Source organism: Fundulus heteroclitus, chromosome 7 (assembly GCF_011125445.2).
Source record: "Fundulus heteroclitus isolate FHET01 chromosome 7, MU-UCD_Fhet_4.1, whole genome shotgun sequence".
Lineage (NCBI taxonomy): Eukaryota > Metazoa > Chordata > Actinopteri > Cyprinodontiformes > Fundulidae > Fundulus > Fundulus heteroclitus.
Genome location: NC_046367.1, coordinates 37,496,644 through 37,779,608, shown reverse-complemented (window position 1 = coordinate 37,779,608; position 282,965 = coordinate 37,496,644). Strand labels below are relative to the sequence as shown.

The following is a 282,965-nucleotide window of genomic DNA, read 5'->3' as shown; positions in this document are numbered from 1 at the left end:
TTGTAGCCAAAGACTGTACGCAGCTTACATGGCAGTGTCATTTGTAGTCAAATTTGCCTTTTTGCAAAAAATGGATCCAGAAGCAAATATGTTGTAATGCAAATTTTATTTATTCTTCATTCTTTTTTCCAGATAAACAAATGAAATATTCCAAAAAATGAAAGATTCCAACAGAAAATACTAGGGCTGTTTGTTCCTTCTAGTCCATTCTGTCCTGACGAATAGGCCACATGGCCTCATCTTCATCACACTCAATATTTTCCCTTGCGATGCACCTAGGGAAAAACCTTCTTGCATGCCTGATCCATCCTTGACATGCTCTGCATCTACATCTTGAGCAGCAGCAGTCATTGCATTGAACAAGGGCATCTGCTCATAGGGGCAGTGATCATATACCTTCCATCTCCATGCACCGAAGAATTCCTCTATAGGAATAGATAGAGATGTATATACTGTATAGCAGCAATACCTGCTGTCCTGTCGAAAAACTCTTACCATGGATGCAACCTTGTTTCTATTGCGAAAAGTTTGGACTCTTTGTCCTGCCCCTCTAAGTGAAAGGCCATGATTTACCACATGATTACTGTAATCATAGTTGCCCAAATTTCATCTGTAACTTCAGCCCTTCCAGCTACACCTTCACCTCACACATGGATTCCTCTTCCTCATAATCTTCTTCCCCTGATTCATCTACCTCTTACTCTGACTCTCATCTGCCTTAGACCATCCATGCTTGCAAAGAACAACACACAACATGGCATCTTTTACGTAAAGCCTGCAAACTGACTGCAAATTGAAAAATTGTGTAAAGAAGTGTCAATCAGGTGCTTCAGTGATTTCATTCCGATCAAGAAGTTTCTAAGAGCTTGGAACATATGGTTTCTGTTTTGCTACCACAGCTAAAGCAATGGAGTTTGGACTGCATGAATGACATCTGCGTTAACTGTTTTGCAAAAGGGTGGGGAAAATGTGTCAAACCAATGAAAATGGGTTAACTCATTTGCAAGAAGTGTCTTTTGCTCTGCAGAGATGGTGATGCTGAAAACTGAGAGGTTGCCAGTTTCTTCAAACAGGTCAAAGCAACCAATAAAAACTGTAAAAGCATTTGGGTTTTGATAAAAAAAGAGATTTCAACTTTTATATACTGGTATGCACCACGCAGTGCAAAACTACCCATACCCTTTAAAGCTCATTAAACCTCATGGTTTTGTAAAGTTTTTGCAAATAGAAAAGTTAAATTTGTCGCATTCATTTGTGTTGAGCCACAGTGGGCGAGTAGTTTGAAGATCCACCGTTTGCTGCCGTTACAGCTGAAGATCTTCAGGCGAATATCTCTACTGTCATTGCCTCTACACTAATATACTAAAATCTAAACCAGGCGTTTCCAAAGTGCGGCCCGGGGGCCATTTGCGGCCCCTGTGCTGATTTTTATTTGTGGCCCTCCAACTGCATTTCAAGAAACATTTGACCCACCAGCACTTTTTACTTTTAATTAGTGCAAAATTACTACAGAAAAGCTAAGATGTTACAATTGAATGTTAAGTACAACACATTTATGTCTTAATAATCACACACATTACATGCTCTTTAATTTCATAGTAAACAGGGCTACATCTTACCAATTGCTTTTGCTTAAATGCAGATTTTGGTGCATTAAAATCTGATTGGACATTTATTAAAATTGGAAAAGTACAGATAATCAAATTTGTTTATTTCAATTTATCATATTCTGAAGAGCAGGTAAAACAACAGAATCATAGCAATTGTTTGTTTGTTTTTTTATTATTAATTTTTTGGCCCTTGAGTGCTTTTGATTTGAACATTTCGGCCCACGAGCCAAAGAATCTGGACACCCCTGATCTAAACATTTGGACCATTGCTCTAGCTGCATGTTTACGATCCTTGTCCTGCTGGAAGATGCAACTCTGACCCAACCTCAAGTCTTTTGCAGCCTCTAGGGGTTATTCCAGGATTGCCTTGTGTATATATCTCCATCCATCCTCCTCCCTTATAAACCCTAACAACACTTTTTTTTCCCTGCTTAAGAAAGTTATGTCCACAGATTCATGCTGCTAAGATCATGTTTCACATCAGGGTCGGTATGCTCAGGGTGAAGTGCATTGCAGCTACATTAAGCAGCAAAGCCATTGGTTTCTTTGCTAAGGAAGGTTTTTGAAATTCATTCACAGCTTAAATAATTTTATGAATTTTAAAAATAGAATGCCTAATTGTACAGTTTATGACTTCCAAATGTGGGTAATTAACATACAAATTTAACATGTTTTAAAAATGAATGATTAATTGGTACCAATTGCAGACATTTAGTACAAATTAGTCCTTTTTTTTCTAATTCTGTCCTGATCCATAGGAGTTTGAGTGTTGTGTCTCTAGAGCAGTGGTCCCTACCCTGGTCCTCATGGAGCCCTATTCTGCATGTTTAGGTGTCTCCCAGCTGCCATGCACCTCCCTTTAAATGAATGGATGATTAAAAGGCTTCTGCAGGACTTGATGGCTGCAGAGGAGGTCATGCAATCATTTGAATCAGGTGAGCTGGGACAGAGATGTGTCTAAAAGATGCAGGACAGGGGTTCCCTGAGGACCGCTGCTCTTGTGGTTGGCATTATGATTAATTTGTTTGTAGATTAGGCTCTCGGTTCACGTGTTTAATTTGTGTTATCTCTGTTAGATTTCCACCCTGTATTAATCTGTCTGCTCCTGTTCACTGCTCTCCTTCCCTACGTATCCTCTGCCATCATTGATCTCAGCTGTTCCTCGTTTTCCACCTGATTACTCCCACCCATTTTTGCCATGCCTTTCTCCACTCTTCCTTCTGTACTGTACATAAGCTGTCTGGTTTGCATTGTTATTTATTTTTTGCTGGTTCTTTCCATTATTCTGCCTCATAGTCCCGGACTCAGTCCTGTTTGTTGTTTTGCTCCTTTTGCAAACTGTGTAAGTTTGCTTTTTTTGATTTCTTTCATTGAATCCTTGTATTAATTGTGCAGTTTCCAACAGAGGTGGTTCTAGGGAGGGGCCAGTTTGGCCCAGTGCCCCCTTAGAAATGGTCCTGGCCCCTGTTACAAACCCTGTACAAAAGACATAACATTAAATACACTTCTTATTATCATTTGCACTGGCAAAGAAACCATAACTGATTGGTCACTTTCACCAATTTTATTTTATACCTATATAGTTCCACTCTAACAACGATTTAAAAATTAAAGTGTCTCGCATTTAGCTTCAGCCGTATTGAACTGGGATCACAGTTTTTATATGATAGATCAGGAGTCTGAAACCTGCACTTCCAGAGCCACAAGTGGCTGACTTAATATTATTAAACAATTAAATATTTCCTTTTTTATTGTTTTATTCTTCTGTTCTGTGGCCCTATGAAAACACACTGGCCCCACCTTTGGCCCCCCAGTAAATTTGTTCTAAAACCGCCACTGGCATCCAAGTTCCTGTCTACACTTTGTTCTTAAAGCCTCACAAAATATGACAAGTTCATTGCCTTCCCTTTACTTTTTTTTGTCTCCTATAGCCTGTCTTCAGCGAATTTGCAGCGCATACTTGGGACCGATGTGGTCATTGTACAAAATCCTTTGTGCTTATCTTTAAATGCAGCCAGATAGCTTTGGGTCCACGTCTTGGGGCACTTTTCATGATACTGTGAAACACTGCCCAATCTCTGTGCCTGAATCTAATCAGCAAATAAATCCTCGGCCACCTCAGGAGTAATCCAGCTGCTTCGGTCTATAAAAACTTGTGACCCAGTGCCACTGGGCATAATGAGTGTCCATGCCATCACTGTGCCTCGTGTGTTTTTGACACTTCAGATCATGAGCTGTGTTAAGCCTTCATTATGTCTTTTTTTCCTCATTCCAGCACAAGATTGTCTTGGTTTCACTCTTGAAGTACTGTTTCAGGACAAATGTTGTGTTCTGCTGTTTTTGTCTCCGCTCTTGTTCTTTTGGTAGGCAAAGTCTGATTTGTCTCTTGTGTTATCAGATTTCATTACTGGTTAAGACTGTTAATTTGGCCTCTCCTGATGTTTCACATAGATGCACATGTTTCTCTTGCAAAGAGAGCTTTGTTTGCCTCGTGTTGTGGGTTTTACAGCAACAGCTTCCAAATGCAAATGTGACTTTTTGAATCATCCAGATTTGTAGGCTGCTTACAAAAAATACAAAAACATCAACAGATAGGCTCCCAGCTGACTGCAAAACATCTTCTCACTTCAGCCGTCTGTTTCTCCCTTTTTTTTCCCTAGCTTTGCATAATAAAGATTGGCTCCACTTTGTATGTTAAATCTTCAATTTGGATTTTAAAATCCCCAGCTTACAGTTAAGAGTCAGAAGCTCCAAGTCCAGATATTTTAGTGAATCAAAGCCTCCAGACTCGCTGGCAAAACTCTGTTAAACTACTTTATGGAGTTGAACAATGGAAATAAAATGTCCTCCCTTGCACTCTGCTCATTGCACCATCGTATAATAGTCTCAGATTGCCCACTTGCATATGTGTTTTGTATACTGCTGACTGAGTTTGGCTTTTATTGCTACACAATATTCTTTTTGTACTTTTGTATAAGTAAGCAACATCGTGAGTATTATACAATCCAGAGTCCAATTCCTCCTACAATTACACACCGGGAAAATAAAGCTGGTTTTGATTTATCCTTTATGTTCAGTTGTTTAAAAAGCAGTAAATTGCTTTAGTTTCCAAGTTGGTTCTACACTAGTGCCCAATGTTTTTTTTGTTGTTTTTTTTTTTCCGGTTTTCTTTTTGCAGGAAACTGTTTCCTTGTTGTGACATAACAGGTGACCCAGAAAAACAGAACCACTGCAGGACAGACAACCAGACAACTGGCAGATGCACAAAGCTAAGTTGTCAAGAGCTCCAGAAAGTTATCCCATAACAACACCCTCAATGAGAAATGAATATAACTCAACAGTGTTAGTTGAAATTATATTATTAGACATGGATCAACCTCTAAAGTATGAGAAATTAAGGAGTTCATTCAGAAACAAGACATGAAATAAATTCGTGTAACTCTGGTAAGATGTGTGCAAAGAATAATCATAGCCACAAATGGCATACTAATATAGGGAGTTTGATTTTTGTGTGGGAGTGGGAGGCGGTCTTATTCCTTTTCCAGAGTGGAATAATCATACAGCATGGCACAACTGCAAAGATATTAAAAAGCAGAACAGGGTGTGAACATTTTAACTTATTAAGGATTTTCTCTAATCCACAAAAGGTCAGATTCATCCATAAAGGTCCAAATTTACATACATGTTTTAATAAGGGATGTTGAAGGTACTGAAAGACCAAGGCGTATAAACTTCTTATTAGTAAAAACAGGTAGTTTCTTTTTGTATGCATAAAATTATCTGTTTCACAGCACTCGGTTGATTGACTAATACTAAGAACAAAGAGAAACTCTAAGAGACTCAAGTGAATATCTAGGATTGAGAAGTGTAGATATACTCAGGTTGGGCAAATCTTCTGGAGCCATTCCTAAACAACTACATGATTAGGCTGGTGTCGATTTTCAGTCATCCAGGACATGACTATCCTAACTGGTTAAGTAGAAGGCAACTGGACTTCTTCTGTTGTTTTTTGAAGATCTAAAACGAGGATGTGAGGCAAAACATCTTCAGGAAACAAGGGAAGCAGTCCTTCATCCTTTTAATCACTTAGAACAGCATTAATACGAGACATGATGATGACTCAAAATGTGTGTTTGGAAACTGATTCAGATTGAACAGGAAACTGCTGGAACACCAGTGTCCATATTAGAGAGGGTTTTACATCACCAATGTCCTGAGAGGAATTCTGGCCAAAAGCAAATCCCATGCCCAAAAGCGTTTGCTTTCAAGGTCTGCTGGAGTGTCCTGCACTTAAACAATCCAAAAGCATTAAATGTTTCATTTACATGTAGATGAAACAAAGATTGCCAAAAACAGTGATCTGTTGACCATTAATTTGAAGTAATCAGCATTGTGTAGCGTTTAAACCTATAAACACCAACTATCAAGCATTGCGATAGTAACTGCATCATGGGCACCTGTTGATATAATTGGCTGGTCCTGCAAGAGTTTGGTCTCTGACACACACTGGAGTTGGTTCAGGAAAGGATGATGCTTCTGATGTCATTCCTTTTAAAATGTATGTGTTGACAATACAAACTGGGTTCTGTGCCAGGAAACCATGTAATTCATATAAACTCTACCAATAGGGGGTTTTCAGCTGACGTCACGCTCACGTGACTACTCAGCGCGTCCGCCATATTGGGTGGCAGTCGTTTCGCACCGTTGACCTGCGTTGTATGACGCCTTAGGCAGTATTGGAAGTGAACAATGGGGAAAACGTGTTTAATGGTTGGTTGCACGGCCCGTGGAGGTGGAGATCAACGCTTTCTATCGCCTACCAGCCGTAATAGTGAATCAGTGTGAAAAAAAAAAAACAGCTGTCTGAACAACGCAGTCACCTATGGCTGACACGGATATCCAGGTCCGATTTGGACGGTGTTAAGCTGGAATACGCCAGAGTCTGCGGTGCTCACTTTGTCACAGGTAATTAACTGTTAAGTATTTAAAACATATAAGAAGAATATATTAATAATAGGGCTTGGGCGTTATGACTTATTACTTTCCGCGGCTGTCGTGTTGACTGCCTCCGCCGCCTCTACTGCCTACTACTACCGCGTACTGTACTCCCTCTCTCAGCCGTGTTTTAATTTGATTAATTTCACCTTAACTTGATTTCAACCATGGTAAACCGTTGCTGTATTGTGGGCTGTAACAGCGCAACACATGATCGCCATGGGAAAAACATAGAAACAGATTAATTTTCCACCGCTTTCCTGCCTGGAGGCGCAACCACGGAGAACAACTGTTAGCGATAACAAAGAGTCGGCTCGCTTGGATCGCGGCTGTAAGACCGAACATAAATTTCCACAGTATCCCGATGTCAATGAGAGTGTGTTCTAAACGTTTGAAACACATAGCAGCAAGTTAAAAGTACATTACATGCGCGAGTGGTTGTTAGCGCTAACGGTTAGCATGTGCTAACCCGGCTGAGCGCAGCTTACCTTTGAACGAGTTACAGAGATAAAGAGATCGTCGGCTCGCTTGGATCGCGGCTGTAAGACCGAACATAACTTTCCACAGTATCCCGATGTCAATGAGAGTGTGTTCTAAACACTGAGCTATATAATACACTGGAGTGCTAACCACCGTCTGTTTGAACGAGTCGCTTTGAAGCCACCAGCCGCCATATTGGTACTCCCTATTTCCCCCCAGTAACTAGGGAATATGTGCGCTACAGCATCGAATAACGAGGATTTTCTCATGTTCAGGGGAGGCTTAAGACTTTTAAAATGTCAAATGCCATATACTTTTATGTTATGTTCTAAAACTATCAAGTACTGAGCAAGTCATGTGCTGAAATATTTAGCATTTTATTCATTTAAATATATATGTTTAACATTTATAAATATTTAAATAACAATGTACAAAAACATATATTTACATATGTGTATACATATATATACATATATACATATACACATACTTATATATACATATATATATATTTAATATGAATAACATGTAAAATATTTCAGCAAATAATTTCCTAGTAGTTGATAGTGTTAGTACATCCACTGACTGTAGAATTACCTATGAAACGTTTTCACTCAGCCAGAAAACTGCTTGTTGTTGCAACCAAATCCTGTGGGATTCTGTGAGAGTAGGGAGTAGCAAGATGGCGGCCAGTGACTTCAGTTTTTTGGCAAAATCAGCACTCCAGTGTATTATATAGCTCAGTGGTTCTAAACGTTTGAAACACATAGCAGCAAGTTAAAAGTACATTACATGCGCGAGTGGTTGTTAGCACTGGCGGTTAGCAGCTACTAAACTAGCATGGGCCAGAGCCCGTCTGATCGCAGCTTACCTTTGAACGAGTTGCTGTGTTCCCACTGTTTGCTGGCTTTATGATCTGCAGCTCCTACCGGCGCCAATACGGTAAATACAACTTAATTTTGCACTGGTCATTGTTCTGCTTAAATAATTAAAGCCGCGAGCGGCGTCGATCGGCCTTGCAGCCAAGCGCCTTCGCGCACACATTTGCAACACATTTGCGCCGGATTGTTTACATTTTTACCATCTTATTAAAACTCACCCGTCCACGTATGATTTCCTTGATGTACATAACCAGATGTGAACTGGTTGTGAGCCTCTAGATCCTTGTAAGCTCTCATTTCCTCAAGAGTGTGCAGAGGGTTTTCACTGAACACCAGGTAATGCACTATGTCGCCGTGCTCTACATTTGGCCAATCATCTGGATTACGGCTAAACAAGGCACCGTGGAGGGCATACGGGTCCATATGGTCGATCACGGAACATTTCCTCAGATATACGTCCTTATCTGGTCGCTCTAGCGTGCTGGCGTACTTATCCATTCGCGCTACGATAATACGTGTAAGACAACTAGAGATAAGGAAGTGTGCCACCCAATATGGCGGACCGGAAGTTGGCCAGTGACGTCAGTGAAAACACCCTATTCTGCTGAGAAGAGTTGACAGATTTTGACCCAAAGTCATGTCCGAAGCTTGTTGGTGGCTGCAAAAAGCGTGTGTTCATGGTAAAGCTTGAAATGAATTTTCTATTAAGCCTCTATGCAAATTAGAGTAAATCTACCGTAAATTTGGATTAAAATGTATTGGATATTTTCCATCTATCCATCCATTCATTGTCTTCTGGTTAGCTAACATTGGGTCACAGGGGCAGCAGGTCCAGGAAGAGAACCGAAGAAAACATTCAAAGGCAGGTTTTCTGGACCCATGGTATACTGGGCCCTGATCAAGATCAGCCCAAACCACCTTGACTGAGTCCTTCTGATGTGGGGAAGCAGCAACCCTGCTTTGCCCTCCTCCTAGATAACAAAGCTTGTCACCTTATCTCTAAGGCTATGCCTACCCGCCCTCCAGAGGAAGCTCATTTCACCTGCTAGTATCCGGGATCTCGTTCTTTCGGTCATGATCCACACCTCATGACCCCAGGTTAGGGTTGGAGAGCTTTGCCTCAGCTCGGAGCAGCGCCCACATTACTGCAGATACAGCCCCAATCAATCTGTCCATCTCCAGTTCCATCCTACCATCACTCGAAACCAAGATGAGACACCAAGATGCTAAAACGCCTCCACTTTGAGGCAGAGCCTGACCCCCAACCCAGCAGGGGGGTAATACAGAAGATTGATTGCATGTTGGAAAAAAAATAGCAGCCTGAAAAAAGACCAATTTAACTCAATAATTTAAAAGCTCTAATTACAAGGCTTTGTATTTAATAATTCACACAAAACAATTGACATAAAAATGATGAGAAGGCACAAGTATATTTGCTAGATGCTGGTGAAGATTCTCAGTCATCATTCCAAAAAAAGTTAAAAAACAAAACTGGATTTTTTTTTCTGAAGTTTGAAGACGTTTCACTTCCCATCCAGAAAGCTTTCTCAGTTCAAATATCTGGAGTAAATGACCCTAACGACTCCCCATTACAAAGGGGTGGACCTGTTTCAGTTTAATTTGTATGTTATCTAAGCCATAAGAAGGCCTTTTTGGGCAAAAATATAAAGCTTGGAACTCCACACTACTCCAGACATTTGAATTGAGAAAGCTTTCTGGATGGGAAGTGAAACGTCTTCAAACTTCGGGGGAAAAAAGTCCAGTTGTTTTGTTCTTTTACCTTTTTTTGGAATATTTGCTATTTACCTTCTGAGGTGACTCACAATGTTTATCACAGTGTCGCCCATCCTGCTACTTTTTAAGAGGCCACAGAGCTGAAGGAGCTGTCCGTGGTGCTAGAAAACAGTCCAGTCTTATATACTGTAAGTAAAGAAAGGACGAAACATGCATTCTTTTTTTTCTGTCACCATTTCACCGCTGTTATTCTGCTGTAAACAAGCTCTAATTTAAAAAAGAATGAGGATGTATTTCTTTACACACATTGCCATGCAGTGCCAGCGGTAAACGAAGCCAATGTGAACAGCTACTGTTTAAAAAAGGACTTGAAATCGTCTTTAAAGCGCTTCAGTCTCGGACCAGGACTAAGCACTCAGTGCACATGTGAGCAAAGCCTGAATAGTGATTCATTAATGAGCCAGCGGCAGAACATCACGCCGTGAACCGCGTTCCGCTCAGATTGTAACCACTGATGGCACGCAGCTGTCAAATTGTGATCTGCAGGCCAACATTACCCTGGAATGGTTTGTCAGTTAAATAAACCACTTTACAACATTATCCCTGCAGCTTAACAAAGGAGAGGAGGAATGGAGAGAGGTAGAAAGTGAAAATAAACAGGAATAAATGTGTGTTTTAACAGAAAGCAGAGAGAAATCCTGCATCGATGTTCCCTGTCTCATACAAACAGGTTGAAAGGCTGTGATTATGGTCTGACCTTGCAGCCAAGCGTCCATTTTATCCCCTGCTCTGTTAGAGGAAAAAGGACGTAACATTGTTTAGTTTTTCTCCATGCCTGCTCCCATGTCTAGGCAGATTCAGATCATCTAATATTACATGTTATGATCTTCAAAATAGCTTTTGAGATCTAAAGTCTGTTAAAACTAGTGTTTCTTGCACAGAGGGGAGATAATTTCAGCTAGAAATGAAGATGGGAATTTTTCTCTTAAGTTTGTGCTGTGACGAATGTGTTCCGCTTCTTAGCTTTGTACTTTGATTTTTTTTTTTTTACACCAGCAACAATGATCTTTTTAAAAGTAATTTGTTTTTATCAATGATGAAACCCGTGGTGCCAAATTCATGTCCCCTCGCCTACAGATTTCTGCACATTCATGTCCTGCTCCTATCTAAAGAAGAGGATGAAAGCTCTGCGAGATGAAAAAGAACATTTTCTGCAATTTTCTTTGCAGCACCGATTCTTATCTTTTCCCCAAGTCCTCATTTATCAGAATTTCATAGAACTGAATATGATATTAAATATAGTCTTTTAGTTAATTTGCGTCAGAAGCACACCCTTTCCAGCTGTTCTGCTCTTGCTTAGTTGTTAAATTACTCTTTTCAGGCCATATTTCTTCAGTAAACTTTATTTTCTGTGTCAACATTAATGATGGTTCTCTGGATTATAGGAGTAAGTCTACATGAGTATATTTTTTCCTGTGCTTGTGTGCAGAAACCTGGGTGCCTGAAGTTTTTCAAACCCAGCGATAGAAGAAGTTCAGAATTGCAGGAAAAAAAGCCTCTTGATCTCTTTTTTTAAGTTTTAATATAAAACGATTCTCTGTTACTGTACCTCTGAACAAAGTCTGTCAATTCTTTCAGTGACGTTCAGCAGCAATGACTGAAGTTAGAATGGAAAAACGAAAGTTATGATTCATTAATTTGAAGCAGTAACATCCATATTCAATAAATTAGAAGATGTGAAAAGTTAATTTATTTCAGTAACTCACTTCACTAAGGGAACACAATATATAGATTAACACAGACTGATGCTGTTTTAAAGCCTATATTATTGTTAATTATGGATTTTATTTTGAACCTCCAACTAATAAAAACACAGTATTTAAGATAGGAATATTGCATCTGACCAATGAAAAAGCGAAAAGTATGTTTAATACAGACTAAAGGGTGTTTTTTCAAATGATACTTTTAATATGACAAACAATGCGTATTATAATGTATTGAATATGGCTGTAAATTAAATATGTGTAACATTGGCATCTAAAAACTAAAAAGATGTTTTTAAAAAATATATATATAAGATATTAAGATAAGAGCATTTTGTGTCTAAGATTCTTGCTCAGGGACCCAGAGTGGCAGTCTGGGATTTGAACCAGGGAACTTGCACCCTCCTCCAATGCCCAATGTGTTGAAATGACCAACTAATGCAGGTTAATGCACCAGCCGTACTCCAGATGTGTGTTTCCCTTGAGGATGGCCATGGGATGTGCTTGGTTTTGTTTTTAGGTCATTTCAGTGCTTTGGATCACCGTCCTTCAGAAGGAAGCAGTGAAGACCTCTTTACTGTGTCATGGCAGAGAGGCCAGCACGGTTTTATTCAAAATGTGGGATTGCAAGGAGTTCTTGATAAAGTTGAAGACAGTGGACACAAGGGGCTGTTTGATGTATTCATCTTTTGTTTTGCACCAAACTCATTTTGTGTGTATGTGTGTTTGTGTCCTGTCTGGCAATGTGGCAATAAGAATTGTTGTCCTAATGCCATAAAGAGGCCAACAGATTTTACAATCACAAGTGGAGCTTTACGGTTTTTACCGTAGTGCTCCTCTTGATTTATATATGCAAAAAGCTTTATTAGATTTTATGCTGCGACTATTTCATGTTAAATGGACAATGTAACGGAAAGGTAGAGAAGGGGGGGAAAAAGGAGAGAAACAGATTAGACGAAATGCCTAAAATGGAGAAAAGGTGAAAAAGAGAGTGAAAAAGGAGAGAGCAATATAACATCCTCTTTGCTTCTTCATCTGCAAAGAGATATAAAAAGAACAGCAACGCCAGCTGATAAAATATTACAGGTACAAACAACCAACACCTTAATACCTTCACTGAAGAATATACAGTGTTATTTAATACGTAATGTATAAAGTGACAGCTGAAGATAATAATAGGGGTTTATCTGTATAGAAGTGAATCTGTAAGCACCTGAATCCAAGCACCTGTGAGTGTTTGTGAGAGTGTGCTTGTGTATATAAGATTTGTCCATGAGAAAAATGCTCAATAGTGGTTGTGAGGAGCCAAAGGTCCGCCAGGGGAACCAGAACCTCAGATGCCCGAAGGGATCCCCTGAGCAAAGGTGCCCAAAAAGCGACAACACAGGGAATGCTGCCTCCTACCTGCCAGGGAAGAGGAGAGACAAACTCATTTGTGATGCACGTTGCCATAAAGCTCATCTAAATCCATGTTGGCCAAAATACGCAGCACCAGTTTCAAGTCTCAGTCACATTCAGCAAACTCCACACGCTTACATTGGTGATGATAGATAATAAAATGTCATTTTTTTCGGCCAGACTCCCAAGGTGAGAAGTGGCTGGCATTTAATGGTTGACATGGAGATGCCACTCTTATCTGTAGTTCTCCAAAAGTGATTTTTAAACCCTGCTCTACACCACCAGTTTTCCACCAGGACAACCCTGAGCTCCAGCTGTCCCTGACCGCGGTCACAGCTGGACCAGATGTCAGGGAGAACAGCGACCAATAAAAACACTGCGGGCGTCACGCCTTAGCTGTGGATTGATGAAATATAAAACACAAAAACCTTGAAAGATTAAAATAACCTTCGTTAAGATTGTTGTAGCAGGACAACACAAACTGACTGTCCTTTATCTTCCTGCATTTTATTTTGCCTTTAACGAGGCCAATGAACTGCGTACAGGTGCGTTCACAGCTGATTAGTTTCTCCTTAAATCCATAAAGGTTATTTCCACCTCGGTTCTTTATCACTGATGGTCTTTTAATATTACCGGCTGGTGTTAATAAATCTTGCTTTAACAAATGAGAAATCAGCTGGTAAGGATCGTGAAGCGTTCACAAGCACAGTCGGTTGTGTAACACAGCGTTAATAAATTAAGGGCGTGATAATAGGGCATATGTTTGCAAAGACACTGGGATGAAGAATACTATTTTCATGGTTAAATTCTCTCCACGCAATACAATCCTTCAATTTTATGTGAGACCTCAGACCAATTAATCAAGCTTTGGGGCACAAAAACAAAAAATACTTATAATGCAAACAGTGTGCAGAAAGGTTTACGGGTAATCTGTATTATTTCAACTACCTCCAAAATCATACGACCTTCAACACACAGAGGAGGAATAGAGGTAAGTGGCATAATAGTCACATCATTTGCAAAGAAAGTAGCACTAAAACAGGCTGCATGTGCGAGCCACGGAGCTGTAATCCCTCTTTACCCAACCATTTTCATCAAATCTCACTCAAACATTGGAAAAGTGTGTCATCATGTGAAAGAAAAAGCCTAATCGATGCCCTGCACTTGCTTTAAAGTCTAAGATAAACTCACTTTGTGTGACATACTGTCTCTTGCTCCTCACTTGCTCACAGCCTTAATCAGTTTACATCATTCTTCGTGTCTAAAGCCCGTATAGCTCAAAGCGAACCCTGTCGTGCTTATTTTGGACAGTTCTTTCATATTTTAAAGGTGAAATACACGGGGCTGTTCTTCGACTCTTTGTAAAAAGACACTCGTGACTCAAACAGGGGAAAATATTAAATTTAATCGTCTTTACTTGTCATTATTTCATACATTTAAATAAATTTTGTCCTCAGCAGTGGGCTGCCGCTGTGCAGCGTCTGGGCAGCATTCTGGGCCCGAGGGTTTTGCTCGGGGATATTTTAACCAGGGCGCTAGCGTCCTTTCCAGGATGCTAGCGCCCTCTTCAAGCCACCAGCTCATCGCTCTGCCAAAATGTAAAAGGATTTTTGATGTCAAAAAATGACACAATAATTTCTGTTATTGTCCCCTTTTGCATGCAGGGTAATGGCCCCTAACGAAATCTGCTCTTAGTTCAGTGGCTCGTTTTGTTGTCACCCCCATGAATCTACTTCTTTTATATTTCAGGTCCAGGTCCTGTGGAGACCATTATAATTGTAGAATCTGTTTGAAAGACTCACAACAGGCATCTTAGTTGTTGGTTTTCCTTATTTCCAACACGATAAAATGATATTTCAAGCAAAAATTGGCTTTTCACTTAATTCAGAATGCTGTTATTTATTCTATGCGTACATCCATGAGATAAAGTGTAAGAAATAATTAGCCATTTTTGCACATCTGATTCAAGCATCCTAAGGTTTTGCATGTGGGTGAGCAGGTAATCTAAAATTAAATTAAAATACATATTGCTATCGTGAGGTCCTTTTTTTTTTATCTCATAACTGGATGTCTTACAAAAATACTCACACCCCTTGAACTCTTCCACTCTCGTCATGTTACAACCGCAAACCTCAGTGTATTTTTTTTGTAATTTATTTGATAGACCAATAAGAAGTTGACCAATTTTTTTACTAGTAAAAGCCTGAAAGGTTGGCAGTGCATGTTTATTTAGCCCTTTTGCTCTGAAAACCTAAACAAAACCCAGAGAGATTCTTCCCACCTCATCAACATTATGTGTTTTAATTCAGTTAAATCTAATCCTAAACAGGAGGAGCTGTGGGGGAATGACTCAAGTCAAGGAAACTAACCAAACATGCAAAATGCGGTGAACATTATTAAACTATAAGATGAAAAATTAATACAGGGATGGCACAAAACTGAAAAACCAAATTAACTAAATTCAAAGACCCGAGGGTTATGACAGCAAAGATATAACTGAAATATTGCGACTGTAATTCAAGTTAAAAGTTGGTTTGACTCAGGGGGGCTGAAAATAAATCAATGACAACATTTATTGGAAAAGACCTTGAAATCCATGCATCATCGTCCTCCCGCCTCATAGATATGCTCTCTTTTGTATTGGTGTGTCTTGTGTAAATCCCAATAAAACACAATAAACTTTGTGGATTTTAATGTGACAAAATATGAAAAATGTTAACCTCTGTCTATATGTTTGTTAGAAGATGTTTACCCCGCATCGCTGGTGTTGCAGAGATAAGGTGGCGCCTTGGCCCGGCTTGTCTTTACCCCTTCCTCATTATCTCCAAGAAAAAGACATACATTAGGACCGCAGAGCCCTTTTTTCCACTCCTCCACAAATTACTGCTGGGAGAAATCAAAGCTGCACCTGTAGAGATGTTTGGTCTGGCAATAAATCAAACGTCACAGCTGCACAAAGCCTTCGCTCGCCGCCCTGCAACAGAAAACGGCACAGACAAGAAGGGCGTAGCTGTTATCAAAAAAGTTTTGCTCCAAACTCTTGTTCAAGCCACTGATGGTTTACAAACCTGACAGTCACCCAGAGACCGTGTGTGCTCAGTGATGAGAGGAGCTGAAGTGGAGAACAGGGTTTGAGATACAATTATAAATCAGCCCTCAGTCAACCTGCCATCCCCTTAGACTTCCTTCTTTTGATCAAACACCAGCAAGACGTTTATATTGTGTGAAAAAAAAAGTCGAAACAACTTGCTTTTTTAAGTCCACAAAATTTTCTACTGGGTTGATAAGAGTTGCCTTTTGGAAAGCCGACCCACGAGTTCCATCTGTTGAGCTCAAAAACCAGTTTAGGTGTTTGGAAACGGTGTCTGACTGCAACGCTCCAAATGGCTAGCTGTTCATTAAAAATGAAGTTAGAGAGTTTGGATGTGCGTAGCCCTCCTCCATTGTTCTCTCCACCTTGTGCAATGCTGTGGAAAGAAAAAGTGTTGCACAGCATGATGCCGCCGCCGCCACCACCCAGTGATGTCCAGGTTTCAGCAATCTAGCTGCTGATTTGAAGCGATGTTAAAGAATTCATCAGTTCATCCGCTTGGTAGCCAGCGTCTCTGTGCACCGGTGCTCCTGGCATTGAAAGAGCCCCGCTGCATGGTGCTGCCGCCTCCATCTTTCACTGTAGTGGTGGTGCGTTTAGGGAGATGTCCGTTGTTGGTTTTCCTCCCCGCTTAACGATTTACATGCAGGCAAAAACACATTTTTGGTCTCTCCTGACCAGAGCACCTTATTCCACATGTTTCCTATCCCACATCTGGATAGTTTCAAACAGAGCTTCTAATGTTTGCTCTTAAAACTTTCTTCTTCCTACTACTCCACATATGCAGATTTGTGAAGTGAATAGCTTACAGCTGTCTTGCTGAGGCGTGGATCTCTGCAGCTTCATCTAAGCACCAACAGGTAAGAAACACAAAGCATGGAACAATGGTTACCACAGTAAACCTGCTTTAAATTCACACAAAACTTTATTCTTTGGAATCAATCGGTCGCTTTAGTCGCTTTAAAATGCTTTAAAGAAATGTATGCCATCCAATCCATAACTACTTTTTGTTGTTTTATCTTAAAAATCCCAATAAAATAAACCAGTCTGCAGTTGTTACATGACAAAATAGGAAAAACCTCAAGGGGTATGAATATTTGTTTTCTAGGCACTAAAATATTTTGCAACGTGGTAAGGAAAAAATATACATTATCCTATTTGTCTCATTTCTCAGTGGAGACAATATAAATGTTTTCACAGCCTTTTAAAGTTGTAATCTAATTTTTGAGTTTACAGGATTCAGTATCTAGCCTAAAGTATTTCTCTGTCTGAATAAAATGTATTTATGGAGAACAGGAAAAATACTTTTCTACAATGAAATTGCAATTAAATTGTGCTTTTTGGAAGTATGTGAAATTTTTTTACATCAAACTTTTATTTATTTGGAAGTTATTTACAATAAGGACCACAAAGGTCTGTGGTCCATTACCAAAACCGTTTCATGCATAACTACATAAAGGCAAAGTAATCAACATAAACATTTTAATTAGTATAGTATAACTAAGCCTTTTACACTGCAAGACTTTATATTTAAGCTGTAATTCTTCCTGGTTTCAGTTTATCTTGCAACATAGATTTTCCATGAAAAATACATGACAGCAGCTCAGGGACTTACTGCATATGTCTCCATGGTAAAGACCTGTGGACTTACATAATGCAGTTATTATGCTGATTTTTTTGGAAAATTTTTGTTCTTTTAATTTTTTTCCGTCTACTGCAGAGAAGATACTAACTACTGATCACAACTCCAGAGAAACCCATTTGAAAACGAAAGCAAGTCAGTTGAATAACCTCGGTGTGTGTGTGTGTGTGTGTGTGTGTGTGTGTGTGTGTGTGTGTGTGTGTGTGTGTGTGTGTGTGCGTGTGTGTGTGTGTGTTACGATGTGAACCAATTCTCACAGCTGCAAGGATATAAATGGATCCTGCTGCAGCATAAATCCAAATATAACAGAAGGCAAGAAGAGGAGAGGGACTCTGCAGTGTGAAAATCTTACAACAAACATAAAGTGTGGAAAAATGCGTTTCGTACACCTGAATAACACCTGATAAATAACCTTAGCCAACATCCCTGCGAGTTTCTGGTAGCCCCATTAGGAGCCATGGGTGGGAGACTGATCGAGAACCCTTATCATCTGTCTGAGCCGTCAGCAACTTGGAGAACAAAATTACTGCGTCTCTATATAAAGAAATATACTAACACAAAAACATTGCAAATATTAAATATCAGAAACTTCTACATTTAATTTAGAAACTTTGTAAAAAAGACAATGCAAACATTAAAAGAAGTTAACATAAAATTCCAAGCAGGCTTGACAGAAACGGGATAAGGCTAAAGTGCCAGGAGCAGCTGTTTAGCAAACAAACTGTGTCTTGAAAATAATGAAGCATCCTCATGACGCATGAAGCTTGGAAATCATAAGCCTGCTTGAGCTGGTTCAAATCTAAATGAGTTAACGGAGCCAGCAGATGACAGAGCCTTACTTCAGAAATACTTCAGCGCTGGATCAGAACACGCCGCCAGGCCGGCGTAAATATCCCATCCTCTTACAATCTTAGCACGCGACATGCGTGAGAAATTTACATTTAACGCCAACGTTCAGTCGCAGCGTGGGAAGTAAAGACCGAGACACGGAGGACTGCTTCCTGATTGGCACAAGTGTTTTATAAATGCAGCACAACACCTTCCTAAAGCCAGTTACATGGGTGAGTTAATGTGTGAAGGAAATGTCATTATTGTGCATTTGGCTGAAGTTTCTCTCCTTAGCAGGCAGGCGGGCACAGAGAGGTCAACACTGAACCCTGCCAGTTCAATGTTTATTGCAAGGTGTCAACTTCTGTGTTAAACTGAGAATGCAGTTCCTTTTATTATTGTTCAGTTCCTGAAACTTTGGTAAATTCTCAGGGGAAGATCAGACCCAATGTTTAGAGCCATCTTTTGCAGGCAAGGCTTCCTTTTTGGTGCCACAATGGCAAAAACAGCAGGAAACGTCGACCATTGATGCCTCTCATGCTTTGCAGACTTATTAACCTGCACACTTTTCACCTGCACGATAGTTAGCATCAACTTTTAATTAAGCTAAGCAGACATGGATAAAATTATTGGCCACCCTTATTAAAAATAAATCCATACCTTATTGCAGAAACATATTATCATGCTGAAAGGCTGGGTTTCTGAGTCGACGTACGTTTTTTTTTTTCCTGAACTTCCTTGAGGCCAACCAAAAGTCTCTTTCCAATTTGGTAGCCTAGCTAGCAGTGGCTGAAAAATTACCTCTAGGTCATATTTATACAAGAGGGAACCAAGTCATTGTTAATGTTTAAATTGAATTAAAGCACATCTACATTTATTTTAAAGAGGTTTTGCCACTGGTGATTTGTTAAAAAAATTAAAAAAAAAACACTGAATACTGCAAGTTTACTCAAATGAATGGTTGGATTATTCCTAATTAAGATATTTTACACGTTTACCAGGGATGCAAACAACGTTGTCTATTTCTGTATATATTTTTCATAGTGTCTTGTGCAAATCTATCAAAAAGAACCACCTCCCTTAGAGTTAAAAACACTGTATTTGTACAAATCGGAATGACCAAAGATGACTAAGTGGAAGCCCAGTGAGAAAATAACCATTTGGTGGCATTCAAAATCCAAAAGTTAAGATAAAAGAGCGCACACTGTGCCACAGTCCTTGGACAAGGCGCTGAACTTGAAGCTGCTCCCAATAACAGGCCTTATCTGGTAATTGGCTTGGGAGTGGGAGGACAAGGCAACGTCACTGTGGAGCTTTTACCATCTGCTAAGGTTACAAAAGCGCTCTGAAAGAAGAGCCTATTTATCATTCAACAAATTCTGCAAAGGGCTGTAATTTGCCAGCATTGTTGATGTGTGTATCTTTTGCAACTTCCATAGAAACAGCCTTTTGTGTCCCTCCTTTGCTGTGATATTGGTGAGGCCATTTAGGACTTCTATGATTTCACGAGAAACGGCTTTACACATTGGATTATAATTTAAATTCATTAGCGAAGCTCCTTTTTTATGTCATTGGTGCTTAAACTCTGCAGTGTGTAATTTAAACATAGGCACATCTTGTAAACGTGTTCTGGGAAAAGGTGACCCGGTTGTGTATAACGTGGTGAAACTAATCCCACTTTCCGCAGTCCTGAATTTGAACGGCTGGTCATTGAGTCTGAGTGGGACTTCATTTTGTTTATTTCATTTTTAAATTCTTAAATGAGTTGTTGAAATGAGCGTGTCTCACAGAACAACTCATACTACTGAATACAATCACATAGTTATAATTACAGAGACTCGTGCAGGCCGGTACCGCCTCCGTGTTTCCATGGCTGCAGAAAGTGTCCAGTTTAAGGGCTTCCTGATCCCACTTAATGGTCTAGCTTGGCCACAGCTAGCCTTTGTATTTTGGACCAACGTGTGACGATGATGAGGCCTATTCAGAAATCTAATGAGTCAAATCGGGTGGATGATTGCCGCTATTTACTATCAGCCACCGATTCTCATCACGCAGCATCATTACCATATTACGCCAGCAAGTGTTATAGATGGAAGACATTAAAAGTTAATCACATTGCTTGTTAGCAAATCCATTCTTTAAAGAGAAGACTGTTTTATGAAGGGAGCGCTCGTGTTTTCTAGCTACTGGGGTGTCCTTAAAAAGAACGACGTGGGACCAAAGATGTCCAAGCACCATAATCTCTGTAGGAAAAATCAATATCTAATCAGAGCTGATCAACAAGAGCAGAAGATTTTCTCCTCCTGCTTGCAGTCTATGACACATACACATTTAGCCAGGAAAAGATTGCACTTTAAATGATTTATCAACACTGAGCTGAACATTAGTCAAAAGCTGATGTGAAAGTGATGAAACAGAAGAGAACGTTCGCACCTCTGGTTGCCGCTACGCAATGTGACGACAATACGTGACGAATGCGTGCACAACCCTATGTCTTTGTCCTTTTACTCATATTTATAACCATCCAATATGCTTGTTTTTCCTGTGTAATGGTGAAGTGGAGAGGATCAAAGCGAACGTTAAACAACAGGCTGAGCTGCGCCTGGAGACATCCTCCGCCTGTTCCATGGCCACATTCAACCACGTCTTTAAAAATTACCAATCATCCCAGCAGGCTGCCAGCTTGTTGAGCAACATCTGCTTTAAAAAAAAAAAAGGAGTTGGACAATGTGAGAATATCAGAAAGGTCTGGAACAAAATTTAAAACCAACAAGCAGAATTAAGAAGTCATGTTTTTAAAGAGGCTGGGAGGGAAAACAAGGAGGACCTGAAAGTTTCACCATCCTTCAATTATTCATCTACTCCAACAAAGAGGTGTGTGGGATTAGGGTTCCCAGTCAAGGTTTTGTCATATTATCAGTTTCAGAATCCAGTGCTAAACTTAATTGTCAATCAATATCTTTGAGCTCACAGCAGTAGCAGGTTAAATAGCAAGCCAACAGGACGTGATTAGCTGGACCCGTTTTTTAAAGGTATACTATGCAACCGGGGTTGATTTTCCAGCGAGGCTCCCCCCAGAGGGCGAAAGTAAAAGTGCACTGTCGTAAAGATGCTCAGCTGTTCTCCTGGTTTGTCCGTCAAGCCAGGCGCGGTTGTTTTGAGCTTAGCAGACAGGCGAACACAACGAATACAAAAGTGGAAAAAATGGCAGTACAAACAATGACTAACACAGTGAAAGTATGAACACAGAGAGAGAGAAACCATTCCAATGCAGTGTTTCCCCTAGGAATTTGGGACAACCGGCGGAGCGGGGGGAGACAAGCTTTGCGCCGCTGTGCGGAGCGGGGGGGGAGACAAAGTTTGCACCGCGGAGCGGAGCGGGGGGCAGAGCGGAGCGGAGCGGGGGGGGGGGGAGAAACAAACTTTGCACCGCTGACCGGCGGAGCGGAGCGGCGCACATATCGAGTTAGTTTTATTTTTTTATTATTATTTTTTTTGAATGTCAGCGAGGCGGTAGCGTGAGGGAAACCCTACAATGTTACTTACAATCGCATCAGCAGAAACGCGAGGTCCGCGTCAGCCTTGCTGCCTTCTATGTTCACCCGTGTACGACTCCTCTCTCTGTCCAGAGCCCTTTTCCTCTTTCTTGCCTGCTCCAACATGGGCTTTCGCTGTTTTCTCGCTGGTTCCGCCATGATAACTGCACAAATATCGCCACTGCGCTACCAACGAGCACACCTTTCACTGCGGGCGTGTAGCAGTTCTCGCCGTAAAGCAAGACCGACTCTCACGATGCACACGAGACTACTGAGCCTGTGACTGCGGGCCGACTGCTCCTGCATTGCAAGTGCGGTATTTCCCCCACAGACCACCAGGGCGGCCGAGAAAACCTTAGTTCAACCTGAAATGACTCATTTAATCATCCAAAACGGTATGGAACATATTAATTAACTGAAAAATGTTGCATAGTATGCCTTTAAAATCATGGAGGATTTTAGTTATTAAATCTTGCAACGTTCAGGGGAAACAAGTTTACAGAGTGGGAGAAACACTTCTCTGTCAGCTAGGAGCCAAATTATCAATAAGTCGTATCAAAATAAAGAGATTAAACATGCTAGTTTTAGCCAAACACTCAAGCTAACAGCTATGCATAAAACATAGTCAGCCTGAGCAAAACAAGAGTTTTGCAAAGACTAGATGTATATGAAGCATGAAATAATATGTAAAAAAAAAAAAAAAAAAAAAAGTTGAGACAATCCATAGCTAAAAAAGGTTAAAACATGAAAATGTGTGAAAAGAAATCCACATACGCTGCAAAAACGGAACTAAAAATAAGAAACATTTTCTTGAAATAATTTTATTTATCCTTGCTTTGAGCAGGTAAAGATGACTTGCTAATGGAATACGATTTTTTTAACTTAAAATAGGAACAACTTATCTCCATCTTATTTCAAGTGCAGTATTTCTAATTATCTTATTTTATGGATAAAATAGTCATTCCAGTGGCAGATAATCTTATTTACCTGCTCAAATCAAGGTCAAACGCATTAATTTCAAGAATCTTTTACTTATTTTTAGTTCTGTTTTTGCAGAGTGAACACGTCTACTGATGTTTAAATGTGGTAATTGGTCTAATAAAGCTGCCCGTTATATGTTTTTATTTAGACAAGAATCTTAACTGAACCTCTGGGCTGTGATGGACCAAAAAAGACCAGAACTGGCCAACAATAAACAATAAAGCTATGTGTGGAGGGAAATCTAGTCATGTTTAAGGAGAAGCAATGTCAGAACATCACAGCAGCTTAAGCTCATCAACCATTTTGAGGCTCTCCTGCAGAAATCCCTGTCAGGAGAAAATATCTGACTCTGTGAAGCAAACTGAACATCCCCGGTTGCAAAGTGGGAATCAAAACACGAATATAGACCATCTGATATGGAGAAAATGGAGTCTGTTATCTCGCTGCACTTTAAAGCCACTGAGCTTTCAAGCAGAGATGTGCGAGCCAGCTTATTCATTTTCCTGCAGCACTGGACTGGGACTCGGTGTTAGCATGTGTCCGTTCTTAAATGAGTTGAATAGGCGTCAGGAACAGATCTTAATCAGGACTTTCCTAGCTTTTCAGAAATCAGCTTCAGCATTTCATGACATTATTTTGATAACAATGTTGTGTTATTGCAAGATTAAACCAAATAAAATAGAAATAATTGTAGTGAAGCAACCCTTTTAGAACAAGGGTCTCAGGTTCCAGTCCTGCATCTGTCCTGCAGCTTTTAAACGTATCGCTTCTTTAACCTGACCTAGAAATTCAAAAAGGTGGACTGGAAATTTACACAAAAGCAGCCAATTTCTAGGGAAAAGAAACAACTTTAGAAAGCAAATATTGATCGAGATCACTTTAAAGGCTTGCAAGACAGTCTGGCTCTTTGGCTCATTTCTTTAGTACTGCATATGTATTGAAACATTAGGATAAAAAACAATGAATCAGGAAGAAACATGCACCATAGCCAGGACAGCAATCCCCCCCAAACATCACAAATCACCCGATGCAGAAGAAAAAAGGTCATACTTTCAGTGAGGAAATAATATGTACACAGAATATGGCTGCCATGTAAACAATCACCCTCTTTGAGAAGAGAAGAACTGCTGTGAGATTAGTTTTCTAAAGCTGTGTACCAGAGAACAACAAGGAGAACTTAAACTACTTCCTGCATTATTGATATTCCCTTAATTCTCAACGGGAGGAGGCCTGTCAAGAATCTCTGTCGATCCAGTGGCAGCGCTGAGGAATAATATCCACTGCAATGTTTTTGGGCCTTGAGGCACTGCATTGTTAGCTGCTATTCTGCATATATTTGCACAATTAAAATTTTAACCAATCACAATGAGGATTTTTTTTTCTGTTATGTTCAGTCAGATTATTATAAGTATTTATTGTAAATAAAAGGGGGATTATGTGCTCCTATTGCTTTCCAGACGTCTCTTTTGCTGTAACCAATAATGTGTTTTAATGGCTTTGTGTAAAATTATGCAACTGAACCAACGTCATACAGTTTTATTCTAGTCTTTGATGATTTTTTTATTTTTTTTTTTGTCATGCCAGAGGAGTTAGGTTTTGTAAATCCATGTCAAGCTTCTTTTAAACCTTTGGTGATTTGGTTTCTGTCGGTCTCACAAACCCAAAGCCATTAGTGTAACATTGTGCGGGGGTCTTGCATGCAGTTATATGAGTTTTGCATGAATGCCAGCTTCAAAGTAAGCGAAAGAGACATTTGTTGCTTGGAGTGTTTTCGTTTTTACTGCAAGCAATTAGCTTCTGAGCCTACATCTCAATTGTACAGAACAGAAAGTAATTTTCAATATTGTGCAAGACAGATGGCTGGTCAAGGTTCAAGCCTGATTTTCTGTACGAGAGCAAAAAGTGGCAAATTGAAAGACAATTTGTACAACAAACATGTAGGAGGAGGAAGTAGGATCAGTGCCTCAGTATGAATGTTCTCATCTTATTAGCAGGCAAGGCCGCTTGCCTGCAGTCTGGGGCTCTCTTTGCATGACTCATGAAAGCGTGGCTTCCCAAAGCTACTGTAATGACGTACATCGTGAGGCACGAAATTTACTTCGGGTCCAGAAATTGCTGTAAAGGTCTATCCACAAAATCACCACTGTGAGAAGAAAAAAACTACAAGATCTTTCCCTGTTTCAATAAATCTACACAGTAGCTTGCAAAATGTGTTTATATCCCTTTAATTCAATATTCAATTCAATTAAATTTTATTTATATAGCACCAATTTATGAAACATGTCATGTCAAGGCACTTTCCAAAGTCAAATTCAATCAGATTATACAGATTGGTCAAAAAGTTTTCTATCTAAGGAAACCCAGCAGATTGCATCATGTCTCTCCAAGCAGCATTCACTCCTCCTAAAAGAGCGTAGAGCCACAGTGGACAGTTGTCTGCATTGTTGATGGCTTTGCAGCAATCCCTCATATTGAGCATGCATGAAGTGACAGTGGAGAGGAAAACTCCCCTTTAACAGGGAGGAAAACCTCCAGCAGAACCAGACTCGGTATGAATGATCATCTCAACCGACTGGGGGATAGAGAAGACAGAGCAGAGACACAGAAAGAGAGACAAAAAAGCACAGAAGCACACATTTCTCCAGTAATCTGTTCTACATTAGATGGTAATAGCGGGTGATCTGTCTTCCCTGGATGATGTCACAGAACGAAAAGTTAAAAGCTAAAATGACGACAAGCAATACAAAACTGGAGAACAGTAGGAGAACTCAGCAGAGTGAGAAAAATAGACCCTGATGTCCCCCAGCAGCCTAAGCCTATAGCAGCATAACTATAGAGGTAGCTCAGGGTAACATGAGCCCCTCTAACTAGAAGCTTTTAAAAATGAAAGTTTTAAACCTAGTCTTAAAAGTAGACAGGGTGTCAGCCTGATGGGCATCTTCAGATTTTGGTTTGTTTAAAAATTTTCTTGCCAATTTTATCCGATAGATCAAGACAAATGATTGGTTACTTGTGAAATGGAATAAAATTATAGATGACTTTCAGAACGTGTTGTCCTGCTTGAAGGCGAACTTCACCCCTGCAGCTTCTAGCATGTTTTCATCAAGTAGTTCATCAAGGGTCACCCTGTACTCAGCCTCATCCATCTTCCTATTAACTCTCCACTCGCCGTGTTTCTCAGTAGGGTTGCCGTGTTTGCAGCGGTAGCTTTCCTCCACAGACAGGGATGCACACCAGAACATTCAGTTTTTGGTCTCATCTGATCAGGATACATTCTCCCACACGTCTGCTGTGTCTCCTGCACGGCTTGTTGTATGCACCATTAAAAGAAAGCATCTATCTTTTAATAATGGCTTTCTGCTAGCAACACTTCCAAAAGGGCTGGATGCGTGGTTTAGCAGACTAATTAGTAGTCCTGTCAACAGATAACCCCACCTCGCTGTTGTGCCATTTTCTGATGCTGGATGAGACGTTCACATCTTGGGATATTATTACAACCATAGCCCTCCTTCCAACTGTCTCCCTGACCTGCTGTCTGCCCTGTTTCTTATTCTTCAAGATGTTGTTTTTTACTAATGTTCTCCAACAAACTCCTGCAGCCTTCACAGAACAGCTGTTCCTATACCAGAATTTATATTAAGGTGGAATTAAACACAGGGGGACTTCACTTGGTTTTATTCACAGGTTCTAGAGTAAAGAGGCCGCACACAAATACACACATTTGTTATGTTGCTCTTTATCCGTTTAAAAGAAATCTCTTTAAAATGGATGGAAGATTTTGGCTGTAATGTGAGAAAAATGCGAAAACATTTAAACTGTACGTATTATTTTGTTTGACATGTCTAGTGGAGATTACGTTTTGAGCGGGAGCCCATGATGAGACCCCTCCACCATGTTCACTTTGCCATTCTGCTCAAATGATTTCTAAAAAACTGTAAAACTACATGATGAATAAGTTTTTTGAGGGAATTGTTTTTTTGGGCCAACTTTGGGCCAACTTCCTATATGTCATCGGGTTTACAACGTTTCACTTCCTCTTCCTCTCCCTCCACTGTGGCTGTAAGGACCTTTTGGCAGCCAAACAATCACAAACTCTGATAAACTCTGCATTTACAACAATATTTCTGCGGCCAGGTTTGTTTTTTCCATGGACTAAAACAATTCAAGATGGTCAGCTACGCTGTACTACCTGAGCGGTAGTTTCAGAACCTGTTGGTATTTTTTTCTCCCGAGTCTTGGAGGATGATTTGCATTTTTTTTTTTTTTTTTGGGGGGGGGGGGGACTATGTTTATTTTTCCTTGTATTTGAACAGCTTCCATCAAATTGATCTTGGACAATTTTCCCCTTTTCCTCCTTCCCGTTAAATGGATTGCAATTGTTTTTTGTTGTTGTTGGGGGGTTTTTTTGGAGTGGAGAAATTTTCCGAATCGAATTTAAGAAAAGAACGCAAGTCTACAATAATCCTCTAAATTGTCTTTATTTTGTTATGTTTTTCCCCTTATGTTGATAGTTAAGCTTTAATATATTTTGAATTGAAATCTTACATTTTTCATTTACACACCAGGCTCCTTAAAGAACCGTTCTCTGGTGCTGCTAAATGGTAATCTTTTGTAACATAAGGAAGCCGTAGTCAGTCTGTAGTCCAGGCGAGTTACATACATGTTCTCAGCATTATGTAAGAATAGCTCTGCTGAATAAAGCAACATTGGTTTTATGATCTACATGGTGAAAATTGTTTCATTCTTCATTCCCTCATTTCAGTGACTTGCTTATAAAAGCTTTGTTTTTAAATTTCTTGGCAAACCAGACTTGCCTTGATGTTGACTGATTTGCATCTAAAACATTGAAGCTATTCATCTGTCAAAGGCTACATTCAGCCACTTCCATCATAGGTTTTCTGTCTGAATTACACCCCCTTACATGCCATAGATAACATTCAGGTGTTATAAGCTACTGTAGCCCAAAGATGCCTCAGAAACCTTTCAGTCTGACAGAGGAATCACGAAGGTTAGCTTCTTCTCCCTGCGACTGACTCTATGATCTAAGTGCTTGTCTAGGCTGCCAGGATTAGAAAAAAGATTAATCATAAATGTCTGTAAGACCCTTGAAGATCATCTTATTTCTTTTAACAGAAATACAACTGAAATATCCTTCATTCTCTTGCGTTTCGGAAATTCAGGTGCACCAGCGGTACTGTGAAAGGCAAACGTAGCACGCAGGTACACACAAAGATGAAATCTAAAAATGAGAATAAGAGATCATACAGTACGGACACATTTGCAAAATCAGAAAAAAAAATGGCAAACAGTTATCAGGTATAGCGTACTCAGAGTAGTCATTTTGAAATGTACATTTATGTATGAAAAAATACAAAAAAATATTTACAAGAATGAAAAAAAACTGTGCAAAAACTGCTGGAATGTAAAACAACCTGTTGAATTTGTTGGAAGTGGTGATGGTTTTTCAGCCTGACAGCTGCTAGGAGGACAGATCTACGATAACGCTTCTTAATGCATTTAGGAGGCAGCAGTCTTTTGCTGAAGGAGCTCTCCATCTCTGCAGCAGCGTCGCACATGCTGGGTGGGAGACACTTGTCCAGCCGTGATGTTGTTTCTGCCACAGTCTCTCCGTCTCCTACCACCTGCACTGGTTCGGGGGTGCGTCTGAGGACAGAGCTGGCCCTCCTGATTAACTCATTAATGATTGATGGGATGGAGTCTCCATCTACAGTCTCTGCTTGAAATATTCCGCTCATGCACCGGAGAACTGGAGATAAGCATGCTTTTGTAAGAACATTATACATTTTAAATAAGTCTGTGTCCTTTCAAAGCACCTGGAAGTCAAATATTGAAAGATATTAGAAAGAAAAAAAAGTGTTTTCTCGTGTATCAAATAAAAATGAAGCTGAGAATAAAAGCAAGATTTGTTTTTACTGAACCTTTGGTAATCAAAGCATTCTGAGAGGCTCTCTGGAACTGGTTTTTAAAACTAATTGGACACTGGTACAATTTAAAGACATCAAACTATTTTAATCCAAAATGCAACTAAAATACCTATAATATTAAAAACAATCATTAGCTGGTCCTAGACCAGATTACCTCAGTTAACTATTACAGTCCCAGACTGTGGATCTCTGCAGAGAGGAGAAAAGCGTCAAATAACCAGTCTTTGCAGAATGCAGGTCTTTCTCTGTTATGAAAAGGAGTAACAGGGTTTATGTAACGAGACATTATACCCCTGAATCACTTAGAGGCGGTTTCTAAGATCGGTTAGCACTCACGGTCATTCATTTGCAGGAAAACTCTGCATTATATTATCAAGCAATAGAGCCTTAAACAGCAGGGTAGCCAGAGGAACATCAGCGGTGAAACTCAGCTCCTCCTCCCGAGCCAAGCATGTCTCACAACAACAAGCTATAAAACTGGAAAAATACGTTTTCCTATACTCCAATAAAGTATATCATTCATACTTTAAAAGTGTATCTTTATCTTTTTTTTATTTCACCCGTGTCTACTTATGTCAAATTGATGCTTAGACTGTGAAGAGAGTCGCTTCTACTACAAATAAAGATTTATTTCTTTTGCAGTTTTCTTGTACGGCTCTGAAAAAAAAAAAACAATAAAACAAAATTTCCCTGAAGTGTGCAGCAACAACGCAATGCCGGGTCTCAGTGCCGGGCAAAAGTATTAGTACCCCTTGAACATCTCCACATTCTCTCATGTTTAGGTCCTCAGACTTAAATATATATATTAGTAAGACTTGATTTGACAGACCAACACAGCATCATTGGGAAGCTGTGGGGAAAATGACAAATGGTTTTCAAGTTAATTTGCAATTAGATTTTAAAAAAGGTGTGACATTTCACAAGCAATGTCGTCATTAAAACATTAATATTTCAAAGGAGTAATAGGAACGCAATGATTGGCTAGAAGAGACCCGAGTTTCCACCCTGCAAGCCGCTGTCATATTTGGTCTGTTGAAGGAAGTCTCAAGACATCAGATGCTCACACCTGACTCAGATATTCAAAAAGCAAAATGACACAGAGAGCTGAAGCAGAGGTGAAAATTGGAAAACGTGGATTTGACTCGACTGATGTTGTCATGAGAATGTTAGCCTGTTTCATCCTTGCATAATTCTCTATTACTTTGCAGCCTGATATGACATTAGCATGGCTTTTGAAGGTTTGGCTAATAAACAGAAAAGAACCGATAGACAGAAGCTACTTAAATTAACCTGGGCCATAATAATAGTAAATTATCTGTTGATCCTCTAAATTTAAGTCCACAAATATTCACTCACTTTTTAGCTGGTTTGTGATTAACAAGACGGGGAAGAATAACTCATGTTCTTCCATTAAAAACCAAATGTTCATGTTTATTTATTGCTTTTCCCAACAAAAACAAGTATTTTCTATTCCTCCTCACCCCGAACCCACATGATTTTGCACTAGTTTGCCATTTTCATTGATCGTAATTAGTAGCAAAACACAAACAGGACTTTTTCCTTATTTCTTTGCATCTTCTTTCCTGTTTGCAGCTGGATCGGAGCAGGAGAAATTTTTTAGAAAGAGCTAAAATAAGGCTGTACATGAGCAAAGATTTGTAGTTTTTTTCACTCTCCAGGGTTACATTTACAGCAATTTGTGAGAGCAGAAAGGTTCTTTGAATGTAGCACCCTTAATTCTCTCTGTGTGAGCGCAGGTCTACTCTGCAGAAATAGCTGTGAGCAGACAGGTTCAACTTTATTCTGCTGTTCCACAAAAAGGCTAAGTGGTGAGAGAGTTTTTAAATATTTTTATATGCTTTTCTTACCTTAGAGAGTGGACCTAAGTTTTATCTTTTATCAGCAATTGAATCAAATTTTACTGCCATGCTTTACAGACAAAAAAGCCTAGATATCTACGTAATTGAGCAGGATCACTCTGGATCGGGCATTCAGGAAACATTTAAAAAAGTAGATTGACAGGCGTCAAAATGGTGCAGAAGTTAGACAGCATCAAATCTTTCAAACAACCCAAAGAATATATACTGAAACTCTGAGCTCAAAGTGACAATCAGGTGATTTTTTGTGTTTGTTTGTTTCTTTTTTTGGTAATTTCATGACTTCTATCAGTCATAATCAGAGCTCTGATTACCCCGTATGTTCCTAACAGAGCACTTCGCTCTCAGACTGCAGGTCTGCTGGTGGTTCCTAGAGTCTCTAAAACCAGAATGGGAGGCAGATCCTTTAGCTATCAGGCTCCTCTCCTGTGGAACCAACTCCCAGTTTTGGTCTGAGATAGACACCCTGTCTACTTTTAAGACTAATCTTAAAACTTTCCTTTTTGACAAAGCTTATACTTAGATTGGCTCAGGTTACCCTGAGCTACCTCTATAGTTATGCTGCTATAGGTTTAGGCTGCTGGAGGACATCAGGGCCTATTTCTCTCACTCTACTGACTTCTACTGTTCCTGAGTTTTGCATTGCTTGTCGTTATTTCAGCTTTTAACTTTTTGCTCTCTCTCTTTTTTTCTTCATAGTAGGTACACCTGGTCTGGCGTTCTGTGACATCATCCAGGGAAGACAGATCACCCGCTACTACCATCTAATCTAGAACAGATTACTAGATCAATGTGTGCTTCTGTGCTTTTTTGTCTCTCTTGTTGTGTCTCTGCTCTGTCTTCTGTAACCCCAGTCGGTCGAGGCAGATGACCGTTCATACTGAGCCTGGTTCTGCTGAAGGTTTTCCTTCCCGTTAATGGTGAGTTTTTCTTCCCACTGTCGCTTCATGCTTGCTTAGTATGAGGGATTGCTGCAAAGCCATCAACAATGGAGATGACTCTCCCTGTGGCTCTACGCTTCTCCAGAAATGAATGCTGCTTGTCGGGACTTTGATGCAATCTGCAGGGTTTCCTTGGAGAGGAAACTTTTTGACCAATCTGTACAATATGATGCTTTAGATAATATTTTTTTACATATGAAAAAAGATGAGAATATACTCAATATTATCATGATTTCAGATCTGCCGTTTATAAGCTCAAATATAAAACGGCATACATGCTTCAAATATATCAACATTAGTTCTACTCTGACAGCATGGTGGGAGTTCCTCAAAATGACAAAGTCATCCCTTATCCCATGCAGTCGTACACCTATCTGGAATAACCCTGATATCCTACAAAATAATAAAATGATAAACTTTACATACTGGAAGAATAAAGGTATTAAATATCTGGAACATCTACTTGACGGAACCGAGTTCATCAATTTTGCTAAACTAAATATGCAATATGGCATTAGTAAAAATAAATTCTTGGAATATGAACAACTTAAATCTATAATTAAAAATAAATATAAGCATATTAATGGTGGTTTACAAGTCCCAACTAATATAATAGAGTTCTTAGATTTAACCCCCCCCCCCAAACTACTGTCTAAATCATACAGGACACTGACTAAAATAGATGATTCGATATCTCTTCCTATAATGAAGTGGGAAAAAGATTTATCAGGCACCTTTGAACAAAATTTCTGGGCTCAGACATGTCTAAGAACTTTCAAATTGACTAGAAACACCAACTTACAACTAATACAATACAAAATCCTTCACAGAGTGCATTACACAGGACAAAGATTATTCAAGATGGGTCTGGCACAATCTAATATCTGCCCACACTGCATAGGCAATCATCCTGATAATTATTTTCATGCGTTATGGTTATGCACACCAGTCCAGAGGTTCTGGACACAGATATGTAATGACTTATCAAGGTGCTTGAGCTGTAAAATTACACCATCCCCATCAGTTTGCCTGCTCGGTAATTTTGAGGAAAGTCCTCTGAAAAAAGAAATAGTTTACATGGTTTTTACTGCTTTATGCATCGCAAAGAAAACTATCCTCATGAATTGGAAAAGTAAACAAAATCTCAGTATCAATCAGTATAGAGATCTTTTGTTGGATCATATTAATCTAGAGACAGCATCTGCTTCCACATCTGATTGGTCTTTTTGGGCTCCTCTGATCAACACCATCACTTAGTGGAATAGGGGGCGGTGGGTTGCTTCCTGCAGGGCGCAGTGGCTGGATGGAGGGGTTCCTGGGGCCCTGGGGGCACTTGGAGTAGGGCGCCTGGTGGATCCGGCTCCGGGGTCTGTTGCCCCCATCTGGGAGGAGTTTGGGAGGCCTACGGGTGGCCTACAGCAGCCGCTTGCGGCGCTCTTTGGGAGCTGCGTGTTGACGGACGTGGGTTACTGACCTGGTAGCTGTGCTGCCGCTGGGTGGGGCCGGGGTGGGTCTGGGGTCTGGGGTCCCTGGGGCGCGCCGCCCTCGGGCGCAGGCCCCGGCGGGGCCTCGGGGGTTCCGGTTCCGAGGGGTGTGCCGCTTTTGGTGTGGGCCGGCGCGCGCCCGGGTGTCCGCCCCTGCACGGGGCCTCTGGTGCGCTGGGGGGCCTCGGGGCCCGTTGGGCTGGTAGGGGGGCATGGTCATTAACACCTCTGGGCAGATGCTCTTCTCCTTTATTGGAAAGGCACTCTGCCAGTGGGGGGAGGGGGAAAGGAGGGGGAGTAGGGATCTACCCAGCCTGGATGTCTACTGTCGAATGTATGGTGAGTTGTTTGAACGTTAGTGTTGGGGAGGGATTAAATCCACGGGTGGGGGGGGGGGGGGGTTGGGGGGGGTTGACGTTCTGGTGGGCTTGTGTCCGGCCCCCTGTCCCGGTCCTGGTCCGTGTCGTCTTCCGGTGCGGGTTTCACCTGGGGGGTGGGGTTGGGGTGGCTCGTGCGGGCCGGCTGGCCAGGGTCCCCCCCTCTTATTATTATTATTATTATTATTATTATTATTATTATTATTATTATTATTATTATTTATTTATTTATTTATTTATTTATTTATTTAGTTTAAGTAGGCTTGGTGGGCGGGCTGGGGGAGGTAGAGGTGTTGGTCCTGGTGGGTGGTTGGCTGGCGGGCCCTGCGGCCTCTCCCTGGCCCCCGGGCTACGGTGGTGCCGCTGGCGAGGCCCCCTTCTCTGGGTGGGGCTTTCGGGGAGCGGGGGTGCCTATTGGAGTCAGTAGGGGAGCTGGCTCCCTGGGTTGGCTTCCCAGTCATTTGCTCCCCATCCCCGGACTCCTCCCTCTGCCTGCTCCATCACGCCGCCACACATGCAGGTCATGAGGGAGGGGGCGTTACTGGAGGTTGCCACTTTCTGGTGACGCCCCTCTCCCCAATTTTATCATGCATCTTAGACACTTTCACTTCAAACATTTTTCACATCGCACACTCATATAGGCCATGGTAGGGGGGGGGGGGGGGGGGGAAGACGTCTGGGGGGGGGCTTATGTTGTGTGGGCCTCACCTCGGACGGCTCCCTTCACCTCCTCTCCCACTTAGACATTGAGGGTTCTGGGCAGTCACACGGAGGGGGTGCGCTGGCAACAGCTACCTTCCGAAAGGGGGGTGGGCTGTGCCGTGCACCCCCTTCGGCGCTCCCAGTTTTTAAACGCACTTGAGAACAACATGCAACAACACAACATTTGAGCAGGCGTAGGGAGGGTCGGGGTCTTCTGCACACCCCCGTTCTCCGATGGAGGCAAGGAGTCTGGGGCCTGGAGGAGGTGCGGGCCACTGTGTCCGGGGTCTTGGCGGGGGGCTGCGGTGTGCAGTCAGCGGCCTACCAGGTCTGGGGCTGATGCCTCCGCTCCCCCCAGGGGGCGGGGGGCAGGGATGGCAAGGGTAAGGTGGGGGGAGGGAGTGGGTTTATTAGGTATTTAGGGGGAGGGGGGGGGCTCTGGCCGGGTGGCTCGTGCGGGTCGTGTTGGCCCGCCCTCTTGGGGGGGCCCGGTCCGGGGGGCGTCTGGTCGGGGGCCGGGGCCGGGGGTCGGGCACAAGCAATCGTATAGTCGATTTGGGGTGACCCCCCCCCCCCCCCCTTTGGTCAGTGTTGGATGTGAGTGTTATGTGGGAATGTGTGTACAGCGTCTTTTTTTTTTTTTCTGTGTGTGGCGAGTGGGGCACAAGGGAGGGATGGGGTGAATGAGTTTTTTTGTTTTTTTTTTTTTTTTCAGGTATGGGTGTGGTCCGCTCCCTCTCCCAAGAACATCTCAAGTCTCCGATAGGTGCGGAGCCCATCCCCCCACGTCCTGCCCTCCTCCACTTCGTTGACGGGCGCCTTGGCCCCCTGGCGCATTGGTTGGCTTCGGGTTTGGGGCGGGTTCCCGGGCGTGCGCCGGCCCACTCCTGGCGGCCTCTTCGCGGGGCCTGGCCCCCCGGGGGGCGGCCGGGGCCCTCGTCGCGGGGGCGGGGCGCCCCTGGGGCCTCTGGCCCTCAGGGCCCATGGCCGGGACCACTTCAGCGGGGCTGGCTGCCGGCGGAGCCCACGGGCTCGTCTCCGCGGCTCTTGAGGGCGTCGACATTGCGGTGGCTGGGGGATTTCCTCGGGGTCGTCTCTGCTCCTTCCTTGGGGGGGGGGGGTTGCAGATATCCTGTGTCGGCCCCTCCTGGGCGACCTGCTTTAGGGACCCCTTTGGGAGTCCGGGGTTACGGGTCCCCTGATGCCTGCCTCTGTGCTCGGGGAAGGTGGGTCTTTGGTTCTCCACAATCACTATCAAGCTATTTCTGGATAATCTTCACCTAAACTAGTGCACTTTCACATCTCCCACAGGTGCTGGGTCCCAGGTATTAAGTGTTCACTTATATACAGTAATCTTATAATTTATTTATTTATTTATTTATTTATTTATGTTGTGTCACTTTCTTTTTTCAAATATCACATTACACATGTCAGCTTACATAATAATATATATGATTTAGCAATGGCATCTAGGTGTTATTCGAGTGTATCTGTTGCTTTATGTCTGTTGGTTGTGCTGTTCTTTTTGTGTCTCTTTCCAGGTGATGGAGCAGACAGAGGACGTTTTATCATTCTCTTCCTTTTATCTCCTCTTTCTTTCACCTCTACTCTTTTTTTTCTTTTCTTTCACTTTTTGTAAAAAAAAAAAAAAAAAGAGAATATACTCAATATTGACCCTTCAACTGAAATTGAATGATTATAGTGGATCTAGTCATTCATTGAATCGATAACAATCTTACCAGCAATCAAATCATATTTCAGTGACCAAAATATGAGCAAACATGAAACCTAACACCTTAAAGAGGGATTCTGAGGTTCAAACAGAGCTTAAAGCCAAAAACAGCGTTAATCACCCTCTGCTGGGTCAGACGGCCGTTTACCTTCTTACAGCTAACTTCGATTTCTGCTCCAGGTTCAGTCTGGCTCTTGGCTCTCTCTCCGCTAGAGGAAATGTCAGGCTTGGCTTCACAGCTGCTCTGTCTGCCCAGGAAGGGCCTCCAGAGGCTGGGAGGCCGCTGGATGTTTGGCAGTTCCTCATTTTGTGAATCAGAACTGAACTGTGAGCAATTAAAATAAAAATAACTATTTTTTCTGGGTCATGTTTGCACCAGTTTCATTAAAGCACAAACAAACCAAGCGTACTGCACATTTTAAAGAATGGGAAGGTGAACAAAAATCAAACCACCTATTAATGGCTTGTCTTCTTTGACGTCGCTGTGTCTCTCGGCCCGATCTCTCTCCCCCTCTCTCCTCTTCTCTTTGCGTCCCATCGTGGCGTCGCCAGTGTTGTCTGGCATGTATGTGAATAGACAATTCATCGTAATATCTCATTCACATTTTAAATGAGCTCAAAAAAGGCAAAACTGTGGAGGTGAGATCCCATTATCTGAGAATGAAATGTGCAAAAAGTGCAATAACGTGTTTTATTTAGCCCATAGACCTATCCTAAATGTTTAAAAGGAAGCATAATAGGTAACCTTTAATATTTTGTTGCATTATAATCTGCTAGAGTGAAATAAAATGAATCGCTGTCAGCACAACTCCAACAGGGCAAAACTGATCAGAGTTTCGAGGATGTTTTAGTCGGTAATCCGCATCCTAACATCTCCCTGGAGTAAATGTGACACTGCGGTGCCCTCAGTCACACATTAATAATATAAATTCACTTTCCCACCATAGTTCCACTCAGGTAGTTTTCCTCTTTGTTATCAGAAATTGTGTGTCTCAGGGCTTAAGTTATAAACTTATGTTTAGTTTCTTAAAGATGAATTAATACAATACTATTATTAGTACTGGTCATCAACTGTATCATCCATTTAACATGTGAGGATAATAATTAGGTTGCAAAAGGGCTTGCAAGAGTTTGCATGTTCTCCCTGTGCATGTGTGGGTTCTCTCTGGGTACTCCGGCTTCCTCCCACAGTCCAAAAACAGGACTCTTAGGTTAGCTGGTCTCTCTAAATAGTCGTCGTGGCAGTGTGTGTGCATGGTTGTGTGTCTGTGGTGGACTGGTGACCTGTCCAGGTTGTCCTGGGTGGGCCACTGTAGATTGGCATGGATAAGTGATACTGGCACTAGATGTTGCTTCTCTTAAACTCTCATATTTATTTTAATTGCACACAGCTTTTGCAGCACAATGCAAGTTTTTAAAGGAAATCTCTTTAATCCCTTTTTAACTCGCACACAGTGTACCTGAAGCAACGTTGCTCATTTCCAGGGCCCTCTGGTACCATTTTCGATGAAAACAGAACAGGTTTTAAGGCGATTGTGCCTCAGAACAGTCTTATGTGCCGGTTTGCCACCTGTCTGAAATAAAAAGAGGAGTTCTTTAATGTTTCCACCTTTTTGATCTGTCTCTTTTGTGTTAGCACTTGTGCCTCCTCCTACGTGCATGCCATTTTCTTACTGTCAACGCTGCTGGCCTTTAATCTCTGAAAAGTCAGAGAGAGTAAAGGACTGATGACATCCGGTGTCTGAGGGACACTTAGAAAATCTCACTTCAGCTTCAGTCTTCCATGGTGGTTCTGACTCACGCTGATCATTACCCCCCCAAAAAAAGAAATATGATACGATTTAGTTTCACTGTTACTGAGGTTGATAATCCAATGAAGATATTTAATGTCTGTCTTCTTTCTCTGCAATGAGCAGGTCAGATAGTGCAGACTGTGGTTTAAAAACTGGCTCCTTGATGAGTAATATCCTCGGACAACCTCGGCTTCATCGAAGCCTGAGGTTTTGACTTTTAAGTCCAAATCTTTTGCATTGTGCTTTTCACCTGGAGACATAAGATGTTATTTTCCTCCACAAAAATATCTGCCAGACAGATTCGTCTGACTGCGAAATGCGTGATGATGCAGTCCAGATGCCTAAGAGAAGTTATGTCTTCCTGTGGCCTGTAGTGCTTTTGTCGAGTCACTCCTTTACCACAGAGGATCAGGGGATTTGTTTTTTAATCTGCAGATTTCCCTGTTCTCCTTTCAACACTTATGGACTTTACGAGGATAAATATGCAAACTACAGATAATCCTTTCATTGTTTGTTTCACAAAGATTTAAGCTTTTGTTGATATATATCTCTTTCCTGGAGTAAGCCAATAATCACAGATAGCTGCACTTACCTTGGCCCATTCTTTGTTTTCTTTGTCACAAACATTACTCCTTGTTCTAAGCAACTTTGTTTAGCCATTTCTTATTTTATAACAAAGCCATGACAACGCTATTGCTGCTATTAACTCTGAGTTCTCTTGAATTTAGTTTTTCTTTCCCAAAGAAAGTACTCCTCGCTCACTGTGTCTGTGTTTAGCTGTGTCTCTTTCCCGGAGGTGGGTAGTTACTAGTTGCATTTACCTAAGTAACTTTTTGAGAAAAATATACTTTTAGGAGGACTGTACGTTTTACTTTTAGTTGAGTAATATTATTACTGAAGTATCACTACTCTTACTTTAATTTTGGGCTACTCTACCTACTGCAAGTAGCTTCATGAATAAAAAGCATACTTGTTTTAACCAAAAATGGAGTAGCGACAAAAACCTCCAGTTCTTATTTGTACATGACATTTGTTACTTTTAATGTTATTTTCTATCTTCTGAGCTCACTGAGCCATTTGGAGGTCAAATGAAAGTACGGTAAACAGTAGATATTGTCACTGGAAGTACTTTGCACTGTTCTGACATACTTTATATACATTAACTGTTGTAAGTATTGCTTTCAAGTTTAATGTTGAACAAAAACATTTAAATAAGTGTTTCTTTCATCTTTAATGTCTTAAAATACCAGAATGTGCCCATAACTTTACATTTTTGTCTGTCTGATTATATAATTTTAAAATATTAAATCATCAGCTGGTATGATTAGTTACTCAGTACTTGAGTGGCCTTCTTACTGAATACTTTTTTACTCTTAGTTGCGTAATTTATTGGCTGACAGCTTTTACTTTTATGTGAGTAAAAATATATTGAAGTAGTGCTACCTCTTTCTTTCACCTCTACTCTTTTTTTTCTTTTCTTTCTCTTTCACTTCTTGTTCTTCCTTTACTCTCCCATTGTAATGTCCATATAATTTGAAATTCTCCTTGCAGGAATCACAATAAAGCTATTTACAAGCATAAATCAAGTGGAGCACTATGGCGAAAGCTGTTCGCTCCACTTGTAAAAGCAAAATCTGTCGAGCTCTATTTGGCATTGAGACATCAATTCCTATTGCCACATTGCTAGACAGGACACTGGGGAAAAAAAAAAAAAAAAAATGAAGTAGTGCTACTCTTACTTGAGTACAATTGTTGGCTACTCTATCCACCTTTGCTCTCTCCTGAACTGAAACAACCTCAGCAAATGAACCATTAAACTTCTTCTATCCCATGAGAAATATTCCTCAGTTATTCTGTATTTAGCTGTGTCTCTTCACTTATAATGGCCCCCTGGCCATAACATTTTAGGTCTTTTTTTTTTTTTACTTTCCCATAGAAAGTATTCCTGGCTCCATACTGGGGGGACTCTTAGACGTCACCTTCAGTTGTTGTTGTTTTTTTTTCACAGATGGCGGATTCTTGTTGTTGCAAAGTCAACAGGTGAGCTTTCTTATTAAGTTATAATTTTTCCAACTGCCATTGTATCATCAGCTGGATTTGAATGTATTTTATTCTAACTTAGATGAATCCTGACCAACCTACTACTACATGATTGGTTTAATGAGAGTGATTTGAATTAATTTGGGACTAAGTTGCAAGACCAACAGGTTGCTATAAAAAAATTATTCAAAGTGCCCCTAGACAATTTTTTGCTATGCACTCCTCATAGTTTCATTGTTGAATTATCTGTATTATTTTGCATTTCTTCTTCCCACATCTATGAATATTGTCTTGTCCTTTAAAATATTTTATTATGTTTCAAACTGGGACATTTTGTAATAGCACAAAAGCAAAAAAAACAAACACTGTTTTTGTAATTGATATTTTTGATTGCTTAACTTAAAATTTTAAACATCTCAACATTGCGACTCAAACACATTTACACTGCACTTTATTTCATTTTCATTACTCATTTAAATGTTAATGGTTTCTAACCACCACCTTTTTTTTTGGATTAACATAAACCTTCATCTCCTCAAACATTTTAGCATAAATACAATTCAGTCCACTCTTTGCAGCACATAAATCATTAACTTTAGGTTTGACATGTGTGTGACACCTCCACTGCAAAAGCACCATTTACATCAAAATCCAGCTTAAAGGATAATGCCAGGAAGGGGGGGGGGGGTGAAGAATTGCAGCTGTGCCCGGCGATGAGCTCGGTGTCCAGTAGAAAGCAGATGTATGCAGATTGCTGTTGTCCATCAAACTCAGGCAACAAGTTCAGACAAAGGATCTGACAAGTACATCATCAAGAAGAGGACTGTGATGTGTATAGTAAATTGAAAACAACTCTGTACGTAAAAGAAATCCCCTGTGGGAGTTGTTTGGATGACGGAGACTGGCACTGAATTACTAGAAATGTTAAAATTAATTAATGTTAAAGGTTGACGCATATAACATCCATGAATGCAGAGAAAAGCAGAATTTACAACGCTGCCCTTTTACCTAAAAACATCGACTGAGATTTTTATGCACATAGTTTTGCCGTGAAATAAAGACTCAGGCAGTTGTGGAAAAAGAGTAAGTTTTAATAAAATAAAAAATTCTGAATGTAATTTCTCCATCAATTACAGCCATGTCTCCTCTTTTATTATAATCAGCGGGATTTCCATCCACTCAATAATAGTCCTTCTTCCACATTGCTGCTATTTCCATTTAAATTACCTGTTCATATGGGAAGGGAATTAGCTGCAAACCATTTCGTTTAGCTGCAGAAAGCATGTTCGCTTATCCGCATTTAGGCTTGGGTGCGTGGAAATATCTTTTCACATTTAAAGAGCATTTATGTAAAACTATCATCTCCCAGTTCAGCAAAGTTATGAGCAAAAATGGTAAAATGCTGCCCTCTGGTGGTAGCTGGAGGCTTTGCTTCACGTGGTGATCATCCTTATCTCTCAAACTGGGGTTCATTTCTGTGTATTAGGTGCTTAATATGAAAAACATAATTTATTTTTTTCTAAACAGCACTTGTGGAAAGAAAATGTTGCCACTTTCTTAATGGACCAGAAAGTCCTCTTGTACCCTTAACTCACGTCAGCTCTTTACCAATTTCTCCCTGACAAGAACATGAATGTAAATCGATCGCAGCGGTGCTGGTCCTGTGAAAAGGCCGGGCCTCACTTCCTCCAGGGTTTGAAATCAATGAAGCAAAAATTGAGCTTTTAGCATCCTCAAGGAGCTGAACTCAACAGACCCTGACGGCTCAGAAGATTAACGAGGGGAGCTTCTGCTGAACAAGCGAGCTGTCTCTCAAAAGACACACGTGGTCGAGATCGCCGTGGCTGAGGAGCACGAGTGCGATCCCAGGATATCCAGCAAAGCCTGTCCCGAAGACATGTTTACCCTTCTCCGCCAGGCCACAGAAGATAGAGGAGTCAGTGTACTTTGGTTTATTTTATTTAAAACACCACTTGAACCCAGAGGTTAGATATATAAAAGCCAAACGTCTGCTAGAACCTGGTTTAGCTCCTTAGTTTGACACAGTGTTGTAGGAAACCAAAAGCAAACAACAGATTTTTTCTACAATCAACAAACAAATTCATCGTATGACTCAGAATCAGCTTTCTTTTGCCAAGTTTTGGGGTACAAACAAGGAATTTCACTTTGGATTTCGATGCTCGCACCGTGTAAAGAAACAGGCCGAGTAGTAACAGAAACAGGAAACTGTAACAGAAAAGGCATTTTCAGGGGGCAAAGGTAAGAACAGCAGCACTATGTACAGGGGTTTTACCCCCCTCGCCAGAGTAGCTGGCTACCCTGACTGTCAAGTGTTCATCAGAGTCACTGGGGGTAGAAACTGGCTCTGTGTTGGCTCATCTTAGCCATCAGCGCTCCGTAGCGCCGAACTGAAGGTATAGTCTGAATAACCTGTCACCAGGAGGAGTTGGATGCTCCCCAGGCTCACCTGCTGTTGGCGGTCAGACAGGAAGCTGCTGATCCATTGGGAGGTCTGCCTCTCTCCCCTGTTCAGGTCTTGCAAGCTTCTGTGTTACATTAACGCACTGTTTACTGAGTGTATATAGCTTCTGTATGTATATCCATTTTATTTTATTTTATTTTTATTTCATTTTTATGTCTGCACCATCAACACCAAGTCAAATTCCTTGTAAGTGCAAACCTACTTGGCAATAAACTTGATTGTGATTCTGATTTTGAATGGGGCCTCGCCACCTCAGAATGGTACAAATGTCAGCACAGCAGATATACAGTATATTAGAGGTTTTTAATTAAAATGGAAGATATTAGGTACAACGCAAAGAACTTGTCCTTTGCCAACAATTTATTTGCTTTCATTTTCATTTCACAGGAAACAGGACCTCGAACATAGAGGGATATGTAATTAAATCTCATGAACCTGTTCTTAACCTAGAGAATGACCCACATGCAGCTCCTGCTGCCGATAATAAGGCATGACTCAGATCTAAAATGATTTACCCAACCCTTTATTTCTACTTATACTTAAATATTTGGTTTAGTCTGCTGTTGATAAAAAACATCATCTCAAAATTTAATTGTTTTTGCAATTTTTATGAAAAAAAAGTCTTCAACTTGATAATTTTGACCCTCTTGGCAAAAGTTTCACATGTTAGACATAAATTTAGACGAGAATATGTGGCAAAACCAAAAATTAACGTTCCTTTCAATCCAATCTAAATGAGATTTAGCTATTTTGCAAAGAAGAATAGGCAAAATTGTATTGTCTAGATGTGCAAAGCTGGTGAAAACAATCCAAGGACTGGCAGATCTAATTGCAGCAGAAGGTGGTTTCTATTCAGTGTTGATTCAGGGGAGCTGAAAAGCAAATATAGACCAGACTTTTCAGATGTAATGAGTTAAAATTGATCAAAAATGTGCTTATCCACATAACAGCTGTTCATCTGCAGCCACATAGGTGTGAACGCATCACTACAGCTAGCAGCTGCTCACATGAGAAGTGTTTTCGGCATGTGTCCACACTGAAACACTGTTTCGGAAATTTTACAGAAGAAAAGCGCCAGGTTTTGACAATGATGACGTTACCGCCCGACCACACAACCTTTATGGCAGTGGTGACCAAACTTTTTGAAAGTACTCAACTGCCATATTTTTAAAAAGTTAAAACACAAAATTATTTTATTGGGATTTTTTTACCTGATAGGCAACAAATTCAACATGCAAAATATGAATTACAGCAAACAAAATAGTCTATTTTTTGTATATAATTTAATTTGCCATAAATAAAGGTGCAAAATGTCCTAACTTTTTGTATTTATTTTTTTTCTGTTTTGTCGGTCTTGAAAATCTTAAATTACCACCAATGAAAATTAAAACCTTCTTCCAGAAAAACTAAAAATCTTGCTCCATTTAGCCAAGTTTAATGAAAGGCTGTGCCCTTGTCTGTTTTGGGTTAAAGTTGCTGTAGGTTTATGGCCACTAATAAGAGAAAAATGCTTGGTGTCAAACACTTTTCATTTAAGAATTAAATGTCATTATTCAAAGATTTCCATGGGTGCAATACAGCGCCACCTACAGGTAATACAGCATTTTGGGTCATTTTCCATTTTCAGATTAACAGTTTCTCTTTTTGTGAACTTATTAGAAATAAAAAAAAAAAGATTTTGGGGGTAACAAACATTTCTTGTGGTCTAAATTTAGTAAAGTAGGGCACCATTGTTTGGTCTTAGAGCATGAGGTGGACATGGAAGTTCTGGGCTGGTTGCTGCAGGTGGGCTTTAAATCTGTTTAAATCAGTTATTTGTCATGTTCTGACTATGCTATGCTTACTGATATGCCTTGCAGTTCCTAGACACCTCAAATGTACAATAAATGTGTTTTTGTTGGGCTTAGAAATTGAAAGAAATGAACTGGTGAGTGTTTGTTTTATTGTTTGGAGCATGCTAATGCTAACATTAGCATGCTATACTAAGGCTAATACTCTTTGGTTGTTGACCTGGTACCATTGAGGTGATATTGATCAGTATTTGATGAAAGATGTTTGTATATTGTCTGATGGTGCACTATTTAGTGTTTTAGAATCGGATATTGATGCAAAAGAGTACTCTATTTGAATCATGTACATGTATATTTTTTCTTATTAATTCCATTTACTTATAAAAGGAAGTGTTTGATATAAATAATGACTTAATATTGCATATTAAGAGGAAATTAACTCAGTGTTGGACCTTTTTATACAGGCCAGGTCCCCATTTGATGGCGAGCTACCCACTGGGCATTTGGCCCAAGGAACCTGGATGTTAAACTGCTAGATCTCCATCTATGTGGTAGGAGGCATTGTGGCCTGTCCCAACATCCAAAGGACTCTAGTCAACATTTAAATTTTCCAAAGACTGGCTCAGTTCTTTGGATTTTTGGACTGGTTATTTGTTCTACAAGTTGGACTAATACTGCATGTGCAGGATCTCTGTTTGACAAAGTTTGTCTGTATATATTGTAAAACGTTTGTCTTAACGATGGTATAAATCACTTTCTGCACAATCTTCGGTGTGTTAAATACAACCCTGATCCTCCCTGAGTCGAATCTTTAAGTCTTCTGGTAAATAGGGCTTACTGTAAATATTTATTGCCTCATTGTAACATGATTTCAGCATCATAAATGCTACACTTGCATTTGTATTTATTTATTTTTTCGTGAAATATTCCACGTAGACTCCAGTAAAGCAGAGATTTTCATCCCAGGACCAGAATCTGTCCTTTTTTTTTATTTCCATCTTGGTCCACAATATACAGTACACATACTCAAAAGGCAAAAGGAAAAAAAATAAAAATAGACTTTTTTTTTGTCCAGGTCTGGGACACAGTGAGGTAACAGACAGAAATAAATTATTCAGTTGCTTAAAAACACTTTCCAATAATCATATCAATAATACAAAAATGGTATCAAACACACATGATGCAATAACTTCATTTAACACATTCAGTATAATTTTGCTCCCCTTCCATCCAGTCTGTTTGCTCAGAAGTCTGTAAGTTTATCTTCTTGTTGATTATTTTGAGTCCTTGTCTGGAAAAATGTCCCTTTTTAGCAGTAGCTGCTGAGAAATGCGGAGTTTCCCCTTCCAGGCGTCGGTCATCCAGTACAACATCAAAAATTAAGCACCTTAATTTAAAACTGGGTAATAATGCAAGTTTTGATACAATTTTAATGATTACATCTCAAATTAGTTGATCTGTTTTACAATCATGGCCAAGGCAACAGGCATACACAGGCACACGAGGCTACAAATCCAATCAGCTGTTTGAATGCTTTATCATTTCACATTCAGATATACACTTTTTTTTTTTTAACCGTGCCTTTCAGCTCACTTACAGGTTTAAAAAAACAAAACAAAAAAACTAACAACATGCCAATAGGAAAGAGTCAGAGATTGTTTTCAAAGTGCAAAAAACTTATTCCTTCAAGAGTTGGTGCACATCCTGAAGAGAAAGCCGCCCACCAACGCTTTAGTCTAATAACAGTACGAGCCATTTTCATAGATTAATCTGCACGTTCCAGCTCCCCCGTGGCGCCGGTCGGGTCTGCGGCTACCGTGGGACGACATGGCTTTGTGCCCGAAAGAGCGCGACGCCGCGCAAACCTCCAGGCGGGTTTCCTAACACTGACCGATCCCTTAAGCTACAGGATTCATCCTCTGCCTTCGCTGAGGGCCGATCTTCGTCTATCCTGGTCCTGAAGTCAATGGGGGGGGGCGGGGGGGCCGGAAAAGCCCCTGGATTGAGATAAAGTGACATCACATTATTTTGGTTTGTGGCCAGTGCAAATCAGCTCCCCCCCCCCTCCCTCCCCCTCAGCCCACTGTCTGCTCATTTATCCCTCAGCTGTTCTATTTTACAAGCAAAATTCATCGACTTTCTGTGACACAGCAGTGAATTTATCAACATTGCCACATATAATTACATAATTACTTGAAATAAGATTAAAAAAAAAAAAGAATGAGAGGAAACAATTTGTATCGCTCATACAGTATTGATCAAAGGTCACGCCACGTACAAGCACATGAGAGGGAACCAAGCCCACGTTTCTTTTTAAAACGGGAATAACGAAGCGGAAATAAAATCCTTTAAAAGTATCTGTAAACATGGCTCTTGATACATAATTTTTTTTTTTTTATATATTTTTTTTAATCATAACTGTAAAGTACTCCACAGCTTGACACGGCCAGAGTCTGTACAACACATTTCTTCTTAACGTTTCCCTCGTGGTGCACGTTGTGCCCTCGCCACACCAAATCAACCGCAACGCAGGCAAAAAAATAAACCCATCTGCACTTCCACATCCAGTCAGACCATCGCTTGGGACGCTCACCCTCACATGGGTCTTCACCCCCCCCCCCCTCCAAGCTGTTGTACTGAGATAATATTTAATTAAAATAGGTAGAGGCGCCACTTTGTGCCAGTGATTCCCTTAATCCTTTGCTCTCTGTAAAAGGTTTAAGAAAAAAAAAAAGTCGTATCTCCATATTTCCCCTTCCCACAAAAGGTTTGAAATCTTGTGCCGTAGGTAATTGCTCTCCGCAGCGAAGCAGTCGGCTGTTGCCCTGTTTCAGTGTTCGTTACAAAAAGAGGAGCGAGGCTGGGAAAGAACCTTTGAAAGCTAGAAGAGGGTAAAGCGGTCGCTGCGCTGCACCCGTCAGCTCAGCCGTCGTCTCTCTGGATCCACCGAGCTGTTCGGTGACACGTCTATCCCCCCCACCCCACCCTTCTGGCTTTTTGTGCTCCAGTAGTTAAAACACTGCTGTGGAGTTCCCTGACATCCAAAGGTGTGTTTTGTTGTTTTTTTTGTGTGTCCGTTCGTGTGGGTTTATGCGATGAATGGCGCCCGAGGAGAAAGGCGGTCACAATATGGCGCAGTGGAACCTGTGGGAGCCGGTGGAGCGTTCTGCTCGCCACTTCATCTTCTTTTTCTTCTTCTGGTTTCGCTCTGGGACCTGTTGTCTGCGGGTGGCAAGAAAAAGGGAACATTTTAGCAATTCTCACATTAAGGGATCAATATTTAAAAAAAAAAAAATATGTGAGAGGCCTGTTTTACAAAACCAATTGTTTTTGTTCTAAATAAATGTGTAATCTGTCTGAAAGCTCACCAGCATTGTGTACATATGATTTTAAATTAAATCTGAGCTGCCTCCTACTCATTTTGACAGCAGATGTCTGATCTGTGGTCTGATCCAAGATGGCCACCCTGTAGGCACGTCAGCCCAGCAGCCGGCAGCATACAATGGGGCGTCTACGTATATGATGTCTATGTCAGTGGTCACTACCTGATAGGACCCCTAAGCTGTCTACAAGACTGCCTGACTGTAATGTCTAATCTAGAAGTGCATTCATGTACAATTTTTATGACTTCTCAGAGGGAAGAAGTCTTTACATCAAACTGTTTTATATGTAACACCGAGCTTTACACACTGCGGTCTCCAGGACACAGCATCACATTCCCTCTCTGTTCTCACTGACAGGTGGGAACCCACTGGTAAAGAAACGGCTCTAGGTGTTCCGATAGCTAATCACACATTTTCCCATCCGTTTGGCCGCTTTGTCCCACTGGCAGAAAGTTTGGGAATTGTAGAAATTTGCCACAACAAATGTAGGCAACAGTACGCTCGACTATGATGGGTAAAACGTCCACAGAGAGTCAGAGTGGAGTCCATCAAGCTCACAGTACGTCTGAATATGTGGAAGCCTTAAGGCAGCCCACGCCTGGAATTACGCGCTAGCAACAAAAAACCTAGAAAGTTAATTAAATATAAAAGTTACATTTATTTTGTCCTTATGTTAGAAACAGGGCAGTGTAGTCCAACTACTCTGTCCTCCTGACAGAGATGGATAGAGAGCTGTGGACGTGGAGAGGAGGAGTGATATTATACACTTGGGAAGAATATTTAGTGTACCTTATGTTTATGGTCTGAAAAATACTGTATGTGTGAATTTCTGAGGTTGCTGCCAATGTAGGGAGCGACATTTTAATGTCAACTGCCCCGTCAGAAATAGTTATACCGAGAAAAACATTAACATGTTCATTAGTTTCTCTCCTTTTTTTTATTTTTTACAGTCTTGCTTCCAAACTTTTGGCCTGTAGCCTGTCATTCCCTCCCAGCACAGAATGACAACAATTGGATTATTGCTTTTGTAAAAGTAGATATTGAGGTGTTTAATATCTAAGGGGTTTTACCTGTAAGATCAACAGAAATGGGAGATTAGCCTCAGACTAACTTATAGAAGAAAAGACAGACAGCACTGCTCTGGATTGTGTCTGTACGTTATGGCACTACAATACTACACTCTTGCCTCAAGATGGCGATGTTGATTCATCCAGCTGTTCTCCATGAGCTCCACCATTCCTGCAGCATCTCCCTTCAGTACTGAAAGCCTGCAGTTATTGGACCGAAACCCTCTGACTACGAGCGTGGCCAAATATTTCCTGACTGAGAGAAAAGGTCTTTTCCAAAAGCAAACGTATGGAAAGCAAATTTGATTGAAAACAATGGCAAACAACTCATGTCAACCCTGCCACAGATGTTTTTTTTATTTTTATTAGTGGTTCTAGGGGCCTTTATTGAACCTTTGATCAGGCGCGCTGAGGCCTCCAAACATGGGTTACATGCTCCAGCCTTATCACCACCTCGCCTGGTTCTCTTTTAGACAGCTCAGGTAAAAGAGTCCATCAGCACAGAGCAGCAGATAGCAATCAGAGCAGCACAATGGCTGTGTTAAAGGGAGGAGTTCATGAAGGCATTCTTTAGTCAGCAATGGTTACCTCAAAGATAAAAAAAACGCCGTTCTCATCACTTTGCATCAAACAAAGTGACGAACAGCTTGCTGCACGGAAGATTGTATCCAAAACCAACAACCAACCAAGTGCCAGGAATGTCTTTGTAAGGGGATTCATCTAAGGGACTGGGTTGCCACCGGTGCAGAGCTTGCTCAGGAATTACAGAAAGCAGTGAGGTGGAAACCTTCATGCGCTGGCCTGGTGTCAAGTGGGGAACCAAGGAAGTCACTTCTCTCCAGTGCGTTAGAAGAAGAGAAGGTATGCGCCAATACGCAGTACCGATACTTCAAGATTTTACCCCACAGCGTACCGGGACTTTTTTCTAGAGTGATTACAACCTGCATCTCGCCGTCCCCTCCAACCTCTCCACAGCTTACAGCTTGTAGCCTATTTGTTGATTTAAAAAAACACGTAGCCCATTGCCTTGCCGTACAATGGTTGCCGTACATTCAAATGGATGTAGACGGTTCACATGTGAGAGGAAAAGTGGAGGAAAATGATCACGACTGTAATGTTTAGCTGCCTCCAAATACTCAGAGAGGAGCTGAACTAGAGCAGAGTTGAATGATAACTCAGAACTGTCCTTCACTTCAGACCAGAGGCGGTGATAGGCATTTTGGGGGCCCTGAGCACAAATACTGTGTGATGCCTCCCCACGTGGAAATAAATAATAATAATGGATTTGTCTGCGTGTTTCTCTTTATTGTACAAAATAACTTCTCAATATTAATGTTTTGAAAAACAGTTAAGAGGAGGAATTTAAATCCTGAAAATACATTAAATTAACATATACTTCTACACAAGATAACTCTGTTTACCTATCAAGGAGATAAATGAACAAAGACAATAGATTTTAAGTGAGATTATAATGAGAAAACAAATACAATACAATGAATACAATGCAACAGTGCGCAGTATAGTATCAAACTAAGACTCATCGTATAAAGTTTTCTTAGAATAAGACTGTGTATTTGTTTGATGAAAACCTCTAAAAACATAAATGTCTGACTTTCCAGAGGAAACTGAACAATGTGATCATGACGAGTTTTGTTTTCCTGAGGAATATTTATTAGGAGAAGCTCATTAAAACCAAAGATTCTCAAAGTCTGCAGAACCTCTGCTAATTATTTTAGATGAACAGACTTTAACACTGCGGTTCTGAGTAAATATTTTTTTTAATAGGGCAGACGTGACAGGCTGAACGTGGGAACAATTCTCAAGTGCAAGGAGAAGAAAACAAACAGTCCCGGCCAAAGACACAGATCGTGTTGGAAAAGATGGCGCAACCATCTGCAAAAAAAATGCTAAAATGCATTTCTTATATGTCCCCAGAGTCTTTAGGGTAAAAGCATAGACATAATATAAGAGTAGACGCGTCATTGGGCGGGTTCTGCCTATGCTGCGATGCGTCAGAGCGTCCGCCATCTTAAATGTGGCAAATCTGCAGTTACTCAGTCACTTAAACAGTATCAGAGGGACTTTAATCTCTAAATATACTTTGTATTCGTAGTATTTTTTTTGTAATATTACAAGTTTATTTTCGTATCCCTTTAGCTTCATTCTCCTGAATTTATTCTCCTGAAGAATAAAAATATTTAAAATAATCTAACCTGGCCCTATTACTCCAGGAGTGAAATAATTCTGCAAACTGTGATTATTCTGGAAATGTTTCCCCTTAATTCTCATAATATGATGTTTTTATCATAACATTATCACTTTTGTGTTTGTTTGTTTATTTTTACGTTATTGACCTAAGACTTTTTTTCCTCATATTATTAATTTTACCTCTTTAATACTCACCTAAAAAGTCTGTTCCTAAAGGTTCACATGTGACACGGTTTTTATGAAATAATGAAGACCACAATTTTAAGATTTAACAAATTGATGCTTATATTCATAACACATACACACACAATATACAATATATACGTATATCTCTATATATATATATATATATATATATATATGTGGGTGGTGTGGGTATAATATATATCTATATATATAAGATCTATAAAATATATATATATCGATATATATAATAATACTTATGACTGATAGTATATCTATATGGAGAGAGATATATAGGTTCTCTCTCTTTTATATATATATGAGTAATTATGATATTATATTATCTAATCCTCTATCTGTCTATATATCTGTCTATATCTATATATAGATATATGTGTGTGTGTGGTGTCTATATATATATATATCTCTCTCTCTATATATCTATATATATATATCTATATATATCTATATGTGTGGTGTGTGTATGTATATATATATATATCTATGTGTGTGTGTGGTGTCTGTATATATATATATATATCTCTATATATATATATATAATATATCTATATATATATATATATATCTGTATATGTCTATATATATATATATGTATATATATATATATATATATGTATATGTATGTGTGTGAGTGTGTGTGTATTTATTGCAGCACAGGAATGAGGCATCTTCTCTGATCCACGTTCACAATAACAGAACTCAACTTTTTCTGCCACATACAATATGGTGGTGACGTTGACGTGCGAACCTGCGCCCTATGACGCGTCTACGTATATATGTCTGTGGGTAAAAGCCCTCACTCTCCTGTGAATAGCAGCCATAACTTTCTTACTCCATATCCTAATAACAGCCTAAGTGCTTCAGGTCCCACTCCTTGGCGGTTAGCGCGTGCAACCCACAGATATTCAACCCATAGAGAACCTTCAGGTCAAGTTAGAGAGGCAAGAGCTACTAATGATGCTTTATTGTCATTATGTGTAACCATAATTACATTTTTTTTGTAAAACAGGTTAATTGCACTGGCCAACTTATGCTTACTTATAGTCTTTAGTAGCTAATGGGTTCATTTCCAAGTCATGAAATTGTACAGCAGTCTATAGACCATCCTGAAAATCTCTCTCTCTCACGAAAATATTTTACCATGTTAACACATGCTGAAAATACTCTTATCCCATGATTGTCTCACCCCTTTCTAAGACTGCAATATCAGTCTGTTACCACATGAGGGCAGTAATGATTCATCCATCTACCCTTCCATCATCAACCTTCCTGTCCAGAGCCTTCTACACATTAGCTACCCTCAGCACTGACACACTAAAGCAGGTATGGCCACTTCTCGTAACCAGGCTCCTGCAGAACCTGAAGACAGGCAGAGAAAATAAACCAGGTGTTTACCCAACTGAGCTATATTATACACTGGAGTGCTGATTTTGCCGAAAAACTGAAGTCACTGGCCGCCATCTTGCTACTCCCTACTCTCACAGAATCCCATAGGATTTGGTTGCAACAACAAGCAGTTTTATGTGCTGAAAATCCAAAATATTGGATTTTGCACATGACTTTCTCAGTACTTAATAGTTTTAGAACATAACATAAAAGTATATGGCATTTGACATTTTAAAAGTTTTAAGCCTCCCCCCCCCCCCCCCCCCCCCCCCCCCCCCCCGAACATGAGAAAATCCTCGTTATTCGATGCTGTACCGCACATATTCCCTCGTTACTGGGGGAAAATAGGGAGTACCAATATGGCGGCTGGTGGCTTCAAAGCTACTCATTCTAACAGCGGGCTAATAGCACTCCAGTGTATAATATAGCTCAGTGGTTTACCCCAGGTGTGTTGGAGCAGAGGCATGTCCAAAGTGCAGCCCGGGGGCCTTTTGTGGCCCCTGTACTGATTTTATTTCCCCCCCTCCCCAACTGCATTTCAAGAAAGAGTTAATGGGGCGTGCTTCGGTGGTGCAGTGGTTAGTGCGCACGACCCATGCACGTAGGCCTTAGTCCTCGATGCAGCCGACCCAGGTTTGACTCTGACCTGCGGTCCTTTGCCACATGTCTCTCTCCCTCTCTCATACCCCCTTTCCTGTCAGCTCACTATACAAAAAATGAGCCACTAGTGCAGTAAAAACCTAAAAAAAAATGATTTAATGCACAGCTGGCTGATGCAGATTTTTTTTTAATTAGGGCAAAAAAACATTACAGAAAAGTAATAATCTTACTTTGAAAATGTGTAACTATAAGTACAACAGAAAGTATTCATCTTTTAATAACCACACTTTTCACATTCTCTTTATGTTCATAATAAATAGGACCCATGACATTTGATTACTCAAATGCAGACTTTGGTGCATTAAAATGTGCTTTGAATTCACTTCTTAAAATTGGTTAAATACAGCAAGTGTTTTCAAAAAACAACTGACCCAAATCCTGTTTTTATTTTGCTAGACCCAAAAGAGTTCAGTTTATTATTATAAAAGAGCCAAATTAAATTATTGGAAAATATTTTGCAAACTGAATGACTATCTTTTAATATGACAAAAACCCTTTTGTACCGGTGGCTCAACAATGATTTACATATTCCTTTCCTACAGTAAACCTGACTGATTTGTTTATTTAAAATGATTTTTTTAGAGCAACATCAATTTCCTCAAGTTCCTTTGACTTGACAATTTCGGCCCATATGCTAAAAAGTTTGGACACCCCTGCTCCAAAGCATGCAGGACACCAGAACTACCAACATTTGCCCCCAGAGGATAAGCTTCAAAACATCTGACCAAACTTATCTCGCCTGATCAGCCCTAACAGACTAAAGAGACACAATGGAAACACTTCCTTACGTCAAATTCCTCTGAAGCTGTACGCAGTGACAAAGAATTATTTCATTGCCATCTTACCACCATCCTTACTTCCCTCTCCATGTCGCCAGCCTTTAGAGAACTCAGATACACGTTGATAAACTGAGTAAAAAAATAAATGTAGCTAAATTTTCCCTCTCTGGTTTGGATGCAATCGTCCTAAAATCAAAGGAGCGTTCGAGTTTGTGAAGCACTGAAGTGAAGCCGAAGTTACCTTATAACTCGGACCAGTTCATGAAAGGCTTTGTCCACGTTCATCGGAGGATCCTTGGCACTGGTTTCAATATAAGTTATCTGAGGAAATACAGAAATAACCAGACGTAAATCAAACGGTGACAGAATTTACAGGAGAGAGAGGCACGGCAGAACTCAACAGAAGGCTCCATTTGCATAAACTGTGTAAACTTGGACTGAATTTATACTGAATCTGTCTAATTGACTGGATTGTGCCATTTATTTATTTCTTTAGATAAACCACATATGTTTGTCTCACAAAACATATGTGCAATGATTTTAGTTATGAATTGGTACTGTATTTAAAAAACCTGGACTGAATCTGATTTTACCACTGGAACTAATTTTGATTTTGAACTTAAATGATGCTTAAAATCAGGTCAACTTCAGGGTCATTCGCCAGCCGAGCCGTCGTCTAGCCTGACAGATTTCCTCTATCTGCAATTATTAGGAGGTTTTAATCACCAGTGAATAATCACATGTTTATTATTGCAATTATGCTCTTCTTAGATAGTTTAAATAATTTTTTCTCCATCTCTGCAGGGTGAGTAAAACTGTCCAACGGGCTGCTGATGGTCCGACAGCCTCACATCATCCCTGACATTGTACTATAGAGCCAGCTTTGCAGATAAACACGATTAATAGGTTTTTTTTGGTCAATAGTCTTTATTTATTGTTTGAAGCACAGACTAACCCAATAAAAGAGTTTGCATGCAAAGAGAAATTAAAGCTACATGTGTCCAATTTAAAAAAAAAAGGGGAACTTTAGGACTCACATTATGTTTGGCAGCCATCTCTTGGCCCTGGTCCGCTGTCACCTTCCTTAGGTGAACTAAATCCACTTTGTTAGCTACCAGCACCATGGGGAAGGCTTCCCTGATGGGAAAGGGAATAAAACAAACAAATGTCATTGATTTTGAAAGAAAATAAATGTAATTTTAATCTGAGAACCCCAGCATATAGGAAGCAAACAGACTTATTGTCCTGCTGCTGCCAAATGATTAACTGGTAGTTAGATAACGCGTCTTATTTGCTGAGTACAGTCTCTGAGAGGTGTCGGCTTTCTGCAACACTTCAATCTTCTGAAGAAAAGACAACAAACAGTTTACAGTCTGAGCAACGTCCACTGCAGACAGCCGGCAGGGTGATCGGTGCTCGTTTCTATTTCTGTTCCCCTCCGCAGATATCAGAGCTCGTTCTTCGGCTTCAACATCTCAGACAGGAAGCAGTTTTAGGGAAGCATCTTTAACCTGTTTTGTCCAAAAATCGTCCCGATATCCCACATTCTTTGCCTTTTTGCCCAATGAATCGTGCCTGCTGACTCAACAAAGCTAAAAAAAAAAAAAAAAAACCTAAAGGAGGCGCTGACAGCACCACATGCAAGATAAAGTGTCAGCTAATCCATGGCAAGTATATAGGTTTCTCATTAGGGTCTCAATGCCCTACAAACAAGTTTTTTAAAGAATGGAAATAATATTGTAAATTTAAAAAAAAGCACAAATGTTTAATTGAGCAGTAAACAAATACTCTGTTTCACCACAATGTCAACTTCTACTTCACTCAAGAGCTAGTTCCTCTTATCTTAGATATATTTAACACTGCTGTGCACACATTCTTTGGGGGCCCCTGGTTGATGTTATTATGACTGCAAGCTGTCTTTTCCACCACATTTTTAATGACAATGAAAACTCAGCACCATATAATAGATCATCCTTAACTTGAACGATAAACCCAAACAGTTTCTGACGTGAAGAAGACTCTTTTCTATCAGGTTGGGGTATTCTCGGACACTAGTGTTACGAAGACCAACCCCGGCTCACCTGTCTTTGACCCGTAGTATGAGTTGGTGGAATCTGTCGACGTGTTCGAAGCTGGCCTTGTCCGTGACGGAGAAGACGATGAGGAAACCGTCTCCTGTCCTCATGTACTGCTCCCTCATTGCACTGAACTCCTCCTGGCCTGCTGTGTCCAGCACTGGGTACACGCAACCACAGAAACACAGGATCAGTGTCGACTCCCTCCGCAAGCAGCCATGTTACAACACACGTTTAAAAACAAAAAAAAAAAAAAGTTTCCTGCTTTCTGGACAGCAGATAAAATGAAACCACAAGATTTCTTTCCATTGACACTGCAGGCCTCTTGTGAGGGAATTTACAATCTTGGTAAAAAAGAAGCTGACATAGTATAATTATCCTAATCCAGGGGTGTCCAAACTTTTCGGTACAGGGGCCAAAACTGTCCAGTAAAAGGAACTCGAGGGCCAAAAAAAAAAACCATTATAGTTTGTTTTTTTTAAAACCCCAAAAAATTATCTAATTTTTTTTACCTGCTCTATGAAATATGATAATTTTAAAAAATAATTTTTGCTCATTTGTCATATTAAAAGATTTTTGTCCAGCTTGCAAATTATTTTGAATAATTTAATTTGACTTATTGGTTCAGCCATATAAAAACAATATTTGGCTGAGTTGTTCTTTGAAAACACTTGCTTTAATTAGCCAATTTTAATAATTGAAGTCAAAGCAGATTTAATGCACCAAGGTTTGCATTTGAGTAATTAAATGTCACTGAATAGATGTTACTATGAAATTAAAGAGAATGTCAAAAGTGTGTTTATTGACAGATGAATAATTTGTGTTGAACATAACTATTTCAATTGTAGGCTTTTTACTTTTCTGTCATAATTTTGCCCTAATTAAAAACTAAAAACTTCCATCTGCATCAGCCACCTGGACCAAATCTTTCTTGAAATGCTGTTGGGGGCCACCCAGAATGAGTCCAGGATAAGATTTTCTTGAAATTAGTGTATTTATCCTTGATTTGAGCAGGTAAATAAAATGATCTGCCATTGGAATAAGATTTTTGGACTTAAAACCGGAACAATTCATCTCCATGATCTTATTTCAAGTCCAGTTTATCTAACTATCTTATTTTAGGGGTCAAAATACTCATTCCATTGGCAGATAATCTTATTTATCTGCTCAAATCAAGGACAAATACACTAATTTCAAGAAAATTATACTTATTTTTAGTTCTGTTGTTGCAGTGAAGGTGAGCTCTGACTCTTGTACTTGTAGCCCATCGTATGGCACAGTACCAGCGAAGTAGCTCTCAGCTTCCAAAAGGTTGGTGCCCCTGATATAGACATTGTCCCGTGATGACCAAACATACTTTCCTGATACATCAGTTTGCACGGCCAAGCAACTTGGAAAACCCAAGTTTGCCCAAAAGTACTCTTGTGTTAACTTGGCTTTGGCATTTTAAAGTATAGAACAGCTGCTAAAATACATGAAAATATAATTTATCCATGCACTTGCACAGTTGTTTGTTATATGTGGAGAGTGGCTTTATTTGGTGAGTCGGTCGGTCTCTGTAGTTTTGACTCTACAACACTTTGGCAGAGAAGTTAATGGCTGACTGCGGGGTTCCTAGGTTCTATGGCTGCAAAAAACAAAAAAACAAAAACCCAAACCATCAACATCTCACCGCCCCCATGCTTGACAGTACATCAACCAATCAGTCATTTATTTGTGTCGCCCTTTTCACACCCACAATAAAACAGGGAGATGAAGGAAAACATTAAAAAGTGGATATAAACAAGGCAGGGAAAGGCCTTTAAGAGCTTCAAAAACAAATATCAGACGTCAGAAACCTACCCCAAGACTGAAGGGAAGCCAATGCAGTGAAAATAAGACTGATGTAAAGAGTATGAGTCTGGGGGGGGTTGAGTTAAATGGTGACCTGCTGCGTTCTGAACAACTTGGAGGCGACTAAGGGACAAGTGGGGGACACCGACATGGAGGGATGTTGCAATGGTGGATTCTGAAACTGATAAAAGCAGGAACAGCGCCAGGCATTTGTGCTGATTTCTTCGTGTTTGGTTCTCTTCTAACATGGTGCTGATGAGCATTTTGGCCAAACTGGTCACTTCAATCCAACCGTGGGTGTTCTTGTGGTCCATTCAGGTGTCGAGGTAACGGCCTTACCCTGACAACTCTCCCAAATAAGCCCCATTCGCCCTTTGACATAAACATGCTGCCCCCCAGCAGGAGACATCCTTTTGAGGGCCTCTGATACAGTCAAACTCTTGTTACCTTTATTATCTCTCATTATCTTTAATTGTGTAAATTGTTTTCCCCAAATAAACAAGCCACTTTCCAGCAGAAACAACGAGCTGTTGGATGTTGCATAATTTCAGAACCCCTGCTATGTTACAAACAGCTGTCAGAGAACTGCTAGTTACCCTGGTGTGTAAGCAAAATCAGATATTTTTCATCAATACGCGTCCAACTCACCATCCAGTATGGCCCACTGTCCATCTATTTCAGTGTGTTTAAGGTACGAGTCCTCGATGGTGGGGTCGTAGTCCGGCACAAAGATCTTCTGGAAAAACTGGATGGTCAGAGCGCTTTTCCCAACGCCGCCGTCCCCCACCACCACCAGCTTGTACGTCGGCAGGTTGTCGCTCGGCACGGCGCTGGTGGCCATGGCTACCTCCACAGTGGTGGGCAGAAGGCTAGAAGCTGGCTGGTGAGACACACCTGGTTGACAGCAGGGGGGGGGCATAAAAGAGGGATTGACAACAAAGGAGGAGAAGGTGAGACAGATGTTGAGGCTTTCTTTTTGTTGTGGCTGCTTTGTCGTCACCATGCAGACGACAAATTACAGCGACAAGGGTTGGAAATAAACTAACTAGCCCTAACCCTTACCCAGAGCTGGGTGCATTCATTTAACATTTAAAGCTACGCAGAATATATCTATATTTATAAAATATTTTATTCATTTATTAGGAGAAAATTAGCTGTTCAAAGCAACCTGGCCCTAAGTGAAAAAAATATACCTAATAACTAGTGAAAATAAAATATATATACCTAATAACTAGTGAAAATTAAAAATATACCTAATAACTAGTGAAAATTTAAAAATATGTACCTAATACTTGTAAAAATAAAACAATACCTAATAACTAGTGAAAATTAAAAAATATATACCTAATAACTAGTGAAAATTTTAAATGATATACCTAATAACTAGTAAAAATAAAAAAATACCTAATAACTAGTGAAAATTTAAAAATTTATACCTAATAACTAGTGAAAATTAAAAAAAATATACCTAATAACTAGTGAAAATTAAAAAAATATATACCTAATAACTAGTGAAAATAAAAAATATATACCTAATAACTAGTGAAAATAAAAAATATATACCTAATAACTAGTGAAAATAAAAAATATATACCTAATAACTAGTGAAAATAAATAAAAAATATATACCTAATAACTAGTGAAAATAAATAAAAAATATATACCTAATAACTAGTGAAAATAAATAAAAAATATATACCTAATAACTAGTGAAAATAAATAAAAAATATATATACCTAATAACTAGCTGGGCGAGCCTTAGCTGCAACAACAGCCACTGAGCGTTTGCCATAACTAGCATATCATTTTAATATATTCTAACGTTGCTCCGATGTTCCTTGTCCATTTTCAAGGGATGATCTTACAGTTCATCAGATACACCCAAAGCCGATCATTGCCGTACAATCTCTTAAAGAGAATCACTCTGACAACATGAAGTGCTAAAAAGATTTCAGAAAGAAACACATCAAGCACCGACCTAAAGAAGTTCAACAATAGATGAGAAGCGAAGTCGCTCAGTGTGGAGAGGGTTACAAAGCCATTTCTAAGGCTTTGGGACTCCACTGGACCACGCAGTGACCCGCTGAGACCAGAAACCGAGAAAAACACAAAGCACTGGTGAACCTTTTCAGTGGCGTCAGGATTACATAATTACTCTAAAAGTGCAATGAGGATTCATCCAGGAGGTCACAAGAGAACTCAGAATCTAAATCTAAAAGCACTGCAGGCCTCGAATGCCTCAGTTAGGCTCTGTGTTCAAAATTTTATAAAAAGAAAGAGTCAGACGAGACAGAAGTGGAACTTTTTGGAGGGTCTCACTACATGTGGCATAAAGGAACAACACAGCATGACAGACATATCAGTCAAACATGGTGGTGGTGATAACATGATGATCTGGGATTGCTGGTTTAGAACCTGGAAAACTGATGGATCCGTGAATTCTGCTCTCTGGCAGGAAAGCCTGAAGGAGAATGTCCATCAGTCCGTGACTTTAAGCTCAAGCCCAACATGCTTATGCAGCAGGACAATGGTCGAAAGAACTAAAGCAGGAGGAAGGCTGCACCTTTTGTAAGAGATCTTTTAAAAATACTACTTTATTCTCGTAATTTTACAATTTATTCCTAAAATATTATGACTTTGTTCTCATAATTTCCCACCAAAAAAAACAAAAATCCCACCCGTCAAAAGAGGGTCACCAGTAAGTCTCATTGAGCAATGCTGAAAATCTAGTTATTAGGATTAGAGGGTGACTGATCTTTTGCAGAAGAACTTGGTTGGTTTGTATTGTTTTTAACCCTTAATAAGGGGTTTTTCTTTCGAGAAATTTGCATTTGCTTAGCTCATATTTGTCTAATATTAAAATTAATATGATCATCTTAAACATGAGTACCAAAACAGCAGAACCAGGTGAAATATTTGTGGGTGTATCTACCTTAAAAACAGACCTAAATGAGCCACTAAAGGCACCATGGTGAGCCTCAGTTGTGCAAATACAAAACATTCAGGACATTCCTAAATTAATTCCTTTTATTTGTTTAATTTTCTAATCCAACACTACAATAAAGAGTACAATTTTATCTTTTTTTTTTTTTTGTATTAGTTGGGTAGTATGAGAGCAATGAACATTTAAGCAACTGGGCAACATAATTGTCGACCACATGGGTTAGAGTTTTGAAAACTTGTTTAAAGTATTTTTCCATGTTCTAGACGTCCATAGAACTGCTTCAATCAGTTATAACCAATTCCGTTAATGTTGTATATGCTCCAACAAGATATTGTTTAAATTGGAAAAGATGAATAAAACAATAGACCCGAGTGTCCTGACTGGGAAACGTATCATTGTGCACTCCAAGGTGAAGTCCATAAACCTTTTTTTAAGCCATAACAGCAGGAAAAAAACAATAAAATGCTGGTTGCCTAAACAGAGTTTAACTTATTCTAACATTCTCACATTGGCCAACAATGAACATTGCACATAAGAACAGAGAACTAACACCCACCCACTACTTAAGCACACTGGGGTATTGCAACGTCTTTAGCAGCATTATTTAACAATTTGATGAAGACGAGAATAAATAAAGGAGTTAACTGGTTGCACATGCAGAGGGAGACTTTATATTGTCTCATGTTCAAAGCTGACCAGCTATCAAAGTGAAACAGTATCTTAAAAATAGACTATAGTCAAAACAATCCATACAGCCTGAAAATGAAACATGAAGAAAGACAGGAGCGGTAAAAACATTAGAAACTGGAGCAGCTTTCCACTGACGCTTTCTCAAACGTCCTTAAAAAAAATGTTTACAACTGGAACCTGAAGCTGTGCAGCTTAATTAAACTGAGGCGCTGCTCCTCGCCCAAAGACAGGCTGCCAATAAATCATCTGGAGAGACCGGTATTCCTGTCTCCCCCACTTTCACGGCTGTATAAACCAAACCAGTCAGTTTAAACTGCAGTTTAACTGTGAGACGGCCACATCATCATGACATCCCGTGGCCTCTGGAGTGCAGGCTGGTGGAGTAAAACTCCTGATTTAAACCCTTTGGCTCAGCGGAGAAAGAATAGTCTTTGCTCCAAATGAGAGTGCAGGGCGTCAACATGGAGTTTCCAACTTTAGGGGCCATAAATGTCGTGGACTTCAGACCACAGAAGGAATATATCAGAATAATCCCTTATTTATTCAAGTGTGTCGGCTGCGCACATTTACCACACAAAAATGAGCAATAATAATAATAAATTATGTAAAAGATTTAGACTAAGACATTTTTGAATGAAAACAACATAGAGCATGTACAATTTGTGCAAAAACAGGACATTTATAAGAATTGTGATAGCAGGAATATACTGTAGACAGCTTATTTGGTTTGTTGGCAGTAGAATTGATTGTAACGTCTGCACTTGCCAGCTAACCTGACAACAGCCAGCTGCATGTATCGCTCCGCCTAGCTCCACTCACATACATCTGGGACACGGCTCATTGAAAATGATTTCCCCAACCAAATTTTTGGTCTGGCCAATCAGGACGCAGGGCGGGTGTTTCATGGATGTGACGTAGTGGAGAAGCCACCGTGAGATTCCAACAACAATGGCGGCTCGCATCGAGGAAGCAAGCGTTAGCATTGATGCTGCTATTTCTTCCGTGTTGTCCAATCTATCTGATATTGTTTCATTAAAAGAACATCAGAGAACGGCTCTGAAGGCTTTTGTTGGTGGAAACCATGTTTTCGCCCTTCTCCCGACCGGATTTGGCAAGTTTTGTTTTCCGGGGCGCGTACGCGGACGCGCCCCGGAGAGGTTAGCGGTTAGCGCTAACCATATTAGGAGGCCTTTAGTCCTCAACGCGGTCAGCCCGGGATCGACTCCGACCCGCGGCGCTTTGCCGCCTGTCTTCCCCCCTCTTCCTGTCAGCTCACTGTCAATAAAAGCTGTGCCACTACAGTGTTTCCCGCAGGAATTAGCTTATGCGAGGCGGACCGACTCGCGGAGCGGGGGGGGGGTGGGGGGGTGGACGACACGTTTTCCGCGGACCGGCTCGCGGAGCGGAGGGGGGGGGGGGTGGACGACACGTTTTCCGCGGCCGCCTCGCCAAGATAGCGCTGCGGGAAACCCTGCACTAGAGCCGCAAACACATTAAAAAAAAAAAAAAAGGTGTTTTTTTTCCTGCGTCGGTCTCATCAGCGTCACGGGTTAGCTTCGGTGTGAGTGGTTGAAATAGCACGTCGATAAAGATGACAGACAAGTGGCTTATCCAATCATATGCAAGGAGTTTTGATAAGGCCCAGCCTTCAGTAAAGGCAATGCCTATGGCGGTGTCCCAGATGTATGTGAGTGGAGCTAGGCGGAGCGATACATGCAGCTGGCTGTTGTCAGGTTACTTGCCAGCAGGAAGGATCTGCGATCACGCTCCTTTGTGCGTTACGGATGCAGCACCCTGTCGCTACAGGAGATCTTCAGTTCTTCATGGGTCCCAGAGTCCCAGAGTGATGCTATCTTCGCTAGACTTGCCTCCGTCTCCCACAACTTGCACTGGATCGAAGGGGCACCCGAGGCAGTGGCGCCTCCAGAAATGTTTCATACGGGGGCCAGATAGGCCAATTAGACTCTTAAGGTGGCACACTCAAACTAAAAGCCATATTTTATTCTACTGTTGTAGTAAAGCTGCCTGTAGAAAACTATCTTAAAGACTTAAGTAAACGCCCACAAATATATTTTGGTTTATTGTTTGATTTTTAATGTTACTAATGATCTAATGTGCATAGACCAATAACAGTACAGTTAACATTTGGAGTTGAGCAACAACTCCTTTTTATTGGGTAAAAATATTAGGAATAAGGTGTGCATGTATTAATTTATTGAAAAACAAAACTGCCCTGCAATAGACTGGCGACCTGTCCTGGGTGCACCCCGCCTCTCGCCCATTGATAGCTAGAGATCGGCACCAGCACCCCACGTGACCCCAACAGGGATGGACGTGTTAGAAAATGGATGGATGGATGAAAAACTACTTACTAAGGGAAAGTAGATACTGTCAGATACAAATAAAAGCACGATAGAAGGTCAAGAAGAGCAGCTGCTTGGCCAGCTGTGCATAATGGGATAAAATGCTAAACTGATGCAACTACAGTTTACACTGGCGAGTTGGGTGGCCAGGACACCCCCTGGTGGCGCCATTGACCCGAGGACGGAGCTGGCCAACTGGATTTACTTTAACAAATATATCTGGAGTCCCGTAGAGCTCAAAATACAATCTCATCAACAGAGACACGTTCCAAACCCAGAGCCCCATCGGTTTGAAGATGTATTTTAGTGAATTGTTCAGATTTAAGGAGGTGGGTAGATTAGCGATCAACATTCTTGGATGTGATATCTGGCTGAGGCTCCTGATCCAAACTGCATGCTCCTGTGTTGCTGCAGGTCAACACAGGTTTTCATTGCTTTTTCTCTAGAAGTTAGACACATACCGGTGGATGTTGTTGTCAAAGCCTTGAGCCGGTTCATAATCCACTGGCTGGGGGTAAAACGAGGTGCAAGATATGTTGAATTCTACACAACTTTGAAAACTCTTTATTTCCCAGACTTAACAGACATTACCTAATTTTAAAACTGAAAACATGGGGTAGTGCCACTAGCACAGGGGTTTGTGCATGCGACCCATATACAGAGGCCGGGTTTGGCTCCGGCCTGCAGACCTTTGCCGCATGTCTGCCCCCTTCCTGTCAGCCTACTTTCATTTAAGGCCGCTAGTGACACAAAATATACATATAACATAACTTTCTGGGGAGTTTACTCTGTTCTAAGGCAGATGTTTCATGTCTTGCACAACTCAGCTCAAGATAACGCCTTAAAAAAAAAAAAAAAAGATCAGTATCAACGTCCCATGGTGGAGCAGCAAACAAGTGAACCTTAAGTCTTTCAGAATTAAATTGCATGCACATTTTTTTTTTCTACTTCTTGGGTGTGTCTCGGTTGTGAGAAAGAAATTGAGAAAGAGGAGGGAAAAAAGTAAACCTTTCTATGCTGGCCTCTGTGAAGAAAGCTGTAAATAATGGTTTGGGAAGGAGGCGTGCATAAGTGTACGCCGACAAAAACAAAGTCCGACGTTTTATTCAAGTCCAGGAGGGGCTTTAGACAGAACAGATGGCAGTATGGCTCCTTTAATGCCAGACGAGCTGAATTCAGTGCATTAAAAATGGAAAGCTACAAAAAGCTTCGAGGAAATGAAGAAGCATTTGTCACCAGTGTCTCAGCCTGCCATCGTGGTGAAAGTTACTCTATAAATACAGGAATGTCCTAAATTTAGGAAAAAGAAGGACTAAACACAGCCACAACAGGCTGAACACAGCTTCCTTCAAAATCACATACCAGATGGTTCTAGAAGTCCAGAACCAGCCCAAATATGACGGCTCAAAGATGGATAGCTGTAGCTTGTAATTATAACCCCACCCCAAGCATAAAATAAGAGGGAGAGATCCGTCTGTTTAGCTGAACTAAAGTTCTGGAGTCCTTCTTAACGTGAAGACAATAAGACCCACAGACCGAGAGCCAGAAGAAGATCGGGACACGTGAGGAGAACAGGAGACGTAAGAGGAAGAAGATGATGAGATTATTCATAAACAGAAGAAAGAGGCTGAGGAAGCAGGGGCACACGAGGACAAAGCGGAACGGTTAGAATTAGGGCTGACTCACCACAACAAACGCCACCTTTTCATGGTTCGGTTCCTTTTTTTTTTTTTTTTTTTGGAGTAAATACATTTTTAGACCCGACCAGCTCAGTCCTGGTTGTTCCAGTTTATGAAAAACAAACTGCAGCTACATTTAGCTCCACAAGTCTGATTTCTTTAAAATGGCAAATAAACATGTTTGGAACTTCAGATATTAACGCCTGGAGCAATTAAATAGGGCGTACTTCTTAAGAGAACGCGTTGAGGATCTTATGTAATGGTTTGGGCTACTAATCTAGTATTAGCCTGCTAAAACAATGCATTTTTTGTTAAAACTTAGGCCATTGAATACTTTAGTTATTTAATGTAGAAAAAACTTGCTGACATTGGCAAAAGCAACTACGCCCCTTAAAATTGGTAACGACGCCCCTTGGCAAAGTTTTTTCCACCGCATGCCCTTCCTGACACAACCGGGGTTCAAACCTGAGTCCTCCGTATCAAAAACACAGACTCTACCTGCTATACCATAGAAGAAGCACACTGCACACAAATTTTTAGTAAAATGCTATGAGAAATGTCATAAGACCTCATTACCTTATCTCAAGCTACACTATGCAGACTGCCCTGATGGGGATCTACTCACCTCGGCATGCTGAATGCTTGAAGTGGGCAGCATGCCAGGAGAGTCGGCTCTATTTCCTGATTAATTTTTGTAGCAAATGTTTAACCACTAGGGGCAGCACTGAGACAAAAGGGAACCCTGAAGGAGTTGCAGACGTCCACAACAGAGACTGGAGGATCTGTCCATAGGACCACAATAAGTTGTACACTCCATTCAGCTGGGCTTTATGGAAGACTGGCCAGAAATAATCTTAGTGTTAAAATTAAGAAGGTATGTTTTGGGTTTGCCAAAAGGCATGTGGGTAATTTCCCCAAATGTATAGAGGAAGGTGCAGATGAGACTAAAATCGAACTTTTCTGCCACAATTGCCATCTTTACATTTGGTGGAAAAAGAGGGAACCTTGCATAAATGAGAACACCCTCCCAGTTGTAACGTAGAGAGGTGGCAGTATCATGTTGTGGGGGTGTTTCAAGGAAAGGGATCTGGGGTAGTTTGCAAAATGGATGACAGGAGAAAAGAACATCATTTAAAAATATCAAAGCAACGTCTGCTTGAGCCCAAATTGTTTTTCCAATTACCCTAAACATACCGCCAGATTTGTTATAAAGCATTTTAACGTTAATGTTTTCAAAAAGCCCCAGAAAATCCATAAGAAAATTTGCAACTAGAACCGAAAGAGTGTGTAAACAAAGCAACCTAGGAAATTATTGAGACACCTGTTTTGTCAGGAGGAATGGGCCAAAATTCCAGCAAACTGTTGTGAAAAGTTTTATGGAAGGTTTGACCCATGTTAAAACAGCTTCTAAGGCAGTTCAACCAAATATTAAGATCAGATCAGATATCAGCTCCCATATTGACCGATCCAGCATTCCCGATCCCATCATGTCGGTTTTTTATTAATATCATACACAGCAATACAGTAACAGCGATCTAGTCACTTTAATTCTATGTTTGCAATGGCGGTTATTTTATCACGCAGAGCACACACAGCAGCTAGTGATGAGCAAACACAGCGTCATGTAGTAAGCACCAAACCGAGCCAAGTGTGCTATTTGGAAACATTTCAAACGTGATAGTCTGACTGCGACATGAAATATCTGCAACATAAACCTTTTTAATAATGTTTATGCCTAGCCTGATGCCTTTATTTAAATGGCAAGGTATACAGTTCATTCATTCAACAGTAGAATCGGATCGGTATCGGCCGATAAGCTCCGCCCAGATATTGGTATCGTATCAGATTGGAAACAACTGGATTGGTGCATCTCTAAAAATAATGTAAAACTCTGAAATTCTAGGAAGTAAGAAGCACATACTATATTCTGCCATTTACATAATACAGAATATATCTAAAATTTCTTAACTGATTTAAAAATAGCAAATAGCAGTATAACTTATTTCTACTATGTTTAAAAAAAAAACATGTCTAAATGATGTGTGGAAAGATTTTCACACCGAGACCTTTAAATTAGCAGTGAATGGGTTAAATGTTGAATCCCTCGCTCTTTACACAAGTATGCAAATCCAACATAACAAGTCTCCTCTGTCTTACTTTAAAGCCTCAAGACTGAAGGCTGAAGCGCACAAAAAAGCCCCACATTCACCAACATCTCGCACAACACCCCCACCCACGCACCCATTTCTCCTCCATCCACCAGGAAACAGCTGTCAGCTGGCCGGAGTCCATCCTTTCCTGCTTGGCACAATAGAGGGAAGGAAGATGTTTCCTTCCTTTCCCGGGCTAACCAGTCATTTACGCGGGCCGAGCAGAGACTCAGAGCCACGTTCCTGACATTTAAAAAAAAAAAACAAAAAAAAGCCTCACCAGTTGTTGAGTCAGTTAGGCTGTCAAAATGTTAGGATTAAGAATCTGTGCCGCACTAATCCTGTAGTGCCAACTAAAGACCCTCAGGAATTTATAAAAGAGGGGGAAAAACATCAAAAGCAGCCTCTGTAATAAACTAGACTACCTGTTAGCAGTTTTGGTTTTCAAGCTCTTCATGCATGGGGAGGCTCTGCTGAAACCAAGTCAGGTCACTAACCTAGTGATATATAATATATAAACATAACATAATATATAAACAGCCTGTCAGGATTTCCCTCTGGTAAGGTGAACACATCTCGAAAACACCCACTTAATGCAATCAGGGGTGAGAATTAAAGGCAGTGAGTTGATTTCAGATAGAGCTGACCACTTATCCGTCCATTTATTCACGCTTTAAACGGTCCACAGGGCAGGGCCCGTGCTCGATGTTGCCGTTTAACTTCCGTTTAACTTCTTGAAAACATTTTGTTGTAAAACCATGCACGTTTAATCTGCCAAACCATAAAAAATAACTTCTCCCATTTAGTGAGACAGCAACAACAAACAAAAAAAAATGGCAGAGTGTAAATTTCAGACACATCTGCCATCGCTGACATACGACCGCAGCACCAGAGGAACATTAACATGTTAAACGGGTGACGTTTGTGTGTCAGCAGCTAATATTTTCCCTCACAATGGCTTCGGAAAGCCTCTCAGGGCTTTTCAGAGAAATCGCCGGTTGCCGTCTTGAGAAAGGATAAAGAGATCTCCTTGTTCACGTGGGAACAGAGCAGCAGCACAGCTCACAGAACACAGAAAAGGAAGAACACACCCCGGCCTCCAGAGCCCCACTGTTACCAACACTCATCGATCATTCGGAGGTCCAGAACTGCTGAAACATCTGAAGCTTCAAACTGATCGTTACAGAGTTTTAACAGCAGATACCTTTAATTGTTAATCCCTGTTGTTGGTACTTAAATGCAATATAAGATAGATCCTACACAAAAAAAACATTTTCTATTAAACTCTAAAATTCAGGACAATAAAGAAACAAAGTGAAATCAATACTCCAATAAAGGCCAATAGAGTCCTTGACTCTAGTGTCCTTGACACTAGAAGTTCACCTTAAGTAAAAAAATAAAATAAAATTCACCACAAATTTAAAACAAATGTATTTCAAAACAGAAAAAGTAACAATTATTGCTACAGCGACATGAATTTATTAATTAATACCTTAATGATGCTGTTATTAGCAACACTTATTGCGAATTTGATTTGATATATAAACACACAAACAAAAAAATAGTTTTTCTTGGAAGCAAGAGAAAAGCACAGTACCCTCTGTTCACCCAGCTGATCGTCAGTGGGCAGCAACAGGTGGGGGAGGGGCGTTGCTATATTCATTTATGCCCCAGATGGGCACTTTCTCTGGCAACTAACAGGACTAAACCATGGGAACATATAAAGTAATTTTAGCTGTTTTTTTAACTGCAACTTTTTAAAACCTCGGTTTTACCTTGATACTAATAATCCCAAGGCTAGTTTGGAGTCAGCAGGTTCAAACCTAGAACATCCTTACCATGAAATAACAGTAATGACAAAAATACTGACAAGCTACAATACAAGGAATAAATTATGCCTAAATACTAAACCGTTCCTTGCAAAGACTATGTTCTGCTGTCACCTTTGTCTTTACTAAGATACATTTTCAGCACATAGTGTAAGTAAAGCAAATGTTTGTTAATCTTCATAAATCAGGAAAAGATGTCAAGAAAAGAGCTACTGGTCTAAACCTGCTAGCAATCACAGTATTAATTAAACACGTTACAACAGCTGTGACAAACAAAGCTGGATGAAGACCCATGCATTGTGAGGATTTGTAAGGGAATTAAAAAATGTATATGTTTAAAGTCAACTTTTAGAGAACTGCAGCAAATAATTAAGTGTGAAATTAGGCTGCTAAGATTCTTGAACCATCACAACTGACCAAATATTGAACCCAAATGGTTCTTTTTGACTATGCACATAATATTACAGAGTTGATTCCAGTTTGATTAATGTAAACTGTAGATGTACTATTATGATTTTATTATCTCACTCTCATGTACTGTCTTTATTGTTTCTTTGCTTGGGGACAAGCATTAAGTACAAACAAACACTAACATGTATAGTCTTCACTTATTCGCGATGCACCTCCCCAAATGGCTGTTCAGCAACAGGTCAGTACAGCAGCATAGCAGGATAAAATATCACACTTAAATCTTAAAATGACTTTAAAACAGACCACAATGAAACTACATGATCATCATAGAGCCATCGTGGGCTGGCTGTCAATTATGACCACAAGACTGGTCTTTGAGAAACTGCTTAAATCTTAATCTTAATCTAATGTTATTGCTCAATTACATATCATCCTTAGAGACCAGATGGGTTGTTGATGCTGCTTCAGAACAGGAAGTGACTTAAATGGGAGCGAATCATAGAATGTTTGAAACTATTTTCAGTCTGAAATCAGTAGACGATCTGGAATTAGTCTAAATGTATGTAGATGTGCTTTCGCAATTCTGCTAAGTGTGTATTTTTCTATTCTAGATATTTAGATGAGAATCCAGAACAAAATAAAGATATTACACTTCTGAATCCTGCTCATTGTGTTGACCAATATTTTTAAAAATTAAATCAAAACTTCAGACCACAGACCATGTCCTTGAAGGAAAACTAACTGAAAGTTCTTCTAGATGAGATATCTAGATAACGTGACAGCTGTGCATGGCCAGCCATTATGACCTTTCCAGCCAAATATACAACCGCATCGTCAGCATACATTTAAATCCTGCACCAAGAAAGGCTTCAAGCAAATAGTTTATGTACAGACTGAATAGTGGAGGACCAAGAACCAATCCCTGTGGTGCACCAGTTTTGACTTTAAGAAAGCATGAGTGCTCACCACAAATTACACACTGTTTATGATTAACGAGATATGACTGACACTTTAAAGTAACCAAAAAATATATAAATAGGCACTTTTTTTAGTTAGTTTTTTATTCTACTGGGCTTACTTCTGGGTTCTGCCTATTGCCCTTTATTTCTCTTTGTTTTCCAAGTCAGCACTCTGCAGCTTCCATAGAACCAGACGTCACAAGCCTAACTACTCAGAAGAGAACTTTGGGAGATGTGTGTCACATTACACAGCTAATCAAAAGAAATAGGATCTGTTATGTTGGTGAACTACATTCTTTAAACTCAGAATATGAACATGGTTAGACTTAAAAATACTTTTAGTTGACTGGCGGATCAGTCCCGCACACATCAAGACATAATCATTCTATGAAATAACAAGACTGGCTTACTTTTCAGAGATTCTAGAACAAAAATCACCATTTAAATTTAGAATTAGGCACAAATGGGGTTTTCAAGTATAAAGGAAATAGATTATCCATATTTAAGGGACACTTTGACACGTTTGACGGACATCTAATCAAACAGCTTCTAAGTCTTAAGAACATGCATTTCTGGAAGATTCTGAGATTAGCAGATGCAATCTGCATTGAATAAGAAGCCATTCTGACCAGAACTGTGATGGTGAAACTAGAGTGCAGCAAGGACATTTTAAAGTTACTTAGAGGAGCGAGCTAAAGGGATGTAAAAGGTCAGGTTTTGGTGTTCGTGGTCACTGCAGTATCTGGTTGAGAGACAGATGTTTGGGAATGAGTTTGATGGCCCTTTTAGGGTTATTTTTCCTGGATTTGATTAAACATCCAAAACCGACCTGAGGGCAAATCCCTTAGTTAGATGTGAACTTTTCATATTTTTAATAATTCTACCGAAATTCATCAACGTCTAATGAGTTTCTATGAATAACCCTGCCATATGCACACACCCTTTCATCACTTTTTTCTTGTTGGAGTTGCACAGGGCTAGAACTTCATTAGTAGAAGTTCTAGGCCTCCATTGAACCATGAAAAGATAGTCTGCACTGCAGGTTAAAACATTTTTTTCATTACCATGAGACAACAGGGCAGATACATGCACACCCTGCAATTCCAAACACTTGAAGAAGTTTATGTGGTTTCAAAGAATCATGTCCTGTTCTGACCTTTGTCAACACTTGGACAACTATGTTTTCTTTTACTGGCTTTTACGGAATGTCTGGATTTCATGACGGAAACCCTCTTCCACAACTTCAATTGAGGAGTAAGTCCTATAGTAAGTGTTTAAGCACTGAAGACATGGCATGGGCCCAGTACTACCAGTACTTAGTACTTACCATTTTATTATTTTAGACAGAAAGAACTAAAAAAAATAGTAATGTGAAGATCTAAAGGTGTCTTCTTAGATAGATTATGGTATGACGTCACAGTCACACACCATCTCTCTCTGTTGTTCTCTGGTCTCTGGTAAACAAGCTCTTAATAAGGTAGTGCCATTTAAAATAAACGTTTGGCTACTCCATAGACATGCTATTTGCAAACTAGTATCCATCGCTGTTATTTTAAAATGCACTGGCTGGGCAAAAGGGATCAAACAAAGTTAATGGGTAACGTAATTGTCATGGCAACAGGTTATTTAACCCAAACTGGTGTTTAAATGGGTCCTTCATTCCCCTACCTACCTACCTACCTACCAGAAGACACTAATAAATATTCTGTGTAACAAGGGCCACATTCTGAAAATCGTAAAACTGCAGCACTGACTTAGACTCTCAGGGCAAGTAAACAATCTATAGAAGCTTCATTTCTTTATATGCATAAATTCAATAATTCAGTTTTCTCCTTTTTTCCGCTGGAAAAGGAAGACACGTCTTCATTGATCAAGAAAGATGGATCTTTTTTTACCTTTATGGTCCATGTTTGTCATATTTAATGGCGGAGCAGTACTTGAATGCTATATAGTCAAATCAGAATAAACTGCTCGGACTTTATTAGAATAGAAATCAATGTGAGAAAAACCCGGATCGGCGCGTCTCTAGTTTGGAGTTAATTTGCCTCGCTTGTCAAACAACTTAATTTCATGTAAAATTACTTCAAAATTATTCCGATCACAATTATTTCACAGTTACCATCCAAAAACCCAAAACTTCTGTGCATTTTATTCGGATTTTATGTGATAAAACAGAACATAGAGCTAACTTGTCACGGACAATGAAATTTATACACAATGTTTGAATCTTTCCACAAACAAAAAGCTTGTGACATGCATTAACGCTCTCTGGAGTCTTTATGGAAACACTTTCCAATACAGTTCCAGGTGCAAGTCTTTTGGGGTATTTATCTCCCTCACAGGAAATCTGTCTCAAACTGAAGAAAAGTCTACTCAGAAACAGATCAAATTTGATCCCTCTAATAACATTTTTAGATTTGAGTAGCTCAAAAATAGTTAAATTCAGTCGGACTGAATAAATAGCATCTAAGGAGGAATTTTAATTTTTTTTTTTAATCAAAGATTCCTATTGGATTTAGGTCAGGATTTGACTGGGCCATAATAACGCATAGATATGCCTGTGTCTAAACCGCTCCACTGTAAATCTGGCAGTATTTGTGGATGGCACAGCTTGCTATTCTGTCGACAGATTCTCCAACCTGACCTGAGGATCTCTGCAGCTAAATTAATCAGTTTAGGAGAGTTGCATCTGCACCATATTCTCTCCCATTTTAAGACAATGCATTCAACAGAAATGTTCAAAGCTTGGCGCATGGCTTCACCACCTAACCCCTGAGTTTTCTGCTCTGTTCCTCTGTCCCCGTGACGCTGCTTGTTCTCTGAAGTTCTCTAACAAACTTCTGAGCTCTTCGCTGAACTGCTCTATTTACAGGTACATCTCAAAAGATTAGAATACTGAGAAAAAGTTCAATCGTTTTTGTCAGAAAGAGAGACTCGTGGGAGCAATTCTTTACGAGGGACATATTTCAAGATTCAATTTTCTTGTAATTTTGGTTATAACGATTTACAGATGAGCCACAAAAGGTCAATGCTAAGGTATAGCAGGACAAGCTGCACCAGCAACAGGAATAACCGCAGCCTAGAGAGGATTGCCAAGCAGAAGAAGACGTGCACTGAGGCTGGAGTCTGAGCATCAAATCCTAACCATCAGCTACGAAGGCTGCTTTCCTCACGTCAAGGCCCTCCTGAACCGGAGACAACGTCAGAACCACCTTGCCTGGGCTAGGAGAAAAAGAGCCAAAAAATATCTCAGCGGTCCAAACTCCTAAAGTTTGCGTTTCATTTAAAACAATCAAGGACTCAGAAATTGAAAGAGGAGCAGAGAGGCACAGAAGTCCAGTGTGAAGGTCCCACAGTCCGTGATGGTCTGGCGTGCCATGGCGTCTACTGGTCCTGGTCCACCGGGTTTGCAGAAGTCCACAACAAAGAGCACTCCATGCTTCCCTCTGCTGACAAGCTGCATGGAGATGCTGCTGACTCCAGTTCTCAGTGGGACTCGGCACCAGGTATTAAAAAGCTGGTTCAGCGGCCATGGTGGTACTGTGCTTGACTGGCTAGAAACCCGTCCTGACCCATGTTGTCAAGAGGAAGATGGGACAGAAGACCCAACCACGCAGATGACCTGAAGGCCTCTATCCGAGCACCCTGGGCTTCCATTACACCTCAGCAGAACCACAGGCCGATGGCCTCCATGCTGCGCGGCATTCATGCACTAATTCATGCAAAAGGAGCCCTGACCAAGGATTGAGAGCGTTGAAATTATGCCTGACATTTCTGCTTCAATTTTTATTGATCTTATCAAATGTTCTGATTTTCTAAAGCATTTAAATTGGGGGTTTTCATTATCTGAAAGCCATGATCATTAAAAAATGACTTGAAATGTCTTTACACTGCGTGCAATGAATGTATATAGCATGTGATTTCCATTTGTTGAGATGAGCCTGTATAATGAGATGAATTTTCATGCAGGTCGACTATTTGCTGACTTCCAAGAAGTTTTATTTCGAGATTCCAGAGCCAAAAACGGGCCAAACGCAAACACATGCCTCACTTTTCAATTCTTTTAATTCACAGAAAAAAAAATAAAACCACGAATCAAAAATGCTTATTCCGCATTTACACGGCTCTGTTTATCACATTTTGTTTTTAAAAATGTGAATAAGTACAGATGTTTTCCTGCAAACGTCAGACACAAGCAGCGCAGATTTTCTTATAAGACATTTCCAAATCAGAACCTAGAACACAGTTTTGCCTTTGAAATTATGCCTGACATTTCTGCTTCAAATATCCATTTTTATTGATCTTTTCCAATGTTCTAATTTTCTAAAGCATTTAAATTGGGGGTTTTCATTATCTGAAAGCCATGATCATCAAAAAAAATGACAGTAAATAAAGGCTTGAAATGTCTTTACACTGCATGCAATGAATGTATATAGCATGTGATTTCCATTTGTTGAGATGAGCCTGTATAATGAGATGAATTTTCATGCAGGTCGACTATTTGCTGACTTCCAAGAAGTTTTATTTTGAAATTACAGAGCTAAAACGGGCCAAATGCAAACGCATGCCTCACTTTTCAATTCTTTAAATTCACAGAACAAAAAACAAAAACCACGAGTCAGAAAATGGATGGATGGATGGATGAAGATGTACAGATGTTTTCCTGCAAACGTCAGACACAAGCAGTGCAGATTTCCTTATTAGACATTTCCAAATCAGAAAACTAGAACACGGTTTCGCCTTGTGAAAGCTAATCACCGTGCAGGAAGCCAGCATTTCTGCACTTCTGTGGAGGTACTGAACCAAATCCGAGAGGATCCACGACCCAGTGGCAGATAATCAACAGGTCAGAGAAGAAAGCTTAATAGCATCTGTGGTGTAAACTGGTAGCTGAATAACAAGGTTCTCCCTCCCCAGACAGACAGACATGCAGATGATGCGATGATTTCACAGCCCTATTAATAGAGATTAAAGTGTTCCTCCTTCTCCAGACGGACTGCTGCTCCTGGATGATCTCATGCTATGATCTGCTACAAGAAGAATCTCTCTGTCCTCTCTGGATCTCTAATGGTCCCGCTTCAGAGCTGCGTGTGGAAGGAAAAAATTAATAATAATAATAATAATAATAATAATAAAAAGAAGAGACAGCCCCGTCGTGAAAAGGCACAAACACTGCAGCAGGGTTTTCCCTCATCGCTTGTGACAGACGCCGTGTTTTTCCTCACGTCTCCGGAGGGATTTTTGCTACCCTGAGGCGGGGAGGGGGGGAGGAAGGAGGCCCGCCTCGGCTCCGTGAGAACCCGGCAGCAGCCGCCCCTCATCACAACGCATCCGATCGGCTTCGTGTTCGCCTCTAAAAAAACAGCCGATTAGACGCAGCGGCTGTCATCAGCCTGCGGGGATCGCTCACCCACCAACCGGACGTTTCCCGTTAAGAAACCACCGACGCGCCTCCCGTGCGTCCAGCGGGGGACTCCGCGGTCACTCACCGATACTAGTGCCCCCCACCACCGCCGCCTGGACCGACGGAACCGTCCTCACAGCGGCTCGTTCCTCCTCATCTCTGCAGTTTAGTTTTTATTTATTTTTTTCGGTGTCCTCTCCCCGCCGCCCCCTCCACATCCACAGGGCTGAGCCTCTTCCCACAATCTGCGGGGCGACCCGCTCCGCTCGGCAGCCAGCCTTTGTGTTGCAACAGCTGATGCTATTAATAGAAGAGCCCAGAGGGGTGGACGGACGGGGCGCCTGTACGGCACATAAAAGATCCGTAATGGCGATTTGTTTCTCCCCACCACCACCACGGTTTAAATCGCCGTGACGTGTTTCGGTGTTTTGTGAAGTTTTTGGTTGTTACTCGTCGCGGCGGTTGGTTTCCGTTATTTTTCGTGAAATCTACCGAAATGCCGCCACAGTTCCCCCCTTTATTAGCCAAATGGTATCTTCCGTTTATAGTGGACCGCTTTAAAGGGCTGCTCCGAATAATTAATTAGGTAATCAATTAGATAGATAGATAGATAGATAGATAGATAGATAGATAGATAGATAGATAGATAGATAGATAGATAGATAGATAGATAGATGAATATTTTATATGTTATAGCAGAGAACAAAAAGATAAAAGATGAAATAACAAGAAGCAATCCAAATTGGAGAACAGTAGGAGAACTCAGCAGATTGATAGAAATAGGCCAGCAGCCTAAGACTATAGCAAGTATAGAGGTACTTCATGATAACCTAAGCCATTCTAACTAGAGGATTATGTCAAAAAGGAAAGTTTTAAGATTAGTCTTAAAAGTAGACGGGGTGTCTTCCTCACGGACCAAAAGTGGGAGTTGGTTCCACAGGAGAGGAGCCTGATAACTAAAGGATCTGCCTCCCGTTCTACTTTTAGAGACTCTAGGAACCACCAGCAGACCTGCAGTCTGAGAGCGAAGTGCTCTGTTAGGAACATACGGGGTAATCAGAGCTCTGATACATGATGGAGCTTGATTATTAAGGGCTCTGATTGAATTTGACTTTGGAAAGTGCCTTGAGATGACATGTATCATAAATTGGCGCTATATAAATAAAATTAAAATTGAATTGAGATAGATAGATAGATAGATAGATAGATAGATAGATAGATAGATAGATAGATAGATAGATAGATAGATAGATAGATAGATAGATAGATAGATAGATAGATAGATAGATAGATAGATAGATAGATAGATAGATAGATAGATAGATAGATAGATAGATAGATAGATCCAGGAATCTTTTCTATGTTATATGGTAATAGCTGTCTTCTCTGGATAATGTCACAGCTAACAGAACGCCAGACCAGGTGTACCTACTATGAAGGTAAAAAATTACAGAGAACAACAAGGTAAAAGATGAAATAACAAGAAGCAATCCAAATTGGAGAACAGTAGGAGAACTCAGCAGATTGATAGAAATAGGCCAGCAGCCTAAGACTATAGCAGCATAACTAAAGAGGTACTTCATGACAACCTAAGCCACTCTAACTAGAGGATTTCTCAAAAAGGAAAGTTTTAAGATTAGTCTTAAAAGTAGACAGGGTGCCTGCCTCACGGACCAAAACTGGGAGTTGGCGCTATATAAATAAAATTAAAATTGAATTTAGATAGATAGATAGATAGATAGATAGATCCAGGAATCTTTTCTATGTTATATGGTAATAGCTGTCTTCTCTGGATAATGTCACAGCTAACAGAACGCCAGACCAGGTGTACCTACTATGAAGGTAAAAAATTACAGAGAACAACAAGGTAAAAGATGAAATAACAAGAAGCAATCCAAATTGGAGAACAGTAGGAGAACTCAGCAGATTGATAGAAATAGGCCAGCAGCCTAAGACTATAGCAGCATAACTAAAGAGGTACTTCATGACAACCTAAGCCACTCTAACTAGAGGATTTCTCAAAAAGGAAAGTTTTAAGATTAGTCTTAAAAGTAGACAGGGTGCCTGCCTCACGGACCAAAACTGGGAGTTGGCGCTATATAAATAAAATTAAAATTGAATTTAGATAGATAGATAGATAGATAGATAGATAGATAGATAGATAGATAGATAGATAGATAGATAGATAGATAGATAGATAGATAGATAGATAGATAGATAGATAGATAGATAGATAGATAGATAGATAGATAGATCCAGGAATCTTTTCTACGTTATATGGTAATAGCGGGTGATCTGTCTTCCCTGGATGATGTCACAGCTAACAGAACGCCAGACCTGGTGTATCTACTATGAAGAAGAAAAAAAATGACAGAGGACCAAAAGGTAAAAGATGAAATAACAACAAGCAATACAAATTGGAGAACAGTAGGAGAACTCAGCAGAGTGAGAGAAATAGACCCTGATGTGCTCCAGTAGCCTAAGCCTATAGCAGCATAACTATAGAGGTAGCTCAGGGTGACATGAGCCACTCCAACTACAATCTTTGTCAAAAAGGACAGTTTTAAGATTAGTCTTAAAAGTAGACGGGGTGTCTGCCTCACAGACCAAAACTGGGAGTTGGTTCCACAGGAGAGGAGCCTGATAGCTAAAGGGTCTGCCTCCCATTCTACTTTTAGAGACTCTAGGAACCACCAGCAGACCTGCAGTCTGAGAGCGAAGTGCTCTGTTAGGAACGTACGGGGTAAACAGAGCTCTGATATATGATGGAGCTTGATTATTAAGGGCTCTGATTGAATTTGACTTTGGAAAGTGTCTTGAGATGACATGTATCATAAATTGGCGCTATATAAATAAAATTAAAATTGAAGTGAGATAGATAGATAGATAGATAGATAGATAGATAGATAGATAGATAGATAGATAGATAGATAGATAGATAGATAGATAGATAGATAGATAGATAGATAGATAGATAGATAGATAGATCATTTCTATGTTATATGGTAATAGCTGGTGATCTGTCTTCCCTGGATGATGTCACAGCTAACAGAACGCCAGACCTGGTGTACCTACTATGAAGAAGAAAAAAAATGACAGAGGACCAAAAGGTAAAAGATGAAATAACAACAAGCAATCCAAATTGGAGAACAGTAGGAGAACTCAGCAGAGTGAGAGAAATAGACCCTGATGTCCTCCAGTAGCCTAAGCCTATAGCAGCATAACTATAGAGGTAGCTCAGGGTAACATGAGCCACTCTAACTAGAGGATTTGTCAAAAAGGAAAGTTTTAAGATTAGTCTTAAAAGTAGACAGGGAGTTGGTTCCACAGGAGAGGAGCCTGATAACTAAAGGATCTGCCTCCCATTCTACTTTTAGAGACTCTAGGAACCACCAGCAGACCTGCAGTCTAAGAACGAAGTGCTCTGTTAGGAACATACGGGGTAATCAGAGCTCTGATATATGATGGAGCTTGATTATTAAGGGCTCTGATTGAATTTGACTTTGGAAAGTGCCTTGAGATGACATGTATCATAAATTGGTGCTATATAAATAAAATTAAAATTGAATTGAGATAGATAGATAGATAGATAGATAGATAGATAGATAGATAGATAGATAGATAGATAGATAGATAGATAGATAGATAGATAGATAGATAGATAGATAGATAGATAGATAGATAGATAGAGGAATCTTTTCTATGTTATATGGTAATAGCTGTCTTCCCTGGATGATGTTACAGCTAACAGAACGCCAGACCTGGTGTACCTACTATGAAGAAGAAAAAAATAACAGAGGACAAAAAGGTAAAAGATGAAATAACAACAAGCAATCCAAATTGGAGAACAGTAGGAGAACTCAGCAGAGTGAGAGAAATAGACCCTGATGTCCTCCAGTAGCCTAAGCCTATAGCAGCATAACTATAGAGGTAGCTCAGGGTGACATGAGCCACTCCAACTACAATCTTTGTCAAAAAGGAAAGTTTTAAGATCAGTCTTAAAAGTAGACAGGGTGTCTGCCTCACGGACCAAAACTGGGAGTTGGTTCCACAGGAGAGGAGCCTGATAGCTAAAGGATCTGCCTCCCATTCTACTTTTAGAGACTCCAGTAGACCTGCAGTCTGAGAGCGAAGTGCTCTGTTAGGAACATACGGGGTAAACAGAGCTCTGATATATGATGGAGCTTGCTTTTTAAGGAGTCTGATTGAATTTAATTCTGGAAAGTGCCTTGAGATGCCATGTATCATAAATTGGCGCCATATAAATAAAATTTATTTGAATTGAGATTGATAGATCGATCAGAAATGGTACAAGAACCCTTTAAAAACAATGTGCAATGGCAAGATGATGGTAATAGTAATAATACCAATATATTCCCATTAACAGCCATTTCACCCTGATATTTTCCTCTGTAACAGTGGATTTTGATTTTTGTATGCTTTGCACAAATATGTCCTTAGTGAAAGAGTGTCAGGAAGAGATGTTCTTGAAAAAAAGCCTATACGAGGTTCTGTTTGCAATATGACCCAAACCACGAAGTGGACCGCAACCAAGAGGAACAAGGTGCTCTGATCACATGCCAATATCCCATTGAGAACAGAATGATGTTTGTCAAACAGTGGGGAAGTTCTGGTGTATCGGAAGTCCACAACAAAACAAAAAATACTGCACAGTTATTAAACGCATATTATACAGTTATAGAAAAACTCATATTCAGACTAAGTTAAATGAGCAACTGAGTAGGGTGTCTCAAAAGTATATAATGCATTTAAAAAGCAACAGATCATCAATAAAGAAAATGAGAGAAAACTGTACAAACAGCATGAATGTGAACAGTTTGTTGAGTTTGTTGGAAGCAGTAATGGTTACAAAGTCTAGGAGCTGCTAGGAGGAAGGATCTGCAATAGCGCTACTTTGTGTGTATAGGATGCAGCAGTCTTTCACTGAAGGAGCTCTGCAGCTCTGCAACAGCTTCAGGCAAAGGGTGGGAGGCACCGCCCAACAGTGATTTTTATTTTTTGGGAGATGTATGGGGGATGGGGGGCACTGCTGCATCTGGAAATCCTACCCACAATGATTAGGAGATGGCTTGCAAGAAACAGAGACAGAAAAATAAGTCAACCTTTTAAAATTGACACAAAACTACAGTTGATGTGACTTTAATCTAGCGGTCAACGTACCAGGGTTGTCATGTCAGTCACACCAGCTGTGGACATGACAACACACTGAAGGGAAAGTGGTGGAAAAAAACTCACTGGGGAGAATGAGGTATGAAATATTACCTGTTTCCTCAACAGTGTGAGATGTTACCCTTAAATGCATCCAAGTGTGCCTCCATTTAACACAAATGTTGTCAGTTAACCCATCAGAATCTTGCAAAAGTATGACATTATCATCGGGGCTTGTTTGTTTTAAATTATAGTACTTTTGGACTATACAAACCTCTGAATATAAATAAAGTAATACTATCTCTCTTAATTCAGTTTTAGCAAATATTGTTAATGGTAATTTTCACTGACCTGAAACTGTCAGAGTAAACACAACCCGATAATCAGCCAGACATGGAGTTTATTATTTTATTATGAAAATAACAAAACTGTAGTGCAGGCTAATGCTGATTATTTGTATGGACACACAGGCAACCCTGGGAAGAAGCTCCATACTAGCAGGTTTTCTGTAGCAGATCTAGACAGGTGCACTCTGGCAGGATCCATGGCGTGATTGCAGACTTATGTGGTTGTGAGAACAGTCCAGGTCGAGTCAAGGGTAAGGCGAGTACAGGAAAATTTAAAAAATATATAAACCAGTCAAGAACTTAGGAAACTTAACAGAAAGGCAAAGAGGAACACAGGAAATTTACTCACTAATTGTTTTCAATAATCCGGCACTAAAGCCGGCTTCACACTGACTACTTCTCTTTTATTTTGAAATATTACCAGGTCCTCTTTACACTTCCTGCTTCTGACTTCATGTCTGGCTCATCTGGTTTTTAAAAACTGACGCCTTTCGCTCCGTCATCCAACACTAAACAGACTCGATCCCTATTTCTGACGGACAACGGACGATCGTTCTCTGTTATGCCATAGCGCCATGGAGCTGGTGGAAAATGCCCTATTGACTAGAATGGCTTTTATTTGTGACGTAGCAAAAAACACATGAATAAAGGACTATGTGAGAATGCAGGAGTGTGGTTACTGTGGAAGCTCAGTAGGTAAAGGCAGACTAGGTGAATGGAATGAGGCTGGTAGGCTGTGGCAGATGGGAGCAGGTGGAGCTGATCATCCCAATTACTTAGTGCAGAGGCAGAAATACCGACAGGTCAGAATCATAACAGAATCAGAATCAAGTTTACTGCCAAGTAGGTTTGCACTTACAAGGAATTTGACTTGGGGTTGATGGTGCAGACAATATATATATACAGAATCTATAGCTATGTAAACGGTAGACAAAGGTCTGAAGATGCTACATTGGTGTAGCTTGAAGCAGCAAAGTTTTAAGTCAAGTTTATTTGTATAGCACATTTGAGCAGCAAGGAAGTTCAAAGTGCTTTACATCATGAAAACATTAAAAAAAAACATCACAAACACATCGAAACAGTCATTGGCTGTGATACAAGTAACAAACATTAGATTGCATCAAGTGAAAACATCGAGGCACATGCTGATCAGTGTTCCTGTTGTTATGGGCTGAAAGCAACTCTAAACAGGCGGGTTTTCAGTCTTGATTTAGAGGAACTCAGTATTTGCAGTTTTATGGAGGTTTATGGAGCATAGAAGCCGAATGCTGCTTCTCCGTGTTCGGTTCTAGTTATGCAGAGTAGACCAGAACCAGAAGATATTTCAGTCTAATTTAATGTTAGATGGTGAAAGAAAAACATAGCATGTTTTTTATAGAACTTATGTTAACATCTGGTTCCAACTGCTTACATACATTTATTATTTTTAGAGCTTTTATATCTAATTCTGTTTGACCTGAAAAAAATGTTTTTTGAGATGATGCAGAGAGAAATTTACTGTGAAGCTTAATACATTAGGGCTGTTTGCAGTAGATGCGTATCAAACCATCAGAATATTACTATACTTCATAGAGTACAAGATCTAGTTACAAACCTTTATGCTTTCATAGATATTTACAATATTTTTTCACTCCACAAACACTAGAGAAAGCCATTTGAATCCATATGGCCTCAGGAGTTAAAGTCTGAATTTTTTAACGTACGTTGCCTTCTGAGTGGCTGAGAAGTTAGTCACACTACCTGCTAGTAACCACTTAAAAGAAGTGCTTCCCATAAACCTCGGTAATTACGAGGTTGTTGGTCAGCAGGAACTCTGAATGGTTGCTGCAAGCCTCAGATGACAAGAGAAAAACACTCGGGAACGTGGTCGTTCCATGAAAAATGCCTTATTATATATGCATTATTTAGGAAGACATACAGTAGGCGGTTAAAAAGTGCTCACTCAGCCTTTTATAAATACATTCAAAAATATGAAGCAACAAATCTAACGGAGACTTAATTTGCGCTTTGCAAACTGCAAGTTTTGGAATGTATTCAACTTCTCCATGTAGAGAAGTGGGAGTAAAATATTAAACCAATCTTAGGAGCATAGCCTCATCTGCATTTCCTCCTCTGCAATTACTTTGTCATTACGTGTTCCATTATGCTTGTTACTGACATGAATGACAGAATGTGAATAATGTGAAATTAATCTAAGTACATTTTAAAACACCCAGACACATAATATGCATGGAAATACAGCCATTCTTTCTATAATGTGTAAATATGCTGTCGACAAGGTCATTTCTGCTCCTACTGTGCTTTGTGCTCATGTGTTTCCAATCATTTCATCAAACGGCTTCAGAGGACCAGCAGGTTCCAAACTGCACATAGGAAGTCGACATTTAGAAATACAAGAATTAACAAGAGTTGGTGGAAGATGATATAGTTTGTGATAATGCATTCAAGGGCAATACAATATAGAATCCAGAGAACAGCATATATGGCCTGTGTGCATGCATGCTCTCATGAGACCTCAACCTTCAAAAAATGAAATATCCTAGACTGTGGTTATTGTTTTTTTTAAATAAAATTACTCATAGTTTATTCAAAGCTATTTTGTTAACTAAAGGAAGGTTAAGTTTGCAATTGATTCTAGAGGCACTAAACTATCCAAATTTACAAAACCAAAATACTCCACATTCTTGCCTGGATTAAAGGCATAGATTTATAACATTAAAACTAGGATATTTTTTGTCATTTAAATGCTTAATGTGAATTTACAAAGGTGATGATCTGAAATTTGAAGGACATTTCAGGTTTATGAACCAAATAAATGGCTTTTTTTTTTTTTTTTGGTCTAATCAAAAAAAAATTCAAATATGTGCACATAGTGACTGCGGGAACAATTTACTGCAAGAATTTCATTTTTAAATCTCTGTATTAAGTTATTAATTAGTAAACCTTCCTGCCCTCTAACATCTGTACAAATCTCTGTTGCTGTTTACATCGCGTGCATCTGTTTCTTCTTCCTTTGTTTTCATATACTTCTTCTTTTCTAAGTATTCTGTGGCATAATTTTTACATAAATGTCTGGAAAACCCCGAATTTCCCCCCGTCCTCTTGCTGTCGTTAACCTGTCGTAAAACGCTGTGATCACGACAGTTGGATGGCTTTACGGTCACCACCGGCAGCGTCTTGAGATACGCAACTGTCCTTGTAAAAGATGCATCATCGACCATGTGTGTGTGTTTTCCTCTAAAGGAAGGTAAAGACAGCTGATTGTTTGTCTTTTATGGGATGTTTCACGACTGTTTGTGTCTGAATGGTGTGTTTTAATCTAGCATTTACAGACCTAGCATAGCACCCTTTGGGTCAAAGCCGCCCAGTGTTAGCTTAAAGCTTAAGCATAGTTTGTTCGGATACGTTGTTCCAAAGCCAGGCATCCTGTTTCTGAGCTAAATTCACTCTGAGATTCAATAGAAAGGAGAACAAATTTAGAACATGTCAACAAACGATAAATAGAAACTTTTTGTCAGACTGGATCCAGATAATAAAACATACAAAACAAAATGAGAAACGACCACATAACACAAATGCATATCTGCAATCATCCTAAAAAACCAAGTACTTCAAATCCTCCACCGAAGTTTTCTGTGGTGTCTCCACAGCTGAGAGTGGGATCGCGTGGGGCTCAACCGTGGGTTTACTAAAACACGATAATTTTATGCTCTGATTTTTAAAAACAGATTTTTTTTCCTCATTCAAACACGAATTCAATTTTATGTGCAAGACTGTTTACCTGATTTTACAGATTAGGACGCCACCTACTGATCATCATCATCATCATCTGTCATGTCTTTAAAAAAAAAAAGAAAGTTCTTTCTTTCTCTTTTTTTCTACTGACACCAACTATGTTATCTGGCGGTTTGAGTTCTGGAGATTTTAAATATTTGACCTCCTTTAGTTCCACAGATCAGCACTTTTACAGCTGTTTAAGACCTTTGACTACAGGATGGCTGAAAAACCTTAAACACTTTTAACACTTAACGCTAAATTATTGTATTCAATGTTTGGATAAGGATTTTTTTCAATAATCTGCATTAATGTAAAATTATACGAATAATCTACCTCTAGCCCTTATGGATTCCATTAAAAAAAATTATTTTGATCAGTTAAGGATTTCAATTGCTACGTCCTAAAGATATAAAATTATAATAGTAATATTTCCTTGTACAGAGTTCTTTTAATATTGACACCCTTGACAAAAGGACTTTAATCAACCTCCTTTTTGCTGTCATACTTTCTATAGCGTTATATATATATTTTTGGATCAGTTTCCAGTGAAAAAAAACAGACTGACAGCCCACTTTCAGTTTTCTGGTTGGGGTCATCAGGTTTATATTAAAACTGAGCAGGAACGTCAAAGAGTTCATAACGGTGTTATGCGCTCTGAAAAGGTTTCCAGGGCCATTGGAAGAGAAGCAGACCCTCAGCATCACAGATCCTACTTAACCATGGACATGAGGTGCTATTCCACATTTTTACCAGTGGCGGCTGGTGAAGCAAAATCTTGGTGGGGCTGGCCAATAGATTTCCCTACCTAACCCAGTACATGCATTTAAATTTAAAGTTGGAAAATTACTACGATTCCACAATAAGCATTTAATTAATAAAAAAAACATTGTTCACAAAGGATTATTTTGGTATTTTTGTCTTATTAATCCTTTTCACAGACTCATGCCAGATGGTTTGCATACATTGTACATGTACGTATATTATTACGAAACAAACGTTTACGTCTTGACTTAAATATGTATCCTAATTTTTTATTTACATAATGATTTAAGTAGAACAATGACTAGTGCAAAATTAAGTTGTATTTACCGGAGATGAAGTGTAGACTGCAAATTCTGTCGTGTTATGATGGCTCCCACAGTCGATTGGCATCCTGCATCCTTTTCATTGAAATTATCCATTTCTTTCTTCTTTCTTTGTCCTTCGTTAAACGAAAGAAACGTACATCCGACGATTTGGAACGCCTCTGTGTGCAACCAGGAGCACAAGTCGTAGGCATTGTTTAGATTCCAAAAATAAACTAAAAGTACGCTCTAATTCACCCGTTTTGTCACGCTGGTAAGCGAAAACAGTACTGTTTATGCCGACCACCGTTACCCGGATGTAGCGCGGATGTAGCTCGTGACGTCACGCGTGAAGTGCACCTATCACTGTGCAGCTAGGGCTACTTCTCCAGGAGCCCCAAACCCATTTATTTTGGCGATGCTGATTGGCCAAATATTTAGAAATCTTCCCTAGCAACAGTATACGATTGGTTATTTCGCTGCACTTGTAGGGCTCCTTGAGTCACAGCCCCAAAAGTGTAGAAGAAGAGAAATGATACGTCTGTTGGTGGAAATGCACTGTTAAATGATAGAGTCAATCAGTAGAAGTGTTTTAATAATTCTTATTACATGTAGCCACGTACTATTAAGTAAAAACTGACATTAATAATACTTTTAAAATCTATATATATTTTGACTTTTCCCCTCCACATCTAGGGAGGGCAGCGCCCGAGCGCCCCCTATGGGCCAGCCGCCACTGATTTTTACCCTCTGTTGAGTCCAATATAGATATTTATTACTTTCAAATTAATGCTCAAAGTCATTCAATCTACAAAACCAGCCAAATATTATATTTATATTAAATTTATTGAACACATATATTAACAGGAAAATAAAGTGCATTTGGTTCAAAGCATTTAACGCATCACAGAAACCAAAAATGTGTCCAAACGTTTGATTTTAGGGACGAAGGCGCTTCTTAAATCCTGTTGGCCATTCCGCAAATTTGTCTCACTTGCACTTCCTCCCTGTGAACAGTGATGGTGCCCTGTAATACCGCCCTCTAGGGGTTGGGAGGTATATCGCTATTGAAAGCCAGAATATCGATTTTAAATGTTTTTTAAAAACATCAATAATAATCTTTTTATCGATTTTTATGCACAGCCCAAATATTTAAGATTTTTCAGTTCTTTTTTTGGAGTTGTTGGGGTAGTCTAGAGTAGCAAAGACGTCAGATTGGTGCATGACATGTGTGTGAACTGTTAGACAGTGGCGAGGTGTGCTATAGGGGAGACAGAGGGGTGGATGTGGGAGTGCATCAAAGATCGGCTCCGAGCTTCTTCTTTTTTGCTGCGGTCACAGACGGGTTGATGGACGAGGTTAGACAGGAATCTCCATGGACCGTGATGTTTGCAGATGACATTGTGATCGGCAGCGAGAGCATAGAACAGGTGGAGAGACGTCCAGAGAGAAGGAGGTTTGCCCTGGAGGAAAGGAACGAAGTTTGCATCACTACTTAGAATTTATCGTTGCCATGATAAATTTGAAATTTTGCATGATAACAATAAACTATACAGCACTTTGATGGGATGTTTCTACTTTTGGTTATCTTATTCATGGGTTAGAATATGTTTGTATTTCCAGGGGTTACATTTGCTCTGTTGGCTTTAAGTCCTTCTAATTGAGAAGCAGGTAAACAACTGTGTAACATTAGGATATAATAGAAACATTATCATGATTGTCACAACTAAAGCTCCAGAAAATGTACATAATATTTTTTCCCCATGTATTATTTTTTGTGTGTATAGGCTGATGGAAGTTTATTTTGTTTCTCCTTCACAGGCGTAACGTACTGAAAGCTGCTGCCCCAGGCTCAAACGTCCACATTAAAGCCACGCCATGGCGTCTCGTTTGCTCAAGTTCTCGGTCCTTCTTCAGAAGTACCGGGCTCCGCTGCTCGTCGCGAGCTGCGGAGGCGTCTTCGCGGCCAACATGTTCTACCACGTTTTCCCCGACTCGTCCTACCGCCAGCTGTACCAGGCCTGGCATAAAGGAGAGCCAGTGGTGCTGTCGGAAAAGCTGGAGAGTCTCTTTCAGCAGGTGGCGACGCTTGTCTTCAGTCCCTTTGTCCCTCCATTAAAGATAGTATTCATATACCATTCAAAGAAATGACATTTTATACATAGTCTTTTTTTTCCGTGTTATTTTCTCAGTAATGATAATTAACATTCAATTTACCAACTATGTCAGGAAAACTGAGTTTCATCGTGTTACCTAATTATTTCCATTGATTAGGCAAGGCAAGGCAAATTTATTTGTATAGCACAATTCACTACAAAGACAATGCAAAGTGCTTTACATGATTAAAATATAGCAAAATAAAACAGAATAAAAGCAAGTAGGAATAAAATGTAGATAGAAAAAAAAAAGTGGCGATTCAGTTAACTAGAACAGTTTAATCTTGATTTAAAGGAACTCAGGCTTTCCGCACCTTTACAATTTTCTGGAAGTTTGTTCCAGATAAGTGGAGCATAGGAACTAAATGCTGCTTCTCCATGTTTAGTTCTGGTTCTGGTTCTGCAGAGTACGCTGGAGCCAGAAGACCTGAGTGGTCTGGATGGTTGATACGCTGATAACAAGTCTGTGATGTATTTAGGTGCTAAGCCATTTAGGGATTTATAGACTAACAGAAGGATTTTAAAGTCTATTCTCTGAGATACAGGGAGCCAGTGTAAGGACTTTAGAACTGGGGTGATGTGCTCTACTTTCTTAGTCTTAGTGAGGACGCGGGCAGCAGCGTTCTGGATCAGCTGCAGCTGTCTGATCCACTTTTTAGGCAGACCTGTGAAAACACCGTTGCAGTAATCTATTCGACTAAAAATAAACGCATGGATTAGTTTTATAAACCTTTTCTGTGTTGTCGTCGTTTGTAGGTGCTTAAGGACTTTGGCGTCTCCTCAGACAAGAAATTCTCCGCCTTCGCCTCCTTCGGGTTCCACCCGGTCGGCGCGGGGGTCCCGTGGCTTCCCGCCGGGGCCCAGATCGGCCTCCCGGCCAACTTCAACAGCACCACAGACGACCCGCACGGAATAACCAACCGCAGCATCTTCATCAACGGCAAAACGGTGGACTGGAGCAGCGAGGCCGGCCGCGCTCTGAAGGAGGCGCTGGTGTTCTCCCTGGAGGCGCAGAAGTTCGCCGTCGCTCGGGAGGTGGCCCGCTTACAGTCCGGCGGGCCCCTCATGACGGCCGCCGTGGCTCCGTTCTGCCTGGGCGGGGTGTGGGTGTACAGCGTGGTGCTGAAGCAGGTGTTCGGGCTGCACGGCGGGCCCGCGCTGATGCGTGGGGCGGTGAACGTTCTGGCGCTGGGCATCGGCGCCGTCTCTTATTTCCTCACCTCCGATGCCCTCAGCCAGTGGGTCGACTACAGCGCAGACCGGCGCGCCGCCGGAGTGTCTCGGGAGTACGCCAGAGGAGGCGTGGAGTTTTACGATAAAATCCTGTCCAGGAACAAGACGCTGCGCTCCCTGATGGGACAGAAGGGAGAGGAGATGTACGCCCCCAGCGGGAACCTGTTTCCCGCTCACGTCCTCCAGCTGAAGCACACGCCGTACACCTCCAGACGAGAAGGCATCATCGCCCTGCTGAAAGAAGAGAAAGCATGAAAAGAGCTTTTACTCAAGACAGAAATGTCTAATATTTAACTACAAAACTGTGACCAGAAGGCAGAAGGCTCTAATAGAAAAATGTCATCGTCTGTCTGCATTATGTTTTATTGTTTGTGTCATTAAAGGAGCTATAAGTAACACTGACACCTTGTGGCTCGAAACGGTACAACAGCTTGCCCATCATAACAATCGAATATGCCGTTTTTAAAAGGTTTGTTGCTGTTCCACAGGACAGATATATATAATGTTCTGTTTTATTTCTGGTCTGATTCTCTTATTTGCTTGCATGTTCGCAGGCTGCTGCTTTTTTGTGAAAATAAAATACCAAATGCTGCGCTCTGTTTTGGGAACCCTGGGAACTCTCATATGAGGAACCAGGAAGTAAACACGGGCTACACTCTGAACTGAAGTGGTTCTGGACTGTACCTCTAGGTTTGAAAGGGGAAAAACGTGAATAATAAATTGTTGACAGAGAGGAATGATTGTTTATATGGAATATTACTGCCATCCCAGGTGACAGATGAAAACGATTTAGGTTGATTTTACAGTAAATATCTTACTTATAGCTCCTTTACAGTACAAACAATTTAAATTAACAGGAAACTTCAGGGTGTCAGATATGTAGTGACTTGTGTGACTGTTATACAATAAAAGGGGTGTAAAGCACCAGCTTTATCACAATACAATATATCGATTTGTTTGGCTGATGATGCCGATTTCATAAATTCTGTTACGATTTCCGATCGATATGCGATATCAGCTGCCCATCTGACGCTATTATTCACATTGATATTAACTCACAACAAAACCCAAATGTGATTCGACCATTTTATTTCTCAACAGGCATGTAAATCAAAAACAACATTCTTCTAAATTTAAAATAATAGTACATAACCTGTTCCCTTTAGTTTCATGCCTTGTGATTTTCAAAATAAAGGTGCGTCTTAAAAATGACGAAATGGATCGATATTTGGATTTTGCATGGATGGAATTGGATCGTTAATCGATATATAAATGTGGATCGCCCATCAGAAAAGACGGGGTTGGTTCCGAAATAAGCCGACAGTCACTATGTTGTATTTGCATGTAGTGACGTGTGTTGAATGCAGAGTGCGTCGCAAATGTCAGCACCTTTTACATGTTTTACATGTTTAAATGGGGTGGTATGTGATAGACCAACAAAAAGTAGAAAACAATTGTTAAGTTGAAGAAAAAAATACATTTTCCATTTAAGAATGTATTCGGCCCCCAATTCGATACTTTGTCCAACCATCTTTTCTCTCTTCTTTATTCCATATTAGCTGAAGTTAGGTCAGATTGGATGGAGAGCATATGAGAACATCCATCCATCCACTGTTTTCTGCTAATCTAAGATCAGCTTGTGGGGGCAACAGGTCCAGGAAAGAAACCCAGACATCCCTCTCTCCAGGGACATCCTCCTGCTCATGCTGGGGAATCCTACGGTGTTCTCAGGTCAGACGTGATATATAATCCCTCCAGCGAGTTTCTGGGTCTGCTCCGGTGTCTCTGCCTTAGATTTGGATTTACGTTCTGACTTTGCCTGGGCCAGCTCCACCGCAGGATGTTTCCACCACCATGTTTGGCTGATGATGGACGCTCAGTGTTGGTTTTGTATGCAGGCCAAAAGGTTTCATTTTGGTCTAATCTAAGGCGAGCACCTTCCATGTTTGCTGAGTTCCCTCCACGGTTTGTGGCAAAGTGCAGCCAGGCCTTCTTACTTCAGCACGGTTCTTTCCACTCTTCTGTAAACACCAGATTTTAAGTTTCCTTGTCAACAAACTTACCACCACCTGAGCTCTGGATTTGCACAGCTCCTCCAGAGTAATAGGAAGCTTCTCAACTACTTTAAAGATGCTCTCCTTGACAATTCAGGTGGATGACCATCTTTCGGTGGATTTCCATTTGCAGCTGGATTTAAACTGAGATTATACTCCAGACACATTTGGACTCCATTTACTAATTATGTGACCTTTGAAGGCAGATGGTTACACTGCATTCATTCACTTCAATCAGGTTAAAGGTCTTCTTAAAGCATTTTTTTTAAAGTAATGTTTTAAAATTGTGTTCTTTTTCTCCCACTTCAGAATTAATTATCCACCACTTTGCGTTGATTTATGTAAAAAGAATCCAAGTAAAACACATTAAACGATTTAGATACGTTAAAGGGGCAGGTATACTTTCTTAAAATAAATTATCAGTAGACTTGGGTCCACCATGATAAATGAATGGAACATTGAATAAAGGTTGGATTTGCTGCAAGAAATGCATTTTCGTTTGCATAAATTGATTACTTTGTAGCCATAAGAACAATATATAATCACAACACTGATGTGTGAAACATCAATAAGGCTTGTTTAGGATGCAATATTTGTTGTGTAGAATATTACCTTCAGCCTGCTTGATGGCAGAATTACAGGGCAACGTAGAGACTAACAGGAAATTAATCATGCACACACACTCATACTTAAGGGGATTGGGAAAAAAATATTTTGCAGGAAGACCTTTGAACATTTCAAAGTTAAAAACTTGCGATCAGGAAACAGCTGCAACCCTCAATTTTAGTCTGGAAATCATTGTGCAAGATGAGGTCAGGGAACAGTGCTGAAAGAGCAACTGGTTGTAAGGTTTACTATATTTTTGATCTATGATCAGTTTAAAACCACAAATTGTTGAGCGGTTTCCATATTGCATAGGAATGCAGGTTTCCGATAAATGGCGCCATCTGCCGGCTGGAAATTACATTTTTCTTTATCATCAAATGAAAAAAAAAAAAACAGGTATTTGCAATAAAAGAGAGCATAAGTTATCCATTACCTAGAATATTAAATTTCTGTTGCTGCTAGATTCTGCAGGGGTATTAAGGTATTCATGATTTATCATACTTGCTAAATCATGTGAAGAACACAGAAACATCCGGCTGCTTACAGCATCTCCAGCCCATTTAATTTCAGAGAAGTTAAAGTAGTTTTTGATGCCATGTTGATCATTCCTTCTAACGTGTGCAAAGATTCTATTAAATTAAAACTGGGTTTTTTTATGTGCTAAAATAATTACCATTTTTTGCCTTTATCAAAGTTTTTATATTTGATCATTTTGGCAGCGGTGGAAACCAAGGTCTTTAAACGGAGAGCCGTGCAACATGAAGAGCAAACCTTAACCTTCACAGCCTCTGCTGAATGCGTCTGTGCGGCCTACTGCAGAAAAAAAAACAACTTGTTGTTACTAAAGGCTGGTAAAGAATGTGAAACAGGCTCTTCTGTGGTTGCAACATTTTAACGGCGTCAGAATTCAGCCAAAGAAAACCTTTTTTAAAAGTGAGGAAAAAACTGTTGGATTTTTATCCAGACTCAAACATCTGTGGTATCACAATAATGCCACTATTCTTGGGATTCTCATGTTTTATCATTTTTGATTTTGATTTTTTTTTTACACTACTGTATTAAAAACCACTACATCTATATATTCCCTGCAGGCTAAAGAAAGAAAACGCACACAAAGGATGTCTGATTTTGCATGACCCGACCTAACTGCTCAGTGATAGTTGTAATCTGCGACTCATTGTGACTCAGACCTCATCATCCAGCACTTTTATTTCCCCCAGGTCATCTGTCTGCATATTAACAAGGTTCAGATAAGCTGTTTTAATTACATCTTCTGTCCATCTCCCCGTAGACTGAACTAAATACGGAAACGCATAATTAGGTTGCAGATAGAAATTATATTTTTACCCCACTACCCTTTGGAGTCAAGACAAATGAGGTGGAAATCCAGACTGTTTTTTTTTTTTTTTTAGATAAAATCCAAGTCAGTCGTTAAAAGCTACAATACTGAAACTTTATTCCTGCTCCAACACATCTGACTCAGTTGCCTCCTCATGCAGCTTTTGGTCATTCAGCTCTGCAGAGTCCTGGTAACGAGCCAGATTCAGGTGCGTTGTAGAAGGGATGGACGTTGCAGGATAATTGCTCTTGAGTACTGGAGTTGAGCATCCCTGATGAGGAGCATCTAGCTAGAAGAATGTAGGGACTGTGGCTTCAGGATATACTGGGGTCTCTCACAGCTTGCATGCTGTCTGCATTAATAATTATCTTTATTTGTCATCGGAACACACATTGCAATGAAATTTGTCCTCTGAATTTAACAAATCCCTTTCGTGGAGCAGTGGACTGCAACTGACACTAGTTCCTAGGGATGTGGTTCTACGAAACAATATCAGTAATGTCGCTTCATACTTCCTCAGCATGAGGGATTGCTGCAAAGCCATTAACAATGCAGTCTGTCCCTGTAAATGCTGCTTGTCAAGACTTGATGCAATCTACTGGGTTTCCTTAGATAGGACATTTTTTTGACCAATCTGTATGATCTGATTGAATTTGACTTTGGAAAGTGCCTTAAGATGACACGTGTCATGAATTGGCGCTATATAAATAAAATTTAATTGAATTGAATTGAAAATTGTTGAAAAAGCTGTTTCAACAGTTAAATAGCTTCCTTACAATGACCAACCGCTTTCATGTTTTTCAGTCCGGTTTCCACACTCACCACAGTACTGAGACCGCCCTCATCAAAGAGTTCAATGACATCCATATAAACACAGACTGTGGAAGAACCACAGTGCTGGTTCTGTTGCACCTCAGCGCATCATTTGACTCTGTTGACCGTGAAATATTATTAAAGCGACCGGAGAGCTGGGTCAGATTCTCTGGTACAGCACTCAATTGGTTCAAATCCTACCTAAAGAATGGGGACTTCTTTGTGTCAATAGGTAACATCTCATCAGAGTGGTCATAAGTCATATGTGGAGTACCCCAAGGTTCAATTCTGGGACCCCTTCAATTCAATTTCTATATTCTCCCACTAGCTGAGGTTATAACAAGAAACAAGATTAGTCACCATAACTCTGTAGATGATACTCAGCTCTACATTACGACATCACCAGGTGACTCTGAACCCATCAATGCACTGAACGGATGCTTAGACCAAATCACTGCATGGATATGGAAAAGCATTCTCTAGCTGTACAGAAACAAAACTGAAGCTATTATCTTTGGACCTAAAGAGGAACATACTAGAGTCAGCTTCAGTTATTTCATCTGCAAACTAGTGATCAGGTCCGAAATCTGGGTGTAGTGATGGCCTCAGACCTGAACCTTCAAGGACACATAAAAACAGCCTTCTATCACCTGAATAACATCTCCAGGATAACAGGAATGATGTCCCAATGAGATCTAGAGAAACTCATCCATGCGTTTATCTTTAGTTGCATTGATTACTGCAACAGTGTGTTCACAGGTCTACCCAAAAAAATCAATCAGACAAAAGCAGCTGATCCAGAACACTGCTGCTCACAGTCTCACTTAAACCAGGAAGATAGAGCACATCATCCCAGTTTTAAAGTCCTTACACCGGCTCTCTGTATCTCATAGAGTAGACTTTAAAACATTTCTGTTAGTTTATAAATCACTGAACAGCTTAGCAACAAAATTCATTAAAGACCTGTTGCTGTTCTGTTGTACTCTGCAGAACCAGAACCAGAACCAAACATGGAGAAACAGCATTTAGTTCCTATGCTCCACAAATCTGCAAATCAGCCGAAACACCGAGTTCCTTTAAATCAAGACTGAAAACCCACCTGTTTAGAGCTGCTTTCGCCCCATAATAACAGGAACATTGACCAACCCATTTTGATGTGTATTGGTGTTTTCACCTGATATAATTTAATGTTTGTTACTGGTCTCACAACCAGTGACTGTTTCAATGTGTTTATGATGTTTTTATGTTTTCCTGATGTAAAGCACTTTGAACCGCCTTGCTGCTGAAATGTACAAATAAACTTGTCTACAAAGAATTCCCTCAAAAGGGCAGAAACAAAATCCGTGCTGCATCTTTCAGGTTTATATTTGTAAATAGAGTTGAAAAAAAAAAAACCACAAAGTTTTGTTTCCACTGAACTACTTTGTGTTGGTCTACAATTTAAAATCACAATGAATTACATTGTGTTTTGTGGTTGGAGTGTGAAAAAGATTAAGTGGTACGAGTATTTTCTTTTCCAACGAAAAAAAACAACAACTACAGACGCATTTTATTTTTAATTTTTTTTATTTATTGTTTGATGTTGATGCTCTAAATTATTGTTCTGTGGTGGCATGAAATGCTGGGAGAGAAGAAATACAAATAGAGCAGTAAAACCCGAAACAATAATGTTTAACTGTCATGTTCACTTTATCATTTCTCTGAGTACAAAGTGGCCTTGGGCATCGGCAGATCAGCAACACTGGATTCATTGTCTTGCTCTCGCCACCCGGCTTCATCAGCGTACTTTATTGTATGGTGTGAACAACAGCCCCATTGTTCGCTGCACTGGGACATGTAGCTTGTCTTTTCATGCCACTTGAGGTCAGTACAACCCACATTACCGAGTCTAGAGCTTTACTGGCGTGCTGTGACTGGGCCTCACGGTGGCCTTTGAAAACACCGACTGGAGTTTTAATAAAATGAATGGAATAAGTTAATGTTTTTATTTTTAAACGAGCCAACTGGGAGCTAATACTGATTTATTTTGACATCGTACATCCTGTACTGTAGGGACAGAGACTGTTACAAATACAAATCATTTAACTAACAGAATTACAGCATTTGATGATCTTTTAAATAAGAGCTCATGGTTCTTATTGAGTAAAAGGTGGATTGCCCCCTCTGAGGTCGGGGTCAGCCTCTCCCTCAAGCCGAGGAGTTTAAGTATCTTGGTGTCTTCTCCACCAGTGATGATAGGATGGAATGAGAGATGGATAGACCGATTGGGCCTTCGTCTGCAGTAATGCTGGGACTACTGGTCTGTGTCAAATACCAAAATAGCAAAGTCATCGATTTACTGGTACATCAGCGTTGCAACCCTCACCTTTGGTCATGAAGTATGAATTATGACCAAAAGGACGAGAACCCGGGTACAAGTGGCCGAAACAAGCTTCCTCCAGAGGGTGGTTGGGCTCAGCCTTAGAGAAAGGGTAAGGAACCCAGTCATCCGGTGGGACCCTCCACTGACCAGAAGTGCAATAAACAGTAGAAAATTCCTTTATGGCACAAACACCTTTTTTCTCAGAGTATTTGTGCCGCCTTTAATCTAATGCCACCCTGAGCAGCGTTCATGGTATATATTAAATCACAAAAGCCAACGACAGGAAGAAGAGTATATAATAAATGTATAGGCTTGATGTAAATATGAAATATAATACAGTATATTCTGTGGAGTGGCAGATTTGGTGATGGGTAACGTGGCTCTACAACCCAAGGTGTCATGCACTTGAGAAAGTACTCAGATAATAATAATAATAATAATAATAATAATAATAATAATAATAATAAAAGTAATCAAAACAGTCAACAATTAGTTCTATGCAAATACATTTTCTGTTACTTGGTTGCTTTTCCAATCTATGGGAGATTGTTTTTCACAGTTTGAGCTTGGTAAAAAAATTTTTTAAATGTGTCTGTTTAGATTTGTAGCTACAGAGATGGCACTGAGTTAAAAGGCAAGGTCACTATTTTTAAAATATTCTGAACCCCTTTTGAACATCTCTAGTTCTAAATCAGGAATACTTAACACAGGTCAAACATAAACTGGACTGTTATACACTGAACATCCTCTTTGTGAGTCCTCTAACAATTTAGAATTCACAACTAATTATTATTAATTGAAAAAAGACATTTTTGACTCTGATAACATATGTAAATTATTAATTGGAAAAAAAACATTTTCGACTCTCATAACTTATGTAAAGTTAAAATGAAAATGTGTGCTTTACTGGTGTGAGAGATGCAAAAGGAGGGCCACTCTTGGGATGACGTTGATAAAAAACCCTGCACTGATTGTGTGTGTAGCTGTAAATGTTATTATTATAGAAATATAGAAGCTATGAATTGGTGATAAGGGTTAAAACATATGTTATTGCCTTAAAACATAACTGAATGAGAGTTTCCCCCGGCCATTTCATAAACGATCTAAAGACCGTGGTGTTGAAAAGAAAATTAAATCAGGAGGGCGTGGGTTCGAATCCAGGCTGCGTCAAGAAGGTTCGGACAAGTCCTTAAGTTGTAATGCCTTGAGGTTACGATCCCTGAATAAGGGGCCAGCCGAAGAGACTCACATATCTCAACAATTAAGTTTTGATTCTGTCGTTTTTTTAACAACTTTATTGATCAGGACACTACACGTTCAAACAAGAATCTCCACTTTGCATTCTCACAAAAAAGAGAAATAAAATAGTTATATACCGGAGATCAACTTAACTTGTTCAAGGCAAAGGAAAACAAATAAATAAATTAACAGGCATTTGCATTAAAACAAATGGAAGCATACAAATCCAATCTACAAAAGTATAAATACATATAACATATGTATTTAAGGATTTAAAATCAACACTTAACAGAGACGGACACATTTCAGCAATGACACAATTTAACTTTAGCATTTTGTCGAGTCAAATCACCAGAAATTGTGACGTCACTACAATTTTCTTTGTATACGTCCATATTTGTCAGGTAACAAAGATAAAGAGAAGATTTTGAGGTCGTTTTTTTTTTTAAACATATCAGTGAAGGTTTTTAATTTTTTTTTTTCATTTACATACACGTATTACCTATATGATATCTTCCCATAATCATGATAATATTGAGATTTTGTCGGTTTTACTTTCGGTGCGTTTGAAATCAAACGCCGCGCCTCCCGCTGCACGGCCACGCCCCGGCGCGCTCTGCGCCTGCGCAATTACGTCGCTGCGCAGCTCGTTGCTGTGCTGCTGCAAGGCAATAGAGCAGCTGCAGAGAGAGAGAGAGAGAGAGAGAGAGAGAGACGGGCAGGCTCATGCTGGAAAAGTCAGGAACGCAACATTTTCTCCCTCTGTGATCCGACACGTTTTAACTCCAACCTTATTCTTTTTTCTTCTTTTTTTTTTTCCTCTGCACATTGCATGTAATTTGTCTCGCTCGCTTTGGGGCTGCGTTTCTCATCCCGACGGCCTGAAATGACTGGATAGGTACCGCGTCTAGCCAATGCTTGCTGCAGGGGCTCCTGTCTTGTGGATTATCCGTCGTCGTCGTCGCCGAGCCAGTCGCACGGTCGAGCCCGGAGGAGGCCCCGCTCTGCTGGATGGATGTGCGTGAGGCGGCGCGGGGATAACGATGCTGCTGCTCGGCTTTCATCGGCACTGGGTCAACTGATCTTGGATGTCCGGGCTACATCGCCCCCCATACACGAACCATTTTCTCCCGCAGCAACACTTTAATTCCTTAAAAACTGGACGCCCCTGGAACAGTTTATGACGGTAAGAACGAGAACATTTTATATGTATTTTTTATATATATTTTTTCTCCCCCAACAGTCAGTTGACGTTAGCAAACTAGCTTAGCTCTGTCACTTTTATCCACCTTGAAGGTAAAACAGCTATTAATGCTACATAAAATTGGGGGTAACACTTCTGTAAACGACGGGCCTGCTTCGGTGTTCTCCTTTTTTCATTCAGAATAAAAAATAAATAAACGCGTTTTAACGTGTAACTGTCGCGTAGCCTGCTTGTTAGCTAACTGCTTTTTTTCCTTTTTCTTTTTTTTTTTAGCCCATTTGCGTTAAAAACATTAGCTAATGAAATGTGCGCAGTGTTGGTACGTATTGAGGCTTTAAAAAAAAAAAAAAAAAAAGCCCGTCCACGCTCCATTGTGTTGACATGCCTATTTATTTATTTATTTATTTTTTATCTCATAAAAAAAAAGAGGGGGGGGGGGGGGCTCATTCATTGGACAGTGTACAATAAGCCCCCCTTTTAATGAAGGGTCCGGATAGCTTTCATTGCGGCTTATTCGGCGCCATTGTAACATTTCAATTGTTGTTTTTATGCATAATGTCAAACCTTTATGTTTAGTTTATTATTATTATTTATTTATTTTTTTTTTTTATTGTGACATATTCTAGAAACGTCACACCAGACCAGTCCGCCTGCCTGCATGGATACTTGCTTTTCAGCGGGTCTTTTTTTTTCTAATAATCGGTATTTATGGTTGAAACGGAGCGCAGGGATGTGATGAGGCGTCCTCCTTTTTTTTTTTTTTTTTTTTTTTTTTTTTTTAAATCTCTCTCTCATCCCCCCCAACCCCCCCTACCGACGATGACGTAACCCTCCGCCATCCGTGCCACATCTTTCGGGTCGCAGTTGGTTCCTCCGCCGCCTGCTGCTGAGATCATATGGACCGTGCTCGGTCCCGTTTGTCTCGCCTCTCTCCATCACTGCGACCCGGTTGAAGTCGCCCATGAATGGCGGTAGATCCGCATGGCTGTTTACTTTGAATGGACCGCCTCATCCGGACCATGGAGTTATGAATGAAATCCCCAGGATGAGGTTTTGGGTGCAGGGTAGGGTGGGGGGGAGAGATGAGGGCCACAGCTAGTTTTGTTGCCATACACCAGGGGGTCTGCAACCTTTCCACTCCAGATAGCCATGTTTGCCTTCAGCCTGGCAAACAAATATTACACGATCTTTTGGGGAAATTAAGGCCACTTCTAATTTTTGATATCTATTAGCAAAAATATATTGTAATTTTTAAAGGATCATTATTTATATTTTTAGTTTTTTTTTTTTTTTTACAGAAATGAGGATAGATATGTTGTCTTCTATTGACAAGAAAAACGGATCAAAAGAATAGTTGCTGTGGAAAATGAATGGCACTTAATACATAAACAAAACAGCTAAAACCTCAATTTGTTGCATGTATTTTTTTTTGTCTTTAAAACTCTTGGTACTTTCCAATCTTTTTTTATTAGGAGGTCCTCTATTGCCGCAGGTTGCAGACCCAGGCCATACACCAAACACGTTCCCCCCCCCCCCCCCCCAGGTGAATAATAACAGATTGATTGTTGCCAGGAGGATACTTCAGCATTATTCAAGTGAGGTTCTGTTGGAAAGCTGTGAGCCGGCAACATCTTACCTGCAGTAGAGACTAGGCCCCCATTGTAGGTTATTTTTTTTCCCTGTTTATCCGTTTTTTAATGCGCAATTCAAAGTATAGCACTAGAAGGGGGTTGAAGGAATCGGAGAAAATTCGAATTAGCTCACTAAATTTTGCAAAAAACTTTTTTTTAACTTTTTCAGAAAACATTAAATGCGCTAAAGAGGAGATGGAAACACATTTGTAGAATCAGTTCTGACTTAGTTTACCTCTCATGACTGATCAGCTGTTTCTTCTCGGATAGTCGCATAACTAGCTGCCACGTGGCGAGTAAATGTTTGCACTAAATAAGTCGTGGTTTTCAGTCATCGTTAGGGTGGATGCTTCTTTCAGCTCGTATGTCAACAAGCACACACGTACAGAAACCCTTACGCGTTCTCACGTCACATGTGTTGCACCCTAAAGTCGTCGTCATGGTACCTGACTCTGGCATTCATAATGGCTGCTACTCGCAGCAACATTGAGCAAAACTTCATACTTTTTAGCTGCTCTCTATTATTTCTGTAACATTTAAATGGTCATACAGGTGTTCATCAGACGGGATGTTTCAGCTCTGTTTTGACAACAGTGTGAGCGTCCATGTTTTTTTTTCTTCCTTACTGTCCGTCAAGGAAAACCGGAACGCAAAAAGGGGAGATGACATAATCCGCGACTCGTTTATCCTGACCTCCTAGGCAAAAGCAGCGCTCCAATATTCCCGCAGTAATGAACTGGCTACCTGTCCAGGATGTATGGCCTTCCTCTTACCTATTGGTCTCCACGGCAACCCTTAACAGGACTAACTGAGTGTGAAAAATGGATGAACTCAAAGACACCTAAAATAGGAAAAAGAATAGAAATATAAAACTAAACCATAACTTTTAGCTGTATTTCTAAACTAGTTGTTCTTGGTGTGGATGGCTCCCAGTTGATTTGGGGAGTTTATTCAGCACCGCTCCAAACCTGACCTCTGTTAGTTTTTTTTTCAGATAAAGATTTTTTTTTTCAGTGCAGGAGGACTGAGCACATGGTTGGAAATTAGATCCGAGTTAAAATCCCATTAATGACAGCTTTAAATCAAGATCTGAATTAGGGCTGAACGATTTTGTAAAATAATGTAATTGCGATTTTTTTTTTCTTAATATTGTGATTTAATGCGACTTTTTTTTTTTTTTTTTTTTTTTTTTTTTTTTTTTTTTTTTTTTTCCCAGTTTAATTTATCATGTGTTTCAAAATATATACAAACAACAAATCAGTTTGTTTCCTTGCCATGTGGATTAGTTGCTAAAAGACCCACAGCATCTAAACTCAGAGCAGTAATGATTGCGTTCTGCCTACAATATATTTCAATCAAAATTGCAATTTTGACTTTTCTCCGCATTAACTACAAGCAACAAAAATGGCCTCTAAATAAAGATGTTTGTAAACAAGGACTATTTTAAATATGAACTTTTAATGTTTCTATTGATCAGAATATTATTCAAAAGAACAGCTTTTGATTTAATTGGACATCAACCCTTGTTGAACATAAAGTGCAAAGTCCAAACAACAAGCAAGTCTATGTATTAAACTGATTGACCAGAACTTAAGGCTTTGTATGATTATACAAACTCTAAAACAATAATAAAATTAGATTATCTCACTGCTGCAACTGTCTTCCCTTCCATGTGGAGGCAAACCCACTTCAAACATTTTACTGACACCTAATGGACATGTCTAATTCCCTAATTGTTACATAGCCAAAAATTGCAGACCTCTGCGTTTTGGAAATTGCATTATTTTAAATCACGATTATATTGAAAATGCGATTAATTGTTCAGTCCTAATCTGAATGGGTCGTGTTTCTTCAAAACGAACTTCTCACACTGCTGGGCTGCGTCCATCCATGTTTCTGTTCACGCCTAATTCATAAAACAGAGCTGGCCAGGGGGTTGGTTTTAGAAACTGAACCGAAAAAAAGCAAGCAACCCATGTTTGTGTCATGAAATAAAAATGCATTTCTATTTTTACTCCCTTTTTTATGAGTTTCTCACTGTTGTGCTGAACAGAACTCCAGCCTGAACTCAAAGCTCGGGCTCCCCTCGCTCTGCTTTAAGTGCTGCCTTTTAGCAGTGAAAGGGGCTCAGCTGGGCACGATTAAGCTTCCCATGGCAGGAGCCATGCTTTTCTTTAGAAGCACACCTGAACCTGTGCGTCTGAAGTGTGCAAACCAGAGGAGGCACAGGTGTGATAAAAGTCACAGGAATAAACTGTACCTGTTAGCAGAGAGCAGAGGGGTAACCCACTGCTGTACTACCGCCAGACGTTAAGGTATTTTCCACCAATGTAACTTTGGGTGGGATCAAATAAAGGAACATACTCAGCAGTGCCTCTTTATCCTATTTTCGTTTTACATTTCTTTTCGAGAGATTTAGTTGTGGGGCAATGTTGAATATTCTGTTCCGTCAAAACCAAACCAATTAGTTTTCCTCAAAGATGAGTTGAATATTTTTAAATGCACAAATGTCTGTTACTGTTTTTAAATACCTATGTACCATAACTATTTAACTAGTGTCCTATTTCCTGTTTCAAGGGTGTTTTTATGATAAAAAAATATATGATCTACCATGATGGGCTTGACTTAAAGAACTATAACATGTAATTTAACTGAGATCGATACTCAAGTTTAGGTCCAATCCATTCACATGTTTTGGTATAAATTGAGATACATGGGTTACCCCTCAATTTGGGATTTTAGATCACTTTTATTGTCCTAATTTATACCTCACATACATGATCTTGGGATATTTTAATCCCGTTCCATAATGTTTTAATCGCACAACTTTCTGATTGGTTCAAATAAAAAAAATTCTGTTAAATTTGAAACGGGCTGTTCAGTTCATTATAGATTTTTCTTTCGTGGCTAACACCAATCATGGCCTTTTATAAAGAAAGATGCACCAATATTGTGATATTTTGGAACATATCTCTTTCTACCTATCTAAGATAGATGATTAATGTTCAGATGGAAAGCATCTGCTAATAGGAATGGAGACTTGTTACCACATATAAACATTTATGTCCTCCCTGTTTCTATCAAATCTATCAACTAGGAATATGCAAGAATCAGATTGAATCCACCGTGCTGTACAAGCTGTGGCTGAAGGGGGCTGGTAACCTCTTCCTAGCAGGTAGAAATTGTTGATGCTGTTGGCAAAAAATGTGAAAGCCCTGCCAAAGCGGAGAACTAAAAGATAAATCTATCGAAAAATAAATGCAGGATAGTGACAACCCCAATTGTCCCTCGTTTCCACAACCAATATTTCTTAGGAGTAAAGAAGCTAAGGAAGACAAAATCACAAATTAGTTGGAAAGGCCCATTCAGTCCTGCAGGGTTCCACATATTTTTCCAAATAAAATAAGTCTGTTTCTAACAGAAACTTTTTTTTAAAATATATATATATAGTTTCAATTAGGGTTGTCACGATACTAAAATTTCAAACTCAATATCCATCCTCAGGAAAATATTTGACACTCGATACCAGTTTCGATACCACAGCGATTAAAAAAAATTACATAATTAAAGGGATAAAAAATATTTTATTAACATGAATAACACCCGTTTTTCAATCTCAACGTGAAACAGAATCACAGATGCTGGTTAAAAAAGTGAGCAAATAAATGCTAAATGAACAACCCAAGCTAACACACGCCTAGTTAGCATGCTAGCCACTGCGACTCTGACAACATTAATGTGGCCCACCAGCCGCGCTAACATCAGCAATATGTTTAATGTATTAAATTAAATCATAAACGGTAACTGTAATTTGTTAACGTGTCATAATTCATGATTAAGGCCAGGGTGTCGGTCCTTGAGATGTTTGGCCCAGTCTGTTGAGTCGCTCGACTTCTTTTCCACCACTTTAAAGCATTGTTTGGACACAGGCTTGTCAAGATCTTTGGGTTTCCTTTCTTCGTTTGCCTCGTAGGCAAAATATTAAGTATCGAGACCATGCCAAACTAGTACTGTATCCGGGCACGGCTTTTGTATATCAATATTTTTCAGAGTATTGATATTTTTTAAACCCTGGTTTTAATGCACTTTGGGAAGGTAAAGGGACAATACTCTCTCCGTTGTCTGCCTGCAAGATGAATGTAGGCTGTGCAACGTAGAGCTATCTGCATTGTTCAAACATGTAAAACAGAAGCACCGCGGGGCCATGAGGCAACGCTGTAGGGGTGGGTTATATTTTGCTTGTAATTTTTTTTACCATTACGACACGTTGGACACATGCTAATCTAGGCTACTCATGCTAATGTAAGATGCTCAGAACAGTATGGCATGTCAAGTCTGTAGTAACTTTTTCTGTTTTTAAAATATGTGAACAGAATGGGCAGTGCTGCTAACCTGAATCACAGGGATTCATAGGTGGACAAATATAGCATTATTGGAGTGTACAAGAAAATTTGGCTTGAATTCATTTAAAAAATAAAGAGGAAAAACAACCTAAACACAGCTGGGAAGCTGCTCAACTTTCTACCCAAAGTAGGAGAGGTCTTTTTCCTTGTTGTATTTTCATTTGCTGTTTAATTTGGTATTTTGTCACATTGCTAATGGTATGGCGACATCTACCTGAAGAGAGATGGAATATATTGATGAACTTCAGTCATGGGTAGTTTTATTTTCACAGCCGGTCACCTGATGCTACATGATGGGCAACCACATTCAGTGGTTTTTGTTATATTTAAATAAGAGGTTTATCTTAAGATTTAGCAAGTTAACATGGAGCGTCACGTTACCGACTATTTAATGTTGCTGTTTCTGTGCATATTAATATTTCTGAAAACCTTTACAAGACCTGCAGGATGAGTAAATACTATTTTATTTCTGTTTGCTAAAGCGTTAGGAGTCACTGTACATGCGTAAATAAAACGGCAGTAATTTTGCCATTTGATTCAACACTTGAGTGAAGGGATAGCTCACTGTTTTCAGCAACTCTGGACTATATTGTTCAGCTCTGCGTTAAAATCTAAATGCCAAGATTTGTCAAAGCTGGACTTCATTAATACACAATTTAGCTAATTCTTTAAAACATTTGTGAAACCATTTGAAAGTGTCCATTGTGTAATATTCCACTTTAATGTTAAGCAGTCTCTGAGTTGATCTGCAGAAGGTGTCATTGAAATAATCATTGACTAATCAGCTAATAAGAGACAATATTGATGAATTCATCTGTAGAATACCAACGTCATGATCAATTACAGCTCTAACTTCATTTTCAAAGCTTTGAAAGGCCAGACGTTGTTTTAGAAAAAGGCCGGTTTGGAGTGTATTAATTGGACAATGCGTTTAATATTAAAGTAATCTTAGAAGGCCAGATAATTTGAATCTTAGTGTGAATATTTAGCTTTCCAAAAACCTTCTCCATTTGATCAATATCACCTTTTTCTTAAAGCTAAAGCTATACTCATCTTCCCACTCTATCTCTGACAAGCAGCTTCTTTCTTGTGAGCCTCAACATTTGCAAGGCACACCCTTCCTCTTTGCTTTTTGCTCGGTAATACATACAGATTAATGTAGGTATTAACCGGCAGCTTTGGTAAGAGCAGTTCTGGCTGGGCGCTGTGGGCAAGATGCAGCGTCAGGCGCGGAAGACGTGAACGTTTCCATCTTGGCATCGTCTCCAGAGGTTTGCATAACCCTTCCATGTATGCGGTTGTTTATTTTCATTGCATCGATCGTTTTAACCCAGCGTACAAATTAATAGCTTAGCGATGACGCGTGGTAGATGGAAGCTGAGTTTGGTTTAGGCGGAGGTTTCCTGCAACGCTCTTCTTATGCTACAGTTGTTGGTCCGTGTGACTGGCACTATCTAGGCGAGCCACCCAAACAACCATGCTCTCATGCAAACGTCTAACCAGATAGATCTGAAAAAAGGCAGCTAGTTAGTGGTTTGTTGCTTGGGCGGAAATGGCACCCGACTTCAGCAAAAAAAATCGCCTCCTAAACTCCAAACACAGCTGTGTTTATTCGCTGCAAGTTGCCACAGCTACAGAACGCCAGGATGAAAAGCGTCTTAGCAGATCTCCAATTTGGAAATGGAAAGCATGTAATGCCATATTGACATGGATGCATTTAATTTTTATTTGTTGTGAGAGAGAGAGAGAAAAAAAAAATCCCTTTTCCAATGAGCTCTTAGCAAGCTGCTGCCTTGTCTCGGTGGCATTGTGTGTGTTTGCAGGTTTTAACCTTCAAAGCTCAGACGTAAACGTTGTTTTCTGCCTGTGAACACTGGGTTAAAAATAACAGTTGCCTTGTAGATAAAGTACAGAGAAATTCAGTTACGCATTAATGTCTAATAAGACTAATTCAGGATATCTTTTTTTCTGTCATGGGCGTTTGAAATGCTGGTAATGCCGTTTTAAAGCTTTTGTTTGTACCATTTTAATGGTAAGAAAGGGAAAAGCGTTAATTGAAAGTCCAGTTTGCTCTGGGATATTATGAGTACTTTGTTGTTTTTACTATTTGTCCCAATATTACCCGTTACGTGTGGGTCAATAAATCACATAGAGCTGTATATCCCATTCAGACGAAGCAGAAACCTACAAGATTTGAAACCTGCTCCCAGAGTGGGAGAGTTTGCGGTTTCATCTTTACGCTCAAATCTTTCTGTGCAGATGCAGCATTCGGCTCTGTGTGGATGTAGCCTAAATATCGCCCAACTCCTGTTTGCCTCTCTGGATTTGTGGTCCAAACGGCGATCAACATCGTACACTGCAAAAACAAAACTAAAAATAAGTCAGTTTTTCTTGAAATTAGAGTATTTGTCCTTGATTTGAGCACATAAATAAGATTGTTTGCCAATGGAATGAGATTTTTGCACTTAAAATAGGAACAACTCATCTCTATCATCTTATTTCAGGTGCAGTATATCTAATTATCTTAGTTTAGGGGTCAAAATAGTCACTACATTGGCAGATAATCGTATTTACCTGCTCAAATCAAGGATATATGCACTAATTTGAAGAAAATTTGACTTATTTTTAGTTCAGTCTTTTTTAGTTTAACAGCAATCTCAAACAGCAATTGTTTTTTCAGATTGGACTCATGGTTTTAAGGTGATATTCACACAAACTGATATTTTTTGTGGTATATTCAGTTTTTATCCACATGCAAAGTATAAAAGCGATATACTCGGATATACTCAGAAAAAATTCTAATGTTCTATCCATGTTGATTTGATAACTGATCAGAAGATAAATGGAAATAATCATGTTTAGGCTCACTTTATAGATGCCTATTCTGAGCCAGGTTTCCACCAAACACGTTCTAGTGCTAAACTGGCACTAGCACTTGCTTAGAACCATGTTTTAGGTTTCGCCTGCCACGGTCTCTGGTTCTAGCATCAGTAAGCTGGTTCTTTCTCTGCACCTTCTCGGAGTTGGCCAGAAGAACCACTTTCGTCATGACCAAGGAGCCGGATCATTGACTTACTGTCACTTAAGACAATTACAGTAAAAAAAACAGCTGGTCCAAATTAATAAAATGTTGGATTAGCATCAGAATAACACCAGCTCACTGTCTCTTCACATTTTTTAATTTTTTTTAATTTTGGTTTCCCGCGTCAATGTTGGGTAGGTCCCTGTTGGTCTGTCAGTATAGCCAGGCAGTTTGAATGAATCCTGCTGTTAACGTTTCACTCTCGTTTTTAAGCGCTGCTGGTGTGGCCAAGCTGGTTTTAAATTGTGAAGCGGTCCCATAAGCTGTTTGTTGTTTAAAACATTGTGAGTAAAGGAAGCGGTACATATCAGGGCAGGGATTCTGGGAGGAATAGTCAGGTTGTGGTAAACAAACTAGGAACTGGGTCCAACCCGCTGGGTCTGGTGAAGCACTGAAGATCACTACAACAGCAGGGGCCGTTTTATTTTCCTACACCTGTCATTCTTTGTCTTAACTCTTTTTCCATTGAACTTCAAACGTAAGCCCTGGAAATAAAAGAATAAGAGGGAAGGGTAAAAGAAAACCTCAAAGTTGCTTTGGTAACAGGTCCAGGAGGGAACCCTGGACATCTCTCTTCCCAGCAACGCCCTCTGGCTAAAAGGTATAGTGGATGAAATTCTTCCAGACTATCATTTTATCCTTTGGCTGACCTACATATGCCAACCATTGTGACGCGCTCACCTAACGCCAAAGTGCGTGTACGTTCCTTGCTGTTTTCCTATGGGCATGCGCACTTCTAGTGTTTATGTATCCGGTTAGCTTAGCGGTTAGCTTTGGTGTTAGCCGTTCATTGTGGCTCCGCTGCTCTCACTGTGTAATTTGAAAATGGCTGACAGTCACAAGAAGCAAAGCACATACAAGTTTATGAGAAGAAGAGGAAGGCCTCATTAGAAAAAAAAAATAAGACCAGAGTGGATTTTTTTTTCACGCGATCCGCCCCAGGGAGCGGTAAAGAAGGTACGATGTTTTTTGCGCATGCAGCGTTTTCGAAATGGGACCTGCCCGTTTCTCACTTACATTTCCGGTAAGATTGTCCACTATATATTTAAGGCTGTCACATAGGGTGTTCTGTGAGAAGCGAGAAATTTGTTCTCACTTCCTCAGCTGCGAGAACTAAATGACTCCCAGCTCTGCTCTCGCTGCTTACTCTCCACACATCTGGGCGGAACCGGTTCCTTGCAGGGTGTCCAAATGGACTAGAAAGCTCAGGAAATGGGTTGAATTAAATTTTCTTTGGAGCATCTGGAAATCCACATAAACGTCCTCCAATGAGAGGAATTTTTGGGTTTTGTTCTTCACCTCCACATCTGGGGGCAGTGGCTTCATAAAAAGTCTCTCCAGATAGCAGCTGTTGTAATTAATCATCTATTATCGTTCTCACTATGAGCCACTTATGAGTTCCGACCCAGTTTGTGGAAAATGCAGGGCTCAGTTATACCAACAGCGGCACTATTTTAATTTCCCCCTGGGGCTGATAAAATATTATTGAATTACTGTAACATGTCATTGATTGTTATGTAATGGAGACATAACCAGTATAAGTAAAGTCACTGCACTGTTGGACATCTGGGGAACCGAGCTGACGAAGGGATTCTCTCTTGCATGGAGCTGTAATTTGCGTCATTTAAACTTTTTCATGTGGTTTATTTACACACAGGTGGAACACGTTCATGTCACGTAAAGGTTTAGTTAGAAACAATTAAATGTGTTGTTGTTTTAGACAGATTTTCTGGTTGTTTTTATTCAGTCGGTAACAGAAGATGAATGACACACTGTTAGGCTTGGCCAGTTTTGTTTTGAAGTGTCACGTCTAATGAAATCAGTTTCACCTTTTGTCACGTGTTGATTTAGCCGCTTAAATCCCCTCTGCTCTCTATTTCAGAAAGGAAACTTTGTGGTAACTCTGGTATTTAAAAAAAGCATTTAATTAAAGCAGGAATTAAGGTTAGAGAAAACAGATCTGTCACCACCAAAAAAAAAAATACGTCATGTAAAATATTTTCTCTTGAAAGGAGAATGACTGAACGATAATTATTGTTTTGTTTTGCATAATGTGTGTAGCAGTCATTCAAGAACTAGAAACACAATTATTAATAAAAGACAAACAAAACTATTATCCTTTCTTTTAAAAAGGGCGTTTGTGGCCACAAACGCAATAAAGCACAATAAAAACGAATTGGCAAAAGGTACACCTGCTATTCTCCATTAAAAAAAAATGCAAAAGCATCAACTGTTAAACTAACCGTCCATTAAGATGGACTTTTCTGTTCATATCTTGTAAAATTTAAGCACATTTTACTAACAATTATTAATAAAGTGAACTTTTTTTAAAGATCAGTTTATACTTTTTATACGTTTATACTTTTATGCCCGTTCATCCATAAATTTTGGTAACCTTAACCTGTTCTATCTTCAGCAGTACAGCATCAGCTGGTTAGGATCTCAACAGAAGGAACCCATTCTGTGAAAGTTATCCACAAAGCCCCGTTAAGGCATTAGAAAAATATTTCATGAGATTTTAACACAAAGTTGCACTATAGGACTCATAAGGTTCAGAGCTGTCAAATAATATCTTTAGGCGAGGGCTTGTACAGAACATGAAATAAAGTAGTGGTAGCAAAAGAAGTATTTTAGGGAGAATATTGACAAAAAGTTTGGATAAAACAAAATTAACTCCTGTGCTCATACTGACTAAACATAGTTTCAGTTAGTACTACAGACCTGGTGGAGAAGAACCCCCTAAAAACTCGATACACAGCTTAGAATAAAGAAATCTCATCCCTACACACAGACTACAGTCTGGAATCGGCTTTTACCATTTTAAAGGTGTGGATCAATTTGTTAAACAAAATCAGGCATTGAAAATATAATTTTTATATTATTTTCAAGTATTTATTAATGTTTTTGTTAATTTTATGTTTAAATGACATCCTTTATCTTTTATTTGCTACATCTGGACTAATTCTTAGGGTTTTAGCCATCAGTATTTTCTTTCTGGAGCTTCTGCCTTACAATCTCCACAAAAATACTCCCAAACATCAAACATGGAAAAATTCAATGGAAACATTTTGACCTCTAACAAACCTTAAATCAGGGTTTGAATGGAGTGCGATCTAATGCAAATCAAAGTCTTTATTCAGCCATTTTTTTCCTACCCCGAATAGCAAAATAAAGGCAAGGCAAGGCAAATTTATTTGTGTAGCACATTTCAGTACAGAGACAATGCAAAGTACTTTACATGATTAAAATATAGGAAAATAAAACAGAATAAAAGCAAGTAGGAATAAAATGTACAAACAAAATAAAACATGGGAAAATAGAGGTTAATAAAGGTGTCAAATAAGACAAACTAAGCTTTAAGAAACAGACCTGAGCTGAGGAACATTATAAATTAAAAGATAGAGCGTTTCTACGTTCGGTCAAGTGACAAAAGAAAACACAGTGAAACTGACCTTTAACACATAAATGACCTTCACTGTTTTCTACTCAGAATCTGACCATAATTTTCAGAAAAGATTAAAAATTATGTAATTTTGAAATGGAAAATACACAAGGCTCCACTCATAGACGTGCCTAATTATCAAGTTAGAGGGGGTTTCTGTGAAAAATAAATCTACGAGTTTTTAGCACGGCTGATAAAGGGTGGAAGGAGGGGATTGGACGCACATGGAAACAGCTGGGAGCAAATATTCCTGTTATTCATTTAATGGAGCGATGGCGTGTTCCTCTACGAAAACAACGAGGAACCATGAGGCAGATTAGTCTGTACATCATTGGTAGGTGGAGACACAGGACAGTTCGCCTTAGTCTTGCCTTGGTGGACGTTTCTTTACCTGAGCTAAGCAGAAGTTTGCAGCCCCCTTCTTTACGACCCGCAGGTATGCAGGCACAGCTGCTGCCTGCTTCCTGAGTTGCTGATCATTCTTAAGGACGTGTTTTGTCTTGTCCCCTACTTTGCTATCAAACTGTCTTATCCCACCCCCCCAGCACACACACACACACACACACACACACGTTGTTGTTTTAAATACTTACTGAGGGCCGTGCCTCAACTCTCATTGACTCCCATTCATTTTCAACCCTAAACCTAATTGGCACCTAAACCTAACCCCCTAGCCCAGGAAAAAAAAAAGCGAGGACCAACAAAAAAAGTCCTCACTTTACTAATAAAATGCGTAAAAAAAAATGTGTAACTGCTGCAAGTAGAAGAACACACACACACACACACAGAGCGACGTTGGACAGCTTATGATCCTTCTCCCGCTCTCCCAACATTTTCATGCCTCCTGTGTGTTGACTTGTGCTAGCAAAGAGTTTGTCGACCAATTGCCACATGCTCTTTATAACCTGTTGCCTCTTGGCTAAACTGAGCTCTATGTGTGTGTGTGTGTGTGTGTGTGTGTGTGTGTGTGTGTCAGGTCAGCCCATGAAACAGCTGCTTAAAGAGCTTTGAATACCTTAGAAAGGCAAAGGACACAGTTGCTCAAGCCTGCTGGGTTAGAGCCTAGAATGAGCAGCTCTGCCTGTGTCGCTCTGTCCCTCTTATGAATATTGCATCGAATGTGTTACGGGGCAGACCGCTTATGCTTTTTCTCTCTCTGTTGTATAACAACTAAGACGTGTAAAGTCCTAATTTCAGTTCCTTCTCTAAGCTGCACAGGCTCCCACAGTCTTGTGCAGCTATTTTTTTTTTTTCTTTCTCTGCAGCACTTGACAGAGGTTTTACTGGAACGTCAACAGTTTACTTGGAAAAAAGCTGAGTTTCATCCCTTGCTTATTTAGCTTGGAGATGTGTGGAGGAAAAGCAAAGTGATTCCACATCCAAGCCAAACACGAAGCGCACAGGACCTTATTACTGCTCCACTTGCCTCACACTGCTTCCTCTAATTTCTCTGAGAGGTGTTTTTTTTTTTTTTTTATGTTTATCCTTCTTGGCTTTATCTTTTTATTTGATCTCTGTTGTTGATGAATCATATTGCATGTGACTAGCATGCCCAGGCCAGAGCTGTTTGTAAATTCCTCCTCTCCGTCCTGTTGAGCCCACAGACGTGTGCCAAGTATAGCTGTGGGCTACGACTTTATCGTCACGGTCAGGGCCCTCTGAAATCCGTCTATTTATTTAACTTTTTTTACATTTACTGGAATGCGTCGTTTAAGCTGAAAGGTTTCCGTAGTTCTGTTGTTAGTGGATCAAATCTCAAAATCCAAAACCTGATTGGATTAATTTGATGCCTTTTTGAGGAACTCTTAAAAATCTTTTCTTTTCTGCATTTAGAGGTGGATCGATCAGGCTTTTCTGAGCCGGTTCTTTTGATTCTGATTTTTCTGAAGAGCTGTCGCATAAGAGAAACCATGTTCTGCAGATTAGTTGATAAAGGCACATTTGAAGCCAGCAAATAAAGAACCGCAAGTCCACATACTGTGTGCATGTGATTATGGAGTATTATTGTTATAGTGTACTCATGTGTGTTTTGTACAGGTTGTTTTTTTTTCTTTAATTTCTGCATTGTTGTGTTATTGTTTTGTGGTATAAGTATGCACATCATGAGCATTGTGCAATCTGGTGTCATATTCTTCGTATGTGTGCACATACCTGGCAAATAATGCCGCTTCTGATTCTTGCTGGAAGTAATCCATTTTATTACGTTTAATAAAAAGATTATTTTTTTGTATTTGACCGACATGATCAAGTAAAGTTTGATTGGTTCCAATCTCTAGCCAATTGATTGGTCCATCTATTGTATGTTTCCTCTTTTTTTTTTTTTAAGAATTGTTTCACTTGCCTTCTATGAAAACATCTTAAAATTCACACATTTCATCAGTACAACATCCAAAGGTCCTCAGTAAACATGCGTCTTGGTCTTGTTGAAGATCTGTGTAAGGGGAGGATGATGTAGGAACAGGAGGGTAATGCTAGCTGCCTTGCTGTTTGTTTTAGCTTGTAGCATGTTGGTTGATCTGTTTACATCTATTGTAGAGTCTTTAGTATAAAAAGTTTTTATCTGTATTGGTCCAGACCACTGACAAAGCTGATCAAGGGAAAATGGTCTAATTCAAAGCTCTGGCTTATTGATTGGTGCCTTTCTAGCCTGATGGGATTTTCTTGTACATGTACAAGTATAAACAAAGGATTCCTTAAGAGGTAGCGCATTATCTCTCTGGATGGATGGGTCGTCGGGGCGGGTGGGTTGGGGTCTGGACTGGGTATGCCAAGGTTAGGGCGGTGCTGGGCCCTGATCTCAGCTTGTGGCTTGGGCGGTCTCCTCCATCTTGGTGATCTGTTTATATCTATAGTAGAGTCTTTGGTATAAAGAGTTTTTATCTGTACTGGACCAGACCACCGACAAAGCTGATCAAGGGAAAATGGTATCGCCTCCTGGGTCTGAGGGCTGAACGCTCCTCTGGGGTACCGTAACCTGGACCTGGGAGTGTAGGATGTGTGTGGTGAGTGTGAATTTGTGTACAGCAGCCGTTCTTGTGCGTTATTAGATTGAGTGCATGGTAGGGCTGAACAATTAATCGCATTTTCAATATAATCATGATTTAAAAAAAAACGCAATTTCCAAATTGCAGAGGTCTGCAATTTTTGGCTATGTAACAATTAGGGAATTAGACACCTGTCCATTAGGTGTTGGTAAATATGTTAGAAGTGGGTTTGCCTCCACATGGAAGGGAAGACAGTTGCAGCAGTGAGATAATCTAATTTTATTACTTGTTTTAGAGTTTGTATAATCATACGTAGCATTAAGTACAGGTCAATCAGTTTAATACATAGACTTGCTTGTTGGTTGGACTTTGCACTTTATGTTCAACCAGGATTGATGTCTAATTAAATTAAAAGCTGTTCTTTTGAATAATATTCTGATCAATAGAAACATTAAAAGTTCATATTTAAAATAGTCCTTGTTTACAAACATCTTTATTTAGAGGCCATTTTTGTTGCTTGTAGTTAATGCGGAGAAAAGTCAAAATTGCAATTTTGGTTGAAATATATTGTAGGCAGAACGCAATCATTACTGCTCCGAGTTTAGATGCTGTTGGTCTTTTAGCAACTAATCCACATGGCGAGGAAACAAATTGATTGGTTGTTTGTATATATTTTAAAACGCATGATAAATTAAACTGGGGAAAAAATCGCATTAAATCGCAATATTAAGAAAAAAAATCGCAATTAGATTATTTTCCAAAATCGTTCAGCCCTAATTGTGGGGCCCGTCCCGTCCGGCTGCCGGTTGCCACCCTGACCCACTTGTGCGTCGGTCGTTCTCTTTAGAAAGTGATTCTGAGCGCTACACTGCTGATGGGACACGTTGAGTATTATCAGAAATCATGTTCATTATTGAATCATTACATAAAGGGCAATAAAAATACTTCACGGCGTAGTATGTAATTTTCACATCAAGGATAAAAGAATGAATGTAGAAAGGGCTGGACTGTCGCTAGTAACCTTGATAGTGAAAAGGAGAGATCAGCTCTCCTTTGGTGCGTTGGTACCCAGGCAACGTGAATATAATCAGCTGGGAAGCTAAACAGGGACAAACCTAATCTCACTGTTGTGTTCAAGCTGAAGGCTTTAGACTGGTATTTGCAATTTGCTACATCTCTTGTATAAGTCGGTCACAGAAACGAGGCCAGAGCGCGATGGCCGCCACAAATAATGATTAATTAAACCGTAAATTTGAGACGCGACAGTCAGGCTTTTACTGGACAACACTGACCTTCTCTTGGTGGTCCAAGCATCCGAATCTGGCTTTCTTTCTGAGGACTACCACCCATTAGGACTATATTGCCAAAAATCAAAATTATGATTTAGTCCAACCATAATTATGATTTATTTTGACTTTTCTCTGTATTAACCATAAGCAACAATAATGGCCTGTAGATAAAGATGTTTGTAAACAAGGAATATTTAAAACAAGAAATTTAACAGTTTTTATTTATTAGAATATTATTATTCAAGAGAATAAAACAAGTCTATGTATTAAACAGTTTACCAGTACTTAATGCTACAGTGAGATTCCTGAAAGTTTCTGGTAAAACAGTATGATTATATAAACTCTAAAACAAATAATAAAATGAGTTTATCTCACTGCTGCAACTCTCTTACCTTCCATGTGGAGGCAAACCCACTTTAAACCCACTGACACCTAAAGGATTTGTCTGATCCATTAATTGTTACGTAGCCAAAAATTGCAGACCTCTGCGATTTGGAAATTGCATTTTTTTAAATTATATTGCAAATGCGATTAATTGTGCAGCCCAAATTATAAGCCAAGTTAATTACACTCGGTCCCTTTTTTAAAAAGTTCCTCAGTAACATTAAAATACCAGCCGCAGGCTCTGTTTATATAATTTATCTGCAAAAAAGGTGGCTTTTGGGGTGAGTTACTCTTAAAATATTAGCTTCACAGACTTGGACAGCCCAGCGACCCTTTAGCTGTTGGAGGCTAATGTGGCTAATAATAATAACCCAGGTTATGGTGCAGCTAGGCTGAAGCGGACGGAGCAAAAACAAAGTAGGAACCCGTAGCAACCTACCATGTCGCTGTTGATCACTAAAGAATATACAATATCAGGGTTTCCCGCAGCGCTATCTTGGCGTGGCGGCCGCCACGCCAAACTCACGCTACCGCCACGCCAACATTCCCAAAAAAAAAAAAAATAAAAAATAAGTGACGTTAACACGCGCTTTCGCGCGTGCGTGAATGGCATGGAAAAAACAGATGGATACCCCCGCTCCGCGAGTCGGTCCGCGGAAAACGTGTCGTCCACCCCCCCCCCCGCTCCGCGAAAACGTATCGTCCAACCCCCCCCGCTCGGCGAGTCTGTCCGCGGAAAACGAGTCGTCCACCCCCCCCCCCCCCCCCACCCCCCCCCCCCCCCCCGCTCGGCGAGTCGCTCCGCCTCGCATAAGCAAATTCCTGCGGGAAACACTGAATATACAAAATTAGCACAAAGGCACTCCTGTTGAGTACACTAGCATGAACCAGATCCTTGTTTACGCTGTAAAAAACATGTTTTGTTTGCCCCAGATCCGTTGGTGCATGTTTGTTTTGAAACTTTATTTAGTATAGAATGATTCTCTACTTGTCCGTCAGTATTAAAATGAGTCGTATCAACACCTAATTAACAGGCTAATGGAAGCACATGTGGCAAGACTAAAAACCAGCAACTATGGTAGAATATAATGAGTGCATGACTGAATGAAAGGTAAACACTTCCATGAAGGATATTAACTCAGTGTTTTCTGTTTTAATGTTTTTGCCAAATAGGGAATTGACATTTGGATATTATAGGTCTCTAAACGAAATTTAAGTTTATCGTATTGTAAACAACCAAATATTTGCTCTTAGAAATAACCCTGTACCTTCAAATAAAATGCAGCCACCGTCTGGAATAAAGTATGGAGTAGGGCTGGACGATATAGGAAAAAAAGCATATCGATAAAGTAGAAATCAAATTGATAAATCTCGATAATTATCAATAAATTCATATATTTTAAGTGCAGCCCTGGCCGTTTTATGCTGTTGTTTAGTGAGCTATTTTTAGATAAAAACACACAAACACTGAATTCAAATGCAAGTAATTAATGCTCTCTGAACTCTTTGAAGGGGGGCGGAGCATTCCTGGGTCTGCGTTGTGATTGGTTGGGAGGATGTAATGATGTAATATTAACCTACATGATAGGCTAGAATGCAAAGGGAAAGAAAACTGTTATTCTACTTAACTTTTCATTGACCCTTTTTTTCCATCATCGATATGCGTCTATCGATCGATGTATATCGTTATTGAATTATCATCCAGCCCTAATATGTTATATTTTTCTTAGTGTCTGAATATGGAGTTTGACATTTAGGCATTTTGACAACCCCAATTTGCAGCATTTCTCACAAATAAAAGACAATATTGGTGTGTGTGTTTGTGTGTGTGAGCTTGTATAAAGTAGCCAGTTGTGCAGAAATGAACTTAAGCAAAACATGCAGCCATACCCTGAAAGAAATCAGTTTATCTGGGACGAGGACGGGGATAACATAAGAACAAGTTTGTGAGAGAGAGAAGCAGGGAGACTGGCTGCTATTTATTGGGGCTGGCCATCAGGCTACGAGGCAGCAGGGAGGGATAATAACAGAAGCTGTTACATTCTTGTGGTTTCTCTGATTTCAGCATGAGGCAGGGGGCTGGCTCTGGCTGACTCATGGCGGCTCTGGCTGCCTTCTCTCTCCGTCAGCCTCTGTGCCAGCATGGAGGCAATTACCAGGAGGACAGTACACGGCATCTTTTTGGCCGCTTTAATCTAAGGCGCGCTGATTACAGGACAGTATAAAACACGTAAATATGAACAGCTTGTTCGAGCAGAACCCTGTGGACCGATTGGGTCCAGGCTAGGAGGGGTGACTCTGCCATCACAGAAGAGCCAAAAGTGGTACAAGTGAATGTTTGAGGCTGACACCATTTTGGAAAGCAGATCAGTGACCTGTTGGCAGTCTAAACAGGAGCCTTCAAGGCTGTTTGTTATGTGATACGACGGCATTCCAGTCAGCGCAGCAGCGTCATGAAATCTTTGTTTCCTTTCATTCATACGATGTCACCTTAACATTCGCATGCAGCCAAGGCAGCTCGCATCTGCTTTTTTTTTTTAATGTCTCGCAGCGTTCGTTTTTCTGTTATAAATAATATTGTTATAAAATGGAGAAGTTGTCTGTTTCATTCGTTTAATGAAGCAGACTCCTGGAAACAGAGCTGCTAATCTTCTCTTGTGAAATCGGTTTACAGAACAGGCTAAATCAAGCAAATTAAAGTGTGTGTGTGTGTGTGTGTGTGTGTGGTGTAACCTGGTTGTAACGTGTGTATCAGACCGAGGCTGCAGATGAAAATCTATTTTCATCAGCTCAAGATACGTACAATTATTTTAAGCTGCACTGGTTTGAACTGCTCTGTTGTCACACATCGTATTCGACAGTAGCCTAGATGCTTCCTCTTTTGTTGCACAGGCATAATCTTGGGCACGTATGCGTTGATCTATACAAGTCAGGGTTCCAGGAAAGAGTTAAACGGGAATTCATTGGTTAGATGAGACTCAGCTGGACCTTTTTTTTTTTTTTTTTTTTTTTTGGAAAGACTCCAGGTGGGTCTGGTGTGAAACGAGGGATCAACATGCGGAAAAGCTCCTCATGTCCACTGTTATGTATGACTAAGGGCCTGTGACGCTGGGGGGCCCTTTCTCTTCCAAGGGCCATGAGAACCTGTAACCCGGACATTTTCAATGAAAACCTGGTGGCGTCAGCTTAAAAACCTAAAATGGGTCGTTGTTGGATCTTTTTGCATAATATAGTGATCCAGAACAGATGGCTAAGTCAGCGCAGACATGCTTCACCAGACCCACCAACCCCTGTCCTTAAGTCCTGTAGAGACGGGATCATAAGAAATGCAGGGCAATTAAAGTGTGAGATAGTGGTAATATAATAAAAGACCTTTTATTTTGTTCTGGTACAGCAGAAAAGCATGCACAACATCCTTTTTCTAAAACTAATGTGAATGCTCAGGAAATTTTTCTTGTACCTTTTAAACCTCTGAGCATCAATGAAGGGGGGGGACTGCAATAAATTGCTGTCTTAGTTCTTTTCACCTTAGGCTAACCTAATATTCTGCAGCACGGCAACAACATACAGACCCTGAGGTTAATGTCAGGTAGGCCCACGCTTTCCTGTTTTGGCCCTGTTTACCAACCACAGTGTGTTCCACCCACCTCCATCATCTTGTCCTCACCTAGTTGCACACTCAGCTGTAGAGAGATATCCCCTTACACCTTTCCTACACACGTTTCTTGTTATAGAAGCTGCAGAACACATTCAAACAGGCTGTTGAATCATCAGCTGGGCTCCTGAGTCACTTGTTCCTCTTGAATGGCCTGTGTTCCCGTACAGAAATTCCCTCTTATCCACGTAAAACAGCATTATTGGAGCTGATAATTTGTTTTATTCAGAGTATTTTATTTTTAGGGTTTTATCTTAAGGATCCTGCCAGCCTAATCCTCTGCATGCTGTAACCGTTTCACGCAATCCGAATTCAACCGCCCCACATGCTAGTTTCAATTTACATCTCTGCAGTCAAAACTATGCTAAAATAATTGTGACTCTAAGGGTTTATATTCTAAAAAGATGTTGTATTTCTATACACGAGTGTAAAGCAGCGACCACAGATAACTGATACTACACGTAATTTCAACAAGATGCTAGAGCTAAAGCCTGTCAAGCTGCAAGAGGACTATAGTTTTAGCCTTAGGCAGATTTTATTGTCATTCACTGCACAATGTACATTTGAGCAAAATTTAACAAAAGAAAAAAACCTTTGTTAGGAATGTAGCAGCAAACCAAAAAATACATTTTAAATGTAGGCCTACAGAAAAGTAATGTGTAAGACCATATGAGTAGTATATGTACTGTAGAATATGTAGCATCAGAACGTATTGCAACACTGAAAGGATCATATGATGGGTCAGACAGTACAGTTACTACAGTGTCCATGTAAAGTGACTAGTGTCACACCAGTGTCCATGTCAAGTATCAGTGTCCATGTAAAATGACTGTCACCAGTGTCCATGTAAAGTGACTAGTGTCACACCAGTGTCCATGTAAAGTGACTAGTGTCACACCAGTGTCCATGTAAAGTGACTAGTGTCACCAGTGTCCATGTAAAGTGACTAGTGTCACCAGTGTCCATGTAAAGTGACTAGTGTCACCAGTGTCCATGTAAAGTGACTAGTGTCACCAGTGTCCATGTAAAGTGACTAGCGTCCATGTAAAGTATCAGTGTCCATGTAAAGTATCAGTGTCCATGTAAAGTGACTAGTGTCCATGTAAAGTATCAGCGTCCATGTAAAATGACTAGTGTCCATGTAAAGTGACTAGTGTCCATGTAAAGTGACTAGTGTCCATGTAAAGTATCAGTGTCCATGTAAAGTGACTAGTGTCCATGTAAAGTATCAGCGTCCATGTAAAATGACTAGTGTCCATGTAAAGTGACTAGTGTCCATGTAAAATGACTAGTGTCCATGTAAAATGACTAGTGTCCATGTAAAATGACTAGTGTCCATGTAAAGTGACTAGCGTCCATGTAAAGTATCAGTGTCATGTAAAGTATCAGCGTCATGTAAAGTGACTAGTGTCCATGTAAAGTGACTAGTGTCCATGTAAAGTGACTAGCGTCCATGTAAAGTGACTAGCGTCCATGTAAAGTGACTAGCGTCCATGTAAAGTGACTAGCGTCCATGTAAAGTGACTAGCGTCCATGTAAAGTATCAGCGTCCATGTAAAGTGACTAGCGTCCATGTAAAGTGACTAGCGTCCATGTAAAGTGACTAGCGTCCATGTAAAGTATCAGCGTCCATGTAAAGTGACTAGCGTCCATGTAAAGTGACTAGCGTCCATGTAAAGTATCAGCGTCCATGTAAAGTGACTAGCGTCCATGTAAAGTGACTAGCGTCCATGTAAAGTGACTAGCGTCCATGTAAAGTGACTAGCGTCCATGTAAAGTATCAGCGTCCATGTAAAGTGACTAGTGTCCATGTAAAGTGACTAGTGTCCATGTAAAGTGACTAGCGTCCATGTAAAGTGACTAGCGTCCATGTAAAGTGACTAGCGTCCATGTAAAGTGACTAGCGTCCATGTAAAGTGACTAGCGTCCATGTAAAGTGACTAGCGTCCATGTAAAGTGACTAGCGTCCATGTAAAGTATCAGCGTCCATGTAAAGTGACTAGCGTCCATGTAAAGTGACTAGCGTCCATGTAAAGTGACTAGCGTCCATGTAAAGTATCAGGGTCCATGTAAAGTGACTAGTTTTGTATGTACATTAGGGGACGATTATTGAGAGTTTAGCGGTCTTCTGATGTGTGGAATGAAGCTGTTGTGAAATCTGCTTGTCTGCATTTGAAGCTGCTGAATCTCTTGCCAGAGGGCAGCAGGGTGAACAGTCTGTGGTGGGGGTGGGTGGGAGGGGTCTTTTATGGCTGTCGGAAAAACCCTGTTCAGGCAGCGTCTGTTAGCAGTGTCATGAAGGAAATGAAGCGCTGTCCCGGTGATTCTCTCCACTGTCCTCACCCCTCTCTCTGCACATTTCCAGTCTGAGGCGTTGTTGTCCCTGATGACACCCTCCACTGTTTTTGGCAAAAATCAAAATTGGGATTTATTTCAAGTATAACTGCGATTCAATTTGGACTTTTCTTTGCATTGACCATAAGCAATAAAAATGGCCTGTGGATAAAGATGTTTGTAAACAAGGACTATTTAAATCAAGACATTTAACTGTTTTCATTAATCATAATATTAGTATTCAAGAGAAAGTTGGCCATCAATACTGGTTGAACATAAAGTGCAAAGTGCAACCAACAAACAAGTCTATATATTAAACAGTTTGAGTGGTACTAATTTCCTGAATGTTTCTGGTAAAAAAAAGTATTGATTATATTAACTCTAAAACAAGAAAAAATTGATTCCAAAAAAAAGTAAAAAACAAAGCAACTGGACTTGTTTTCCATAGTTGAAGAGGTTTCGCTTCCTCTCCAGGAAGCTTTCTCAATTCAAAAAGTCTGGAATAATGTGGAGTACCAAGCTCTATACTACTGTCCAAACAAAGGCCTTGTAATGGCTTGAGCTACGGAAACGACTTCAACTACGGAAAACAAGTCCAGCTGCTTTGTTTTTTACTTTTTTTGGAATGACCATGACCTGGATGACTGAGAATCTTCACCAACAAGAAAAATGTGATTATCTCACTACTGCTAACTACTGATACTCCCTTCTATGTGGAGGCAAACCCACTTTAGACCTATTACCGACACCTAAAGGACGTGTCTGATTCATTAACTGTTACGTAGCTAAAAATCGCAGAGATCTGCGATTTGGAAGTTGTGTCTTTTTAAAATTGCGATTGTTTTGCAAATGCAATGATGTGGTTTGTACTGAACCTGGCACGGCAGTCCTGGGTCATCAGGGATGAAGAGCAGTGGGCTCAGTACACAGCCCTGGGGGGGAGCCGGTGCTGAGGGAGATGTTTTTGCCAACCTGAACAGACTGGAGTCTGTTTGTTCACCAGGTGCTGGGGGATGATTGTGTTGAATGCAGAGCTGAAGTCTACAGCATACGGACACGGGTGTTGTCCTTCTCCAGGTGTTCCTGACTCAGAGGGTGTGTAGAAGAGACGTCCTCTGTTGAGCGGTAAAGAAACTGGAGCCGGGTGGGTGGGGGTGATAATGATGTGGTCCTTCACCAGCCTCTCGAAGCTCTTCTTCACGATTGGGGTGAATTTGATGGGGCGGGAATCGTTCATTGATGAAATTGTGGGTTTTTCGGGCACTGGTACGATAGTTGCAGTCTTGAAACGGGATGGGATGGCAGCATGGGCCAGCGAGGCGTTGGATGTGTCCATGAGGACTAGAGCCAGTCTCTGAGCACCCGTCCCTGTATGTTATGGCACGCGGCTTTCTGTTGGTGGTCTTTTCATCTATCAGAGGACATATTTTTGGTCTATTATTTTATGATCATTGTTTTTTCTAAGTGGCTTGCATTATAGGCATGAGAGGCTGGCAACTTACATGTGTTGAACTTTACAAAAAGGAAATCTCAAACGGTATCCTAATTCAAAAATTAAAGAAGTAATCATAGACTTGAGGAAATCTAAGCGCACCACACACACTCCCTCCAGTATGGGGAGGTTGAGAGAATCAAGAAGTACAAGTTCCTAGGTGTCTACATCTCAGCTGACCTCACCTTGAACCACACATCTCACACCAAGTGGGGAAAGCCTTTAAAGACCTTTATGAACTCAGGAAGTTCTCCTCCCTCGCCCACTGCTCACAAACTTCTACAGGTCAGTGATAGAGAGCATCCTGGTGTATTGCTGCTTTTATGTTCAGGACTTTATTAACCACAGCCTTAACCCATCATAAAACTGCTTTTCTATAAATACCTGTTGGCTCTCTGTTAAAATGTCAATGTCTGACTAATTCTTTCAGGTTCGAGTAGTGTGACAGACGATGAAGCACTGGGTGGGAAACTGAGAAGATTGGTCCCAATGTGAAGTTTCGTTCTTGATCATTGGGTCCCCATAATGACCTCTATTTTCTACAAATAAGCTTCATCTTTATAGCTCAGATTATTAAGATAACTAACGGCACATACTGCTTGCGTACTATCTTCTGTTACGCTGACAGATTTCTTAGCATGGGCATGAGCCTGAGAAAATGCTAAAATGACCAGAATTATCTAAAGCTGTAACAATGCTAGATTCTCATGGTGCTGCCCCTCCCACACCTGTTTCTGTGCACCGTGGTTCTGTAATGTTAGTGTACTTTAAGTTCTCCCTAATTTACAAGTTAGAAATTCAGCTCTTCGGAAACATTTCTGTAAAAAAAAAAAACAAAAAAAAAAAAAAAAACACCCACAGGTGTGGTGTGGTCACTGAAAGTATGCAACTCTTATTACGGTAAAGCTGTTTCTAAAACTGCAACTAGGCTAACACGTTTTGGTTTTCCAAGTTTCCGGTTATGCAGTGAAACGGTAATGTCTTTTTTTTTTTTTTTTTTTTTTTAATTCAAGGTTTTTGTCATACCACAGAAAAATGTAACATCTGTCCGGACCTGCATGAGATGTCAGTTTGTATGAGAGTTGAGTCCTCAGACTTGAAGCCTTTTTTTCAGTGTGGCTGAAGTGCTTAGCTATCGCTCGTGTTAAGGGAAGGCCGACAAGTGGCATGTAATTAGACAGGTACCTTATCTAATTACCCAAGATATTAGCTTGTTAATCTGTGATGAGTAGAATGACAGAATCTTCTCACACTTTGTGCAATAAGCACAACATATTAGGTCTATGTTGTATGTTTCTTAAATAGGACATGTGCAAAATTCACCTTTTTATCCCTTAAATATTATATTTTGTTGTGTGCTTGGAGTCTCTTTGGGTTCAGGGAATTTGAACTCCAAACATTCCGATTGAGCTTAATCCGATCATCATATTCCGATTGTCTTGTTTACATGACGCATTTTATTCCAATTAGCTGATTACTTTTGTCCATTTAAACGTAGTAAATGTGACACGATCCCCCGTGTAGAATGGTCTTACACACAAGCAGTTATTTAAAAAAAAAAATGAGATATGGGCGATTCTTACCTACATTTCTGGAAAAACTGTCCACTACACCTTTGATCTTATTACTATCAGGAAACCATTTAATTGCTATGTTGTTTCTGCACATTTTTCATGTCAATCGAGACAAACCCACTTTTTCCTTCATCACCATACCGCTAGCACTGACCTTTAGGATCCTGTCCACTAAAATAAATTCATATCAAGGGTTGGTGTTGAGGGCAGTGAGAGTTTACTCAAAAGGGCTAGATATATTGTTAGCATGTCTATATTTACATAATATCCTGTCAAACATTGCCTCTAAGCAGTCGTTAGCAGAAGCACAATTGATATTGTGATTCAATATCTTGTGCAGCTCTAATTATTATCATTATCATTTTAGCAGCTGTTCAAATAATTCATTTTCTGCTCTAAATAAAAGTATTTTGATCCTGTTTTCCTTTTTTGTCATACCTTAAGGATCTGATAGCTGCCTAAGCTTACTTTACTACAGAGGGGGCAAACGGCTCTTAAGATGAATGGTACACACGCACAACAAGCTACATGGATGGAAAGTTGTTGATTTATCTGTGCGATGCTGAAGGAAACGGGTGAACCGGCAGGAAAACCATGCAGTCATGCAGACAAGAAGGAAACCGCATAAGGAAATGCTCGTGCTACCGAACTTGAACCTGGAAACGTTTTGGTGTGGTGTCACAGTTGTAATCAGTCTTCCACCAGGCTGCCAAATTTATCAGGAAGAAGACATTCAGACACACCCTTCGCCCCCTCAGTTAAGTGATTGCCCCGTTCAGAAGCTGTAGAGAAAGCCTCTGTGTTTGGGCTGTTGCTAAATCGTGCGCTAAAATATTCTGCTTACACATGCAGTGTGTTGCATTTTAAACCATAAGTGCTTTTGTATGCATTGTTTTTTTTTTAGGGGGGTAAATACTTCTTTGGCTTTGCCACGGTATATTAGACGTTCTCAACCCAACAAAAATGTTTGTGTTTATTTGAAAGTCCAGCTTGGACACCTTCATGTGTTAACTTGATGCCAAACCTGCATTCATTAGGTCAGACAGCATTCAGTGAAAGTGCCTTGGGTGCATAATTCACTTCATATTTCCAGTTTGTTTGTCACGGTTGCCTGACTCTAGGACAACAACAACAAAAAAAGGTTTTCTACCTAGATTTTAAGGTGACAAACCGCAAGTTTGAACCTTGCATCATTGATTTAAAAAGGATTAAAATCTTCTGACCTTAAGGTTCAGTAGCTTGTAATTTCAACACATTCAAGTCAAATGCCTAATTCAAACCGTTGTCTTACTGATGAGCTTTAATTCAGAGAAATATCACCGTAGTTTGAGTTTTCTGTCTCTGTCTGAGGCCTGTTGAAATAAATGTGTGTTTGTGGCTGAGCCGATCTGGCAGCGTAGCCGCCTATCAGCAGGAGGGTGTGTGTTTTTGCTGCAGAACACCTGGCCTCCCTGCTGGCGGGGCAGGAATGTGCGAGGTTGGGGTGGATGCAGGTAAAAAAAAAAAAAAAAAAAAAAAACTGCAGCGTGTTCAGAACTCGACCCCCGGTAACATTTAAAGGTGCCGGCGTCAGCGGGAATCGAAAAAAAAAAAAAAAAAATCAGGGGAATGTGCTGCTTTAATCAGACCTGCCTTTCTGTTTTCCCCGCTTCTCTGTTTCTCTTTGTGCGTGCCGGGAGGTGTGTTGTTCCAGAAGTCCGTGTGCGTTTGTGCGCGCGCAGCAATCGTACTGTACAAAGAAGGGCCTCTTGTTTGATAATCGAAGGAGCACCGTCCCACCCTGCTCGTATTTCTAATCTGGAGGATCTGTGTAGGTTTTCTCTTGTTTAGGTTTCTACTGGGCAGAATTATGCCAAGTCGAAAATCGAATTTTAAAATATTTTCTATTGAAATAAGCAATATCCAGTAATATGTAAAAGCTACTTTCATACTGCTGCTGCGCCCAAAACAGATTCAAATAATAAAAAGTTTTTATGCAGCGGTTTCTAGGGTGCATTGGGTGTTTGCTTAAACCACTTTAAATGTGAAAGTTTGGTTAATTAATCTAGAACACTTGTTGGCGTGTTTCTTGCTGCGTTAGCTGAAAGCAGGAAACCTCAAAATGAGGGCTATGCCCCCACTGTTAACCAGCATCCTGCTGTAACCTTTGTGTTATATCTAAATTCAAAACAAGTGAAGGCACGAGAGGCCTTTACACACCATGGAAAGACATTTGTGCATCTTTGCGTTTGCTTACTGCTCTTCTACAGATCAGGAAGGGTTTATTTATAAAAAAAATGAAATAAAAAAGCTTGTTCATTATGTATAAGTGAATATTTCTGTGCTTGAAGTGTGTGTGATTGAAGGTATATACGCTCTCGGAGCCACATGCATTCAACTTTCATGTCGGAAACACTGTAAAAGGCCTACATTAAAACAGGATGTATACATATTTTCAAGACATTTTCCACCTTAAATTTAGCATATTTCAATGCGAAATCAATAATTCAATTCAAAACTACTTTATTAGGTCTTAAGGGAAAAAAGGTCTGTAGGGGTTAAAAAAAAGAAAAGAAAAGGGAAAAGCTCCAGCATTATGGCACACACTCTTACATTAGTGTTGTTTCTGAAGCATTCAGGTTCAGCATTCAGTCATTGGGATCCCACTAACTATCAGTGATGGTGAAAGCTTGAAATACATTTTAGCTTTGCAACTAGTTTCTTGTCTGATATTCCTGGCATTTTTTACATCTTTTATCTAAAGCTGTAGTGTATGGAGAGGCCTAGAAAGGACCAGAATGATCCGATTGTACAAAGGTGTCTGTCAGGATAAGGCTGAAACGAATTCCCTCTGCATTAGGCTACACATAAAACTGTGGGACAGTGAAGGCACCCAACATATAGGACAACAGTGGGATCACCAAAACTAGACATCTCTCAAAAATTAGGATTATCACAGTATCTTGTTGAATAGAAGGATTTTCTGTGTTATGGACTGAAACCAAAATTGACTTTTTTGACTAAAGCACACAGAAACAGCACTCTGCATAACCAAAAGGACGCCTTTACTGTTGAACACAGTGGTGGCAGGATCATAATCTGGATTACTTAACTTGCATATTGCAAAACAGTTTTTTTCCCCCCGTTATCAATTGGATGCAATGCCACAAACCGGCAAACACCCACCGACTTGTTTTCACAGTTTTACTACAGGTGGAAACAGTTGTGAACTGATTTGTCATGGTTTAATTTTGTCCGGAACATACACTTAGACATTTTAAGGGTGCCGTGTCCAGTTTTTAAAATCCAGTGGTTGATACCTGCTGCGTGAAAGCCAGTTTAGGGTGTCTGCAAAGCAATTATCCAATAGCTGGGAACAAAGAGTAGGTGCTTATATAAGGGAATTTGTAGACTATCAAAACATGTCATAGATCAGATTGAGCTTTGTAGGGTGGGAAACAAAGGGATATTGACAATAACAAGGGGGGGGAGGAGGCGCTGGCATGATCTGGATGATATAATAAAGCTGTTGTGATGGACAGAAGCTGGAAGGTGTGAGGTGCATCTAAAGGAGGCGAACACGCGGCGGGTTCCTGAATGAGCCGAGCGGAGCCAGTAACAAGTCTCAATCATCTGCATCGTTGATTCAGCGGGAATCCTCTTTGACAGGTGTTGGGTTTCATGAATGGCCGTGTGTGTGAACGCCTGCTCCTTGGCACTGATGGCTACAATTAGCATAAAGCATACCCACAGTTAAGACTCCCTCATTGGGTTTAGCTTTACCAACCCATGGGTTGATGGGTCAGAATGCTTTTGTTTTGTTTAAATTACAAAGAAATGGAGAATGTCCTGCTCAGTTGTTACACACTGCAAGAGCAGAGCCTCTTCAAGGCCAACTAAAGCAAGCAGACTTGATGTTGTTGCATGCTGATGGTTAGGAGGCTCATAAAGGGGAGAGTCTGTGGCTTTTTATGTTGATTCTTTGGCTGTTTGCTCTGCCAGCATTATTATTTCATCCGATGATGCTCAACATTGGTGTCGTTTTGTATTGTCAATAATAGATGAGTGAGTTTGAAGAAGGCCACCTCAGCACGGTTAGTATTACTCCCGGTTCCTTCGTTTTGGCGGTGTGGGCGTTTTTACAGAGAGAACGGGAAGTGAACTGTAGTTTCTGAACGCAACCCACACATTCTAGCTGTTTGAGAACTTCAAATGTTTTTACTAATTCGTCGTATTGTTGCCACACCTGAACGCCAACCCAGGCCTATGACGACAACAAATTCTGACGGACGATAAATCTTCCTAAAAATGATGACGATAAACCACAATATCGTCATTCAACTAATATGATAATGGCTTAATAAACACAAGTATATCCTCTCGACATAACGGCCCAGATAGAGTAAGCTGTTGGCCGCCATCATTTGGCTTCTCTGGCTCTGTCTCACATTCTCATGCTACACTTTGTGTGTATGTGCCTACCTAAAACAAGATTTAACTTTGAGGAAACGAGAAGAAAGGGTGAGTAGACACCGATGCAGCGTACTAAAACCTTTTGTTATCCAGTCTCAGAGAAAGGAGAGCGAAACAAGGTGGGGAAAAAAGCAAGCATGCATATGCAATTTATTACACTTTAATTAATCATGTGATTAAAAATTATTGTTGCGATTAATTGATTTATGGGGTGGTTCAAGTCAACCTGTCTGTCTTACGCCCCTGATCTGACAGCCCTGTGACAGCTAACACGTGAACGGGTTAACTGGCATTGTGGCTTGAATTATTCTCTTTCTGTAGAGATTACTGACGGCCTTTTGCGGCAGGCTGGTTTGGGGATTTATGTCACTCACCCTGAGACCACCTCTGTGTGGTATTTATTTGCCCTGGTGTGTTTTGAAGCTCACATGGGTGCAGGATTGTGGTATTTATGTATGACCACATAAACCTGTGAGAGGCAGGCAAGGCAAGGCAAATTTATTTGTATAGCACAATTCAGTACAAAGACAATGCAAAGTGCTTTACATGATTAAAATATAGCAAAATAAAACAGAATAAAAGCAACCTTTTTTATTTATTTTTTTTGCATGTTTTGTGAAACGGCTGAAGCAAAGCCCCAAATGAATCCTTGATGAGTTGTACGTAAACTTCTGACCACAGCTGTAAATGCTAATGCATCTTATACTGACAGACGTTTTCCTTTGCCCCAAAAAAAGATTAATAAGCTCAAAACTATGTCAGATGGACATTTTAAGGATGCTAAACACAAATATGTTGGGTGTAGCAGTAAATCTGTCTCGCTCGATGCCTTATTGTTTTAATTTCATGGTAAGTCAATACAGGACTTTTGAAAAGGACTCTGTGGCTTCACTGTTGGTCAAAGTAGACTTTCCTCTTTAGTGTTTATACCACATACAGTATATACATCTTTTATATTAGAATAATTATGTACTGTTGTTGACTGTGGCTACCACCTGTAATTATCCACCTGTTTGTTTCTGCCCTCGGTTGGTTTTCTTTGTGAAACACCCTAGAACGGTTATGTGGGTTTTCTAAATGCTAAAGTCTTACTTAGAGGATTGGACCCAGCATCTGTACGCACGTCTTTGAGTTACTTTGAAGAAATTGGAGCATTAATAAAATTAGGGCTGAACGATTTTGGAAAATAATCTAATTGCAACTTTTTTTCTTAATATTGCGATTTAATGCCATTTTTTCCCCCAGTTTAATTTATCATGTCTTTTTTAAAACGCATACAAACAACAAATCGATTTGTTTCCTTGCCATGTGGATTAGTTGCTAAAATACCCACAGCATCTAAACTCAGAGCAGAAATGATTGCGTTCTGCCTACAATATATTTCAACCAAAATTGCAATTTTGACTTTTCTCCGCATTAACCACAAGCAACAAAACTGGCCTCTAAATAAAGATGTTTGTAAACAATGACTATTTTAAATATGAACTTTTAATGTTTCTATTAATCAGAATATTATTCAAGAGAACAGCTTTTAATTTATTTGGACACCAATCCTTGTGTAACATAAAGTCCAACCAACAAGCAAGTCTATGTATTAAACTGATTGACCTGTACTTAATGCTATGTATGATTATATAAACTCTAAAACAATAATACAATTAGATTATCTCACTGCTGCAACTGTGTTTCCTTCCATGTGGAGGCAAACCCACTTCAAACATTTTACCGACACCTAATAAACGTTTCTAATTCCCTAATTGTTACATAGCCAAAAATTGCAGACTCTGCGATTTATAAATTGCGTTTTTTTAAATCACGATTATATTGAAAATGCGATTAATTGTTCAGCCTTAAATAAAATGATGCGTTGGGCAAATGAAGTTCATATGTTGTCTGGCTATAGATGTTCCCAGACTGTTGTGTTGCTTGGCTTTTTAAAAGATGTTTCCTGTAACTCTAGGAGTTAAATCATGGTTCAGCGACTGATTGGTTTCCACTGCAGATTTTAAAGCTGAAGAACAAAGGTTTACATGCTAATTATCTGCTAAGGTAAGCTTTTTTTTTTTTTTTTTAACGATGCATCTATTTGAAGAGTTGGGTATCCCTTTGAACTGACGTGAAAACTGCAGAGCCGTCTGCATTTGCCATAAGTTAGGAGGAGCCCACCGCCGAGGGAAGCTTTGGGGGTCAAGGGCCCTTATAGTGCAAACGCACACATTCAGCCATACACAGATGCTCTGCTGCATGTTTGTGAGCTCTGCTGACTGCAGGAAGCAATAATGGCAGCATGCTTTCCGGAGATCCGGAGGCTTCTCTCAGGGGAGTGTAGCCGTCCTGTCCAGCCTAGGAGAGCAAAGCTGGAAAAACAGCAGTGCAGAAATTTATGGAACATTATCTGTAGACTGGAGTACAGTTGAGAATGGTACAATATGACAAAGCAGGAACAAACAAAGTCAGGGGTAAGAAACAAGAATTGTTGCAGTAATCATTTGTTGGCACAAAGGAAAATAAAAATGCCTAAAGCTTAGTTGAGTTATTACTTTACATTATTTTCCTTTAGGCTTGTACAATGCACCCAGTATCCAGTGTCGTGTTGAATTTCATCGGAAGTCTTGAGAAAGCTGATACAATATTTTAGTAGAGTGTTAAAGATACCACAGCCAGGCAGAAAGAGGAACAACATATTAGCTTGTTCCTTTTTTTTTTGCCAAGGCTGGACGATTGTTGTATCATTATCAGAGTCACAACAATAAACTAATTGAAGATGCTTTCATACGTAATTTATGCTTTTTGCTCGTTTTTTTCTTCCACTGTTGGTTCTATGAGACCCATAAATATTCAGATTAGGATTGACATATGATTGAATGCAATTATTAGCTGCTACTTAGCGTTACAAATGTACTGCCACTGTGTATGTTTTATATTTAAAGCAATATTTGTTCAGGGATAGAACTAAAAGACTGGAATTCATTTTAAAAATTATCTCTTTTACCCTTATCCCAAAAAATACCTCAAAATATTCTATTATCTCTCCATCCATTCGTCTGTTTGCCCATTATCCATCCAACACTGTATTTGTATGTTCTTCCATCCATTTGTCCAGCCATTCAGTCTTCGTTCAATCATTTTGTCCATTATCCGTCTTTTCATCCATCTGTCCCAGTTCCATCCACCCATCTCTCTTTCCATTACCATTCATCCATCCCTCTGTTTGTCCATTTTATCCATCCATTAATCTGTTAATCCCCGATCAGTCCAACCAGCCAACTAACCTTCTTTTCTTCCTGCTGGCCCCATATTTAAAGTCTGAGCCAAGGAGAAATATCTGCAATAAATATGAGGCTGGAACAGTACAGAACTTAACAAAACGATTTAGGAACCCTGTAAAATATTTATTTAGCTGGAATATATTAACCTTTGCCGTTCTTTGTTGTATAAGGACTCAGTTTTTAATTCAGATGGATTTTTTTTAGTATAATTTTCACATAAAAAGCAATTTAAAGACTGTAACTCTGACACATTGATGAATAACAGCGACATCCCCCTCTGTTTCCAAACACAGCACCATCCGCAGCCACCGTTGTTACTTTGTCCCATTTATTTGGTGCCACTTCAGTAAAACGATGATGCAACATGGCGGAAACGGCCTTTGGCAACTTTGGATATAAATGGCTCATCCTGGGCTAAGGAAAACACAATGTTTCTGATATTCATGCAGTCCAACCGTAAAGATATAAAGAAATCTATCATGAAGCATCCCTGCCAACAGCTTTACTGAGACCTTTGTAAAAACTGTGCTGCATCCAACCTTTTAGTTTAAAAATGCTAATGCTTTTACACTTAATAGAGGTATAACCTCCATCTTTTTGACCCTGTGTGCAGAGAGGTCAGCCATACATTTTAATTACGGAATAAAAAGGCAAAACCTGTAATGCACTGACCTGCTGGTCTAGCTCGTCCATTAAATACGAATAGACTCAAAGGGATGAGATTGGTGTAGACAGCAGTGGTCGAGCCAGTAGAATAAAGAGTTGTGTTTTTGTTTTTAAATGTTCAACAATCTATAAAAAAAATCTGGAGCAGCTTGTCTGATTAATTGTAAGTGAAACAATCTGTTGCCCTCTCTCATTGTGCTCAGATGCTGTCTGAAGTTTGGCGGTGTTTACAGTAGAGGTCTTAGATGAGACTGATGATGCTGATCGCAGTGTTTGTTAACCACTAAAAGTTATAAAATAGAAGTAGACCTCAGGGTTGCAAGCAGAGACAGACTACTGCCAGCTTAACCAAAGGAGTCAATAAAAACGGGTTGTTACTCCGATTTCGGATCACATTCTGGAGCTCTGATCAGATCAAATCCCAAGTGCGAGAGACGTTGTGGATTAAGGCGATGCAGCCTGTGGATAAAGTCAGACTCCACCATCCGTAAGGCCCGCAGCTCTCTGTCATCCTAAGGCTCGCTCTGTTCTGCGATCTGCATGGCTTAATCTCTGCATCAGTTTCTGCCGCGCTGACCATCCCACTGACGGCGTCACTGCGGCAATAAAACCTGCACATCTTGCCAGAGACTCACAACGTGACACGAGCCAATAATATATATACCCACTCCAAGTGGAGGTGGCAAGCTCTGTCGCCTGCTGTTATGAATCAGATGGAGAGTGATGCATCTCATCCTTTCATCTGTTTATCACTTGATTACATCATAGAAATATTATTGTGTGTCTGACACACACATCTTGTAAAAGAGATTTGCTGTTTTCCTGTGGAGGACTCTAAGCTGTGAGAGAATTTCCTCTGAGTGCCGCAGAGGTGTTTTGTACAACTGCTACTCACAGAAAGGGCATTTTCCAGCTACAGATGAGCCATGTTTGTGTCTTTTACCAACTGAGATAAAACAAAGTTTGACTGGTATTCAGACAAACAGCCCTGTGCCCGGTTCCTGGAATAACATTTACTCACAGAAGTCATTCCACCCTGGAGGGGAAAAAAAACATAAAGACATTTTTATGGTGTACAGTGGATAAAATAAGAAAGTATTAGTGAGTTGTTTTTTTTTTTTTTACAAGTAACAAATAAATAATTTGAACAACTGATATAAATGAATGAATGATGAAAAAATTGCAACAGCAAGAACTACCCCCGGCCAATACAGCACCACTCACCTGTGGGAAATGGCACTACACACCATTTTTGTCAAATGTTGAGTTCTGGGCCCAGATTTGGTGAGGCTTAGTTGCTAAAGGAGGCCGATCTGACACATGGCCTTTGGTGAGTTTTGGTGACATTAAGTATTGGCACCCTTTTTGAGGAACTTCACAGTACAGGATTTGGACCAAACTAACAGAGTACAATCACCCGGTGATACTGGACACAACCATGTTAGCGGCTAACACTTAGCATGTTGCTCACCGGAAGTAGCTCTAGGAAGGTCTCACCAACTTCTGCTTCACAGAGTTTGTACTTCCTTTAGTAGTTTGTAATGCCTTTAACATTTTTATTCACATATTTCATTTTTTCATGCTACATTGAAGTATTTAATCATGTTTTAATAACACCAATTTTCCATGCTGCTTGGATGCAGACCTTCTCCTGTCGGCTGGTTTCTTTGGTGAGGCTTAGTAACTAAAGGAGGCCGATCTGACACATGGCCTTTGGTGAGCTTTGGTGACATTAAGTATTGGCACCCTTTTTGAGGAACTTCACAGTACAGGATTTGGACCAAACTAACAGAGTACAATCACCCGGTGATACTGGACACAACCATGTTAGCGGCTAACACTTAGCATGTTGCTCACCGGAAGTAGCTCTAGGAAGGTCTCACCAACTTCTGCTTCACAGAGTTTGTACTTCCTTTAGTAGTTTGTAATGCCTTTAACATTTTTATTCACATATTTCATTTTTTAATGCTACATTGAAGTATTTAATCATGTTTTAATAGCACCAATTTTCCATGCTGCTTGGATGCAGACCTTCTCCTGTCGGCTGGTTTTGACGAAGACAAATCCTTTTCACACTCAGAAGATTTGATTTAAAATCCCCAAGTGATAAAAGCCTACGACCAAGGAACTCGGAAGCGTTGCCTTTGACGGTATCGCGCACCACCAGGCGGGCGCCTTCTTCAACTTCTTCAGAAGTTGAACGTTTCTAGTTAGCTGTATACTCCTGACACTTTTTCTACATTTTGATGTTGATGCTTTTGTGTAAACTGACTGGCAGTTAGATATGTTCATAATTTAGCTAATAAAAAAACCCAAATAAATTAAATTCAGTGCAAATTCATAATACATCAACTCAAGATACTTTACAAAGTCAATTCTATCAAATCATACAAACGGATTGGTTAAAAAGTTTTCTATGTGAGGAAAACCAAGCATATTGCATGAAGTCATTGACTGGCATCATTCACTCCTGGATGAGCGTGTAGCGACGGTGGACAGTCACCTGCATTGTGTCGTTGACTTTGCGACAATACGTCATACGCCGCGTGCATGCAGCGACAGCAGAAAGATGGACTCCCCCTGTAACAGGAAGAAACCTCCTACAGAACCAGGCCGGCCATCTGCTATGACCGACTGGGAGTTTCTGAAGACACAGCAGACACACAGAAGCGTTGATCTGGAAGTACCTTCTATGTGAGAGAAAAGTAAGAGTAATGGCAGTGGCTCCATTAGTGGCTCCATCTAAGAGAGAACCAGAGCTAAGCAGAGAAGCTCTGAGCCAGGTTTCAATTCTAGAGGATGAAAGAGAGCACATACAGTTAGCTAAAGGCTCAGCCAATAATCATGCCTAGGGGAAAAACGGGGTTAAACACTGATAGACAGCACCAAGTGTTTCATCTATAGGGGAAAAACTTGAAGTAGTTGGCAGCAGTAACTCAGCCAATGCCCTCCCCCCCCAGGACAGTGTCACAGCTAAACAGAATACCAGGCCAGATGTAGCTTCTATGAAGAGAAAGAGCAGTAAGGGAACGTGTAGTTAAATGTTGACGCAAAAGCAAATAATGCAAAATTGGAAAGTAGTAGGAGAATGTAGCAGAGTGAGGGAAAGTCGTCACTATGTCCTCCAGAAACGTAAGCCTATAGCACCATAACTACATAGTTACCTGAACTAGAAAACAAAAGCCTACATCACGATGGTGCCACCATCATCCTGGTATGGTGGGGTTTTTGTTATGCTTAGTGATGCTTTTGTGCCAATGATGCCTTTTTGAATTATGGCCCAGTACTTCCACTTGGGTTTCATAAGTCAGAGATTCTAGCCTGTCTAGGACACTTGTTGGAAATCCTTGCAACTCCTTTAGACTCTCTGACCAATTTCTATTTTGTCTTTCACCAGTTTTTTCACCAGTCAATGGTGTCTTGTAACTTCCTTAGGTGGTCTTGCCATCCAAGCAAGTTCACCCCATGAGCAGGCTGCATGATGCTTAGAGAATTCTCGAAAAACCTTAAAATGTCAAAACTGAGCTATTTGGACACTTGTCACCCACAAACATGTTTGTTATAAACCAAGTACAATATTCCCATAGAAAGAACAGCAAAGCAGCCGTTGAACCAAAGTGATAGAAGTGTTAGTCTCTGTTTTGTAATATAGCGCCGGTAGAGAAATGCAACTTAGTAAGGCAAGAACATTTCCTCCCAATATGCCCCGTTTGAACACACCACTTTGCTTTAACATTGTTCCAGGCTTTGCAGCTGAAATATTTCAGTGACCTTTTTTGTTTGTCTTGGTGTGCTTACTCCATCGGTCCAAGGCCAGCAAGCCTTTCATGTGGCTTTTACTACAATAACTCGACAGAGCCATGTTATGACAGTGTATCCAAGGTTGCTTGTAAAATGCTGTTCATTCACCAGCTCTGCTTATAAACTGTTGTTGATGGTAAAAAAAAGATAATCAGACAGTGTGCAACGGAGTCCACGCCGTACAAATGTATTATGTGTGGCTATTACTGGTAAGTGTGATTGTAGATTCACACCATCAGCCAGTGGCCACAGAGCTTTGTGCTGATCTATTAAAACCCTCAGTATACGCTATTAAAAATGATGTATGGTCAGAGTGAAACATCCGTATTTACATAGGTCATGACCCTTGTGTAGTCATTACGCTTCCTGTCACAATGAATCATGTAGAAAAGCAAAGACAGTCTGGGAAGACCACCAATTTTAAAAGTTTACAATGTTCAACAAAATGCAAGGACAGAAAAATTTGGACTGGATGATTAGTGAGAACACTGACCAATAAAAGCTCTGACTGACTGCAAGTATCAGGAAAACATAAAGTGTTCCCTGTGGTCAGTTAGGCATGTCGATTTGGTGAAGTTCAAGCTGATCATCCGACTTGGGTAGAAAGGAGAGATAAGTGACTGAATGTGGCAAGGTTGATGCCCGATGTGCTGGTCTGAGTATTTCACAAGCTGTTTCTCTACTCCTGATGGCTAAAAACTGGAAAGTGAGGCCACAGTTCACTCAAACTCACCAAAACTGGAAAAGTACCGATTGGAAAAGACGTTTCCTGGTCAACTGATTTTCAACTTTGGCTGCAACATTCAGACGGTAGAGTCCAAATCTGCCATGTGTTGATGGTTCAAGTGTTAGGGATGTTTTCTATGCACCGTTTGGCCCCTTTAGTCATTGTGTTGAAACTAGGGCTGAACGATTTTGGAAAATAATCTAATTGCGATTTTTTTTTTCTTAATAATGCGATTTAATGCATTTTTTCCCCAGTTTAATTTATCATGTCTTTTTAAACATATACAAACAACAAATCATTTTGATTCCTCGCTGTGCAGATTAGTTGCTAAAAGTCCCACAGCATCTAAACTCGTTGCAGAAATTATTGCGTTCTGCCTACAATATATTTCAACCAAAATTGCAATTTTGACTTTTCTCTGCATTAACCACAAGCAACAAAAATGGCGTCTAAATAAAGACGTTTGTAAACAAGGACTATTTAAAACAAGAACTTTTAATGTTTCTATTAATCAGAATATTATTCAAGAGAACAGCTTTTAGTTGATTTGGACATCAATCCTTGTTAAACATAAAGTGCAACCAACAAACAAGTCTATGTATTAAACTGATTGACCAGAACTTAATGCTATGTATGATTATATAAACTCTAAAACAATAATAAAATTAGATTATCTCACTGCTGCAACTGTCTTCCCTTCCATGTGGAGGCAAACCCACTTTAAACATTTTACTGACACCTAATGGACGTGTCTAATTCCCTAATTGTTACATAGCCAAAAATTGCAGACTCTGCGATTTGGAAATTGCATTTTTTTTAAATCGCGATTATATTGAAAATGCGATTAATTGTTCAGCCCTAGTACAAACCATAGCCTACCTGAACGTCGTTCCATCCTGACCATGTCCCTCTGGTCTCAAAAGTTGTCACGTCTCTATCCATTTGGTAGAAAGGGACATTTTCATAAATGTATGAACTAAGACTGGTATGCCTCATCGGCAGAGTCGTTTTGTAAAAGACATCCGGGAAATCTTTATTGAGCTGTAAAAGTGGACAATTGAAGGGTAATATTTGGTGCTTTTCCCAAAAGCGTAAACTTTGAAATGACTCCAGCTTTTGTTGTGAATATTACCTCAGTTTAACGTTCGTTTCGGGAGCATTTATGTGATACAACGATAAAGAAATAGGATTTTATTTAATGCAATGTAGAGATGGCAAACATTTTAAACACTTTTTGCATGGTGTATATATTTTTCACTTTTCTTTTCTGAAAGCTTGTGAGGGTTTGAGCTTGCCCGCTGATTGACATTCTTTACTTATGAAACACGCTCTCTGCTGCGTCGCTGTACCTGTACAGGCTTGCATTGCTCCCTGGCTCCCTTCACTGAGGCATTTGGAGAAAACTACATCGCAACGTGCAAACTTTGGCTATTTACATAGCACTTTTATTAATATTATTATTTTTGCAACATAATCCATCCGTTACCTAAATCTGATGTGTCTGACCGAAGCTTAATAACGCAGCAGTTTTCCTTTCTTCTTCTCTGTCTCTAACTCATCATCTGGTGGCTTGTGTTTCTGTGGTTGCAGAGCCTGGTAGGAGCGTGATGAGCGCGCGCTTCCGCTTGCCTCCTGGCAGATCCTACAATGTCCGGGCGACGGAGCTGGAGCGAGACAGGCAGCACACACAGGTTGTGTGCAACGTGCTGCTGCTGGACAACACTGTGCAGGCGTTCAAAGTCAACGTAAGTATCCCAACGCCTAAATAAGACAGGAGCATGCATTCAGATCTTAGTCAGACCAATCCTTCTGCTATTCTTCATCCGTGCATGGTCGCACATGTGCATCTCAGTAAATTAGAATATAATATACAAGGTAATTAATTAGAGTAATGCAATTCCATAATTGAATAATTGAAACTCTGTATATCGAGTAATATATGTCACGCTTTCGTTTAAATGGTTATGGCTAAAAAAAAAAACAAGTATAGTTGTTAGAAAATGTTACATAAGTCCAAATAAAAAAAAAAAAAGGAAATTTACCACAGAAGTGTCTGCTTGAAAGTAAATCCATGTACTGGTTGGTGAATGGATTCAATATTTTTGGTTGAATTACCGCATCATTAGAGCGTAGCAGGAAGGCGATCCGCCTGGTTTGCTGCCAGGTTGGCATTCAGCTTTTCTCCATTATTTCCTCCGGTGTCTCTCGTTTTGATCTTGACAATCCTCCATAGGGCTGAACAATTAATTGCATTTTCAATATAATCGTGATTTCAGGTCTGCAATTTTTGGCTATGTAACAATTAGGGAATTAGACACGTCCATTAGGTGTTGGTAAAATGTTTAAAGTGGGTTTGCCTCCACATGGAAGGGAAGAGAGTTGCAGCAGTGATATAATCTAAGTTCATATTTAAAATAGTCATTGTTTACAAATGTCTTTATTTAGACGCCATTTTTGTTGCTTGTGGTTAATGCAGAGAAAAGTCAAAATTGCAATTTTGGTTGATATATATTGTAGTCAGAACGCAATCATTACTGCTCCGAGTTTAGATGCTGTGGGTCTTTTAGCAACTAATCCACATGGCAAGGAAACAAACTGATTTGTTGTTTGTATATATTTTAAAACACATGATAAATTAAACTGAAAAAAAATTGCATTAAATCGCAGTATTAAGAAAAAAAATCGCAATTAGATTATTTTCCAAAATCGTTCAGCCCTAATCCTCCATAGATTCTCTGTGTGTACTGGTAGAAAATAAATCTGCCTCCGTCGTAGTCAGAATGCAATCATTTCTGCTCTGTGGGTCTTTCAGCACCTAATCTGCACGGCGATGAAACAGATTGATTAGTTTTTTGTATATGTTTAAAAAGACATGATAAACTAAACTGAAAAAAATCGCATTAAATTGCAATATTAAGATAAAAAAAAAATTCCAATGATATTATTTTCCAAAATCGTTCAGCCCTAGTTCTCCCCCCCTTCTACCCTGATTGGCTTTGTGCAGCTTTTTTTTCTGCTGCACTTTTTCCTTCCACTCAACTTTCTATGAGCAGGTTTGGATACAGCCCTCTGGCCACAGCTTCTCTCGTCGAGACAATTTCTGTTTTCGTCTTAAAAGTCAGTGACATCTACCAAGCCAGCATCTTTCCTGTGACCGTGTCGGTCACTATACAGCCGTGACAGATCATGTCTGCGCTCTTCATTGGTCTTATGTAATAATTAACATTTCTGAGCAACTGAATTTTGGGTTTTCATTACCCGTAAAACATAATGGCCAAAATAACGGAAGTAAATGCTTAAAATATCACTAAGTATCGCAAATCTATGTCAGAGTTTCACTTTTTGAACTGAATTACTGTAATATGTTTTTTTTGATGACTATCAAGTTTGTCTGACTCATGGGAAAAAAAAATCTGCTCTTTAAAAAATTATTTTCTGCATATATTAGCATCTCCTTTACCAAGGATAGATCATGCAGTAAAAAGCACCCCCCCCCCCCCCACTCATGCTGCTCCCCCTTCATCCTCCCACAGCTCTCCCTCCTCTTCCTCGTATTGCCGTGACGTTCTCGTTCAAACCCACCTTAAACTGATTTGGATGTTGGCGGGGGGAAAATGCTTTCATGTGTCTGAACACCTTCGTAGGAATACATGTAAAACCCGACCCACATTGGACGCGTCCCCTTTCTTTTCCAATAACAATATTTAGTTTAAACGTATTCATCCCATTGCTGTAAATGTCTCATCGTGACTCGGTCGCTGTTAAAAACCCACGGTCCAAAAGCGGCGAGTGACAAATAATCTCCTGATTTACGTTAAATGAGTTTGCCGCGTCTCTTTCTGGCTACATGTGGATCTTTGTCATGCGTTCGATCAGATGTGTGTCGGCCCGAGGATGGAAATTCCCTTTATGTCGAAAAATGCCGTTCCCCTTTTTGACAGACCACATCCTTTTTGTGCAGAAAACGTGTGTGTGTGTGCAGTCATATTCACAGAAATGTTGAAACGAATGGCTAACAAAGGCGTCTGTGTCTGCTGCTCAGCGACGGTCCTTTTATGTGTGATTTACCCAAGAACCGCTGCAGTTAAATGAAATTATCAGTCCGCAATTAAATCCAAACGCTTGACCCTACGAAACAGTGCACAAACCACTTTTTTAAATCAATCTCTGATATTAAGGAGATGTGAAATTGAAACATGAGGAAGAAGGAAGACGCGGCGGGCCCTGAGACAGGAAACTGTAAGCCATCTGAATTGAAAGTTTCAGTCAGCTAAACGGATATTTCCATTTCCTTTCAACCACGAGGACAGGGGGGAGGCTGTAGGCATTACCTCTGCACCCAAAGCACAGGTACACGGTGCATGTTGATTTTTATCAGAGTGTATTTCTCAGCAAGGGTAATTCTCCTCACACTGCAGTGTTCAAACGTTTGGTTCCAGAGAAACAAACTCAGACACGCACTAAAACCGCTTTTTAGGGAGAGAAACTTTTCTGTAGGCTGGATCGACACAAACTGGTTTATTGTTGCAAAGTTGGAAGTCCAATAGTGTCCGTGAATGTCAATTTTAGAGTTTTAACCACAATTCTCGCATGGATTTATATCTGGACTTTGACTAGACCATCCTATCTTGCTCCATGTTCAGGAACCTCCTCCCCATTCTGAAGTCTTCTGCTGCTCCTAGTGGCTTTTCTTCCTTTATTTAGCTCCATTCACCTTTCAGTCGACTCTGTCCCTTCAGAATAAAAGCATCCTCATATAATACTGCAGCTGCTACTGTATTTAACTGTGAGGATGATGCGTTCAGGGGTGGCACGCAGCATCACGCAATGTTAGCTTTGCATATTCTTTTTCCTTCCACTTCAGAGAGGCCACACTATGTGTTAATGTTTAAAATTAAATTTAAAACATTAAATCCCACCAAAATACAGAGAACTTGGTTATAATGTGACACAATGTGAAAACGTTCTTTCACAAGGATGCTGTGTGTTTTACAATTTTTCCGTAATTTATTTATTTCTTTTACATTTTCCATTTAGTTTTTGTAGTTTTAAATTATTGGTTGTTTTTTGTCTTAGAAATTTCAAATAAACTCTATAAGCTAAAGTTAGAGCTGGAGATCTCCTTCAAAGACAGGCCGCTGCATCCTAGATGCACAAAGGCGCGTTATCGCTGCTCTTTGACTTTATAACCATTACTGCTCCCAACAAATCCAATAAAAAAATGTTAGTTATCACAGTCTGTTGGTATTTTTCATCCATAAAGATACATTTCTTAAAATCACCCTCCTCAGTTGCACACTTCCTTAATAATCTTGCACATGCTATCTTTAATTTAACAATATTTTTTATGTAGTAAATTTGCTCTTTGCTGCTAGTACACCTGAATTTCTCCACTGTGGGACAATAAATTATCTTAAGTACAAAAACTGGAGTCAAAGTGTCTAAAAAAACAGGTTTTATTGTTTGGGCGGGGAGGGGAAGAAAAACGAGTAATCTGCTGTTATGGTGCAAGTCCTCTGATTGAATAATTAACCAACTCCTTACAAAATGTAGTGTGAGCTATTTTATTCAAGTGAATAGAAAACAGTACTGTAAGAAATTACCGTATGTTTACCTGCATGTCTGTCAGAACAAGACGTGCGTGGACACAGCAACACAAATTAACCAATTAATTTCTAATCAACTCAAATAACCCCAGTTTTTAACCGTTTATTACGTGCTACAGGGCTTTTCCTTTGCGTTTTTTTTGTTTCTCTTCAAAAAGAAACATTTCATGGTGCATGGCCGAAGCGTTTTAACTGCATTTTTCTTCTTTCTTTTTTTTTTTTTTGTGAGAGCTTTTGTCCTCGGCTCTGTCAGCGCTGCTCAGCCTTCCCTGCGTGATGCTGGACGAAACAACTCGGTCTCTGTCAGTGTCATTGATCAGAAGCCCACCGCCGCAGTAACTTCCTGGAAAGACGAGGCCATCCTCCGAGCGACAATACTTCCATTGATCCTCTTTCTGGCTGACCGCCTGCAGATGCTAGCGGAGAGCGAGAGTCCAGAAGCGCTCCCTTACTGTCATGGAAACCACCGAGCTTGCGCGCACGCTGCAGACCGCATGGGTGATCCTACGTGGAAATCATAATTGACATTAAGCAGAGCCAGTTGCATAGAGAGCCTGAGAAGTAGCTCACAATCTCAAGTTAATGGATGCTCCTTTCAGATGGCACAAAGGAAAGGTCAGAGGGAGAATTTATTTAGATGTATTACAGAGTTCTCCACAGCAACCACTGCTTTCCATGTAAACATTCAGCTGTCTGGGAGAGCTATTTGGTCATAAAGTACGTCGTAGTGAAGAACAAAGTAATGGCGAATAGCTAAAGGAGGAATTATTATTTAAATGATCTGCAGTTCTCAGTGAAATTAACTAATGTCTCTACCTGAACACAAGGTTGGTTCCAGGCGGAGGTCTTTAGGAAGGTGGAGCTGAACAGTTTTTAGTTTTTGGGGCTCACTTTGCCTCACAGGCCACATTATTATCACCAGGCGTGGAAACGGAAAGTTCACACTATTGCATTTTCTCATTTCCAACATGTCTGAAGTCGTTACCAAACATAAAACTTGCCTCTTTCCATGAGCTTGTAGGTCCTGATAAAACGAGTCTTTGTTCTTTTTCCCCCAATAAAAGCAATGCACAGAAATCCATCTTTGGTTCTGTTTAGCTATAGACAACTTGTGACTTAGCCACATGACATTGCTGCTGTTGATAAATAAGTTGTTGGGGTCTTTCCAACACTACCAAACCAGAGCTGGTACTTTTCGTTCTGTTTCCACTGCTTAAAAAAAAAGCAACTTTCTGACCAGTAGAGAGGAAAAAATAGAATGTCTGCACACTGCAAAAAGGGAACTAAAAATAAGTAAAATTTTCTTGAAATTAGAGTATTTTTCCTTGATTTGAGCAGCTAAATAAGACTATTTGCCAATGGAATAAGATTTTTGCACTTAAAATAATAACAATTCATCTCCACCATCTTATTTCAAGTGCAGAATAGCTAATAACCTTATTTTAGGGGTAAGAATACTCAATCCATTGGCAAATAGTCTTATTTATCTGCTCAAATCAAGGAAAAATACTCTAATTTCAAGAAAATTTTACTTATTTTTAGTTCCCTTTTTGCAGTGTATGGTTCCCAATTGAAGCTCACATGTTTCTATATTCCTGTTTGTCTTAATATTGTCAGTCCGTACCCTGCATGGAGCCCCGTACAGGGCAAACCTGGAAGAAGATCTATTAGAGGCGGCAGATCACTTGATACTGGGTCAGAGGTTCGTCGTGCTGCAGGACAACAGTCCTAAAAATAGGGTCTAGTCAAAGCCCAGACTTTTGTGGACAAAGGTTTGCAAAGTTGTTTGTTTTACCCGTCTGTTGGTTTAGTTAAACCATATATTCTTTTTTTTTCAGCAGCTGGAGGTAGGACCATTATCATGGTTTAAATGTCAAGGTGACTCATTAAATGACATCTCCACCTGTCAATAGAACCAGCGATCAGGGCATAAAACATTGAGTTAGGAGAGTTTTTTTAATGTTTTCAACAGTTTGGGCTCCATTTGGGTTTAACAGATCTAAACCTTAACGTTTTATTTTCTGTCTGGCACAAGCTGCCTCTCACGTTCCTGAGCTTCCCCTCTCCTTAAACACCAGCAGCACATCCACCGCCCTGCGTCTCGTTTCCTGCTTCAGAAGGGAAGTGCATGTGTCACTCGCCATGAGGACACTGGGTTTCCCCCCCCCCCCCCCCCCCCCCCTTCGAGTGTCACGCCAGACACTGTCTGAGGGTCTATTTTCGCTTTGATGCCGAAGATAAACCCAGAGGGTATGAAACTTATCAGCACATCTTCAGCCCTTTGCTTTCTTTTTTTTCCGCTCTCGTCCTCCGACTCGCTCTCTCTATCACCACGTCTCCTTCCTCTCGCCTCACTCTCGTGCACACAGACACTTTTTCAGTCGGCACAAAGAGCGTTTGTCTCACCCAGTCGCGTCGTTAATCACTCCTTTTCTTCCATGCTTTCTCTCCTTTCCTTCAGTGCATCTTTCTTCTTTCATTTACGTTAGTTTGCTCCCCCCCCTCCCTCCTTAAAAAGTCTCCAGCAGTTTACATCGCATGACTCCTTGTGGCACATTTTCCGTGACTTCCACCCATCAGCTGCTCTTAAAGGTTTCTGTTCTGTAAAAGCACAAGAAAAGGACTTCATGCAGACACGTCTGCCCGTGTGACTCAGTTTTATTTTAACAACATACGGCTGTTTGCATTCGGCGCTCACGCTTTCAGGGAGCGCTGTTTTCAGGGAGCGCCATGTCAGACGCACAGAGGCCTCCCACATCCAGCTGAAAGGCCGCATCATACAAAGGAGAAGCGACGGGAAAGCACCGCACTTCTCATGTTAGAGAGGATAAATGTGGAGATACAAACATAAATTAGTTGTTTTCTCTCTTTCTCTTTCAAGTGGGAAGCAACTAGATAACAGACCCGTATCATCACTGCATGCGTGGGCTGTTTTGTTTCAGAGGGCCACTCGTCGTTTCTTTTAAATGTCAGTAATGTTTGGCCAGTCAGATGAATCCTCAGCGTCCTGGATGCTCACAGGAGCTGCGGCGCTGAAGCCCAGGGTGAGCGTCGTGGCCCTCGGGATGGCAGAAGGAAATTGTTTAATGGACGTTTTCATTGTTAAAAGTGGAGCGAGGCTTGACAATTCAGCCTTCATGATATTCACCGGAGCGGTTTTACCTCAGATTACACGAAGAGGTAGCCTCGTGAGACCATCCTGATCTCGCGAGCTTTCAAGGTTTCACTCGCAGATCAGTCTGGCTACTTTCCGTTAAAGAAAATTTGGAGCCGTTCACCAAACGAACGTCCAATCAGCGTTGGATTTGAGGCGGGTTGAGGTGTGACGCAACGAGAAGCGCGACAGTTCAGTCTAAAGAACATGGCGGCTTCAGCCGATGAAACTAGCGTTAGCGTGGCTATCGAGCAAGTTTTATCGGAATTACAGAGTATTTCTTCACTGGAAGAAGAGCAAAACGCTGCTCTGGAGGCTTTTCTCAGAGGAAAAGATGTTTTTGCTCTTCTCCCGACTGGTTTCGGCAAGAGCTTGTGGTTGTGTTTTTGTCGTCGCTGTTAGTACGTCATATGCTTCGTTGATCTGATTGGTTTATTTGGCCCGTCTATCACCAACATAGGCCGATCAGCTAACCAGTATTTTCGCCCCTTCCCAAAATTACTTCAACGGAAGGTTTCCAGATGGATATGCGGAGCAAATCTATCTGGCGGAGTCAGGTTAACGAAGAGATGGAGAAAAGGGAATAAGTGAAAGAGGCTGTTGTGCAAGTGTCAAAAAAAAAAAAAGCATCACAAAAGCAAAATGCTGCGACGCATCGTCGTGTGTTGCAGCCTTGATGTTGTTGCTACAAACAAAAAAACCTACTTAAATGCTCTTCATTGCATTTTTAAAGACAAATTTGGTGTTCTACAGTTTTATATATTTCCTAACATTTAATGTGACAGACCAGTTTCTACTCTAGTCCCCTTTATTCAGATACCCCAAAATAACATCTGTTCTGTGGAGGCCCCAGAGATTTATTTAGGGTTCCCACGGGTCCTTGAAATCCTTGAAAGTTTGTGAATCTGAAAAAATTAATTCAAGGCCCTTGAAAGTTCTTGAAAACAGCCAAAAAAACACCTAGTCCTTGAAAGTCCTTGAATTTTTTTGTGGGGTTGAAAGTTCACACGGATGACGACTCGTCATTATTTTACTACCACATAATCTTTTAAAATTGTGTTGATTCTGCAGACTTTTAATTTGCAAAAGTAGGTTCGCTTTTCTTCGTTAGTTGGTAGGCTACGGTTTAGGCCTACGTGCGTCCAATAGGTTACATTCACGCAGTGTTGCCAACTCAGTGACTTTGACGCTATATTTAGCGACTTTTCAGAGTCAAAGTCAAAAACTAGCTTAGTCAAAGATGAAAGTAAGTGAAACAAATTGATATAATTCTGAACATCTCAATGCTGCACTTTTTTTCCATAAAATTCCATGAAACGGTAGGCTAATGTACATCTTATATGTAATGTAGTATGTCATAGCCATGTACTGTGGATATAAATGTAGGCTATGAATATGATCAATATCAATGTAGGCTATAAATTAAGTCCACTTTCTTGCATTGCTTCTGACCCAACAACTTCTATGCCGTTTAGTCTTTTATTGAATTTGCATTGTATTAAAATATGATAACCTATTCAGCGGTCACAGTAGGTAAATGCCGCCACATGTGGTCCTTGAATTTGAGGAAATTGGTCCTGGAAAGTCCTTGAAAGGTCCTTGAATTTGATGTTCACCAAGGTGTGGGAACCCTGTTTATTAGACTTTAGTGAGCAAACAGCATCATGAAGACCAGGGGACAAATCAGCCAGGTCTGGGATAAAACTGGAGAAGTTTTATTAGAGGTTATGTAATAAAACCGTAAGCTTTGAACGTCTCTCAGAGCTCTGTTCAGTATATTCTCCGAGTGGTTGGTCCAGCTGCAGACCTACCCAGCTGAGAGGAGCCTGTAACCCTGAGTGAGCTGCAGAGACCCATTGCTCAGGTGGGATAATATATAGAGGGATGGAAGATTGGTTGTGCACTCCACAAATTTGGTCTTTGTTGTAGAGTTGCAAGAAGTAAAGCATAATTTATTAAAAGTCCTTCAAAAATTCAACTTGCAGTTTGGTGCAACCCATATGGGCAATGTAACAGAAGTGGAACAAGGCCCTCTGATCAGACATGACCAATAATTGCTTTTCGGCCTTGATGGAAAACACAATGTCTGGCTTAGAATGAACTATAGATGGTGAAACATAATGGTGGTAGCTGTTAAGCATTGATTGGAGGATGGCAACGCTGGAAGAAGGCCTGTTTGAAGCTGCAGAAGATTTAGAGCTGAGGTGGAGGTTCACGTTCAGTCCCCAAACATACCGCCAAAGCTACAACACAACGCGATAATCCGAACATATGCATGTGCTAGAATGGCTTAGTCAAAGGCTACGTTCACACTGCAGGTCTTGATGCTCAATCGTGGTTTGTTGCTGAAATCTGATTTTTTTTATTGTTGTTTGTTTGAGGGGGACAATCATGTTACTAATAAGTACGGCCGTCAAGACCGCAAAGCGACCCGCATGCACAGATAACAGAAGGAGACGTCACACAGCAGCGCGCTGTTTACGAAAGTAATGGTGAATGTAATTGTTTCTACAAGTGTTCAATAAAGCTTTGTTTAAAAAAAAGAAGAAGAAAACGTATTATTAGAAAGCCGCTGAGCAATGGGAGGTGACAATATTAAGACCACATCCTAACAAGACAAAATAAGGTAAGAAGAAAGCAGCACAGCTATTAATGGTCTTTATGTACCGCTAACAGCTACTCCTTTGTGTGGATGTAATAAGAGCCAGGAGAGTGACGTAAAAGGCGGATAAAATGCGACATGACCGTTTAGACTGACACGTATCTGAATGGTACCACATATAGAAGTGGTATCAATCAGACTGTTCACTCTGCTGTGAAAAAGACAGACATGGGTCGCATACGGGTAAAAAGATCGTTTTTGGGTCGCGTTTCCCTTCCAATGTAAATGAAGCTTAAATCCAGACCTAAAACCCGAAGGGGGAATCTGTGGCAACACTTGAAAGTTGACGTTCACAGATCTGACAGCTATTTTGCAAAGAAGACAAATTGCGGAGCCTTGCTGTGACCCAATAGTAATATGGTAATAATTCCCAGCTGATTTTTACAGCCGTTCAGAAGTTCAAATAAAAAGAAGAATGAGATGGAAGGAGCTCACAGGCTCAAAGTATTCGCTCACATTTAATTCAGCTTTGACAGCTACTGACTACACACACACATCCTTATTTAATGTACACAGTGAGGACCGTGCCTTGACTTCCATTCATCTTCAAGCCTTTCTATGGCATAAACCTAACCTTTTTCGGTCCTCACTTTACATCAAAGTCCTCACTTTAATAGTAAAATGAGCAATAAATGTTCTCGCTCAGCTTCAAGTACAACAACAACACACAATACACACACAGCCAGCTCTCCTCGAGGGCTGCCATGTCAACATGTCAACTGTCAACCATCATCCGCTCACACTCTCTGCTCTGTAAAACTGTGTAACTGTGTCACTAGGGCGAACAGGAGAAGTGGCCGAAAGTACTAATGTGTGTGTGTGTGTGTGTGTGTGTGTGTGTGTGTGTGTGTGGCATTTCTCCCGTGGGAGCGCTGATGGCGTTCCACTCTCAGCTTCTCCCTCTCGCTCTCAAAGTTGCAGGATCAGGTGTGAATTTCTGCTCCACTTGTGTTCCCACAGTTTATCCTCTCGCCCGTCCTACGCTCCTCTCAGAACGACGACGTTTTAATGATAGATTCGATCAATTATTCCTCGCTTTCTTCCAGCCGTGCTTCCTTTTATAAGTGGCACTCTGCTCACTCTTTGATTTACTTCTGCTTGTTTATGTTTTTTCCCCCTCTTCCATTAGCGTGACATTTCCCGTGGATCACATCCAGCGCGCCGCAGCCCGTCCGAAACTCAAATCATTTTCTCTCTCTCTCTCTCTCGGCCGCTCGTTCATATGTGCTTTCAGGTTTAGCTCCTGTTTTCCATTAGCTGGATTATTTTGAATCCTGCCCTGTTTTCTAGAGCTGTTGCCGCCGTCCTTAATGTACGACTTTTAGGTAATTAGTAGGGCTGAACAATTAATCGCATTTTCAATATAATCGCGATTTAAAAAAACGCAATTTCCAAATCGCAGAGGTCTGCAATTTTTGGCTATGTAACAATTAGGGAATTAGAAACGTCCATTAGGTGTTGGTAAAATGTTTAAAGTGGGTTTGCCTCCACATGGAAGGGAAGACAGTTTTTATTCAATTCAAGTTTATTACTTGTTTTAGAGTTTATATAATCATACATAGCATTAAGTACAGGTCAATCAGTTTAATACATAGACTTGCTTGTTGGTTGCACATTATGTTCAACAAGGATTGATGTCTAATTAAAATAAAAGCTGTTCTCTTGAATAATATTCTGATTAATAGAAACATTAAAAGTTCTTGTTTTAAATAGTCCTTGTTTACAAACATCTTTATTTAGAGGCCATTTTTGTTGCTTGTGGTTAACGCAGAGAAAAGTCAAAATTGCAATTTTGGTTGAAATATATTGTAGGCAGAACGCAATCATTTCTGCTCTGAGTTTAGACGCTGCGGGTCTTTTAGCAACTAATCCACATGGCGAGGAAACAAATTGATTTGTTGTTTGTATATGTTTAAAAAGACATGATAAATTAAACTGGGAAAAAAATCGCATTAAATCGCAATATTAAGAAAAAAAATCGCAATTAGATTATTTTCCAAAATCGTTCAGCCCTAGTAATTAGTTATTTTGAATTGAGCTGTTTTAACAGATTGATTCAGTTCATTAATCTGTGAAAATACTGACGTTTAGTGCTGCTAAAAGTAGAGATTGATAATAATAATAATAAAAAAAAGAGCAGCCCTCAGGAGTTCATCATCTTAATTCCTTAAACATGTAACCCTCCAATGCGGCTGGAACCATATTAAATGAGGCTCAACGCGGACAAGTTGCAGATGAATTTTAAATGCTTGGAATGTTTCTGCAGCAGCGAGGCTGTTTTAAATAATTTAGATGTCTGTGGTGGGAAAAGAGGGGATCCAGCCTGCTTCGCCCGTTCCTCGCCTGACCTTTCAGCGGGGAGCGGCTTGCCAAGCAACACAGCGAGCGGCGAGCTCATTCGTTGTTTTCTGTTCTTCTCTGCAGAAGTCCGATCACGGCCAGGTGCTGCTGGACGCCGTGTTTAAGCACCTGGAGCTGACCGAGAGAGACTACTTTGGCCTGCACCTGGCTGACGATGGCTCAGACGCCCCGGTTAGTACCGTGTTTTCACTCTGCAGTGTGTTTAAAACATCAAATAACTTCAAATAAACCCGATTGTCCACTGTTTTACCTGCACAGCTTAAGGTCGACCATACTCTTGTGTGTAAAAGTAGTTTATTTCTAAAGGTTTTTACATGCTAACACTCATCTGGTCATTAGTGGTTTTGAACTTGGGGTGCATACTTCCACTGAAGAATAAAAACTCTATAATGAGTCAGAAATATTATATATAGTGGAAAAACTAATTCAGATTACAGAAGCATTATTATGACCTACGTTTTAAACTGTTTATCAGGATTTAATTTAACTTTTATATTTTAACACCTATTTTGTGCCACAGCTCCGAGTAAATTCACCCCTTTGTTGCCATTCGAGGAAACATTTTGCTCGAATTTGGCTCTTTTTCACCTTCTATAAACCAACCACTTCCTACCCATGTACTAAACTGTTTATTTTTCATGTTAGTTGGGTATTTTGATGAATTATGGAGATAAATACTTATTAAAATGCTCAAACCTCTTGTATAATCTAAATATCTTTTATTTAACTTCTGTAACCTGTTACCAAACCCAAGCTCAGGGAGAGGGGTGGGAACAATATGATGATGGAAAAGAATCAGAGTAGTCGGGAGGAGGGGGGGGGGGGGGGGGGGGATTTGGTCAAACCAAGTCATCATAGCAAAATTAAAAACTAATATGTTAAGTTTTCTTTGTATGGAGCAGAAAAGCTCACTGTGTTGCACTTACCTTGTGCACAGTTTCTGATTAACTCATTAATGTCTGCCAACCATTTGAAACAAGCTATTCAGTTTGTTTTGTAATTGCTCTCCTGTGAACTGTAACGTGTTATACAACTTAAGGCCAGTGGAATAATTTTTCTTAATTTTTTTTATTTGCCCAATTCTTCTGAGCAGTGTGACTTTTGTGTGACTTCTCATTTTTTCGCTGGAGTCGCCTCTCTGCAGCAGACTAGAGTCTTTGCTACTTGAACACCAAACAGGAAAATGGCGAATGGAGCGAGCGGTTTATACATTATCCCTAAGTAAAGGTGCGTTCAAGAGCAAATTAATAATCCGCGATTGAAACGTCGTGTTTGGAGCGACGCAAACGGGCCAAATTGTGCAGATAGAGCAAAGCAATACACTGCAAAAGGGGAACTAAAAATAAGTAAAAATTTTCTTGAAATTAGTGTATTTGTCCTTGATTTGAGCAGGTAAATAAGATTATTTGCCAATGGAATGTGTATTTTGATCCCTAAAGTGAGATAATTAGATATACTGCACTTGAAGTAAGATTACTTCTAGTGCAGTATATCTAATCTAATTCTGATTCTGATCTGGTTATGGGGATGGATTGTTCCTATTTTAAGTGCAAAAACCTTATTCCATTGGCAGATCATCTTATTTACCTGCTCAAATCAGGGACAAATACACTCATTTCAAGAAGATAGTACTTACTTTTAGTCCCTTGTTGCAGTTTAGTGTGAAGCAAAACTTTGCTCAAGTTCAAGAGTACGAACTTGTCTTTAAATTTGCGTTGCAGTAACAGGTGCTCCTCGTTCATTTATTTAAGCACTAAAATGTGTCTTTATGTGTTTCATATGTAGACAGTACAACTTCTATTGAGCAATCTGTATGATTCGGTTGTATTTGACTTTGTAAAGTGCCTTGAGATTACGTGTTGTGAATTGGCACTATATAAATAAAATTTAAATGAATTGAATGATGGGTTTATTGACCGAAAATGGCGAAAGATAGGCAAAATATCAACCAAAATATCTCAGTTTAGCAACACAAACTTGGATTCTCAAATGATAAACTGCTGCTTTTATAGAGATGCCCACACTTGCTGATTATTAGACTATCTATAGATAAAATTAAAACCCCTAAAACCTCATTTTAAGATCATTATCAAGACCAGATGACGTGTTTTTATTTATTACTCTGATGGTTTGAATGTTCGGTTTTTATCTGTGGGCCTTTGAGAGGTGTCTGTGTTTGTGTTGGTGGCCAGTGGTGAATAATTTAAACGGTGTGGTGCAGCTTTGTGGAGAGTGACTCTGAGTCTGTTTTTTATCAATGTTTTACAGCGCTGGCTGGATCCCAATAAGCCCATCAGGAAACAGTTAAAAAGTAGGTGAAATCCACCACGCAGCACCTGAACGCATCCAACTGCATCATTAGCGAGTGATCAGAAAGTCCTAAATCCACTCAAGTCCAACGTGATGATAACTTGTTTTTAGTGTTTTCCTATCTGCAGTTTAGTCTCTGTAACATTTAACAATCCACACTGTGCCTCCAGCGAAAACTCTCCAGTCAACGTTGTCGTTTACTATTCTGAAAATGCCTCGAGGAATGATTAAACTCCATTTCAACTCTGTTCTTTTTTTTTTCTTTTTTTTTTGTTCATGAGTAATAGAAATTGTAACAATTAAGCAGTAGCTCAAGTGGAGCCAGCAGTCATCCCGCAGCAATGATTGAACTGTACTTCAACTCTTGTTTTTATCACGGTTCATTGACTCTGACTGAAGATATCACTCGCTTTTTTTTTTTTTCTTTCTGTGTGAAGTTTGTGAATAGGCAATGATTTTTTTTTTTTTAATAAGGCAGACAGTAATAGTATCCAGTGCATGATATGTTGATATGGTGCTGATATCAGTCTGGTGTTGTGTAATTGTTAACCATAATTCCTTCAGGAGGATCTCCACATAACTTGAGCTTCAGAGTCAAATTCTTTGTGACTGATCCGGGTAAACTTCAGGAAGAATACACACGGTAAGACTGGCCTTCAGCTGTAACATATTTATGACACTGCCACAGCTTTTACAGCGTTTCATCCACACTGAACTAGAATTCAAAGCAAAGTGCCTGTTTTTCTTATTCCTTTATTGAATAGGAACACGATACAGGAAGTTACATATTTAATGCAAAGTAAAGCTATGCCTGACTGTTCTCTGTTCACTTCTGTTTGTATTATTTAAACTCTCTCTCTAGCAGCTCATAAATGTGTAGAGACAACACAAGCAGACCAGCTGCAGTTGTTCTGGTACTTTTGTACCTGCCGAACAATAAACCGAACCTACATTTTAAACTAAATTTTATTTCATCCAAAATAAAAAAATAAAAAAAATATTGTGCATGTTTGCCTTATTGAAAAGGAATATGAAAGGCAATTTTTTAAATAATTATTGGTGTTGGAATCGGAAATTTCTTTAGTCTATTTGCAACAATAATAAATAAATATGTGTTACTCTTTCTTAGAAAATGTTTGTTTTTAGCGACGTTTAATACATTTTCTTGCATTTATCAGCATCAACCACCGGCGCTTACAGGCCAAATCTGTATCATTCTTGAACGATGCACAAAATCACCCCAAGACTAACAAATGCCCCCTTTAAACTGAATTTTGGTAACCCTGACGTAAAGATTGTGTGTCCTGACAAACTGATGTTTATTTGCTAAACACGCTATAACCTTATAACCACTATAACGTAGACCCTGTGATTTCTCACAGTAAAATACTTAAAAACACGGCTGATTAAAGATAAGGAGATAATTTAGGGTTAAGAAAATCCAACTAAACTAAGGGATAGATATTCAAAAGAGTTGAAGCTGTTGATTTATCTGGTATTTTTCAATAAATTCACTCCCCCTCATCCAGTATTTCAAGAAATGTGAAAATGTAAATAATAATAAATTAATAAATGTGCAATAAACCACATTTAATTGTTTTTATCTGTTCAGTAGAGTCATTTATTTTTGAGATTTTCATGATTTTGTTTCTTTTAGATCAGTTTTTAATCCAGGGGCAAGACACTGTCTCAGTGGGGTAATGGCTGGATAACTATAGACAGAAGCTGCAGGGAGGTGTATGAAGCTCTGCTTCCTGGTGGGAACCCTGGGTTGTCATTGTTTTAATTTACTTTTAAAACAAACATGTTAAATATTAACAATATAATTACCTTATATTCATAAAGCTGAAGGAGGAAAGTGAGACTGATGCATCTGAGTGAGAGCGTAGAACTGTGATGCATAGAGCGTGCCCCATAGACAATCCCACATCTCTTTGCTTTGGTTAGACCATCAACATGTTTAGTCCTTCAATGGCTTTCCAGCTGGGGGGGGGGAGGTGCACACATCTGTAAATTACACATATAGATAGTTCATCCTGACACAAAGGGAAGATGTGACTACCAAACTTAGTTCAAATGTGAAATGTTTGTCACTCTGTCAAAGAAAAGCCGTGGCTTCCTACTTTCCAAAGAGGAGGAAAACGAAGGAACAGGATTTTTTTGGGTTTATATGTAATGTTTCTGATGTCCTCAAAAATGTAGACTCCATCATGTAGGCCTTCACTCAGGAGCCTAAACAACAAGCAGAGGTTGCAGCGTAGCAATGCACTGCCGTTCATCTGGTGTTGGAAGGAGATGCTGAGGATTATTATCAAGTTTTGATTTGTTGTTTTCCTCCAGTAATAGTTTATTGTGGATGATGAGCAAAATGCACGCTTTTTAAAATGCATTCACCGTCCAAAATGTCTTCATTTTCAACACTACCTGGATAGTTTGCTCATCTGTTGTCATAATCCTGTGTTTTGTCCCCCTAAGGTACCAGTATTTTCTTCAGATCAAACAGGATATATTAACTGGAAGGTGAGCAGGTTGAACTTTGTTGTTCTGTTGTATTATAGAGAGAGTTGAGCTGTTTGTCCTGATAAAGCTGATTGGTATATAGTACAAACATGGAAAATGTGATTTTATGTGTGCGCTTATGGTTTCATGTACAGTGTGTTAAAAATGAAGTTGATGTTTATTATTATTATTATTATAATTATTGAATCCTAGCATTGTGTTCGGAAAAAGAGTTGCATCATAAATATTGACCTGTGCAGAAATAATTTTTTTTTACCATTTTGCATATTAAGTGTTTTATTTTTATTTTTTTCTATTGTCAGATTGCCCTGTCCTCACAACACGGCAGCACTGCTGGCATCCTATGCTGTTCAGTGTAAGTATTGCTCCCTGGGTCCACCCGTTACATGTAACAATGAAAAGGCGATTCATTAGGGCTCTCCTTAGTTACACACTCTGAAATGCAATGGCTGCGGTTGCTGGAGGGTTTTTACAGCGGCTGCTCTAAAGCCATGGAGAGTTTCTTGAAAACCGTGCGGTGGGATTGAATCTTGTATTACCATCGCTTATATAAATATTGGATGTGATGCTGGTTTTCTCTAAAGTCCACCTTTAATAATAGATTAATGTACAGAGGCAGATCGATTGGGGAGAAGTTGATGTTCAGGCTCGCTTCATGTCCCAGGTTAAATCTGTATGTTTCAAACACTCAGTTACCTGACATTTAGTAATAATTTAACCTAAGACTGTTGTGGCAAAAAGTAACAAGGAATACATTTCTGCTCTTTTTTCTCTAACCCCTAGTGGGTCGAGGCAGATGACCGTTCACACTGAGCCTGGTTCTGCTGGAGGTTTTTCCTTCCCGTTAATGGGGAGTTTTTCTTCCCACTGTCGCTTCATGCTTGCTCAGTATGAGGGATTGCTGCAAAACCATCAACAATGCAGACGACTCTCCCTGTAGCTCTACGCTTCTCCAGGAGTGAATGCTGCTTGTCGGGACTTTGATGCAATCAACTGGGTTCCCTTATATAGGACATTTTTGACCAATCTGTATAATATGATTGAATTTTGACTTTGGGAAGTGCCTTGAGATGACATGCTTTATAAATTGGCGCTATATAAATAAAATTGAATTGAATTGACATTTAAGCCTGAAAATATACACAGTCCTGGCTTATTTAGTATTAAAATTATTTTAATTTATTCAATACGTTTTGTCTGATAGGAAATGAGAAGGGTAAATGTTATTTATTTATTTATTTTCAAAACTTGCTCTCTTTTTACATTATTTTATGAAAAACTAGCATGCAAAAATTATTTATCCCCTTTTTAAAAAAAAATAAATAAAAAAACTGTGCCAAAACCCTCCTGGGCATTACGCAATCAAAACCCTCTTATAACTGCTGAGCAGCTTTTTGCGTGTTTCCTCTGGTATTTTGACAATTTTTTCTTTGGCGATGAGCTCCAGGTCAACAAGGTCAGAGGCCTCCTCACCATCGCTCTATTGTTGAGCTGCCTCCATGCGCTCTGTATCAGATTCTAGTCAGGACTCTGGATGGGCCTCTAAAACATGTTAGTATTACTTCCAGTCAGAAGAAAAATGTTGGTAAAATTAACCTAAATCTGCCAGGGGTATGAACAATTAATCATTTTGGGCTTAACTGTGTCTGGAAAGAGACTAATCTGGTTGTTAAAAAAAAATTCAGATGAACTTTATTTTTATATATATTATATTTATCTGTTCATTTTTATTCACTATTTAGTTTTTTTCCAAAGCAAAACTGTTTTTCCAACTTTTTAACACAAATATTTGAAGCTTTTAATGCGTTAGAACATAAATGGTTAAAAGAACATAAATGTTGTGTTTTTAGGAAGCTCGTTGTTTTAATGTTTATTGGACCAGATGATTTTATTTTATCTGTCTGGTTTCATAAATCTCAGTGAACTAGATGAGATAGTGTGAAGCTGGAGATGCGTCTACACCAGTGGATGAAGCTTTTTGACCCCCAGCACAGTGGTCCTTCTGTCTCTCGTTCTCAGTTATTGTATTCACGCAGCCTTTAGCCCTTTGCCTGCTGCTTTGTTTCATTTATTGCAGGGTCTCATCCTGCCATTTCAGCCCCAGTAACTCCTCCCCCCTCTGGCCCCCTGCGCTCCCCCTCCATGGCATATTTAGCCAGGGATCTCCACCGCCTCAGTATGTAGGTCAAACCAGAGATTTGACCTAGACCTTGGTGGCTCTGACCCTACGGCTTTTACTCTGACACACACACACACACACACACATACACGAATATTGTTGTTGGGTCCGTGCTGTCGCTCTCCACAGTGCCAGCACAGATCACCGAGATAAATGTTTGCTTTTGGGAGGAAGAACTGACTTGAAGCAGCTGCTATGCTGCTAATTCAGCTCGACTGCCAGCGCTGCGGACTCCAAATCCCACACTCAAGCTTGCATTCTCAAAAGAGCTGAAATCCCTCCTGGTAGACCTAAATTCCAGTTTTATGACCGACTGAGAAGCTTGTAGAAAAAAAAATAAGCCTTTCCACGACAGGGCCAACATCTTGTTAAAGGGAAATAAAATATATATATTTTTTTTTGCACGCTTTTTAAAATGTTGCTGAAAGCCTTGCTAACTCAGCCTGAATAAGCTGCAGAAATGGAGCTTTTTGGACTGTAGAAAATACAGTTTGTAGTTACATCTCCGTGCTTCGTCTGACTTTATTTTAAACACTTCAGGGATATAATTAAACTTTACCTCTTCGTCACTCTGTAACATTATCCACATCGAAGAGTGGCGTTGTTACAGCAGGGGGTTGTGCTTATGTCAGGAGAGGGAACGGCGGTTTGAGTTCAGAAATTCAGATTTATAAAACTATGCATACGCACTCTAGCACATAATTTCTCTTTATAGGTCACAGCTGTACCTGAACGTTTGCGTACCAGGCACCGTCTCTTGTTCTGCCGTCTACACCACTGATCTCTATTTATTCACTGGATTGCGCATTGGCCGTATATAATACAGGTCGCTGTGAAGCCACCAGCCGCCATATTGGTACTCCCTATTTTCCTCCAGTAACTACACTGCAAAGAGGGAGCTAAAAGTAAGTAAAATTTTCTTGAAATGATTGTAATTTCCCTTGATTAGAGCATGTAAATAAGACTATTTGCCAATGGAATAAGATTTGTACGCTTAAAATAGGAACAATTCATCTCCAATCATCTAATTTCAAGTGCTGGATATCTAATTATCTTATTTTAGAGATAAATTGTTACTATTTTAAGTGCAAAAATCTTATTCCATTGGCAAATAGTCTTATTTACCTGCTCAAGTCAAGGAAAAATACACTGATTTCAAGACATTTTTACTTATTTTTAGTTCAGTTTTTGCAGTGTATGGAATACGTGCGTACAGCATCGAATAACGAGGATTTTCTCATGTTCGGGGGGGGGGGGGGGCTTAAGACTTATAAAAATGTTCTAAAGTCTGATAAAGTCATATATATATATATAATATATTCTATATATATATATCTATATATATATCTATACCTATAATATATATATATGTATATGTATATGTATGTATGTATGTATGTATATATATATATATGTATATATATATATGTGTATATGTATATGTATGTATATGTATATATGTATATGTATGTATATGTATATATGTGTATGTATATGTGTATATGTATATGTATAATCTATAGTATATATGTATATGTATGTGTTATATGTATATGTCTGTGTATTATGTAGATATATATGATATATGTATATATCATATAATATGTGTATACTACTATTATACATATTATTATATACTATAGATATATATATAGTACCTAGACTATATATCATTATATATATGATATATTATTATCAGAGATATATAATATATATATATGTGATATATATGTGTATATATATATATGTGTATATATATATATATGTGTATATATATATATATATATATATGTATATATATATATGTATATATATATATGTATATATATATACCTTATTTACCTTATTTTCCTGCAAAGTTACTTTATTTTCCTGCAAAGTTACTTTATTCTGAAATCCACTGCAATTCACTGAAATTCTCAAGCTGTATGCAAACGAAATTTGGTTCTGTACGCACTCTGTGCATACAAAATGACAATAAAGTTTGTCTAAGTCTAAGAAAGTGGCGTACGCACGTTTAAGGCCCCATTTTTGTGCACATTCAAGTAGTATAAACGAGACCCCTGGTCACCAGCTGATTTCTCTTAGTTTTTTGTCTTTTTTAGTATTTGCTTTCTTGCTTTATTCCATCATTATAAAAATATACCTAAACTCACATCGGTCCCTTTCATAAAAAAAAATAAAAAAAACGTACAACTTGAACAAAAAACAACTTCCTACCTAATAAACATCATAAAAACAAAATGCAGTTGAGTTGTTGAGGGTCGCTGGTGACGTGTAGATGGATCATCATCTGTTCACATCCCATAGATCAGAGGTATTAAAACCTCCTGTTCAACATTACTTTGCTTCCTGTTATGCTGCCCCTTAACTGCCTTGAGGCAAGACCACCAAGATTTCCTTAACAATCCTGGATTTATTTATTTTTTGTTATGGTATCGAAAACTGTTATTTATACAGTTTATATATGGGCACCAAATGTCTGTACGATGTAACCAAAGTCACTTTTTTTTGGATCTCCAGAGGCATCATAGGCTTGAGATCCGTTTTATTGCCCCATATATAAAGCCGACCCTTTTTGACAGATGCCATCGTGACAACATAATCAGTGTTCTTGGGCTGTTAGTTTGCTTTAATGTTTGACGCTGAACTGTGCATGCCCCTGGTGGTGTGCAGCCATCAATAAGCGCCTGAGCTGCAATTGATTTGTTTTTCGATACGCTTAGGCTACCGGCTTGTAGGTCAGTCAGGGGACTACTTGAGCCAATTGATGTTTTAAAGCTTCAGCTGAAAGCGAGCGAGCTAATGGGATCCACTTTTAGCTGCCCATCCCAGAGGGTTCTGAAAGCTAACAAGAGTCTTTTCATTCGTTCTGATTGTTGTCTGCAAGCAGCCCTTTTCATTACCGTCGAGTTGGAACCCAAGTTAAAGTTAAATTCCTCCATTTCTTTAAAAAGTCTGTTTTTTTTTTTTTTTCATTAAAAGAAAGCCTAAAAGCAATCCGTCCTTACCCTTTAGGTTGTGAAATACATGATATGCACACATAGATAGATAGATAGATAGATAGATAGATAGATAGATAGATAGATAGATAGATAGATAGATAGCTTTATTGTCATTTTGTATGCACATAGTGCGTACAGAACGAAATTTTGCTTGAAAAAATCCCTCTAGAAATCACTCTAAAAAATTAGTACCCTTTGGTTTGATGAGAGGAAAGAAAATGCATTAATAATATAATAATTTATAATATAATAATTTTAGCTGGACTTAACTTTTAAGATTATGCAGGAAACTCTTTCACACCCTTAAAAAACATATAGCAGAGCACAAATGTGCCTTTATCACAATCATCAGGTTGCATGTAATTATCATGAGGCGTGGAATAAAATCTACAACATGCAACTCTCTGGCTTCTAAACACTGCTCATAGCTTTTCAGTAGCATTGCAGATCCTGGCCATGGCAGGATCCTAATTGTAGGTAATTCATCAATATAATGAACCAGAACTTCTATCATGGAGGAACCACACAACCTGATACCGACCTGATGTCTCAATGCCAGATAGAGCTTGACAGATTTTGCTTTTACAAGTGGAGCGAACAGCTTTCATAGTGCTCTACTTGATTTATGCTTATAAATAGCTTTATTGTGATTCCTGCAGGGAGAATTTAAAATTATATGGACACTACAATGGGAAAGTAAAAGAGTAAAAGAAAAACAAGAAGTGAGAGAGAAAAAAAAGAGTAGAGGTGAAAGAAAGAAGAGATAAAAGGGAGAGAATGATAAAACCTTCTTTGTCTGCTCCATCACCTGGAAAGAGAGATGCAAAAAAGAACAGCACAACCAACAGACATAAAGCAACAGATAAATTCGAATAACACCTAGATGCCATTGCTAAATCATATATATTATTATATAAACTGACACGTGTAATGTGATACCTGAAAAAAGAAAGTGAAAGAACATAAATAAATAAATAAATTATAAGATAACTGTATATAAGTGAACATTTAATACCTGGGACCCTTTACATTATAAACAACCGTTAAAAGGAATATTATCAATACTAACAACAGAGCACAGCTGTGGTTTGGCGCTTGTGTAAAAATGTAGAAAACGTTTCACGGCGATTGGTTTTAACAAGGTTTTATCGGCTGAATTGGTTTTCCCTGGAATCAGCCGGGGTCTTTTTGACATTTAAAAACATATATGCTTCGCTGCTTTACTGCAAATAAGTTGGTATTAACTGATTTTTTTTAGTCAGCTGAAAGTGTAAGACAACATAAACACAATGGATTTTCTATTAGTAAATCCTGTAAAAATAAACAGCTAGTCGTTAATCAGCCTCAGCTCAGTAACAGGACCTGAAATCCCTTTTAAATACTCAAAAACAGGAATTTCAGCCTTTGGTTATTGAATGAGGGCCAAACATCTAAAACTTTATTTATCAACAAGAAAAAGGGAAACTGCTTTGCATTATAGATTAATGAGACGGACCGTCCATATTTGTCAGCGATCGTTCTGGTTTTGTTCAATTAAAGTTACAGACTGATGTTTTTTTGTCCCCTTTCCTTTCCTGTAGCCGAGTTGGGGGACTACAATGAAGCTGAGCATTCTCCCGGCTACCTGTCCGAGTTCTGCTTCATCCCAAACCCGCCGCAGGACTTCCACAAAGAGGTCTCCAAACATCACCAGCAGCACAGGTACGCTCCGACAACTCGCCTGGAATATGTGTAGAAACAGGAAGAGTCGACTGGAAAAAAGCGTTTTCAGGTCCAGATCAGATAGTTTCTGCGTTGTGTTGGAAATGTCTTAGAAAGGATTTTGTTTTTGTTGTAGTATTTTCAAACTCTGGATAAATGTGGGTAAAAAAAAAAGAAAAAAGACTGAAGTATTGAAAAATTCATCCATCCATATAGTATGAGGTTTATTACAGACACAGCTTGAGCATCATATATATATATATATAATATATCTTTTTTTCTCCTTTTTTTTACCCATATATATATATATATATATATATATATATATATATATATATATATATATATATATATATATATATATATATATATATATATATATATATACCTATTTTAAATGAATAGCCATATGTTGTCTGATGCAGATTCTTAATAAGGTTCAACACTACATGTTGGTTTCTCAAACAATCAAACACACTGAAAATCATCTCAAAACAAGGATGCATTTTTGGTGCATTTTACAAAATTCTTAAGATTGATAAGGCGACATAATTACAATAAATTGATTTAAGTTTAGATTTGTGATTCACAAATTACATAATTCTGTAGTTTTATCACAAAATATCATCTGCACCATATAGCCTTGTGTTGTAACAAAGCAGGTTTACCAGCTATGGGTCACATGAGCTCAGTTACTACTGACTATTCAGCTTAAATCTATAATAAGAAAAAGAGTTGTAAAATATTTGTAGTCAAAACAGCAGAGAATATGGTCATAAGCTGTGTCACATACATCTGCGTGAGACCAGAGTGATAAATGTTAGAAAATATTAAGATTAACTGCAGGAGACTAACTACAGGTCTGCTATTTTAAAATTCTACATGTTAAAATTCACTGTCCTTGTTATATTTTTACACATAGAGAAATAGAAAATACAACTTAGGGGGTTAGTAGATCAGGCAAATTTATAGAAAATGTGGTGCACGGATAAAATCCAGAAAAGTTCCTTCACCACATGCTATACATGAAAAACATAAAATGAAAAATAAAAAAGAAGAAACATTTACAAGAAGGCACTTTTTTGTACAAAAGAAAAAAGGCAGGTGGTCCAGCTTCACCTAGGGTCTATCTGTGCACATCCATCCATCCATCCATCCATCCATCCATCCGTCCATCCATCAATTAATCATCCATCCATCCATCCATTATTCATCAGTCCGTCCATCCATCCATTTATCATCTGTCCTTCTGTCTGTCCATCATCCATCCATTAATCATCCGTCCATCTATCCATCCATAAATCCATCCGTTAATCATCTGTCCATCCATCCCTTCATCCGTCCATCCATCCATCAATTAATCATCCATCCATCCATTAATCATCTGTCCTTCCATCCATCCATCCATTAATCATCTGTCCATCCATCCATCAATTAATCATCCATCCATCCATCCATCCATCCATCCATCCATCCATCCATCCATCCATTAATCATCTGTCCATCCATCCATCCATCCATCCATTATTCATCAGTCCTTCTGTCTGTCCATCATCCATCCATTAATCATCCGTCCATCTATCCATTCATAAATCCATCCGTTAATCATCTGTCCTTCCATCCATCGATTAATCATCTGTCCATCCATCCCTTCATCCGTCCATCCATCCATCAATTAATCATCCATCCGTCCATCCATCCATCAATTAATCATCCATCCATCCATCCATCCATCCATTAATCATCTGTCCTTCCATCCATCCATCCATTAATCATCTGTCCATCCATCCCTTCATCCGTCCATCCATCCATCAATTAATCATCCATCCATCCATCCATTAATCATCTGTCCATCCATCCATCCATCCATTAATCATCTGTCCTTCTGTCCATCCATCCATCCATCCATCGATTAATCATCTGTCCATCCATCCATCCATCCATCCATTAATCATCTGTCCTTCCATCCATCCATCGATTAATCATCCATCCATCCATCCATTAATCCATAGATTAATCATCTGTCCATCCATCCATCCATCCATCCATCCATCCATCGATTAATCATCTGTCCTTCCATCCATTCATCCATCCATCGATTAATCATCCATCCATCCATCCATCCATTAATCCATCGATTAATCATCTGTCCCTCCATCCATCCATCCATCCATCCATCAATTAATCATCTGTCCTTCCATCCATCCATCCATCCATCCATCGATTGACCATCCATCCATCCATCCATCGATTAATCATCTATCCATCCATCCATCCATCCATCCATCCATCCATCCATCCGTCCATCCATCCATCCATCCATCGATTAATCATCTGTCCTTCCATCCATCCATCCATCCATCCATCGATTAATCATCTATCCATCCATCCATCCATCCATCCATCGATTAATCATCTGTCCTTCCATCCATCCATCCATCCATCCATCCATCGATTAATCATCCATCCATCCATCCATCCATCCATCCATCCATCCATCCATCCATCCATCGATTAATCATCCATCCATCCATCCATCCATCCATCCATCCATCGATTAATCATCCATCCATCCATCCATCCATCCATCCATCGATTAATCATCCATCCATCCATCCATCCATCCATCCATCCATCGATTAATCATCCATCCATCCATCCATCCATCCATCCATCGATTAATCATCTGTCCCTCCATCCATCCATCCATCCATCCATCCATCCATCCATCCATCCATCGATTAATCATCTGTACTTCCATCCATCCATCCATCCATCCATTAATCATCTGTCCATCCATCCATCCATCCATCCATCCATCCATCCATCCAAAACCTGACCTCTGTAGAAATACGTGTATTAAATAAATAAAAACCAATATCTCATAGTTTAAATAATAGCATTAAACACATTGGGAACTCTTGGATTTTGACTGGAATTGTGACAGGAAAAATGTGTAGGAAACGTTCCCTGTTGTGGGAACATAAAGATATTTCTAAACAGATGAACTATAAATAAACAGTCCCTTTTGTGGGTGTCGTATTTGGAAATGTTGGTGTTAAGCTTTAGAAACGCCTAACACAGTTAAACGCGTTCTGACAATCGCAGATTCACACAACGGCACCTCATATGCTGCACTTTACTTGACCCTTTTCCTCGCAATTACTTCAATTCATCTGTGACTGACGATTTCTTCTTCTTTTGTCTCCTTTCCCCCTCCACCGCCCTGCCATCAACGCTCCCTTTGCTCACACAACCACGCTCTTGTCCCCGTCTTTCTCCGTCCCCTCCTCCCTCTCTCAGCGGTCTATCTCCTGCCCAGTCGGAGTTTAATTATCTGAACACAGCGCGCTCGCTGGAGCTCTACGGGGTGGAGCTGCACTATGCAAGGGTGAGTAAGGTTTAATTCGATGTGTGTTATTTCCTGCCTGTCTTTCTATATGCTTATGGCTACATAAAAATAGGTGCTCCACAAGGAAGACAGCTTAAATGTTGCCACCAGTTGCCGAATATAGCCATTAAAACCCTGTTTTACTAAAAGCAGTGTGGGATACCAGAATCATAAAACAAAATTATTATTATTTTTTTTTTACATCTGCTGAATAGATGTGGAATGATGAATAGAAAAAGATTAAAGGTTCGTTAACCTGCCCCCCCTGCTTTCATCTTTTCATTTCCAGCTCATCCTATAGAGTGAATCCACAGGACCAGAATTAGAGCAATGTACTCTCAGCCATGATGTGAGGATGGGGGGGGGGGGGGGAGGATATGAAGAGATGAGTTGTTGTGTAAATAGAGGCTAACATATGGATTCAGCTGAACAGATTTAAAAAAACATGAAGCATTCATGACAGACATGTTTAGCATATATATGTGTTTTCCTAGCCTTCATTTTCCCTCTTTGTGTTACGCATTACTGTGTTGTTTGTCTGATCTGGCTACATGTGGAGCTCAATCCATCTCAGGATATCATACAAAAATCTAATCAGTTTTTTTTTTTTTTTTTGTCTAGACTTTTTATATGAATGATAATGACAATTCAATACAGTGAACTTTTAAATTTAACACATACAAACACATATACTTTCTGTTTCTACTATATATATATATATATATATATATATATATATATATATATATATATATATATATATATATATATTATTTAGTGAAAATGTTTGAAATTAATGAAGGGGATTTAGTCCTACTGATTTATTCCTGATTCCTACTTTACTTATGAGTCCATGCTATTCCAAAGTCCATTAAGTAAACAAATAAATAAATATGAGGGGCCATAATTTATTCTGCCACCCTCAGTCACATACATACATCTCTCATAAACATGTATTCTTCTGACACACATATTTTACTCTCATGTTCATATATTTGATATTTTACATCTATTTTGACTATTGATTTTTCATCAATGTAAAATATATAGGAAATTTTTTGACCAATCTGTATAATCTGATTCAATTTGACTTTGTAAAGTGCCTTGAGATGACGTGTTTCATGAACTGGCGCTATATAAATAAAATTGAATTGAATTAAAAAAAAAGTAAAGCAATGAATATATGTGTATAAGAATGAGAATACATGTGCGAGAGAGACAATATAGTGGAAACGCGAGTCGGATGATCGGGTGAACTCTGATTGGCTGAGATCGTTCAGGGTCAAATCAATTTTGTTGCAATATTTGGCGACTTTTCAGATCCCTCTAGCAACTTTTCAATTTTTTTCTTTATTTAAAAAAAAAAAAAAAAAAAAAAAAGCAACTAGTAAATGGGCTTGTGCTTCATGAAGTCGGACAACCCAAAATCGCTTTACACTACAATCATTCACTACAATGAATCCCATGAGTAATCCACTGTAAATAACTGTACAGTTTAAATTTTCCCATTTACATATTCATGAAGGCTTACAGTCTTTTGTTTAAAATGTTGTTTTATCATCTTTTCATTTTATTCTTCAATCAGTGAAATGTTCCCAGGGATTTTATGTTTATACTGATAAATTACACAAATAGTTATTTGTGATCAATTAATTTTATTTAGTAGGTATTTCAAAAAAACTTTCTACAACTGACAGTTGTAATCAGTTTGTTTTATTATTGAATAACAATAATGAACTAATCAAACATTGACATTAGATATCTGACTGAATTATTTCTGCTTTTAACTCACGTGAGAGGTAAAATAAATATATGTTTCAGAAGAATATGTTTGTGAGAGTTGTATATACGTGTCAGAATAAATGACGCCTTGTACGGCCCCTCATACATAAACATACATATACACGTTTACATGTGTCTACGTACATTTACACACTTATTACCTACATACTATAGCTCACCACAACCATTGCACAAGCACATCTGCACCCATGTACAGTAGCTAAGTGGTGTTCACTGTTCTTCTTCCATCTCATTTGTTTTCCTAACCAGTCTCATGGTTGGACATCGCTTTAATTCAATGCTAAGTTTGTTCCATACCTTCACACATCTTATTGCAATGCAAATTATTTTTATGTTTGTTCGAGCACATGAGATATTGAAATTTAGATTATTCCTCTAATTATACCCTCCCTCTCTCAACAAAAAGTTGAGCCGACAAAGCTTTCTTTGTTTTAAAAAATGAAGGTTCCCTTTAAAAGCCTCTAACTTCCTTTTAAAAACAGCAAAGTACGTTTTTTTTTTTTGTTACGAGCAAGCTGATCAGGCCACATATGTGAGGAAAATAATTTTTCCACATTTTGTCACACTGCAACCACAAACTTCAGTGTAGTTGATTGGGTATTATATGACAAAGTAGTGCATACTTGTGTACTAGCAAGCGTATTATACATGATTTTCTAAATAATTTAACAATAATAATAATAAAAAAATCTGCATTTGTGTTCCCTTTCTACTCTTTTAACCATAACTAAAAGTAGGGACCAGGTATAAAACAGGATGTGGCATAAATAAATCTATATATTCTCCTGCTCAGCTCTGTTTTTTTACTGTTGCCTGCAAAAATTGTCTGTTGTTCTTCCTTCAGGACCAGGGCAACACAGAGATTCTCATTGGGGTGATGTCCGCTGGCATTGTGGTTTACAAGAACAGGGTACGGATCAACTACTTCCCATGGTGAGTCCAACACAGATGGAACACACACCGGTGAAACTGCAAACTGCGATAACATTTATGGGGTTTATTTTATAATCAGCATATTTCATTCAGCTTGGAAACGCGTACAGAACAGCACACATTGAAGAAAACTAAGATTCACCCTGAAAAGACACAGTAGTTGGTTATCTTGTACAAAACCGCACAACTTTGGATCCAAATGCATGTATCTCCCCTCCAGAGCTGTAACAGAGGAGCTTGAAGCTGTCTTCTGCTACAGCTCTGAGTTGAAGTCTTGAAGAACGTTTCACAAGATTTTGGGAAAATGTCTTGACAATAAGTTCCCATTCGTGCTGTTGGGTAATTTCAAGGTCATTTGAGGACGAGAAGATCTGCCTCGCCTTTTTTTTTTGCTGGGTTTCATTCCAGAGGTCCTCGCCGTGGTTGAGGTCGGGGTTCTGTACGGACCACACTGAACTTGTCAGATTGTCTTTATAGTCTCCACTTTGGGCACCATTGTGTGTTTTTTTTTTTTTCTTTTTCTCAGTGTCGTTAGAAATCTGGAAACATGGCATGAAGAGGATTTCAAACACTTTTGGGTCTCAGTGAAACAGCTGAATTAAGCATTAATGCACACCGTGTGTAATAAAATCTGACTGCTGGAAACATGCTGTACATTGTTTGGAAACGTTTGTATTTAGTTTTTTAAAAATGGCCAAAGCAAAGGAACAGGTTTTGAAATGATTAACACGGAAGGATCGAGTTGAAAATGGGATAGATTGCTGATAACTTACCTTTAGACGTAAAGCCTACGTACAATCGTAAGCCGAGTAAGACCATGGAAGACCAGTACGTTCTCAAAGACCAAAAAAGGATAAATATGTCTTTGATACACTTCTGTTTGGTCCCAGATCACATATATGCCTATTTAGAGGCTATTTTGGGGTCATTTGAACCATAGCGTTTCACTACAGCCTCACTGAGGGCAGTAATGAGCTGGTTTGTACACAATCTGCTCAGAAGAGACGAGAAAAGCAACCAGAAATGAAGAATATATTGATTTCTATGTGCAGTTTTTGTATCCTTGAGGTCCGTGAGAGATAAACTATCCCAAGGAGAGAAATGCCTGCACCGTGAATTAGACAAAAACAACAAAAAGACAAGCTTTAGTGTGGTTTTGTTCTGTTTCTACTGTGGGTTTGGTGGCACCAAACCTATGAAAGAGAGTGTTACCGCTGCACCAGGTGTCTGTGGAGAGTCCTGGCAGACACCAGTGAGTCTGACAAGCGGACGCAGAGTGGACCTGGAGACGTGAATTCACCTTCAGCTGGAGATGCTCCAAACTCGATGATCTCCAAAATCTGAATTTCTTTCCCCCCATCAACAAATCTTTCTAACCTAAATACTAACAGGTCACGCCAATAACAAAAAAAACGCTTCAGTTTGAGAGAAGATTCACACTTATCTACTTTTAGTATCACTGAGGTGTTCAGAAGGACATCAGAGGATCACAAAGATTAAAAAGTTTAGACATTAAACTCCTTTTTTTTTTTTCCCTACTGAGGCATGACAGCCACCACATCAGTCAGGCTGCTATAGCAGAGAGCTAAACTCTCAGGGTCCTTTCACCGCTTCGCCATTTTGTACTTATTTTGTCGTTTCATACCTTTTGGGTAGAAAAACAGAGCCGTTTGTCAATTCACAAGTACCTCAGGATCTGTTGAAATGACAAAGGTGCTGATCATTTTAGGTCAGATTGGTTTAGTTGTATCCATTGATGTAGTCTCTCTCTGGAAACACGCTGGATTTGGAAATGTTGATTTAACGCTACCTGTAGGGAGGACGCTGTTGTTTACAGTAAGCAATGCTAACCAAACTGAAACAATTAAGAGAAATAAACGCTGTCTGCTCTGAATTGTTATTCTTAAAAGCAGAAATTATAGTTGTTTAAAATGAGAATCAGCTTATGAAAGCTTTACCAAAAAAAAAAAGGAAACTTTGATCATCTTGACCTTTTAACGCCGGGCTGAGTTTACATAGTAGATTTAATCGATAATGTCTGTGAGCATTAAAGGTAACTGATGACAGCATGCTAGCTTTACACTGAAATGACACTTTCCCATCGTCAGTGATGGTAACCTTAGTAGGGTTGGGAATTGAAAAGATTTTCACGATTCCGATTCCCTTATCAATTCTGTGAAACGATTTGATTCCTTTTCGATTCTCTTTTCGATTCCAATTTGGGGAAAAAAGGAGAACAAACAGTTTGATGATGAGCATCAACTTTGTTTACTTAACTATCACACGACCTTAAAAACTAACAAGGTCAAGATGTCCACAGAAAATGTGCAACTGGAGTAACATTTATATTTGTTTAAATAAAAAAAGGAATATAAGAACAAACATAATTCAGTAGATAAGTTGTTTAGAATACATGAAAATCGCAATAGCTAGAATCATGTAAGAATTCCAGCTACCAGTAGTTCTAATTAAACATGCTACCAATGAATGGCTGGATTAACGATAAAGGCACACTCCCTTAATAACCCCAAAGAGATGTAGGAAATTGGTTTATTTCCAGAAATGGCATATGATTTACTAGGAACCAGCCAGTGACGTAAAACTAGCTACTTATCACCAGAGTTGCTTTCCATGCTGGTCGTAACTTTAGCTTCTGTCCGGTAAGAATCAAAAACACGGCATTCGTTAAATTGTATGCCATGTTGTGTGCGCAGGTGTTTCTGCCTGTTGGATCTATTTCCTCCCGCGGATGTATATGCCATTTTGCAATGATTGCAAAGCGCCTCGTTGCCATCTTTCTCTTCCTTAAAATGAAGCCAAACCTTCGACCGCTTACCCCGATGGGGCGGCATTTTTTTTGTTTGGTTTTTCGCCTGGTCACGTCGTACTTGCTTACTGAATGCCGTGTGCGTAACTTGCGTAAAAAACGTGGCGTAACTTGCTCAGAGCTGCAGCACTGCAAAAAGAGAACTAAAAATAAGTAAGTTAGAATTTTCTTGAAATGAATGTATTTGCCCTTGATTTGAGCAGGTAAATAAGATTATCTGCCAATGGAATGAGCATTTTTACCCCTAAAATAAGATAATTAGATATACAGCACTTGAAATAAGATGATGGAGATGAATTGTCCCTATTTTAAGTGCAACAATCTTATTCCATTGGCAAATAATCTTATTTAAATGCTCAAAACAAGGAAAAATACTCTAATTTCAAGAAGATTTTTCTTATTTTTAGTTCTATTTTTGCAGCGAGCACAACGGAATCGAAAAGAGAATCGTTAAGCGAGCTGCCAAACGGTGCCACGAAATTGAAAAACACGGAACCGGTTCTGAACAGGAACCGGTTTTCGATTCCCATCCCTAAACCTTAGGCCTGTCGGAGTTCTGCTTTAGAAAGATGGCTTTCGTCCTTATTTTCAGCAAAGTGACTAATTAGGGCACTTCTACAGGGTTTGGTAGGAGACCAGACGGCTTCGCTGTAGATCAAGCAGATGAGAGCAACTACTAATGCCCAATTTATCTATGTGTTTTGAACAAGCTTCTGTAGCAGAAAACCAACATATGTTGAGGAGACTCTGTTAAGGGGTTTTATGATCAGGAGTTTGTTTCCTCTTTGGCCCACAGAAAACCTGGCAGCTTTCAGGTAGAAGTGAGGGGATCTGTGTGGACAGGAAACACAGCTGAGAAGCTCTCCCGCTGTAAAAAAAAAAAAAAACAAGCGTTCTTTGTTGATATTTGTGTTCTTTGTCATTTCCACTGAAGTGGAAGTTCAAATTGTGGATGTCCTTGTTACAATCCTGCCTCTGTGGCCGTCGGCCCGCCGCCAGCTCCACTCGAGCTGCCTCACAGAGAACTGGCCTGCATAGTGTTTGAAAATCTCTCGCTTAGAGATTATTGGCAGGGAATATAAATATCTAAGCCTCCGGTGAACTTTTGCAGATTGATGCATTTGACTAGACCATGTTTTTTTTTTCTAGCAGTGACCTGGTGTTAAACCAGGTTTCCTAGAAAAATTACAGCCATCAAATCTGTTTGCTCTCGCTGACCCCGTTTCTGCTGCTAGTTCCTCTTATGACTCGTTTTGTCCTGTTCTCTGTTCAATGAATCAGTACTTGGAAATCTGCTTCGCGCTGCGGATCCCTGTTAAAGAGAATAAATGTTACTGCGGGCAGAGAGCAGAAGAGAAACTTTATTTAGTCATTATTTACTGGGAAGGCTTATGCAAACTCCTCTTTCTTTGTACGAGTTGTTATAAATTACATTATTGTAAAGTTCATTTGGTTATCATATAGATTTATTACATACTGAGTGAGTTCATGCCTTTTATTTGCTTTATTTCGGGGCACGCTGGTGGCGCAGGGGGTAGCGTGACCGATGTACGGAGCCTTAGTCCTCGACGCGGTCGACCCGCATGTCTCTCCCCCTTTTCCACCCCCTTCCTGTCAGCCTACTGTGTTAAAAAGTGAGCCACTAGAGCTGTGAAAAATCCCCAAAAAAATAAAATAAATTTGCTTAATTTTGATGATTACAGCTAATTAAAAATGAAAATTCTGTTTTTTCAGAAAATTTGAATATTCATTAACAAAAATTAAGAGAAACTTTTCAGAACCTGACATTATTTACTGGGAAGGGTTATGCAAAGTCCTGTTTCTTTGTATGAATCGTTATAAATTAGAATATTGTAAAGTTGATTTGCTTGGGAAAGTGAAACTCATTTAATATATGGATTTATGACATACTGAGTGAGTTCATGCATTTAATTGGGTTAATTTTGATGATTACAGCTAATTAAAAATCAACATTCAGTTTTTCAGAAAACTTAAATATTCATTAAGAAAAATGAAGAGAAACTTTTCAGAACCTGACATTATTTACTGGGAAGGGTTATGCAAAGTCCTGTTTCTTTGTGTGAATTATTATAAATGACATTACTGTAAAGTTGATTTGGTTATTATGAAGATTTATTACATACTGAGTGAGTTCATGCGTTTAATTGGGTTAATTTTGATGATTACAGCTATTTAAAAATCAACATTCAGTTTTTCAGAAAATTAGATTAAGAAAAATAAAGAGAAACCTTTCAGAACCTGATAATGTTTACTGTGAAGGGTTATGCAAAGTCCTGTTTCTTTGTATGAATCGTTATAAATTACATTATTGTAAAGTTGATTTGGTTATTATATAGATTTATTACATACTGAGTGAGTTAATACGTTTAATTTGGTTCATTTTGATGATTACAGCTAATTAAAAATCCAAATTCATATTTTTCAGAAAATTAGAATATTCCTTAAGGAAATTAAAAAAGTATTTATAACACAGAAATGCTGAAAGTATCCATGCCTTTTATTATGTGGTTGAGGCTCCTGTTGCCTGAATTACGGCATCAGTGTAGCATGGAGGCTCTGCTGAGAAGTGAACGAAGCCCGTATTGTTTTAACAGCGGCCTTTAGCTCATCTGCACACAGTTGCAGCTCATTTCCTGGATACGTTTGCGTGGTGGCTCTTTAAGCACTGCCTCCAGCTGCGGTCCACGTCTTGTTAATACCGAACCTTTGAATTGGCTTTTCTTCAGCTACATTGGTTTGTGCATTTGTTTCTACTATTTGTTTTCCTTCCACTCAACTTTCCATGAATATGGAAAGTGCCATGAGAGTAAATGTCTATATTAAAATCCCTTTTTATTGGTAATATGCTTCTTTTTTCTTTCTTTTTTTTTTTAGGAAACTGAAATTTGAGCGCTCTTCACGTGCAAACCATAATCAAAATAGAAATAATGCATAAAATATATGTAATGAGTCTATATTGTACTACATATATTTTGAATTTAATTATTGAATAAATTAACTTAAATGATATTGCAGGTTGAGATGCACCTGTAAGCTAACTTCAGCGGTTTAGTTTTATTGCTTGGGGACGGCCTTGAAGTTGAAAAGGTTTAAATCAGAGCGGAGGCCTCCTGAGTTTATCCCACCAGATGAGTTAAATTTAGAGACTAGCAGCGGCGTCTTCGGCAGCTGTTCCTTAAGACAGAAACGGCGAAACATAATCACGGTCACCCTCTCTCTGGATTTCATCATCCTCTTATTAACAAAGGCTCGCTGCTTATGTCCTGGCTGCTCTTGGATTTCTTTTCCAGTTTTTTCCCCTTTCGGTTTAAATGTTATATTAAAATTAGGGTGCAGACAAGCAGCAGAAAGACATTTACATTTTTTTGCCTCTTTTCCTATTTCTGTTTGCAACAGCCTGACAAATGAGCCACTCTTAGATGGGGCATGACTCATGCTCTGCTTAAGTGTGTGTGTTTGTGTGTGTGTGTTGTTGCCAGAGCAAGTGTGTGTAAAATATATTTAGCAGAGAGCGATGAGTCACAGCAGCCGAACTCTGGGAAGGGATTATGTTACTCTGCTGCTGCCGCTCATCAGTAGCCGTCTTACCGTTGCCTTGCGTGTGGTCCCCCTGATTTTAGCATAATTTATACCCTCGCTCCCACAAGTGATTGGAAAATATGTGCCGTCGCACCGCTCCGAGACTCCTCCGCTCTGATAAGCTTCTAACCCTGCAGCTGTAGAAGGAAGGTTGGAGGTGAAATTAACATTATGGCTGTGTGACATGGAGTGATTCAATTGCACTATGAAATCAATTGTATTATGAAATATGACTTAAGTAGGGAACTACATTATCTTTAAATGAGATGTATTACACCCCTGTCTTACAATAACCAGACTCTGTTCTGGCTGACTGTTCAATGCCTGTCCCAGCTTGTTTGGTGTTGGTGAAGGACTACAAACTAAAGAAATCCCTCCCTCCGTCTGCTGCTCATGAGTGCTCATGCATTATTGACTGCTTGATAAAGTTGGACTTTACTATTTTGATTAAACAAACCCAAAACTTATGATTTTTTTGACATTCTGTAAGTATTAATTAGCAGTTTTAGCCATTTGGCTAGTTAGCATCGCTAACTCTTAGCAGCAGCCTCTCTGGTTATTGTGGTTATTTTAAACATTCCTACCATCCCCAGCCTCTCGCCCTCCTTCAATGGTCGGCTAACATTTCCAGAACATTTATGCTCTTTTGTGTTTAGAGTTTGAAGTTCTGAGCAAAGTACGGCAACGTGTTGTACTCCAGTTAGCTTGATGTTGCTGCAGAAGCTCTTTGTTGCTCATCTCCAAAGGGATTATTACTATTTCAGTTTGACATGACTTCAACTGCTCTAAATGTTTGCAGAAAACACTCAGCGTGTCTGTATTTTCTTTGTTCCAGCAATCACAAATTTGGCCTCCATGGTCACAGGTGTACAGCAAAGCGGTAGTCCACATAAAATCATAGATAGGAAGCAGGTCAGCTGGAAGCAGAAGGTTTAGTCTGCAGAGGTTGCCAAGTTTCTGCTGCCGGTGGTCAGACCTGATAAAGCGCTATACAAGTACAAGCCATTTACCATTTTCTGCAGAAATATTACCTATAGGTCTCCTGATTTGAGGTGGAAGCTTTTAGTTTTTAATTAGGACAAAATTATTACAGAAAAGTAAAAATCCTACAATTGAGAATGTTAAGTACAGCACAAAGTGTTGAAATTAACACACTTTTGACATTCTCTTTAATTTCATAGTAAGTCAAACATGCATTAACATGCGGTTCTGTGTTGGTGTAGTATAGGTATTTTTGTCAGATTTAAAAAATTTTGACATTTATGTGATTTAAAAAGCCAGAAACTGACTTTATGTTGTTCCATTTTCCAACTTCTAGGTTGAAAATAGTGAAAATCTCCTTCAAGTGCAAACAGTTTTTCATCCAGCTGAGAAGAGAGGCGGTGGGTGAACACACAACAACTACTCACTCAAACATACATGCACCTCTAGATCAGCGTCTCCCACCCACACCTGCAGCACATACAGTGTTATTTTCATGTTTTGTGTCAATTATATGAATTTACCTATGTACTTTATTAAAGCGCATTATTTCAGCTGTGCTTTGTCTGCATCAGGTGTCAGATTAAGCCCCCTGTTGTCTTTGTCCTGATCATTAATCCCCCTCTTAAAACCTTTGTTTCACATTTAAATCTCTTTGTTTTGTGTCAGCCTTTTGTGAATGTGCAGCCATGTTTTATGCTTTTTACCAATCCTACGTTTAAAGGGCACATTTAATCATATTTTGATGCCCAAAAACCTACAAAGCTTAATAGTAGCAACATAGATAATCCAATGTCTGGCTTTTTATAGCTTTCAAAGCAGACACACAGATTTTAATTTTAATGAAATGGCTTTGCTTTATAGAACTGAATCCGCAGATATTGACAATACAGTATCACATAAATCTATCTATCTATCTATCTATCTATCTATCTATCTATCTATCTATCTATCTATCTATCTATATATATATCTATATATCTATCTATATATATATATCTAAAGCGAATATATAGAGGAGAGATAGAGATACGGAGAGAGATATTAGAGCTATATATCTATATATATATATATAGAGATATATATATAGTATATATATATATATATATATATATATATATATAATTAAATATATAATTAAATAAACAAACATAGCCGGCTATATATATATATATAAATGCCAGCTGTTAAACACCACCAGGAAAACATATAACAGCCATAGGCTTCAAGTCTTAACACGGCTGAAAAGACTGTTAAATAGCAATCATTAACTCTGCTCTTTAAAGAATATTTATTAATGGCCTTTGTTTATTTCCTATTTCTTTTTCTAACATCCTTTCAATATTCCCTCACAGTAGTTTTTAATTTAATGAAAAATAGATGTTTCTTCTGATGTTACGATGCAGAAAATGTTATTTGGTCACATCTTTTACACGTGTTTCCTTTCAGGCTATTATCTCTGTTTTGATTCAGTGAAATTAGAGGTTAAGTTAAGGAGAAACTATAATGAAACTCTGTGTTGTAATGTTTACGGTTCTATCATTGATTTGTCTGTCCAAAGTCTGATGTTGCTTTAGCAGCAGCTTAACTGTAGAACATTTTTTTAGAGAGCTGTAACTAAATGTTCCTGAAGGAAGGTTCATGTCCATAATAAAGTTTCTATGCAGTCGAAAAAAATTGTGGAAAAAGTGTAGAGGTTGTTATAAATATATCTGGACGGACCAGTTTGAAAAATAAACTAGAGGATGGGAAATATTTGGAATGTCTGTTTTTATCCATCCATCTGTTTGGCCACCATCCACCCATCATTCAGTTCAATTACATTTAATTTATATAACACCAGTTCACAAACACATGTCATTTCAAGGCACTTTCCAAAGTCAAATTCTATAAAATCATATACACAGATTGGTGAAAACGTTTCCTCTCTAAGGAAACCCAGCAGATTGCATCAAGTCTCTCCAAGCAGCATTCACTCCTCCTGAAAAAGCGTAGAGCCACAGTGGACAGTCGTCTGGATTGTTGATGGCTTTGCAGCAATCCCTCATACTGAGCATGCATGAAGCAACAGTGGAGAGGAAAACTCCACTTTAACAGGGAGGAGAACCTCCAGCCGAACCAGAACCAGGCTCAGTGTGAACGCTCATCTGCCTCCACCCACTGGGGCTTAGAGAAGACAGAGCAGAGACACAGAAAGCACAGAAGCTCACATTGACCCAGGAATCCTTTCTATGTTATATGGTAATAGAGGATGATGTACCTTCCTTGGATGATGTCACAACTAACAGAACGCCAGACCAGGTGTACCTACTATGAAGAGAAAAAAATACACCAGAAAAAGAACAGAGAATGTAAGGTTAAAAGTTGAAATAACAACTAATAATGCAAATTGGAGAACAGTAGGATAACTGGGAGTTGGTTCCACAGGAGAGGAGCCTGATAGCTAAAGGATCTGCCTCCCATTCTACTTTTAGAGACTCTAGGAACCACCAGCAGACCTGCAGTCTGAGAGTGAAGTGCTCTGTTAGGAACATACGGGGTAATCAGAGCTCTGATTATGATGGAGCTGATTATTAAGGGCTTTATAAGTTAGTAGAAGAATTTTTAATTCTATTCTTGATTTAACAGGAAGCCAATGAAGGGAAGCTAAAATTGGAGAAATATGATCCCTCTTGTTGATTTTCATCAGAACTCTTGCTGCAGCATTTTGGATCAGCTGAAGGCTTTGAACTGCATTTTGTGGACTTCCTGATAGTAAAGAATTACAATAGTCCAGCCTTGAAGTAACAAATGCATGGATTAGTTTTTCAGTGTAACTCCTGGACAAAATACATGTCTTGATCAAAAATAACACCAAGAGTTTTTTACTTTATTACCAGAAAACGATTTAATGCCATCCAGATTAAGTGACTGATTAAAAAGTTTATTTTTTGAGGACTCTGGTCCAAAGATTACAACTTCTGTCTTGTCAGAATATAAAAGCAGAAAATTAAAAGCCATCCAGGTTTTGCATCCATCCATCTGTTTCGGCCATCATCAGCACTATTCATCCCTTTCAGCCGCTCATAAGCTGCTGTTTCTCTATCCGTGTGCAGACGGAGACTCGGGAGACGCTGCTGGGCTTCAACATGGTCAACTACCGGGCCTGTAAGAACCTGTGGAAGGCCTGCGTGGAGCACCACACCTTTTTCAGGCTGGACCGGCCCATCCCACCGCAGAAAAACTTCTTTGCTCACTACTTCAGCCTGGGCTCAAAGTTCAGATACTGGTGAGAAGATCACCCCGACACAGAGGAGCAACCAGACACCAAACAGGCTTTTATGATGCTTCGTCATGCATGAGTTTTTGTTTTTCCTGTCATTTATCTTTGGTATGAATCTCTGAAACTCTGACATGAGGGTCATAGAATGTCTTCCCATGTTGTCCAAACATTGTTTGCTAATTTCTTTAAATGTCTCTGCTTCCAGATATTCATTTGGGAAAATACGTCTTCCTCTATTCTCAGTTAAAGCGAACGCTGATTCATTTCAGTGCTAACCTTTTCCAGTTCCCCCTTCTGTGAAAGGCTACTGTGAAAAATGAAGGAAGTCTTGTGATGTATTATTGAGTAGCAGTGATGCAACGTGAGCGAGGCCCCGTCTGATGTTTGGCTCAAATGTGTTTTTTGCCCCCGAGAAATCCCCGCACTGTCCTATAAAGATAATGTTATTAATCAATGTCGTTTTTTATCGCGAATGAAAACAGGAAATGTGTTGCAGTCATTATCTTACTGACTGCTTCTTTTGCTTTTGATTATGTTTGGTTTAATACGGTTTTGTTTTTTAAAGACTAACCTCAGAGGAAATAGGACTTGTAAAATTAAATGTTTATCTTCTTTAATTCAGAAACATTGTGAAACAGCTGCTTTAACTACTTGATTTCTCTCTAGTGGGCGGACAGAGGTGCAATCTGTGCAGTATGGAAAGGAGAAAGGCATCAAGGACCGAGTCTTTGCCAGGTAGTAAAAAACCTTCTGTCCTTTGCCATGAGTTTGAAGCAGCCTCGCTTCCTTTTCCATTACGGCTCAACTTGACTCCACTTTCCTCACCTTTGCTTTGTGGTCATATCCTGCTAGTCTTTCATAATCGATCCACTCGACAATCGTCAGGATTTAAGCAATCTGTGTTTATGTTTCCGTCGTTTTGACTTCCAAAACGCCTAACGAGCCTAGACGTTAACCACCACATTTTCCCATTATGTACTGATTTGTGATTCTAGTGAAAAACAGATTCAAATGTACACCAATCAGTCCTGTTTCCTCTCCGCCTTCTAAGTGTTTTCCACTTAATAAATCAGCACGGACACTTTTCGGTACAGACTCAGCTGAGTCTGAGACGAAGCTTTCAGTTCATCTCTCAGCTCCTGGAAGTCGTGAGACTTTCTGGGGAAGTTTGAGACACAATGAATACATTACAGTCATTCACGAGCAAAACTGCATTTTTAAATCATTCAGTGGTGTGTCGTGCTGTAATATCCCACCTTTAAATGCACTTGTTGTACTTTCTTTTGAATTTAGTTCTGGACTCTGTCTAGACTTTTTCAGAACATTAATTTTCCTCTCATTAAGCATCTGTTTTGTTGATTTGAATGTTTGCTTGAACTCGCAGGGGTTCTGAAGGATAAAATCCCTTCCTCTGCTTCGGGAGTCCAAACTAATTAATTGTTCATAATTTAGGCTTGGCAACATGGCCTAAAGTCAATATAACGATATATTGAGCAGTTCACCTCGATAAAGATAAATGGACGATAACGCTAATACTCAGTAGGATTAACCTTATTTTCAGGATTCAACATAATTCATGGTAGGTGTGAAATCAACAATAACTGATGTAAAAACTGAAAACAGGAGGCACTTTGGCAAAGTATTCGTTTAAGGCTGTGCACACTAACGTAACCCGGTGACCTGCACTTTTTTTATTTTATTTATTGCATTCCCCTGTAACCGTTTTTTTGTTTTTCTTTTGTATTGTGCAGGATAATATCAAGCATGTGGAAAACGTTTTGCAAAGTTGTATCTTTCTTATTATTTAACATCCCAAAACCTATAATTTTAACAGGAATGCGTACACATTTCAGAGCCCCTAAATCTAGGCATCAAAATCTTAGCCAGACATTATGAAGTAGCGTGAGTAATTACCATAAACATCCTTTTGTTTCCTGTCGTTGGGAGTCCACATCCTCATCATTGCTATTTATTTACCTCCGCACCTAAAGCTGCTTCTGTCTCTTGCATCCATTCATTTCCTCGTACTCCAGATTTCTTTTCTTTTCTTCAAAAGGCGAAACACATTTGTAGCGGTATGAAGCTGTTTTTGCACATATTGTAAGAGACACTGTTTTGTCGCCATTCTGTCCTTCTGTGTTTAAACCTCTTTCATATCTTTCTGGACAAAAAAAACCTGCTGCAACACCCACTGGATTGGCTCAGTGTTTTTGGACAAAATTAATGTTTTCTCCCCTCCAGCTCACCTTCATGCTGTGCATCATGGTGTCTTACCTTTCCAAAATACCGGGGCGTCTCAGTGTAATAGAATATAATAAATTAGGTAATTCAAGTAATTCAGTAACTAAAAGTCACATATAGATTGATTACACACAGACTAATATTTTTTTCAGCTTCTTTTTGCAATTTGGTTTTACAGCTACTAAAGTACTGCTTTCAGAAAGCAGTACTTTACATAGAGCCAATAACATAAAGGATTTTTTTACTACAGTGCTGTGTAGCGCTGGGTATCATCAAGGATGAGCCGATTCAATATGATTCTAGATACACAGCTCACGATACAGTACGATTCTCAATATAGCTCAGCTTGATTTGATTTGACTCAAATATTGATATTTATTATTTTCAAATTAATGCTCAAAGCCATTCAATCAACAAAACCAGCCAAATATTATATTTATGTTAAATTTATTGAGCACTGATATATTAACAGGAAAATAAAGTGCATTTGTTTAAATGCATTTAACGAATCATAGAAACCAAAAATATGCCCAAAAGTCTGATTTTAGCGACGAAGGCGCTTCTAAAATCCTGTCGGCCGTTCCGCAAATTCGTCTCACTTGCTCTTCCTCACTGTGAACAGTAATGGCGCGTTGTGATAACGCCCCCTAGGGGTTGGGAGGTATATTGATACTGAAACCCAGAATATCTATATTAAATCTTTTTTAAAAACATCAATATTAATCTTTGTATCGATTTTCATGCACCCTAGTAATGTGGGTCTGCTAAAACATATGTCCATGTACTGTACAGTATGCACACTCCTTGGTGAGGGCTCCTTTTGCATTAATTCCTGAATCAATGTGGCATAGTATGTTGAAGTGTAAGTAAGCCAGAGTTAATTTTAGCTTGTCAGCATTGTTAGCTTTGGTGTCTCTCATCTTCCTCTTGACAATACCAGATGTACCTGTTCTCTGTGCCTCCAGAAGCTGGGCCCCTGAATTTTAAAGGAAAAGCAACATTTACTCTCTTCTGACTGCTGATCATTAGTCGAGCCCAGTAAAGACACTTGTGACATCGTCTCTGGTTCAGAATTGGCTGTTTCTGACAGACGTAGTCGGCGTCCTGGATATGTCTGAGTGTTCGGACTCTTGACTCCTGCCATGGTGCGCGACTCGTGGGCCTCTGCCAACCTCCTTAATGGGCTTTGGCTGCGGTTGTGCTTGTTGGCCGTGCACCTTTAAAAAAGCTTAGCTACAGCAGGCCTTTTGTGTTTTACTCTGCTTTTGGAAGGTACCAGAGACCGTCTGCTGCCAGGGTCAAGTCAGCAGTCTTCCTCCTGTGTGTAGGTCATAACACGGCTATAAAATAAAGTCCCTTTTTACTGGTAATGTTTGGAGAAGCAGAACAAAGTTTGGGTTTTTAGAGTTTTAATAAAGACTGAACTAACCCGATTGTATCAGATCTCTATGACTTTTAATGTTTTCAGCTGAGGGCTGCACATTGGTAGCTCTGTTGCTTTGCAGCAAAAAGTTCCTGAAGTCAAACCCCAATATGGGACATTTCTGTCTCTATACTCCGCCGTCTTTCCAGATTGCCTTTAGGTTTGAGTGTACCTGCATAGTTGTCTGTCCTGATTATCTCTGTATTACCCTGTGATGGACTGGCAACCTGTTCAGGGTGTACCCGGCCACGCACTCAATGACCTCTGGAGATAGACCCCATCCCCCCTGTGACCATACACAGATAAGCGAGTATAGACAAGGAGGGAATTTTCTATTTTTGAAACGCACTTCAAATTATAACACTTGCTCATACCTGCTTCATGTAAAATGTAAAAGAAACCAATTTATCCGACATTCCTGGTCAGTTCAGCAACTCGATGTCATAAGCAACAAACTGTGAAGCATTGTTCTATGGTATACCATACCATCTTTATTTATAAAATACTTAAAAACAGCCAACAGCTGAAGCAAAGTGCTGTACAGTGCTACAAGCTAAAACATCCATTAAAACAAATAAAATAAGAAAAAAAATTCACCAGTTCTATATTTCTACGTGGAAAACTTGTAAGTTTTTTTTCCTGTTTACACGGCAACAGTTTCTTTGGCAAAAATGTTAAAGTTTTGTTGTGTTCATGCTGAACTGTAACAGTGCAAATTTTCTGAGAAAGCTGCACAATTTAAAAAAACAAAACTAAAAAACAGGTATAATAGCATAACGTTTTAAAACGTCAAGGTCTCTGTTATTGTCTCGATAAAAAACTAAAGAGAAGACGCATGCACAGTATAAGTGGTGGCATGGAGTGTGGGTACGCGTGTTCATGTTGTCGTGTTTCAAAACGCATACTGCCTGCTGGTGGCGGGGCAGGGAAATTACACCGCTTTAAGCATTTCTACAAGTGTTGTGTGTGCGGAAATCAGAACTAAAACATTGTCATGTAGATATTAACAAAAATTGAACAACAATTCCGTTTTCAATCAATCGTCTTCATTAACAAGACCTAAGGTTATGTATTTGTGGTTTGATAAGTGCCTGTTTAAATCAGAAAAGTAATCAGTGTAAAATTGCTCTGACTAGTAATAAAAATGCAGCATCTACATTGATCACTTCCGGCCACTAACAAGTCAAAAAAGGGGTGTTGCTCCAACTCTTACACATTTTCAGATACGTCTGCTATTCTTACATTAAAACACGCCAAACACTTTTCTTTTGTTCAGTTCTATGGTCGCTCTTCTGTTTTTTGAGGTGCCCACTTTTTCATCACTGCAGTTTCCTACATCAAGGACACGCAGTAGAAACCACAAAGCAAAGTAGCCGTTAGCTGTCGTGAATAAAAGTGGAGGCAAGTTGATTTGCCTTTTGCAGCTGAAACGCAGAAGAAATGCGCTGAGACGTTTGTTCTTAACTTGGTTGTAACCAAAATATCTTATTGGTTTGAGCAGGTCTCCCAGCAAGCCATTGGCCAGGAAGTTAGTGGGCGGGACCGACTGGGAGTCGGTCAGCAGGAACAGCCTATCAGACGAGAGACTGGAAACCCAAAGCCTGCCCACACGCTCACCGCCGGGAACGCCGAACCAGTAAGTTATCGATTTTACTCGTCCATGTTTTCTCTAGAAAAGATGTTCCATAAAGAAATGCATATTTTATCCTCCACCCTGCAGATTGTTGAACACGTGTTGGATGTTGAATGAATTAGGTTTAAACTGCCTTGCAGAATTAATGCAGTTTAAAGTAGGGCCGGGCAATAAATTCCATTTTTGGAAAATGTGGATTTACTTTGCAAATGCACTCATTGGGCTTCCATGAAGAGAATAGCAATGCGGAATGTATGTTTAGGAAAATATGTTGTCAAAATATTGTCTTTTCTACCATAAGATAAGACACTTTAATTTATTACTTTAGTTATTTTCTTTTAAGTAAGTTGCACAAGTGAAGTGAAGCCTGTTCTTGGCTTATTGTGTAGAACTAGCAGCAAACATTTTGATATAATTTCACTGTTTACAACGGCAGGGCCGCCATCTTGTTTAAAAAGCATGTTTCACAGCTTGTATTTAGTTGCACTTTGAATTCAGGTCAACTTTCAGACAAAATGCCTGACATAAAACTAAGTTTTTAACATAATTTCTATCATTTCTTTTTGTAAAATGAAACTGAGAGGGAAAAAATCGATGCATCGGATTTGATAAAATAAAATCAGAGATTTTATTTTTGAGCACAGCCCTAGCTTTAGGTGTTCTAAGTTTTGTCACATTATGACCACACACTTTAACATGTGTTGTTGGTTTTTATGTGACAATATGTAATGTGAAGGGGACAGGGAAGAATTTATGCTTTTCAAATATTTCTTCCTAACAGATAGGTGTCTTTGTCCATCTGAATTTTGTATAAATAGAACACAAACATTCAGGAACTTTTACTGAAAAGCAGACTTGGGTGCACACACACACACAAAAAAGCCCCAAAAACCGAAACAAAACAGACAATTGTGGGTAAAATGGGACAAACTGGAAAGGTTCAAGCTTTATAAGTAGTTTTGAAAGGCTCTATAACAGCATTATAATTCTTAAACCTATGGCCAAGCCTAGTTCTCATAGTTGGATGCTATAAAGTCCAACAGGCGGTTAGCCATAATAAAAACATAACCATCTTTAATAAAAAGACAAGGATTAACTCTAAACTAAAGGAACAGAACTCTAAAAATGGTGAATTTTAAATGAAGTTTGAGCTTTTCTGGCCTCTTTGTGACAGACTGACTTCACATTGAGATCAAACATCGCTCCCCTTTCTGTGTCCCATTCAGGAACTCGCTGTTTGTACAAGACGGCACACGGCTACGCCCGTCGTCGGTTGGCCACCTGGTTGATCATGTGATCCACGCTTCGCCCAGCCTGCCCGTCTTCTCCTCCAATCACAAGTCGGCGTCGTCCACGCAGGCCAACAGCATCAGCCTGGACTCGACACCGTCAGTCGAAATCTTTCTCGTTTTTAGCATTTCCATTCCTTCGACCTTCCTCACTGCTTCTTCTCCAAGCAGCAGCTTTCATCCTTTGGGGGGAAACATCAGCTTTGACTTAGCAGAGCATTAGTTGGATCATAATTTCACCGCATCATAAATAAAACATCTCCCCAGAACAGCCAGCCTTTAATTTAGCAGCTAGATTTTCCTCATCAGCGTTAGTCTGTCTGTCTGTTCTGGCGCGCTGACGGGTTTATTTTTATTTCCTCTAAGCGTCTTGCAGTGTCTGTGGCTTCTCCCAGCGGTTCACACCCTCTCCCAGTGTCACTCTGCTTGCCCCATTGGAAAGATGAGCCCTTTGAAAAACAGCCTGTAAAATGTGTTTATAGCGGCAGAGCAGGGTGGAGCAGATAGAACGCCAGGACTTAAGTAGATCTGGGCTCGCTGCACATCCCCAAACTGCTCACACACTATAAAATATCTGGTAAAGTTTTTTTATAAAGGTCCCAAATTGCTGTTTTTAAAGTCTGAAGAGGGGGAGTAAAGTTTTCAGAGCAGTGAAGTCAAATCAAAATGTCGTAGCTCATCACTCAGGCACAGAATATGCCGACATCACCTGCTTTCTTTCCTAAGAGTGCCCTCCACACCTTTCTGCACGCCTGGTAGAGACGTTTAAAAGCCCTAAAATAAATTAATTTCTCATTGCAGTTGCATAATCTCACCCTGGAAGTATTTAAAAATAATAATAATAATGTTTATTGGAATGTTTGATCATTCCCGGGGAAGAAAAATCACATCATCTAACTCAGTGCCAGAATTATCGTCCACACTACACAATTGTGATAACATAAATGGACTAGAGCATGTCTTTTTTTTTTACTTTTTTTTAAGTTTGTCAGTGCCTTAAGTTTTATGAAGCAGACTAGCCAAGTGTTGGTGAAGATTCTCAGTCATCCAGGTTATGATTGATCCAAAAAAAGGTTAAAAAAACAAAACATAGTTAGGAGGATTTTCTCTAAACACAATTTCCCGGAACATTTTTAAACCCAACAGGACGCTGAGACAGAGGCTAAACTTTAACGAGGCTTCACCTGCAGGTCTATAAAGCTTGGAGCTCCACTCTACTCCAGACATTTTGAATTGAGAAAGCCTCCTGGACGGGAAGCGAAACGTCTTCAGCTTCAGAATAAAAGTCTGGTTGTTTTATCTTTCAAACCTTTTTTTGGACAGACAAGCCGAGGAAATAAACTCTGATCTGTTTGAAGCGGGTTAAGGAGCTTTGTCCTAACAGCGGCCAAAGATTGAGCTTTTTAGCCACAAACACTCTTGCTTGCATTGCTGGCACTGTTGTGCAACCACTGCATTATTATTACGCTTTTGACAGCAAATTTATAACATATTAAACTGTACACAAGCAGTCCATGTTATTTGTTTGGACTGTTAGTGCATTAACAATAACAGTGACAAATGATGTGTTTTTTAACTGTTTAAATCCACTATCAACTCTTACTCATATCAGACATTTCTGCCAGCCCAAAAACTTTTCATAAAGGTCTTGGTTGTAATTTCCAGAACCCGAATCGAAGAAACATCTTAAGTTTTAGTCGTATTTTGAAGCTTTGGTGGCTCTAATGTCTATCTTTCACCAGCTCCATTATAACGTCTGTGGAAAAGATTTGGTCCCAATCCACTTCCTTCGTAATAATAACCATCTGATTGCTGCAGATTATAATGCTGCATTTTTTCCTCTCTGACAATTTATGTTCCTGATGGCAAAGACTAAAAATGCAACTGCAGATTTGCCGACCTGACTGATTTCCTGGTTCACCACTTTACTCAAGCCTATAATCCAGATCTTCCCAACGGTTTTCTCTGATTTGCTCTGATGTGAGTCTACATCTCTCCTCCAGGATAAATAGTTGGACACTCTGCGCTTCACTCTAGTCAGTAAAACAATAATCTAGACAAAATACTGTCTTCCTTTGGCTTTTCCCTTTCAGGGGTCCAGTTTTACACCGGATGCCCTTCCTGACGGTACAAAATAGGACTCAGGACTCTGTGTCTCCTTTGAGATTGCATAAATCTAGATAAACTGATTCAGTTTAAAGGAGCAATAGTGTAAGTTCCAGTATTTATGCAGACGTCTGCCCACTCTGGAGACAACTTGAAATAACACCAGTGTTGTGCACGAGCATGGAAAAGAGGAAAGGCATCTGCAGCTGTGATGGCACAGGCCTTTTGTTTAGAGGCGTGATGTCTTCTGAGGTATTAAAGTTATAAATATTGAATTTAGCTAGTGTTCTCTCTGTAATGCATCGATTACGGCGGAGTCTTGACGAAGTAGCCAGGTGAACGAGAGCCAGAGGATTCAGCCCGAATCACTGCCACATGAACTGACTAATCCAGCCTATAGAGCAGGGGTGTCAAACAAACGGCCCTGTGGCTAATTACATTATCATTAATAAAAAATATATATATATATATATATATATATTTTTTTTTTTTTTTTTTTTTTTTTCCCCAGTGTCCTGTCTGGCAATGTGGCAAAAAATGTCACAAAGAGCTCATCAGATTCGACTTTCACAAGTGGAGCAGTAGGGCTTTTGCCATAGTGCTCCGCTTGATTTATGAATGTGAATAGTTTTATTATGATTCATGCAGGGAATATCTCACATGATGGACACTACAATGGGAAAGTAGGAGAGGAAAGGAAGAACAAAAAACAAAAGGTGAAAGAAAGAGGAGATAAAAGGAAGAGAATGATAAAACAATTATTGAAAAAAACATATGGTTTAATTGAAAATCTGCAGTTCCTATATTGTCCACGAGGGGCGCTGTGTTTTAATTAGCAGATTAAGCTTCAGGTGTGGAAAAATTTAAATAATTTCTTAATTTTTATCTGTTTGATGTATTTTGTCATGCAGGACAGTGTCCTTTAAGTTCCAAAAAATGTGAATAAATGTTTTTCAACATTGTACAATCACTGTGATCAGTTCTTATGCATAATGCACAAGTAAATGTTTTACTGAGTAAAAGTATTGTTGAAATTCCACATACTTTTCTTAAAAACGCTGAGGTTATTCATAATATATTGTGTAAAAGTGAAATTAATTTAATATCAACAACAAGTCCACTTTTATTAGTTCTATTTAATCTTGCAATGAGTTTACTCATGTGGCCCTCTTGAGATCAGATTAAGCTGAATGCGGCCCCTAAACCAAAATCAGTTTGACACCCCCGCTATAGAGGAAACTGCAGTAAATGGAGAATAACTCATTTGACACGTCATGGCTATTGTAAGGTCATTTATGGGAAATAAAAAAAAAAAGATTTAACCTTTAAACGTGAGCAATTCTCCTTTTAATGTGGTGATAATTTTCCAACTAATGTGCATAAGTGGGATTGTTTCTCGTGTTATTTTGCTGATACTGTCTGCTGGGCTTTTGTATACTGAGTATTTTGACCCCTAAAATAAGATAATTAGACATCCTGCACTTGAAATAAGATGATGGAGATGAGTTGTTCCTATTTTAAGTGCAAAAATCTTATTCCATTGGCAAATCATCTTATTTACCTGCTCAAATCAAGGACAAATACATTCATTTTAAGAACATTTTTACTTATTTTAAGTTCCGTTTTTGCAGTGAGAGACAAGCGGGACTAATTTCCTCCTTCACAAACACTTGCAGGCAACAACTAGTTATTATATTTAAGGTGAATTTCTTTTATCACATGACCAGGTTGGTTTTAGTAGGCTTTTTTTTCTTCCCTTTAATAAATTAAGTCATAATTTCAAATTTGAGTCTTTTCCTGATTAACGCTTGTTTAATCTGACGCATTAAATGTGACAAATAAGCAGAACAGAAGTAATCTGTAAGGGGGGAAATATTTAATGAGTATTTTATAGTGCTGTCAGTTAAACGCGTTATTAATGGCGTTAACGCAAACCCATTTTAACGCCGACAATTTTTTTGTCGGCGTTAATCGCCCTAATGTTTTTCCCCCGCCGCGCTCTCCGGACTGTGTTTCTTTTACCCTCGGCGCTTTCCGTAGTTTCAAGAGTGCTAGAAAACTGTAGCAAGACAGACCCGCGCTGCGCTTAATGTTGTCAACAGTGAGCGCGAAGTTTCTTTTACCCTCGGACACATGCGACTTTGGGCTTCTTTTTTCTAAAAGCGCTTCTAAAGTTCATGAGTCACGGGTTGCGTTTTTTTTTTTTGGGCACGTTTCTGAAAGTGAAATCGTTTATTTGGGCTCTAAAATAAGTGACGAAACAGCGGTTATTATGAAACCTGCCTGCACTGCCCACACTTTGTATCCAGCTGAAATATCCCTCCGCCATAGGAGCCGACAGTAGTAAAGGCAGAGAGAGCAACTCTGCATGTATTTTCTGCAGTTTACGGTGCAAAAACCGGTGATAACTGCTGAAAGTAGATTACATGGTGCAGATCACCATTTTATCAGACATTGGTTCTGAAGATGAGTTTTTAACATGCTGATAACATTGCAGAAACCCAACCCATAAACCGCATTTTAATGCTTATTAATTTGTTTTCTCTGTATTTGACAAACTAAGGCTGAATCACGTTGCCAAACGAAGGACCTGGAGTTACTAAACAGATACTAAACAGTCTTTTTCAAGGGTATTAAGCTCCTGCCCAGTTGCAAGCAAAGTGTAAGACTGGAATGACCTGGAGATTTAAAACCTTTTTCCAGGCTTAAACTCTATGAATATGGATAGAAACAGCAAGCAAAAATATTCAAAGAAATTATTGTTGTGAAAGCTCAGAATTAGATGTGAGAGAGTGAAGAAATGAACAAAACTTATAACTTTATTGAAATGTACAATTTTTATTAATTTATATGTTTATGCATAATACCATGTCTAGCTTTGTTTAAGAGGCAAAAAAAATATATATCGGCATGAAAACAGGTATTTATTTACACATTTGTTTACACATGGTGTAAACATCAGGGCGTCATGATTAGTCATTTAGCCATTATAGTCCAGAGTTTAAGCTTAATATTTGGCACTAGGATGTTTTCATTCCAATTCTGAAAAGTGCTTGAAAAATAACATAAAAATATGTTTTGTACAAGCATGTATTTTATTAGTGTCATTTATTGCAAAATTGCACATTAAAATGCCCAAACAGGCTATTACAGTTTCAGAAATAAAAGGATAAAATATGCGATTAATTTGCGATTAATCTCGAGTTAACTATCGACATTATGCGATTAATCGCGATTAAAATTTTTAATCGTTTGACAGCACTAATATTTTATGATATTTGTAAGATATGACTATGTTTGCAGATCCGTTACGCGCGTCTGCCTCGTGTCGACGTGACGAGAGCGAAGGAGGCGGACGTGCCGCCGCGGCTCCGTCCTGCTGAGCACCGTCTCAGCCTGACCTGGTTTTGACCCGTAGTAAATGTCAGTCTGCGTGTGTCTGTCTGAGACACAAAGTGGCACCAGTTGCAGCAGCCAAAACAAACGCAATGCTCTTTGACTGATGCCCCCTTCCCCCCCGAGGGACGCCACTTCGTTGCCGCTTTCCGCGCACAAAGTGAAACGACGAGCTTTAACCCACAAAGGATGTTGCTGAAAGCTTTAACTGACTGACCACGTTATTTCCCCCCCGCGCGCACCTACGGTCTTTTACTGTCTGCCCGATGGAGGTGGAGCGGGAGGGGCGCTTGTTTTCCTTCACTTTGCTGCTTTTTTATTGAGGTTAATGCACTGGGACAAACAGCTTTATTACTTATTTCTGTGTCTATTTTTCCTCATGTGCTTCCATAGTTTTCTGTGTCTCTTCTTAAACAAATTTACAGTACAGGACTGTCTCAGAAAATTTGAATATTGTGATAAAGTTCTTTATTTTCTGTAATGCAATTAAAAAACGTTAAAATGTCATACATTCTGGATTCATTACAAATCAACTGAAATATCGCAAGCCTTCTATTGTTTTAATATCTCTGATTATGGCGTACAGCTGAAGAAAACTGAAAAATATTAGAATATTTCCTCAGACCGAGTAAAAAAAAAAATTATAACAGCAAAACAAAATCAAACATTTTAAAATGTCCATTAATGCACTCAGTACTTGGTTGGGAATCCTTTTGCACAGATTACTGCATCAATGCGGCGTGGCATGGAGGCAATCAGTCTGTGGCATTGCTGAGGTGTTATGGATGCCCAGGATGCTTCAATAGCGGCCTTTAGCTCATTTGCATTGTTGGCTCTGGTGTCTTTCAGCTTCTTCTTCACAATACCCCACAAATTCTCTATGGGGTTCAGGTCAGGGGAATTGGCAGGCCAATCAAGGACAGTAATGCCATGGTCAGTACACCAGTTACTGTGAGAATCTGATGTCGTCTCTTAACCACTACCATACTTGTGATTTAGTTTACTGAACCAAGCTGAGTGTTTTTCAAGGCTCAGGAAACCCTGCAGTGTTTCGAGTTAATTAGACCAGGGGTGTCAAACATACGGCCCGCGGGCTGGATCCGGCCCGCCGAACAATTTAGTCCGGCCCTGTGGCTAAATGCATTATCATTATAAATGCCAGACAGTGTCCTGTCTGGCAATGTGGCAATAAGATGCCACAAAGAGCTCATCAGATTTGACTTTCACAAGTGGACAAGATAAAAGGAAGAGAATGATAAAACAATTATTGAAAAAAACATGTACTTCCTTTCATTGAAAATCTGCAGTTCCTATATTGTCCACAAGGGGCGCTGTGTTTTAATTAGCAGATTAAGCTTCAGGTGTGGAAAAATTCAAATCATTTCTTAATTTTTATCTGTTTGATGTATTTTGTCATGCAGGACAGTGTTTTTAAGTTCCAAAAAATGTGAATAAATGTTTTTCAACATTGTATAATCACTGTGATCAGTTCTTATGCATAATGCACAAGTAAATGTTTAACTGAGTAAAAGTATTGTTGAAATTGCACATACTTTTCTTAAAAACGCTGATGTTATTCATAATATATTGTATAAAAGTGAAATTAATTTAATATAACAATCAACAACAAGTCCACATTTATTAGTTCTATTTAATCTTGCAATGAGTTAACTCGTGTGGCCCTCTTGAGATCAGATTAAGCTGAATGCGGCCCCTCAACCAAAATGAGTTTGACACCCCTGAATTAGACGATTCAAGTGATTAGTTGAATAGCCTACTGGTATACTTTTTCATGATATTCTAATATTTTGAGATAGGATATTTGGGTTTCTTAAGCTGTACGCCATAATCAGCGATATTAAAACAATAAAAGGCTTGCGATATCTTAGTTGATTTGTAATGAATCCAGAATGTATGACATTTCATGTTTTTTAATTGCATTACAGAAAATACAGAACTTTATCACAATATTCTAAATTTCTGAGACAGTCCTGTATGTTTGCAAATGATTTAGTGTTATAGAGACCATATCACCTTTTTATAAACGGTTGCTTTTCTGCCCTCCTTTTTACCGTTTATTGTAAAAGGTTTTCTGTCCTCTTCCTTCAGGTCTCCTGACGGGGTAGACGGCCAACCTCCAGCTCTGCCCCCGAAGCAGCTGAGCAGGAAAACGCTGAGCCAGATCATCCAGGCCCACTCGCAGCAGAGCCTCCTGGACAACCACCTCAACGAGATGTACGACGTTCCTGTCAACGCCGACAAGACCACGGTCAGAGCCCAGTGATCGTGCTCAGGGTGCCTCACTGTTGATACCGGGGTTGCTGCTCCGCTTCACACATTTTAAGGAAGCGGCAGAAGAACTTAACCTGATTCTCGCCAGATGTATGACGCTCCGCCTAGCTTCACTCACATACATCTGGGACGTCTCCCATAGAGAGTGATTTCTCCAACCAATTTTATTGTCCAGCCAATCAGGACGCAGGGCTGGAGTTTCATAGATGTGACGTAGTGGAGAAGCGACCGTGAGACTGTTTTGATTCAGACAACAACGGCGGCTCGCATTGAGGAAACAAGCGTTAGCATTGATGCTGCTATTTGTTCCGTGTTGTCCAATCTACCTAATAATGTTTCATTAAAAGAACATCAGAGAAAATACAATGTTTTCGCCCTTCTCCCGACCGGATTTGGCAAGTTTTGTTTTCCGGGACGCGTCCGCAGCAGAGCGGTTAGTGCGAACCATGTTAAGGCCCATTCATACCTCACGTAAAAGACGGATATGGATACGTGTGGAGTGTTTCATACGTTCTAACCGTCGATTTCGTCCGTACTTTGACACGAAAATTGGGAGCTTACGATTACGGACGAAACGGATCAATATGGAGCAATACTACCGGAAACGGTGGGGGCGCTATTGAGTTTGCAGTACAAAATGTCAACAAAATCACAAAGAAGGTTATGATTCTGGGCTTTAAACAATGGCGGGATTCGAGGAACAACTTGCGGAACTTGTCCGCAACTACCCACACATATGATGTGTCGTGTCCGGGGCACAGGGACAAACAAAAAGTTTACTTACGGAGCAAATACAACAAAATCACGTCTTGGACCGTCGCCATGTTTGATCTGTGACGAATCATTGGCGCTCAGCACTGCCACCTAGAGAAAATATTGGTTATTGCGCACCTCAACGGACGGAGGTATGAAGGAGTCAACGGATAGGAGTCAACGGATAGAACGTACGGACAGAAATACGGACGTGTAGGCCAAACGTAGGGTATGAATGGGCCTTTAGGAGGCCTTTAGTCCTCGACGCGGTCAGCCCGGGATCGACTCCGACCCGTGGCGCTTTGCCGCCTGTCTTCCCTCCTCTTCCTGTCATTTCACTGTCAATAAAACGCGTGCCCCTAGAGCCGCCAACACATAAAAAAAAAAAAAAAAAAAAGTTTTGTTTTTTCCTGCGTCTGTCTCATCAGCGTCACGGGTTAGCTTCGGTGTGAGTGGTTGAAATAGCACGTCGATAAAGATGACAGACAAGTGGCTTATCCAATCATATGCAAGGATTTTTGATAAGGCCCAGCCTTCAATAAAGGCAATTCCTATGGATCAGTCCCAGATGGATGTGAGTGAAGCTAGGCGGAGCGACGTACGTCTGGCGAGAGTCAGGTTAAGAAGAACTGGGAGTGAATCTGGATTTTATTCAGTTCAACAGACAAGTTGGTTCAGTAGTCCACTCAATTTTTCAATTCAATTCAATTCAATTTTATTTATATAGCGGCAATTCATGATACATGTCATCTCAAGGCACTTTCCAGAGTCAATCAAATTATACAGGTTGCTCAAAAAGTTTCCTCTCTAAGGAAACCCAGCAGGTTGCATCAAGTCTCTCCAAGCAGCATTCACTCCTCCTGAAGGAGCGTAGAGCCACAGTGGACAGTCGTCTGCATTGTTCACTCTTTTACCACCTTTGTGTTTTGCTTAAAGTTGAGCCTTTTTTGAAGCGTGCTGATCTTGAGAAGGCTAATCAAGCTTTTATCAGCTCTAGAACTGACTGCTGCACCGCTCTCTGAGTCTTTTAACCCACACGCCCAGATGTGACGGCATCATCCCCGTTATGTTGTGGCTGGCGGTTTGAGAGCAGATTTTAAACTTTGTGTTGTTTTTAAAGCTCTGAATGGTCTCACCCACCCTGCTTACATACTTAAGGTCTACTTGAACGCTCCCAGAGCCACATCTAAACATTGGGGGGACCGGGCCTTTTCAGTCCTGGCACCCGGACACTGGAACCAGCTCCATCCCTGAGCCTGGCCTGTTTAAACCCAAACTTAAGACAACCGCTAAGTTTACATGCACATAATTTCACTGTCGGATTGAAATGTGTTTAGATTAAAAAGCAAAAAAATATTTGGATTGTACCGTTTACATGGGGCGATTAATCAATTAACTCGATCATGAGCTGCGTGTATATGCACCTGGCTTTATTCAGAATAGGACCACTCTGACACCCACAGTTAGCAAATTCCCCTTAAAAAAACACAGAAGAAGAATAACCTCTGTTTTTGCTGAACAACATAAAATGGGTCCACTCTGATGCGCTCTTCTCTTCAGCTCGTGCATTTCTTTAGTTTTTAGGTGTAGAAGGTCAGATGTGCATAGAAAAGGTTGATTCATGTCTTGGTGATCTGCTTTGTTGTTGTTTTGGCCACATGTGATCATCATGCCACTGAGATCCCCAGCGATGACTCTTTTTCTAACTTTCTGGCGAAGGCTAAAATGTTTTTATATAAAATGTCCTGGTTTATTCATGATGCCATGAGCTTGAAAAGGCCTTTAGAATGATAAATAGGCCCAGCGGCACAGATTATCCACCGTAGTTAAAGACAGACCAAAGGCCCTCATCCATAAATTCATTCTTTATCTCCCACCAGAACCACCTGGACTTTCTTTTTAACTTTATCTGGCTGTAGATATGGGAAAGTTTGTGAGTAGCCATTTCTGAAGCCATTCCTGGACTTATACAGATCACTACAAATAATTTTTAAATGCTGTTTTCTCTCAATTCAATTCAATTTTAGTTATATAGCGCCAATTCATGAAACGTGTCATCTAAAGGCACTTTACAAAGTCAAATTCAATCAGATTATACAGATTGGTCAAAGAAAAAATCCAATTTCCCATTTTGAAGAGTCGCCAAGGGAAATTGATTTCTGTACCATATTTAGACCACAGAAACCAAGGTTGTTATGAATTACTAATTAAATGTACACTTTGGTCAATTTGTAAAAAATAAAGTCTCGGTAACAAAAAAAAAACTGCTTTGGTCACAGATTTTTAAAGAAATGTTTAAAGTTTGACTGTGTGATTAAGCTAAAACCCAAAACGATTATTTTATTTTTTGTTTTAACTATATGAAACAACCTTGTCCTTCTTTAATACAATTTCACCCATCAGCTAGCATTTGTTGTTGCAAAGAGGATGTTCAATATGCTGCGAGAAATACCTTTTGTTGTTTTATTTTTTATTTTAAATCTCTATGAAATGCTAAACATATTTTCTGCATTAAATGCAGATTATCAACAAACACAAAGCTTTGCAACAGCAGAAAGAGAGCTTGTACTTTAAAATTACCTTTTATCTGACAATCATATATCACAGGAGCGTGTCGGCTATAAAAAGTGTTAATACTGAAGTTCCATGTTTTGAAAAAAATTTAAATAAAATGTTTCCAGCTCTAAAATAGTGGCCTAACATGGATTTTCAGCTTTGTTGCTTTTTGCCCCCTGGTGGTCATCTCTGAAACATTTAAATCTTTTTTTTATCTCATTTACATTTTTCGTATTTATTACTTCAGTCTAAAACTGATTCGTCTGGATCTAAATGTGACTAATATTTTTAACGGGTGCTTTCAGCTTAACGGGGTCGTCCCGCACGATAATCTGGTCCTGATCAAAATGAGGCCTGACGAACACGGACGTTTTGGCTTCAACGTTAAGGTGAGTTTTAAATCTCCGGTTCATTGGATAATTCCCAGTCTGCTGAGGCTCTGGACCTTTAACGAGTATCTTTATCTCCAGGGTGGGGCTGACCAGAAGATGCCTATCATTGTGTCTAGAGTGGCTCCGGGAACCTCGGTGAGTAAACGACTCCACACACAACGATTCCCACTAAAACATCTGAGCCTGCAGCCCAGCAGGAGCCTTTCGGTCACCTGATGCTTTCCTGGCCAATAAAATCTCCCCGTTTTACCTTCCACTCCGTGTCTGCGGCTCCAGGCCGACCTCTGCGTGCCTCGCCTTAACGAAGGGGACCAGGTGGTCCTAATAAACGGGCGGGACATCTCTGAGCACACCCATGACCAGGTGGTGATGTTCATCAAAGCCAGCTGTGAAAGCCATTCAGGGGAGCTCATCCTATTGGTCAGGCCCAACGGTAAGCTCTTCAGAAATGTAAGGTGAAGACAAAAGTAGTTTATAGCCCAATCAACGCATAAACTGAAAGGTTTAACCATAATGACGATTACGTTTAGCTTGCAAGGCTGAGAACACGATCACCAGCTGTGAAGAGCAATAGCATCAAGTTTTGGGGGGGGGGTTTATGCTGCAGGAGGGAACTGGTGCACTTCACAAAATACAGGGAAGAAAACATTACATGGAAATAATGACGCAACATGTTGCCTTGTCAGCCAGGTCGTTAAAACTAGGCCACATTCTGATCTTCCATATGAACAACACCCTTAATATAATTAAAGCCCCTTAAGGCCAACAAAGGTAATGTTTTGGAGTGGCCATCACAAAGGCCTGCACTGCAAAAACAGAACTTAAAATAAGTAAAATGTTCTTAAAATATGTGTATTTGTCCTTGATTTGAGCAGGTAAATAAGATGGTTTGCCAATGGAACAAGATTTTTGACCTTAAAATAGGAACAGCTCATCTCCATTATCTTATTTCAAGTGCAGAATGTCTAATTATCTTATATTAGGGGTCAAAATACTCATTCCATTGGCAAATAATCTTATTTACCTGCTCAAATCAAATCACTAACTTTAAGAACATTTTACTTATTTTTAGATCTGTTTTTGCAGTGTGATACTCACTCTCATAGAAAATTGAGCTAAAACTGGGGTGTGTATAAACAAGGTGAGGTTTGCAAACCGTTCTTTAAGAGATTAAAACAATTTTCTAGAATGCATTCAGCCTCCCTGTTAATCGCTTTAAGGATTGCTCTCTCTCTCTCTCTCTCTCTCTTTTTTTCTTGCTGCCTGAAAGAACTGCAGACATATTTGTACTTGTGGTATTTACCTTTCAAACATAATGTGCAGATAGCTGACATTGGGTGCCTTAGCAATCTGATTCCAGTCAAAAGCTTCTTGCACACTTGATCTCTAATTGGTTTCAATTTCTCATTTTAATTGTACTATATTTGTATTGTTTTTTTTATAAATGAGTATAAGAGAATATATAGAATGAATCATTTTTAAGTAAACTTGCTGTTTGTGAAAACTGTTAAACCTCATTATCCTTCTAATCCTCCTTGATTAAGACTGGAATTTAAACGAGATGATATTAGCCTGTTAATTAATCAGTCTGTCTAACATGTTACAAACTCTAAAATCTATGTAACTAAAGCAAATCTGTGTGTTTCGCCCTGGAAATGTTTACAAATAGCACAATTTGTCTTTATTTGTGAGGAAAGGTGTCGTAGCCTCCTTTCAGCCAGCTGGCCTGCTGTGTGCAGTAACAGGGGAGGGCTGCGCTAGTCAATGATAACGACAGCAGACTCTGACTTCTCATGGAAAGGACAATAAACTTAAAGTGCTTGGATTGTTTTAAATGGTAGCTTTTTAAAGACAAAATAGTTTTTTTATTGTCTTAAAGGCCAAATCCTGCAGTGTCCCTTGTGCTAGAGCACAGGTGTCAAACTCAAGGCCCGCGGGCCGAATCCGGCCCATCAAGGTAAATTATCCGGCCCTCAAGAGCCAACAAAAAGGCATATAATTTCATAAAATCGAGGCATATATCCTTTTAAAGTGTATAAAGTGGCTAAAATTGTGCTTCCTGTAAGTGTAACTCACCCCAGTATCAACTTTTTTTGCAGATAAACTGTATAAACTGGGCCTAAGGGGGCTACTTTTATGTTACTGTGCATTTTTTATACTTCTATGTGACCTAGAATGAAATTATGAAATGAAAAGTATCGTCTGTACACGTGCAACCGGCCCTTTAAATGACTTCATGACGCCAAAGTGGCCCCATATAAAAATGAGTTTGACATCCCTGTGCTAGAGGATTGTAAATCTCCGTCAAGCAAACATAAAGAAACATCAACGTTGGTCAAGTCTAAAAGTTGGATTTATTTTTTTTATTTTTCCTCAAATAACAAGACCGTGTTTGTTTTATCAAGTTGCAGAAATGAGATTTGTTTCTGTGTCTTCCAGCCATCTACGATGTGGTGGAAGAGAAGGTGGACCCGGAGCCGGAGTTTCAGTACATCCCAGAGAAATCTCCACAGGACCCCACCCAGCTCGACCAGCACGCCCTGAGGGACTCCATGATGGCTCTGAAAGAAGGCTTGAGTAGCGGAGCCATACTGGCTCAGTTTGATGTGAGGAGAGCAGGCTCACACCGTCAGACCTGTGCATTAACCGGCGGAGGAAATGCTTTATCTTCCTGACGATCTCCGCCTTTGATCCCACAGCAACTGTACAGGAAGAGGCCGGGGATGACCATGCTGTGTGCCAAATTACCTCAGAACGTTTCCAAAAACCGCTACAGAGACATATCCCCATGTAGGTGACTCCCTCCTGGCTCCGCCTGCTTTCATCTTCAACTCTGTCTCTGTGTAATCTCCCTGTTCTCGCCTCTCTCCGCCGACAGATGATGCCACACGGGTCGTACTGAAAAGCACAGACGACTACATCAATGCAAATTACATCAACGTAAGCTCGCTCCTCCTCCTCAGTGGAAAAAAAAACGCCCTATTTTTTTTTAATTATGAGCTTTCATGTGACTCACCTGTGAGAAAGAGACAAGAGGACATGTTTTCTAACATTATCTGCTGCTCGACGTTTCCCTCTGTGCAGATGGAGATTCCTGCGTCCAGCCTGATAAACCGCTACATCGCGTGCCAGGGCCCACTGCCCAACACCTGCCCCGACTTCTGGAGAATGAGCTGGGAGCAGGGCTCGTCCATGGTGGTCATGCTGACCACGCAGGTGGAGAGAGGGCGGGTATGTACAACCACTGCCATCTGCTCCCTAACCCTCCGTCTTCACTTATTCACTGTAAACGCCCTTTTTGACTTGTTTCAGTTTAAAAAAGTATGTGAATGAAAGAAAAGCGTTTCCTATGTAGCCCAGAAATGCCAGAAATAAGTGAGTTAATTAAAGCATAGATGAGGTGTGTGGAGCATCAAAGACAAATACGTTTGCAGACCTTTTCATTCCGTCCATCACCCCTTTTTCTATAATAATAATAATAAAAATAATCATCTTTATTGTCATTGCAGCATACACTCCATATAATTATGTTCTCTGCATTTAACCCATCCCCTTGGGGAGCAATCTGGACTAGGGCTGGACGATAATTCAATAACGATACATATCGATCAATAGACTTATATCAATGATAAAAAAGTGTCAATAAAAGGTTTAATAGAATAACAGATTTCCTTCCTTTTGCATTCTAGCCATGTAGGTTAATACTACAGTCATTACATCCTCCCAACCAATCACAACCCAGACCCAGGAACCTCCATCACTAAGCCACGCCCCCTTCAGAGAGTTTAAAGACCAAGCGTTCTTTTTCATTTTTAAAAACGTACAGTTTTGGTAAAAAGTTGGTTGGATAAAGGGCTGAGTTTGATTTCAGTGTTTGTGTGTTCTGTATCTAAAAATAGGTCGCTAAGCAACAGCATAAAATGGCCTGGGCTGCACTTAAAAAATCTATGTGTTTGAATATGAATATAATTTCTATTTTAGCGATACGCTTCTTGTCTATGTTGTCCATGTTATCCCCAATGTGGGGATAAGTGTCATGCTCAGGGACCCAGAGTGGCAGTCTGTGGGAGTTGAACCCAGAACCTCCAGGACACAAGTATAATGCTCTAACCCAGGGTTGTCCAAAGTGTGGCCCGGGGGCCATTTGCGGCCCCTGGACTGATTTTCTGCGGCCCCCCCGACTGCATTTTGTCAAACAATTTGGTTCCACCACTAATTAAAAATAACATTTTAATTAGGGAAAAATTATTGCAGACAAGTTAAAACCTTTCAATTGAAAATATTAAGATTAACACAAAATACTTAATAACTACACTTTTTATATTCTCTTTAATTTCATAGCAAATGGGACCACAACAATCATGCACAAACTCTGCTTTTATTTGTCTATCAAAATTGGTTGAATACAACAAGAGTTTTCAGAGAAAGACTGACCCAAAACCTGTTCTTATTACTGAGAATTGATAAATAAAAAGTCAACCAATTCCCAAGAGAGTTTAAAACTGGGATGACCAAATTCTAACTTGGCAAATGTGAAAAACTATTTTTAAGTTTTGGATCAATTCTCTTTCCAACAGAGAATCTGACTAACTTAATTAAAATACTTCATTCACATACTTTGTGGAGCAGGTTTAAAACATTTGGTGTATGTATGTATCTATCTATTTTATTTTATTTTTCCTTTTGGCCCTCGTGTACTTTTGACTTTACTATTTTGGCCCACGTCACAGAAAGTTTGGACACCCCTGCTCTAACCACTGGGCCACCTCTCCCCACAGTCCGTATTTAACACCCCCCTCCTGTAGGAAAATCTGCCAGAATTACCTTTTTTTGTCCAGACTTTTAAAATGGATTAAAAAGGATGGAGAATCCTGGAAATTTGTTGTGAAAAACATCCGGTAACGATCACAGCCATCATCAGAAAGACAGGATTTTAAAGTACTTCTTGATTCTGAGATCGACCAGCTCGGAAATACATGCATTAGTGACCATATTTTCAAAAAATGTAGCATTAAGATCGTGATTGCGCCGTTAAAAGTTTTTTTTTAAGGACTTAAAATAGTCCCTCGGCGACCGCTAGGCTGAAAATCCACACTTTGGGTCGATGACGTAGTTTGTGGGTGTTTGTGGGCGTCGAACCGAAAGGGCTGTGGGGATAGACCCATAGCCCTTTCGGTTCGGAACCCCCATGCCGCTCACTAGAGAGCATGTCGCTTCTCAGCAGGCTGCTGTGATGACGGCGAGATTTCTACGCTTCACTGCGCGATGAGCTGCCTGAAGAAGACAGCGTTTATTTATTTTTATTTTACAATTTTGTAAACTGAATGTTACAATCTTGACATGATTATATGAGTTGTTTTACCGAGAAACCGATCAGAAGCGCCGTGAAACCCCGCCTCTCTGGCTGCAGCGCTCCTGACACAGAGGGGAACAGATTTTCACAGGGGAGCTGAATTTCGCACAACACCGTGACTTTTTGGGTTTGGAAATGTGTGTAAAGAGACATTATCCTTGTTGGTAGTTTACCAACCATAAGCCACACATTTTTTTAGCCATGTTTAATCCGTCTATTTGTCTTTGAGAAAGCGAGTTTGCAACCAGGAAGTATCTTGTTACCATGTCAACAGATCAACGCCTATCCACATATTACGTCATCGGTCATGCAACATTTTTTTATGAGCCTTGAGCTAAAAAGCCTTAAAAATCCACTTTTTCATCGAATTTTGATTTTTTTTTTTTTTTTCCCCTCAGGTCATAATAATATGTGAACTTTCTAACATTTAGCAACTTGTATGATCTCAAAATCAAGAAGTACTTTAAGTATCCGTCTCTGAAAGAAAGGAACCAGCATTACATCCTTCCGTCTGCGTTTGCAGGTCAAGTGTCACCAGTACTGGCCCAACCCGGACAGCAGCGCCACCTACGGGGACTTTAAGGTGTCGTGCCACAACGAAGAGGGCAACTCCGCCTTCCTGGTGCGGGAGATGACGCTCACTCACACACAGGTAACACACACACACACACACACACACACACACACACACACACTACAGCCAACAGGGAGGTAGAGGCGGCGCTCCAGATACACTCAGCGTGCCGAGGACCCCGAAGAGCTGTGTAGCCATAGTGACCGGTGTGGGCTGATCTTTTTCTGGATGCTGGGCGAGAAAAGATGAACTAACCAGAGGAGCGAGGAGCTGGAGGAATAGTTTTTGTTTGCGAAGCAGAGAATGTATGTAGATGAAAAGTTTATTGCCTTGTTGAAGTGCATGTTCTCCTCTTTCTACGAAAGACGTCCTGGGAAGTCTTGTAATTTGTACGTTTTTTGTTTGTTTCTTTCTTCAGAGCGACCAGCAGAGAGAGCTCACTCAGCTTCAGTACCTGGCCTGGCCGGACCACGGCGTTCCCGACGACTCCACAGACTTCCTGGACTTTGTGGCTCTGGTGCGAAGCAAACGGGCCGGACAGGATCAGCCGATGGTGGTGCACTGCAGGTACACAGTCTCTGAATTTACGTCAGCAGGAAGCCGGTGATGAGTTGTGCTTAGATAGCCTTCATCTTCAGTCACAGAAGTAATTTTCTCTCGTCCGTCGTGTGAAAATGAAAGCACCCTCCTATTTAATTATGAAGTTTTATGGAGCATGAGGTAGCTTGTTATGTTCACATTTAGTTAAAAAAAAGCCTCAAATAAGCTTTGTCTTTAAATTTTTTTTTAGTTTTTTAGCCTGGAGTACATACAGTAAGTGTATGCCATGGTGGAAAGACTGTAGGGAAGCAATTGTTGCACCCCGTCAATCTGGCAAGGGTTACAACGCTCCTTGCAGATAATCTAAAATCCACCATTCTGCAGAGAGAAATGTTATAAACTAGTGGAAAACTTTTAGGTGAGCTGCCAATCTTCCCAGAAATGATCATCCATTCAAACTTCTCCCAAGGGGAGAATGTGTAGTGCTCAAAAAAAAAAAAAAAAAAAAGGCACAACTTGGTAATCCTGATCAGACACACTTTTTATTATAGTGGGTAAAACCATCCTGACAGTACTAAATACATTATGTATTCAGAAAATATATAATATAAGATTCCGGGGGTATCACCTTATCTATTGTTTATCCCACATGTCACTCATTCTGACGCGCTCACGTAACGCCAGTGTCCATTGTTCATAGTTTTCACTAGCTGGCTGTCAATGCGCACTTCTAGTGTTTATTTATCTGGTTAGCTTAGCAGTTAGCTTAGCGGTTAGCTTAGCGGTTAGCTTCTGTGTTAGCCGTTTATTGTAGCTCCGCTGTTCTCTCTCTATACTTTGAACATGGCTGAGAATCGTAAGACATAAACCGCTTACAAATTTAAGAGAAGAAGAGGAAGGCCTCAGTAGAAAGAAATAAAACCAAAGTGAATCTGGAGATTTTTTTTCACGCGATCCCCCTGAAGAGCAGATGAGCAGGTGGGATGGTCCTGCACATGCAGAGTTATTCAAACAGGGACTTGGGGAAACTTTCCGAAAAATCGTTGACTCTACCATTAGGTTGTTGAATATTAAGGTTAAATCTAAGAAGTATACGTTTTTTTGAAGTGTCTCCGGGAAAAGGCCAGTTGTTTCTGAAAATGACATGGCAAAAAGCAAAGTCACAAGATTTCTTGGAGCAATGATCTCTAAAACGATCACAGCAGAGAGATTATGTTGGGGCAGGAAGTACCACCTATAAAACACCTTATGCCGGCTGTCAAGCACGATGATGCTGAAGTGGGGATTTTATCATCCATTATTTAACTATGTTAAAGCTAGTTCAGTGAAGTCTTAGAAAATTAAAAATAGAAAACGTATTTTCAACGTAATGTCCTCAACTGATAATTAACAAGTGGGACCAGAAGCTATAGAAGCAGACATTTTGCTACCTGCAGCCATATGATAACATTATGCCAGGCAGGAACGACATCAGCTGTGTGTTTTTTACACAGTTAAAACAATTATTTAATTTATGTGCAGTTGGGGTTATATTTATTTTATAGTACCGTATTTGTCAGACTATAAGGAGCACTTAAAATCCTTAAATTTTCTCAAATATTGATGGTGCACCTTATATATGATTACTGTTGTGCTTACTAACAGATTTTATGATATAATGCGCTCAGAAATCTGTTAAAATGTGTAAGTATGACTTTGGTTAGCAACAAAGTCGCTGTTCTCAATGGATATTCAGAGCATTACAGTACACTGTCACTACCTGATAGGACCCCTGAGCTGTCTACAAGACTGCCTGACTGTAATGTCTAAACTAGAAGTGCATTCATGTAAAGCAGTCTGTGCCCAGAGTACGCACTAGCAACAATAAAACTAGTAAGTTTATTCAATATAAATAATTATTTTGGCCTTATGTTAGAATCAGAGCAGTGTAGTCCAGCTACTCTGTCCTCCTGACAGAGACGGATAGAGAGCTGTGGACGTGGAGGAGTGATATTACACACTTGGGAAGAATATTTAGTTTAGTTGGTGTGTTTAGTTTCTCATGTCCTGACATTTCACCATCTAAGAAGAGAGAGGCTTTAATTTCTGTCTATGTCTATGTTCTGTCTATGTTTTTTTGTTTTTTTTTCTCCAGCGCCGGCATTGGTCGAACAGGGGTCCTGATCACCATGGAGACTGCATTGTGTCTGATGGAGTGCGGCCAGCCTGTGTATCCTCTGGATATCGTCAGAACCATGAGAGATCAGAGAGCCATGATGATACAGACACCCGTAAGAAGACCGCTCCTTGTGACCTTGCTGCTGCCTCCATCCTTCCTTTGCTTCCTTCGTTCGTTCCCTTATTTTCTTCCTTATATACTTCCTCTTGCGTCCTTTCTTCCTTGTTTTTTTCCATTTGTGTCTTTACTTCCTTGTTTGTTTGTATTTTCCTTAACTCTCCTTCTTTGTTTCCTTTCTTGATTGTATTTTTCATTATGTATACTTCCTTTCTTCTTTATATACACTTTGTTTCTTTCTTTCATTCATCCATCCATCCAGTTTCTGGTTTTTGCAGATTTCACATTTAAATCTTGTCCCCCTGTCACAAATTTATAGTGAAATGTAGTATTTCCTCATTTTTAAACGGACCTAAATGAGTGCAAGCTCTGGAAAATTTTATTATGTAAATGTATGAAATATTTGCATTCGAGGTTTGCAGGAACCCTGGAGCAGGGTTCCTGCGGATCCTTAAAAAGTCTTAAAAGGCATTGAATTCTGTAACTTAAAACTAAGGCCTTAATTGGCAATAAAATGTCTTAAATCAGTCTTTCTTAGGTCTTAAAATTGTTACCAGGTCATAAATAGGATTTTATTTTTGTAATCCTTACTAAACAGTAAAATAATTGACACAATTATAATTTTTTTTAATTTACCAAACGGCTCAATGTAACCATTATTGGTTCCGTCCCGATAGCGGAACCAATAAAAACCGTTGTGGCCGGACCATAGCTGGAAAAAAGAGGTGGTTTTTAAAAGTGATTTATAGTTTATTTTAGTAGGGAACAAAACCAAAGTTTGTGAATTCAGTTCAGTAGTTGTTAAAAATATATCTGTAATTAGCTTTCTTCCTATATGAAATGTTTTTTCAAAATTTTAAACATGTCTACTGGGCCAGAAAGTAATGGTTTATGTTAAAATAAACATTTGGGTGAAGTTGTCGCAACCAGGTTTTTCTTGTTTATCGTGAATTTGATCTTAACTTTTTATTTCAAGTGGTATTAAAATGTCTTGAATTTAACTTGCATTATGCTGTAGGAACCATGTGGAGTCCGATCGGCGCTTACGGTTTTCTCCTTTATTCTTTATTCACTCAATCAGAGCCAGTACCGCTTTGTGTGCGAGGCCATCTTGAAAGTGTACGAGGAAGGTCTGTTCAAGCCCCAAACACTGGCCCTCTACCAGCAGAAGGAGAAGCCAAGGGAGGAAAAACTTGGGGAGGAGGAGGAGAAGAAGAAAGAGGACAGAGTGGAGGCTGAGAACGCGGATGACGAAGAGGAGGCAGGCGTGGTGGAGCTGCTGGAGGGAGGCCTGGATGAAGAGGACGAGGATGACGACGACGACGAGGAAGTGGAGGTTTTGGACGTGGGGGAAGTGACGGAGGAGGAGGAAGAGGAGCCGAGCGTGGCGAGCTGCACCAGCGTGACGAGCGAGACCAGCGCGAATCCCGAGCCGGAGCCGGATCCCGTTCCTGCCGACGCCTGAGGTCACTGGGAGGAGGAGAAAACAGAAGCACTGTTGCACTTTACGCTGACAAAAACGGATAAAAGGACAAACAAACACGAAAATTATGAACAAAGACAATAACAAACAAACAAACAAACAAAAAAATCCAGCTGTGTTGAATAGGTACAGTGACGGGGTGTTTTATAATCAGGGTTAGAAAACAAGTGTACAAAGACTAAAACAGTACGAAAAAAATCAATTCTGGATTGGGAAATCGCTGTAGTGCCATAAATCTGAAGGGGAGGGGCTGCCCCCCCCCCCCCGCCCCCCCCACACTCCTTCATTTCTTTCTTTTTACCCAAAGGGTCGCCCTATCCCCTCCTAAGCGAGTCTGCCAGACGGACCTGCCTTTTAGCCGACGGAGAGAAATCTTATCTTTTGTTGCTCAGAGTATTTATCGTGTTTCAGTTCAAACCGTGTCCACCGAACAAAAGCAAAAGCTCCACGTTCTGTTTGTTTGTACCAGTCTAGAGCTTCATGCTTTCCAGATTAAATCTTAACTAGTGAAATAGTGTTCCCCTGCTCTGTTTTTGTTTTATTGTTTGGCTTTTCGTGGCGGGGGGAGGCGGAGGTGGTGATCTAATTTATTGTATGTGGTTTGATCTTTCTCCGCTTTCTTGTCTACGTTTTTTGACAGCATAGACTCACAGGTGGACGGCTGAAAGCACTTTCTCTCCTCTTTTACTCGACGGCGTGGCAAGCTCGGTACTTTCTAATGCCCTGTGCTGTTTTTATTCTTAGCTTTGACGCGCGCACACACACACACAAATATTCATAGTTTGCAATCCTCAGGGCCTTTGTTTACTGGAGATCAATATTTGCAAATATCCCCAGCAGTATTTAGTCCTCTAATTGGAGTTAACGGGCTTAGACAGGAAAAAAAAAAGTGATTACTCAGCTAGAATCTCAAACTCAACAACAATCACTTCACTTTTTTTTTTTCTTTTTTTTTTTTGTTCCGTTCAGTGTTCCTGCTGAAGTGTCCTTGAGCCAGACACCAACATTAAAGCCCTGTTTCATTCCAGAAGACATCTTCAGTCTGACCAGGATGAGTTTGCAACGCAGATATTTCATGCTTTTTTTTTTTTCTTTTTTTTTTTTTTAGAGGTGGTGAAAAGCTGCTACAATGTTTATGCAATCAGTATTTTTCTTTCTTTCTTTCTGTGGTGCTTCGTTACAGTGAGCCGATCTCAGCCGCTTAAAAGCTCCTGATCTGAGAATGTCTTCACGCACAGGGTGGGTCAAGACTTCTGTAGGTTTTTTTTTTTTTTTTTTTTTTTTTATCTGAGCTTAGTGGACAGAAAATAATCCAGAGGCAGCACAAGAATAACGTACGATCGTCGTTTCCATCTGATCTTCTCCAGCGTCCCTATCATTTCACAGCAGCTGTTAAATCAATGACGATAAAAGAGAAGAACGGATTGTTTTTACCTCACTAGGGTTTTTTTTTGTTGTTGTTGTGGGTTTGGTACAGTTAATTAAACTTTATTTTTGTTAATTCGTTGGCTTCTTCCCATCCTGGTCATGGATTCGTCTAGAACGGCCTGCAGCTCTGAGTTTTGGGATACGTGTGGACCACGTCTCTGCTTCCTGTTGATCTGCCTCCTTCCTTACAATTATTCACAAAAGAGGAAATCTTTTTTTTTTTTTTACGATTTTTGTCGCCTTACGGCCCCAAACTTCAGGATTTTATATCAGCACAACCCTAATGCATAACTGTGAAGTTGAAGGAAAAGGATGCATGGTTTTTAACTTATTATTTTTTTTTATCTTGCACTTATAAAGCTCTATAGACTAAACCGTGTGTCCATTCGTCTTTTTTAAATCAGCCGCAGCTCAGTCAGAAGGGATGAAGCCTTTGCGCTGATTCTTAATTGGATTTAGGTCTGGACTTTGACTAGGCCATTCTAGCACACAAATGTGCTTTGAAGTAGATTGAAGAGTGGCCATATGTTGTTTTATTGGGAGTTGAACCTCTGCTTCTGTCTGCCTTGCCTGGTTTTCAGCGCTCCGCCATCTTTTTCCTATCAGGATGTTGCGTTTTCTCCACATGTAGCAGTGACTTTCTTTTGGCCTGCAGCTTTTTTTTTTTTTTGCTTTTTTTTTTTTTTACAAACCTCTGAGGTCTGAATAAAAACAGAATAGCTTTATTTTTAATGAGCTCATCGATGTACACACATGTAGAGTCTTCACAATCTTCCAACAGCATAATGCTTCCACCACCATTTATTTTACTTTTTTTTTTTACCCACTGAAAGAACAAAACATCTGAGCAATTCACAGAACAGCTGCATTTATACTGAAATTAGATTACAGGTGAATTATTCCCTGATTTTATTTTTGAATAGTTCTGATTAAAGAAGGTTGAATGCGTATGTTGGCAACACACTTTGGAAACCATGCTTCGTTTTACTTCTACGTCACCATTATGCACCACTTTGTATTGGCTTATTGTAGGAAGCATCAAATAAATAGAAATTGGGAGGTTGTCAGCTTATTATTAAAGGGACAAAGTTTAAGGGGTGTGAATATACCGCGCCTCCTCCTCGCCCTTTCCTCCTCCTCGTCCGTCGTTTCTGTCGCGTTGTTACGCAAGATCGAAAAAAATTCATCCAAATAAATCTGAGAGTCCTGCTCGAGAAACTATGAAACTTCCTTTTCAGAGAGCTGAATCACAATTCTGTGGATGAACAACAAGCGGCCGTCCTCTTCCATCTTTTATTTATTGTTTAAGCTTTCCTCTGCTGTGTCGCTCTCCCAGCATCCTTCAGTCATCTCCGCGTTGCCCACACAGCATCCATTCTCCTCGTTTCTTCCACCCTGATGCCTCTCTGTTTCGCTTCATTGTAGGCAGATCCCACTCTCTCTGCATGGCCTCCAGGCAAATGACACATCTGAGCGGAGTACGCTGGGTCCAGAAGCACAGCTCAGTTTTAAACCAGCTAATCAATGACTCGCTGAAGAACTGGTTTTTTACTGTTTTTGTTTGGCGCGCACACGCACGCGGGAGCTTAAAGCCGCGAATCAGCTCCGAAAGAAAAACCGAACAAAGGCGGGAAATCTCTAGAATAAGACGGAAACCGCAAGTTTATGATTTAAGTAGGGGTCGGAAATTCTGGTTGATCAAAAGTGTGGAGGTGACGAGATGTGGGGGAGGGTTTAAGTTTGGTGTATTTTTGTAAAAACAAAAAAAAAAAGAAACTAATATCGGTTTTAATTGGTTTGGAGAAGGGGGACAGCACTTTGTAGAGAGGCTGGGCCGGCAGGTAGTGCTACTGAAAATAAAAAGCAAATCTAAGAGACGTAAAGCATTGTTTAAATAAGTACTTTTATTCTTAATTTATCTTTTTTTTTTTTTGTTTTTTTTTTTGAAAAAGAGACATGTAAAGAACAAAGAAGAGAACTCCTAATGACACAGTGCCACTTGTTCATTTTCTGTAAATATTACTAGACCATGTAAATACAATGTTGTATATGAAAAAAAAACTTTAAAATAAAAGGGAAAATCATTTGTGAGCAGAAAAATGGTTTTATTTTTACTTGGATGATTCCAGATGTGACACATGCTGTGTAATTCAAAGATGTTTTCTTTGTTTTGTTTGTTTTTATTCAAAACTATAGAGTGTATATATTTAATGAACCACAAAGTGTTTTATTCCCTTGGTTTATTTGCTCCCTGTGTGATAAAAGTGAAGACTTTGTCCTCGGTTGCTCGTTTCTTTCTGGTATCATGGTTTTTCAGTGCTCTGGACGTGTCTATGAGCTTGATTCTGAACAATTAAAGCTTGTCTGTCAAAGCATGGAGATGTGGCTTCAGATCACATTGCTTTTCCACACTGTAAAAGTGAGGTTAGGCAAGACAAATTAGCTCATGAGAAAGATGTGATCACTACTTCAGACTTCAATTGAAGGGAACCTTACAGGAAAAATGGAGGCCTTGATTAAATAACAGTGAATTGCTGGGGCTGTACGGCATATTGAGGCGTTTTAGCGGGATGAATTGCACATGCCAGCTTCTATTTCACCAAATTCTAGAGATACATTAGTTTGGTTAATGAGCTTCTTGTGTTTTTAGCTAGTCTCATTGCTTTTCTATTCATTTGAGATCTGCAGGGAGTGATATTGTCATGGGAGGAGGTTGATTATGTCTCTGGTCAATCACATCTGTGTTGATTTGGGCGTTTGTTTTGTTTGCCTGCTTAAAAAACCCACTGAGCCATGTTAAGGTTTCAGAACGGCGCGGTAACTGGAGGTTTTGTTGCTTAAAAACACAATTTTTAAGCAGTTTGATCTGAAATCAGCATGCAGTTCCAGTTAAAGTCCCTTTGGCTTATAGAAAACTATGTTTATGTTTGTGAAGATAGGACATAATTTTTTTTTCTTTCAGGAATCCATAGTAGGTAGTAAAGTCATGCAATTTTTTTTTATGGAGACTTTGAGACCTCAAGAGTAAAAATGTTTTGCTTTAGCTTGAGACGGTGGGCACTGCACTGCAGGGCATGCCACCCAAAGCTTTGAGCCCACATAAAAAAAAAAAAAAAAAAAAAAAAAGCTTGGGTAAGTTCTCATCAGGGTGTATCTGATCAGAATCAGCAGGGTAGCCTACATGTCAACAAAGAAGACCATTATGGAGGAGAAGCTTTAAGTATCTCAGAATTTTGTCTTTTTTGGTAGAAGATTAAAGATACTGTGGTATAAGCATGAAAGTGCTTTGGAAGGACATACCTGAAAATAAAAGGTGAGTGACGATCTTCTTTCCTCATGATCAGTTCACTCTGGCATCAGTGCGTGACGGTGAATGGGAAGACTTTTCATTAACATATTTGTGGCCTTATTCTCTCCTGTTTTTGACTATTCTCACCGCCTTCTATGTGGAAGTACCATGGTCTGCCATCAGGGCTGGTTTTTGTTTTTAGCCCTCCGTATACCCTCACATTGCATGATGGTGAGATTATCTTTGTTATAAAACTTGCTTTGTTTTTGATGCTAAAGCATTTAAAGTAATGATGGCACTCTGCGTCAGCAAATTAAAGAAACTATCCATTTGCATGTAGCTGTTTGCTTACTTAGGAGGACCAACCCGTCTGCCTTAAAGGAATGGCATGTTCTCCCATCTTTCCTGTTTTTATGAGACCGTATGAGAAATGGTTCTCTGTGTTCCTCCACACAGATCTACATGAAGTTGTAAAGTATGAACACTGGGGGGATACATGGATTCTAAGCAGGACCAGTGTTGTATAAAGTACTGAAATCTCGGAGTCAAGTAAAAGTATAAGTACCTCTCCAAAATATGACTTTGGTAGAAGTCCAAGTCACTGACTGAAATGTTACTTGAGTAAAAGTCTTAAAGTATCTGAAATGTCTTGTACTTAAGTATGAAAATTACTGTAAAAAGAGATGTACTCAAGTAATGTAATAAAAAGTATAAGTAAAAAGTAAAACATAGCAAATGCAGTTTGAATGACATTTTTTAGATTTTGGTAAACTTTGAAAGTCAAATTCACTTAAAATAATATAAACAGCCAAGTGCAGGAGAAATTTAGTTAAGAAAATTAGGACTCTCTGCTATTAGATGCTCTACCTATACCACAAGATTAATTTAACCTGATTTACCACTGAACCCGCTTCTTATCCCATTGGTGGTGATGAACAAGACCAGGCAAGTCCCGACTTTGTCGCAGTCAATCAGTAGGTGGGGTCCAAACACTTGCATGCGTGAGTCTCTCTCTCTCTTTTTTTGTAACGAGTAACTAAACCAAACATTGAAAATGTAATGGAGTAAAAGTATGCAATTAAGTTCAGAAATATAGTGAAGTAAAAGTAAAAGTTATCAAAAAATTTTATACTCGAGAAAAGTATAAAGTACTTCAAAATATACTTAAGTACAGTAGTGAAGTATTTTTACTTCATTACTATACAACACTGAGCAGGACTCTATTATGACTCCAAACATGAAGTTTGGAGTCATAATGTACTGGTTGCTTGGTATATTCCAAATGGCATCATGGGATATGTTTAAAACGTACACAGTACGACTATTTTTTTTTTTTACACTACAATTGGTTTAACAATAAGAATTAATCCAATGATTTTCAATTTTCACAATGCAAAATAAACAAGAACTTCCCTTAGAGTTTCACAAGTTAAAGTTGGAGTTTTTTTAACCAACCTCAAAATTCAGACTGCAGGTCTGCTGGTGGTTCCTAAAGTCTCTAAAAGTAGAATGGGAGGCAGATCTGGGAGAGCCGGGTCACTAAGAAAGCTGATCAGATCATAGCCTTGGATCAGAGGCATGTCTTATCTACGTGTTTTAGTTTAATGCCCTCAAGTTGGCGTTATTACATGCCTATAATCAAAAGTACTCATTATTGTAAATATTTTATGTCTTCTGCAATTAGGTTTTTAAACTTGAATTAAGTGTCTTGTTTGCATTTCTGACCATTGTGTATAAAAGGTTGTAGCACATACTTATCTGGTTGTCTATTTTCTGTGTATGTCTGGCTGGGTCACTGATATGAATTGCCATTCATGGGATTAATACTTTTTTTTTTCTTGATTCTGAGATCTTTTAGCCATCAGGCTCCTCTCCTGTGGAACCAACACCCTGTTTGGTCCGTGAGGCAGACACCCTGTCTACTTTTAACACTATGCTCAAAACTTTCCTTTTTGATAAAGCTTATAGAGTGCTTAGGATATCCTGAGCAATCTTTTAGTTATGCTGCTATAGGCTTAGGCTGCTAGGGGGACATCAAGATCTATTTTTCTCACTGCTGAGTACTCCTACTGTTCCCCACCTTTGCATTCTTTGTTGTTATTTACGACTTTTAACTTTTTGTTATCTGTCTTTTTTTTCTCCTCATAGTAGGTACACCTGGTCTGGAGTTCTGTTTGCTGTGACATCATCCAGGGGAGGCAGATCACCTGCCATTCCCATATAACATCGAAAGGATTCCTGGATCAATGAGTGGTTCTGTGCTTTTCTGTGTCTCTGCTCTGTCTTCTCTAACCTCCAGTTAGTCGAGGCAGATGACCGTTCACACTGAGCCTGGTTCGGCTGGTGCTTTCTTTGTGTTAAAGGGGAGTTTTCCTCTCCCCTGTGTCTTCATGCATGCTCAGTATGAGGGATTGCTGCAAAGCCTTCAACAATGCAGACGACTGTCCACTGTGGCTCTAGGCTCTTTCGGGAGTGAATGCTGCTTGTCAAGATTTGATGCAATCTGCTGAGTTTCCTTAGAGAGGAAACTTTTTGACCAATCTGTCTGGATGATTTGATTGAATTTGACTTTGTAAAGTGCCTTGAGATGATACGTGTTGTGAACTGGCGCTACATAAATAAAATTTTATTGAATAGTAGTGTGACAAAATGTAAAGAGGTGTATGAAAACATTTGCACTGTGCAATTTCTGTATTTACCTTGGAAATAATAACCTATCATCTGAGTAGGTGTGGAGATAAAAAGCTTGGGGCAACAGTCTGTCTGAACAGTGTCAGCATGAAACTCCTGGAGTGACCCACAGTGTCTGAAAAGTCATTCCTTCAGTTGATCAGTAGAAGGTGCTGCAGCCTCATGAAGACAAGGTAAATAATGCAACTACAATACATCAAGGAGTAAAACGTTCTCAGATTCTGACTTTCAGTGAAATTAAACCATAACTTTTTATATTTGGTAAATATTTTTATTAATAGTACGTTGTAGCACTTTCTGCCTATGGGTCCCGTTTAGTCACCTTGTGTTGAAAGTATACAATCATAAGCTCTTAAGGAGGAAACCCGTCCAATACATATTAGTATTTGTATTTGACGATTGTCTGTCTTAAGAAAATAAAATGCAAAAAACGACCTAATGAGGAGGAAAAGGGGGTTCCGCCTCTTTAAATATGCAAATTAGGATTGTTTTATTCGGGATTTGGACTGACGTCACTTCCTGTGGAGGGCTCGACTCCTACTTTTTTGTTGGGACTGTGAGGAAAATTATACTGTGGAGGACGGACGGCGGTTTTTGGGACGAAAAAGCCGATAAACTGAGTTACTAGAGCCAAGTTACAGAGCATGGAGCTACATGAACGCTCGGTTTAGCGGAGTAAAATGCAGGCGGACGTGCTTTCCCCGTGATTTCCCCACAGGAGGCTTTTTCTTTGTAAGTATGCGAGTGAGTCGGCGAGCTCCCCTCCGAGCTAACGGTGGTGTTTGTTTTGTCGCAGCGGGGCACGTTCGGCGTCTCGTCTGCGCGGTGGGTTCTATGCGCAGCGGCCAGCCCGTGTGATAAAACGAGCGCACACCTGTTGCTTCTGTTCAGGTACTTCAGGCCCTGACCGTTACAGGTGTCGCTGGGGATTTAACGGTCGGTCGTGTCGTCGCGGAGCAGAGAATGTTCCAGAAGTCGGTTACTAAGGGGGGGAAAAAAGGCGACGTACCGTTAAGGAAAATGCGAAGTTAAAGTGGACAACACGCTATTAAATCCGCACATATTTGGTTAGATGTAACCTGAAGCAGAAAAAACGATAAATTCATGAAATAAATTCAGCTTTAAATTATTGAAATAATAATAATAAAAACGGTGGATTTAAAAACAAATCTAGTTTGGTTTGTCTTTTTTTGTCGCTGAAATTATATCATCTGAATTCACAAATCTGCTCTTTCGCACTAGAAAAAAGGGGCCATTCAACAGTTTTTAAGGAATCAGGACTACTTCATCTGAAGGGCCCCAGATCTAATTAAAAAATACTTAGACTTTAAACCGTGGACTGAGTTGGTTTAGAGCAGGGGTGTCAAACTAATTTCTATATGGGGCCACTTTGGCATCATGAAGTCATTAAAAGGGCCGCCTGCATGTGTAGAGACGATACTTTTCATTTCATAATTTCATTCCAGTTCACACAGTAGTATAAAAAATGCACAGTAACATAAAAGTAGCACCTTTAGGCCCAGTTTATACAGTTTATCTGCAAAAAAAAGTTGATATTGGGGTGAGTTACACTTACAGGAGGCACAGATTTAGCCACTTTATTCACTTTAAAAGGAAATATGGCTTTTTTTTTGGGCTCTCGAGGGCCGGATAATTTACCGTGAAGGGCCAGATTTGGCCCGCGGGCCTTGAGTTTGACACCTGTGGTTTAGAGTAATTGCAGTGTTTAAAAATAAGATCTGTAGACATACATTTCTCAGTCTGTCTAGTAGTAGAAGTTGGAAAGGGTGAACAATTAACCTAAATGTAACTCTTCTTTAGGAGTATGAATTCAAATTGACAGAAAAGAGAGCAATTTGGGATTTTTATGCCCAAATTTTTAAGCTCTGAGTAGAAATGTGTCAGTTATGCTTTCTAAGTTTTATTTAGCAGTCAAACAAAGCAGAACTCCCCTATGACTCCAAAATTCACATGTTAGGAGTCATAATGTTCTGGCTGCTTGGTATACTATAAATGCCGTTGCATAAGTTTAGCACATTGTTATACACATGCATAGTGGTGCAAAAGTCATTTTCCTTTCGTTATGTTTTGCACACAGTGCTATTCCAGTTGCCACCACAGGCCCCCCGGGCCGCACTTTGGACATCCCTGCTCTTTAGAATGGAGATTAAAGAAAAACCTCCAGCAGATGAATTTGATCTAACATGTCATCAAGAAATAAAATATTCTGCAAAGATCTGACTCAAGACCTGACAGTTTGATCCAAGTTTCAAGCTCGACCTTATCTAAGATGATTTGACTTCCAAAAAAAAAAAATGTAATTGTTTTATTTTTGTGTGTTTTCACAAGCAGACTGGTTTGAAAATTAGTTTATTTTTTTAGTTTAGAGAAATGCTGTACATATATAATCTAAACCTAAACTTCTAAATGCAAAAAAACTACCAATTTCTTTTTTTAAAATCCACCTTTTTATGTTCACATTTCACAAATGGAGTAAGGTTTTTGCAAACAACAAAAAATGTGAAATGTTTGTAGCCATTTTAAAACCTGTCCAGGTTGGTACTTTTGATTTTCAGTTCAGTTTATAACATTTGATCAATTTGCAACAAATGCCATCTTGAGGCTCTTTGCATACAGTAAGTAGTCAATTTTATCCAATCATAAAGACGGGAAAAGAAAAGCCGGAATCCAAGCCAGTTACCAAACAGTTATCAAACAATGCAGTCAAGTTTGTCAATTCATTTAAAAATATGCAGCCAATCAAAGGCCTCTAGATTCCCCTAAAAGCAGTGAAGCCTTCCTTACAGTACGTTCACACCGAACATGAACAATGCAAAGTTTTCACGTTGATCGTCTGCCGTTGGCCGCTTGACATTTCGCCTCTCTCCTTTAAACGATTCGTTCAGACAAGGCGGTGACATTTAGCCCAACTCACCTCATCATGAAATAGGAGGAATGTCTATCCACTTGCCAGCTCTTCTGGTCTGTTTTAGCTCACCATGGCAGACATGCGTTCAATTAGGGCTGGACGATGTAGAAAAAAAGCATATCGATAAAATAGAAATCATATTGATTAATAGCAATAATGATCAAGAAATTAAAATTATATATTTTAAATGCAGTCCTGGCCACTTTACGCTGGTGCTTTAAAAAAAAAAAAGAAACATTCTCTCTAAACTCTTTGAAGGGGGCGGAGCTTGGTGATGCCTTCCTAGACCTGCGTTTGTGATTGGCTGGGAGGATGCAATGACTGTAATATTAACCTACATGGCTAGAATGGAAAAGGAAGGAAAACTGTTATTCTATTGAACTTTTTATTTACCCTTTTTTCTATTATCGATATATGCCTATCGATCGATATATATTGTTATTGAATAATCGTACAGCCCTAGGTTCAATCCAAACACCCCTATAGAGCAATGACCCTTTAGCCAAAGTGGAAGTGCGTGAAAAGTGCGGCCAGTAAGGAAGGAGGTAGGAGAATTAGCCTGAATGCTACGTCTTGTGGCTAGCTTTTGCCTAGGAACCCCACGATGTCCCTCACCGGCGGCAAGAAGCCTTAAGGTATCCCACAATCCTTTGCGTGACATGACGTATCAGCACAGCCCCCTCATGGAGATCAACCAAAATGTCCAGAGAGAGGAGATCACAAGGCCTGAGGCTCCTTTCCTCCCCAGGTAGAGACTGTTGACCCCATTGAAGGTCCTGGAGCAGGAGCTAGGAGCTATTAAGGGAGTTCGGATGGAGCCATGGATTTTACCGACCGGGTCACTGTGCAGCATGTAACGTGGGAAGCCGAACAACGGCGTCAGAGCCGGCGTCCCTGGGTCCACCAGATCCTCCATAGCTGCGTCTGGAAGACATTTGCGTCCAGTTGTCCTCCCGTCTGTCCAGGACTCAGTATGAGGACCTGATGTCTCGCATGGGGGGACAGATCAGCCTCCAGGACACCACCTACATGCGCTCTATCCCCGCTGCAGTGCACCTCTCCATCTGTCCTCAGTCAGTAAATCAATCATTGCTCAAAAGAAAGAGAGCCTGATTTTTAATGTCTAAATATAATATATGAAACACGTTTTCACACTTAAATAAATGGACGAGGAGGACCCTTAACTCGACAATTCATCTAATGTTCGGGATGTTGAACTTGAATGAAACTTCCCGTTGTGCTATTGCTGCATCTTCTGCACCTTTTTTTTTTTTCTGCTGGAGTTTTTATTTCCACTGTCACTTCATGCTTGCTCAGTATGAGGGATTGCTGCAAAACCATCAGCAATGCAGACGACTGTCCACTGTGGCTCTACGCTCTTTCAGGAGGAGTGAATGCTGCTTGGAGAGACTTGATGCAACCTGCTGGGTTTCCTTTGGAAACTTTTTGACTAATCTGTATAATCTGATTGAAATTGACTTTGGAAAGTGCCTTGAGATGACATGTATGATGAATTGGCGCTACATAAATAAAATTTAATAGAATTGAACCGCGCCTTTACATGTAAACCATTCGCTACATTCACCATGTTTGCATTCAGCGTGAACGCACCCTTGGTAAAGTGGAAGCTGCGACTCGGATAGTTGCTTCCACTTTGTTGGGCGTCCTTTAATAGATTCTTCACTTCTACATGAATCCTCCCAAACTTCAGCTTGAAAACAGATTTTTTTATAACAGTTTACTTTAAAAATTATGGAACGTGCAGATAATTAAGGCCGACCGGTATTTCTGGAGCCTGAAATGTGTGGATGGTTTCAAACCAATAAGCAATCGACGTTCTTTGCAAACTGCAAGGATCACACCCTGACAAGCATCTATTCTTTAAACAGGGTGCTTGCGCAAGTCTTGAAAGTCTTAATAAGTATGGAATTTTGAAACACTGTTTTCCAGACCTTGAAAAGTCTTGAATTTTGTGTGAAAGTCTTAATAAAGTATGGGAAAAAAAATGTATGGTAGAATTTTACAGTATGCTCAAAGACATTGTGAAATGAGAAATAGGAAGGTAGGCTATAAAACTATAATTTTACTAACTGGTCACGTGCTGTATTAGCCTAATGGAATCAAACACTTGTTTGATGTGAGATTCATGTACTTGTGATTTTCGTGTTTTGAAACGTTTTCATCAGTAAAAGCATAATTTACTGTGAATAATGCATTTGTTCATTGAATACTAGCCTATAAAAAATTAACATTTCTAATAAACAGTTTGTACAATCTCAACCAATGAAGTAGGCAGTAGGCACACAAGTATACAAGTACATAAAGTTAAGGTCTTGGGGGAAAAAAAACATCAGTTTTAAAAAAAGTCTGGAATTTTAATTTGGAAAAAGAGCAAGCACCCTGTTTAAAGAAAAGCTGATTGATTTCTTTTTTTTCTTTTTTTTTTTTTTTTGGTCAAATATGATGTTAATCCAGTAAATCTCCTATCTTAACTGGTCTCTACTCCCTGGATTTCATTGGGGAGTTTCCTTCGTCGACGCGGCCTAATAATGGGTTGACCGTTAGCACAGTCTCTAGCTAACGTCTCTCTCCGTTAACAGGTGTGGTACTGTTGCTGTCCCCCGTCATGCTGAGCTTTCTGCGCAGGACTTTGGGTCGGCGGTCCATCCGCAAACACGCAGAGAAGGCCCGTTTACGAGAAGCACAGCGGGCCGTAACGCACATCCCTGCGGCCGGCGACGCCACGTCGATCATCACCTGCCGCGTCTCCCTACTGGACGGGACGGACGTCAGCGTCGACCTGCCGGTAAGCAGCGTGGCTCCAGGCGTTGCCCGGACAACGGGACGTACATGTGCGCGATGCAGATAAATACGAAGGGACATTCTGGAACTAAAGGCATTATGTAGAGCAGGGGTGTCAAACATACGGCCCGCCGAACAATTTAGTCCGGCCCTGTGGCTAAATGCATTATCATTATAAATAAAAAAAAAAAAAAACGTTTTTTTTTTTTTGTTTTTTTTTAACAGCGTCCTGTCTGGCAATGTGGCAATAAGAATTGTTGTCTTAATGCCAAAAAAAAGCTCATCAGATTTGACTTTCACAAGTAGAGCAGTACTACTTTTGCCATAGTGCTCCACTTGATTTATGAATGTGAATAGTTTTATTATGATTCATGCGGGGAATATCTCAAATCATATGGACACTACAATGGGACAGTAGGAGAGGAAAGTAAGAACAAGAAGAAGAAAAAAGAAAAGATGAAAGAAAGAGGAGATAAAAGGAAGAGAATGATAAAACAATTATTGAAAAAAAACATGTACTTCGTTTAATTGAAAATATGCAGTTCCTATATTGTCCACGAGTGTTTTAAGACAGTGTTTGAATTAGCAGATTAAGCTTCAGGTGTGGAAAAATTTTAATCATTTCTTAATTTTTATCTGTTTGATGGGATGATTTTGTCATGTAGGACAGTGTTTTTAAGTTCCAAAAAATGTGAAAAAAATGTTTTTCAACATTGTATAATCACTGTGATCATTTCTTATGCATAATGCACAAGTAAATGTTTACCTGAGTAAAAGTATTGTTGTAATTACACATACTTTTCTTAAAAACGCTGAGGTTATTCATAATATATTGTGTAAAAGTGAAATTAATTTAATATGAAAAACCAACAACAAGTCCACATTTATTAGTTCTATTTAATCTTGCAATGAGTTTACTCGTGTGGCCCTCTTGAGATCAGATTAAGCTTTATGCGGCCCCTAAACCAAAATGAGTTTGACACCCCTGATGTAGAGGGTTAGGTTCTGTCTTCTCCCGTCGGTTTCTCTGCTGCTTATTCCTCTTCAGAGTTAGCAAATGTTGAGTGATGGAGTCAAACTCTGTGAAGGCTTGATCTGTTGTTGGTTGGAGACACGATGATGTGAAAAATGACGGCGGCGTTCTGGTGACCGCTGTGTTCCCGTGTCAGTAGAGCGGTCCGGCTAAGCCTCTCAAGTGTGTCTTGGAGCGGAGGTGATCGGCTGTAAGTCCATGATCCTCTCCCCAGAGCACATGACGGCATCACAGGACACGCTGGACTCTTCATCCATGCGGCCACCTCTCCCTGCTCCTCCTCGCTCCTCCTCCTCCTCACTTCCATCTCACGCCTTCTCAGTTTCTCCTTCCTTCCGTCTGTGCTGAAGCAGAGCATTGTTCAGATGTTTGGAGTCTCCTCTAAGGCTGCTGTGTTTTGCTTTGAAGCTGCCGAACTTTATTTTAAAGATTTATTTAGAAATACTTGTCAAATTTTTGCATTTTTTTTTTAATGCTGGTTTTGGTTCTCAGCTAATAGTTTAGCACAATCCAGACCGTCTTATGGACAGGAACATGGTGTGCAGAGAAAGAAGGTCAGAAAAACCTTCAGCTGATAAACGGAGGAGGAAAAATTAACTGATTGGTCTTCTCCAGCTGATTATCTGCTGTACACCACAGTTTCCGCTTGTGTCACTTATGGCATACACACACTGTATGATATTTTCAATCGTTGTACTCATGTACAGCTCAAACTGTATGACGAAACCGTAGGGTTTAAACGTTCACAGCTCACCATGTCTGTTCTTACACTGTGCGGCCCGACACTCTGATATGACCTGGCTGCTCACACTGTGCGTTCAAAATCCACAGCAAGGAGCGGCGGAGGACACGGTCCCAAAACGGGGTTTTACTAGTTCACCAGCCTGACAGAAATAAACCAGTGATTTGTAAAACTGGCAAGGAACCGGTAAAAACAGAGTCTGGTAACGCAACCAACCATCACTCTGCACACCGCTGCTGCGCGAGCTGTGTCAGCCCCGTGCGACACTGCGGACATGCTGCTGTTGTCTGCAGTTAAAAAACCTGGCTTCAAACAATTACTCGCCACTCCGCGAGGTATAAAGTCCGATATAAAGTTCCGGGACGCAAGTTTTTCTCTAACAGCGCTCCCTAAATTGTGCAACGAGTGCCGGGAATCAGCGCAAACTGAGCTGCAGTCTGCATCCTTACACGTCACAACCTTGGACCTGCGTCAGCCTCTCAATTATGAAACCTGAGAGTAACTAGTGTACTATTCCCACCTAAATAGGCTATTTTATTTATTTGGTATATTTATTTTGGTCTTTATTTAATAATAAAGTCTTATTTAATAATATAACTCAGGTCTCAAGTTATTTTTCTTTAAAAAAAATTCTGTTATGGTTAAAAAAGTTGGTTAAATAAAGATTTAATTGGAATTCTGTGTTTGTGTTCTTTATTAAAATTAAATCATTTAGCAATATCATAGAATGTCCAGGCAGAGCTGCACATAAAATATGGTTTTAAATATTTTCAATAATTATCGATATCGATCAATATGCATTTTTTTTTTTTATCGATAAGCTTTTGTTCTATATCATCCAGCCCTACGTAGGACTCAGCACCGTAGAGAGATGGCGCTACTCGGACTTTACTACCTGGAAGCCAAATGTCAACAGTAGAAGAAGAAAAGGGCGGAAGTGTCAATGCTCACTGTTAAATATGAGGCTCACTAGACGAAACGCGCTGCCTTGGCAATTCTACAAGTTGCTCCTCCGTATTTTGACTCCATGTCACACGTACCGCCGCCATACTTCTCTCCACTCCTGTGTTTTTGTTTGAGAAGAAGAAGAAGAATGTAGTTGTTTGCACAGGCGCAGTGCGCAAGGTCAGGGGAAATCGGCTCGTAGACGCTCGTAACTCCGCTTCAACAGCAGGAGGAGCTCACGATTACTCATGAGGGCCGACTGAATTTCAAACATGTTTGATTTTACAGGAGGTGGTCATGAGCGGCTAATCGCCCCTCGTTACCCCGGTATATGACACGACACAGGACCACGATCAAGCTGAAACTCCAAAAAATTCTCGTACGACTGAAGAATCAGCCAAAAAAGGCAAAAACCCGTACAGTGTATGCCCGGCTTTAGTGACATGTTTTTATTTAGTTACATCGGCTGGTAGTTTAAGGAAACAATACGGTGAAGGTAGATTTAACTTCTAAATCTAACTTCACCGTATTGTCTTAAAAAATTTCCCAAAGTCTTAAATGTAACTCAGAGTTGCAGAAGCCCTGCAAACTACCTGTATTCACACTCTGAACCATGGAGACACATGGACGAGTCAAAGATTTGATCTTTTAAAACCTCTCTGTTAAGATTGTTGATCTGTCCAAATGAATTAGGGGAGCTCTAGTGTTCATCCCTGAGGACCAACTGTGAATACACGAAGGACGCCAGACTACAGGGTGTTCACTTCAACAAGGATTCACCTAGTTAAAGCATCCCCTCTGTTAACTTTAGCACTAATAGAAGAATATACAGTAATGGCAAACAATGCTTTGTGCTGAGTTGTCTCACAGTTAACTTCATGAGTCTTTTTAAGCTGCACTGATTCACAGGTCAGAAGTGACCTTATAAAGAAAGGAGTCTGATACAAATAGATACTCGACTAAAATTGTGTGAAGCTTTGTAAGACCTTCAGAAATCTTAAAGAAATATTGATGGACCCCATTTTAAGAGGGGACAGGTCATGCCTTTCAGTTCTTCTTGGTCAGTTGTGGTCTATATAAAGTTGAAGTTCAATGCTTTGGCCTGAATTCCCTGTTAATTCCCCCCCACGTTTCCCCTCTTTACCCCTGTTCTGACGTCCGGCTGAGAGCAACTCCTTTGGTGCGCACCGTCTCTTTAAATCTAAAGATTTAACTCTTTGAAGGGGGCGGAGCTTGGTTCCTGGGCCTGTGTTGTGATTGGGAGGATGTTATGACTGTAGTATTAACCTACACTCCTCCCTGTTCGGCCATTTTTGTAGTTTGCTGGGGGACGGCGTTATAACTGAATATTTTTTAATTGTCCAGTTGTAACTGTTGAACCTCGGACCACAGAATCGCTCAGAGAAATAAACATGGCAGGTTTGCAAAATTGGTCAGCTTGAAGTCCATGACCTTGTTTAGCCGCTCTGCTTCAGATACTGACGTAATTGTTCTAAAAAGGTACTAGAGAACAGAGAAAACTGAACAGCTTGAAAGAACATGACCTAAAAAAAATCTAAAGATATCTATGCAGCAGCTGGTCAGAATAAATTAAGATTTTCTGCACTCCTGTAGACTCCAAGTACACAACAAAATGCATTTAAGGGTTAAAAAAATTAGATTTTGCACGATATGTTCCCTCTATAAAATTAGCAAAAAGTCTGGCTCCTTGGAAGAAAAGCCTAAGGAATCTGGGGAGCAGCTCTAGACTTTTGCACAATACTGTTATTGTCATGTTTTTGAGAAAACATGCATTTCTTTTCCTGGCCAATCGATCTAAATGTTTTGTTTCTACTGGAGTTGTTGGTGCAGATCTGCAGCCGAGTCGATGACAGTCATCTCTTACAGCTTCGGTGTCTTGCATACTGAATATTTCAGGAACAAATGTGTGGATTTGTCTTTGATACTAAAGAATTCCTGCGCAGCGTAAAACCTGCTTTTTACTACCTATGCGTCACAAGTGGTGTCAAGTGTGAGGCTGGCCGAATTCTTGTGCTATCAGCTCATTGTAGTTTGCACAGAGAGGTTGTATTGTGCTCTCACTGAGGTGGTTTTCTGGGGAATGTTATCAGCTTGGACTCGTTCTCTCTGTTCTCTTGCTTTCTTGTTCAACGTGGATTACTGCCGGACTCTTTAAAAGGCTTTTCATCAGTTCTGCCTTTTTTACTCGTTTTATTCTGACTTTTGCGCTGGATGAAATAAAAGAGTACTTTAAGGGCCAGTCCACATGTAGCTGGGTTTAAAAAAAAACCGTAACATTTAAAAAAAAAAACAATACCAATAGAGACAGGAGTTTATTTTATTTATTTATTTTTTTTTTTTAAAAGTTTTCATCCACACCAACCCGCAGAAATACACTACGGAGCATTTAAAAAAAAAATAAAAAAAAAAAAACAGATCCATAGGGTACAGTGTACCGCAAAACTAAAACTTTTTTTTCCTCTTTTTTTCCTTTTTTCTTCTTCTTTTTTTCTTCCTTTTTTTCTCTTTTCTTTTTTTCTTCTTCTCTTTTTTTTCCTATTCCTTTTTTTTCCCTTTTTTTCTCTTTTTTTCCCCTTTTCCTTTTTTTTTCTTTTTCTTTCTTTTTTTCTTCTTTTTTTTCCTCGAAAAAAGAGAAGGGGAAAAAAAGAGAAAAAAAAAACTAAACAAAAATAAAAAAAATAAAACTTATGTCAGCCAATTAGGATCCTTCAAAACAACCATGACTTCCTGCTAGGAATGAATCACGGCCCCGGGAGTTTTGAGCTTGTGGATAGATAAAGAAGTTGAGCTTCGTTTAAACTCCGTGTTAGAATATAAAGTTATTAAAACTCAAGATAAGGTCGATTTTAACTCCACCGTATGCCAAAGTGTATAAACAATGGTCGCACAGGTGTGACGCAGTGCAGCAATATATATGGCATCCACCCATTTCACTGCAGGTAAAAGTATTTTTTATTAACATGTTCTCCTCACCCCCGCCATTACAGGATGGGTTTCCAGGGACTGGAGTCCTCAGATTTTACCATGCTGGGCTTTTTTTCCTTGGGTTTCATATTTACATTGTCATAAACCTAACATGTCAGAAAATAGCATCTGTAAATTTTTTTTAAATTTAAGTGCATGTACACTTGGGCTGTGCATAGAAATCGATACAAAGATTAATATTGATGTTTTTAAAAACGATTTAATATTAATATTCTGGCTTTCAATAGTGATATACCTCCCAACCCCTAGGGGGCGGTATCACAGCGCGCCGTTACTGTTCACAATGAAGAAGTGAAAGTGAGACGAGTTTGCGGAACGGCCGACAGGATTATAAAAGTCCCTAAAATCAGACGTTTGAGCACATTTTTGGTTTCTGTGATGCGTTAAATGCATTGAACCAAATGCACTTTATTTTCCTGTTACTATATCAGTGTTTATTAAATTTAACATAAATACAATATTTGGCTGGTTTTGTTGATTGAATGACTTTGATCATTAATTTGAAAGTAATAAATATCGTATTGTATCGGCTGATCCTAGTTGATACCCAGCACTAATGTACACAGGAAGTAAAGAGCTAATTTAAATACTTTGCAGGATTTTTTGTGGTTGCCATGTCTGTTGTTTAGAGGCTTGTCCAGTTTCTGCACACCAATATGATTTAATTTCATTCTTTTAAATGTGTAGACTTTTTATTTGCACTCCCTCTGAGCTCTTCCACGCAGAGCTTACCGCCCCTCTTACCCTTTCACCCCCACTTTACTTCTTTTGCTCTCGTGATTTGTAGCACAGGAGAAAAGTTAATCTCACGAACGCTGATAAATGACTCAAGAGTAGAGCTGTGGTGTGACTCTGCCACGTGAAGAGGTACGTTCTCGCGTCTGACAACGAGCCGTTGGTGCTGCCTGCAGATGAATGCGTTGCTGCGCCAGGAGGACCCCTGGACCTGTGATTTACGGCCGTTTAGCTCAAAGTAAACAACACCAGAGAGAGTGTCCAAGAGAGAAAGTTGTCCTCAGAGGCAGGAAGAAACGGTGGAAAAACGTAGACAGCAGTGCAAGCACTCTAACAAGACCTTGGGTGCAGTGCACACACACAATAAGCCCTTTGTACTGTCTCTCCATGGGTACTGTAGGGGTGCGGTATGCCCTGTTAACTATGCCGGCTAGCATGGGGCCAGCCCCCCTCAGCTGGACACAAAGTCTCTGGGATGAAACTACAACCTATTTCACTCATTTCATAAGCTTTTCCTGCTTTTGCCTCTTAGGCTATTCTTTTATTTTCCTTCCCTTCTTTGAAAATGGTCAAATAATTCCTGTCAGACCAGATAGCTATCTGTGAACATCAGTGCTGTCAGATTCTGAGTGGGTTTCAGGTTTAGGCTTTAAGCCACTCTAACTCATCAAAGCCATTTCCATCTCAGCTATTGCTGCATGTTTAGGGTTGGCTCCACCCGTCTTCCCATCAGCCCCCTGTCCCCTGCGGAAGGAAAGCCTCCCCACAGCATGATGCTGCCACCACCATGTTTTACGCTCACTGTGGCCCTAAAGTTACATGTTGATCTCATCTCTGTGCTCTAACCACTCGGCCACCAAGGGGAGTGGTGGCCTAGTGGTTAGAGCACAGAGCTTCAGTCCCAGAGGTTCTGAGTTTAACTCCCACAAGCTGCCATTCTGGGTCCCTGAGCAAGACTCTTAACCCCCAATTGCTCCCCAGGCGCCGCAAAGTGGCAGCCCACTGCTCCCCAAGGGCATGGGTTAAGATGCAGAAGTGAATTTCTCCATTGTGAGATCAATAAAGTTCTATTATTATTATTATTATTATTATTATTATTATTATTATTATTATTATTATTATTATTATCTCATCGTCCATGTGTTTGGTTGGTCTACTTTGGGCAGGACGATATAGGAAAATCGATAAAATAGAAAACATATCCATCGATCATTTATCAACAAATTCAAAACATATTTCAAGTGCAGCCCCGGCCATTTTATGCTGTTGCTTATTTTAACCCATTTTAAAATAAAGAACACACAAACACTGAATTCAAAACCATTTGTTCAACCAACTTTTTACCAAAACTGCAAGTTTTTAACAAAGAAAAAAGAACTGGCACTCTCTGAACTCTCTTAAGGGGGCGGAGCTTGGTTCCTGGGTCTGCGTTTGTGATTGGTTAGGAGGATGTAATGACTGTAATATTAACCTACATGGCTAGAATGCAAAAGGAAGGAAAATTGTTACTGTTTGGAAGTTCTTATTTACCTTTTTTTTTTCTAGCATCGATATACGTCTATCGGTCAATATCTATATCGTTACTGATTTGTCGTCCAGCCCTAGGTCCACTTCTTAATTGGATGAATAACGGCAAACAGGACGTTTGGTACAGTTTTTCACCGTGGCTTTCTTCCTGACTGTCAGTTCACCAACCTACTCTCTCCGAGGCCTTTACAGAGCAGCTGGATTTATGCTGGGTTTAAATTACACACAGGTGGACTCTGTTAACTCATCGGCTGATCTCTGAAGATAGATGGACGTTATTTTATTTGCAGGTTTCTGAGTAAAGGGAGCTGAATATAAATCTTTTGCTGCATTTTGTCAGTCTGTTGATGAGGTTATGTTCGTTTTGTCGTCTCTGCAGAAAGAATGCAGCCATTCACCATTTAATTCACCGCGTCATTACTAGATGCTTGTAATTGAGTTTTATTTTAACATTTCCTTATAGGAAAGAGTAAAACAAAGTTAGGTAATCTCAAAAGTATTAAATCTGATCATTTCAAGTGGTTTTATTAGTAAAAAATTAGCGTTTTTTCATGCTTCTCTGGCAACCCTTGAGTTAAAAACCTGCTAACGCTGGGATCGTTGAAAAGAAACTATAGATGCTGATATAATGAAAGGTAGAGGAGAAGCTTGTATCCTCGGCGAGGAGTTCAGCAGTGGTCTGAGTCTGTGCGTGTGACTGAGAGCGTTTTTTAAAAACAGATTTCCCAGTTTCCAGCCCAACGCAGGCTGTAACTGGTACGGGCCGATCGGACGGGCCAACACCTGATTCTGAGAAAGATTTGTAGACCTCTACCCAGGAAAACCTCCACACAGACGGCAAAAACGTATCTATGTAAAAACAATGTACTTATAAAAGTGTACTAAATGTGACAAGGACGTTTTTTTTTGTTTTTTTGTCTCCTGCACTTTGGAGCGTTTTCAATATTTTAAAGATCCCTCTCCCTGACACAGAGGCGCTAAAATATTCAGTGTTTTGTGCTTTTTCTTTATTTGTCCCGCCAGAAAAAAGCCAAAGGCGAAGAGCTGTTTGAGCAGATCATGTACCATTTGGACATCGTGGAGAAAGACTACTTTGGACTGCGCTTCATGGACTCGGCACAGGTCCCGGTAAGAACCGCGTTGCATCGAGGAGAACAGACGCGGCTTTAAATTAGTTTTTGGGGAGGAAAAAGTCAACTCGATGAAAAATGTGATGACATGTTAACATAAATAAATTGTTGTCCCTGACACAAGTCGCTGAAGCATTCCCTGGTCAGACGTCTGATTTCCTTCCAAATCATTCGCTCATCTGTACAAAAAGCTTAATCCTCTTCCCTTTCAGCGAACGGGTTAAAGGGATTGGTTAAGGGAGATTTGTCAGCGCTGGCCGTTCCGCTGTCCTGTTACACAAACCGCTTTAAGTCAGTGACCCGGTTCCTTTCACAGAAAACCCTGTCCAGCCACTGAAGTAGCGGGAGGTGCCGGAGGGAGAGACGAGCGCAGGGGAAGGGTGGAGAGCATGTTTAAGTTGGGCGAGGGAGGGGATGTGATGAGGAATGTGGGGGAGAGGAAACTAGAAAGTGCTGCGAGTTCCTCTGTTATCAGCCTGTCTCCACTTACACATGGCTACACATCGACCATGACTCCATCTCCTTCTGAGCTGCCTCTGTAAAGCCTGGAAGAAACAGAAAAAAATCAGGCCACTGATTAATTAGCTGCTGGCCTTTATTCACTCAGCTGCGCATTTGTATTAGAAATAAGCACGTTTTTTATTCCAGGAGCGAATAAGTGAAAGGCTCATCTGCTATTTAAAAGGTTTGTCCGTGACAAAGATGTTCTGTTTTTCTAATGTTTCATAAAAAGTTTGCACAGCGAATATTTCCTGACGCCTCCTATAGAACCAGCTTTGCTGTTTGGCATCAAAATAGAAGGCATTTATGTTTTAATGTTGCCTTTTGCAGCACACAGTCACTGGTTACTGGGGCTGTGCATAAAAATTGATACAAAGATTGATATTGATGTTTTTAAAAACGATTTAATATCGATATTCTGGCTTTTAATGCCTCCCAACCCCTAGGGGGCGTTAGTACAGCGCGCCATTACTGTACACAGCAAGGAAGGGAAAGTGAGACGAATTTGCGGAACGGCCGACAGGATTATAGAACCACCTTCGTCGTTAAAATCAGACGTTTGGACACATTTTTGGTTTCTGTGATGCGTTAAATGCATTGAACCAAATGCACTTTATTTTCCTGTTAATATATCAGTGTACAATAAATTGAACATAAATATATTTGGCTGGTTTTGTTGAATAAATGACTGAGCATTAATCTGAAAGTAATAAATATCGATATTGGAATCAAATTAAATCGAGCTGAGCTATATTGATATTCGTATTGAATCGGCTCATCCTAGATAGTTCTGGGCGATATGGATTAAAAAATGAATCTCCGATTTTATCATACCAAATCCGATTAATCGATTTTTTTTTTCCCCTCCTTTTGTTTCATAAAAAGAAATTCAAGAAATTATTTTAAAACCTTGCTTTTATGTCAAGCATTTCTTCAGGGAGTTGACCTGAATTCAAAGTGCAACTAAAAACAAGCTGTGAAACATGCTTGTAAAACAAGATGGCAGCCGTGCCATTATAAACAATGAAAATATAACAAAACATTTGCTACAAGTGGTATTACACATTGAGCTAAGAACAGGCTTCACTGCACTTGTGAACTTCAAACTAAGTTAAAAAAAGTAAATAAGTAAATGAAGTACCTCGTATTATGGTAAAAAAAAGTTTCTACTTAACAATATTTTGACAATACATTTGCCTAAACATATATCCAGCATCACATGCTGTTCTCTTCATGGAAACCCAATGAGTGTATTGGCAAAATAAAATCCAGATTTTCCAAAAATGAAATCTTAAAGAATTGTAAATTCGAATTAATCGATTAAATCGATTTATCGCCCAGCCCTAATCATAGATGATACCCAGATTTACTGGTTACCAGGATTAATTCAGCTTCACCAAGTTAAAAACTTCAAATAACTGTAAAGGACTGCTTGATTGCGATGTTTTGTACCTTTTATGTCAAGCACCATGCATTTATGCAAGGTAGGTCAATGATGTATTTGACCAGTTAAGTTTCACCAATCTATATTTTAATGAATGATTTTAATATACTCTGTGATAAAGCCGCCATAGAGGTAAAGAAAGCCACTGATTTTTTTTTTATCAGTTACACAGCAGCTTTTTTTTTTTATTTGCGTCAGTTAACAAGGTTGCTTCCTGAAAAATGCTATTTTTATAGGCTTCTTCTTTTCGGTCGGCATTGTTAAACTTTGTTGGCAGTTCCCTAGAAATCCAGTTGACTTGTAGTTGCTGGGGGAGGGGTGAGAGGGGATTGGTTATGAACTATGAAAGATTCCTACCATGTGGCTTTTCATATAGCTGCTCAGATATTATGAGAAACTTCTAAACTTAAACATGCTGACTTCAACTAACTCTGACCTTATTTTTGTGGTGATGTATAAATTGACACAGATCGTTAGTTTGTATCCACGGTTGCAGGTGTGGCTCGACTGACTGGTTACCAGCTTAACGTTTTTGTCTCTGGCTCCTTGCTCCCTGACATTGTTTATTGTTGCATCACAGTCTAGGTGAATATGTGATTCTGATTGGCTGCAGGGCGTCTGTTAAAAAGTGTTACAGGACGTCTATAAAAGACTTCCGGTCAAACAGCCCGATTTCTCTAAATTATTGCGCCGGCTCAAACGTTAGCTGGTGAGGGCAGGACCGTTGATGCTGGTTAGCTTGGCAACATGTCATAACGAGAGATATTAAATGGTTCCCTCAGCCGCTTTTTGTGAAAAATTGACAATTTTAAAAGTGAAAAAAACCTTAAAGTGTTAATAATTGATGGTATAAGCGGGATAATGACCTTTTGAGCTGTCCATTATCAGAAAAGACTGGACTTAGCGGAAGCAGCGTTGGACGGTTCACGCCTCAGCGTCCTCCATTAATTTCTGATAATGAACAGGTCAATAGTCATTATCCTCTCACATTCATGTTGGCCTTTTAAATCAGTTCAGCTGTGATACCCAGACTGAATTTGTTAATCAGAAAACAAGTTTTAGAAACAAGAATTTGGTGCGGAAGTTTGAATTTGTGGATTTTCATTTATCAACACATGGATACATAAGACATAGAGGGTCAAATATTTACATACACCACACCCCAATGATATTTAAGTAAAAGTTGCAGAGAAAAGTTGACATTTTGTTGCGATACCACATAACGTTTGTTCCCATCAACACGTTTTGGACAAACTTTTGTTCTGATGCTTGCCAGTTCTTCTTGGTAGAGCTCATTTAAATTGGTTAGTTCTCTGGTACAAACCAAGCTTTTAACTTTAGTCCTTGAATTTCGCTGGGATCAGGGGCGTTATGTCAGTCTTCTTTACGGTTATGATAGGGGTTTGGGTTCCAGTATCCTGTGAAAACTACAATCGAGGAACCAGAAAAGCTCAGACTTGTCATAAACTGTCATAATACAGAAATGTCTTTAAAATATTCCTCATGCTGCGGCCGGACCTTCATAGTTGTTGGAACCTTTTGGACTTGTTTACCCTAAATATATATATGTTTTTATTTTAATTCCCATTTTAATTGCCCTCTTTTCTGTTTTAGCATTGGCTCGACGTCACAAAAAGTATCAAAAAGCAAGTCAAAAGTAAGTTTTTCAGTACCATTCTTGGTAATATAACCACTTTCCAGTCATTCCACTGTTATAAACGTATTCAGGACAGTTACGAGGCTAACAATTTGCCGTGCTTTTAATTTAGTTGGCCCACCGTACTGCCTTCACATGAGAGTCAAGTTCTACTCTTCAGAACCGAACAACCTGCATGAAGAACTCACCAGGTAAGCCAAGGGCAGCAGCTCAGAGCCTCCGTAGGTAAAGCTGTGGGACCTGGATCACAGAAAAAAAAAAATCAGTCTGTCTTGATGCAGAAAGGCAGAACTCACATTTAAACCACTTTTTCTTCATCCTTGCCCGTCACCATGATGATTAGACTTGGGAAGAAACATGCCAGATAGGTGCTAAAATGAGCGTCCTCTGTAGGTTGGTCAGATTACAGCTTTGGAGGTTAATTAAAGAGCTCTGTGACATAAATTCATCAAATAAGTATCAGCTGATGGGCTTCAGGCATGCCTCCTCAGCATGTAGGTTTGTGATGCCCATCCCACTGAGAGGAGGCGCCAGAGCAGACTCAGGGGTTACCTGCCTTCTAAGCTGCTTTAACGTCACCCAGAGTGAGCAGAGCAGTGGCGCTTAGAAGGAAGTCTGGGCTTCCCTGGAGAATCTGGAACCTGGAAGTTTATCTGGGATAAGACGAAAACGACGGAATGATGGACGACTAAGCCAACAAATACATTCCTTCAGTGATTTATACTTCTAGGGCGGTACACAACTTTGTTAGCTCTCAGGAAGGAAGAGTTATATAATAGTCAATGCTGTAGTTTCTTAGTTTGTACAGACTATGTCAGTCTAAACCCAACTTAAACTGATTTATACCTTAGAAAAATGCACAAATTGCTTGTTCTGCTGAATTTTTTTTTTTATATAATGGCAAAGGTTAAGCTAACAGAAAAATTATTTTAGTAATATATTCTTAGTTTCAAATCAATTATTTCCTCCCCACCTTTCACCATCTTGACAACCTGTCTATCAGGTCAGGTGTAAATCTTTCATATGGTCGACATGGATCAAAGGGTTTCCGTACGTTTTGTAAAATTCGGGATTTTTCAGGTCTGGGTAACTATAGAACAAAGAAAATTAGAGTGTGGAAAAAAATGTATTATGTAATATTTTCAGGCTTTAATTCTAAATTCCACTGTCTAAATGTTTGGCCATCTTTCTTTATTCCCTTATTTTTTGTGCCCTATTTTCGTTCCCACCTTTTTTATTTCCTTCTTACCCTCTGTCCTTCCATCCTACCTCCCTTATTCCTTCTGTCCTTCCACGTGTCCTTAGTTGTACCCTTTCCTTTTCCTTGTTACTTTTCCTCCTATCTCTGGAGTAAGGAATCTTGCTTTTAAATCTCACACAGAGCTGAGACACTTTGTTTTAATGATTTTAATGATATTCTTTTAACTGTAGACACCAAGAGTAGTGCCATTTTAGTCGTTTTATGGTTTATTAGCAGCCTTTGATGCCATAGATTATAACATATTATCCTGCTTGGAACAGGATGTTGACAACAAAGGTTCATGTTATACCTCACAGGCAGGAGATTATGTCAATTTTCCATGTCTGTTATATTTCCAACATAACATTATTTCATTCATTGTGTTTATTTTATCTGTCAATCCCACCAAACATAAATGTAGCATTTTATAGGGCAAAGTTGATCGATATTTTAAATATAAACAGTTCATTTACTGTCTTATTTCCTTTTGTTAGTAAATCCTTGGTTCAGAAAAAGAGGTCAACAGATCTGTCAGGGATCACAGTAACTCTTACTTGTGTCTTAGACTGATTGTACTAGAAGTTCTTTATCCGAACACAAAACATCCTTAAATTTTAAGTTTTAAATTCCCAGTTAAAGTTGTTGTTACCATAATCAGACCCGATGCCTTTGTTTAGACCATCTACCTCTGTGTCTAACCGCTCATTGTTTTCTTTCAGATACCTTTTTGTGTTGCAGCTGAAGCAAGACATCCTCAGCGGCAAGTATGTGATCTTTTTATTTTTGTATTATTCGCAATACAGCAAAGAATGAAATTAATTTAGAATGTTATATTAAAGAACATTTAGTGGTGGCTCGTGCTACTCAGTGGCTCTCATTGTTGTTCTGCACATTCATGATGAGCCTCTAACCCCAATGGTTCAGCAGACAAGAACAGATAAACAAATAAAGTAATAATTCAACTTGAATTGATCTTCTTTAAATTAGGAAACAAGACAGTAATGTCATGTTTTTTTTCAGTTTGTACATCTCAAAAATTTGAAGTTAATGAAAAAGTTCTATGCTTGCTACTCATTGCAGAAAGCGAAGCTCATATATTGATTTGTTACATATAGTAAAATATTTCAAGCTCTTATAACTTGTCCTTTTATTAATTATGGCCAGAATTCTTGCTCTCAGAAAATTGGACTATTGTAAAAAAGTGGAACGTTGTAAACTCGTGATGTCATAATGAGCTAATTGACTCAAAGGGCCTGTAAATGGTCTCAGTCTGGGTCAGTAGGCGACACAATCATGGAGAAAACTGCTGACTGGACAGATGTCCAGAAGAAAGTCACATGACTCCGTCTACAAGGAGGCTAAGCCACAGAGAGCCATGGCTAAAAACGCTCTGGGTGGTGAGAATAGGTGCAACAACACCAGAGAAAACTTCAGCCATGAAAGGATTGTTGAGTAAAACTCATTCCAAGAATTTAGGGGAACTTCACAAGGAGAGGACTGAGGCTGGAGTCAGAGCACCAAGAGGAATTATGCACAGAATAATCCTTCACACAAGGCCTACAAGCGTCTTATTTGTATTAACGCTGGGTTTTCATTATCTGTCAGCCAGAATCATCAAAACTCCAAGAAATAAAGGCATGATTTATTTCAGTCTGTAATTAAATCTATGTTGGTTTCACTTTCCGAAATGATCGACAGCTAATAAAGAACCTAAAGTCTGTCCTCGATGTGACTGTAAATGAGGAAAATACATTTGGTCTTATTGTGTCGTGAGTTCCTCGTAGTTCTGTTGTCCTTACAATAAACAGATTTGCGTATAAGTTTGCATAATTTCAGAAAGTAAAGCTGAGGAGATCTTTGTGGCTCACTGCTTTATTTTGACACGTATGGTTTGGGTGTCTCACAAATCAGCATTTTAACTTAATTAAAATATGAAATACAGGAGCTTCCCAGTAAACCCTTCCTATATTTGTGTTTTTAGGCTTGAATGTCCATTTGACACGGCGGTGGAGTTGGCTGCCTTCTCTTTACAGGGTGAGTAAAGCAAAGATTGTGCTCATTTTCAAATTTACATTTAGTTTACAGGTTATAATAAAACTTTGATTACTGTGTATGTTACTTCAATTGCAGAAGACTGCTTGAATGTAATAGTAAGGATATTATTATATTTCAAGTGTTATGCATTCATCCTGTGCATATTTATAATACATTTGGCCTTTTAAATGGATCCTGACTTTCTTTAATGCTGACGCCTGATTTCTATGTTTTGTGGCCGAGACACCAAAGCTCAGATGTTGCGATGTGCGTCAATTTTCAGCAATGGTATCACAATTAAATCATGTTTCTGTTAACGTGAAGCCTTAGTAAAACGTTAGATGCTGTAAACGATCACAAAGTTTTGTCTATGATTAAACAGAGGACAAAATGTTTAGGCTTGTCATACAGTCACTTTATTGGGAAACACATCAAATACATTCCTTTTATGTATAAATGCTCAAAGACAAACTGAGTCAGATTTTATGCCTTTAGTCTCTACACTTTTCAATCAAGGAAAATGTCTCTTATTTTTACTTTTAGCTTCTTTGCAGCAGCTTACAGCCCAACTTTAAAGGGTAACTCTCCCCCAAATCAACTTTTTTTTTTGGGCCAGTAAACTGATAACATGGTGTTCTTATAGTACTGTCTACATAACCTGGTCAGTATTTTGATAAAAATAAATAGTGCGTATTTGTTGAAATCCTACTTTTGGGTCTAAAACCGTCAGTGTGGCGCCCTCCTCGGGTTAAACGTGGTCTTGCAGTGAATTTCTAATTAACATTGTTTTCTGTTTCTGTGGCGTAATTCTGAGGCTGTGATGTCGGCAGCTCTGTCGCTGAGTGGTATAAAAGCAGGTCAGCCTTAAAAAGCAAAAACACAGCTCCCTCCATCTTGTGCCTCCGTAGCGAGCACTGTTGCCCTTTTCAAACCCTCTAGTGACTTTTTCTTCTTCTAAAAAGCGTCTTTAAACAGATCTACCATCTTTTTATGTGTTGTTGGCGAATTTACGAGAAAGCAACCAATCGTTCTGCCGTTGGTGTCTTGAGGCAGCCGGGAAGAGGCTGGTGTGAGACCGAGGTGAAGTTGGTTTTGGGCTGGACGTTTGTGATCTTCCCTCTCTAGAGCAACCCTGCTTCATGTCACATCAATCAATCATGAATAAAAGCAAGAATAAATACAATAAATATACACTGACCGATCCTGTCTGCAGCGCCTGCTTTGGGCTTCGCTTAGTCAGCGCCTTGATCCAGTGGATCAAACTGCTTGGCTCCATAGAGCCTCCCTCAACGATGGGGGGTGAAAAATCTTCCACTTCATAAGACCAAAGCGTGGTGTCACTACCAGCATAAATCTGCTCACTCCCCATGATTCAATATGGAAAATCAAGCTAGCAGCTGCTCTGCATCCTGAACACATCCCCTCCCGTTCCTGCGTATCCACGCCTGCTTTCATGGAGTTTTTCAAATGTTTCTGTTGGCGGAAACATGCTTTCACATGGGGGCAAGTTAAACTTTAAATGTTTAAATAGTTGAAATTAAGAAAAGCCATATTGATCGTAGTTTTTAATTATATTTATGGAAAAAAAATCAAAATCTGACCTTTTGTTGTTAGAATTATTAATTTGCCGAACGTGCCAGAGCCTAAAAGGTAAAAAAAAAAAAAAAGAAGCTGGATTGTCAATGTTTGGCCCTCCCAGGTGTTTAGGTCTTGGTTATTTCAGTAAAGTTTCGTTCTCATTGAGATGACACCTGACAAAAATAATATAAAAGCTATAATCTCTACACGTGACGTGAGCGTTTTCCAGTGCTTTATTTTTATGAGGTTCCTTGAACTCAGGCACCTTTTGTCAAATTCCTTCCTTAATTAAAAGCAGCCTCTACCTGTAAAAGTCATTCCAGTTATTTCAGAGGCACTTTAAGAAGGTCAGAATGGCCAGAGACATCTATGGAATGATGTTGCGTGCACAAACTCTTGGATGGACGTGCGTACACATACATAACCAGTTTTGGGTTAGGTGCCAGCTCATTAGTGTTCACTCCTCTTCAGGGGCCCCCTAATCCAACTACTTCTCTGCCCCCCCCCCCAGTCAGTCTTTTATTATTTTCTTTTCTTCTTCTGCCCTTTTTCTGTTCTTCCCCTCAGTGGACCGCCAGGGCCGCGAGTTTGAATGAGTGTTAAATTTGCCGTTTGATCAGTGTGTTTCACTTTAAAAGCACCAGTCAAGATATTAAAGTCCTTTTTACTCAGGTGCTCTTTACATTACTGAAATGGTTTCCTTCAGTCACTTTGCTTTACATTTTTAATCTGGAAACCTTTAACAGACCTGTGGAAGATGTTCTCTGGCTCCTGTAGACGCTCATGAGCCGCGTTAGGTCTGCATGGAAAGTCAGAGTTATCCATAAATAATGAATTAGAGCTCCAAGAGTCACGTCTAATGAGCCGATTTTTATGAACAAGGCAACTCAACGCAGGGTGGATGGATCTCCCTGTGCAAAGATCCCCAGAAGAGGGAGATGAACGCTTAGATGAACGTTTACACAAGACTTTTTTTGCTGAATTTGTTGAGTAGACCTTTAGAAAATGTAGTTAAACTGATAGCAGCTCTGTCGGTGGACAGAAGAGTCCAGATAGGTGTCAGGAACTAAACATCATTATCAATGCATGAGTTAAAACTCTATCGCAAATTTATATTGGACCGTATGATACTGATGAAATTTAGTCTGAATTTAGAGGGAATATTTTACAGAATGACTGGTTTGCTGGTTTATTACAAAATAATCTGCAGATAACCAAAAGGTAGGTTCATTAGTAAAATAACAATGATATAACAATTTGGTTTATTTTAATCTTGTAACTATTAATAAAGAGAATTACTTTAGACATTCTCCTTTAAGTACATTTCTGGGGGGAAAAATAAAGTCAATTGTGGAAAGAACAGAACAAATTTCCTTGTCCTGTAGCTTTCCACTGTACGTTGAAGGCTGCCATTTACGACAGGAGAGAAGGAACCTGGGGTCTGTAGATTTTACCTCAGGTATTTTGATGTTAGTTTTGGACTTTAAGTTCAGTTAATTATTTGTTTTCTTGAGTGTAATGAAGAGCAAATTATATTTTTTTTCAAGTGCAAAAATAATTAAGTTGATGAAGTTATTTTCTAATTTACATATGTAGGATAGTGACAGAAAACTGTTCAGTGTTGGAGCAACATGGGGGAAAGCCCCCCAGCAGATTAAAATGTTCTCTTGCTAACAGCATTTTAAAATTATGAGTTACTTCTTCACTAGACATGTTCCTCTGAAAGGTGATGCTGTTTTCATCCTTTACAAAAATGCGCATAGGAGGCGACGCATGAGAAAGGAAAGGAGGGCCGGGTGGCAAATATATAGCCGCGTGAGACCATCCTGATCTCGCGAGCTTTCGAGGTTTCACTCGCAGATCAGTCTGGCTACTCTCCGTTAAAGAAAATTTGGAGCTGTTCACCAAACGAACGTCCAATCAGCGTTGGCTTTGAGGCGGGTTGAGGTGTGACGCAACGGGAAGCGCGACAGTTCAGTCTAAAGAACATGGCGGTTTCAGCCGATGAAACTAGCGTTAGCGTGGCTATCGAGCAAGTTTTATCGGAATTACAGAGTATTTCTTTGCTGAGCTAACGAGCCTTTACCTGCAGCAGCAAGAGTAGCTTGGCTTGTGGTTGTGTTTTCGTCGTCGCTCGTAACAGAGCGACGACGAATCTGATTGGTTCATTTGGCCCGTCTATCACCAACATAGGCCAATCAGCTAACCAGTATTTTCACCCCTTCCCAAAATTACTTCAACGGAAGGTTTCCAGATGGATATGCGGAGCAAATCTATCTGGCGGAGTCAGGTAAGCAAATATAGTGAAGGTACAGAGAGGCGTGGCCAGTCAGACATCTTGTTTTGGTCTACAGACAGCGCTGAAGCACCACCTAGTGGTCAAATGTCTCTTATTGCTTCTTTAAGGAATGGTATAAAAGTGCTTTTTTGTGTATTTTTGAAACTGCAGCTCAACATCATAGTGAACCTCAGCCTTAAAACTGAAATAAAAATGCAGCTTCGACTTGGTGGTGAACTTGAGTTAGAAATACGTGGGGCAGTGATGACCTGGTTACTTATTGCTTTAAGTCTTTTCTTTTATAAAACTCAGTTCTGTTCATATATAATTTATTCAACTCATGTATCTTGTGTAATTGTTTAAGTTTCTGCTGATTTTATACTGAGTGCAGCAGTTAAGTTATTGAAGTTGTTTTAAATGTACTTAAAAAATAAAGTGACTTCACTAGTCAATTGTTGTTCGATAAATTTCTGCTTTATCCGTGTAAGAAGAGTTCATGGTGGTTTCCTTGGTATGATTTGTGGTAAACAGATGATAAGTATCTCATTAAAACTCACAAGTGTTTGTCTCTTTTGTTCCAGCTGAATTAGGCGACTGTGACCCACTGGAACACAATCTGGACCTGGTGTCAGAGTTTCGCTTCAGTCCAGAGCAGACGGAGGATATGGAGCTCGCTGTCTATAATGCATGGAAGGAGTGCAGGTATTACCTGACCTAGACTTTATTAGAGAAAGGCACCAGTAAACATTTCAGGGTCAAATCTTCCTCGTTCTGTGTTCCTAACGCTGTTAATTCCACAATGTTTCTTTCCTTGTTGGGTTTGGGTCATTTCTTCTGCAGCTCATCTTCTTTCATGTTTTCATTTTCAGAGGTCAGACACCAGCGCAGGCTGAGATTAACTACCTAAACAAAGCAAAGTGGTTAGAAATGTACGGGGTGGACATGCATATGGTCAAGGTAAAAAAAAAACGACGTGGCTTGTTTGATGATGAACGAGAGGAAACGTGGAGACGAACATGATAGTCAATGATCTTCTGTCTCTGCCCTGTAGGCAAGAGACGGTAACGAGTACAGTCTGGGTTTAACACCCACTGGAGTTCTGGTGTTTGAAGGCCAAACCAAGATCGGACTCTTCTTCTGGCATGTTTGACTATCATGAAAAAAGTTTTACTTTAGTTTTACTCGTTTCTTCTTCCTGCAAGTCCTAAATCTCATCTAATTAGTTTTTTTCTTCCTCGTAGGCCCAAGATAACCCGTCTGGATTTCAAGAAGAGCAAACTGACGCTCGTGGTGGTGGAGGACGACGACCAGGTGAACCAAAGCTCACATGCCAATGTTTACTAGATGACAGGATGTTAAAGGCACAACTATCCACACACCAATCATGTTTCATAGTGAAATTAATTACCAAAAATACTCTATGGTGGATATTACTGCACCGTTTGTTTTTCCAGTCACACAAGCCGTGTACGATAGGACCTGAAACGTCGTTTCCAGGACCGTTCGTTTGCTTTTTCCCCAGTGTCCACTGTGGAGTCCTAAACCGGGTTAACTGCTAACTCTTCCCACAGCAGCAATTATTTTACAGGTCGAAGCCAGTGACTGATGAGAGACACTATTAGACGATCAAAAGCCATTATTTTTAGCAATTAAAGCACAATCAATGGAAATTTGCCTCAGAAGTATACTGTGGAACATATATCTGAGTCCCTACAAACTCTGTGTAAAAGGTTAACTATAAAAACGTTTAAAGTTTTGTTTTTTTCCAATTTGAATCTGAATTGCTCACCTTTAAAACAAGAGAAGGTTGGGATTAAAATCCAGGTCTAGCCACAATCTTGTGATCAAATGGAAGTATTTACTCTCAGATTATTATCTCTTTAAAGGCAGAGAAGGTTTGTAACGCTGCCTTCTTTCTGATGGCAGAGTCTTCGCTGGTAATCTGTTTTTAACCTGGTAAATGCAATGAAAACCCAAGGTGGTCAAGACGGTCCCAGAAAAATCCCCGGTTCCTCTAGTGGAAAAGCTCATAAGCTGGGTTTGACTCCAGAAAGGGGATGATGTAGTAACATTTGTAATTTATTTAACATATTTTGTGCTCTAGACACAAAAGCCGTGCAACTGGAACAAAACTGACCTGATTTAATTTTGTGTTTTGCAATAATCTAGAAAGCATTGAGTAATTTGGGACAAATCGTAACATTTTGACCAAGCAGATTATTTCTCCCGTTTTATTTTCTGTAGATGTTGTTGAAGAGTCTTAGAAAATGTAACGCTGTGATGGCGGTACTGTAATAATACTGTAAAATGGAGACAAAGAGTCTTTTTGTGTCCGTCCAGGGGATCTTTGAGTGAGGTTAATAAAGAAACCTGCCCCCTCTGGTATCTCTGGTATGCACCCCTCCCCTCTCTGTCACACACACACACACACACACACACACACACACACACACACACACACACCGTCATACATAGACACTTCACACAGAAGCTCAATTTCATATTAAAAACCTGCTATATTTCTATTAAACTGATGAGCAAATCTCTCTAGCAGCAAATCAGTTCAATGTTCAACTGGTCAGCTCTAGATATCAAAGACGGAGTGCATGCACTAAGATTATTACGCTGACTATTACAATGCTAAAACTAAAGTAAACTGGAACATTTCTATCAAACTCTATTGCTTTCCAAGAATATTAGTCAATCCGTGTCTGCTGCTTCACAGATTCAGTTTTTATTGTGGTCAAATCTCTAAACATGACGAGTCAGCATTCCTGCTCTGAAATGCATCTTGTGATTTCTGTCCGAGTTGGTGACTGGATCCCACTTCACCCCTTTGCTGCCGTTGTTGGTCTTAACCCTTTGTTCAGCGGGTTCATACCAAAGGCACGAAATGTGGAAGTTATTTCTGCGACGTAGAGACGAGACGGCAAGAAAACGGACAAACATTTCAGAGACACAATTGGAAACAGAAGGCTACTGGCTGTACTTACAGATAAAATCACAATACGGTTGATCAGAAGAAATATTCTATATATTTAATGGGCACAAAACACTAATATTTACTTCAGAGTACTACAGTATATGGTCAGCAAACAGGCTTAAATCGGAGGCAACCAGACTTTGGTTCAGTTTTACCTGAAAGCGTTTCAACACCTTTCCAGGAGTCTTGATCTATTCTGGAGACTCGCACTGAGCAACCTGCAGCTGGAGCGCTGCTGTTTTTAAAGACATGGAGGATTCTCAGTCAGATGCAAATCACTGACCCACCCGTCACTGTCCTGGGTCGTTAGAATCTATTGCCTGGTGTGAGTGGAGTACTTGGTCACCTGAATCATGATGAGATGTTGACGTAATCTCTGTGGAACGTGTTGGAGGACCGAGCTGTAAACACTCAATCCTCCCCCTCTGTTTAGTGACGGCTTTTCTCTTTTGACCAAGATGGCTTCTTTCGCCCCTCTTCCAGTCCATCTGTTCTCCCCGTCTAAAATCTGAACATCATTGTCATGAAAACGCTGCCCTTTGTTCTTATAATTGGAATCAGGTAATTGTAAAATCAGGTATAATTGCAAAGGGCAGTTCTTTCTTTTGTAGTTAGCATTTTGAATTGAACACTATATTGCCTAAAGTATTCGCTCACCTTCCTTGACTCACAAAGGAGTTTAAATGACATCCCATTCCTAATTCATAGGGGGTCAATATGACATCGGTCCACCCCTTGCTACCAGAACAGCTTCAACTCTTCTGGGAAGGCTGTCCACAAGGTTTAGGAGTGTTTATGGGAACTTTTGACCAATCTTCCAGAAGCCCATTTATGAGGTCACACACTGATGTTGGACGATACGGTCGTGCTCTCAGTCTCCGCTCTAATTTATCCCAAAGCTGGTCTATTCATTTGAGGTCAGGACTCTGTGCAGGCCAGTCAAGTTCATCCACACCAGACTCTGCCATCCATGTCTTTATGGGCCTTGCTTTGTACTCTGAGGGACAGCCATGTTGGAAGAGGAAGGGGCCAGATCCACACTGTTCCCACAAAGTTGGAAGCATTGGACTTTGGTGATGTATGGCTTGGATGCAGCTGCTCGACCATGGAAACCCATTCCATGAAGCTCTCTGCGTTGTTCTAGAGCTAATCTGAAGGCCACGTAGTGATTGACTCGTTCCCAGTGATATCGTTCCCAAACATTTCCATTTTCTTATAATACAGCTGACAGTTCACTGCAGAAGATTTAGGAGCGAGGACATTTTACAACTGGATTTGTTGCACAGGTGGCATCCTATCACAGTTCCACACCTGATTCCAATAATGGATGGGTGAGGAAGTACGTTTGATAATATAGTGTAAAGAGAAGAGCAGGAGATGAGGTCAGTAAAAACACAGGCTTAGGCTGCTGGAAAGCAAACTGACCACTTTCTCACAGAGCTGGATCAGGATAACCTTAAACCACTCTTAACTATTAACTTTATCAAAAAGAAAAGACCAAAGTCTGGTCTTAAAAGGAGACAGGGTGTCTACCTCATGGTCTAAACCTGGGAGCTGGTTCTGAAAACTAACAGATCTGCCTCCCGTTCTACTTTTAGAGACTCTAGGAACCACCAATAAACCTGCAGTCTGTGAGCAAAGTGCTCTGTTAGGAACGTTTACTGAGAGGAGCTCCAAAGGGGGAACAACGACATCTCCTTTTAATTTTCATATGAACTTATACTGCAACATTTTGAGTCAATAAAGGCTTCTTATTGGCAACACTGTGTTTTCTAATCAAGCGAATTGAACCCCTTTCCAGGGAAAAGAGCAGGAGCACACCTTTGTCTTCAGGATGGACCACCCCAAAGCCTGTAAGCATCTGTGGAAGTGTGCAGTGGAGCACCACGCCTTCTTCAGGCTCAGAGCGCCGGTCCAGAAAAACCCGCCGCGCTCTGCCTTCATACGTATGGGCTCACGCTTCAGATACAGGTAAGAAATGCACCGGTTAAACGCAGGAATGAGCTTCAAATTTGTTTTTTCTTTTTTTTGAACAACGCCTAAAAACTGTTGGATTGCTCCAAAAAAATCAAAACGGACACAATGAAAACATTTAGTTGAACCTTTCTTTTAGCAGTGCTGGTATCTAAAGCTCTTTTACTTTGGTTGTATTTTCTCTACGGTCCATTATGTTTAGCACTGCTCAAGATCAAAACAAGAAAATGCTTTAAATAATCGTGCATAATCCTAATATTTATTACATCATTTTACCATCCATGCGTACTTAAACTGGTGCTACATGTCGACGTCCTGCAGAAGCCAGCCTGCTCCCCTCTGTGTGTTTAAACGTTATCCTGCGAGATAAGCTTCGGTGGTAGTGTTGATTTAACACAGGGGGTCGCAGGGTTTTGTTGTTAGAAAAAGGTTATCGCCTGGATGGCTGCAGAGTTCAGCGGGGGTCGTTGCTCTGATAGTCCCCTGGAGTGAAAGTGAAAATCCACCGTAGGCTCAAGTTGTTGGGAGCCGCGGAGATAAAAACTAACTTTTTGTTTTTCTGACCAGCGGGAAGACGGAGTACCAGACGACCAAGTCGAGTAAAGCCAGGCGGTCGACCTCATTTGAGAGGAGACCCAGTCGGCGTTACTCCAGAAGAACCATGCAGAACAGAGGTGATGTAAACAAAGAGAAAATCACACAGATGCCGCATGGGCAGGCATAATTATCTATGGTTGGCTAACATTACAGCTTAGTCATTTCAGAAAGTTGGAGGCTAGCTTAATCTGCTTCAATCCCTCAAAATGTTCTATTACAGGAAAAATAATTAGATTGAAGCTGTATAAACCAGTTTCCTACAGTCTTCACAATCTAAAACGTCATGCTAGCAACTAAAACTAGCCCATATTCTTTCTAAATGTCTTTTTTGTTATTCTAAAAATCACAGAAATCGTTCTTGCTGGTCCCAAATGTACAGTTTATGAACAGCTCTTCTGTTTCCCCCTCCTCAGGTTAAGTGTTTGGGTGTCGTTGGGTGCATATTTTCACCTTTACAACATAACCCCCCCTCCCCAGCCCCTTCCAACACTTCTGTCCTAGTTCACAGCCCTGTCACCTCTCGCATTGATTAATCTATCACAATGTTTCTTTCCTTGTTTGGTTAGGGTCATTTCTTCTGCAGCTCATCTTCTTTCATGTTTTCATTTTCAGAGGTCAGACGCCAGCGCAGGCCGAGATTAACTACCTAAACAAAGCAAAGTGGTTATGCAATTAAAACTAGCCCATATTCTTTCTAAATTTTTTAATTTTTTTATTCTAAAAATCATAGAAATCCTTCTTGCTTGTCCCAAATGTACAGTTTATCAACAGCTCTTCTGTTTCATAAGTGTTTGGGTGTCATCTTTGACAGCCTCTATCGTCAGTAATATCACTGTCCTGCATATTCTTCTGTCCTACTTCACAGCCCTGTCATCTCTCGCCTTGATTAATCTAACTCCAACTCTTTTGGTCTTCCTCATAAACTCTTTATAAGCTTCATATGGTTCAAAACTCAGCAGCCTGGGTTATCACCACAGCTCCTTCTTTCCACCACACCCCTCCTGTCATCCAGTAGCTGCGCTGGCTTCCGGGTAAATCAAGAGTAGATATCAAAGTTCCTTCATGGTCTGATCTCCTTCCCCCTCCCCCGTCCTGCTCTCCTTCCCTTCCAGCCGTCTCAGCGCCGCAGGGCGTAGAGCGTCCAGCCGTTCTGGTCCACACATCTGGAACTTCCTCTCCTGCCAGATATCCGTAATTGACCCTCGGGACTCAGAAGTCACTCGTTAAAGCGCTGACTAGCATTGTTTGGGCCTTTCTCACAACCTGCACTGCTCAAAGTTATTTGCTGGCAGTTTTTTTTAACAAGATCAAACAGGCACTTTGTAATTTTCAAGGACGAGTTCTGATACCGGGCCATAAAACCGAAGGTCTGTCCTCTCTTGTTTGTCACAGCTGCGGTTTTTTTTATTGCTCTGACTGTAGACGGCAGCGTGTTTAGCTAATTATTTACTTGTGACCGTGGTTTTGCTGATGGAGACCAACACACGTGACTATCTTGAGCCGCCTGTTCTCTCGTCCTTTCTGTTTGGTTGACCAGCTGAGTGAGATTAGCCTGTCGTGTCATCATGTTATTAGGAGCCGCAGCTAAAGAGGCGACCGAGCCGGTTGTGCTACACGGTCTTTGATCTAGGCTACATTCACACTACAGGCCTTAATGCTCAATTCGCATTAGAAAAGATTAGATACGTATCAGAATCAGGACCACATATCCAAGTGGCCCGGGTCGCATCTGAAAAAAATCAGATGTGTTGTTCAGACTATCATGAAAAGATCAGATCCATATGGGTAAAAAAATCAGAATTGGGTCACTTCAGGCTGCCTTAGAAAAGGAGAGGGACATTTTTAAGTGTTGTCTCAGCTGCATTGCATCGTTATTATTAAATAGGTTCTTAAAACATATCTTTGCTTTTTCCTGTATGTAGTTGAGCAGAAATGAGTGATTTACAGAGTTAATATTTTACGTTTAATTTTTCTGAATCTTTTTGAGTGCTTTATAGAGATTGAAATCTTCAACTCTCACAATCTACCGTTTGTGTTTTACAGGACAATTCAACCTCCCAGAGTAAGTGCAGATAACCTTTATTTGTTTAAGCTCTTAGTTGTATGCACTCTGGTTTTCTGCTTGTGGACACAATGGAGTTGGATGCTGGTTCTTGCTGTTTTTTTAATTTTTTTATTTTTTTTATTTTTTATAAAGGGCTGCGTTTGTGTGAGGGGGTTGTTGTGGTTCATAAACTTAATGCATCTAGATCCATTTTGTTGCTTTTAGTCATAAACGTTTGGCTTTGATCTGTTTTTATTTGGGTTCTTGTATCAGTTCAGTCATAAAACAATAAATTGCTCTGCAAATTAGTTTCTAACAGTTTGCAGGTGAGTGGTGCAACATAAAGAAATGCTCTCAGAAGACCTAGCTAGTCTTTGTTACATAGATTTATTTAAGGGCTAGCTTTGATGAAAAATGCAATGTGCTTCAGAGCTTTTCTTGATGGTTTTCACTGAAATGTAAGTCAGCCTTTAGTGTTGCTCTGCTGTCTGTTTATTCGGAGTCCCTTTTTGTCTCTCTTCTCTCAGGGGTCTTTCTTCAGGCAACGGCGTGAGCTCCAGCAAAGAAAACAAGGTGAGCAGCTGAAGGGTTTCTGTCAGGAGAGTGGAGCAACAAGCTCACATCTTGAATGGGGCTGGACATTTGCAAAATAATAATAATTAAAATAATTTAAAAATGCAGCGATCTGCAATTTTTGGCAACGTAACAATTAACAGATCAGACTTAGGTGTCTCCTTTAGGTGTCGGTAATTTGTTTAAAGTGTGTTTGAAGTGCAGCAGTGAGATAATCTAATTGTATTGTTTTAGAGTTTACATAATCAATACTTCTTTTTTTTTTTTTTACCAGAAAACTTTCAGGAATCTCACCACAGCATTAATTACCGGTTAAACTGTTTAATACATAGACTTGTTTCATTCTCTTGAGTAATAATATTCTGATTGATAAAAACTTGTTAAATTTGTTGTTTTAAATAGTTTTTGCTTTCAAACATCTTTATATTCAGGCCATTTTTGTTACTTGCGGTTAATGCAGAGAAAAGTGGAAATTAAATCGCAATTATGGTTGAAATAAATTGCAATTTAGATTTTTGTACAAAATCGTAAAGCCCTAATCCTGAATCCTAAATGTTTTCTCGTTTCTCAGTTCCTGTCAGGTTACGTTATTTATTTTGAATCCCTGCACTTTAAGTTTGCGTTGCTGTTCTCAGTTGTTGTTTGTTGCTTTGCTTCTTGTTTCAGGCCTCTCCAGGCAGAGGGGTCTGGTCCGGCATGCCTGTGGTGAGCCCCGTAGCAGCTTCAACCTGTGGACCAGTGGAAATCGAGGCGTTACCCAGAAGTCCCGGAGGAGAAAAACGAGGGTTAGTACGCTGAGAGTCTGTTGGGTCTTTAAAACTAATTTGTTATTAGATCCCCTGTATATATAGGTGCAGGGAACATGGCTAAGTAAGTATTTGAATTTTGCATCTTAAAGCTGTCAGTTGCTCACTAATGATGAAAACAAAGCCAGATCGGGGTTGGGTCAGCTGTTGGCCCCGCTGGGAGCTGATCGAGTTGGACAGATAGCTAGGTGTGTTTTTCATGGTCTAATGCCACGTGAGTGGCTTAGCAGGACTTAATCTGCTGACCCTGTGTTGTTGTGAGCAGTGAAAGGACGGAAGAAGGAAAGAGCAAAGGCGGAGAAAGTGGATGGTGGGGTGCATTTTGTTTAGTTTTTTTTATTTTAAACTATTAAGCTACTTGGCCACACTGTGGCAGCTTCAAGTTGCAGAAGGTTTTTCTAGTGAGCGCAACATCACACGCATGTCGTCATTGCATAAGGATTTATTTTGGTGTTGCACTTTTACATGTGCTTCATGTGGCATTCAGGCTGATCAATGCTGCAATGAGTCTTGTTTAAATACAATGTGTTTGTCAGCTTATAAAAAATACTAGTTTAATATTTTTTCATCCTGTACACGATCAAGTTTTCATCTTATTCTTCACTTTTGGATTTTTAATGCATTAATTTATACATTGGGACACATTTATTGTCCATATGAACTGTGGTATTTTTGCCTTAATGCTCATTTGCTGCCTCTTTTTACTCTGGATGCACTTTTTTTTTCCTGTCACAGGCTTTAAACAAGGTTTGACCATTTTTATTGGTGTAAAGAATCCCATGCATATGCATATAAGTGACATTAATTGTCATAAACCTACATTGTTCCCTTGTGTGTTCCAGTATTTACATGTACTGAGGATAAATTGATCGGGAAGCAGGCCGGTAGGTACAACCAAACTCTGAGGCTGGGCTCTGGCTTTAACCAATCAGACGCTGCGCAGTGGTGGGCGTCCTGCTTTTATGGCTTTGGACAAATGTTTTCCTGCCGTGGACAAACAACGGTCCACGCTGATTTGTTGTTTGTCCACCTTTTGAATCAGCATGAAATAACCTGATTGGTGGAGGAAATTGTGATGATTTGGGACGCTCTGCTGGGATCATGTTTTTTTTTTTTTTCGGTGGCTTGAATCAGGGATGGGGTTTGATTTCAGCTTCTTGTCTGTTCTATTGGAGGCTTTGGTATTTTCTACATTGTAGTTTCTTCAGTCCTTTAATGTCCTGTGCTTCCTGTCTGCCCGCTCCTCTGCAATCCTTTACTAAAATGTCTTTCTTACAAAGTCTTCAATTATACACATCAACAGATCTCCAGTCAACCCACCCAAAGGGAAAAATCCATAATATTTTTTGTAATGGTTTCCTTTGACAGATTTATGCATATTTTTTTTTTTACATGATACAATTTCATAATGTGTAAAATTTCATATTTACACATTATGCCAAACATTGTTGAGCTGGATATCACAATAATGCTGTGCTTAAAGCAAACTAATAACTAAACCAAAATACAGAAACCGGTAGTGGGGGAATAAAAACAATAAATAAAGAAATTCTCTTTTGTTTTGTATGGATCTTCTAATGAACAATTATAGGACTGATCTAAACGTGTCGCTGTTTTTCAGTGAGGGAATATACTCCCAACATATTCTAAATGAAGACGTATGTTATCATAAAAAGAAATTACACTGGTATTGTTGTTATTTTCATGTAATTGTTATGGGTCTACAGGGTTTCCTCCAGAAAATGGGAGGGGGGGGCACAACATAGTGAGCTAATAACAGCTAGCGTGTTAGCTACTCCGACCCAGAGGTTTTCTCACGGACGGGACCTTTACTCACCGTTTTATGTTTCTCTCAAACATCAAGGCATATAAAATAAACAGACGACGCTTAGCCTGGTGGGTAAAACCCTGATCTAGTTTTGATTAAGCTTAATATTTTTGCTAACTTCCAATGTTGGCTTCTTTGTGCAATATAAAATAAAACACTAAATTGTACTTGTTGCAATTTAAGTTGAAAGTAAATAATTTTAGAGTCTGGAAAAGTTTCTAAAATGCTAGGACTGACATGGTATATGGTCCTCTTACCGTGACTGTATCATGGCGGCAAGAACCGATTTTTTTTTTTTTTTTTACACATAAAGGGAAATTAAGCCTTAATTTCTTGTAATTTTCATGATTGGGGTTTACAGATGATGAAAACCACCTTTCTGAAATGAATAACAAAGAATATTTAACGTTTTATGCGATATTTTAATTTGAGATTTACTTGTCTATGTTCAGGCAGAGCCTACAGTCAGCTGCTGGACAGCTAAAAATATAGATTTAAAACAGCTTAAAAGGCTTTATAGGCGCAGACTTGATATATAAAGGATTCAGTGTGTTCTCTATATAAATGGGTGATTTAGAGATGAGCACAGCATTGATTACGTTAACCACCGACTCCGTTGAGGTGAGCAGGACGTCACCGAAGTGACCGTTATAAAAGACTAACATGTTTTAATCTTTATTACCGTTCCCAACATTGCTTCATTTTTGCTTTTAATTATAATGTTGGTGATTATTAATGCAGCACCTGTAGCTGCTCTCCTGATAAGCCGAGCAGAACCTGTTGATGAGGTAGTAATCCTATTACACTTCCTGCTGACATTGACACCTCTACTTATGAAAAATTGCTTGGTAGGTGTGTCCTTTTTCTTCTCGGCTATGTGAAAACGTATCAAACCTGCTCTAAATAAATCTGAATGTGACTGATTAAAGTATTAATCACATTTAGCTTAGTTACTTCTGCAGCGTCATTTTTTTTCACAACTTCTGCTCTTTAAAGAAGTAATTTCTCTTTTACTTCTGTCTCCCTGTTCTAGCTGTCTTGCAGTGCTGTGCCTTGTTTTTTCTGACTTTGATCAATCTTGTCCGACTCTTTTTAATTCTGTGAAATGGTGTAAATCTACGGCTTATGAGTCTTGTGCTTGGGTGGGACTCAGTAGCTCCACTCTGTGAGGCAGATTGATGTAAATAAGTCAGGACCTACAGCAAAGCTGATTAAACCTCCTCTGAAGTTAGTTCTTAAAAAAACATAAAACATCCAATCTTAATATTGCAAAAAAGAAAAGAAAATCCCCGAATCTGGCCATTTTATCAAGTGTGCTTATTGTCACCTGAGTTTACAGAGTTAACAAACGTTTATTAGACGCTTACTGGTTCCAAATAACGGGCTAAGAGTTTATCCAGATTTATCTTATGACTTTTAAGATGCAGATATGAATTTATGGTTGAACAAATCAGTCATCAGTGGTCGTTTGACCGCGATAATTTTAAATTAAATGTACTCTTCTCAACTCCTAGAGCTGTAATGAATAAAGGCTTCTGGCTTTTTGTTGTTCTTTGTATTGTACGTATTAAACTCAATCACCACAGCTGTGACGCGTCATGATAAACATACCGCAGCAGTGGTTCCCATGGAGGAAAAAATATCTGAAAAGTAAAACCTGAAGCTGCATATTTGTCCTGATCCAACAAGATAAACCAGTACCAAACATACTGAGTCCGCTACAGCAGAGGCATTTAGTGTTGTGTAGTTAGAAAAATAGATTTAATATCAGTGATGATTATGTTAAACCTTATATTGTTAACCTTAGATTTCCTTTCTAACAAATGTTTCTCCAATTTGGAGCCATAATTAGCTGTATAGCTAATATTTGGGACTTGCTAAGCTCCTGAAAATCCCAAATAAAGTTGGATTCAGGACGCTGCATGTCCTTGTTGGTCTCATAGAGTTGACTTTTTATTTATTTTATTTTTTTAAATGAACTGCGCTGCTGTCAATGCACTTTTTGACATGATATACCTACATTTATTGTGATTGAAATATTGGACACGTTTAAACTGCAACGATTGTGATGCAATATATTTTGCGGCTTTAAATTAAATGGAAGAAAACGTACATTAAAAAAAATGAACAAGCTTCTGGTTGGTAAAGAAGGTTGTGTTTGACTCGCACTAAAAAGTATTTGAAATGTTTTGCCCACGTTTATTTATTATTTATGCATCACAGCATGTGTTCCCAACTTTTAATCTGATTTTTGACTAAACTCTAGTTAAAATGCGCCAAACATTTTGTTTTCTGATGCATTTACAAATCTTAAAAAGTAGGAGTTATTCATTTCAGTTAAGACAGAGGGTTTTTTTTTTTTTTTTTATATTTAAATATTTTAAATATCTGATTAGGGGGAAACTGACCAATGACAATCTCATGATAATTTCAGCATTTGTTTTCAGTTATTAAATGCTTCTTTGCAGTGCACCATCAAATAATTCAAACATGGACTCCAATGTTGGATTAGTGATTGTTATAATAATGTAATAATCTTGGCTAGAGCAGTGTTAGCCCTGCTCACTCACACTGAAATGTAAAAAAAAAAAAAAAAAGTACATTAAATTGTCACTTTTCTAACCCCTGAGAGCACAGCAGTCAGGATTTCTCACAAAGCCAACTCAGTCTTTTCATACTTACGTAATGGAGCATTCCTTAATGTTAAATTTAAGGGGAGAAATAATCATCAAATAAATTTACAAGCTGCCTCACACACGCTCATTTTCCCTCTTCCTGATTTGTCTTGTGTCTCCAACCTCTCAGAGCACAGTCCCCCCTCCACGGCTATTTTTTATTTTCTCCTCCTGTTTGCTCCCTTGTCCTTCATCGCCTTTTTCCACGTGTTTCATCAGGTCTCCATCTCCCTCCGTTCATCCTTCCAGCCACACATCCATCCATCCTTCCTGGCCCCCTCTCATCAAAACCCAATACAAGGAGCTGGACGCACGTGGCCGCCTGACGACACTCTCGCTCTGTGTCCTCCTGACTCTGTTGCCGATTAAGAGATGAGTGACTTTCCCTTTAAGAAAAGTTGCTGGTATTTATGAAGGGACCTGCTTGGTGAGACTGATGGAATAAAACACAGACTTTTCTCCCTGGATCAGCTTCTCAGTCTCTCATCCCTCTTTTCTCTAATCATCAGACATGTGGCAGTTTAAAGCCACTCTGTCTTTTTCCCTTTCTGTTGTCTTTCCACTCCTGCCCTCCAAACGCTTCCTTCTTTCATTTCCTTGACCTTCCCTCCGCTCCTCACGATGAAATGATCCTGCTGCAGTCAAATGGTATCAGTGTGAGGCTCAGGAATATCCTTTCACTCACAACTCGATGATAAGACCATCTTTTTATTTCACAGCTTTTTTATTTTATAGTAAAACACAAGCTACAGTAGTTTGTTGGGCCTTTTGTCCCAGACAATGTTTTCCTCTTAAATAATTTAGCAATTTTTAATCTGTGCTAACATTTCCTGCATCTGTTTGTTATAAAAGGGAGTCGGATAAGAGGGCATTAACTAGTTCTCATCTGCACAAAGGTTTGTCTGAACGCAGGAACAGAGCCACATTCCCTCTGTCAGAGTTACATTCCAGAAAGTCTCAATCAGGTCCGTATCCTGACTGATAGAAATGCAGGAAGATGTTTTTTTGGTTTTTTTTATCTTCTGCTTGAAGTCGGCTGCCTGTCTCTGCCTGCGGTGTTGAGCCTGGACGACGTGCAGACTTCTAAGATTTTAAGTGCCTTCTCATCCAACTTCTGCCACAATGCGATATATATTTATTCTACTGAATCATAAGTAAATAGAGATTGTCTTGTATTAGTGCAGCTTATTCATAAAAAAAACCTTAGTAGTGCTCACACAGTGAAAAACGGTTATATGTAAGGAGTTTGTTGCATGTTTGATGGCCCACTGATTCTTTGTTGCACAAGGTAACTAATGAAGGTGATTTAATTATGTTAGCTATTAGCATGTTTACATGACTGCGATCAATTTTGTATCTGTCTAAACTGCTTTAAAATAATTTCCAAGAATAAAAGTTTGGAAACAGATGTTTGTGTAACTTTCTAAAAACAATTCCCTCTGTTTATTGTTTCTTTATTTTTCAATTAATACAAGGATTGCAGTTTTATGTCATCTTTTTAAATTGTTTCTTTGCCTTTTCTTAGCTTCAGAAAGTAAGATGTCAGCATGTGAACAGTGCCTTGCAAAGATACTCATACTACCTGAACTTTTTGGGGATTTTCTTATTTCACAAGCATCAGTGTTTTTAGTAGCGCTCAACTGTAAGGTGAAAAGAAAAGGATGCATGGTTTTCAAGTTTCTACAAATAAAAAGCTGAAGTGTAACATGGATTTGTATTCAGCCCCCTGAGGTAAATTCTTTTCAGGTCAAACTTTCACTGCAGCTATAGCTGCAAGATTCTGCAGGTCTCTTTCAGCTTTGCACATCTAGAGTCGGGAATTTGCCCATTCCTTTTTACAAAAACGATGGTCTCAGACTGAATGGAGAGCATCTGTAAAGCTCAATTTCCAAGTCTCTCCTCTTCTTAGTTGGATTTCGGTCTGGACTTTGGCTGGGACATTAGAATTTGCTTAAATCTCAAGCATTTCATTGTGCCTCCTGCTGTTTGGTTAGAGTCGTCCTCCAGGTGTGAGGTGAACCTCCACACTGCAAAAAGGAAAGTAAAAGTAAGTGAAATTTTCTTGAAATCCATGTATTTTTCCTTGATTTGAGCAGCTAAATAAGACTATTTGCCAATGGAATAAGATTGTTGCACTTAAAATAGGAACACTTCATCTCCATCGTCTTATTTCAAGTGCAGGAAATCTAATTATCTTATTGTAGAGACGAATTGTTCCTATTTTAAGTACAACAATCTTATTCCATTGGCAAGTATTCTTATTTAGCTGCTCAAATCAAGGAAAAATACAATGATTTCAAGAAAATTTCACTTACTTTTAGTTTCCTTTTTGCAGTGCAGCCACACAGCCTGTTGCTGCCACCACCATGTTTCACAGCCAATGTTATGTATTTAGGTAGATGTACAGTGTTAGTTGTCTGCCACACATATTTTGAATATAGGCCCAAAGAAATCAGTTTTGGTCTCTTTTATTATTTTTATATATGTGCCAGTTGCCAGACAGGAAATAGGTGAGGAGGGAAGGCAAAGATTTCTGGGTTGGGACTCGAACCGGTGACAGCTGTGTTGAGGACTGAGGCCTCCATACATGGGGTCTTGAGGCCACACCTCAGTTTTTTCTGTTTCTTTTGACCTTTTTGTCGTATGGCTTGCAGACTTAAAACCGCACTTCTTATGGCAACATGAAAACTTTTTTTTTTTTTTTTTTTTTTTTTTTCTCACTCTTCCATTAAAGGGGAAGTCTCCCCAACTATTTTTTTTTAATAACTTCGCATGCGCAAGACTGTCTTACCCGCTCTTTTGTTCTTTAGGGTGAAAAAAGTCTCTCAAGTCCACTCTGGTCTTTTTTCTTTCAACTGAGACCTTCCACTTCTCATAAACATGAACGCAGTTTGCTTCTTTCTACTTTCAGCCATGTTCAAAGTACAGCGAGAGCAGAGGAGCTACAATGAACGGCTAACTGCTAAGCTAACCGGATACATAAACACTAGATGTTAGGGTGACCCGTCCCTGGTTTTCATTTGAGAAATCTGGTCACCTTACTGGAAGTGTGCATGCACAGTATGTAAGTGGAAACTATCAAGGGACGTGGACGCACATCTGCATTATGTAAGCACATCAGAATGATTACCATGAGGGACAACCAAAAGATAAGGAGATACTGGTGGAACTTGAGGGGATAGAGGGGGTGAGAGCAGGAACAAAACTCTGACCAATCACTGCTCTTTGCACCAAAGAGCAGTGATTGGTCAGAGTTTGTACAGGCCTGCAGCTTCCACAGAGAATAATTTTTGTTTTTAACCTTTTTTTTTTCTGACTACATGATGTATTAACTACTTTCAGAATGGAAGGATCATTTTACCCAGTGTAACAAAGTGTTTCTGAACAGGATTACCAACTATAGTTTTTAAGGGCAGATATGTGGCGTCTACAGCTAGTAGGTGTCCTGTGAACAGATGTTCCTCGCTTGAGCTGTTGAGCTTTAAAGGCATTTGGTTGCCCTAGATTTTATTTAAACGTGTCAGAGCAAAAATGGGAGGGAGACAAATGCAAGCCACCCCTTGTCGGTTTTTACTGGCAAAAATATAAAAAAAAAAACACTTATTGTTTGATTTCTACATAACATCCCAGTGAAATGAGTTTGTTGGTGGTTGTCACATGACAAAATGTAAAGAAGTTTAAGGGGTGGAGATGTTTTTTGCAAGACACTTTATGTTTTTCTTCATAACTTACATTTTTTCCCCTTTTTGTGAAATAACCATCTTCACTGTTCATTACTAGTTTTCTACATGGATTGTAGTCCGTCTGATTTGGGAATATTTGTATTCTATGTTTGTTATCCTTTAACCCCGCTCCTCTCTGGGCAGTGCACAGTAATACGCTTCATAGTTTGAGTTAAGTTTCATCCTCAGGCAGCAGAAATATGAGGTAGATGCCAGTAACAAAATCTGTGTTTCAAAAGGTTTGATTCAAGCTGGGATAATTCAGAGAATATTGCTTCATATTTTTTTGCCCCCCACAGCAGTTCTTGCTTGCCTTGAATGTTTTTATCCACACAGCGACTCTGGTTCCTTAAATGGTCTTTACAGAGGCTTTTTGGTATGCATCCTGTACTGTTGTTGGAATTTGTTTTTTGGGGATGTTGGAGTCGTTTTCGCATTTTTTTGTAAAGTCTTCTGATAAATGGGGCTGTTTTTACCACCACTGCTGAGTTGGTTGTCCATAACAGAGGTAAGCTTTGTGACCCTGGGTATTTTTTTTTGTTGTTAAAACTAGTGTAACCATCACTCATTTATTGCCAGATTTTGTATTTTTACAGCAGGTCCTTTAAGTATTCCTGTCTTATTTTTTCACTTCCTCGTACCTGCAGCTTGCCGGTAGTCGCAGACCTGATGGAGACGTGCCTCGACGATGTCCTCAGGGCTCCCGTTGTTCCTCCCATAGCAGCTGCAGAAGAAATCGCACCGTGCGCCGCTTACGCCGCTGCCAGCGCTGCTGCTGAAGATCCACTCAGTCTCGCTGGTGAGACTTGAAAACCCATAAACCCCCCCGACTGAACTTTGTGTGCAAAACCTCTTAGGAAGACCAATTTTTTCATAACACCTAAACGAGACTTTAGGTGTTAGACCCCTGAGACCACCGACTCATTCATAATTTTTTCCCCATATACATCCCATCTGTCTATATGTTCTTAAGATAATTTAGGAAGACACTTAAAATGAGCCAAATACTTAAGCTGAATTTAAGTCAATCGCATTCTGTAAAGAAATATTTTGTTTTATTGTTATAACTTTGAGTGTTTCTGTGTGCATTTACTTAAGAAATTGTATTGTCTGTTAAATGAAGACAGATGGTTTGAAAGGGGTGTGAAGGAAGCGATCTACGGTAAAAAACAACTTTGAACAGAGGTGGAGGCCTTAGGTTTCTACTCTCAAAAACTTACAACACAGCTATAGGATTAATTCCGACCAATCATCACCTTAACTCTCACTCTCATTCGGGTGATCAAAACATTGTTCCTTTAAGCCAAGCCAACAACAACTCTAACGACTCCTCGTTACAGAGGAGTGGACCAGTTTCGGTCCAATCTGTTGGCTTAATGTCTTTATCGACTTCCCATTACTAAGGGGTGGACCTGTTTCTGTTGAATTTGCATGTTATCTAAGCCATTACAAGACCTTTGTTTGGGCAGTAGTATAAAGCTTGTTACTCATCATTACTCTAGACTTTTTGAATTGAGAAAGCTTCCTGGAGAGGAAGCGAAACGTCTTCAACTACGGAAAACAAGTCCAGTTGCTTTGTTTTTTACCTTTTTTTGGAATGTCTGTTAAATAGACATTAAATGAACATTACTCTTTAGCATTAATGAGAAAATGCCACAGAGATAAATATTAAAATGCACAAAGCCAAAAATAAAACACATCTTCTCAAACATGCACCCATGCAAGCACAGAGGCCTTCATGTACAAAGACACAGCAGCATTTGATAAGTAATGTAGCTCTTGATAATGTTGAAGTTTGTCTGCCGTTGTCTTTCTTCAGAAGCAGCGGCTCGCTTGAAGCAGCTGGAGTTGGAGAGCATTCAACTTCCTGCGACTCCAAGAAATAACATCAACATCAATGTGGCCATGAACAACCAGGTGAGCATCCGTTTCCGCTGCGGCTGAACCGTTGGCTCTTCTTAGCGCTCTCTGAGATCTTATGTGAATTTCGACAGGACGACGTAGTGAAGCTCACAGAGAAATGCGGTCTGAACAGTGCAGGAAGTAGTCCGGTTGTCACTCCGCTGCGCGTCCCGGAGGATCTCAAGAGTAACATCCTGAAAGCTCAAGTTGAAGCGGCGGCACTGAAGGTGAGGACCAGACTCCAGGGGAGTCGATAAGGAGGCAGAAAAAAGATGGCTGACGCTCCCGAGGCTTCATGGGAAAACGAGTTCAGCTCAGTCAGCTGCATCAGGACCAAATGAGCCTTTGCAGTTGGTTGAGGTTCAGATGTAGATTAGACTTTACCAAAGCGTGTTAATATGCCAGTGTTTAGTTTTTGACTGAACTTTGATAAAGTTAATATTGTTGTGGGGAAGTCCAAGAGTCTCCTAGGAGACAATTTGTAGTGTTTGTTTTAGGAAATCGATCAGCTCAGGTTCTATAAAGTAAATGTTTGCTTCTTTTTGTTTTAACAGTAAGCCTGTACGCCACGTGTTTCATTTATCACATCTTAGATTAGGCAAGGCAAATTTATTTGTGTAGCACATTTCAGTACAGAGACAATGCAAAGTGCTTTACATGATTAAAATATAGGAAAATAAAACAAAATAAAAGCAAGTAGGAATAAAATGTAGAAACAAAATAAAATATGGAAAAATAGAAACTAAAAGCAAATATTAAAAACAGTTGGACTACAAAGTTGAACTAATGATGTTTCAGTAAAACAGTTTAACTAGAACAGTTGAAGGCAATCCTAAACAAATGTGTTTTTAATCTTGATTTAAAAGAATTCAGGATTTCAGCATTTATACAGTTTTCTGGAAGTTTGTTCCAGATAAGTGGAGCATAGGAACTAAATCCTGCTTCTCCTTGTCTGGTTCTGGTTCTGGTTCTGCAGAGCAGGCTGGAGCCAGAAGACCTTAGTGGTCTGGAGGGTTTATACACTAATAACAAGTCTGTGATGTATTTAGGTGCTAAGCCATTCAGGGATTTATAGACTAACAGAAGTATTTTAAAGTCTATTCTCTGAGATACAGGGAGCCAGTGTAAGGACTTTAGAACTAGGGTGATGTGCTCTACTTTCTTAGTCTTAGTGAGGACGCGGGCAGCCGCGTTCTGGAACAGCTGCAGCTGTCTGATCCACTTTTTAGGCAGACCTGTGAAAACACCGTTGCAGTAATCAATTCTACTAAAAATAAACGCATGGATTAGTTTTTCCAGATCCTGCTGAGACATCAGTCCTTTAATCCTGGAAATGTTCCTCAGGTGATAGAAAGCCGACCTTGTAATTGTCTTTAGGTGCTTTTGGAGGTTCAGGTCTGAGTCCATCACTACATCCAGGTTTATGGCCTGATCTGTGGTTCCTAGCTGAAGCAGCTGAAGCTGTTAGCTCCACGCCTTCCTCGGTTTATCCACTTAAGGGATGATGTCGAATATAATAATAAAATGGAGGAAACTTCAGCGTATTTCCTCACCGTTTATGTATACATCTCTTAAACTTTGTGATAAGTTAGATCCATTTTGCCCCAAACACCCGTGTGTGACTGTGTGCAGCGTTCCTGGGCTTCGGTCTGCCTGCTGCGTTCATCTGTTAGATTGGTCTCCCGACTCTATCAGGGCTACAGTTTCAGCGTAAACCTGGTGGATAAAGTGTCCTCAAATGAGTTTTTCAGAGGCCAAAATGATCCGTGGGTCGGGGGTTCAGGCCAGTTGACGTCAGACGGGAAGTTTGGAAGCTCGGTAAGGTTTGGTTATGAACCACAGCGGCATAAGTGCCATGCATGATGAACGTCTGACCGTACTACGCCCTGAGTGTTAAAGGAGAGGCGACGGTAAAGAGAGAGCCACCGTGATTATTACTATTATTATTACCGTCTGCTGTTTTCCCCTGAGTCTTTGTAGAGACGTTCAGATTCATGCTTGATTAATACTTTACCTCCATGTGTTAAGGTGCTGACTTTTTATAGCTGACCACATCAGAGTAACTTTGTCCTATTTTAATCCCACTTAATATGTTAATGATATCTTTATGAATACCTTTTAAACCAGCAAAAAGTGTAACTGACACAAATAACTAATCTTTTGTAAGTTCCATGGAAATGTTACAGTCTAGAGAGTTTATTAGAAACATACTTTTTACATAAAATATGAAACACAAATGCATATAGACTTAAAAGGTCTTGAATAGGAAAATCAAAATTTAAGGCCTTAGAAAGTTTTAAATTCATAGAATCATGTTTAAGTCTTTTTTTATATATATAGGTCTGAAAGTTCTTAATTGATCAATTGATTTAATCCTACTGCAAATGCACAATAAAATACTCCCGCAACTCTGAATGTGCTTTATTAACCGTATTTACTCAGACTCAGCCATACTTTAATGATCCCAGGGGGAAATTACTTTTGTTACATGATCCAGAATACACACATTGTTATATATATATATTTACAACATTCCATACAAGGTATTACCATATCACAATAGTCATATCACTTCCCTTGGGAATCCCAGTGAAATGATGGTGACTTGTGCAAGAACAGCACAAGTTACAGCTTTTTACAGCTTTTTTTTACAGCTAAAAACACGCAGCCAGCCAATCAGCTTTCGTGTTACTGGTTAGTCTGTATCACTCCACTGGTCCATGTGCGGAAAGAGAAGTAGTTCTGTTGTTGTCCTGGGCGAATGCTAATTTAGCAACACTGGTTAGCAAGAGAACCAGTTTAAGGCTCGGTTATAGGCCGCTAAAAACAGCAAACTTTGAAGCCTCGTCCTGCTCATGGAAAAAAAAAAAACATAAAAGTGGGAATGTTGGGAATCCGGGTGGTGGAGTCACATTCGGAAAGCGTTGAGACAGACGACAGCTGTCAGTCAGTTCTGCTGCTCTGGCCCCAGCGCTAGTGGTGGTTCTGCCTCGGAGGGACAACAGCTAATTTGTCAATTAACTGATTATCAGTTAATTGACAAATTAGTGGATTAATCTGAAAACTAAGTTATTAGTGGCAGCCCCATTCCTGTTAACAGACATATTTAGGTGATCGGTCGTTGAGCTCATTAATCGTTGTGTGCGTGTTTTCTGTGCAGGGACATCTGGAGGAACATGTCATGATGCCTGGCGACAAGAACTGCAACCTGCAGGAAGCCTCTGCAAGGTAGATGTTTCATAAAATCACCACGAGGAAACATTTCCACTGCTTCAGACGATGAGATTATTGGAAAACATGAAAGTATTTCAGTTATGGTAAAATAAGCTAAATGTTAAACAGGTGTAGAATATGCTGAATTTATTCAGTGTTTGCAAGCAGGGGTCTAGAAAAGCATAAAATCTGCTTTAGAAGTTTCTAGGTGTTGATAAATATGAAACATTTCAAGAAAAAATTAAAATTTTTACATCAAATTTGATTCTGTTGTCAGCTTTTGGTCCACATCAAGGCTTAAGGTTTTATATATATTGAGAACCAAAAAGATGTCATGTTTTTCACGGTCTTCATAGCATACAAATAGACAAGAAACTTTGATTAATAACTCACAGTAACAGTTTTACCATAGATGTTCCTTTAAAGCATTTACCTTTAAAAACTTACACTATTTAAGGCATCCGACATTTGAATCAGTCAAAATATCTGCAGGGAAGCTCCCACACCACTCCCACAGGCAGTGATAACGTCTTTAATTAAAAACCTTCAAAAGAGGAACATTCAGAGCACGAACAAAGCAGGAGGTAACCAAGTTATCTCAGCCATAGTGTCGTCATTAAACCTCTTAACTTAGTGTTGACGGTCAGGATGTAGAAAAACCCTTAAAAGCTCCATGGGTTCTGAAATGCAGAAAGTGAGGTGGATTATGGCTGAAGTAATTCGATACTTTTATTGATAGTTTGTAAAAATCCCTGTTTTTTTTTGTTTTTGTTCACCAAAAACTGTGTTGGTTTGTGAATGAAAGGTGCAAACACAGCAAAAAAATGTCATTAATGCAAAAAGTATTGAATTCTGAAACAGAAAAAGTTCAGGAACCCTGAATTTCCCCCTGAACGTGTAGAGCTCACACTTTAGGGGAAATATAATTCTTTTCTCATTACTAAAAAGCCCCTCTTCTTATTTTATCCGTCTGAGTCAGGCGCTGAGTCATTCACCGCATTCACAGCCAGCTTCAACACTGGTTCTTGCTAGCACAGATTAACTTCCTAAGTATTGATGACTATTCCCAGTAAAGCTCGCAGCTTTACGTCACTTTCTGTTCGAACTAATAACAAAACCTCACATTCGGACTCAGAAGCTCCAGACTCAAAGTTAGCAGAGCAACAAGGTTTCTGTTGTCATGGTCTGGAAGGATTTCTACTTTTTCAGTGCAATCAAAAGGGAATACCTGAATCTTGTGCTTTCTGAGACATACAAACTAGTTAGAAAACAAGTTCTATACGTGTTATATAATGTTTCAGGGAGGAAAGTGTGCTTTTTAAACCAGCAGTTGACTATTTTGACAAGAAAACTCGTTTGTGGGTCATGAAAATTAGTCAAATACAAAAGTTTATATTGTATGTTTGCCAAAGGGGATAAATTACTAAAAATGGTTTTGATAAAAAGTATTTTAGATTGTAGACAAATGTTTTTATATTTTCTTACTGCAGTAAAGAGATTTACACGTTTTGTTATGCTGCTTTCTTGTTTGAAAGGTTTGGAACCTGAAACCTAATCTGTTGTGTTTGTGCTGAGGTTCTCTCAGTGCAGAAGAAGAAGAGTGCAGTTTCAATCTTGTCTGTAAATGAGAAACACAACAATGAGTTACACAACACGGCTCGCTCCAACACCGGTGTTTGTTGTGTGTTTGCCAGGTTGAGGGTTCGTACGGGCCGACTGGGCAGTAACTCGTCTCTTTCTGTTAGCAGCCATCCGGATGGCCAAGACTCCTGGGAGCTGCTGAAGCCGGCCTCGCCGGCCTCCTCTGCAGCTGCCAGGTCTGTGTCTGCACCCTGGAAGTGGTTTGGCTTTTATTTGTCTGTGTCGACACTCTAAATACTAAACCCAGGAATATTAATGAAATATTTTCCAGATCTGAGTATAAACAAAATTATTATTTCTTTCTCATTGTCTAAATGTTCAATCCAACCATTCATCTGTTTTTTTTTTCAGGCCTCTATCTTTATTTCCGTCAGTTTACTTGTCCATCTTCCAGCCATTCATTCATCCCTCTGGTTTTCCATCTGATATTCAATTAATCTTTTTTTCTCAACCATCCATCCTTCCATTTTACTTTCTCTTTCATTTTAATATCTAAATGGCTTCATATCACCAGCTCCTGCTTTGACTACATTTCACCAGTAAACGAATTCAAAGCATCCCAAGGAAGGATTAAAGATGACAACTGATAACCGGGCGGGCATGATGATGATTTCCACTTTAAAGAAGAAAACATTAATTTATGTTTACTGCAAAAAGGGAACTAAAAGTGAATAATAAATTCTTGAAATGAGTGTATTTGTCCTTGATTTGAGCGGGTAAATAAGATGATCTGCCAATAGAATGCATACTTTGACCCTTTTAAATAAGATAATTAGATATACTGCACTTGAAATAAGATGATGGAGGTGAGTTGTTCCTAATTTTAAATGCAAATCTCTCATTCCATTGGCAGATCATATAAACTTGCCAGCTCAAAGCAAGAACAAATACACTAATTTCAAGAAAATTTGACATACTTTTAGTTCCCTTTTTGCGGTGTTTATTTTAACATTTTACAAACATCCTTGGGTCTTATCACCCAAAGCCAAAAAAAAAAAAAAAAAAACCAGCACAACCTCAACTCAGTGATCCACCATCTTCCTGGTAGTCTGCTGACACCTGCTGGTGTGTTGGTGTAGTGCCTTTATGTGTTAGGTGACCCGATGTCTGCCTGAATACTGCAGGTCCAGTGACAACGAAAAACAGACAATCCACATGTGGTGCATGACTCTAGCTTCATTGGTGCCGTTTAGCCCTGCAGGCTGTTTTCTGTGTCATTCAACAAGTTGTACAAAACAAATCAACAACTCTATTAAGTAAGACGGGCTTCACCTTCCAGGAAGTTATTAACCGGTCACCACAAAGTTTCTTGGGGTTCTTGCATCCCTAACGCTCGTGTGAAATCCCACAAAGCCAACCGTGTTCACCTTTTTTATGCTCTTCAGTGCTGAGAGGTTGGCGGAGGACTCAAACCCGTCTGTCCCCAAGATTCCTGCTGTCAGCGAAGGCTTGGCCCCGAAGGTAAGCCTTTATAAAATGGTAAATGATAAACTAAGACCTGAACACATCCACCGTCGTCCAAAGTTATTGTAGCCTCTGGTAAACATGTGGAAAAATACCCTAAATAAACTTTTATAGTATCAGAGTAATTTCACACTAATAAACATAAAAATAAGCAAATAATTTGTGTTTGTGTTTGTTTTTCTTTTTTTCACCCTTTCTTTGGGGGGGGGGAATTATTGATGCACCATTTATTAGTTTACGTAATAATTTCCAAATGGGAAAGACAATAGATCTTAGGCTTAAGGCAGATTTACATGATCTTCATAATTCAAGAAATAACTACCAGAAAATAACCTCCTACTTAAATTTGTCCAAATCTAAAGTCAGGAATAATTAAGCACTTTAAATACGTGAAACTTTGATCCTGAACAAGGACCAAAGAGAGCAGGACGGTGCAGACTGCAGCGGATAGTAACGGCTAAAATAGTGATTATTGCTGATCTTATTGGTTGTTTCTGACCAGGAGCGGTGTATTTCTGATTTATTTATTTAGTTATTTATTTTATTTTATTTTTTATTTTTATGTCTCATGTTTAACTGTCAAGACATAGTGACAGTTTTAACAAATTTGTAAAGTATAAATTTATTCAAAAGTTACCTACAGCTGCTTTAAAGGTTAGTGTGTCATAAATGTTTCCCCTGCTTAAATTTAAGTGTTTGTTTGTTTAATGAGTAATACTGAGTTAATTTCTCATTTAAAAGCAGTTCAATTGCCATATTTTACCGAGAAGAATAAAAAGACGAAGGCATTGGTATTTCATAGTAAAGAGCTGAATATTTAATGGACTCTGGACAATCCAGAGAGATTGAGTCAGTTTATGCAACCGCAATGAAAAGCTGGAGTTTTAGACGAGCTTTTAGAAAAGCTCGTCTTTACCAAAAGTTGCAGTTATTCTGGATGATGCTGTTGAAAGCCTCTGCTGAGAGGTGCCTGTACCAATACTGCTTAATTATGCTGAATAATAACTGGACCAATACTGCTTAATTATGCTGAATAATAACTAATAAAATGTTAAATTCATAAACTGTAACTAAGAACGGTTCCTAATTGAGATCCAGAGGCACAGTGTCCATTGCTGCTCCGTTTTGACCAGGTTCTGGTGCTGATTGGTTGCAGAGCGTGAGTTTTGGGTTTAATGTTGTGCTGAAACATTTTTTTTTCTTTTCCATGCAGGTCAAAGCAGAAGAGTTTGATATTCAAAGTGTCGCTGTGCCGTCTGACAACCTGATTGACTTCACCGATCCCATTCCTCTTGTACGTTTTTTTTTTTTCTTCTTCCATAAAACACATTTTTGTGTCTTTATGCGGTCGCCTGCACAGAGTGGAAGGAGGTAGTTTTAGCCCAGCACACTGAGCACCAGGGGAAGTATATTTCTAAAGAATGTAGCTTCTTTTCCTAGTCCTGACAGCATAGTGTGTGCTCAGAGACTAGAAAAGGTGCAGGTGGATCGTAACGCTCGTGTCAGGAATAAATCAACGCTCTCAGGCTTAGTGGACACATTTTCTTGATTTGATCTGTATTGATGATCTAACGTCCCTTTTGGTTCCAGCTGCCACCGGTGCAGCATCCCAAACCTCTCCTCACGCCTCGCTGGATCGTTCCTGCGACAGCCGTGAGTTTCTCAATCTGAAGGTTTAAAGTGTTGGACAAGCTGCGTCAGAGCTGACCTCCATGCTTCTCCCTCTTCTCCTGCAGCCTCCCGGCCTCTTTACCAATGGGCTGCATGACAGTGAAGCTAAGGTGGTCCCTCTCCTTCCCCCTGCTGATGGGGGATCAGTTCTCACGTCAGCTCCTGTCCACCTCACTCACCCGCGTAACGCTCTCTCTGCCAGGTAAATTCACATCAACTTTAAATCTGAGTGTACAAAACTAAAATCATTTAGTTTTCAAGCTATTCAGCTGTGGCCTGCAACTATGGAGCGTTACAAATGTAGAAAATCAAGAAAACATGAATACAAATGTTTAAATAAATACAACCTCACTTCCTTTTATTGTGTGAAAGTAAAACAGATTTTACGTCCACAAGTGGAGCCTCACTGCTTTCGCCATAGAGCTTCACTTGATTTAAAAATACAAGAAGCTTTATTATAATTTATGCAGGGACTATTTCATGCTAAATGGACACTGAAACGAGAAGGTAGAAGAGGAAAAAAGGAGAGAAACAGACGAGACAAAATGCTAAAAGGGAGAAAAGGTGAAAGAGAAAGAGGAGAGCAAAGGGAGAGATGGATATAACATCCTCTGAGTCTGCACCACTTCCAATGAAATCGGGACATAAATGAAAACCGAATATAACGACTGGCAAATCCTTTTTCTCATCGGCTCAACTGGAAACTCTACAAAGATCAAATTGATAAACTTTATTGTGTTTTTTTTATTGTGGATATAAAGTTAGTGAACGTCTCAGACGTTTAACACTTCTTTAGTTCTGAACCAAAGCGATTTGGATGAGGGCACTGCAAAAAGGGAACTAAAAGTAGGTAAAATCCTGTTGAAATTAGTGTATTTTTCATTGAAAGGAGAGAAACAGACGAGACAAAATGCTAAAAGGGAGAAAAGGTGAAAGAGGAGAGCAAAGGGAGAGATGGATATAACATCCTCTGAGTCAGCACCACTTGCAATGAAAACCGAATATAACGACTGGCAAATCCTTTTTCTCATCGGCTCAACTGGAAACTCTACAAAGATCAAATTGATAAAATTTCATTGTGTTTTGGCAAATATTCACTTATTTTGAATCTGATGCTTCCACTAGAGCTGGGCGATATGGACCATAAATAATATCCTGATATTTTTTAGGCTGAATGCGGATATGCAATATTTATCTCGATATATTTTTCTTTTCATTAAGTAGTTATAAAAAGGCATCCCCAATCTGTCACAGGCACATTTTTTAACCAATCATTGTAGATAAATATGAAGAAAACGGCTGAGAAATAAACTACTTGAATACATAAAGGTTATAAATCTAACGCAGCTTAGACCATCTCGATATTAACAATAAATTCTCATCATGCATCTCTTTTTAAATCTCGATCTAATGCCCAGCCTTAGCTTCCAAAGACGCCAGGGACTTGTATAGGAACTGGAATCAGTGTTGGCAGCAGCATCTCCCTGCTGGAGACGCCTTTCTTCAGCTGGTCAGTGTTGAACGATGGACGGAGTTAAAACTCATAAACTGGGGCTGGAGATCCATCGTCCACCGGAAACGAATGAGCAAAGACGTCTAGATATGTGAAGCAGGCACAGACTCACCCCAAAACACTTGAAGTTTGAATTTTAGAGGAAGACAAAAGAACACCAAACGTTTCAGGATTTTAATATTTTAAAAAATGTAGGAATCTCTCTTATTTCCTTCCACCTGACAATTATTCGCTACTGTGCGTCAGATACCAGAAGGCACACAGGAGTTTGTGTTTTCATCCTGATAAAATATGGATGTTCCTACTGCGCGGTTCTCGGTTCCTCTTTCAGACACTTTGCCTCCGAGGAGGCGGCCTCTGTTGTCTTCTTGGTGGCTTTGATCAACAGTTTTAGTCTTTCAAAGGATCATTGGGAGTATTTCTTGGGCCTTAGGCTGTTATTTTTACTTCAGTACGTCACCGTTTACAGATGATGGTCGAGCTTTAACGCTGGCCGCTGATTCTGTAATGCATAAAGGGGTGAATCTGTGTTGTTGATGTTTGAGTTCTGCTTGGAACAGACTAGTCAAATTGTAGCAAACAGAGAAACAGACGTGGGCACAAAGAAAGCATGTTTTTAGATCCTCAGCCATCAGGACATGACGGTCAGAAGTCATTAAGTAAAAGTTAGTGAACGTCTCAGACGTTAAACGCTTCTTCAGTTCTGAACTAAAGCGATTTGGATGAGAGCACTGCAAAAAGGGAACTAAAAGTAGGGAAAATCCTGTTGAAATTAGTGTATTTTTCATTGATTTGAGCTGGTAAATTAGACTATTTGCCAATTGAGTAAGATTTTTGTATTTAAAATAAGAACAATTCATCTCCATCATCTTATTTCAAGTACAGGATGTCTAATTATCTTATTTTAGGGGTAGAAATTCTCATTCCATTGACAAATAATCTGATTTAGCTGCTAAAATCAAGTAAAAATATACTAACTTTAAGTAATTTAGTTCCCTTTTTGCAGTGAGGAAACATCTATAAACGAGGGAGGTGACAGCTACCAAAGCACTTAGATTTGATTCCCCCACAGCCGCTTTAATAATTGAATCTGATAAATTACTGTTACTGATGCTGAAGCCTTTCATGATGACCCAGGAAATGTAGGAAACTAAGTCGTATACGTTGTTGTGTTTACAGCTGAAACAGGACAGCTGAGTCTGTTTTTAGTGACGTTTCTCCCTCTGCGCTCGTGTTTCCCTGCAGCGCTGCGGTTCTTCCGCCCGTCCCGGAGGGCGGAGCCAAACCCAGAGGCCTCCTGACCACCGAGCTCTGATGACGGGCGGAGCAGACGCCAAACCGGCAGCTTCAGAGCGACACATTCACACGAACCGCAGCCACTGTCACAATAAGAAGACTCGTTTTATTTTAAATGATTTTTCTCCAGCCTGATCATCTCAACAGCGTGACTTTTATTTTATTTTCACCTGGTAGGGAGGGGGTCGGTCTGCCTGCCTCTTTACTGAATCCATCCAAGCTGATCAGATTGTGACCTCAGCATCTTCACGTTGCGTTCCCAGGGGACTTTAATGTGGCGCTAGCACCTGAGAACAGAAGTGAAGACACTACAAAGGAGAACTAACACTGAGATCTGGTCTCAGTGGTCGACGCTTAAAATGTGAGTCTTAGCCGTGATGTTTGGGACCGCTGGACCTCTGAGCTGCTCCAGGACGGCTTAGCTTAGCTTAGCAGCACACCAGCAACATGTTAGCCACTGGATACGAAAGCTTCACTGGATTCTCCGTTTCAACACTGGACTTTTCAGAGTAATATGAAGATGGTTTTACACAAATGTTTTACTGTATTATTATTATTATTATTGTCGTCGTTATTGCCAGTCCATGTTTTCTAAATGCCCATTCCAGGACGTGTCGGTAGCGCCAGAGAAAAATAGCTCTGCATCTCTTTCTGGATCCAGTTTAGTAAGCTTTACCATAACCACTAATTTTAAGTGTTGTTATTTTTTGATTAAATTTCACCCTCTTCTTGTTAATCCACAATGTCCACATAATTATTATTTTTTTTAATCTATCAGGTACATTTATTTTAGCTTCTGAATCGGGCATCTAAATGCCAATCGTGGAAGCTGTTGACGAGCTGTGGTGACGGGACGGCGCGGAGCCGCCTTCTGTCTTAACGTGTAGCTTCTCTCATGCCTTACATGAAATGAATGTATTCGACACGCGTCGTCTGAGGATGCTGGAAACGCCACAGTACAAAAAAACGTTTCTGTCTGATGCGGTTTGACGTCAGCAGCTGAGTTTGTCTGCGAAGGAGAGAAGAGAAGGTGTTAAATGTTTGGAGGCGGATTTTGTACACAAGTCTTTTTTAGATTGTTTTCGGGGTGTAACGGTACATGAATCACAGCTCCTCGGTTTTTGGTTCGACTGCAAAAAGGAAATAATGCTAATTATTCACTAAACATTAATGGGATCAGGGAGATGAAAAATAACCACATACAGGAGGCGAATGGATAAATTCACCCTTTAAGATATAAAAACAAATCATTTTTTAGCTCAGTTTGAAATTAACAGTTACCTAAAATACCATACCTTTAAAAACATGTAAAGTGTATGGAGTTTACTTTTGTCATTTTTCTGGTCTGCATAAATATGGATAAAAGAAAGCTGAGATTATTTATCAAAATATTTTAATTTGTAAGCAAATATTGGGATTTTCTTTTAAAGATTAATTTACATGTAAATTACACCTTTTATCTTCTACTTGAAACATCACGACTTGAGTTTGTATCAAATTTACCATTTTGCTGTTGGAGTTGCTGACTGAGAAACTGGAAATAACAAATTGGGCAAATTTTGCTGCTTCCCTGAAAAACCCTCGATCAGAATTTTAAGCTGGACCTGTGGTCGCCTAGAGGCCAAACAAAGATTTCAAATCATTTAATGAATATTTACCAAAAGAATAAACCTAAAATATCCCAAACTGCACTTTAGAGAATCCATTTATGGCAAGAGAGTCCTGTACTGCTTTGAAAGGTCTAGTTTTTATGGATTTCTAAATGGTTCATCCTTGTTAATTCAGATGCTGAAACTAAAATGCTGTGATTTATCCATTCACCTTACTGCTTAATCAATAGGAAACTTGTTACTTGATTTGTGCAACAAATGGATATAAAAACACAATCAAGTAAAATACTTTTTTAAGTGGCTGTGTAGAAACCCTGGATTAAAATTGACAGACATCAAACACATCTTTTTTAAGTTGTGTTTATTTCAGATAATCTGGTTCAAAAAGAAAGCAAGCAAGAAATAACTGCTAAATAAAATGCTCTAAAATGTTAAAACACACTGTCAGAATAACATTTATGCAATAGATTTCATTCATAACAGTCACGTTACCACACCGTGGAAATATATGGCAAGCCATTTGCCCATTTATCAAAAAACACACCCCTCCAGTTTTTCATATCCACCCAGCATATTATGATTTTTTTTTACCATAAAAGTGTTTGGTGAGCCGCTCCTACCCAACTATATGACCAATGGGCTTGCCGTATTTCCTCTTGGTACTTCTGTTACGGCTGGATACAGAACCTCTTATGCGCTTTTGACCAAAAACAAGTCGTCATTGGTTTGGTGTGGCTTGCTTTAGAGGATGCCCTTCTCTTGTAGTTTTCTGTTGTTGCCCTTAAACAGAAAGCAGTAATAATAAGTATGTGTGCACCCCCATTACTTACCTTTCACCCGTAACCGTTCAGTTCAGATACATGTACCGCTACACCCCTGTTAAGCATTGACACTGACGCTTTTTTTGTTTTTTACTTTAGTAACTCACTTCAGTGACGCGTAGTATGATAAAACAGACATCAGTTGTCTTACTGTAGCAGCTGTAGATAATTTATACTCAATGTCCAAACTTTATATGTTAAAGAATTGTAGCAAATGACAATGGCTAGTGATAAGACATAAAGTCACACGCATATATGTGTACATGAAACTTCACATACTGTACAGTTACTACTGATCTTCAGTCTTGGTGTTTTTTTTTCTTTTTAGGTAAAAAGCCGTAGTGGATGTTTAAAACTGGAGAAAAAAAGGCAACTTGTGACATCTCAGACACTATAAAGGTTTTTATTTTCTCTATTGCATCATGATTCAGTAAAGCTTTGCTACAGTAGAAAACGTCTGCCGCTCGTTCTTTCATGACGCCGCGGTGCTTTTCCAGTGTTTTCCTCGTGTGAGAGCTCCTTTCTTTTATGCGGTTCCTACATAGATTTAAAGTGTATTTAGATTTTTACTCCCAATCAGATATTTCTTTAAAGGATAAAACTCCAGATTTCAAAAGTCTTGCTTGACAAACATGAGTTTCTCACATTCTGAAGGCATAGGACATCACCAGCTGTGATTTTTTTTTATTTTATTTTTTTTATGGTGATTGAAAAAATCTGTTTATTTTATTATTATTTTTTTACATCCATTTGATTTTTTTTTTTTTTTTTTTTTTTAAATTAGGCAAGATGTGAGGTGGTTCCACAGTGTTGAACACAGCAAGGTAACAGCTACGCCGTACAAACTGAAGACAGCCATGTTTTAAAATGCTCTGTAAAGGGAATGTAATTTTTATATTCGTATGTAAATGAGAATAAAGTGGTAAACGCCATGTTGGAGTGAAAAGTCAAAGCTCATCATTTAGATCAGGAGTTCCCAAACTTTTCAGCCTGCAGCCTTGTGACCTCATTTTGGTGAGCGGGATATTTTTAAAGGGAAAATCATGAGTATAAAGTTGTAAAATTACGAGAATAAAATTATATTTTTGTAAGAACTCTTTTTAAAAAAAGTGCTAAATCTTTTAGCACATCAGCATTAAATTAACTTTAGATCCCCACTTTGGGAATCCCTGTTTTAGATCATGCATCTTTCTTTCTCCATGTGTTTACCGTTTAATTTATATATTTTTTTATGATGTTTTAAATGTATCAGCAGCAAAAGTTGGCTTCTACTGAAAATTGTTTAGAAACATAAAAACTAAATAAAACAACTCGGAAGAGGTAAAGGAATGGGAGTGAGAATATTTAGAAGAGCATATAGAACCCCTGTTTAAATGTAAAATGACAGCTTCTTATTTTAATACAACAGGTCTGTTTACTGTGTATTAAGACGAGTACATTATGTCACTAAAAGCAATCTAATGATGTCCAGTACTTCATTTGTGCAGCGTATTTAAATACTTTTCTTTTAATTCATTCAAAGTGCAGAGTGTTGGCCTTGTCACCACTAGATGACACTATAGCCCAATATTTACGCTTTGTGTTAAAGCGGATACATTTATTCCTTTGTGCTGTTAGAAATCTTTAAAAAAAAAAAGTCCTCAAATGGATGACGATGTTTGTTTGATGCCAGAACTACAATATTACTATCTGAAATAATGATCTAATTATTATCAGCTTAAAAACCTTTTTAAGACAAATACATGTGGTTGTATTTTAAATTTCTGACCAGACTCATTTAGTTATTAAGTGATGTTTAAAGAATATTTTATTATTGACCTATGAGTGAAATAAGGCATTAATTTGGGTAAAATGCTGCACAGAAGCAGTTGGACAGGCTGATTTGGGCTGCAGTACTTATTTACGCCTGTAGGAGGTAGTATAGCTCCAGAATTGGCTGGAGACCTCAGAATACAGTTTAGTATGAGGCATTCTGTATGACAAAAGTAATTAAATATCTAAAAAAAAATCTTTTAGTTCCGACTATCATCTCTATAAATCAGTTTTTTAAATCTAAATATTCTTCATTTAGGGATTAGGGAAAACTTATTTTCACAACTCCTCCCTCCACCCATACCTCTTGAGCAGAGCTATTATTCTTAAAAGTGTATTATGGTTCAGATTTCTGCTCATTATTTGAGTTTGAACGATTAAACGGATAAAGTCTCGTTAGAAAATCTTCTAACGAGACTTTGCTGGGAGTTTACTTTGTATCGACGGGCTCCAGTTGCAGAGCAGCGCGTAGCCGGATGATTATGAGGCAGCAGAACGTCCCGCAGCTCAATAAGTCAACCAGGACTGCTCCCCTCAGCAGATGGGCTGCCTTCCTTCCACCTTCCAGATGAATAATTGATTTCAGACACGGACCTTATGCCCGGTCACAAAGGCTTAGGCATGCTCAGAATTCTGGCAACAGCTCGTGGCCTGGTGACACCCAGCAGAAATCTCTCATCTAGAGACGTTTTTTTACATCTTAAATACAGTCATTACCATTAAGGGAAAACTACATTTCATTTAGGCTGTAAAAGTGTCTTTCTTTTCTTAGTCTTAGCTGTCTATCGTTTCATAATTAAGTGTGGGGAGAATGATCAGATATTTGCCTTAATCTGTCTTCTAGAATAAACTTCAAACCCCTCAGATGTTCCTGTAGATCTGGACTCCTGTGGTTTTTGTTGTTGTTTCTGTTAGTAACTATTTTGCAGTGACTTCAACATAAAGTCAAACCGTGTGGATTTTCCACAGCCGACCTGGATCTTCATAACACCTGCAGCTGATGCTCACATCTGTCCCCACGGTCGGTGTTGGCTTTACAATTTGATCAGCTTTTTTTTTTGAAAGACGCCAGACTATTATTGCTGTAATGTTTCTTATGCTTTTGAGAATATGCATATTTTCACAGCAGCATGCCGTGCTCCAGGAGGTACATCTATTTTCAGCTCCACGGATGACGACGCAGGTTTTCTTTACGGTTTTCGATGGTGGGTAAGGACAAGCCCAGCTGAACGAGCTTATCACACAAAGATGCACAGAGTGAGCTGGGCTTCACAGTCCTGATCCAGACTGGTGGAAAAATTACATTATTGACGTGTTTGTATGACTGGACTGTATGCTTCTGTAGGAGAAAGGATTAATGCTCCTCATGCTTGGTCCTACAAATGAGTAGAGTACTGTAATTGTTTCTGTGGAGAACATAATGGAGACCACAACCACCCATCAACCATGGACACAGGCTGGTGGACAGACATTGCTGATTTAAAATAAACATGCACTGTACAAGTTATTGAATACTAAACATAGAAACAAAGTAAGGAATGTGTCTTGAAAGTCTCAGAAAGGATGAAAACATTGGAAATAATGCTCAACAGGTTGGTAGTTTGATCTCAGCTTCCTGAGTTCGATTGTAAAGCACAATCCCATAGGAGCCTTATCATTATTTTGCCTCGGGTGGTTTGGTTTTACTCCATTTTGGAGCTATGCATCCATCCGTTTTCTAACATGCTTATCCCTTGTGGGGTTACGAGGGTTGCTGGTGCCTATGTCCAGCTGTCAATGGGTAAGAGGCGGGGGACACCCTGGACATGTCAGCAGTCTATCGCAGGTCAACATAGAGACAAACAGGAGAAACAACCATTCTCCCACACACTCACACCTAAGGAGAATTTAGAGAGGCCAATTAACCTAACCTGTGGGAGGAAGCTGGACTTGAACCCAGGACCTTTTTGCTGCATGGCAACAGTGCTACCCACTTTATCACTGTGCAGCCCCATTTTGGAGCTAACACATGTCAATAATGTTAGATTTGACAATGGCATCCCAGAGAAGTCTATGGTTCCAGTAATCAAGAATAATTTATTGTCACCATGTCTTACCAATGGTGAAAGTACCTTTGAGGCAGACACCAGCTTAGGATGTAACCAGATAACATGACACACATAGACACAACAGACTTAGTATTTACAGGAGGATTTTTGTTCACCTGTTAGGGCATGCAAGTTCGTATCAGAGTCCGAGAGCTCTGATATCAGTCCCTTTGGGAATGATGTGAACCACGTTACACGGATTAGTCCCTCCTTCATTAAACTAAAGTGATGACGTCATTTTTGTGCAGTGATTTCGAGGTTTCATTCACAGAAATGTGCAATTTTATATTCCTGAGAATAAGAGTGTGCAAACAGGCAATGACAGTAGTGTGACTGTAACATGATGGACAAGAGTCTCTCAGCAGGGGGAGACGGCCCCCACAGCTCTTGGAGATAAACTGTTTCTGAGTCTGTTAGTTTTGAATTTGATGCTCCTGAAACGTTTACCTGATGGAAGAGGGGCAAACAGGACTTTGCCCGGGTGGGTGGGATCAGTGGAAATGCATCTGGTCTAGCGCTACATAAACTGAGTCCAAATCCAGTAGACGGCATCCCACAATTCCCCTGTGCTGTCCTCACCACCTGTGCAAAGTCCTTCCTCTCCTGCATTGTGCAGCTCCCTTACCACAGTTATGCTAAAACACAGTTTTTTAGCAGCATGGTGGAAAGTCCAGTCCATTTCAGTTTCCTAAGGAAGAAGAGCCATTTTAGGGTCTTCCTCATCAGGTGGGAGGTGTTCACAATCCAGGAGAGGTCAGAGGAGATGTTGATGCCCAGGAACCTGATGCTGTCCACACGCTCCACCACCTCCCCCTGTATGTAGAGAGGAGCGTGTTTAGTCCTCCTTGACCTGCTGTAGTCTATTATTACCTCCTTGGTCGTACTGGTGTTCAGGATCTGGTTGTTCCTGGAGCACCACTGTGTCAGATTGCTGACTTCATCTCTGTAGTGGGACTCATCATTGTTGGAGATGAGACCCACTACAGCGGTGTGGTCCACAAACTTCACCACTGTTTGTGGGATGGACAGCAGAACATTCCTGGGTGAAAAGGGTGAAGAGAGCAGGACTGAGGACACATCCCTGTGGCATTCCTGTGTTGAGGATCAGTGGAGCAGATGTTTGTTTCCCTATCCTCACAACCTGGGGTCTGTTGGTGAGGAAGTCACCAAGGTGTGGAAAATCCCAGGTTGTGGAGCTCCAGAGCCAGCATGTCTGAGTGCATGGTGTTGAATGCTGAGCTGAAGTGCATGAAGAGCATCCTAGCATAGGTGTTGGGATGCTGCAGATGACACAGAGTTGAGTGCAGTGCTAATTCACAAAAAAAGTAAAAAACAAAACAACCGGACTTGTTTTCCGTAGTAGAAGACGTTTTCTCATTCGGGTGATCAAAACATTGTTCAATGGCGTACCGCGAGCGAGCTATTTTTAGAAACGTAACGTCACGATGACTTCACATTACGTGGTATGCGGTAGGGCAAGCTTGCATAGTCCGCCGCTGTTTCGCTGTAAAAGAGACGTGCGTTACCCTTGGTTTTACTCGGTAAACGACTGCTTTTTCCAAATCTAAGACTATGGTTTTTAAACATTGTTGCTATGGAACGTGCAACAGCGACTCGAGGTACGCTGATCGACCGCATATAAAGGATGTTTTCTTCAAGACTGCCAAGGAGAAATGTGTGCGCTGGGTACACCGGGGCGGTCGGCCTACATATGTAGCAAGCATTTTGTTGGAGGAAAGGGCCCAACCGAAGAACATCCTGACCCAATTCCAGCGACATCAAGTCAAGGTAAGAGTATTTTGGTGGCCGACATGTTAATAAAGAAGCGCCTGCTACCATGATAGCATATAGGCTATCATGGTAGCAGGCGCTAACATGATACCCTGCTACCAGGATAGCTTACTCAAAAACATTTCAAATAAGACAAACATTAAACATATACCGATCCCTGGACGGTAATTACAAACAAAAAAACGGCCGATGACGCCATGACCGCCGCGCAGGAAAAAAAAACAAAGCTTACCGTTCGATCAACTCGGCCAGTTTTCTGTTTTTTTTTAAACCCTCGACACTCAAGCCATCGTTTGAGCTGAAGGTTGGTGTGTTCTTCGACAGTGCGACCAGTAAACCGTGTGCCTGGAACATCGTCTTGGGAAAGTTTAACGGCTGTAAAGTCGGTCATATCGCTGGTTCTGTTGTGCGTGTAATAGCTGGTTGCTACGGGCGTTCTCTACCTGTATGCCCTACCTAAGCGGCAAAAGGGGCGTTGCTCTTGAGTCGGTGACGTCACGTGCGCGGTATGCCATTGAATTGAATTGAATTCCTGCAAGCCAGGCCAATAACAATCCCTAACCAGTTTCGGTCCAATCTGCTGGCTTAATGGCTTTAACGACCGCCCATTACTAAGAGGTGGACCTGTTTCTGTTGAATTTGCATGTTATCTAAGCCATTGCAAGGCCTTTCTTTGGGCAGTAGCATAAAGCTTGGTACTCATCATTACTCCAGACTTTTTGAATTGAGAAAACTTCCTGGAGAGGAAGCGAAACGTCTTCAACTACGGAAAACAAGTCCAGTTGTTTTGTTTTTTACTTTTTTTGGAATGACCATGACCTGGATGACTGAGAATCTTCACCAGCATAGTGCAGTGCTAACAAGACAGAGTCCTCCTTTAAGCAATTCTCCTTGCAGGATGGCTTCCTTAATGTACTTTAGGAGGATCCTCTGGAAGCACTTCATGATGACGTGGCTCAGAGCAACAGGACGACAATCATTGAGGCAGGTGATGGTTTGTTTCTTGAGAACAGGCACAAAGATGGATGATTTCAGGCAGGCAGGAGCCATTGAAAGCTGCAGGGAGAGGTTAAAATGTCCAGAAAGACCCCTGCTAGCTGGTCAGCACATGATTTAAGCATCCGACCTGACAACATAGATAGATAAGCAAAGATAAGTTAAACAATCTTTGAGCGTTGTTGCCATCATGAATCTCGCTTTGAGATACGTAAAATTAGCTGAACTTTTGCAGAATTAAGGAACAACATCTGTAAGCAGAATAAGAGACACGGATCTGTGGTCTCTTACCTTGTTGAATGCATCCCAAACCTGCAGATCGAGATCCTGACATTTCCATCCTGTATTTAAAACTGAGCTCATTCTAAGTAATGAAGAGTGAAAAATGGGAGTTTTTTGTGGGCTGAGAGTACTTTTAAAATCTTGAAGTTTCTGGTTTAAATAAAAACACAGATGCATAAGCCTGTATAAGTGATGGCGTTTTTACACACTGCTCAGATAAATTATGAGGAGTGAAACAAACATTTTTAATGGGAAAGGTTGCAGCATTCAGCAAGTCCTTCTGCTTTTTTCTGTTTAAGAAACTGCCAGGATGTAAAACTTTGTTCCTCCACATAATGAGTAAAATCAAATCCTCTTTATTTTTCCATCACTGACTAAAACAAATGTTGGCATTCTGCTTGAAGTCTGCAGTTGCTAATGAGACAGCCTCACATCTGTTTCTGTAACTATCTGATTTTTTTTTTTTTTTTTAAGAACTGACATTGATTGCATTTTATACATCTGCAGAGAGAAGAGCTGAAGCTACTGCTGCTTTTCAGGGATTTTCCTCCTCGGAGAGACGCTGCGTCCAGATGTTCTGCAGGTAAACGCCGCAAACGGGGAGGAAAAATCAGACACAAGCGTGACTCTTTGTCCATTATTGCAATAAAGGCTATTGTGTTGTTTGGAGACAGCTTTGTGAGATTTGGCATTTTGAAAAATGAGCTTTTACGTCTCCGTTTTCAAAGCAGGTTTACATCCTTTGTGTTTGTGTCTTCGTTCAGTGTGAGGAAGGCATTCATATTCACTGTCAAAGCACTGAGAGGATAAAGATGTGAGTACTGAGTGGTAATTGATTCCTAAAGGGCCGTATTGTGCCAGACAGTGTGTGCGGTCCGCATGTGTGAGTCTATCAGGTGAGACGGTGATGTGCCAGATTCAGTGAAAAGCCTCATTATTCATGCAAGAACTGAAACACACCAGACAACAGGCTTTAATTAGCAGTTTTTTTGTCAGCACTTTGTGTCTCTTTTGGAAAATATTAGTATTTATCTCTCATGAGTGTCATCTGGGCGTTAAAGGGGTGCTTTGGATGTTGTATTCAGCATTGAACCTGCAGTAGAGTTTGGAGAAACAGGAAAAAAATGGACATTGCTGCATAAGGATCTTCAGACAACTATACTGCATGCTTAGTAGGAACAGAGTGTGAATGTCCAGGTTTCATACCGCTAAGGATGAAGATGGGTTCTGGATCCCAGAGATGAACATGTAGTGATGTAAAATGTGGTTATTGGCTCCAAAACAAAAGCAAAACACCTTTTAAAGATCCTAGCTAAAGCTGGCGAAGCTTGCACCGACGTGGGCTGAAAGGCCACTCGGCAAGGAAGAGGAAAAAGATAGGTTACAGTTTACAGATGCAC

At 39.7% G+C, this 282,965-nt stretch overlaps 4 protein-coding genes across 8 annotated transcripts; 3 read left to right on the top strand and 1 right to left on the bottom strand.

Annotated features, from left to right (window-relative positions):
- Positions 1-45,056: 45,056 nt before the first annotated feature.
- On the bottom strand, positions 45,057-76,471 carry si:ch73-116o1.2 (ras-related protein M-Ras). The gene is made up of 6 exons (XM_012876177.3): positions 76,212-76,471; positions 58,346-58,591; positions 55,871-56,024; positions 54,827-54,926; positions 54,031-54,110; positions 45,057-47,324 (listed from the first exon to the last, which is right to left on the bottom strand). Exons 2-6 carry the CDS (start codon positions 58,536-58,538, stop codon positions 47,225-47,227), a joined length of 627 nt encoding a protein of 208 aa, XP_012731631.1. The 5' UTR covers positions 58,539-58,591; positions 76,212-76,471; the 3' UTR covers positions 45,057-47,224.
- Positions 76,472-84,751: 8,280 nt separating this feature from the next.
- On the top strand, positions 84,752-90,268 carry tmem177 (transmembrane protein 177). The gene is made up of 3 exons (XM_012876183.3): positions 84,752-84,889; positions 88,305-88,562; positions 89,396-90,268. The coding sequence occupies exons 2-3, from the start codon at positions 88,362-88,364 to the stop codon at positions 90,125-90,127; spliced, it is 933 nt and encodes a 310-aa protein (XP_012731637.2). The 5' UTR covers positions 84,752-84,889; positions 88,305-88,361; the 3' UTR covers positions 90,128-90,268.
- An 8,692-nt stretch (positions 90,269-98,960) lies between these two features.
- On the top strand, positions 98,961-212,789 carry ptpn4a (protein tyrosine phosphatase non-receptor type 4a). Of its 2 annotated transcripts, none has more exons than XM_036139585.1 (27): positions 98,961-99,471; positions 140,265-140,419; positions 152,521-152,628; positions 154,726-154,768; positions 155,332-155,410; positions 157,243-157,287; positions 157,590-157,642; positions 164,052-164,172; positions 167,476-167,563; positions 170,211-170,299; positions 178,045-178,108; positions 180,803-180,975; positions 181,636-181,704; positions 186,135-186,269; positions 187,493-187,654; positions 195,167-195,326; positions 198,964-199,047; positions 199,129-199,185; positions 199,327-199,483; positions 201,490-201,656; positions 201,750-201,840; positions 201,929-201,990; positions 202,135-202,281; positions 204,927-205,055; positions 205,396-205,544; positions 207,652-207,787; positions 208,874-212,789. In XM_036139585.1, the coding sequence occupies exons 2-27, from the start codon at positions 140,282-140,284 to the stop codon at positions 209,255-209,257; spliced, it is 3,090 nt and encodes a 1,029-aa protein (XP_035995478.1). In that variant the 5' UTR covers positions 98,961-99,471; positions 140,265-140,281; the 3' UTR covers positions 209,258-212,789. The 2 variants fall into 2 exon arrangements, with proteins under 2 accessions (XP_035995478.1, XP_035995477.1); XM_036139584.1 differs by having other exon boundaries at positions 186,132-186,269.
- A 4,416-nt stretch (positions 212,790-217,205) lies between these two features.
- Positions 217,206-272,904, top strand: epb41l5 (erythrocyte membrane protein band 4.1 like 5). 4 transcript variants are annotated; one of them, XM_021308639.2, is made up of 26 exons: positions 217,206-217,415; positions 222,259-222,418; positions 231,426-231,530; positions 235,092-235,134; positions 235,247-235,325; positions 237,094-237,138; positions 238,356-238,408; positions 242,846-242,966; positions 243,134-243,221; positions 243,316-243,404; positions 243,506-243,575; positions 247,049-247,218; positions 247,789-247,895; positions 249,862-249,880; positions 250,390-250,435; positions 251,102-251,220; positions 260,114-260,265; positions 261,286-261,383; positions 261,461-261,595; positions 264,529-264,596; positions 266,276-266,398; positions 267,608-267,683; positions 268,900-268,980; positions 269,277-269,339; positions 269,423-269,559; positions 272,116-272,904. In XM_021308639.2, exons 3-26 carry the CDS (start codon positions 231,462-231,464, stop codon positions 272,183-272,185), a joined length of 2,121 nt encoding a protein of 706 aa, XP_021164314.2. In that variant the 5' UTR covers positions 217,206-217,415; positions 222,259-222,418; positions 231,426-231,461; the 3' UTR covers positions 272,186-272,904. The 4 variants fall into 4 exon arrangements, with proteins under 4 accessions (XP_021164314.2, XP_012738029.2, XP_012738028.2 ...); XM_012882575.3 differs by having other exon boundaries at positions 222,213-222,418; positions 266,330-266,398; XM_012882574.3 differs by having other exon boundaries at positions 222,213-222,418; positions 266,327-266,398.
- Positions 272,905-282,965: the final 10,061 nt, after the last annotated feature.

Bases quoted from the DNA above. Each gene is read 5' to 3' on its own strand.
- si:ch73-116o1.2 (XM_012876177.3), bottom strand. From the start codon at position 58,538: ATGGCCACCAGCGCCGTGCCGAGCGACAACCTGCCGACGTACAAGCTG. The intron at 54,927-55,870 runs GTGAGCCGGGGT...CTTTCCCATCAG, and splicing joins ATACTACGGGTCAAAGACAG to GGAAGCCTTCCCCATGGTGC. The intron at 47,325-54,030 runs GTAACTTCGGCT...TGCCACCCGCAG, and splicing joins GAACTGGTCCGAGTTATAAG to ACAACAGGTCCCAGAGCGAA.
- tmem177 (XM_012876183.3), top strand. From the start codon at position 88,362: ATGGCGTCTCGTTTGCTCAAGTTCTCGGTCCTTCTTCAGAAGTACCGG. The intron at 88,563-89,395 runs GTGGCGACGCTT...CGTCGTTTGTAG, and splicing joins TGGAGAGTCTCTTTCAGCAG to GTGCTTAAGGACTTTGGCGT.
- ptpn4a (XM_036139584.1), top strand. From the start codon at position 140,282: ATGAGCGCGCGCTTCCGCTTGCCTCCTGGCAGATCCTACAATGTCCGG. The intron at 170,300-178,044 runs GTGAGTCCAACA...TCCAACTTCTAG, and splicing joins CGGATCAACTACTTCCCATG to GTTGAAAATAGTGAAAATCT. The intron at 199,048-199,128 runs GTGAGTTTTAAA...CTTTATCTCCAG, and splicing joins GTTTTGGCTTCAACGTTAAG to GGTGGGGCTGACCAGAAGAT.
- epb41l5 (XM_012882573.3), top strand. From the start codon at position 222,239: ATGCTGAGCTTTCTGCGCAGGACTTTGGGTCGGCGGTCCATCCGCAAA. The intron at 242,967-243,133 runs GTATTACCTGAC...TTTCATTTTCAG, and splicing joins AATGCATGGAAGGAGTGCAG to AGGTCAGACACCAGCGCAGG. The intron at 260,266-261,285 runs GTGAGACTTGAA...GTCTTTCTTCAG, and splicing joins AGATCCACTCAGTCTCGCTG to AAGCAGCGGCTCGCTTGAAG.